Below are 288,358 nucleotides of genomic sequence, written 5' to 3'. Positions count from 1 at the left end.
ATCACCTTGTATCCTGTAAACAGTTTAAATAAACAGTACTCCACACATTGTCTAAATTGTTTAAGCAATATTCCATACACGGCCTCTTATCCCATAAATTGTTTAAATAAGCAATATTCCACACATTGTCTACATTGTTTAAACAATGTTCCGTACCCCGCCAAATTCTTTAAATAAGTAAAAAAAAAGAAATTAACTATTTTCATACACCGTCTTGTAACCCATAAATTGTTTAAGTAAACAATATTCTACACATTGTCTAAATTGTTTAGCTGTGTTGGGAAAGTACCAGAGCTCCAAGCGCTAATGGAAATCACTGATGCTCAAATCGTTATAGGCACTGAAAGTTGGTTAAAGACAGAGATAAGTTCAGCGGAAATTTTTGCGAAGAACCTAATGGCGTTTCGAAAGGATAGGATAAACACAGTTGGCGGTATTGTGTTTGTTGCTGTTAGGAGTAGTTCAGCTTGTCGCAAAACCGAAGTAGATATTCCCTGTGAGTTAGTAAGGGCAGAGGTCAATCTTGGCAACCAGAATAAAATAATAACTGGATCCTTTTATCGACATCCCAATTCAGATGATACAACTGCTGAAAGGCCAAAGAAAACTTGCGTTTGATTTCAAACACGTACCCGACTCATGCAATTATAGTTGGTGGTGACTTTAATTTACCGTCGATATGTTGCCGAAAATACATGTTTAGTTCCGGAGGTACGCATAAAACATCATCCAAAATTATGCTAAACGCATTCTCTGAAAATTATTTCGTGCAGTTACTTCATGAGCCCCCGCAAATAGTAAACTGTTGCGAAAACACACTTGACCTCTTAGCAACAAATACTCCTGAGCTAATAACGAGCATCAAAATGAATGTTGGAATTAGTCAACGCAGGGTTCTCGTAGTGAGATTGAATACCATAACTTCCAAATCCTTTGGAAAGAAACGAAAAATATACCTATTCAAAAAAGCAGATAAAAATTCACTTGACGCCTTCCTGAGAGACATATTCACTCTTTCCAAATTAACAATGTAAGTGTAGTCCAGATGTGGCTTGAATTCAAAGAAACAACATCGGTAGCAGTTGAGATATTTATGCCAAATAAATTAACAAACAACGGAGCTGATCCTCCTTGGTACACAAACCGGGTCAGAACACTGTTGAAGAAACAACGAAAAAAACATGCCAAATTCAAAGGGCTGCAAAATCTCGAAGACTGGTGATCTTTTACAGAAGCTCGAAGCTTATCTCGGTTTCCAATACGAAATGCTTACTTTAGTTTCCACAATGAAACTTTGTCTCGAAACCTGTCAGGAAGTCCAAAGAGATTCTGGTCGTATGTGAAGTATGCTAGCAGCAAGAAACAATCAGTGACTTCTCTGCGCGATAGTAATGGAAAAATTATCGACGACAGTTCTGCCAAAGGAGAGTTACTAAACACAGCCTTCCGAAATTCGTTCACCAAAGAAGACAAAGTAAATATTCCAAAATTCAAATCGAGAACAGCCACCAACATGAGAAACGTAGAAGCAGATATCGTCAGAGTAGTGAAGCAACTTAAATCACTTAACAAAAGCAAGTCCTTCAATCCAGACTGTATACTAGTTAGGTTTCAAAGTATGCTGATACAATAGCTCCATACTTAACAATCATATACATCCGTCTGCTCGACGAAAGATCTGTATTCAAAGAGTGGAGAGTTGCACAGGTCACACAAATATTCAAGAAAGGTACTAGGAGTAATCCACCAATTCATAGGCCCATGTCATTAACGTCAATATACAGCAGGATTTTGAAACATTGTGTTCGAACATTATGAATTACCTCGAACAAAACTGTCTATTGGCACACAGTCAACACGAATTTAGAAAACACCATTCTTGTGAAACACAACTAGCTCTTTACTCACACGAAGTGTTAAGTGCTATTCACAATGGATTTCAAATTGATTCCTTATTTCTAGATTTCCAGTAGGCTTTTGACACTGTATGATACACGTGGTTTGTAATGAAATTGCATACTTATGGACTATTGTCTCAGTTATGTAACTGGATTCACGATTTCCTGTCAGAGAGGTCACAGTTCTCAGTAATTGACAGAAAGTCATCGAATGAAAGAGAAGTGACTTCTGACGTTCCCCGAGGTAGTGTTATAGGCCCTTTGCTGTTTCTCATCTATGTAAACGATTTAGGGGACAATCTGGGCGGATGTCTTATATTGTTTGCAGATGGCACTGTCGTTTATCGACTAGTGAAGTCATCAAAAGATAAAAACGAATTGCAAAACGATTTAGAAAAGATATCGGTATGGCGGGAAAACTGGCAATTGACTCTAAATAACGAAACATGTGAGGTCATCCACATGAGTGCTAAAAGAAATCCATTAATCTTCGGTTACACGATAAATCAGTCAAAACTAAGGGCTGTAAATTCAACTAAATACCTGTTGGTGTTGTTGTTGTGGTCTTCAGTCCTGAGAATGGTTTGATGCAGCTCTCCATGCTACTCTATCCTGTGCAAGCTTCTTCATCTCCCAGTACCTACTGCAGCCTACATCCTTCTGAATCTGCTTAGTGTATTCACGAATTCCCACTATATCTAACTTTAACCTATCCATTTCCCTTTTTAAATTTTCTAACCTACCTGCCCGATTAAGGGATCTGACATTCCACGCTCCAATTCGCAGAATGCCAGTTTTCTTTCTCCTGATAACGACGTCCTCTTGAGTAATCCCCGCCCGGAGATCCGAATGGGGAACTATTTTAGTACCGGAATATTTTACCCAAGAGGATGCCATTATAATTAAATCATACGGTAAAGCTGCATGCCCTCGGGAAAAATTACAGCTGTAATTTCCCCTTGCTTTCAGCCATTTGCAGTACCAGCAGAGCAAGGCCGTTTTGGTTAGTGTTACAAGGCCAGGTCAGTCAATCATCCAGACTGTTGCCCCTGCAACTACTAAAAAGGCTGCTGCCTCTCTTCAGGAACCACACGTTTGTCTGGCCTGGTTGCACCTATGGTACGGTTATCTGTATGGTTGAGGCACGCAAGCCTCCCCGCCAACGGCAAGGTCCATGGTTCATGGGGGGGAATTACAATTACGAACAACATAAATTGGAAGGAATGCACAGAAAAAGTTGTGGGGAAGGCTAACCAAAGACTGCGTTTTTTTGGCAGGACACGTAGAAAATGTAACAGATTTACCAAATAGACTGCCTGCACTGTGCTTTTCCACTCTCTTTTAAAATACTGCCGTGCAGTGTGGGATCATTACCAGATAGGACTGATAGAGTACATAGAGAAAGTTGAAAGAAGGGCAGCACGTTTTGTATTATCGCGAAATAGGGGAGAGAGTGTCACTAAAATGATACAGGATTGGGGGTGGACATCATTAAAGCAAAGGGATTTTTCGGTGAGGCGGAATCTTCTCATGAAATTTCAATGACCAACTTTCTCCTCCAAATGTGAAAATATTTAGTAGACTCTGACCTACTAAGGAGGAACGATCACCATGATAAAATAAGGGAAATCTGAGCTAGCACCGAGAGATATAGGTGTTCGTTCTTTCCATGTGCTGTATGAGACTGGAGTAATAGAGAATTATTGTAAAGGTGGTTCGATGAACCCTCTGCCAGGCACTTAAATGTGATTTGCAGAGTATCCACGTAGATGTAGAACATTCCATACATTGCAATCGATTTTCCACCAATCGACCAATCGACTGAGTCTTTTACCCGCCAATTTTTGGGTGTTGGAGGTGAAGGCCTGGGGGATTTGCCAGATGGGGGTTAATCAATTAATCGATCTGATTACTTATTCAATCAAATTGATATCAAAAGTTTGCTTATATCGGTGAGGGGAGTTCCCAGAGAGGTGGGAGGAGGAGGGGGAAGGGGTGGAGGAGGTGGAGGGGGATGGGTAGGAGAACAATAGGATAAGGACCTGGCAATCAGAAGGAAGTATTATACACAGAGGTTCGCAATCCTTCTAGCAGAACAATAAGTTAAGGACCTGTCAAACAAAAGAGAACAATAGGTTTGCCTCTGAATGTATACCTGCCTCTGATGTAGACAACCTACAATGTGGGGTGACACGAACTTTGCCCTACTATTATCGGACGCATTGTGACCAAGCTGTTGGCCGTTGTTATTGGGTGACCTCTGGTGCCTAAAGACTGTGTTCTGAGTGACAACACCATTCTGTGACATACTCAATGACATTCGTGGTGACCTTGAATAGCGAGATTACAAACAGTTCGTTTTACTCAATTTAGTTGAAGTTGTGCAGACATACATCATTTAACCTTCAATGACTATCACACAGAATATATGTCAAAGACAAACATAAGGTTTGAAATAAGATACTCTGAATTCCAAAAGCATTGAAAACTGGATACACATACACCACTATTGCAAACCACTTCATGTAACTGAATCACAATCCTACTGGGATAAAAACGCCAGTAAGTACTAATAATAATTTATGGACAGCTAACAGTTAGTTATCAAAACATATCCAGTAAAGTAAATTTTAACATAAGATACACCACCTTTCTTACTTATTACCATATAATCTATGCCTAATATTTCTGATAAAGATTTTGCTTCCACATTGTTTCCAAGAAACTTGTGATTTGAATCCATAGATTCCAAGCTACATCCCAATTATGATATTTTATCCTCAGGATTCCACAAACTGTTCTTTGACTAAACATATCACTTTCTCACAGTTCATATTCCGTGTGATGTCAGCCTGTATGGCTGAAGAAAACAAACTGGTTTGAATTTCACTGATTGTTGTCTGAAGTCTTTGTATTTGGACAGTGAGACCGGCTACATTGTTACCACTCATGTAGTGACATACTGATTTGAAAAAAATCGGCTGTCTTTGGCAAATGTAGGTCGTTGGCAGTATGCATCGATGTCAGTGCCATTGTGACAGCAACCACAGGCACATCATGTAATATGGGCTTTAGAGTGGCTGATAACTTCCCAAAAGAAGTAATTGTTTTTCTCATTACAGTGTACTACTTCGTTAATTTCTGTTACACAAGGTCCAGTGGAAATCAGTAATGACCCTGTCTCATCATCAATTAATTTCGAAACCAGTATTCACCCCCTAAAAAGAGTTGTTTTCGAAGAAATATTAAGTTCCTACTAGTTCATATTAGGGATTGATATTGGAGAAATGCAAGAGAAAGAACTATTGAAACAGGATCAAAAGTATCTGTGAAACCAAATAAATGGGTTCTTGGATACAGTTCATTAAGTAAGCCAATAAATAAATTTGTTGATTTCAAGTATACAACTTTTATCTACGTTAGGTACTAATAAATTTATACATTTAATGAATTACTAAAAGAAGTATATTGTTGTAGATCTGCCTCCAATATTTTGCTCCCTCAGTCAGAAGAAAAGACCTGCAGTGCAGTTTCAGACCTTGTGACTGATTCTGGAGGCAATACAGAAATTGAATCTCTTAATCTGGGTAGTCTGAGATGAAAGGGAGGGAAGCTACATTAGATGAAGATACAACTCCTGTGCAGATGCATCAAGATCTTCATCCTAGTAGAACAAATTTATGAAAGAGGAAGAAGATAAGTTCCAAGGATAAAGTGCAAGCCCTACTAGAGAAACAGCGTTTGAAGGATGAAAAGACCTAGAGGCAGTTGGGAAGGAAGGTAACATGGATTTATTAAAAGCAACAAAGTGTGACTATGAGAACATTTCACCCCACTAATTCAGTGGAATCAAAAAAGAACTGTATTAACGATGGGTATATAACTGGTAAGAGAGTAGCTTCAGACAGCCAGACCAAACTGAAATTATCTGAGGTTGATGATGTTAGGAACATGATGTGTTTATTTGTAATATAAAATACACTCCTGGAAATTGAAATAAGAACACCGTGAATTCATTGTCCCAGGAAGGGGAAACTTTATTGACACATTCCTGGGGTCAGATACATCACAAGATCACACTGACAGAACCACAGGCACATAGACACAGGCAACAGAGCATGCACAATGTCGGCACTAGTACAGTGTATATCCACCTTTCGCAGCAATGCAGGCTGCTATTCTCCCATGGAGACGATCGTAGAGATGCTGGATGTAGTCCTGTGGAACGGCTTGCCATGCCATTTCCACCTGGCGCCTCAGTTGGACCAGCGTTCGTGCTGGACATGCAGACCGCGTGAGACGACGCTTCATCCAGTCCCAAACATGCTCAATGGGGGACAGATCCGGAGATCTTGCTGGCCAGGGTAGTTGACTTACACCTTCTAGAGCACGTTGGGTGGCACGGAATACATGCGGACGTGCATTGTCCTGTTGGAACAGCAAGTTCCCTTGCCGGTCTAGGAATGGTAGAACGATGGGTTCGATGACGGTTTGGATGTACCGTGCACTATTCAGTGTCCCCTCGACGATCACCAGTGGTGTACGGCCAGTGTAGGAGATCGCTCCCCACACCATGATGCCGGGTGTTGGCCCTGTGTGCCTCGGTCGTATGCAGTCCTGATTGTGGCGCTCACCTGCACGGCGCCAAACACGCATACGACCATCATTGGCACCAAGGCAGAAGCGACTCTCATCGCTGAAGACGACACGTCTCCATTCGTCCCTCCATTCACGCCTGTCGCGACACCACTGGAGGCGGGCTGCACGATGTTGGGGCGTGAGCGGAAGACGGCCTAACGGCGTGCGGGACCGTAGCCCAGCTTCATGGAGACGGTTGCGAATGGTCCTCGCCGATACCCCAGGAGCAACATTGTCCCTAATTTGCTGGGAAGTGGCGGTGCGGTCCCCTACGGCACTGCGTAGGATCCTACGGTCTTGGCGTGCATCCGTGCGTCGCTGCGGTCCGGTCCCAGGTCGACGGGCACGTGCACCTTCCGCCGACCACTGGCGACAACATCGATGTACTGTGGAGACCTCACGCCCCACGTGTTGAGCAATTCGGCGGTACGTCCACCCGGCCTCCCGCATGCCCACTATACGCCCTCGCTCAAAGTCCGTCAACTGCACATACGGTTCACGTCCACGCTGTCGCGGCATGCTACCAGTGTTAAAGACTGCGATGGAGCTCCGTATGCCACGGCAAACTGGCTGACACTGACGGCGGCGGTGCACAAATGCTGCACAGCTAGCGCCATTCGACGGCCAACGCCGCGGTTCCTGGTGTATCCGCTGTGCCGTGCGTGTGATCATTGCTTGTACAGCCCTCTCGCAGTGTCCGGAGCAAGTATGGTGGGTCTGACACACCGGTGTCAATGTGTTCTTTTTTCCATTTCCAGGAGTGTATATAGATGTACTTTGTGTTCTTGCTCAACTTCGAAAAAAACACATGAAATCTCAAGGAAATGTAATGGAAAATGATCGAAATTATGACAAAAAACACATTTTTCCCATGATTTCCCAAAAATCACAGCAAAAATGGTCAGTGGAGGTCATAGAGTAAAACCAGACGTTTTTACATTCATTCTCATCAGATTTCATAATTTTTCAAATATTTCTATGTTTTTCGAAATTTTCATAATTTTTCGAATACTTTCACTGTTTTAAAATTTTTTCACCACATTTTTCGGAATTGATTTTGATGACCCAGTATTTCCCCATCATTTCATAAAATTTCCTATGATTTCCCATGATATTTACATGTTATTTCGTGATTTTTTTTCATTTTCTTGGAAGCTGAGCAAGAGCATACAAACTACTCTACTAAAAATAAGCATTAAAAAAATACCTACAATACATCAAGCTTATAAAGCCTAGGTATAAATGTTTCAAATCATCTTGCATTTCCACTCCTTTCTTTTTTCTTGAAAATAAAATAAGAAAATTTCTCTCATTCATGTATTATATTTTAAAAATTTTGCATTTAAGAAATATTTTTTCAATATAAACAGGTCTTCTGAAAGGTGTTATTTGATAAGTCTACGACAGTTCTCACGTGCAGATTCTATATTGAAATAATAATGAGAAATTTTTTAAAATTTTAGTGAATTTATAAGTTTAAAAGGTGATTATGGTGGCTGGAAATACAGGATTATGGTGGCTGAAAATACAGGAATGGAATCTATGGACACATAATTGACCTATATTTTAATGAGTAACAGAAATATATCAAATGTAACTTTTATAAAAATTAAAAATATATTAATTATGCTTATTTAGAAATTCTTTTAATTAATTACTTGGTAATGTCCATATGTTAATGCATATATTTTATTTCACATAACGTATCTCCCATCATCATGAGGACATAAAGTTTTTTATTAAACCCAACAGAATAAATCACATGTTTATTGCTTCATACTAAATTCTTAGTTTTCTAGTCTTCAGCATTATTAAACAAACAATTTTTACACTATTATAATGTTATTTAATATTTCATAATACATTTCTTAACTCCTTTAAGATTTTTCTCCAGAATACCACCAATTTAAAACATACATTCTTTATTTTAAATCACAAAATTCCTTCATTATTTTTCCAATACATTCGTCTTTACTTTACCTAAAACTTTTATATTTACTTGGAAAATCTTGTAAATATTATCATTTGGATTAACCACTACTATGAAAGTTATCAAGCATCTTCTTCATATATTCAGAAACATCTTAAATTTGCATGTAGTAGATGTAACTGTTAGTACCTCAACAACAAACCTCTGCTTTTTCTACAGGTTTAGGATTCATTACTCTAAAGGGGTACTCATACATCAATTGCTTAGATCAATCGAGTATGCTCAATACAACGTAAATTGGCTTTTTAAATGTGAGTTTATAGTTATATTCATTCGAATTGCAGCAAGATTTCCATTGAATATAGCTCTTCAGTTGAAACTTTGTTTTCCTATAAATTTTTCACACTTATTTGCACCTGAAGGTAAATTTATATCCAAGCTGTTTCCTATATTTTGCATCGTTGTTCCAGGTACTGTATTGTCCATGAGCAGAAAAAAACCTTTTTCAAAATTGTTTCTTGCCCCAGTTCCTATTTATGCGTTTAGATCAAAATATTTCTGTACTCAATAGACCGTTTAAATTTTGATGCTCTTTTTACTTTTGTTGTCTTCATTCTTAGAGATAAACACTGTTATAGATTTCGATAATGAACTACATAATTATTTTTGTCATTTAAAGTAGTTAATACCTTTGTTTCTTTAGTGACAGGTACAATTCTATTTTCAGGAGTTAATGGTAAATCTTTATGTTAATCATGTAAATTTTTTGGAAATTTTAAATCTACATCAAGTATATAACATGCAGAAGAGATATAAGCAATTTTCATTACATCAATCACTAAATTATTTACCAACTGAAAATTTCAATTTGGTAAACATTGACTAGTAGCCCAGCCATATAAGTTATTTGCATCTAAATACACTGAATAATTTGGTTTCTTATTCAAATCATAATATTTCCAATACTTATTGTTTGCTTATATATGTCTCTTACAACATTGAGATACGACTCTTGTAATCCTTTTTCAAACGTTAATATCATATCACAAAGATCTATTAATTTTAACTTAACTTTAGTCATTTTAACAACATATCTCAACTTATGCCTGGTACCATAAAATAATAAAATGGATACAAACATAAGCTCTTATATTGTAAAATTTTCAAAACATCAAACAACATCCAAACATCCAGTTTGAGATATAAATCATGATATTCAACAAGATTTTGTGTATGAAATTTTTCCCAAACTTATTATGTATGTTCATAATCTTCAACACTAATATCACATTCATTTAATTTGTCACAGAAATCTTGTTTCGATTAAAGGTTTGTTTCCTCAATTCTTTTACATCTATTAATAACTAATTTTACTAGTTTTTCTGGGAAAAATTTTGTAATCACAGTTATTTTTTTGTAATTTTGATGAAAGATTTTGAAACTTGAAACCATAAATTTACATGCATTGAAAGATTTCATTTTCAAGTTTTCTGTGTTTTTACAAATACTAATGTATCTAACTTTATTGTTAGGTATACATCTATCTTTTTACATCAAATCTGAGTTCTTTTATGAACAAACAAGCATCGTATTACGAGAGATTATGTAAGTGAAATGGTGCAAATCTAGGATGTTCTAGTTTTAAATAATTTTTATTAAATAATGACCTACATATTTTGCTCTTAAATGATCATGATGATGAATCTTCTTATTTTTTCCTGAGTGTCAACATTCTAAATAACGAATAAATTTTTGATTGTGAGTGAATTGATACTTCTTTAGATGTTAATGGTTTCATTTCTTCAATTTCAGAATATAAATTACCAATTTCTTCAACTTGTTTTTCATAGATTTGGTAAATGTTTTATGACTGTTTGGTCCCTTTTTATACAACTGGATATTTATAATGTCCACTCAAATATTTAATGCAATAACAAAAACCAGTTGGTTCATATTTTTTATATTTCTTGTCATATGATTTTTCTGTATCAGATTGATAGTTATCTGCTTTTAAAAGCATATCTTCAAAATCAGCACAAATAAAAAAGGGAATATCATTGTAGGTCAATAACACTTAAAACTTATATATTAATTTCTGGGAATTCAACTTTTGGTGATTCATTAACTGAAAAATCTATGATATGATTATCTCATTTCTCTTTATAGTTAAAACTGCATTAAACACATTTATCAAATAAACTTCACTTCTGTAGATTGTGTTAATTGAATTGGACTAATCTTGACAGATTTTTGTACCCAGCAATAATGTGAAATACTTTCATCTTTAAAATATAATACATTAATACTATTATCCTGTCTACATTTAGCTATTTTTGATGGATCTAATTGATATTTCTCATCAAAGGAACAAACATTAATAATGACATTAATTTTAGTCTCATTCTCGAATTATCTTCAAGCGTAATTGGAAATTTAAATTTGTTAAATTTCTGGCCAATATTAAATCCACATTTTTGTCTGCAGGATATCATTATTTTCACATTGACACAAGCTCTTTTTGATTTTTTCTGGTAATTCAGTGTTAGATGAACCCTTCAGCCATATCTTTGATTATGAAATTCAGGCAGTCTTGATACAATTTTTTCCATATTTATAATATTTTATCAGATCTCTTTGATTCATAATTGTATAATTATGCACCAGACATTTAAATTACACTGTTTTTCAGATGCCGATGATTGCATCTTATATTCAGAGAAAAGTATAAAATTTACTTTCACTCCAATATATAATTTATAATTTTCTAACATTATTTTCATAATTTTTTGTTTCGATTCACTCAACAAGGAATATGGATTAAGCTAGTTAGCATTTGTCTTTCCAATTTATATTCTGTAATCTGTTGTGAAGTACTCTATTAATCATATAATGACCAACGGTTTTTGCATTTTTATTTGTCTATTATATTAACAGTAAATGAATAGATGTTGTTCAATGGTTTAGTTTCATCATTTTTAAAAATTACATTATCCTTTTTAACATCGAAATAAGTTAATCCTTTCCAAACGTTTTTCTTAATGTAATGATGTTTGATTAGAAAAGCAGTTAAATAATCGTTTCTTAATTTACTATACTCAGTAAATTTATTTCCCTTACAGTGATCATAAAGTAGACAGTTCATAAACTGTCACAGTTTGGTTACAATTTATAAGGAAAACTATTATTAGAAAAATGAAAAATAATGATGACAATAAAGAATAAAAAATATATGAATTCAAGCACAATTTTATGAAATAGAAATAAAATTTTGAATATTACAGAATAATAATAAAAATTAGCAGTCATAAATCCTTTATTTGTGATATATATTAGAATATAGTTTTAACATTTACTTAAATATTTTTTAGATCACATGTTTAAGTAAAAACAACCAAAATTTTTCATTTCTTAGTCCAATTGTAGGTAAAAAAAGTTTGTAGAGTAATTTTACTTGTAACACAAACTACATCACCTACCTTTTTCAATTTTTTAACGATATGTACATCTGGACAATTCATGTTTTGTACCTCTTTCTCATAAAAAATTTCCTCTGATGTCTTGTAACTTATATGTAATATGATCCAAAAATATAACACCTTCAATTTCAAAAATTGCTGTTGACCATCTTGCAATAAAACGTTTTTCAAAGATCCCTTTCAATTTGCTTATTCTCGCTTTGTATCATATTTACAATTATGATTTATAATAATTAGATACAATTTTAGCACAATGTAAATAAGATTTACCCACACTTTACGTTTCATTTTTACTGTCGATTGTTCTGCATTATTATATTCTTTAACAAGTTTTACAACTATATCAACTCACTTTTAATTATCCAGAAGAGCAAATTTTGTACAAATTTTAACTTCAATGTACTGTTGAAACTTTCAACAGCAGGCTCATGTAATAATGTAAAGGGTGAAGAATGGTAAATCTTTTACTTTTTTATAAAATTCTAAGAATCTTACTTGTGAGATTCATTTCTGATATATGTCTTAAGATTTCTCTGAGATCTTCTCAACAACACTTTTTGAAAGATTTCTGAAATATTTTTACCTGATTTTTCTTTAATTGCAGTAGGCCAAGTTAATTTTGAAGAAAAAGTCACTGTAAGTTAGAAATATTTATTTTCTTTATGTATTTCTCAAATTTTATCACATTTACAGAATCTGGTTCTTCTAATCTACTTGCCAAGAGTCATCTATAACAAGTGTAACAACATTTCTTCTTTTAATTTTTTATATTAGCTTATCTGACTAATTAATAATTCCTTCATAAATATTTATAATTTTTCAACGAAATTTCTTTTTTTAGTAATGTGTGCCCTGCAGATACCTTCAATCCTGTGTCGCCAATTTTCTGGCATTGTTCTTTGACAATGGTGAGTTTCAGTAAATCTTACCAAATAGAATTGCATTTATTACTTAATACAATATCAAAACAGTTAAATGTGAAGTATTCTTTGTATTTTCACAAACGGCAAAAATTGTTCAGTGTAATTCACACTCAATATTTTTCATATGTTTCTCATATCCTCTCATAAATGAAAACTGAATTATCTTTTTACCATTTTTCTTTCTTTCTAGTACATGAACAAAATCTATTGCACAGGGTTCTAATTCTCTTTTTAAATTACTAATCTCTTCTTGAAGATGTATTTTAGTGATATAGTTATCATAATGAAGCTGATTAATTTTTTATTAATATGTGTTTTGGTAACATAGTTTTTAAACCATTTTAAAATAGTTGTGTATTCAACTTGTATAAGTATATTATTTAATTCTTTTTCTGAAGGTCTTTCTTATCAGCTGGATCATTTACATCTAATGAACCTCTAACATTGAAATCATTATAACATTTAGCTACTTGAAACCTGTATAACAGTTCACTACAAAACTGTTTAATTAAATTCTTTTTTTATTTTTTACAACTCTATTCTGTTTTTCCAATGCTTTGCGCATTTATCTTATTTCGAAAAATGTCCAGTTTTAAAACTGAAAATATTACAGCATTTGTAACCACGTGTCAATAACTTCAACGCAAATATACACAAATGACTACATTTTAATTCATCGTAACCTTAAATTCTCGTGGAGTTAAAGTATAGCTCTTTTTACCACATTATTAACTAAAAATTTTGGTAATAAAAAAATTTTTGTATATTTGTTTTACAGGAACAGATCCAATCTGTACCAATATGCTCTGAAATATCTAAATTAACACTAGTACCCCCAAAAATTCATCTATACATATTCATGTGGTTCTTTTGTGTCTTTTTAACTAATCTCTGAATTGATTTCTCATCATTTGAAGAATCTATACTTGATACTGATTTATCTGCCTCAAATTTTGGAAAATAAATCCAGACAATTTCGTTTATCAAATTATTGTGTTTAATACCTGTACTTGATTTTAATTTATTCAGACTAATACATGAACCATGGACCTTGCCGTTGGTGGGGAGGCTTGCGTGCCTCAGCAATACAGATGGCCGTACCGTAGGTGCATACAGCCATAATTTTCCCGAGGGCATCCAGTTTTACTGTATGGTTATGCACTAAGCAGATTCAGAAGGATGTAGGTTTCAGTAAGTACTGGGAGATGAATAAGCTTGCACAGGATTCGAGGGTCAGCAACTTATAAAAAAAATCTGTCCCCCGGGGTCCCAAGGTCGCGATGGCGGCGTCACTGTCCCGCCGAGATAATTTGTCCTTTTAGGACAAATATCTGAACAAGCACCCATGCCAGCAAAAGGTTGCCCGACACATGTTGATAACAGGATTTGTTTTAACCGGCTGTACCTGTATTTTAGTATATAAGGAAGATGATTTGGAGCACAGCACATCATGTCCTCTGAACCGACTCCGAGAACTTCTATTGTCGCTAACAAGCTGCCAGAAACAGTAAGTACACTTCTAACACTTCTATTACAATGGAAACTTTGTACAAACTTGCACAAATTGCTGTTTGTGGAAGACTCCAAAATGCCTTAGATGTTTGTCAATTGGAGTTACCACAAACTATACGGGAAGATATTCTATTGGAATTTCGTGCTTCAAAATTTAATTTCATGTTAAATTCGTATAGGTTGCCAGAATGTTATATATTTAATAAAAGTGAGAATGTTCCCATGATTTGTGAAATCGTAAATGATGCAGTAGAAGCTTGTGCAAAAATAAGAGTGGGATTCCAGTTCCATGGGAAACACTTGGTTTGATTACAATGTCTTCTTTTGACATTAGTACATTCTGGCAACGTAGATTCAAAATTAAAGTATTTTTTTACGAAGTTACTTACAAGCATTTCGTATATACTATTTGTGAGAACTGTTTATACAAATTATCCGATTCATGGCAAAACGTGCTACTGCAACCACTTCTTATTGGAGTGAAAATTAATATGGTAACCAAGACACCATCATTTTCATATGGTGTAACTTGTCCGCCACATATTAAACAATATAGTCATCGGTGCATGTTTTGTGCAAATAGTCCATTGTTCAGAAGTGTACGTTGTGGTGGCTCATTAAGCAGTGTATCGGATTCAGAGGAAGACGATGCTGATTTGGCTGATATGTTGCTTGCAGACCTCTGATGGAGACCCTGGCCGACATCTTCCAAACGATCTTCACCCTGGTTCAAGCACACGTGACGAGTCCAACGCTGAAAATCTTCATCTGGATCACTATGAGATTACACTGCCAGTTGGGAGCCACCAATGGACCCTTAGGGACATACATATTCACAATTTTGAATTGTTTGACGAACTTCGAAGATTCCTGTTCACAATTATCGTTTGGTTGCCAGAACTTTTGCGATTATCTGAAATCTCAGAAAGATGGTATTACACTGATGTCATTGTCATCAGAGGACCGGACGACGTTGATGAATTTAGTAGACGAACTGCTTCTATCGCATCAGTCTACCCTGGAGAAATTATCCTCTGGAAACATGATGACGACCACATCCACCTCGTCCACGATTGCATCTATTCCTCTAGACGATGTAGATGCCGATTTAGGATTGACCCCTTTATTGCTAGCAAAATTAAGAAATATCCCCGACGAAGGCGAGCAATCACAGCCATGTCGGACCTCGACTGGTTCAATATACTCATATATTTCTTCCTGCAAAAAATGCCAAGTTGGGGACAAGTTTGGATTAGAGGAACCCATAAGAGAGTGCCTGGTGAGTCTGAAATTGTACAATGGGTCAGTTTCATCGAGGGATCCCTCTCAGTATTGGAAAGGGAAAACCCTCGAATTAATGATCAGTTGCAACAAGAACTCACCAGAGATGGCTCACGTAAATGGCCTCATACAAAGTGCTAGCCAATCTCTGACTACCAGAGGTGCAACCCTGAAGCGACGGCAAGAAAGGTACTTTCCATATTAATGTCATACAATTGCATACCCCCAGAAAATATTGTCAGTGTAATACCATCTGGGCACCATTATTATACTAATTTCATTGATCCTAAATTCAAACGTCTTTTTGACATGGGCCTTGAGTTATACAAAATAACTATAAATGAATTAGATTTCAAAGGTTTCGAGAATCTTTTATGTTCTGGCTCAGAAGACAATATATGTTACAGCCACTCTACAAATGTTTGGGAATATTATTATACTTTAGCAGATTCTCTTGCATGGCTAAATAAACTTTTGTTATTTCGATGTAATGATGACACAGATGAAGTATCTAAATTTTTGTTAAATTTGGTATCATGGTTTAATAGACAGGGCCTTTACCAATGGCAGGATAATAATTATGTACAAAATAAAAAATTAAACACTCTCTGTATTATTGGCCCACCAAACTCTGGAAAAAATTGGTTTTTTGATTGTTTCATTTCACTTGGACTTAATGTAGGCCACATTGGCCGATGCAATAATAAGACGAATCAATTTGCTCTTCAAGACGGCGTAAATAGGCGTATAATCATTGGAAATGAAATTTCATTAGAAGAAGGTGCTATAGAGGATTTCAAAAAAGTTTGTGAAGGAATTGCATGCAACATTCATGTAAAATATAAAGGAGATGCTATTTTAAGACGTACTCCATCACTGTTAATTTCTAATTTTCAGCCAATTGTATGTAGTCATCCAGATTTCAACAATGTCCGTGTGAAAACTATTAGGTGGAAAAAGTTTGATGAATTGAAAAATGCAATAAAAAAGCCTTATCCTTTAGCTTTCTTTTCATTGTTGCAAATGTATAATATTCCTTATTAAATAAAAGACAAGAATTTGTACAATGTATAATTTTTATTATCAATTATTACAACAAATAAAAATAAATTACAATTGTTACATTTCAATTACAATTGTTTAATTTCATATTACCCCTTATAAACAGATGATTCTTCATTCCTTTTTACTTTAGACATATAAATCATATCTGATACTTGAACATTTGATACAGTTGCTCTAGGGTAATGTGTCTCTAGACCATCTGCATACACTGAACATTCTGCAATAACTTCAAACAACATTTGAGTATCAGTATATTTTGTAACATCACTATTTAAACTGCTTGTAGTTAAAGCATATGTAGGATTAATGCCTACATGAAGACTCGGTTGAACATTTGTATCATGAACTCTAATATTATACCCGGCAGAAGCAATATATCTAGATGCTTCTGCATTTGTGACTGGAGTAACAGCTCCTACTAATTGTTCTTCCATTCTTGCTGGTTCAAAAGGGGTTAAAGAAAAACTATCACATGACATAAAAGGATTACAGTGCTTATCAGCATTAATATTATACCTTTGAATTACGTTTTGTTCTGTATCACTTGAATTAGTGGGAAAAGCAATTCTAGGATTTCGTGCAATTTCTTTTACAGAACAATGAATAATTCTACTAGCATCAGGTAATAAATCGAATTCAGAAGGTGTCATGTACAACAATGGCCTATCAATGGGAATTTCTGCCAAAGGAGTAACCATGCATACTACACTTTCATGTTCAATCACTTTATATGCTAAACCATATGTGAAAAATCTATGTACTTTGCGATATCTTGTAATATTACCCGTATCTAATATAGAAGGAGCAGGTAACGGATCAACACGAGTATTAGGAGAATCACCCAGTGAGTTAGCAGATGGTGCGGCAGTCCCTGTCATCTATTTTTTTGCTTTCTTAGATCCACCTGATTGAGCTGCTGCAGCCTGACGTTTACCTGAATCTACCTGCATTGGCGAACTCATACCTTCGTCACTATCAGAATATGGTACTAAATGTTGTGGTTCAGAATGTTGTTGTGTTTCTTCTGGTCCTTGTTCGTCCTCGTCTTCTTCACTGTCTGATACCTCGTGGTCGACGTGATGTTCGGTGATCTATAGGCAAACCACGGTGAACACGAGACATTAGCCATTGTTCATAGGCATAGCGTCTCTGGCCTTCATGCATGTACTCCCCATTAGACCGTTCCCACGGTGGAATATCATAATTCTGAAGGCAAGAAACGTTAAAATCAAATAATGAAAACCAAAAATATATGATACACAACAAAAATTATATTTACATACCTGTTTTTTCGGCATTTGGTTGTTTTGGGTACAAAGTTTATCCAATACGTTGTGCAACAGCTGTCTTCAATTTCAAGCCGTATTTTCCCACAAATGAATGCCAATTTCGTGTATGACTCCAGTCAAGAGCGAAAGCAATTATAGCTTTTGCATCCAACTGTTGAACTCATTGTCTAAACTCTTCTTCTGTAAATGGTCATTCTCTTGCTTCCTTTAGCAGATTATCGTATCCTACAGCGTGCTCCTTAGGAATGGCGTCTGCTCCACTGCACGGTGCGTCTATATTTAAAGGATTTCCCGGTCCTACATAATCACTGCCAGGTAAAGTATATCCTTTGTTCTGTACACGTTCAACTATTTTTTTAACGCCATAAGCAGCACCTGCAGCGGCAGCAGTTGTCACGCCAGCCGCTATCGCTATCTGCCCTGAAGTTGTAACACCAGTTGTGCTAACTGCGGCCCCGTCCGTGACACTCTCAAATAACAAGGGCACTGTTTCGCTAGCAGTTTCTATATCTGAACTCTGGTGACCTCGGCCATGTATTCGTAGTCTATTTGGGCGGCGCTGTCGCACACCAAGATTACTTTCTTCTGGCCTTGGTTCTGCCACCCGTTCAAATTCAACTGTTTCGCCACTCATATCCAAATCGTCGAATGTTGGATTATCTCCATACCGTATACGAGTAGCAGCATCCTCTCTTTGCACTGTTCGAATATCATTACTGCTACGTGAACGATTAACATTTGTTAATGGAATTCTTTCCGCCATTTCAATGTCTTCCTCAGGTCCTGGACATATAACACCTCCGTCGTATTGTATAGAGCCATGATTGCCCGTGCTTAGATACTGATTTACCCAAGACATTTTGCTGACTACACTAAATAAATTATTACCACCTTTTATATACATTACGTTATCAAACAGCACGTGTCGGGCAACCTTTTCATGGCGTGGGTGCTTGCTCAGATAATTGTCCTAAAAGGACAAATTATCTCGGCGGGACAGTGACACCGCCATCGCGACCTTGGGACCCCGGGGGAGAGATTTTTTTTATATGTTGCTGACCCCCATGAATCGAAACATGACTGCGTCGCGTCGATTCATAATTCGTGGCCGAGGTCACCAGATTTCAGATATAGAAACTGCTAGTGAAACAGTGCCCTTGTTATCTGAGCAGTTAGCACAGCTGGTGTTACAACTTCAGGGCAGATAGCGATAGCGGCTGGCGCGACAACTGCTGCCGCTGCAGGTTCTGCTTATGGCGTTAAAAAAATAGTTGAACATGTACAGAACAAAGGATATACTTTACCTGGCAGTGATTATGTAGGACCGGGAAATCCTATAAATATAGACGCACCATGCAGTGGAGCAGATGCCATTGCTAAAGAGCACGATGTAGGATACGATAATCTGCTAAAGGAAGCAAGAGAACGACCATTTACAGAAGAAGAGTTTAGACAATGAGTTCAACAGTTGGATGCAAAAGCTATAATTGATTTCGCTATTGACTGGAGTCATACACGAAACTGGCATTCATTTGTGGGAAAATACGGCTTGAAATTGAAGACAGCTGTTGCACAACGTATTGGAAAAACTTTGTACCCAAAACAACCAAATGCCGAAAAAACAGGTATGTAAATATAATTTTTGTTGTTTATCATATATTTTTGGTTTTCATTATTTGATTTTAACGTTTCTTGCCTTCAGAATTATGATATTCCACCGTGTGAACGGTCTAATTGGGAGTTCATGCATGAAGGCCAGAAACGCTATGCCTATGAACAATGGCTAATGTCTCGTGTTCGCCGTGGTTTGCCTATAGATCACGACCGCCCATCAACATCTGGTTCAGCCACTGGAACAAGTTCTGTAAACGAACATCACGTCGACCACGAGGTATCAGACAGTGAAGAAGACGAAGGCGAACAAGGACCAGAAGATACACAACAACATTCTGAACCACAACATTTAGTACCATATTCTGATAGTGACGAAGGTATGAGTTCGCCAATGCAGGTAGATTCAGGTAAACGTCAGGCTGCAGCAGCTCAATTTGGTGGATCTAAGAAAGCAAAAAAAAAGATGACATGGACTGCAGCACCATCTGCTAACTCACTGGGTGATTCTCCTAATACTCGTGTTGATCCGTTACCTGCTCCTTCTATATTAGATACGGGTAATATTACAAGATATTGCAAAGTACATAGATTTTCCACATATAGTTTAGCATATAAAGTGATTGAACATGAAAGTGTAGTATGCATGGTTACTCCTTTGGCAGAAATTCCTGTTGATAGGCCATTTTTGTATATGACACCTTCTGAATTCGATTTATTACCTGATGGTAGTGGAATTATTCATTGTTCTGTAAAAGAAATTGCACGAAATCCTAGAATTGCTTTTCCCACTAATTCAAGTGATACAGAACTTGCAAATTTAAATCAAAATAAGAATATGATTACAAGTGTGGGGATTAATTTGAAAATACCGGGTATTAATGTAAAACCTACAGCATTTACAGCAAGTGCACCTATGGAAACAACTGCCATAGATCATAAACGAAAGTTTGATTCCATCAATCCATCTATACCTTTATGGGTTTTTCACCAGTTTTTAAACTATCTCCTGCACATTCTACTGTAAATGACCACTAGAATTTAATAATACCAACAGATCTTAACTTAAAAATTTTATCTTCACTCTTCTTAATATATTTCAACATTCTTCCACTTATATTTATTTTCAAACCCCATTTTTCTTGTCTTCTTCACATTTACTTAATTCATCTTATTTATCTGATTAACTGGCTGTATTTGAATTTGTTTAATTGGTGATAAATTTTCAAATTTCTCTAATTAATTATGATAAGGTAGTATTTGTTTCTCAGATGCTCTATTTTCATCAATATCTTTCAGAAAATTCTCATGTAAACCTTCATTACTTTGTTGAACTTGTGCCATTGCATCAATAACAGGTTGATCATAATTTTTCTATTTTTCATTTTCTGTTCGCAGTTGATTTCTCAGTGTTGAAAAACTTTTTAGCTCTTCAAATTTTTTTCTGTTTTATTCAGTTCGTTTAAGGTTCTGGATCATATTCAGCTAGCATTCAGTTAATATAAAAACGTTAAAAATCATTACATTTTATGTTTAATAGTCATCTCTATGTTTCTTTCTAAGCATTTATGTTTATAATTATGTTCACATTTAATGCTTATGTTCATTGAACGAAACATCTACAGTAATAATTATTTAACTTCTTCATTTAGAATGATGTTTATTTAACTTTATGTTATCAACACATAGTCTTAGAAAATCAGTTAAATTAGATTCACGAATTTATAAAAATTAATAAGATACAAAGTTTTACCTTAATATTTGTAAAAATTATAACAACCACATGTATCTGGCCACATTTAGCTTCATCATTAGACCATTGACACATTGTGTTATTTTGATGAAGTGTTTTCTAATCTTTCATATTGTTCTAAATAATCAAGAGCTTCTGTATATTCTTTTTTACATTGATGTAAAATATGATCAGTATGGTTGATTAATAGAATTTTAATACCTTTCTTTAGGGCCATTTAATTAAGAAAACAAGCATTAGCCATGTTGTTAGAAAATTTTTAATCTTGTTTCGATACCTACCATCATTACTTTTCCTTGCCATGCCTATTGGAAAAAAATGCGACTGATGCTCAGTCCAACCTTTACTACATTTTTCCATAAACTATAAAATATAGATTATCTCTAACTAACTGTTTAGGTATTTATGAAAATGACTGAGCTAAATAAATAATCTGTTCATTTATGTGTACCTGTAGAAAGATATTCTCTAGCTATATCTTATTTTCAAGAATGAAATCACCAAATAAAATAACTGAGTTATCTTTGCATTCATCCATAGTGTAATTTCATCGCTACTTTCAATAACATTATCTATAGGCTTGTTAACGTTTTCCTGATTTTCATAAACTCTTGATATATTGGTATATCTAAACTTTTTGGATATACATATAAATGATCACTTTTACATCAGCTTAACCAACCTGTAGAAAAATATAATAACCAGTCATTAATGTTGGTTTCCCCCATCTGCTTGGTTCAGTTATTGGGTATTAGTTTACAATATTTATTTTTTGATTTCTCATCTGGCCGTCTTATTTTAGGCTCCCAATGTGTTTTTCTTTAATCAGTAATAATTTATTACCAAGAGATGAAAAGATTGAGACAGTCTGAAGACTGCATCGACAGTTGCTTATTTCTATTAAATGGTAATTCATTACTTCTTAAGAAACGATTTACTGTACCTGTAAGAGATAGTTATGAAATTGTTCCAAAAGTTGGTTTTTACACAAATTTTTCACTCCAAGTGTCATACTAAATGTGATGAACTGTATTATTTATATATATATATATATATATATATATATATATATATATATATATATATATATAAGCATACAAAAGATTAAATAGAGTTATTACTGAGAGCAAAGTTAAAACATATATTAATAAAAAAGATGGAATTCGAAGTGTGTTAGGATTTAATAAACAATTCGCTGTGCCTCAAGAAAAGATAATTGCTAATAATATTAAGAAAATTATACCATTAATGTTAGTTTTAATTTAATTGTGGGAATATTTCTGATAAATGATGATTATTTTCACTGTGAATATAACATTATTGCTTCATTTAATCCTAATGACAAATTGTGTAAACATATAATTTATGAATAACATTATCCTTTATTCATTACAATTCTTGACAATATTCAGGATTTAGAGATAAATATTACTGATTATAATGATAATTTGATCAATTTCAATGCTGCTATTGTAACAGTTATTTTAGATATGAATTAAAAATTTCTAATCTTTATCAATGAAAAAGACTGAGAGCTATTGGTTTTATTCTTGTCTTGTGAAGAAAAAAGTAAAATTATCCACCATATTCCTCATAAAGATGTACAAATTAACATTCATATTGATGATGGCTGGCTAAATCGAAATAATGCTGTTTTAGCACAGACTATTCAAGATGTGAGGGAATAATCTACTAAAATATTTAATTGATAACTATGTAGGAATGTTGTTTGATTGAGAAGCAAATAATGTTTCATCTAAAACAGAACATCCACTTGTTTCATCATCAGGTGTCATAGATTTAACTTTGCCTCTTGCTGAGAAATGTGGAATGAAGGATATATACTTAAAAAGTACAAAAGAACCAACTGTAAGGATGAATGATGAATGTGATTTAATTTATACATTACCGCTAAATCATGGGAAGAGTTAGATGGAAATAAAAATTAACATTATGAAAAAGTTGGTATATCAAATATGTTAACTACTAAATTCAACGATTTAATCATCAACAATTAAAAACTGTACCTTATTTAGTTAGATTTGTGAATAATTTATCATATATCTTTGGAAAAATAGAAAATATTGCGAAAATTTAATAAATACATATATTAATAACTATAATTGTTGTGATCCAGGAACAAACTGAGGGAGCTAGAACAAAATTATTTCACAATAAACAAAAATAATGTGCATAATTAGAAGCTCAAAAAGATCTATTTTAGCAAATCGAGAATGAATGTAAGGGAATATAAAGAATGGAACAAATGATTAAGACATATGGTAGATCTCAATAAATCTGAGCAAAAAATTTAGTTTCACAGTTGAATGTTAAGGTTATTTGTGATTTTCTTATGATTTACAAATTATGTAATAAATCAAAAATTTTTGGATATGCCAGTGTTAATTTAGGAATTTTAAATGATGTTGCTACAGACTGAATTTCTTACTATGAAACAACAAAATTCAAAAAATGTTTTTTATTAATTTGGTGGCAACATACATCCACTTCTATGTGATTAGTCTGTTAGTCACAATTGAGTGCCTGACAGAGGGTTCAATGAACCGACTTCCAACTGTCTCTCAGCCATTCCATGTCAAACTGTGTGTAGGAAAAACAGCACTTAAATTTTTCTGTGTGAGCTCTGATTTCTCTTATTTTATCGTGATGATCTTTTCTCCCTATGAAGGTGGGTGCCAATTGAATGCTTTCGCAATTGGAGGAGAAAACTGGTGATTGAAATTTCACCAGAAGATTTCGTTGCAACGAAAAAGCCATTGTTTTAATTATAGCCACTCCAATTCATGTCTCATGTCTGTGTCACTATCTCCCCTATTTCGAGAAAGTACAAAACGAGCCGCCCTTCTTTTAACTTTTTCAATGTCATCCATCAGTTGCACCTGATTCGGATCCCCCACCACTCAGCAGTTCTCCAGAATAGGGTGGACAAGTGTGGTGTTAGCAGTCTCTTTAGTACACCTGTTGCACCTACTAAGTGTTCTGCCAATGAATCGCAATTGCAGTCTTTGGTTTGCTCTATCCACAACATTATCTATGTGATTGTTCCAATTTAGGTTATTTGTAATTGTAATCTCTAAGTATTTAGTTGAATTTACAGCCCTTTAGATTTGTATGACTTATCCTATAACCGATATTTAGGGGAATTCTTTAGTACTCATGTGAGTAACTTCACTTTCAATTGCCACATTTTGCACCATACAGGTATCTTATCTAAATCATTTTGCAATTTGTTTTGTCATCTGATGATCTTACAAGACGGAAAATGACAGCGTCATCTGCAAAAAATCTAATAGGACTGCTCAGTATGTCTCCTATATCTTTAACACAGATCAGGAACAATAGAGGTCATATAACACTTCTTTGGGGAATGTTAGATATTACTTCTGTTTTACTCGATGACTTTCCATCTGTTACTACTAACTGTGATCTTTCTGACAGGAAATCACGAATCCAGTCGCACGACTAAAACGATATGCAATAGGAATGCAGTTTGGTTAGAACACACATGTGAGGAGTGGTGTTGAAAGCCTTCTGGAAATATAAAAAATGGAATCAATTTGAAATCCCCTGTCGATAGTTGATTGTGTTTCACAAGAAAAATGTTTTCTGAATCCATACTGTGTGTCTATAAGCCAGCCTGTTAGCCGTGCTGTCTAACGCACTGATTTTTGGGCGGGAAGGCATACTGGTCCTTGGCATGAATCTGCCTGGCGGATTAGTTTCGAGGTCTCGTATGCCGGCCAGTCTGTAATTGGTTCTTAAGGCGGTTTTACATCTGTCTCAGAGTATGTGGGCTGGTTTCCCATATTCTGCCTCAGTTAAACTATGTAGGCGATTGCTGTGCAAACACTGTCTCCATGTAGGCATACACCATAATTACTCTACCACACAAACATTGGGTTACATTCATGTGATGTGAGACGTTTCCAGGTGGGGGTGGGGGGAGGAGGGGGTCCCAACCTGAACCGCATAATAGCCCTGAGGCGGCGGTGGGGTGAGTGTAGTGTGGACTGCTGTGGCCTGTTGTGGGGTTGTGAACCACTGCAGGCTATGGCAGGGACGAAACTTCCCCATCGTTTCTACGTTCCCAGTTCCATACGATACAATGTGTCGTTTTCTTCTAGGTAATTCATAAATGTTTGAACACAGTATATGCTACAAAACCCTACTGCAAATCCATGTTCATGATGTGGGCCCGTATTTCAGCAGATTACTCCTATTTCCCTTTGTGGGGATTGGTGTGACTTGAGCAATTTTCCAGTCTTTAGGTACAGAGGTGTCTGTGAGCGAGTGGTATTATATAATAGCTAACCGTGGAGCTACTTCAATAAAATATTAAACTCTGAATGCTTCAAGAAAACAAAAATGTTTTTCCCACTGCATCCAAAATTTAAATCTTTCTCAAAAGCTTTGAATATAATAAGACAATTCGGTATGATTACTGTTTCAGGGAGCCAAGTACTTTAGTTGGTGAAACACAGATAATAGTGTGGTTGAAACATAATACAACACTCACAGCTAATATTATCTAAAACTGAAATACAATATTTGCTAAGTAAAGGTCAGGCAACACAATAAAGTATCAGGTAAACACAAAAACTAAAACAAGAATGTACTGTGTACATTAAATTACACCCTGGTTGGGTGTCAAAATATAATAAATTAGCATAGAGATATGACATCACATGGGTATTATGCAAATCAAATCAAAATACTGAACACCAAAAATATACACTACTGGCCATTAAAATTGCTACACCACGAAGATCACGTGCTACAGACGCGAAATTTAACCGACAGGAAGAAGATGCTGTGATATGCAAATGATTAGCTTTTCAGAGCATTCACACAAGATTGGCGCCGGTGGCGACACCTACAACGTGTTGACATGAGGAAAGTTTCCAACAGATTTCTCATACACAAACAGCAGTTGACCGGCGTTGCCTGGTGAAACGCTGTTGTGATGCCTCGTGTAAGGAAGAGAAATGCGTACCATCACGTTTCCGACTTTGATAAAGGTCGGATTGTAGCCTATCGCGATTGTGGTTTATCGTATCGCGACATTGCCCCTCACGTTGGTCGAGATCCAATGACTGTTAGCAGAATATGGAATCGATGGGTTCAGGATGGTAATACGGAATGCCGTGCTGGATCTCAACGGCCTCGTATCACTAGCAGTCGAGATGACAGGCATCTTATCTGCATGGCTGTAACGGATCGTGCAGCCACGTCTCGATCCCTGAGTCAACAGATGGGGACGTTTGCAAGACAACAACCATCTGCACGAACAGTTCGACGACGTTTGAAGCAGCATGGACTCTCAGCTCGGAGACCAAGGCTGCGGTTACCCTTGACGCTGCAACACACGCAGGAGTGCCTGCGATGGTGTACTCAACGACGAACCTGGGTGCACGAATGGCGAAACGCCATTTTTTCGGATGAATCCAGGTTCTGTTTACAACATCATGATGGTCGCATCCGTGTTTGGCGACATCACGGTGAACGCACATTGGAAGCGTGTATTCGTCATCGCCATACTGGCGTATCACCTAGTGTGATGGTATGGGGTGCCATAGGTTACACGTCTCGATCACGTCTTGTTCGCATTGACGGCACTTTGAACAGTGGACGTTACATTTCAGATGTGTTACGACCCGTGGCTCTATCCTTCATTCGATCCCTGCGAAACCCTACATTTCAGCAGGATAATGCACGACCGCATGTTGCAGGTCCTGTATGGGCCTTTCCGGATACAGAAAATGTTCGACTGCTGCCATGACCAGCACATTCTCCAGATGTCTCACCAATTGAAAACGTCTGGTCAAGGGTGGCCGAGCAACTGGCTCGTCACAATACGCCAGTCACTACTCTTGATGAACTGTGGTATTGTGTTGAAGTTGCATGGGCAGCTGTACCTGCACACGTCATCCAAGCTCTGTTTGACTCAATGCCCAGGCGTATCAAGGCCGTTATTATGGCCAGAAGTGGTTGTTTTGGGTACTGATTTTTCAGGATCTATGCACCCAAATTGCGTGAAAATGTAATTACATGTCAGTTCTAGTATAATATATTTGTCCAATGAATACCCGTTTATTATCTGCATTTCTTCTTGGTGTAGCAATTTTAATGGCCAGTAGTGTTGTAAATTTGGAATAGGATCTGTAAAAACCATTGATTAAAACATGAGACATGAGTTATCACATTAACATTCATTCATTTGCACTGAAACACATACACTACAAGCTCCAAGCTCTCACAGGGATCAGAGTAGATACTTAGTTTTAGTTCCAAATGTATACATACACTCCTGGAAATGGAAAAAAGAACACATTGACACCGGTGTGTCAGACCCACCATACTTGCTCCGGACACTGCGAGAGGGCTGTACAAGCAATGATCACATGCACAGCACAGCGGACACACCAGGAACCGCGGTGTTGGCCGTCGAATGGCGCTAGCTGCGCAGCATTTGTGCACCGCCGCCGTCAGTGTCAACGAGTTTGCCGTGGCATACGGAGCTCCATCGCAGTCTTTAACACTGGTAGCATGCCGCGACAGCGTGGACGTGAACCGTATGTGCAGTTGACGGACTTTGAGCGAGGGCGTATAGTGGGCATGCGGGAGGCCGGGTGGACGTACCGCCGAATTGCTCAACACGTGGGGCGTGAGGTCTCCACAGTACATCGATGTTGTCGCCAGTGGTCGGCGGAAGGTGCACGTGCCCGTCGACCTGCAAATTAGGGACACTGTTGCTCCTGGGGTATCGGCGAGGACCATTCGCAACCGTCTCCATGAAGCTGGGCTACGGTCCCGCACACCGTTAGGCCGTCTTCCGCTCACGCCCCAACATCGTGCAGCCCGCCTCCAGTGGTGTCGCGACAGGCGTGAATGGAGGGACGAATGGAGACGTGTCGTCTTCAGCGATGAGAGTCGCTTCTGCCTTGGTGCCAATGATGGTCGTATGTGTGTTTGGCGCCATGCAGGTGAGCGCCACAATCAGGACTGCATACGACCGAGGCACACAGGGCCAACACCCGGCATCATGGTGTGATGAGCGATCTTCTACACTGGCCGTACACCACTGGTGATCGTCGAGGGGACACTGAATAGTGCACGGTACATCCAAACCGTCATCGAACCCATCGTTCTACCATTCCTAGACCGGCAAGGGAACTTGCTGTTCCAACAGGACAATGCACGTCCGCATGTATCCCGTGCCACCCAACGTGCTCTAGAAGGTGTAAGTCAACTACCCTGGCCAGCAAGATCTCCGGATCTGTCCCCCATTGAGCATGTTTGGGACTGGATGAAGCGTCGTCTCACGCGGTCTGCACGTCCAGCACGAACGCTGGTCCAACTGAGGCACCAGGTGGAAATGGCATGGCAAGTCATTCCACAGGACTACATCCAGCATCTCTACGATCATCTCCATGGGAGAATAGCAGCCTGCATTGCTGCGAAAGGTGGATATACACTGTACTAGTGCCGACATTGTGCATTCTCTGTTGCCTGTGTCTATGTGCCTGTGGTTCTGTCAGTGTGATCATGTGATGTATCTGACCCCAGGAATGTGTCAATAAAGTTTCCCCTTCCTGGGACAATGAATTCACGGTGTTCTTATTTCAATTTCCAGGAGTGTATATAGTGAGGAGAACCTCACAGATGTAGACTACTGTAGAGAACAAATACATAGATGATTTCTTTTGAACTGTCAGAACAACCTCAATAAATCTGAAGAACGTTATTCCACATACTGTAATTCAAATTACATTGAGGAATAGTGGAACTCCGGCAAATGTATTTCAATTTAATAGTATCAATTCATCAGTCCAAAGAAAATAACACAGGACAGCAATGTTAATAATTTAATAGCGCTAAGTTGCCTACAATGAGGCTACTCAAACTTGGAAAAAAAAATCCATGAGAATTCCAGGTGTAATAATGATGATTGTGACAGTATGCTGCTGATAAAGTATTGGTCAGAAGGGAAGAGGGGGGCAGAATAATACAAGAATGACTTTTCCTTTATCTCAGTTACACTATATACCAACCATAAGCAGTAGTTTAACCAGTTTTTAAACACTGAGAATTTATATGGAATAACATTCATATAATTAACACACTTTGAAATATTAAGTATTGCAAAATTTGCGATTGATAAAATTCAATTTCAGTGTTAAATTAAAATGCAGAATTCCCTGGGATTCTATAAAATTCTTGAAATTCCCTGAGATTTTCCAGGCAAACTGTAATTCCCTGAGAATTCCAGGTTTTCCAGAGAATCACCACCCTGTACATGTTAGCAGTTTTGTGTAATTAAAAGTATTTCAAATGAGTGCTTTTAATTGTGAAGGTTGTGGAAACTAGTACAATTATCATAAGACTTGGGCAGCATAATTCCGAAGTGCACCCACAGCAGCTGAACGAAATCGTAACTCATGTTAGAAATAATGAATCTTCATGTCCCTACCAGTACTACATATTCAGCAACAATTTAACTTGTAAAAGAAATTAAAACACCACCAACAAAACACTCATGGCATAATGTGACAAAAAACACTGAACTGAATGATGTGAACATTTGAAGCTGATTCTAAAAAGTTATGGGTTCATCGCAAGTTGGAAGAGGAAATGGAATGCACTACATAACCAAAATTCGTCAAACACTGTGCCACTAAATTTGTTGGCAATTGTAAGTATGTTTGCCTTTCTCCAGGTCAGTTTATCTCCAAAGGTGAAAGGATAAGACAACTAAAATGGTGTGAAGCAACAAAATCAATGCACAGTGTTCTGCAGAGATGAAAGTCCTCTGTAAGAAAGGAAAGTTCCTTGTTAATTTTAGGTCGACTCATGTTGGACACGATCTAGACTTAAGTATCTAAATCTGACACCACAACAACCAGAGAGTGTTGTTCCACATTTTGCTGTAGGACTCCTGTTTCTCATTTTCTTGACAAAAGTTGATCTACAATGCAGCATTCAAAATTGGTGAGATTATATCTCACAATGATGCAGGGCTTGATTAATGTTGCAGCTTCTTGTAATTTGGCTTCATACTCAGTCACACACAAATGATGCAATCACTGTTGAAGCTTAGGTACACAAAATTAAGCAAAGCGATAATCCATGTGTACTGCTCGTTTAAGCCGTAGTAACCTGTACCTGGAATTAAGAAGTAAAGGTTTTGTGTTTCCTCCACCTGGAATGAAGAATCGAAGATTTAATGTTAGCAGTACTTAATAACGCACATGGTGAATTATTAGCAAAATACAGAAATGATTATATTTGTGTTGATGGGACTCTAGGTCTAAATGGCTATGGTTTTGAATTTACCATGATACTAGTACTAGTATGATATGACGCAAGGATTTCGATGCACTTTTCCCATTTCTGACAGAAATGACAGTAATGTGTTGATTGTATTTTTCAACTATATAAAGTCACAGTTTGGACAGTTTTGGCCCAGGGTATTCATGTCAGATCTGTCAGAGTCCTACGGCATTGCTTGGAACAGAATAATAGCAGCTCCTAAAATGCACGTGATATGTGGATAGAGCATGGGGGAACAACACCAAGGGTAAAATTCTGCACAAGGACGACAGAAATGAGTTGTACAAGCTTGTTAAGACATTAATGCAGGTGAGAGAAGTTGCTATGTTCATTATTCCGAGACCTACTATGAAAAAAATGTGACATGTTTGGCACATTGTCACAGGAACCAAGCTGCACTCAACAGAAAAGTGCACCGAGAGAGTATGCACAAGGCTTTGAATGGAAAGCAAGTGAAACAACTGGACAAAGGTATCATATATCTGCATCAATGTTTGTAACAGTGAAGCTGTTTGATATGATTATTGTGATCCTAATAGGAATGATAACTAGTAAAGTAAAAGATATTCACATTAGGCACAAGTCTATTTTAATGGACAACTTCAGTACTAATATTGATAGTGGTTGGGAAGTACCTGCTTCAAGATCATCTGAAGTTTATCTTATGAAAGTCATTAATGTCTATTGTTAGTGTAGATTGGTGTGCAGTAAATATGAAGTATGCATTCATTGGTATTCTTGCACATGCATTGATTGCAGTATAAAATATGTGTAGCCACAATCATATTGTTTGTTTAATGAGAGGGATGCAATTATAGACCAGATAAATGTAAATGCTAACTCCATTACCCAAGAAGCACTACCAGGTTGAAAGAAAAAGATTATTTGAAAGCTGCTGGAATGTCATTTAGCCAAAAAATCGTGACCTCATCGATGGCAAAAGTAGATGCTGCTTGAACCCATAGCACCAGTTTTTTCTCTAGCTCAGAAATGAGTCACAAGAGAAAACTTGTGCCACAGAGGAGGCTGTTTTCTAAAAAGAAAACAGATTCTTATGCCACATCCTATAGCAATGTCTGCAGCTATGCTCTCACGTTCTTGTGGTGTCAGATTCAAATGCCTTGAGTCTAGATCGTGTTCAACATGTTTCAACACAAACTTAACGTGGCACCTTCCTTCCTTATGGACTTTTATGCGTTTTTCCAGCCATTCTTCAAACATAGCAACTTCTCTCACCTGCATTAATGTCTTAACAAGCTTGTACAACTCATTTCTGTTGTCCTTGTGCAGAATTTTACCCTTGGTGTTGTTCCCCCATGCTCTATCCACATGCCACGTGCATTTTAGGAGCTGCTATTATTCTGTTATTCGCTCCCTGTATTTTACCCCTGCGACCTTTCAAATTCTAAAGGTGACAGGGGTAAAATACAGGGAGCGAAAGGCTATTTACAATTTGTACAGAAACCAGATGGCAGTTATAAGAGTCGAGGGACATGAAAGGGAAGCAGTGGTTGGGAAGGGAGTGACACAAGGTTGTAGCCTCTCCCCGATGTTACTCAATCTGTATATTGAGCAAGCAGTAAAGGAAACAAAAGAAAAATTCGGAGTAGGTATTAAAATCCATGGAGAAGAAATAAAAACTTTGAGGTTCGCCGATGACATTGTAATTCTGTCAGAGACAGCAAAGGACTTGGAAGAGCAGTTGAACGGAATGGATGGTGTCTTGAAGGGAGGATATAAGATGAACATCAACAAAGGCAAAACGAGGATAATGGAATGTAGTCTGATTAAGTCGGGTGATGTTGTGGGTATTAGATTAGGAAATGAGACACTTAAAGTAGTAAAGGAGTTTTGCTATTTGAGGAGCAAAATAACTGATGATGGTCGAAGTAGAGAGGATATAAAATGTAGACTGGCAATGGCAAGGAAAGCGTTTCTGAAGAAGAGAAATTTTTTAACATCGAGTACAGATTCAAGTGTGAGGAAGTCATTTCTGAAAGTATTTGTATGGAGTGTAGCCATGTATGGAAGTGAAACATGGACGGTAAATAGTTTGGACAAGAAGAGAATAGAAGCTTTCGAAATGTGGTGCAACAGAAGAATGCTGAAGATTAGATGGGTAGATCACATAACTAATGAGGAGGTACTGAATAGGATTGGGGAGAAGAGGAGTTTGTGGCACAACTTGACGAGAAGAAGGGATCGGTTGGTAGGACATGTTCTGAGGCATCAAGGGATAACCAATTTAGTATTGGAGGGCAGCGTGGAGGGTAAAAATCGTAGGGGGAGACCAAGAGATGAATACACTAAGCAGATTCAGAAGGATGTAGGTTGCAGTAGGTACTGGGAGATGAAGAAGCTTGCACAGGATAGAATAGCATGGAGAGCTGCATCAAACCAGTCTCAGGACTGAAGACCACAACAACAACAACAATTATTCTGTTCCAAGCAATACCGTAGGACTCTGACAGATCTGACATGAATACCTTGGGCCAAAACTGTCCAAACTGTGACTTTATATAGTTGAAAAATACAATCAACCCATTACTGTCATTTCTGTCAGAAATGAGAAAAATGCATCGAAATCCTTGCGTCATACCACACTACACTCCTGGAAATTGAAATAAGAACACCGTGAATTCATTGTCCCAGGAAGGGGAAACTTTATTGACACATTCCTGGGGTCAGATACATCACATGATCACACTGACAGAACCACAGGCACATAGACACAGGCAACAGAGCATGCACAATGTCGGCACTAGTACAGTGTATATCCACCTTTCGCAGCAATGCAGGTTGCTATTCTCCCATGGAGACGATCGTAGAGATGCTGGATGTAGTCCTGTGGAACGGCTTGCCATGCCATTTCCACCTGGCGCCTCAGTTGGACCAGCGTTCGTGCTGGACGTGCAGACCGCGTGAGACGACGCTTCATCCAGTCCCAAACATGCTCAATGGGGGACAGATCCGGAGATCTTGCTGGCCAGGGTAGTTGACTTACACCTTCTAGAGCACGTTGGGTGGCACGGGATACATGCGGACGTGCATTGTCCTGTTGGAACAGCAAGTTCCCTTGCCGGTCTAGGAATGGTAGAACGATGGGTTCGATGACGGTTTGGATGTACCGTGCACTATTCAGTGTCCCCTCGACGATCACCAGTGGTGTACGGCCAGTGTAGGAGATCGCTCCCCACACCATGATGCCGGGTGTTGGCCCAGTGTGCCTCGGTCGTATGCAGTCCTGATTGTGGCGCTCACCTGCACGGCGCCAAACACGCATATGACCATCATTGGCACCAAGGCAGAAGCGACTCTCATCGCTGAAGACGACACGTCTCCATTCGTCCCTCCATTCACGCCTGTCGCGACAACACTGGAGGCGGGCTGCACGATGTTGGGGCGTGAGCGGAAGACGGCCTAACGGTGTGCGGGACCGTAGCCCAGCTTCATGGAGACGGTTGCGAATGGTCCTCGCCGATACCCCAGGAGCAACAGTGTCCCTAATTTGCTGGGAAGTGGCGGTGCGGTCCCCTACGGCACTGCGTAGGATCCTACGGTCTTGGCGTGCATCCGTGCGTCGCTGCGGTCCGGTCCCAGGTCGACGGGCACGTGCACCTTCCGCCGACCACTGGCGACAACATCGATGTACTGTGGAGACCTCACGCCCCACGTGTTGAGCAATTCGGCGGTACGTCCACCCGGCCTCCCGCATGCCCACTATACGCCCTCGCTCAAAGTCCGTCAACTGCACATAAGGTTCACGTCGACGCTGTCGCGGCATGCTACCAGTGTTAAAGACTGCGATGGAGCTCCGTATGCCACGGCAAACAGCTAGCGCCATTCGACGGCCAAAACCGCGGTTCCTGGTGTGTCCACTGTGCCGTGCGTGTGATCATTGCTTGTACAGCCCTCTCGCAGTGTCCGGAGCAAGTATGGTGGGTCTGACACACCGGTGTCAATGTGTTCTTTTTTCCATTTCCAGGAGTGTAGTACTAGTATCATGGTAAATTCAAAATCATAGCCATTTAGACCTAGAGTCCCATCAACACAAATATAATCATTTCTGTATTTTGCTAATAATTCACCATGTGCATTATTAAATACTGCTAACATTAAATCTTCGATTCTTCACTCCAGGTGGAGGAAACACGAAGCCTTTACTTCTTAACTCCAGGTAAAGGTTACTATGGCTTAAACGAGCAGTACACATGGATTATCGCTTTGCTAAACTTTGTGTACCCAAGCTTCAACAGTGATTGCACCATTCGTGTGTGACAGAGTGTGAAGCCAAATTATAAGAAGCTGCAACATTAATCAAGCCCTGCATCATTGTGAGATATAATCTCACCAGTTTTGAATGCTGCATTGTAGATCAACTTTTGTCAAGAAAATGTGAAACAGGAGTCCTACAGCAAATTTTGTAACAACACTCTCTGGTTGTTGTGGTGTCAGATTTAGATACTTAAGTCTAGATCGTGTCCAACATGAGTCGTCCTAAAATTAACAAGGAACTTGCTTTCCTTATAGAGGACTTTCATCTCTGCAGGACACTGTGCATTGATTTTGTTGCTTCCCACCATTTTTAGTTGTCTTATCCCTTCTCTTTCGGAGATTAAATGACCTGAAGGATGGCAAACATACATACAGGTTGAGTAGTCATCAACGAACTAAATGCCAGAGTGCTTGAGGAATCTGAATTGCGTAATGCGTTCCATTTCCTCTTTCCACTTTAAAAATTCGCCTTTACAAGAGAAAACCAGATTTCAGAACATTTGATGAGCAGATTGGAAATGATCAATCCAACAATTTTTAGACTCAGTTTCAAATGTACACATCACACACTTCAACCTCTTCTGCAACCTCTTACGGCATGAATGTTTTGTTGGTGTCTTGAAAGAAAAAATGGCTCTGAGAGCTATGGGACTGAACATTGGAAGTCATCAGTCCCCTAGAACTTAGAACTACTTAAACCTAACTAACCTAAGGACATCACACACATCCATGCCCGAGGCAGGATTCGAACCTGCGACTGTAGCAGTCGCATGGTACAACACAGTAAAATACGTTAGTGTACGGTAATTATAGAAGTAAAAACACGCATAGTGTGGTCAGCACCTTTAAATCAAAATTCAAACAATATACTTGCATGAGTCAGAAAATGATTCACTTTCTAATACGAAATTACACAGACTGAGGAAGATTTCTGCAGCATTTCTACTGATATGCCATATCATGCTGTAGTGAATTTCTTGTGGCCAGGTTACGTGTAGACAATACGAAATCAAGTCCCAACATTGAGAATGAGCAGTTGTGGAGTCCGTTTTCGGTAAAACTGGCGTTCAAAACGCTCCCTCAGCAGCAGAAATCTGGAACCTGCCTTGCTGTGTCAGTGACCTGAGCCAAGGATCTGAGCTACATTTACCCCACTTTTCCGGGTAATCCCGTTCCTCACCACAGCGTTAATAGGGCACCTTGCACCCACACATAAAACCCTCCTGATGATGCCATACATGGACGAAGATAAACAAAACTGATTTACAAAGTTAAGAAATAGCTGCCAAAATCTTTTATTACTCTCGTTTGTTATTTGGGGTTGATTCTCTCAGACTACGAGTAATACTTGTAGATTCTCAGGAGGTGATGTATATTTGAATCTCCAAGAAGCTTCTTGCTGCCCCTAACTGCAGAGCAGCACTTCTCATTCCATCAAGTTTTTCCTATGAGCCTTTTGGAGGAAAGAAGGATGAGGGTTCAAATGGTTCAAATGGCTCTGAGCACTATGGGACTTAACATCTGAGGTCATCAGTCCCCTAGAACTTAGAACTAATTTAACCCAACTAACCTAAGGAAATCACACACATCCATGCCCGAGGCAGGATTCGAACCTGCGACCGTAGCGGTCGCGCGGTTCCAGACTGAAGCGCCTAGAACCGCATGGCTAGCGCGGCCGGCGTCGATGAGAGAATCAGCAATTTTCTGTGCCCAATTCTGCACGCTGAGCATCGAACTGGGTAGCTAAGTTTTACCTTCTGTTCTTTCTGCTAGATACACCCTGATCGAAAAGTAATTGTGGGAGTGCAAATCGGCAACCATTGCTACCGAGCTCGTGTGTGAAATGGTAGGAGAGAAAAACAAATGGTGTATGGCACAGAAGAGCCTGTAGTACTGCTTAAGCGTGTGGTGTGCTCGATATTCATAAAAGTACGTAGATCTCCATCAACAAAGCCGGCCGGAGTGGCCGAGCGGTTCTAGGCGCTACAGTCTAGAACCGCGCGACCGCTACGGCCGGAGGTTCGACCCTGCCTCGGGCATGGATGTGTGTGATGTCCTTATGTTAGGTTTAAGTAGTTCTAAGTTCTAGGGGACTGATGACCTCAGAAGTTAAGTCCCATAGTGCTCAGAGCCATTTGAACCATCCATCAACAAGAAACTACCAGCAGATCGATCTAGGGAATATAGAAGCGCTAACCTGTAGCACATGATGTGAATTAGTATCCATATAGTCAAGAAAAGATCAGGGAAACTGTGTGATGAGATTAATGAGACCCTTTTGGTCAGTTGGTGCATAAGGTAACTGATAAAAAGAACACATCATTATATTTGGTGTGCTTGTACTGTTAGGCCACTGCTTGTAGGTTGTTGTGGATGGAGGGATCAGGAGTGATTGGAAAAATCTGCAAAAATGGCTGCCTCTCCTTTATGCACTATGTGATCAAAAGTATCCGGACACCCCCAAAACATACGTTTTTCATATTAGGTGCATTGTGCTGCCACCCACCGCCAGGTACTCCATATCAGCCACCTCAGTAGTCATTAGACATCGTGAGAGAGCAGAATGGTGCGCTCCACGGAACTCACGGACTTCGAACGTGGTCAGGTGATTGAGTGTCACTTGTGTGATACGTCTGTACGTGAGATTTGCACACTCCTAAACATCCCTAGGTCCACTGTTTCCGATGTGGTAGTGAAGTGGAAACGTGAAGGCACACGTACAGCACAAAAGTGTACAGGCCGACCTCGTCTGTTGACTGACAGAGACTGCCGACAGTTGAAGAGGGTCGTAATGTCTAATAGGTAGACAGACATCTATCCAGACCATCACACAGGAATTCCAAACTGCATCAGGATCCACTGCAAGTACTATGACAGTTAGAGGCGGGAGGTGAGAAAACTTGGATTCCATGGTCGAGCGGCTGTTCATAAGCCACACATCACACTGGTAAATGCCAAACGACGCCTCGCCTTGTGTAAGGAGCGTAAACATTGGACGATTGAACGGTGGAAAAACGTTGTGTGGAGTGACGAATCATGTTACACAATGTGGCGATCAGATGGCAGGGTGTGGGTATGGCGAATGCTCGGTGAACGTCATCTGCCAGCATGTGTAGCGCCAACAGTAAAATTCGGAGGCGGTGTTGTTATCGTGTGGTCTTGTTTTTCATGGAGGGGCTTGCACCCCTTGTTGTTTTGCTAGGCACTATCACAGCACGGGCCTATATTGATGTTTTAAGTACCTTTTTGCTTCCCACTGTTGAAGGGCAATCCAGAGATGGCGATTGCATCTTTCAACACAATCGAGCACCTGTTCATAATGCACGGCCTATGGTGGAGTGGTTACACGACAATAACGTCCCTGTAATGGACTGGCCTCTACAGAGTCCTGACCTGAATCCTATAGAACACCTTTGGGATGTTTTGGAACGCCGACTTGGTGCCAGGCCTCACCGACCGACATCGATACCTCTCCTCAGTGCAGCAGTCGGTGAAGAATGGGCTGCCATTCCCCAAGAAACCTTCTAGCACCTGATTGAATGTATGCCTGCGAGAGTGGAAGCTGCCATCAAGGCTAAGGGTGGGCCAACACAATACTGAATTCCAGCATTACCGATGGAGGGGGCCACGAACTTGTAAGTCATTTTCAGCCAGATGTCCAGATACTTTTGATCATATAGTGTATCTCTACCCACCGATGTCATTTTTCCTGTGTTAGCTACAGTACTTAGCACAGGGATGTCACTTAATTTGGAATGTGCTTGTTGTAAACACAAGGACAAAGATCTGTTCAGTATTAAAAATCCAAGTTCCTCCACCTCTAGCCTGAACTCATTTATATTCCACTTATTTCGGATGTATTATTTAATCTTTCTCTTTTGTTTAGATAGAGGTGGAGATACTGTACTGACTGGAGAGTTGTTGAATGGACCTATTGGTACCCTCAGGCAGTTGAATTTGTGATTGGGATAATAACTTATTCCCACCTCAGAACCGGTCTGAAGATAGCTTCGTTTTCCCCAGCGGGGGGAGTATAGGCGGCAGGTACAAATCGGCTCAATGTCAACAGTAGAAGCACATCGCAGCTTAAGCGTAAATTAAACAACGTATTACACCGAGAGACTTAGTTAATACAAGACACAGAAACGTTGCCACACGATGAACAAACGTAATTGAGAACATAAAACTACGAGTATTTTAAAATGAAACTTACGAAACTCACAAGAAGATATGAAACCAGATTCCAGGTTTAGAAGATTTTACATTCGGAGAGCTGTAACTACAAAATTAAAATGCCACATACCAAATCCGGCATCGATAGAACATTTAATCTTGTTGTTGAGTGAAAAAATAAACTATATTAACCACCCAGTTAGGACGCACCGATAACAAAATATTGCAGAAATCCGCGATGCGCTCCATTGGCCTCTACATTTGACGATCAATAACTCAATAAATATCCATCGTCGCAATATCTAACTTGCAGCATTCAGAGTACACCAATTCTTTAGTGCAATTACAAAATATGAAGCCAGATTAATGGTCCGATTAGGAGATATAGGCAGATGAATATAACAGAAAATATGCGTCTAGCGCCCTCAGCTGCCAATGGTGGAGGTCAGTAACACAATAAATATTCGTCATCGTAATATCACACTTGCGGCATCCAGAGAACACTCCTTCTTTAGTTAAATAACAAAACATGAATCGAGATTAACGGTCCGATTAAGGGGTATGGCTACATGAATGTGGTAAAAAATACGTGCTTTCCGCCTTCGGCTGCGAATTTTGCATGTCAACAACTCAATGAATATTAGCCGTCGCAATATCTCACTTTCAGCATCCAGAGAACATTCCTTGCTCAGATCAACAGTAGAATATGAGGCCAGATTAAATGTCCGACTTGGAGATATTCCCAGCTGAATTTGGTGTAAAATACATGCTTGGCACCCTCAGCTGCCAAATTTGCAGGACAATAACTCAATAAAAATTCGCCGGCGCAGTATCCTACTTGCAGCATCTATAAAGCACTCCTTATTCAGTGCAGTAACGAAACATGAAGCCAGATTAACAGTCCGGTTAGGAGATATGGACAGCTAAATACATCAGAAAATTCGCACTTGGCGCCCTCGGCTGCCAAAATCCGGGACCAATATCTCAATAAATATTTGCCGTCGCAATATCCTCCATGCAGCATCCAGAAGACACTCCTTCTTTAGTTCAATAACAAAAAATTAGCCCAGATTAACTGTCAGATTAGGAGATAAGGAAAGCTGAATATGGCAGAAAATATGCACTTGGTGCTTTCAGATGCTAAATTTAGAGGGCAGTAACTTAATAAATATTCGCCGTCGCAATATCCCACTTGCAGCATTCAGAGAAGACTCTATCGTTAATTCAATAACGAAACATGAAGCCAGATTAACTGTCTGTGTATGAGATACTTGCAATTGAATATGGCAGAAAATACGAGATGCCTCTAACTTGTACGTGTTAAAACTATTGATTCTCGTAGGGTGAGCTGGTGGGTACACACGGTATTTGTTTTACTGCGGCATGACAAATTTAAAAGGAAAGGGGAAAGATACCCTGAGCACAACTAATGAATCAGTATATAGCATTTAAATTAGACAACTACTTGAATGAACATTTCACTTATTCAATTGATAGTGCAAACAACTTTTTTAACTTTGAGCAACGTATAATGACAGGAAAGGATATATGAAACTGGATATGGGTATCATATATGTTCATAAGACAGAAGACGTAAGTTTCTTTAATTTTCCACAAAAATGAGTTAGTATCAAATGAAAGCTGATTTTTGTGAAAACGAAACTCATAGACTGGGACAAATAAAATGGTCACCACTCATGATGAAACAATACTACATTAACACAGGGAAGCTACATCTATCTTAGTATGCGTGAATAATCATTAGAAAGGTTATAATTGCAATGCAGATCATAGCACTGCCTGCACACAAAGCCAGTACTACTTGGAGAATATAGCTAGCGACGGTGGCCGGTTTGTCGTCGTGCCTGCCTAGAGACACCGCTGCATGTAGCCCCGGCTGACAGATTTCGCGCAGGAAGCAGCAATAAACCCCTCTGTAAACGACCAGTGAACTCAACACACCATTTCCTTTGTGTCACAACCGGGGCAAGGGAACTGGGTGCGGGCCCAGAGGTCCGTCTCCTTCGGTGGGTCACAAATAGTGACTTCACACAAATTCAGAGGTCAGGTTCGTTTTAAATTTTTCAGTGTTTTGAGGTTTGCAATAAGTACGCAAAACAGAAAGCAAAGAAGAATTAAATTTTTGTCTTCATGTTAGTAATTCAACAATATTTTATCGTTTTGGCCGGCCGCGGTGACCGAGAGATTCTAGGCGCTTCAGTCCGGAACCGCGAAGCTGCTACGGTCGCAGGTTCGAATCCTGCCTTGGGCATAGATGTGTGTGACATCCATGGGTTAGTTACGTTTAAGTAGTTCTAAGTTCTAGGGGACTGATGAGCTCAGATGTTAAGTTCCATAGTGCTCTTAGCCATTTGAACTTTTTTTTTGGTTGACACGTCTAGTTAGGCGCGCATGTTAACGCGCCCACTTCCGGGAAGGGGAGATGTGCTGGCCCCGGATCGCCGTCGCCTGGCAGATTAACCACGAAGGATCGGTATTTCGGCCAACCTGGAGGTGGATTTTAGGCGGTTTTCCACGCCTCACTAGGTGAATACCGCGCTGGTTTCAATGTTGTGCCTCAGATACACACTACGTAAACACTGAAAACACTTTCTCGCATTTACACATAAAATTTACTCTATACCCAGACAGAATAGGTACACTGCTTCCACCCTGGGGTGTGAATAGGGGACTTATGATCTTCACTGTTCAGTCTCCTTAGACACCAGACAACCAGACAACAATTTTGGTTCATATTTCTGATTTAACTCCTACAACACATTACCGGTGCTACATCTTTCATGAAGAAGAAATATCTTCTGAACAATGCTATAAAAACAAAATGTAGCTATGAGTGCTTTCCTGTTATCCTCCAAGGATATTGTTTCACCGTATGGAAGGCTCTATGTTGTTTTTTCTCTTTATTTGCGACTGCTCCCCAGTATGCTTGCATTTCCACACCAGAAACATATGTGCAGTTTTATACTATCTCAATCCCAGCTATAGTCCACTAAAACATGTGTATGAGAAACAGTCGCAGAGTAATCAGGAACATCTATCTCCTTTTTTACCAGAAGCTATCTTATAGTGTGTGGTTCAGGATGCTATGTGTGCCACTACCATTTCCTCCCTTTCCTGTTTCAGTCGCTAATGGTGCGCAGGAAGAACGCCTGTTGATATTTTACATATGAGCTCGAATCTCTATAATTTTAGAGTAACGGTCTGTCGCGAGATATATGTAGGAGAAAGCAGTAAGCTGATTGACTCTTCTAGGTATCTAACAGTAAACATATCGTACAACGCCTGCCTTGTAGTGCCAACCAGAAGAGTTGAATGATCATCTTCTTGATGCTTTCGGTCTTACTAAACCAGTCCGTGAGAAAACGTGGTGCTCATCTCTGGATCGTCCCACATATGCTCTTCATAACATATTAGCTGCTTTCTGTGTGTTGTAATACACGTCTGGCCTATTAAGAAGGATCCTGCAATTTTCCCGCCGGCCGGAGTGGCCTAGCGGTTCTAGGCGCTTCAGTCTGGAACCGCGCGACCGCTACGGTCGTAGGTTCGAATCCTGCCTCGGACATGGATGCGTGTGATGTCCTTAGGTTAGCTGGGTTTAAGTAGTTCTAAGTTCTAGGGGACTGATGACCTCCGCTGTTAAGTCCCATAGTGCTCAGAGCCATTTATTGTAATTTTCCACCGAACTGCAGTGGTCGCTAACCCAGCAACCAATATCGTCACATCATCTGATGGGGGACGATGCTGTAAAATGCTACAACAGCTTTCGCACCTCGTGAGAGGCTAGCTGTCTTCACCAATTCAGGCAGCCACTTATCGATACAGCAAATGTCCTTTCAAGCTTGTATAAGTCGGATTTTGGAACAATATTTAAACTCCTTTCTGAGCCAGTGACAGATTTAATAATGGGTAAAATAAATGTAAATGTCGTGTGACTAGGGCCTCCCGTCGGGTAGACAGTTCGCCGGGTGCAAGTCTTTCGATTTGACGCCACTTCGGCGACTTGCGCGTCGATGGGGATGAAATGATGACACAACACCCAGTCCCTCAACGGAGAAAATCTCCGGCCCAGCCAGGAATCGAACCCGGGGCCGTAGGATTGACGTTCTGTCACGCTGGCCACTTTTTTTTTTTTTTTTTTTTTTTTTGCAAGTGCTCTGCCAACGTTTTATTTTTTAATTTTTTACAAGGGAACTACTTTTTTTGCCAGGAGTGAGGTTTTTTATTATTATTATATTTTATTAAGGAAGGTAGGAGAAACAGAAACCTTTATTATTCAAAAAATAAACATAGTACGTCCTGACACATGATAACTGTCCTGGAAGGAACGTCGCTGCCGTCCTACCATGCAGCATGAAATAACAACAAAATTGAAGTGGGGCCACCTCCGGCACCCTAAGAAAAGTATTTATAGATATGAAAACAAAATTTGACGTACATCCATTTGCTAACTGTGCAAGCGTTAGTTTTTCCTAGGTCGCATACTCGCATAGTGTCCTTAGCTGATCACTTTACTTGGTCGGTTTTACAACGACAGCACCGCCGCTCATCTTTGCGCACCCGGCACACCCCACGTATATGACGGGTCCGCAAAAACCGTTACTAGGAAATTGGCATACCAATCCTTGTACTTTTGTAGCCGTAATAGTTTTGTGTGTCCATCTTGCAAGTATTGCCAGTAATTCAGGACGTTCAGTACGTTCTGACGTGTGTCTCTATAGATGTAATGGACCGTCATACCTGTGATCCACGCCATTGCCCTCGTCTTATGACGCGGAAAATACTTTTCCTCTGGAAAAAATACTATGTCAGAAGAAACTGCTGTATAGATAGTGCGCCGCATGAACGCTATTATCTTTCTTGCGAGAGTCCAGGCAGCCAATGCCTCGCCGCAGACCAGCCGATGGTCGTCCGTATCCAGCACGCCACATTGCTGGCACAAGGGCGAATCCGCCAAATGTATTGCGTACTTTTTATCATTTGTAGGGTATTTTCAGTTCACGACGATGTACCATGTTGATCCGACAGATGTAGGTAGATGCGGGTGGTGGACCGTGCGCCTCACCACGTGCCAATTAACAGCTGGGTGTTTCCGTTCCACCCTATTCCGGACGATCTGTCGAAGAAGCAGATGGTACACGTCCTTCGATGTCGACTGTCGAGTCGTCGGTAAACGCTCGCGAACGTAACTGTGTTCCACGATGAACGTGCGCACATACGTTAACGGGGGCGATATATGGCCGACACTGACTGGAGGAAGATGCGATGTTGGTACTAGTTCTTCGATGATCGTCCCCGTAAGCCAGTGATACCTGTTGCGCCACAGTTTGAGCATAGTATTAATATACACTCCTGGAAATTGAAATAAGAACACCGTGAATTCATTGTCCCAGGAAGGGGAAACTTTATTGACACATTCCTGGGGTCAGATACATCACATGATCACACTGACAGAACCACAGGCACATAGACACAGGCAACAGAGCATGCACAATGTCGGCACTAGTACAGTGTATATCCACCTTTCGCAGCAATGCAGGCTGCTATTCTCCCATGAAGACGATCGTAGAGATGCTGGATGTAGTCCTGTGGAACGGCTTGCCATGCCATTTTCACCTGGCGCCTCGGTTGGACGAGCGTTCGTGCTGGACGTGCAGACCGCGTGAGACGACGCTTCATCCAGTCCCAAACATGCTCAATGGGGGACAGATCCGGAGATCTTGCTGGCCAGGGTAGTTGACTTACACCTTCTAGAGCACGTTGGGTGGCACGGGATAAATGCGGACGTGCATTGTCCTGTTGGAACAGCAAGTTCCCTTGCCGGTCTAGGAATGGTAGAACGATGGGTTCGATGACGGTTTGGATGTACCGTGCATTATTCAGTGTCCCCTCGACGATCACCAGTGGTGTACGGCCAGTGTAGGAGATCGCTCCCCACACCATTATGCCGGGTGTTGGCCCTGTGTGCCTCGGTCGTATGCAGTCCTGATTGTGGCGCTCACCTGCACGGCGCCAAACACGCATACGACCATCATTGGCACCAAGGCAGAAGCGACTCTCATCGCTGAAGACGACACGTCTCCATTCGTCCCTCCATTCACGCCTGTCGCGACAACACTGGAGGCGGGCTGCACGATGTTGGGGCGTGAGCGGAAGACGGCCTAACGGTGTGCGGGACCGTAGCCCAGCTTCATGGAGACGGTTGCGAATGGTCCTCACCGATACCCCAGGAGCAACAGTGTCCCTAATTTGCTGGGAAGTGGCGGTGCGGTCCCCTACGGCACTGCGTAGGATCCTACGGTCTTGGCGTGCATCCGTGCGTCGCTGCGGTCCGGTCCCAGGTCGACGGGCACGTGCACCTTCCGCCGAGCACTAGCGACAACATCGATGTACTGTGGAGACCTCACGCCCCACGTGTTGAGCAATTCGGCGGTACGTCCACCCGGCCTCCCGCATACCCACTATACGCCCTCGCTCAAAGTCCGTCAACTGCACATACGGTTCACGTCCGCGCTGTCGCGGCATGCTACCAGTGTTAAAGACTGCGATGGAGCTCCGTATGCCACGGCAAACGGGCTGACACTGACGGCGGCGGTGCACAAATGCTGCGCAGCTAGCGCCATTCGACGGCCAACACCGCGGTTCCTGGTGTGTCCGCTGTGCCGTGCGTGTGATCATTGCTTGTACAGCCCTCTCGCAGTGTCCGGAGCAAGTATGGTGGGTCTGACACACCGGTGTCAATGTGTTCTTTTTTCCATTTCCAGGAGTGTATATGGCACGCGCCTTCTCGTGCACGTTCACTAAATCAACGCCCCCCTCTCGCGCTAGAGGGTAACCGTGTTGTACTGTACCTTAAAGAGCTGTCCCAGGCATACATAGTACCCAAAAGCCGCCTGAATCCTCATAGCCATCGTGCGCGTCAAGGGGAGAAGGTGTGTCAAGTGGCACATCATGGGCGCGAGATAAAGGTTGACGAGTAACACTCGCTGCAGCATATACATTGACCGTAGGGCGTTTAGTCGTACTGCCGTGCGGACTCTGAGTAGTTGGCCACTCTGCTACCGGGGGCGGCCAACAATGGGTGATAAAGGTAATTTTTGCCTCTAGCGTTGTAGGTATGGGCCTCATTGTTCTTCTTAAATTGCGATGGATTCTTTTCCACGAATTTCATGAGTGAGTATACCGTAAGTTTTATGATGATGCTGTTAAAATGCCTAGTTCCTCGCAGAGGTACCTTCATGACGCCCGTGGGTAAGCACTACGTATTACTGTACTGCTCGCCATTGTTTAGTCAGTACTTTCTATCTAAGTAGCGAGTTACCTCAGAAAATAGTTCCCTCAGTCATTATTGAATGGAAGATACGTAAACAGGTGGACCCTGATCTAATGTGGGACAAATGTCGAGAAAAAAAAGATTATACAGGTATCAAATGGTTCAAATGGCTCTGAGCACTATGGGACTTAACAGCTGTGGTCATCAGTCCCCTAGAACTTAGAACTACTTAAACCTAACTAACCTAAGGACATCACACACATCCACGCCCGAGGCAGAATTCGAACCTGCGACCGTAGCAGTCGCACGGTTCCGGACTGCGCGCCTAGAACCGCGAGACCACCGCGGCCGGCTATACAGGTACCAAATTCAAATATTAATGCTACATAATATTTTAAAGTATTTAGAAATATGGGTACCATACATTCTTATGCTGTTTCATGGAGGGGGGATGGGGGAGGGGTGGAGGGAGGTGACCCATAATTTTTGCTGTTCCACGGCCTCAACGGGTCTAAGTCTGCTTACACTCGAGGAATACGGTGCTTAGATTCGGCGAGTATCAGTTTGCCAAATTTATTGTGAGAACATAGTGTAAGCAACGGCAGTATTCAAAATATTTTCCATATAATTAACCTCTGTACTCAATACTTTACTAGATTTCATCCGATCACTTGATTACACAGATAGTAGGAATGCACCTATGGTTGGCGTCATTGACAATATGTCTACTCCGTTGGAAACAGTATTCCTAAATGTAGTAACTATAACAGAACTGCTGCGCTTCCCACAGGTCTATTGGTTACCCTTTTTGATAAGTTGTGGGTTTTCCAGTAGTTATATAACCACTATGCTTGCAGAAAGATAGGAAATCACATTATTCACTCAGAAAGAGGTGCGGTGTTGCACACCTTACAAGTGAACTGAGTTTTCTGCGTCGTTGAGACTGCAAAAGCCTTCACAGCAATTGTCACGTATTAATCATCAGCACTTTCGGCATTTCAATCTTTGGCGATCATTTGCTTCTACACTACTATAAAGACATCTACCGTGCACATTTACAGATATCTGCAACAGCTACAATTGACAAAACTTTCTTGCATAAAAGGGATTTACGCCTTTGGCGAATGATTTTCCTACAGCCATGTTATTCAAATAAGTAATGACAAATAATCCACAGCACCACCTATATTTTTGCCTTGAATGTTCCACCTCAACTAGCTTAAAGTCCCTGCATGTCACTTTATCGAGCATAGACGAGTAATTCCACGACCTACAGAAGTTTTTGAACATTGTACACTGACAAGCAATCTTCGCCTTTCCCATTCTCGTTTCGCAAGGAATTCAAATACATGATGACTGTTAAATAGACATCAGTGACTGCCATTTGCATGTACTGGTATGAAAATTCTTTCAAAATCGTTGAGATTCTTCCGATATGTAGGATTGTTTCTACAATTTCCTTGTTTTGAAATGCTGTCGGCTGTCTGAGAGCCAATGCAGTTATCTTTCTCATGATCCTGAAATATAATTCCTGTGCAATAATCTTTAAGTGGCTCAACCGTGTCACGGAAAACAGCAACAACAAAATCCACATCGTATCTTTTTTCTCAGTGGGCTGGATACTTGACCAAGCCATTCTTTAAACATTCTGTTACACAGTCAAGAACGTTATAACTTCCTGTGCACTTAATTTCTTTGTAACTATGCACAGAATAGTGAACAGCTGCGACATCAAAATTCTGTCTGAAATTAGAAAATTTGTTTTCTTTTTCTTTGCCAGAATTTCTCTGCAGTTGGCACACATTATTTTCAAATTGCTTCCGTCTTCTCTTCCCTTCTGACCCTCCCGCAGCTTCTTCCACTGAATGAGAAGCATTGATTTTAAACTTTCTGAAAACAGATGGTACTTGGGTATCCATGATCTCTAAGAACCGTCTGATTTCAGTTTTCTGACTTAAGGACTTTCCCATTTTGTTCTGCCTGAACCAGTTCTCCACTGCTGCACCTTCCGTCTTCCCCGCCGAGCAGGAGCTCTATGGCAATTCCAGAACACAAATGCACAAATGGCATATATCTCCTTAAAATATGCGGAACAAAATCTTGGTCATCGAAAAGATTATGGGCAGTATCAATTTTCAGCAATATTTGTTCTCCTATTTCTTCTACCTCTGTTTTGAAAAGCCAATAAAATCTACTCGCTTCGTATAATGTTGATGCTGGCATATAATCTTCACATTCGCTTTCGGAGGTGTCTGTGGAGTACAGCAAATGGTCATTCGTGTGAAAATGATTTAGCATATCCAACGATTCCTGAACTCGTGACGTCATTACGCTGTTCATCAAGGCAGTGACGAAATGTTGACAAATGTAGAGCAGTTATTCCCACTTCTTTGCAGAAACCATTATAGCCATACCCATCACTTTGGATGGCCTCGTTTCTTGAGATGGACAGACATAATCTTCATGAAACGAGCGCAGCGAAAACAGAGTGTAGCTGAACGTTGGTCCTTAAAAGAGGCAATACCGGATATAATGTCAGGGTACAGGATGTCCAAGTATACCACCAAGTTAACACCAAAAATTTTTCTAAAACTGTGTATATACCAGTCCAACTCCAGTCCACTACGATCCTGGGCAGACTGGCCATTTGACGCCTCCTTTAAGACAATATTGTTTAAAACATCCAAACAAAGATGCAGTTGAATTGGTGTCATGTGTAGCACTTGCGGTTTCGAGTACAAGTAGAATTAGTCTGTAAATATTTACTACTACAGCATAGTAATCAATTCCGTTTTCCTTCACTCCTGGCTGCCTGAAAACTACGCATCCTGTTGCACCGAAATTCAAAATTGGATACCTTATTGTTTTTAACAAAGTAACCTGATTGGAATAAAACATGAAGACTTAAAATGGCACGGATACACGACGAATGTACTAATCTTCTGCATTTTGGCTGAGATACCGTAGTACCATATCCATAATCGTTCTTACCCAAATCACGATCACGAAAAGCTTCCCGTCTGGCTTTCTGCAAAACACATAATTACCACACATCTTGAATATTACCGCTCAAAGAAAGATTTTCGTTGCAGAGGTAATTTAGTTGAAGATACAACTGCCTTGGAGCGACATCTTTAAGAATACTTTTCATCCATTCTCTCTCGGCATCTCTAAGAACATAGAATTTTTTGTCCTGATTTGTGAGATTTCCAATTACATCAGTTGTAATCATATAAGCACGGACAATATTGTTGTAAAGAAAGCAGCTGAACTTGAAAGTAGTACTGTTGCTATGTTTGTAGTTTCTACAGCAAACGTAATTGAATACGGTTTTGTATTGTGCCTTCCGTTTGAGTAGTCCTTTGAAACGTATGACACCAGGAACTTCCTCTCAGTATGCTTGAGTCTAAGGACCAACAAGAACTTCTTGTGATCAATGTTGTGCGTACTTTGAAGACCACAGGTTAACAAATTCTAAATGAACTATGCCTACTTCATAATTAAATGACGCTAACTGCTTATTCCGATTAGTCGCTTTCATGCAAGACATTGCATTTATTTACTTCTTGTAGGCGGCCTTTCACATTTTGTTGTATTCCACCTTTGTCATTCTGCCAGCATTTACTAAGTCGACGCACAATTACTCTTCTAGCAGAACGCCCCACAATACTGCTGACTTCCTCGAAGACAGAGAGAACTTCAAAATCTTCAAAATCAACGTCTTCATGGCTCTCGCCTCTTCTTTTGATCACCTGCACGATAAGAAATGCGGCATAGCCAACGTCCGAAAATAGTTTGAAAGGCATTACGTTGTAGTAGCGAATCAACGTCTTCATGGCTCTCGCCTCTTCTTTTGATCACCTGCACGCTAAAAAATGCGGCATAGTGAACGTCGCCGGTCTTTGTGACCGAGCGATTCTAGGCGCTTCAGACTGGAACCGCTCGACTGCTACGGTCGGAGGTTCGAATCCTGCCTCGGGCATGGATGTCCTTAGGTTAGTTAGGTTTAAGTAGTTCTAAGTTCTAGAGGACTGATGGCCTTAGATGTTAAGTCCCATAGTGCTCAAAGCCATTTGAACCATAGCCAACGTCCGAAAATAGTCTGAAAGGCATTACGTTGTAGCAGCGCAGTTCAACACCATCAATATACACTGTAAATACGTAAAACCGCAAGCAAATGAGCAGCACATGCAACGGCGGCGCACAGGCAAATGCCGTGGGTGGACGTTGAGGCCTCTGTTCAGTTCCGTGCATAGCGGATTCCGCTCTGGTGATTGACGCGCTTCACCAGAGAAACATCCTCGACTTGTTAGGTGCACTGCCGAGGACGTGGTGAGAATAGCAGAATCGTCAAAATTCAAGAAGTCGTCGAAAGCAATCTGCAGAAGTTATTAACTTAAAAGGTCTTCAGGATGAAAAGAACGCACAAAATTAAGGAAGAAGAACTGTTTATTTACACAAGCGAACTAGAACATTATCGAAGTCAAAATAGCCTGCCTCTTTTCGGTGTAGTAGGAAATGGGGTGGAACACAAACACAAACTGCTCCAGCAGGTTGCACTTAAAAAACTATATTGGGAGGAGCCATCGGGTGCGACGAATAGTATTAGACACTACAAAACATGCGCCAGTAATTACATCTACAGCTAGATAACTACTCGCAGTTCACACTTAAATGCCTGGTGGAGGTTTCTTCTAAATACCTACAGACTTTTTCTATGCTGTTCCACTCTCTAGAAGCGTGTGGAAAAACTGAACACTTAAACCTTTCTGTACGAACTCTGATTTCTCTTACCTTATTATGATGATCATTTCTCACTATGTAGGTTGGTGACAGTAAAATACTTTTACATTCAAAGGAGACAGTTGGTGACTGACATTTCGTGAAAAGGCCTTGCCGCGAAGGAAAACTCCTTTGTGTTAATTATTGCCATCCCAGCAATAGGCAGACAAAGAGAGAATCAGCGCAGTTTGTTAGTACGGGTTACCTACATGAGGGGCAGGTATGCACTCAGGGGCAAACCTATTGTTCTCCTTTGACAGGTTATTAACCTATTGTTTAGCTAAGAGGATCCTTTCTTTTGATTGACAGGTCCTTAACCTACTGTTACCCCCCCCCCCCCCAACTCCTCCTCCTCACCCAACCCCTCAGGAAACCTCCAACCCTCCCCTCACCAATACAAGCACGCTTTTGATATCAAATTGATCGACTAATTAATTAAATCAATCAATTCATTAAATCCACCTTCAGGGTAACCCCCCAGCCCCCCCATCCTCTCCCCTCCCCTCACGAAAATTGATGGGAAAAGACTCAGTTGAGCGGTCATTTGGAGGGAATTCGACTACAATGTATGGAATATTATTTAAACAATTTAGACAATGTATGGAACATTGTTTAATTATTTATGGCTGTGTATGGAATATAGTTTGTTTATTTAGTTAAAGAATTTGTCAGGAAATCGGTTGCAGTGTATGGAATATTATTTAAACAATTTAGACAATCTATGGAATATTGTTTATTTAAACAATTAATAGGATTTAAGGCAGTGTATGGATTATAGTGTATTTATTTATTTCAAGAATTTTTCAGGAAATCGATTCCAACCACTACCCTTCCCTCCTCCTCACTGGTACAGGTACACCTTCAGGTCTAAATTATTCGAATAGCCCTCATTCACTCTTACCAATTTGAATGACTACTTAGTTAAAGTGATCAATTAATTAAACCCTCCCCCCTCTGGTAAACCCCCCCATCCACCCTTACTCCATCTCCTACCTGGAAATTGGTGGCTCTGTGGTTGAGAGGAAGGATCTCATGACAGGACATTCAAGGGTATATTGTTTCCTCATAAAAAAATCAGTTTGCAGGAGGTGGATTTCTCTTGCTCATCACTCTGTGCTGTTTGAAAACATGCAGGTTTTGTAAGAAGTAATTAAATCGATCGATTTTCTTTCATTGCGATCGCGCATGGAATTCTGTCGTGAAACACCTATCACACATAATTACATTGGCAAAACTCTTTCGATCGTGAGGCATGTGCAGTCCACTGGACCGCACAGAACACCACCGCACACGCTGCCAGCAGTTGGGGTGCACCGCCAGACACCGCAAAGCGACTACGCGCCTGTCAGCTGGCAAGACACACACAGGTGTCTATTCAAGTCCCGCAAGTATCAGGCGGCAGCACTCCTTTTATAACTGACACCTGAGAAATTCTTGTCAAAAAACGTGTTTACCTTGCCACCATGGCTGACGAATAGCCGCAAGATGTTTACCTAGCACCTCACTCTCGTAGGTGCAGCTAAGAGGTTGTCAGTGATACACTGACATCTTATGTCCATGTAAATAACACCCAAGTTTCCCTCTGGACACATTATAGAAATCTTTTGCAATGCTTCCCAGAATAACACAGGATGCATTCTTCCTAGCGATCCTAATGAAACAGCCAGTCCATTACCTATCAACTCTTCCCGGAAATCGTAAGGTGCCACAGAAATAGCCAATGGTCGGTTTTGCTGTTGTAGGAGCTTTTGTATTGTCTCAGCTTGCCTGCATGGAAATTCTTGCCCTAAAATAACCTAATAACGAAAATAGCCCAGAAAACGCCGAATGCATTCCTGCTGATAATCCTAATGAGGCACTCCATCCACCGCGTGTTACCCTTCCCAGAAATCGTAACGGCCTGCTTTCAACATACGTCTCAAGAACGACAACCGTTTCGCTCATGTTCTCACCGATAAAAGCCTTCATCATGTCTGTGGATGCTTGCAAAAACACCGTTAATCATAAAAGCACCTAGTTGTTTGGAAAGAGAGCACTGTGTAAGCACAGACAGGAAAATCAGAACAATTACACAAACAGAATTCGAAGCACTGTCCTACAGAAGAGAAAAATGGCTGGAATTTTCAGTGTCCTACAGCTACTGGTCTGAAGATGTCCTAATACCACAATGGTGGATGAGGGACAGCATCCCGCCAGAGATGGATGGTTTGCTTCTACTTGTCTTTGAATGCTGGAACAAAGAAGACATCACATTACTCACACTTTCCATAGATACCTTGCCCCCATCTTGTTCAAACCAGGCCGTAGAAGCTCCTATGTCCCATAACAAAAGATGTCTTGTGAATAAATGGAGCATTCTGATTGGCCCTTACTGAATTTACCTGCAAATTACTGATGCTGCCAGTGTGGCAGCACTGTCTGCCTTTCTTCTGCAGATGAGACTTTCAGTGGCAAAACTATTTTGTACAGATCGCCATGTTGCACTGACATTTAAACCCTGAAAAAGTGGTCCACAGATCGTCAATTATGGTAAGACACTTCCTCAATTACATTGCTCTGCCACTGAAGAAAGAAGCTTGAATATTTCAGCGTGAAACCGATCTCCAACCTGGCTATATTTCAGCACATACTGTATTGATGTATAAACACACAGTTTGTATCCTGCAAAATAAAAAATCACCACTTCTTCATCCTGCATATAGCTATTGAACATCAGACACTCGTACATATACCACAAAGACAGACAACATAATCACATGGACTGTATATAGTCTTCCCAGCACTAGATATTTCCTGCAAGCTCTGTAGGTCATCCACTGCAGCCGACGCTCATAAGTCATCTGCCCCCACACACACACTGGCCTGGGTCTTTTCCCCTCTGTACAAAGTGTTACTGTTTCTGGCCCCAACCTGCTTGCTTGCTTTCTTTCTACACCTATTTCCAGACTCTGGGATTACAAGAGCATATGTACTTTTACATGGTTTACCAGAATATAATACCATTTTCGCGATACTTCTCGATATCAAGCACATAGTAATATAGCTTGCATAGCAGTATCGCTTGCACAGTATAATTTCGAAGATATTGACTTGAAATTATTTCTCTAGAAACCTAAAACCTTAGCGAGGTGGAGCATGCTGTAAACCACTGAGTAACTAGAAACTTATGTCGTCTGTGAAGACTTTTACGTGAAAACTCGAAAAAAATAGAGGAAACTGATATTTCCACTTGTGAATGCCGATGTGATATAACAGATTCCAAACTATCCTTATAATTTACAAAGTCAACTAAGGTGTTTCTCATGTCTTGAGAACCAGAAAACGTGCCTTCCACCCGTCTATCACCTGCTGGATGCACGCAACACACACCACAATCGATGTTCTCTCAACCAAATTAAGACAGTAAATGTGCAGAAGCAGTCAACCAGGCAATTTACATGGGAGCGAATAATGGTGCTTCGCAAACACGAGTCCATATTGAATCTTCTCAAATTTCAGCGGAGAACATACACGATCACAAAGGCCTTCCAAGACATACTGAGTACTACTCGGCTATTCAGCCGTCTAGAGGACGACACGGTTGGGTCAGCTGCATTCCCATGCCCCAACCAGCCTTTCCACTTGGACGGCCCCTGCCATTAGCTGGAAACGTGAATCATTCCCACCATAGGCCACCGCCGCCGCCGCGTGCCACACACCCACAGACAGAATCGTCCTAGGAAACCAGCTACGTATATATTTGATCGCTATACTTACAATTAAATATTACGATTGTGGTCTCAATTGGACGACATTCAACAATGGCCAAAGTATCGGAAATACCCCCTGGTGACGGCTGCGGCTCTGTAAATAGAAATATCTGTACCATTCCTACGACTTTACATGCTTTTCCAAGTAAAAAGATTTTCATTCCCTTTCCTATCACAGTATTCCACGTCAAATCCATAACTTCCTTATGACTGGACACAGTCATTTTCCTTGCACATGTCGGAACACATAAACATACTTTATAAACCTGATGTTCAAGGCGAAGCTATCACGCATCCCCTACTACAAAGTATAATACTTCGCCAATAACTGATTGATGGCGATACGAACCAATACTGAGCGAAAGCCCGCATCTCGTGGTCGTGCGGTAGCGTTCTCGCTTCCCATGACCGGGTTCCCGGGTTCGATTCCCGGCGGGGTCAGGGATTTTCTCTGCCTCGTGATGGCTGGGTGTTGTGTGATGTCCTTAGGTTAGTTAGGTTTAAGTAGTTCTAAGTTCTAGGGGACTGATGACCATAGATGTTAAGTCCCACAGTGCTCAGAGCCATTTGAACTGAGCGAAAATCAGCTATGGGTGGAAATGTCTCATACGTTTTTCCTACGAGTGGTACCACTGTGTCTTAGAAAGAGAGGCGTAATTGTCTTACAAGCCGCTTGGTGTTAAAAACACGATCGCAATGACCATGTTAATATCACAATCGGTCTTGGTTATACGTGTGCTCACAAGTCTCACTAACGAAATCCAGATTACAAACTATACAATCCTTATAAAAGGAGGTACGGCATTGCCTCCAAATGAAGTGGTTTTTCCAGACAAATACCACCACACTGAATATAGATGGTGATCGCCAGAGTGTATATTATCAGATCAACAGTGCTGTTACACGTCGCCAACAGTGTAAGCTCGTAATAAAATTACTGAATTTAGAAAGTGTTTCAGCTAAAGAATGTGGTATGAAGACAGTATTTGCAACTCTCTAATGCCAGCGCTAGATATTTCTCCAGTATTTGTAAAGAATTATGTCTCCATGCCAGGTTCTGTGATGTATCCACTTGGCTATAGCCGATGAGTTGATTGAGAATGATCGCAAACAATAGATTGTGTGCTGATTGAGGTCTTGAGAAATGTACATAGATCTCTAATGCTACACTTTCCAGTAGAAATGCTATCTGCAATTTGGAATCAAGTCTTTCCATTCAACCGCATACCTGCGTTGGATCCTATGGAGAAGTCGTTTAATGATTACAGCCACTAGAGAGTCATATTTCTGGCATTCTCATATCTCTAAACAAGTCACCCTTTTCGAACCTATCTGCTACAGTAAAATTCCAACGTGATTTTAGATAGTCCCTATGCATCTTGCAACTGCTCCTCAGACTCTGCTCTGTCATCCCAGCAGCTTTGTGCATGTGATCGTTCCAGTGCAAGTCAGAATTGAGCAGACGTCAAAGAGAGCCATATCTACCACATTCTGCAGCCTGTGTAGAAACAGGGTAAGCTGAGTTAGTGCAACAGAACCGTGTTTTGACCATTCGATAGAAATGGGAACATGTTGAAAGGAAAATCAGCATTGGCCGTATTTTGCTGTTTTATTGTCAGCAAAATCGATTTTCAGTCACTTAGTGACCATCCTCAGTGCTGTAATATAAACTAAAATTGGTAGGCACTGGTATCAAGCTATAACCACAAGCTTAGAGCGATCGCATAAACTGAGTACTACTCTGCTATTCAGCCGTCTAGAGGACGACACGGCTAGGTCAGCTGCATTCCCATACCCCAAAAAGCCTTTCCACTTGGACGGTTCCTTTAGTTTATGTGATCGTTCTAAGCTTGTGGTTATAGCTTGATACCAGTGCCTACCAGTTTTAATTGTATATTACAGCACTGAGGTTGGTCACTAAGTGACTGAAAATCGATTTTGCTGACAATAAAACAACAAAATAAGGCCAATGTTGATTTTCCTTCCAATTCTATCCACTATTTGGTCGTGGTGCACGCAACACTCCATGGAGTCGCCAATCAATGGGAACATGTTGTTGTATCTCTGGCAACCATGCACAATGTGTAAGGTCAGCGCCAAATGAAGCCCACTCCAGCAACACGAGGTAGTATAAAGACAGTATGAACAGTGATGGCGGTGTTTCTTATTGGGACAATTAGGAAGACTCAAAATCATACAGGTACTGCAGTTCAAAGCAGATCCACACACCTCAGGGACTATTCACGTCTATCACCCCAAAATTCTACCATCCTTATACTGTACCATCCAACAGAGAAAAATTACGAACTGTAAAAGCTCTGCCAACTTCAACCAATAGAGAGCTCGATAAGATTTTTACCGCATCTCTCTCTCTCTCTCTCTTCCACTATATCGAAAACAAATACCGTCTGCATGCCAGCATGGAGCACATGTGTCGATCCTATTAAATATACAGGTATTGGTCCATTGGAGCAGGCGGCCAGTGATTGAAGTCACTTGCACGGACCAGTGTAGTGCGTCAATGCCCATACTTTAGGAGGAGGATGACCGTATCCCACAGAGTATAGTGTCAGTCGCAGGGGACGCTCCCTGTGTCGTTGCTTGAAACATTGTTACTCTGCTGTAACTTGCTTTCTACACTGCCATACATTTTTTTTCCGCCACGACTTCGAGGTCTGAGTCTATCATCCCAAGATTCTATCATCGTTGTTCTGTACCACCCAACACAGAAAAATTACGAACTGTAAAAGATCTGTTAAACCGTTCTGATCCATTACCTCTCACAGAAAACTAGACGTCACACAGTGTAAATCATGTTGTTGCTGCTGCTACCAGAAAACACACACACACAGTGGATGATTTTAAATAAAAGTCACAACATAAGGAAACTGGAAGAGTTTTGGGTCACTGCGGAGCGTTTCCAAACTGCTGTCTGAAGCTGACTGACGGTCTCTACATTTAAAATCATCTGCCACAGTGACGGGATAGCTGATGGCTCTGTGTTCTGTTCCGATTGATTCCTCATGCTGCAGTTATGTGCATGATCACTGGTTCGGTGCTAGCCACCCCCAGAAGGTGTTGCCCCTCCACCAAGACTCTTTCACCATCTCAAACGGGCGATGTCAGTCAATCATTATGTAGTAATCAACAGCGTACCTGTGGACAGATGGGATGGAAAAGATACCGTCGATGTACTGTAACAATAAGCATCACAGTTGATAGTGTGAACAATTTTAGCAATTTTGTAGTAATTTCAACACCGACCAAGATACGACAGCCTGTTTCTCAATTTCAGTATCATCACTAAACTGCCCCTCCTCTACTTTCCGAGTTCCATTGCAAATGTAGATAGATGACTGTGCAGTATGTCCATTCATTGTTAATTCTCAAGCATATACATCATCAAAGTATACCAGACAGCGCTCTATACAGAGTGTTACAAAAAGGTACGGCCAAACTTTCAGGAAACATTCCTCACACACAAATAAAGAAAAGATGTTATGTGGACATGTGTCCGGAAACGCTTAATTTCCATGTTAGAGCTCATTTTAGTTTCGTCAGTATGTACTGTACTTCCTCGATTCGCCGCCACATGTGTGGGCTGACGAGAATCCGCACGCAGTTGTGCAATCACGTCATCAACACAGATTTTCTGTGAACGTTTGGGCAGGCATTGTTGGTGATGTCTTGATTGGGCTCCATGTTCTTCCACCTACGCTCAATGGAGCACGTTATCATGATTTCATACGGGATACTGTACCTGTGCTGCTAGAGCATGTGCCTTTACAAGTACGACACAACATGTGGTTCATGCACGATGGAGCTCCTGCACATTTCAGTCGAAGTGTTCGTACGCTTCTCAACAACAGATTCGGTGACCGATGGATTGTTAGAGGCGGACCGATTCCATGGCCTCCACGCTCTCCTGACCTCAACCCTCTTGACTTTCATTTATGGGGGCATTTGAAAGCTCTTGTCTACGCAACCCCGGTACCAAATGTAGAGACTCTTCGTGCTCGTATTGTGGACGACTGTGATACTAAACGCCATTCTCCAGGGCTGCATCAGCGCATCAGGGATTCCATGCGACGGAGGGTGGATGCATGTATCCTCGCTAACGGAGGACATTTTGAACATTTCCTGTAACAAAGTGTTTGAAGTCACGCTGGTACGTTCTGTTGCTGTGTGTTTTCATTCCATGATTAGTGTGATTTGAAGAGAAGTAATAAAATGAGCTCTAACATGGAAAGTAAGCGTGTCCGGACACATGTCCACATAACATATTTTCTTTCTTTGTGTGTGAGGAATGTTTCCTGAAAGTTTGGCCGTACCTTTTTGTAACACCCTGTATATTTCTAGCGCCTCGAGCATAGTGTGTACTTCATGATCATTCTCTATGTGAATTGGAGTCACAGGGCATTCTCGTATTCTTAGGATAAAGTTAGAGACTGAAAGATGCCCTCACACTGTCTTTGACCAACCCGCTCTGCAGCACTGTTACCGATTTAATCTGCAGCTGACCAGAAGTAGACCGCCACAATCCACATCTCGTGAATGAATGGAGAGTGCCGAGTCTATAACTGCTGTTCCACACTCATCCAAGTGCACAAGATTTCTACAGACGTGCACATGTCGAGGAGGTTAGCACCCCTTATTGGTGTATAGTAGTAGATAGAGGAAGGGCGTTTTAGCGATGACACTAAAATTGGGAAGCATGCTGTCGCATCATCGTTCGGTGTTGAAATTACTGTAAAACTGTTAAAACTGTTCGCACTATCAACTGTGATGCTTATTATTACAGCACATCAGTGGTATCATTTCCAACCCATCCGTTTACTGGTACGCTGTTGGTTACCACATAATGATTGACTGACATCGCTTGTTTGAGGTGGAAAAGAGATGTGGTGGAGGGGCAACACCTTCTGGGGGTGGCTAGCACCGAACCAGTGATCATGCACATAACTGCAGTATGAGGAATCAATCGAAACGGAACACAGAGACGTCACCTATCCCATCACCGTGACACATGAGTTTAAATGTAGAGGCCGTCGGTCACCTCCGGGCAGCAGTTTGGAAACGCTCCGCAACTCCCCAAAACACTTCCAGTGTCCTTATTTTTTGACTGTCTTTTATTTAACATGGTCATCCTCCTCGTACAATATGGGTGTTGACACTATACACTGGTCTGTGCAAGCGACTTCAATCGCTGGCCGCCTGCTCCAATGAATCAATACCTGTATATTTAACAGGATCGCCGCATGCGCTTGATGCTGACAAGCATGGTACACAATAACGATGATACAATTTTGGGGTGATAGACGTGAATGCTCCCTGAGGTATGTGGATCTGCTTTGAATTGCAGTACCTCTATGATTTTGAGTCTTCCTAATTTTCCCGATAATAAACACCACAATCACTGTTCATACTGTCTTTATACTACCTCGTGTTGCTGGAGTGGGCTTCGTTTGGCGCTGACTTCACACATTGTGCATGGTTGACAGAGCTACAACAGCATGTTCCCATTTCCATCAAATGGTCCAAGCACGGTCCTGTTGCACTAACTCAGCTTACCCTGTTTCTACACAGTTTGCAGAATGTGGTAGACATGGCTCCCTCTGACTTCTGCTCAATTCTGACTTACACTGGAACGATCACATGCACAAAGCTTCTGGGATGGTAGAGCAGAGTCTGAGGAGCAGTTGCAAGATACATAGGGACTATCTAAAATCACGTTGGAATTTTACTATAGCAGATAGGTTCAAAAAGGGTGACTTGTTTAGAGATATGAAAATGCCAGAAATATGACTCACTAGTGGCTGTAATCATTAAACGACTCCTCCATTGGATCCAACGCAGGTATGCAGTTGAAGGGAAAGACTTGATTCCAAATTTCAGACAGCATTTCTACTAGAAAGCGCAGCAATAGTGATCGGTATACACGTCTCACGACCTCAATCAGTACACCATCTACTGTTTGTGATCATTCTCAATCAACCATCGCCTATAACCAAGTGAATACATCACAGAACCTTTGACATGGCATCGAGACAGAATGCATTACAAACACTGGAGAAATACAAACCACAGTCCTTGTATTGTTTTGTATTGTATGTTAACCTGGGACCTAGAAACGACGGAGAGGCTCTGTCCCCAGAAGGGCCGCAGTGGTCCATAACCCCACGACGACTACCGCAGTCCACTTCACCTCTCCGCTGCCCCACACCGAACCCAGGGTAAACCACATTCCTTAGTTGAATCACTTTCTAAATTCGGTGATTTTATTACGAGCTTACACTGTGGCGATGTGTAATTGCAGTGTTGGTCTTATAATATACACTCCGGCGATCACCATCTATATTCAGTAGCGCGGTATTTGTCTGGGGAAACCCCTTCCTTCGGAGGCAATGCCATACCTCCTTTCATACGGATTGTATAGTTTGTAATGTGGATATTGTTAGCGACACTTGTGAGCACCTGTAGAACCAAGACCGATTGTGATATTAACATGGTTGTTGTGATAGTGTTTTTAACATCTGGCGGCTTGTAAGACGATTACGCCTCTCTTTCAAAGATACAGTGGTACCACTCGTAGGAAAACTTATGAGACATGTCCACCCATGGCTGAGTTTCGCTCAGTACTGCTTCGTATCAAAAATGGTTCAATTGGCTGTAAGCACTATGGGACTTAACATCTGAGGTCATCAGTCCCCTGGTGGAAAATGGCCGAGCAGGGATGGCTACAGAACAAATGTATTGACGTAGAGGCATATATCACTAGGGTAAGGTAGATACTGCATACAGGAAAATTAAAGAGACCTAGAGAACTGGTTGTATGAATATCAAGCGCTCAGATGGAAAACCAGTTCTAAGCAAAGAAGAGAAGGCAGAAAGGTGGAAGAAGAATATAGAGGGCCTATACAAGGGCGATGTACTTGAGGGAAATATTATGGAGATGAAGGAGGACGAAGATGAAGATGAAATGTGAGATATGATATCGCGTGAAAAGTTTGACAGAGCACTGAAAGACCTAGGTCAAAACAAGGCCCTAGGAGTAGACAACTTTCCATTAGAGCTACTGATAGGCTTGGGAGAGCCAGCCAAGGCATAACTCTACCATCTGGTGAGCAAGATGTATGAGACAGGCGACATACCCTCAGACTTCAAGAAGAATATAATAATTCCAATCCTAAAGAAAGCAGGTGTTGACAGGTGTGAAAATTAGCGAACTATCAGTTTAATAAGTCATGGCTGCAAAATACTAACACGAATTCTTTATAGACGAATCGAAAAACTGGTAGAAGCGGACCTCGGGGAAGATCAGTTTGGATCCCATAGAAATGTTGGAACACACGAGGCAGTACTGACCCTACGACTTATTTTAGAAGATAGATTAAGTAAAGGCAAACCTACGTTTATACCATTTGTAGACTTAGAGAAAGCTTTTGACAAAGATGACTTGAATACTCTCTTTCAAATTCTGAAGGTGGCAGGAATCAAATTCAGAGAGCGAAAGGCTATTTACAATTTGTACAGAAACCAGATGGCAGTTAGAGGAGTCGAAGGGCATGAAAGGGAAGCAGTGGTTGGGAAGGGAGTGAGACAGGATTGTAGCCTATTTCCGATGTTATTCAATCTATATATTGAGCAGGCAGTAAAGGAATCAAAAGAAAAATTTGGATTAGGAATTAAAATCCATGGAGAAGAAATAAAAACTTTGAGGTTTGCCAATGATATTGTAATGCAAAGGGTCTGGAAGAGCAGTTGAATGGAATGGACAATGTCTTGCAAGGAGGATATAAGAGGAAATTCAACAAAAGCAATACAAAGATAATGGAATGTAGTCGAATTAAATCATCTGATGCTGAGGGAATTAGGATAGGAAATGAGACACTTAAAGTAGTAGATGAGGTTTGCTATTTTGGGTGCAAAATAACTGATGATGGTCGAAATACAGAGGATATAAAATGTCGACTGGCTATGGCAAGGAAAGCATTTCTGAAGAAGAGAACTTTGTTAACATCGAGTTTAGATTTATGTATCAGGAAGCCTTTTCTGCAATATTTGTATGGAGTGTAGCCATGTATGGAAGTGAAACATGGACGATAAATAGCTTAGACAAGAAGAGAATAGAACCTTTCGAAATGTGGTGCTACAGAAGAATGCTGAACATTAGATGGCTATATCACGTAACTAATGAGGAGGTACTAAATAGAACTGGGGAGAAGAGGAATTTATGGCAGAATTTGACTAGAAGAAGGGATCGGTTGGTAGGACATGTTCTGTGGCATCAAGGGATCACCAATTTAGTATTGAAGGGCAGCGAGGGGGGTAAAAATCGTAGAGGGAGGCCAAGAGATGAATAGACCAAGCAGTTTCAGAAGACTGTAGGTTGCAGTAGGTACTTGGAGATGACGAAGCTTACACAGGATCGAGTAGCATGGAAAGCTGCATCAAACAAGTCTCTGAACTCAAAACCACAACAACAGTAGGGGTTGCGTGATAGGTTTGCCTCGAGCATCAGGCTTATAAAGTATGTGTATGTGATCCGACATGTGCAAGGAAAATGACTATGTGCAGTTGTAAGGAAGTTATGGATTTGAGTGAAATACTGTGATAGCAAAGGGGATGAAAATCTTTTTACTTGGAAAAGCATGTCAAGTCGTTAGAGACCGATCAAATATATATGTAGCTGGTTTCCTAGGACGATTCTGTCTGTGGGTGTGTGGCGTGCGGCGGCGGCGGTTGCCTGTGGTGTGAATGATTCACGTTTCCAGCTAATGGCAGGAGCCATCCAAATGGGTAGGCCGGTTGTGGTATGGGAATGCAGTTGACCTAATCGTGTCGCCCTCTAGACGGCTGAATAGCGAACTAGTACTCAGTACTTGTTGGAAAGCCTTTGTGATTGTGTGTGTTCTCCGCGGAAATTTGAGGAGATTCAATATAGACTCGTGTTTGCGAAGCACCTCCCATATAAATTGCCTGGTTGGTGCTTCTGCACATTTTCTGTCTTTATTTGGTTGAGAGGACATCGATTGTGGTGTGTGTTATGTGCATCTAGCAGGTGAAAGACAGGTAGAAGGCACGTTTTCTGGCTCTCAAAACATGAAAAACACCTTAGTTGACTTTGTAAATTATAAGAATGATTTGGAATCTGTTATATCACAGAAATCGCTATTCTTGAGTGGAAATATCAGTTTCCTCAATTTTTTTCGAGTTTTCACGTAAATGTCTTCTCAGACCAGATAAGTTTCTCGTTACTCAGTGGTTTACAGCACGCTCCACCTCGCTAAACTTTTGGGATTCTAGAGAAATAATTTCCAGTCTATGTCTTTGGAATTATACTGTGCAAGTGATACTGCTTTGCAAGGGATATTACTATGTGCTTGGTATCGAGAAGTTGAAACAGACCATCCATCTCTGGCGAGATGCTGTCCCTCATCCACCATTGTGGTATTAGGACACCTCCAGACCAGTAGCTGTAGGACACCGAAAATTCCAGCCATTATTCTCTGCTGTAGGACAGTGCTTCGAATTCTGTTTTTGTAATTGTTCCGATTTTCCCGTCCGTGCTTACTCAGTGCTTTCTTTCCAAACAACAAGAATGCTTTTTTGATTAACGGTGTTTTTTCAATCATCCACAGACATGATGAAGACTTTTAGCGGTGAGAACATGAGCGAAACGGTTACCGTTCTTGAGACGTATGTTGAAAGCAGGCCATTACGATTTCTGGGAAGGATAACATGTGGTGGGTGCGGTGCCATGTTAGGACCATCAGGAGGAATGCATTCGGCGTTATTCTGGGCTGTTTTCGTGAACAGGTCCTGTTAGGACAAGGATTTCCATGCAGGTAAGCTGAGACAACACGAAAGCTCCAACAACAGCAAAATTGACCATTAACTATTTCTGTGGCACCTTATGATTTCCGGGAAGAGTAGATAGGTAATGGACTGGCTGTTTCATTAGGATCGCTAGGAAGAATGCATCCTGTGTTATTCTGGGAAGCATTACAAAAATTTCTATAATGTGTCAAGAGGGAGACTTGGCTGTTTTTTAATGGACATGAGACGGCAGTATACCACTGATAACCGTTTAGCTGCACCTACGAGAGTTAGTCGCTAGGTAAAGATCACGTGGCTATGCGTCAGTGACGGTGGCAATGCAAACACATTCTACAAAACGAATATCTCCAGTGTCAAGGATGAAAGGTGTGCCGCCACCTGATGCCTGCGGGACCCGAATGGACACCTGTGCGTGGCTCTGTAGCCTATGCCCACATAGTCGCTTTACAGGGGCTGTCGGTGCACCGTGACTACTGACAGCATGTGCGGTGGTGTTCTGTGTGGTCCAGAGGACGGCACATGCTTCACGATTGAAAGATTTTTACAGTGTAATTACGCATGATAAGTGTTTCATGATGTAATTCCTTGTGCGATTGGAATGAAAAAAAGCGATCGAATTGATTACTTCTTACAAGACCTGCATCTTTCCAAACAGCAGAGAATGATGAGCAAGAGAAATCCAACCCCTGAAAACTAATTTTTAAATAAATAAACAATATACACTTGAGTTTCCTGTCATGAGATCCTTCCTCTCCACCACCAAGCCACCAGTTTCCAGGTAGGAGATGCGATGGGGAGAGGGGGTGGATGGAGAAATGTTTACCAGAGGGGGAAGGTTGATCAGCTTAATTAAGTAGTCAATCAAATTGATAGGAGTGAGATGGGGCTATTTGAATAACTCAGACCTGAAATTACCTGTACTGGCGAGGGGGAGGGAGGGGTGGGAGTTGGGATCGATTTATTGAAAAACTCTTTAAATAGATAAATAAACTATATTCTATACACTGCAATAAATTTCCTGACATATTCTTTAACTAAAGAAGTAAACTATATTACATATGCTGCCATAAATCAGTAAACAATATTCCATATTTTGTCCTAATTGTTTAAACAATATTCCATACACTGCAGTCGAATTCCCTCCAAATGACCGATCAACCAAGTCTTTTTCCCACAAATTTCCAGGAGGGATAGGGGAGGGGGGGGGCTGGGGGTTTCCCTGAGGGTGGATTTAATTAATTGATTGATTTAATTAATTAGTCAATCAAATTTATATCAAAAGTGTGCTTTTATTGGTGAGGAGCGGGTGGAAGAGTTGGAGGTTTCCTGAGGGGTTGGGGGAGGAGAGGAGTGGGGAGGGGTGGGCGAACAATAGGTTAATAAAGAAAGGATCCTTTTAGTAGAACAATAGGTTAATAAATTGTCAAAGGAGGACATTAGGTTGGCCCTTGAGTGCATACCTGCCCCTGATGTAAGCAACCTGCACTAACAAAACGCGCTGATTCTCTCTTTGTTCCCCTACTCCCAGCTCGCCTATCGTGTCCGTGACATTCTCTGCCCTATTTCACAATAGTACAAAACGAGCTCTTGTTCTTTGTTCTTCTTCGATATGCTCCATCACTTTCATCTGGTAAGGATCCCACACAGCACAGCAACATTGTAGCAGAGAATGAATTAGCGTAGTGTTGGCAGTCTCTTTAATAGACTTGTTGCATCTCTTAAGTGTCCTGCCAATATAATGTTGTCTTTGTTTTGCCTTCTCCACAATATTATCTATGTGATTGTTCCAATTTAAGTAGGTCATTATTGCAGTTCCTATTTAATCGAATTTATTGCCTTTAAATTAGTTGATTTATGTGTAACCGAAATTTATCAGATTTCTTCTCGTACTCATGTTTTCTTATTGAGTGACAATTGCCACTTTTCGCATCATACAGATATCGTGTGTAAGTCGTTTTGCAAATTGTTTTTCTTCTTATGATGACTTTACTACATGGTAAATGACAGCACCATTTGCAAATAATCTAAGATGGCACCTCAGATTGTCTCTTATATCGTATGTGTAGATTAGGAACAGCAGGGAGCCTATGAAACATCATTGGGGAACGCGGGATATGGCTTCTATTTTAATCGATGATTTTCCTTCGATTTCTGCGAACTGTGACCTTTCTAACAGGAAATCACGAATCAAGTCTCACAGCTGGGACAAATTTCTACTGGCACACAATTTGATTAGAAGTCTCTTGTGAATAACGGTGTTAAAAGCCTTCTGGAAAACTAGAGATATGGAATCAGTTTGAGATAACCTGGCAATAGCACCAATTACTTCGTGCGAATAAAGAGCTAGTTGTGTTTCGCAAGACCGACATTGGGTACTGATGTGACCTGCGCAACTTTCCGATGGTTTAATACAGATCTCTCATTGAGTGAGTGGGTCTATATGATAGCTAAGTACGGGTCTATTGTACCAGCATACTCTGAAACAAACCTTATTTGTATGCCATCTAAACCGAAAGACTTGCTTTTATTAAGTCTTTTAAGCTGCTTCACCACACCGAAGATATCCAATGACAGATAAGCAGACAGAGTTTCATCAGGGGCACCCCTCGACCCCTCCATCGGCGGAACGCTATAAGGCTTCACCTACTTTGCCTCCATATCATCTGCAGTTGTGCACAGAATGTGTTTCTTCTCATATTGTTGTTGTCAGCATATTTGCCCATCTCAGATGTTGGGCGTCGTTGCTGCCTTACGTGCAGACAGCTGTGGTGACCCATTGTAGGCCAGAAATCGCTGCTGGGGGCGGGACGACGTTGGAGCGCGTCGGTTAGTCCGACGACTGCGTAGCAGACGGCGATGGGACGCTCAGCACTGCTTCTGCTACTTCCCGCAGTGTCTCGGCCTGATGAGAGACTTTTTTGAGTACTGCAGATAATGTAGAGACGACTTCAGCTAGCACTCCGGGGTGCACAGTGGTTGGTGTGAGTAGTAGGGCAAATTTCAGTCTATACCACATTGCATGTTGCTTACGTCAGTGCTAAACATAAACTCAGGGGCCAACTTGATTGATTTATGACCTTAATCTATTATTCTCCTGAGTGGTTTATGATAACCTGGGGATAATTCGTCCTCTGAGAAAAACCCCCACCCCTTCCACTCTCCATCGTCCTCTCCCACCCCTCTGGGAAATCCAGTACCCACCCCTCCCCCTCGCTGATACAAACACACTTTACGGCCTGAGTTATTTGAAGAGCCCCCTCCAACTCTATCAGTTTGATTACCTAATTAATTCAATAAATTAATTAATCTATCCCCATTAACGGTAGGAGCTGTCAGAATGGAGAGGCCTGTTGGAGTGTGGGAGTGTAGATGACTTAACTGTATTGTTCTCTAGACGACTGAATAGCAAACTAATACTTAGTATGTGTTGGATAGCTTTCGTGATCGCTTGGAAATTTGAGAAGACTGAATATGGAGGTGTGTTTGCGCTGGACCATTATTCTCTCCCATGTAAATTGTTTGGTTGACTGCTTCTGCAAATTTCGCGCTTTATTTAGTTGAAAGAAGATCGATTGTGGTGTGTGCATCTAGCATGTGGAAGACACGTTTGCCAGTTCTCTAGACATGAGAAACATCTTAGTTGACCTTGTAAATTATAGGGATGATTTGGAATCTGCTATATCACGTATATCGATATTCGCGAGTGGAAATATCAGTTTTCTCTATTTGTTTCGAGTTTCCACGTAAATGTCTTCACAGATGTGACAAGTTTCTAGTTGGTCAGTGGTTTACAGCACGCCCCACATAGCTAAAGTTTCGGGTTTGTAGAGAAATAATTTCCAGTCTATATATCCGGAATTATGTAGTGCGAGCAATCGGTGGGATACTGCTGTGTGCTTGATATCGAAAAGTACTGCGAAAATGGTATAACATTATGGCAAACCATGCGATATTAGATATGTTCTTGTAATCACAGATTCTGGAGATATGTGTAGAAAAGCAAGCAAGCAAGCAAGTCTGGGCCAGAAACAGCAACGCGTTTGTGCCAAGGGGGAAACGAGTCAGTCCTTGCACAACAGTTCTGAGAGTGACTTCGATCCACTGAGGGCGCTCTGGTTGCGCATTGGGATTGGATGACCGCCCAACCTTGAGGGAAATATACCACGAGTATACCTATGGTGCATATGCTTATGTTGTCTGTCTTCGCAGCATATGTATGAATGACGTAAAAGGAGTGATTTTGTATGGCGCAGGATACGAATTGTATGTTTACTACATCGACACGATATGCGGTGATATATTGCTATGTTGGACATCAGTTTAATCCTCTAATATTCAAGCTCCTGTCCTCAGTCGGATAGTGGTGTAATTCAGTAAAAGTCTTTCCGTATTTGACGATATGTAGTAAACTTTGCAAGGTTTAATTGTGGGTGCAATATGACTATATGTATAAAATAGTTTTTGTGGCTGAAAGTCATGTCTGCAGAAAGAAAAAAAAAAGGCAGACGGTGCTTCCACACTGGCGGCATCAGTAATTCGATAAGAGCCAATCATAATCCCCCATTCATTCACAAGACATCCTTTGTGCTGGGGTATAGGAGTCTCTACATAGCGGTGAGAACGTTTGTGTATGTTGAAATTAGGAAAGGTAAGGAGTGATGGATGGGGTGCCACGTTAGGACCATCAAGAGGAATGCATTCGGCGTTATTCCGCGCTATTTTCGTAAACAGGTTCTGCTAGGACAAGAATTTCTATGCGGACAAGCTGAGACATTATAAAAGCTCCTACAAAAGCGACCGTTAAATATTTCTGGCACACTATACAATTTCCGCGAGGTCGACTTGGCTCTTATTTTACGTAGCTATGTGATGTCAGTATAACATTGAGAACCTTTTAGATGGCGAGTCGCCACACGGACGTTTCGCGGTGGGGTGTCAGTCATGCTAGGGCAGGTAAGCACAGCTGGATGCAGCTCGTATGTCTTGTTAGGATAACTAGGGAGAAAGCAGCCTGTGCTATTCTGGAACAGATTTCTATAGCGCAATCTGTGACGTCAGTATCCACAGGTATAGCGTCAGCAATGGTAAATACACGTGCTGCCCAGAGGCGTTTCACGTATGGGATCGGTGTGAGCGCGCCTTGGAGTTCTGTGACGAGGTGGACAGGCATGTGTGCTGTACCTCACGTGATCGGCGAGGACGTGACGGCGGAGGAGGAGATGCTGTGGAATCGGGCCGCTGCGAGCAGCCTGGTTGCTGCAGCCCTAACCCGCTAGCTTGAGGGGGGCGGCCCATGGACGCAAGATGTGTTTTTTATTAATGATCTTTTGTTTAAACTGTATTCCATCGATTTCACCGACCAATAGGATGCTGCGAATTAAAAAAAACTACCCCATACATGTGAAAACAATTACTTAATTAATTTGCATAATTTTTTTTGTATCAACGTGGTGTTAGCGGTACAGTAGTTAAGGGAGGGTGTGCGTGAGTGAGTGACATGGAGCAGAACAGCAGGTTAAGTGCAGAACACTAGGTTAATTTGCATAATTTTTATGTAAAATGCAGTACAATAGTTTAAGGGGGTGGGTGACAAATAAGAATGTGCCAGAAATAACGTTCAAAAGTATGTGAAATTCGAAAAGTGTACCAGAAAATGGTGGGAGGACATAACTAATTACTTAATTTGGTATCAAAGGCGGTACAATAGTTTAAGGAAACGGGGGGTGACATGGAAAACCACTTAACAGCACAATAGCTTAAGTGCTGACAAAGGTCCAAACATCAGGTTAAGACAGCCAGAGTGCAGTGCCAAACATTAGGTTATGAAACATGTTTGCCCCATGTAATTGCTTCTTACAAGACCTACATGTTTCCAAACAGCAGAGAATAATGATCAAGAGAATCCAACCACACAAACTGAATTTTTTATAAATAAACAATATACCCTTGAATTTCCTGTTATGAGATCCTTCCTCTCCACCAATTTCCATATATTCCATACACTGCCTTTAATCCCCTAAATTGTTTAAATAAACAATATTCCACACAATGTGTGAATTGTTTAAACAATATTCCATACACTACAATCGAATTCCCTCCAAATGATCGTCCAACTGAGTCTTTTTCCCGCCAATTTCCGGGAGGAAGCCTGGGAGGGGAGGGGGGTTTACCAGAAGGGGAGAGGTTAATTAATTGATCAATTTAATTAAGTAATCAATCAAATTGTTAAGAGTGAGAGGGTCTATTCCAATAAGCCAGACCTGAAAGTGTGATTGTAGCATCAAGAGTGAAGGGGGTGGAGGGAGGGGGAGGGGGCAGGGGAACAATAAGTTATGTGCCTGTCAATCAAAAGGAAGGATCCTTTTAGCAGAACAATAGGTTAAGTACCTGTCAATCAAAGGAGAACAATACATTAAGTACCTGTCAATAAAAGGAGAACAATACGTTAAGTACCTGTCAATCAAAGGAAAACAATACGTTTACCCATGAGTGCATGCCTTGTCCTGATGTAGGCAACCCGCACTAACCAAATGAGCCAGAACAAAGTTAACTATACTACTTTCCTTATGTTGCAGTCATGTACAGGAGGAGCACTGTTACAGTGCTGGCCATCCTTCCAAGGTGTTGCACCCACCAAGACTCTCTCCATCTTAAACAAGTGCTGTCAGTCAGTCACTATATGGTAATCAACAGCTTATCAGTCGACTGATGGAAGGGGAAAGACATCGTCGATATGGGATGATGTACGGTAACAAGCACCATAGTTGACAGTGTGATGAATGTTAGCAGTTTTTCTGTATTTGCAACGCTGACAAATGACATGCCAGGTCACTCCCCAAATTCTGTATCATCGCTAAACCACCTGTCCACTACTTTGCGTGTACCAAATACTAGATTGTGAATTTAGATAAATGACTGTCCAGTACATCCATCCATACATCATTCTCGGACATATACACCAAAGTATAGCAGACAGCATCCTATAACAACAGAGTTAGGTTACCTACATATTTCTAGCACTTCGATCATAGTGCGGGATTTACGATTACGACTGCTCATCTTTCCCTGTGTGCATGCCAAGCTCTGAACTTAACACAATATAGTGTTAAAACCATGTGGTTATCGAAATATTAGTCATGCAGAGTGCAACGCTCTTACGACTCTAATACAGGAAATGCATGTCCATCATCTGACTACGTCCACCGTGTAAGTCATCTGTTCCGCTCACTACAGTGACAAACTTTAAGAAGATAGAACTGCTTCCTTCTACACCAAAGAAGAACATCCATTCTGTGTGATACATGCACAATATACCTTTCTGAAGGTGTATAACACCTACTGTTGACATCTGATTACAGTTCAGAAATTATACATCAGTCCTATAACATGATCATCAGCAATGGGAAATGCATCTTACAAGGAAAAAGACAAATGGATAGCAGTGGTGTTTGACATGTGAAATTACATGTCTCGCTACATATCTCCATAAACAGGACAACTGTCTACCAAATGAATACACAGGATTTGTAGTACTTCACAAACGCCTGTCACTAACTTAGAACCACTGCAGTTATGAGACTGAACACTCGCTTTATGTCCAAGATGTGGCAGAGAAATGGAGTAGTTTGCATACATCTTCGTTTGTCTAGAGGAAGCAGTTGAAACAGGTTATCCATCGATGGACATGATTAATCACATCTGCATTGGAAATTCTTTGCTGACTGTTACATGCAGAGGTTTTCTGTTAACGACTGCAGGTAGTAGCGCTCTAAGCCACAAACAGAACACACAGTTGCATAGAAGTCTAAAGCAAGTAATACAATACAAGTAATGAGCCCCAAGAGAACAACAAAAAAATGGTTAAACGCATGTTAAGTGACCTGCTGCAACATCTCCCTCTCTATAGAATGTGTCATCAGTACACCATTAAATCATAGCTTGTTACAACCCCTCTTAATCGAACACTCCATCTACCTTCTATCATCCTTTAACACAGATCCATATCAATTTATAGGCAGATGGTTCTCTTTTCCAGAAAAGCATCAAAAACAGCAGTCAACTGGTATGTATCCCTAGTACCTCAATAGAGTTACAGCTGAAGGTTGTTCAAAACCATGCAGCAACTGTTCTGTAAGGTATTTGTTAGTCAACACAGCATGGTTCTGAATGGTAGACATAACAGAGAAGCCCATTGTAAATACTGTTTGTTAGGGTTTAAAACACCTAAACAGTGTTGTGCAGGGTCAAACACATGATCTACTCTGTAGTATAATGCAGTTCCCCCAGGTGGTACTACAACACTCTTTAGCTAAGGATGCTTTATAAAAATTTATATGGTGGTTGCCGACAACCTTAAGGTCACACCTCGGCTTGTGATCCAACATATATAAACGTAATATTCTACATTTAGTGGTCATCCACATCAAACATTCTATTCCAACTGTGTTATCACTGTCCACTAAAAATTACTGTTTTGCTGGTCCCCGGTGCTTCTGTGTCAACTTTTGCTTGTATTCTTCTTGCTGTCACATACCTGTTCCCATGTGCAAGAATGTTCCTACACCAAGCAGAAGGCATGCAAGTACTCCCTCATTCCCCCTCAATTTCCCAGGATTTTGGCGTATTTTCCCTCAATTTACACGTATTTTTCATCAATTTTCGTAATTTTATCGATTTTATGTGACTTCCCGGTAGTTATTTTAAAATTACTTGTAAATTTAGTACAGTTGTAATCAACTACCGCAGATGCACTATTTTTCTATATGTGTGTGTCCCTGTATCGGTTTCATGTGGGAGCTGCCAGTCCGTACACCGAACCTACTGCTGGTAAATCCACTTCAGGCACAGCCCCGGACATCCGGCGAGTGGATTGAACTTTGAAACCTATCCTGGCTGTAACGAGTGGTGAATCCAGTTCCAAGCAGATCCTGGCCATAACGTATGGTTGATCCACTTTTCAACATTATCCAAGTCATAACAGGTGGTGGATCCACCTCCGGATCCTATTCCCAGCCATAATGCATGATGAATCCAACTTCAAACCCTGTCCCTCCGATAGCACGTGGTGGATCCTCCTTCAGCATGTATCCCCAAAGTAATGCGCCATGGATCCACTTATGAGCTCTATGATTCTGTTCTGAGCCCTCCCTGTGCCATGGGGCCCCCACATGAAACCGATACGGGAACTGCACTGGACTACAGAACAGATCGTGTGTTTTACCCTGCACAACACTGTTTAGGTGTTTCAAACCCTAACCAACAGTATTTACAATGTGCCTCTCTGTTCTCTTTACCATTCAGAACCATGCTGTGTCGACTAACAAATACCTTACAGAACATTTGCTGCATGGTTTATTCAGCTGTATCTCTACTGAGGTAATAGGGATACATACCAGTTGACTGCTGTTTTTGATGCTTTCCTCGAAAAGAGAACCATCTGCCTATAAACTGACATGGATCTGCGTTAAAAGATGATAGAAGGTAGATGGAGTGATCGGTTACTAGGAGTTGTAACGAGGAATGATTTAATGGTGGACTGAAGACGCACTCTAGAGAAAGGGACATATTGCAGCAGGTAATTTATTATGCATTTAACCATTTTTTCCGTTGTTCTATCAGGACTCATCGGTTGTGTGGTATACCTTGCTTTTGACTCCTATACAACTGCATGTTCTGTGTGTGGCTTAGAGAGCTATCTACCTGTAGTCATTAACAGCAAACCTCTCCTTACCGCAGTCAGCAGAGGACTTCAAATGCAGATATGCTGAATCATGTCCGTCGATGGAAAACCTATTTCAACCCCCTTCTCTAGACAAACTAAGATGTATGCAAACTACTTCATTTATCTACCACATCTTGTCTTGGACGTAAAGCGAGTGTTCAGTCTCATAACTGCAGCGATTCTAAGTTAGTGACTGGTATTTGTGAGGTACTGCAAATCCTGTGTATACGTTTGGTTGACTGTTGTCCTGTTTATAGAGTTATGCAGCATGGCATGTAATTTCACATGTCAATCACTACTACTATGCATTTGTCTGTTTCCTTGTAAGATGCATTTCCTATTGCTGACGATCATGTTATAGGACTGATGCGAGCATTGCATAATTTCTGAACTGTAATTGGATGTCGACAGTCGGTGCTATACATCTTCAGAAAGGTATATTGTGCATGTATCACAAAGAATCTATGTTTTTCTTTGATGTAGAAGGAAGCAGTTTTATTCTCTTAACGTTGTCACTGTAATGAGTGGGACAGAAAACTTTCAGGATGGACGTAAGTCAGATGTTGGACATGTATGTCCTGCATTAGAGTCTTAAGAGTGTTGCACTCTACATGACTAACATTTCAGAAACCGCATGGTTTTAACATTATAGTGTGTTAAGTGCAGAGCTGCGTAGCCTTAGGAGTGCATGTGTTTATGTTCTGCAGTCATTTCTCTCTTGCCAATACCTTCTTAGAAATAATCCCAGACACTAGAACCACACTTCAGAATTGATTGCACAGTTGATTAATGTATAACTCTTCAAACACCGCCCATCTGGAGGTCCATGTTGTATAAACTCCACGTTTCTTTTTAACTGTCTGTTATATCACCACAACACTCTCATATCTACTGTATACTGATAAGGGGTGCTATCTCCAAGTGCACGTATCTGGAGAGATCTTGTTCACTTGGATGGGTGCCTTGAGTAAGACAGGTGTGGAACAGTCTTCACTGAACCGCAGTCAGGGACTCAGCTCGCTGTATTCCTTCACGAGATACGGAATGTACTGGGATAGTACCCTACAACTTCTGGTCAGTTGTAAATTACATGGACGACAGTGTTACAGGGAGAGGTGGTCAAAGGCAATGCGGGGAGATGTTTCAATCTCGAACTTCATCCTATGAATGCGAGAATAGTCTATGACTCCCATCCTCTTAGAAAAAGATGAGCAGTCGTAATCGTAAATTCGACACTAGTGATGCGACAGAAGTGAGTTAACAGAAGCAGAAGCGGAAACACATGTCAAAAGTAAATTTCAGCGGAAGCGGAAAATTGAACGAATGCAGAAGCGGAAGTGTAATATTAAGAAATAAGTAATATTTCTTTTTCAAACATTTTTTTATTATATTAGTACTCAAACTTTCTCAATGGCAGGTTATTTTTAACAGAAATTAGTTTTGGTGCTTTTTCACTCTTGAATCTATTTCGATGTTCTTTGTATATGAGGTCAGCTCCACTGTTTAATTGTTCACTGGCTACGCTGCTAAGAGGCACTGACAAATACTAGCGAGATAGTGGCAATAGATAGCAGTATTTATGTCCATTTGATTTCCATCACAGCAGAGGATCATCTTTTAGAGGAAGTCTTTTTTTCCTTTTTGTACTGCAGTGGGTTTGATTGTAGCATCAGAAACAAATTGTCGTTTTCTTTAGTTGTAGTAGGGCTTTGCTTGCCTTTTTCCACATTCAACATGAATTCTACAGTTTGTAATGATGTCTCCAACTGAGATTCTGTGATTAAGCCACAAATTATTGAAGGCTGATTTTCAGTTTCAAATCGGCAGCATTTATAGTTAGTATGTATGCATTTATCTTGAGATGAGTTTCGTTCTCTGGTTTTCATCATCATCAGATGAAATATTTCTGACTCAAGTTTGCTCTGTGACGATGCCATTGAAAAATTTTGACTTGTTACGCGGATATAGGTACGTCGCAGTGCTGTATTTATCGTTTTTGGTTAGTTCTCCAAATCTCGTCTTTGAAATCAATTCATCACGTAATTTTCTACGGTAATTCTGGAACTCTTCTGAAGTGTCAATTTTTGTTCCTTCTTAGAATAAAGTGCGAACAAGAATTTGAATTAGCGGTATGACTGATGAAATGCTAGGTTGAGAAGTGCTTAAATTTCTAATAATTTCTTCGAATGGTTTTATTACTTTCACAAATTTTTGAGCATTTATCCAGTCTTCAGCGTAGATGGCCGTGACTGGATTTGAACATAAGTACGAAATTATCGAATCCTGGAAAATCGTGCCATCATGTGGAATGTGCTACTCCAGCTGGAAATAGAAGAAATTAAATTAACAGAATGTTCATAAAAACAAAACACACATTACTTACACTAAATATATACCATAAAATTAAAATCATTTATACAAATTTGACAATATTTACCGTGTTGGGCAATCCTGAATGACAGATAGAGAAGGTTGATTAAGGTGTTCCCTTTGAATTTGTGTCAACTTGGTTTGTGTGACCAAGTAATGATTGAAATGGGGGGGGGGGGGGGCAGTTTTTTTCAGTTTAGCAGTTACTTGTACGAGCCATCCTGTGATTCTGCATCAGGTCGAATACAAAGTTGTATCTGATGTTGCGTAATTCACATCATCAAAGCAAGACAACTGCAATGCTTTAATCATGTTAGAACCACGATCACGAACAACACGATGCACTATTTGGCAATCTACTCCGCATTCCTGAAGTATCGTTCCAAATGTTGTCGATATTACGTCACCTGTATGACGCCCAGTCATGACTTAACATTTCAATAGACGTCTTGTGAAAGTCCTTTGAAATACTATGAAAAGTCAAACTAAGTAAAAAATTTCCTGTATGTAGATCAGACCATATGTCAGTTGTGAAAGATATTTATTCAAATTCTTCAAGTAATTCTTTTTTCTTGCTAGCTTATTGTACAAGTTATCATACAAATACGAAATAAAAATCATAACCTTTCAACTTATACTTTGGAAGAGCAGCGTTCATTAGTCATTACTCTGCGAAAGCCAATACCCTCGACAAAATTAAACGGTAAGATCTAGAGGGAATTAATTTCAGCAATCAACGCGATCCATTTGTTGAGACTTTAGGTGTGAAAAATCCTAATAATCATTTACTTGCAGACTTTGTTCCAATGGAAGTTGTTGTTTAGCCCCCTTTGGCCGGAGTAAAGGAAACGTATCACAACACAATAAAAATATTAAAATTCCACAAAAAATTTAACATATAAAAAGTAAAAAAAATTTCCAAGTCGTTAAGTGAGTCCAGCTAAAGCGACAATGGAAAAGAAACGTTCCTGAACAAATTTGTAAATCATGCTGCAGTTTCTCAGAAAGGTGTTAATTTATAAATATTGGATTTTATTCTTCATATCGCATGCTAGGTTTCAGTAACGTATTTGCCATCATTGATGTTTATTTCAGAGCTGATGATGGTAAAGAGGTTACCGACACTTGGTATGCAATAAGGAGAATAAAATGAAATAAATAAATTAACATTCTACTGAGTAAATGCAACGTCATTGGTACCGGTTCAAATTATAAACAGTTACGTGAGTACCATGACTCTTCTAAGATCAATGGAAGATAAAAATTCTTAGAAATCTTTTTATGTAGAGTGTGATAACTTTTTAAAGTGCTCACCACCGAGTGGATGAGGGGCAGCGATGTAAAATCAGTTTAAATTTCGTGTAGTGCAGCCAACACACACTCGTGTGTCACTCACATATTACGTTGGTGTACTTATTCTGTGCCACAGACTGTTAATGCTTATATCGTTAAGTGCTGGCAGCAACAAGAAAAGACGCATTACCTGTTGACTTGCACCAACACTACCCGACCAGTACTACAGGTGGGGTGATCTCTTTAAAATGTTATTGTATTGTGAATCATTCAGATAAAACAGCTTTGCACCAGCAGTGGACAGAGCTTACCCTAAAATGAATGAATTTTATTATTAGTACCAACTACATTATTATATAAATATTGACTACCTGTTTGTTCTTTCGCCTCCATTGATCGTTTGATAGTTTCATCTAACTTCTCAGACTCTGCAAATTTCTCGAAATGTAATGATTTAAAATGACTCTTCAATGCGGTGGTCGTGCGCCCTTTCCGCTAACATACTTTATCGCAGGTTTTGCATCTGGCACTCAAATCATTAATTTCAACGAAGTAGTTCCAAATACGGCCTGTTTTTGGTTTCATTATTGCACTCTTAACTAATGTTACACCACAAAACTGTTGATTGAAAAACACTGCACAATATAGTAATATTATACAGAAACACGAAGTTGACTGATGAGCGGGAAAACGTGGCAATGGACAGAGGCAACACCGACTCACAGGAAGGCCTCGGCGCTTGTTGGTGACGTCACGTCAGCTAGGCACGGCGAACGCCAGGTCTGTTGCAGGCAGAAACGCCTGGGCGTGCTTATCACTATAAATCTTTTATTTTTGGACAAAATGTTTGGTATTGTTTTGGATTCTGCTGTTTTATTTAGATGAAAGATTTTCTTACTATCGTAAAGTTACAAATGAAGATCATAGTTCTGTATTACTGAATCCTGTTGAAACAAACGTAGATCAATAAGAGAAGATGCTTTGCCCCATTGCAAGCTTCGGAAATTTTACATTCAAGTAACTATACTTACTTGATCCATTTTGTTATCGAAACTTACCCCAACCACCTTACAATGTACTCGTTTATTTTATTTATTTATTTTCTTTTGACATCGTCACTGGAAATGTGAACTAATTTACATGTGTAAATGTCCAACTGTTGCCAGGCATTAGATTACAGTCGTTTTCAACGAAAGGAGGTCTAAACAGGAAACAAAATAGCTTCATAGATCGAATATACTGCTGAGCTTAAACTTTTTTACGCATGCACATTAGAAAAGATAAATATTCCCCTCTTGCAACTGAAAGGAGAAACTTTATAAGATAAAAAAATGTTATTTGATAAACAAGTATCTCTCTTTTGCCTCTTCTCCTGTCCCCACCCCGCCCCCCCCCCCTCTCAACGTCTACAATCGCAAGGTATTTCATTAACATTCAGTGCTCCTCAGCCCATAGTCAACAAAGATACCTAAAGAAGAGCACCAATATGTTCACAGTTTCTTGTAAAAGCAACCCAGTACAAACGCAACTTCCTCAGATTTACAAATAAGGCAAAGAAGCACGAATTCTGTTGGTGCTGGACCATGAAGTTGTTTTTGTATGTCAATCCTTAAAACAGGTGGAAATTTTAGTTCAGGAGTACACTATTTGTTAAGAAGTGTAATGAATTGCACAATTAATTTATTGCAGAAATCTCTCAGAAAAATGTGTGTTGGTCAACTACCGCCAATAGTTTCACATTTTCATGTGTCAGAGATGGAGACACCACCATTGTGAGTATGTCTGCAACAGACCTGGCGTTCGCCGTGCCCAGCTGACGTGACGTCACGAACAAGCGCCAAGGCCTTCCTTTGAGTCGGTGTTGACAGAGGTCGCTGCCTGATAATCCAATAAACGCAACAATCGCTATGGGCATGTGCTAGCTTGCTACACACCCCACCCAGTCTGTACAGCAGGTGGCACCTTGGGTCAATAAGCAGGCACATCGACAATCTCGCCATTGTTGAAGTTTATGATAAACTTCCGATATAAAAATACGAAACCGGATGCCAAAGCGGATGTGAAAAAATATGCAGAACTTCTGCAGTTGCAGAAGTAGAAGAAGAGGCCTGTTGGATCACTATTATGCAGTATGACTCAAGTGCTAGAAATATGTGGATAACCTAACTGCATCGGTATAGGAATCTGTCTGTTATACTTTGGTGTACATGTCTGAGAATCAGGCATGAATGGATGTACTGCACAATCATCTAGGGGTGGTTTACCCATGGGAAGCGTGCTGCCGTGTCATTAGTCGGTGTTAAAATTACAGATCAACTGATGAAATTTATCGCACTATCCACTGTGGTGCTTATTACAGAACATCGTTCCATATTGACTGCGTCCTTTCCATCCCATCAGTCCACTGGTAAGCTGTCGTTTACCACATAATGATTGACGGACACCACTTGTTTGAAGTGGACAGAGTCTTGGTGGGAGCAACACCTTCTGGGGATGGCCAGCAACGAAACAATGGCCGTGTACATGGCTGCAACAAGAGGGATCAATGCTCTTGGTCTCTTGGAAACGAAACACCCAGACATCTGCTACCTCATCTCTGTGGAAGATAAGATTAAATATGGAAGTCATCACCTTTGGACAGCAGTTTGGAAATGCTCCACAATACTACAAGCTCTTCCAGTTTCCATATGTTGGGATGTCCTCCACATTTTTGTCAATAAGAAAGACCCCCTCTGTCTTTTATTTCTACCATCCTGTGTATTGTCAGAGTGGCATAGTTTACATCATGTGATGTCCAGCTTTCTGTGAAAGCCAATGGATCAAAATATGTTAATGTCGGTTTAGTGACTGACATAGACCTCGAAGTTGTGGTGGAAAAACAAAATGTATGTCAGAGTACAGAGCTGTAGTCATAAACTGCTTGGATGTGTTACAGCAGAAAAACAAAGTATCAAACTGCTTATGAAAGAACAACACAGGGATCCTCTCTTGCGATTGATAGTCTGTGGGATATTGTCCCGCTACAGGAAACTTTCCACTGGTCTACACAACCAACTTCGATCACTGGCCACCTGCTCCAATGGAGAAACACCTGTATATTTAATATGATCGCGATATATGCTTGATGTCAGCATGCAGATGTTAACTGTTTTCGATATATTGGAAGAGAGCGATATCGAGTTCTCGACCAGGGGACATTAGCGAAGTTTTTATAGTTTTTAGCTTTTCTCTGTTGGATGGTAAGCTTTTCTCTGTTGGATGGTACGAAATAAGGAGGATGGAGAGAATTTTTGGGTGACAGACGTGAATGCACCCCAACAGACGCAGATCTCTTTCAGATTGTAGTACCTGTTTGTAGTTTGGAAAAACTGCGCAATGCAGTAGCAAAACCTTCGTCCTTCTTCTGATTCCCGTATGGTGTGAAGTCTTCCTAATTTTCCCGATAAGAAACACCACCATAACTGTTCCTACTGTCTTCTCTACTACCTTATGTTGCAAGGGAAAGCTTCGTTTGGTCCTAGCCTCACACCTTGTACATGGTTGGTGGAGCTACAATATACTATGTGATCAAAAGTATCCGGGCACCCCCAAAACCTTACGTTTTTCATAATAGGTGCATTGTGCTGCCACCTACTGCCAGGTATTCCATATCAGCGACTTCAGTAGTCATTAGACATCGTGAGAGAGCAGAATGGTGCGCTCTGCACAACTCACGGACTTCGAACGTGGTAAGGTGATTGGATGTCACTTATGTCATATGCCAGTACGCGAGATTTCAACACTCCCAAACATTCCTAAGTCCTCTGTTTCCGATGTGATGGTGAAGTGGAAACGTCAAGGGAGACGTACAGCACAAAAGCGTACAGGCCGATCCAATCACACAAGTGTGCGATTGGATGGAGAGACTTGATTCCAAATCACAGACAGAATTTCTACCACAAAGTGTAACATTATAGATCTGAAAAGCCAGTGTATTGGTCATACTATTTTGTATATTTCTTACAACTTCAATCCAGCACTGCATTTTTTAAGAGATTCCTCACATAGCATACCATCTACTGTATGTGATCATTCTCAATTAACTATCATCCTCCGTCATCAATAACCCCGTGGATATATCGCAGAACCTCTGTTCCATTGTCTACATTGTATTAAAATACAATGTGTTACAAATACTCTTTGTTAGTGTGGGAAATATCTTGAAGTGGCATGGGGGGGTTGCAAATATCGGCTTAACACCACGTTCAGTAGTCGAATCGCTTCCTAAAGCCGCGCGGATTGGCCGTGCGGTCCGAGGCGCCGTGTCACGGGCTGCGCGGCCCCTCCCGCCGGAGGTTCGAGTCCTCGGGCATCGATGTGTGTGTTGGTCTTAGCATACGTTAGTTTAAATTAGTTGAAGTAGTCTGTAAGTCTAGGGACTGATGACCTTAGTAGTTTGGTCCCTATGAATTCACACACTTTCAACATTTGACACTTTCTAAATTCGGTGAGAAAGGTGATTTCATTACGAGCTTACACTTCTGGCAAAGTGCACTTGCATTTTCGATCCGTTAATACACACCCTCGCAATCACCGCCTATATTCAATGTCGCGGTATTTGTATGGAAGACCTCATCATTGGGAAGCAATGCCATACCTCGATTTATAAAGCATGTATAGTTTTTAACATGGATGTCGTTAGCGATGCTTGTGTGTGCCTCTCGAAGCAAGACCGCTTTTTATGCAGGGTCGCAGTAACAGTCGTTGCGATCGTGTTTTCAATAGCGCGGTCCTTATGCGAAATGTACCGGGTGATCAAAAAGTCGGTAAAAATTTGAAAACTGAATAAATCACGGAATAATGTAGATAGAGAGGTACAAATTGACACACATGCTTGGAATGACACGGGGTTTTATTAGAACCAAAAAATACAAAAGTTCAAAAAATGTCCAACAGATGGCGCTTCATCTGATCAGAATAGCAATAATTAGCATAACAAAGTAAGACAAAGCAAAGATGATGTTCTTTACAGGAAATGCTCAATATGTCCACCATCACTCCTCAACAGTAGCTGTAGTCGAGGGATAATGTTGTGAACAGCACTGTAAAGCATGTCCGGAGTTATGGTGAGGCATTGGCGTCGGATGTGGTCTTTCAGCATCCCTAGAGATGTCGGTCGATCACGATACACTTGCGATTTCAGGTAACCCCAAAGCCAATAATCGCACGGACTGAGGTCTGGGGACCTGGGAGGCCAAGCATGAGCACACGATCATCACCAAACGACGCGCGCAAGAGATCTTTCACGCGTCTAGCAATATGGGGTGGAGCGCCATCCTGCATAAACATCGTACGTTCCAGCAGGTGTTTATCAGCCAGGCTGGGGATGATGCGATTCTGTAACATGTCGGTGTACCTCTCACCCGTCACAGTAACAGTTTTGCTGTCCAGTGCCATCTGTCAGACATTTTGTGAACTTGTTTTTTTTTTTTTTTTGGTTCTAATAAAACCCCAGGTCATTCCAAGCACGTTTGTCAATTTTTACCTCTCTATCTACATTTTTCCGTGGTTTATTAAGTTTTGAAATTTATACTGACTTTTTGATCACCCGGTATGTTGGTGGCCGTTGTATCTTACTCTCGTCAGCTTCAAATGTCGGTTCTGAGTAGTGTTCCTCGAAAAGAACATCGTATTCCCTCCAGAGATTCCGATTTTAGCTACCTGACGAGTGTAATTCGACTGCTGAAAAGAAATTCTTGCCATGCGAAATGAGTCTCATGATCAGTTTAACTAAACAATTTGATATCAACGTGCTGCCAGGCAGGTGGAAGGGATGGCAGGAGTACCACAGATATGATTCAGGAGTTGGCGTTTCTCGATGTGGCGATGTCTTTTAATGAAATTTCAATTTCACACCTTCACCGGAAGAGATGACCATCGTAATAAAATCACATTTATTACCGAATTTATAAAGAGATACGTAGTACATACCTGATATTTACAGTTATTCTGTGCTATAACCTGAAGAGACTTTGCATGTGGCGGAGCATTTGGTTACTTTAGGAGTGTTCGAAAGTGAGGAGGCATCCTGTGACAGAGGTAGATCTTAGCACTCTGTCATGAGCCAAAAATGAGTTTAATATTATAGTCCTGTGACGGATTACGCAACTGATATTAAGCTGCTTAGAATAGATTTTTTTACCTGATGAGAGAATACCTAGAGGAAATATAGCCTATGAAATAGTGTTGTAAGGGATTTCCACAAGTGACGATACTTTACCGATGTGAACACGTGTGTATTCGCCGATTTCTTCTGTCTTCGAAAATAACTTTTATAAAAGGGCGAAATCTACATTTCGCTCGAGAAATTCGAGGTGTATGGTCAACAAAATTCCTGTCTTGGAATGTGTAAACTGGATTTTTTAAACTGGGAGGTCTACGCTGGGGTGGAGTTGATTAGAATTACTGTATACATCCAAGCCGCTGCTGCTTAACTCGCAATGTGCCGTGGCTGGCGAAGGGAGTCAGCGACCGGAAGTCTCGGACAAGCTCAGCCTGCGCAGACGGGTAGGTACAAAGCATGCGTGACCCTGTCTGCTGTCACCCATAGCAGCGGGGGCTAGCGAAGTGACCAGTGGCTGGGTGAGTGGCGGTATAAACTGCCGTTTTTAAATATCATCATCAACAATCCAAACCTATTTTTCAAAAACAAATATATAACATATCGTTGGAAACTGATAAATAATGGGCTTGCTTTGATTACCCTGCACGCCAATTAGGAGGGTGCTCTCGGGGTTGAGCACCCATATAAATAATGCACTGGACCTGTAAGATTTTTAGCTTCATGAAAAGAAAAGAAAATAAATATTTCTCACTTGCCATTATCAATAAATAACATGCAATTAAAAACTGAGATGGAAGTTAAAATTTCTAACCTTTGAAACATAATTCTTTGTTTCATACATGTTTGTGCAAAGGCAACCAAGCAACACACTTCCCTATTCCTTGCCTGTCTCTGGCCAAGTGAAAGGCACTTCCCACAATAGCAATGGATACATATTGTGAATAGATTCCCATCTTTTTGGCTTGCTTTGAGGTTTCCTTAGAAGTGACACTCTGTAGTATGCCCTCTCCACTCGTCATCAATTGTTTTAAAATAATTACTTGCCAATAGTGAGCACTATTAAAGAATAAACCGAAACATAAGGAAGTCAACTGTGGTGGTGGTGGTGGTGGTGGTTAGTGTTTAACGTCCCGTCGACAACGAGGTCATTAGAGATGGAGCGCAAGCTCGGGTTAGGGAAGGATTGGGTAGGAAATCGGCCGTGCCCTTTCAAAGGAACCATCCCGGCATTTGCCTGAAACGATTTAGGGAAATCACGGAAAACCTAAATCAGGATGGCTGGATGCGCGGAGCAAAAGCTCTTTACTAGAAAAGATTTTCTCAGTTTCCAAAAGGGAGCTACTATTGGACATATGTGGAAAGCTGAAACTCAGTACTGCGTATTGCTTCTTTAAATACTTCCGAATTCGAACAGTAGGTATGGAAGTCGCTGTGGATAAATTCTTCATAGGTTTGTCGTCGTCACCACTGATGGATGTTACTGACGCTGAACATAGTGAAAAGTATGTTCCGTTAAGAACAAGAAACCCAAGAATGAGTTTTCTGCCAGTTCCTGTGGTACATTAGCAACAAAGTCTCAACAAATCGTGAAGCAGGTCATACCATGAAAGATGGAAAAAGACATTTCCTTGTATATATTAGGACAAATAATTGTTGCCGGCCGAAGTGGTCGTGCGGTTAAAGGCGCTGCAGTCTGGAACCGCAAGACCGCTACGGTCGCAGGTTCGAATCCTGCCTCGGGCATGGATGTTTCTGATGTCCTTAGGTTAGTTAGGTTTAACTAGTTCTAAGTTCTAGGGGACTAATGACCTCAGCAGTTGAGTCCCATAGTGCTCAGAGCCACAAATAATTGTTGATTCCAGTGCTGTGCTTCCGTCAGCAACTGCTACTTCTGCAGGCAGGGATCCACGTAATGCATTTGCTTGCAATGGATTTTACCTGTGGCAAAAGACAATTGAACGTTTCAGAGTTCAAGAAAAATGTACACTTCATCGTTAGCCCGTCTAGGAACTACAAATAGGGAACTAATGTGTCGTCTCTGATGTCAACATATTAATTAGGAGATATGAACAACGCACGCAAGGCGATTTCCAAGATAATAATGTCTCTACAATGTTTAAATCAGCAAGGAATAGTAATTTCGGGTCGCACCTATCAAGCATCAAATATTCATTAAGTGCTGTTGCTTAGAGCAGAAGATGCTCCTGAGTTGAAATCTTGGCTGCAGCGAACTGCACATTAGCGGGTTTCTCACGATATATTGACTGGGATTGTCTCTTTACTGCCCAGCGATAAACAACAAAATATTGTGAAATCTATTAAAGCGGAACAAAGTTTTTCTCTCATTGTAGGTGAGACTTTCCTCATGTCAGGGAAGGAACAACTATCAAATCCACATGCTTCAGATATGTCGATAAAAATCTGCAAGTTGAAGAACTGTTTATCGATTTCTATGAAGTACCTGTAGCAAGCTCTAGGACATTACTGGAAGTCGTCCAGGATGTCATAAGTCGTTAATCTCTCGAGATAAACTACTGTCGTGGTTAATGTTATGATGGCGCAAGTATGGCAGTGGATATTCAACAGGATTACAAAGTAGGATTACTCAATTGCAGCCGAGAGCTATATTAGTTCATTGTTCGGCGCATAATTTGAATTTGGGTGATTCTTTGGAAATTAACATCATTTGTAAGATATTCGCCAAAGAGACTAGTAGTGTTTCAATCGCTACAAGAAGACAACGAAGATGGTGTTGTAAAAAACGTTCCCTGGCTGATGTTCTGTCCCACAAGGTAGTGTTTGAGGATACAATCACTAAAATTGTTGGAAAGTAATTATGAAGTTCTCTTGAAATTTTTGGAATTGAGAATATTCATTACATTAACTTATCCTTCCTTATTCCCCAATCCCACTCGCTTGACAGCTCTTGCCTGTCACAGAGACCTTTGTGTGTGCAGGCACATTGTCAGTGCATTGCTTTGGTCCCAGGGCTCCCCCACAGTACTCATTTCAGACTAAGTCGACCTTGGAGACATATGACCTGTGTGTCCATCCAAGTACACATGAATTCATGTTCGAGTGGGTTTAAGTAAGCTGTGTTACTGACTTAGCTAAGTTGGCCCAAATTATACTTGTAGCACAGGTATATTTGACATTATCACAGCACAGCCATTCATGGCATAGGCAGTGTTCATAAAAGATTACAAATAAAAGGTAATCGTTTTAAAAAATATTGAGGCCCCATGAAAACATATACCACATTCAACCATTGATATGCACTCACAGAAATTTTGGGAAGTGGACGCCTTTGGTAGTGGTGATACAAAAGATATAACTTATTTTATTGGTTTTGTAGATGGTTGTGTTGATGTTTTGGATGCAAATTTGGAATACCATTAATATCATTATAGTATGGGTACATTACTGAAACAAAATATCTCTGTTTTGTTGCTCTAACGCATGAACCAGGTTCACACACTAAAACTTCAAATAGATTTCTTTCTTCTTCTGGTGTATTAGTGTTAATCTTCATATGTCTTTCAAATGGACCATTATTCATAGTCAGAACACAGATGTACATGACGCAACACATTAGCTTTTCCATCTAGTTGTCTTGGCCACTGGTGACCTCTATTAAATTCATGTCTATGTGTAGGTCTTTTATTTGTAATTAACGTATCAGGCATATTGCCAGCTCAGGCATATAGCTGAGTGGTGAGTGCAAATGACTGGCATACAGAGTACGTGAGTTCAATTCTTGATAGTGTCAGAGGTGTTTCCTTGGTGAGAGTACTGGAAAGGATCCACTCATCCTTGTAATGCCAGTTGAGGGGCTACTTAAATAAGATGTAGCGGCTGCAAGGTCTGAAAAACCGGCAGTTGGCAAGAGAGCAATATGCCGACTCCATGTCCCTTCATATTGCAACTGAATGACGCCATCTGGCAGAGAATGATACGTGCCGACTCCATGCCCCTTCATACTGCAACTGAATGACGCCATCTGGCAGAGGATGATATGGCTGCAGGTGCATGCACTCCTGTAACTCTGATAGTGGAGTTTAGTTTTTTTATAACAGGCTTATTGCTATCGTGTTCAAACGGAATTTCTGAGTGATTGTGCCACAAATGAAATGCTACTTCTGCTACTTGTAATACCTTTCTTATTGCCCTTTCATAATGTCATTTTGTATTCTTCTTGTTCTGTTAAGGGATACCATACTACAGCTTGCAGATGTGTCTTTCACACCACATCTAGGTCTTTCATAATATTTAATGTATCTTGAAATGGCTGACAATTCTTTACAAAATTATATGTTACTTGAAATAATGGTAATGCCTCCACTAAAGCGTCATTACTCACTTGACTATTGAGACAATAATCTGGAAGAGACCAAATTCATTTAAACACTTCATTGCTCCATTTTTAATGTAAGCAACAAATATGTTCATCATAAACAGCAATAGAAATACCTTCATATAACGTTTTTAAAATATTGACTTTTTAACTTATTATTGTGCCTATAGTCACTATTAAATGGTGGCATGAAATTTAGTTTACACCAATACTTTAAGCCTATGCTGCTATTTTTAGCCCGTCTAGTCAGCATTTAGGTCATAAAGATAATTCACACACTGATCACATAGTTGATTTATGAATGTTGAAACATCATCAAGGTGACATATGTATAGAAAGAATGAAAGTCAGACGTTTTGATCGAGAGTCTATCCATTCATATACAAACTGATGAGCCAAAACATTGTAACCACCTTCTTAACAGTTTGTTGGTCCACATTTGGAATGCAATACAACAATGATTCCTCATGGCGTGAGTTCGACAAGTTCTTGATAGGTTTCTGAAGGTAAGTGGAACCAGATGTCCACACACAGATAACGTAATCCCTTTAGATTATGCACTGGCGTTTTATTAGCACAGGGATGTCGCAAGATAGTGTCTCATAAGTGGTCCAGAGAATTCAAATCACACGAATATGCTCCTCAAACACTGTAGCACAGTTCTGCAATAGTGACATGGACACTTATCCAGCTGGAAGGCACCATCAGTATCAGGAAACACATGAAGTAGAAGGTTATTTACGTGGTCTGCAATAGTGTCGGTTCTAGATGCTACAGTCTGGAACCGCGCAACCGCTACGCTCGCAGGTCCGAATCCTGCCTCGGGCATGGATGTGTGTGATGTCCTTAGATTAATTAGGTTTAAGTAGTTCTAAGTTCTAGGGGACTGATGACCTCAGAAGTTAAGTCCAACAATGCTCAGAGCCATTTTGCAATAATGTTCATACATACAGATGTCATGTTGCCTTTGGTTACTACCACATATCTCATGAAAGGTCATGTGACTGTTGCCCACAGCATAATATTGCCCACACCAGTTAGCATTTGTGGCATACGTAACACATTGTGTTACGAATCTTACCAAGAATGCCACATGCCAAGGCGAGTATATGGATGGCCACCCAAGGCCAGAAACAGAGTAGTCAATAAATATTAAATCAGATGACAGATTCGAAATTTTTGATAGGGAAGAAACCACTGCTGTATCCATAATTTGAGTATCAGTTTTATTTCAAAGTATCTAAAAATTCAACCATGAATTAAATTACTAAAATAATTACAGACAGTAAAGGAATTTATAACAATAATTCCTAACATTTTAGAGGAATGAATGATGTGTTCAGTATGGTGGTGGCCACTAAAAAGACACAGATGTATAATGTCTAAGCATTAAGAAGTGATGTTTGGAAGCAGGATGAAGCTTTCGTGGAGAACCATCAGAAAGGAGTTACTGAGGAAAATGTGGAGGACATCAGGTATTGTGGCCCACTTACGATCGCCTATGGGAGCAGTAATAACAGGCCATGGGTCTGATTTGCAGCTGTATATCCTGAAAAGGCGGAAGCATGGACGATCAGATCCAGGAGGAAGACTCTTGAAGACTATCTTTGAAACACCTGACGCCAGTGAGATGAGATAGGAGAACAACAAGTTAGTTCATATGCAAGCGGAAGCAAACAGAAATTGAATTGTGGCTTAATGGCATCTCACCCATCTGACTAACCTGGAACGGAGAGTGTTGAATAATGTAGTGTGAGGAGGGCTATGCGAGAGGCGTTCAATGAATTCGAAAGTAAAGTTCTATGTACTGACTTGGCAGAAAATCCTAAGAAATTTTGGTCTTATGTCAAAGCGGTAGGTGGATCAAAACAAAATGTCCAGACACTCCGTGACCAAAATGGTACTGAAACAGAGGATGACGGACTAAAGGCCGAAATACTAAATGTCTTTTTCCAAAGTTGTTTCACAGAGGAAGATTGCACTGTAGTTCCTTCTCTAGATTGTCGCACAGATGACAAAATGGTAGATATCGAAATAGACGACAGAGAGATAGAGAAACAATTAAAATCGCGCAAAAGAGGAAAGACCTCTGGACCTGATGGGATACCAGTTCAATTTTACACAGAGTACGGGAAGGAACTTGCCCCCCTTCTTGCAGCGGTGTACCGTAGGTCTCTAGAAGAGCGTAGCGTTCCAAAGGATTGGAAAAGGGCACAGGTCATCCCCGTTTTCAAGAAGGGACGTCGAGCAGATGTGCAGAACTACAGACCTATATCTCTAACGTCGATCAGTTGTAGAATTTTGGAACACGTATTGTGTTCGAGTATAATGAATTTTCTGGAGACAAGAAATCTACTCTGTAGGAATCAGCATGGGTTTCGAAAAAGACGGTCATGTGAAACCCAGCTCGCGCTATTCGTCCACGAGACTCAGAGGGCCATAGATACGGGTTCACAGGTAGATGCCGTGTTTCTTGACTTCCGCAAGGCGTTCGATACAGTTCCCCACAGTCGTTCAATGAACAAAGTAAGAGCATATGGACTATCAGACCAATTGTGTGATTGGATTGAGGAGTTCCTAGATAACAGGACCGAGCATGTCATTCTCAATGGAGAGAAGTCTTCCGAAGTAAGAGTGATTTCAGGTGTGCCGCAGGGGAGTGTCATAGGACCGTTGCTATTCACAATATACATAAATGACCTTGTGGATGACATCGGAAGTTCACTGAGGCTTTTTGCGGATGATGCTGTGGTGTATCGAGAGGTTGTAACAATGGAAAATTGTACTGAAATGCAGGAGGATCTGCAGCGAATTGACGCATGGTGCAGGGAATGGCAATTGAATCTCAATGTAGACAAGTGTAACGTGCTGCGAATACACAGAAAGATAGATCCTTTATCATTTAGCTACAAAATAGCAGGTCAGCAACTGGAAGCAGTTAATACCATAAATTATCTGGGAGTACGCATTAGGAGTGATTTAAAATGGAATGATCATATAATGTTGATCGTCGGTAAAGCAGATGCCAGACTGAGATTCATTGGAAGAATCCTAAGGAAATGCAATCCGAAAACAAAGGAAGTAGGTTACAGTACGCTTGTTCGCCCACTGCTTGAATACTGCTCAGCAGTGTGGGATCCGTACCAGATGGGGTTGATAGAAGATATAGAGAAGATCCAACGGAGAGCAGCGCGCTTCGTTACAGGATCATTTAGCAATCGCGAAAGCGTTACGGAGATGATAGATAAACTCCAGTGGAAGACTCTGCAGGAGAGACGCTCAGTAGCTCTGTACGGGCTTTTGTCAAAGTTTCGAGAACATACCTTCACCGAAGAGTCAAGCAGTATATTGCTCCCTCCTACGTATATCTCGCGAAGAGACCATGAGGATAAAATCAGAGAGAGTAGAGCCCACACAGAGGCATACCGACAATCCTTCTTTCCACGAACAATACGAGAATGGAATAGAAGGGAGAACCGATAGAGGACCTCAAGGTACCCTCCGCCACACACCGTCAGGTGGCTTGCGGAGTATGGATGTAGATGTAGATCCTAAATTACATAAAACGTTTAGCGGTGAAGCTGAGTGGCTACGTTGTGGGGTGTCCGATATGGTGAATTGAGATATGGGTATTGTACAATTGCGACTAGACCTGTTAGACACATGGTTAAACCTGGCAAGACTTCTACACTCCCTTGTAGACAGCATGGGCAACATTCGAACAGAAGTAGCAGAACTAAAGGAAGACTTGCATCTATATCTACTTGATTACTCTGTAATTAACATTTAAGTACCTGGCAGAGGGTTCATCGAATCACCTTCAAACTATTTCTTCACCATTTTACTCTCAAACAGCGTGCGGGAAAAACGAACACACCCTTTCCGTGAGAGCTCTGATTTCTTTCATTTTGTTATGACGATCGTTTCTCACTATGTAGGTGTGTTGGTGACCGAAATTTAGGAGGAGGAGATTAGTGTTTAACGTCCCGTCGACAACGAGGTCATTAGAGACGGAGCGCAAGCTCGGGTGAGGGGAGGATGTGGAAGGAAATCGGCCGTGCCCTTTCAAAGGAACCATCCCGGCATTTGCCTGAAGCGATTGAGGGAAATCACGGAAAACCTAAATCAGGATGGCCGGAGACGGGATTGAACCGTCGTCCTCCCGAATGCGAGTCCAGTGTGCTAACCACTGCGCCACCTCGCTCGGTCCGAAATTTCGTGAGGAGATTCTACCACAGAGAAAAACGCCTTTGTTTTATTAACGACTCTCATCTAAATTCGTGCATCATGTTCGTGGCATTCTCTCCCCTATTTCGCGATAATACAAAGAGAGCTTCCCTTATTCCATTAAGTTTTGGGATTGCATCTGGATGATATCAGATTCTTGTTGTCTACCATTCTCTCATTTTCTGGTGAGTGTTTAGCACTGGAGCTTGCTGGTGCACTTCGCTAACTTTACACCAAAAAACTGGCGCCAATTAATGTCAATATCAATACTTTTTAATGCAATCCAAATGTTATATTTAACTAAAATCTTTTTATCTACTCATTGTAGAGCTCCTTAAATTCATTCATGGTATAGTTCTCCTAGAAGAACTAAGATGAAGAATATTGTACATACTGTTCAGATTATAGTGTTTTATGCTTTTATGACGATTAAAATTGGTGAAATTTATGCAATTTCTATGTCAAAGATTAAGAAGATTAAGGCAATTAAGAACAATGCAAGAGAAAAAAGTATTCATGATGATCTTTTTGGACTGAATCTACATTCAAATAGTGATCTTTTTTCTCAGTCATTAACTAATTCTTCAGAAAGGATTGTTGCAAGCGTTATGACAATTATTGAAACAATTAACCTAACAAATATTCTAGAAGATAAAACTAGAACTCTTTTCCTTCATTAGCACTTTTTGATTGGAAGTCAAATGTGCTATTTGTACTTGGACATCTATTATTTATCTCATTAGTATATTCAGGTATATAGGAATAATCAAACCACATCTACAAAATGTCGGTATTATGCTGCAGTTTAAAATCCAAAGTGGTGTCTTGGTGAGAAATGATTTATTAGATGTCGAAATAAACATGTTGTTAAAAAAATTGTTCCAATAATTCCGTGAAGTACATGAAATCCTGTGGCAACGAAAAATGTTGATGCATAAACTGCATCGACATTGGTAAAAGGTCTTCCTCAAAATTCATATGCTGGTTATATAGTGAAATACACACATCAAAAAAAGTTTGCATCACCCCGGTTCCCAGAACTCCTGAACATAGACTTTGACTGTGGATATTGTACCATAGACACAGTCCCTTTGACTGTTCAGAGATGTCACTAAACCTGCCCAAAGATGTGAACACCCATGCATGAGCAGCGCCTATTAGGCGGAGGGGGTTCGACAGTTGATCAGTTCCAGTTATTTCACCAGGAAGGAGGTACACAGCTCGTGTTGTCTGTAGTTCACCCATGCCTAGACGGTCAATACCGCGGTTCGACCACGTGCCAGGAAGAGCTCTCAACAAGGGAAGTGTCCAGGCGTCTCGGAGTGAACCAAAGCGATGTTGTTCGGACATAGAGGCGGTACAGAGAGACAGAAATTGTCGATGACAGGCCTCGCTCAGGCCGCTCAAGGGCAGCTACTGCAGTGGATGACTGCTACCTACGGATTATGTCTCGGAGGAACCCACCACGTTGAATAATGCTTTTCGTGCAGCCACAAGACGTCGTGTTGCGACTCAAACTGTGCGCAATAGGCTGCATGATGCGCAACTTCACTCCCGACGTCCATGGCAAAGTCCATCTTTGCAACCACGACACCACGCAGCGCAGTGCAGATGGGCCCAACAACATGCCAAATGGACAGTTCAGGATTGGCATCACGTTCTCTTCACTGATGAGTGTCACATATGCCTTCAACGAGAAAATCGTCGGGGACGTGTTTGGAGGCAACCCGAACAGGCTGAACGCCTTAGACACACTGTCCAGCCAGTGCAGCAAGGTGGGGGTTCTCTGGTGTTTTGGGGTGGCATTATGTGGGGCCGACATATACCGCTGGTGGTCATGGAAGGCGCCGTAATGGCTGTACGATACATGAATGACATCCTCTGACCAATAGTTCAACCATATCGGCAGTATATTGGCGAGGCATTCGTCTTCATGGACATCTTGTGAATGACTTCCTCGACTAGAGTGGCCAGCATGTTCTTCAGACATGAACCGCATCGAACTTGCCTGGGATGGATTGAAAAGGGCTGTTTATGGACGACATGTCCCACCAACCACTCTGAAGGATCTACGCCGAATCGTCGTTTAGGGGTGGGACAATCTGGACCAACAGTGCCTTGATGAACTTGTGGATAGTATGCCATGACGAATACAGGCATGCATCAATGCAAGAGGACGTGCTACTGGGTATTAAAGTACAGGTGTGTGCAGCAATGTGGACCACCATCTCTGAAGGTCTCGCTGTATGGTGGTATAATATGCAATGTGTGGTTTTCATGAGCAATAAAAAGGGCAGAAATGATGTTTATGTTGATCTCTATTCCAGTTTTCTGTACAGGTTCCGGAACCCTCGGAACCGAGGTGATGCAAAACTTTTTTTGATGTGTGTATAATCTTAATAATAATGTAAAAAATAAACCTTATAATGCTTGAGTATGGTTAGATTTTTTAAGTTTGTGATGTGCTCATGTTACGATTACATCTGATGCAAGAAGAACTGTTACATTAACCCTGTCTTCACCAGAGTTGCTTATAGGAAATATACTCTTCCCATATACATATTTCACATACTCACATAATATCGATTTTCACCACTCCTTGCCACTGTTTATGTCAAGCCTCATGCTAGTAGTAACTGTTCTTGACAACAGATGGCAAGGAACTCATGAGCAGGGGTGTGGGAAAAAATGGTTGGGTGTGGCGATTTGCTGCAATCCTCATTGTGATGAACTGATGATAAAAACAGCGTCAAATACGTCAGTTTTACACTTTCCTTTATAGTGAAATAATTTTCATATGTTGCGAAATTCTTCCTGCTCAATTACATTAAAAACATTTCTTACATAATAATTTCCTTATACGATCAACTACGAAAAATCTTATTTTGCTTCAAACCAACAGTGAAGTAGAGTGGAAATTCCTTAACTTAGTGCCTCACTTCACAAATCTACAGATACAGGTGCTCGAAATTTTGCTTTTCAGGTGTAAAATCATAATCTAGGCTATTTTTAAACATTTTCTCATTACGTTTGGCCTCATTACCGACATTGAACTTGAATTTGTAATAAATTTACTTGATAATGTGTACAATGCACATATAGATATCCCTGATGGTGATATATCAGATACTGGGGACAAAGATGAAACTGTCGAAATTGATGAAAGTTCTCAAGCTCTTTCCAAAGCAGCTGTCATGAATTTCATTTATAAGGTGGAAAAGGACTGGGGGATTAAATTTCGGTGATTACAGAGAAGCAAGAGACCAAATATGAAATCCCAAAGGTAAGGTTCACTAACAGAAGTAATAATAGTGAGAAAGTATGTAAGTATACACTGAGCAGCCAGAACATTACGACCACCAACTTACTATCAATATAAACCCGTCCAGGCAATAGCAGCGTCAGCTAGCGAGGAATGACTGTTAGTCAGACACACGCAGGGTGCACGTAGTATCAGTGAGCTTGCTGTCTATGTGTAGAGTGGAGAAGGTGCACAATTTATTTGAGTTTGACTAAGTGCAGATTGTGAAGGCCTGGAGGCTCAGCACGAGCATTTCGGAAAGTTCATGACTTGTCAGGTGTTTGAGGAGTACTGTGATGAGTGTCTTCAATACGTGGAAAAATCAAGGTGAAACTAAGTCCAGACATTGTGGGGTTTGGCGGCCTCCACTCATTATAGATGTCAGACATCGTAGGTTGGGCAGACTGGTAAATCAGGACAGGTGACGAACTGTGGCTGAACTAACATCAGAGTAGAAGTGTGTCTGAAGACAATGTGCACTGAGCACTCCTAACAAAGGGCCTCGGCAGCCTACGACCCATGCACGTGCCAATGTTAACACCACGACATCGGCAACTATGTCTGAAATGAGCACATGAACATTGGCACAGGACGTTGGTGCAGTGGTAGAGAGTTGCAAGGTCTGATGAATTCTTATACCTTCTTGATCATGCTGATGAGAGGGAGGACATCCGTCGTCTTTCAGGGCAACAGCTCCTTGACACCTATGTTGTGTGGTAGAGCAAGCTGGTGGCAGGTCCAATGTGCTCTGGGGAACATTTATGTGGGCATACATCTGTTCAGTGAAGCTTGTACAAGGCACCATTATGGTCAAGAAGTACTGTACACTGGTTGCAGCCATGTACACCCCTTCACGACAATCATGTTTTCTGATGGCAGTGACACTTTTCAGCAAGATAATGCGTCATGTTACAAAACCAGCAGTGTGACAGAGTAGTTTGAGGAATGTAGTGGCGAGTTTCTATTGATGTGCTGGTCCCCCAACTCGCCAGATCTGAGCCCAAACGAACATGTCTGGGATGTGATTGAATGTGGTGTCAGAGCTCATTGACCCACTTCCCAGAATTTGATGGAACTAGGTGACATGTGTGCGGATGTGGTGCCAACTCCTCGCTGTGACGTGCCAAGGCCTCATTGCTTCCATGCCATGATGCATCACCACTGTCATCCAAAGGTGGACATACCGGTTGTTAGGTATGTGATCATGACGTTCTGGCTGATCAGTGTAAGTGCAACACATATGTCCATTTCCTTCAAATTCATGCTGATTTATTATGAAGTGATGAAGTTGTAGTTTCTCAGCCAAAATCAGATGTAAGCAACCATAACACAAATGAAGGGGCACCATCTATACATGATCAGTAGGAACAGCAACAAGTGAAACAGATGTAAGCATACTGATTATAAAATTAGCGAAACTAATTTTGTAGTGCAAGACACAGAAAGAGAAAGATCACTTCCACCACCACCAGCAGAGGAAATGACACCCTTGCAATATTATAAAGCACTTCTTAATGATGATGTATTTGAGCTCATTGCTGAGTAGTCCAACATCTATGGTGTACAGAAAGATTCAGTTTGCAGACAAGTAAACATGAATTAGAACAGTTTGTTGTTTTTTTTTTAAAGAAGTGGGCATAATGAAAATGCCTTCCATTCATTTACTGATATGATGAGCAGATATTGGTTCTTCCAGCTACAGTGATATTTTCATGTGGCCCATAATCAAGAATTGCCTAAAGGGAATGATAACCGAGACAAAATCTTTAAGATTCGTTTGATTTTCTCTGCATTTCTGTCATCATTGCAGACAGTCCTCTTAGAAGAGTACCAAGCTGTTGATAAACAGGTAATATGATTCAAAGGCAAAAGCAGTTTGAAACGATATATAAGAAGGAAGCCTCACAAATAGGGTTAGAAATTGTTTGTGGGAACTGGTTCTTTGGGCATGATGTATGATTTAGAAATTTATGCTGGCGAAAACGCTTGCAGTGATAGAGTGTTACGTTTGTCTGGTATATTGTTTTGGCGTTGATGTAAAAATTGCCAGAGGAACAGCATTTCAAAGTGTTTGCAGATAGTTGGTTTTCATCAATATCATTAGCAACTGCCCTCAAAGAAAGAGGCACTGAATTCTGTGGCACAATTAGACACTTAAATTGTCTGTGTGTGCTTTACATCTATCTTTGCCATCTTAAAACGATTTTTGTGTTCGTCCAGAAAGTGATGGAGAACATACTGACCATAAATTGCAGTCCGCAAGTACACATTACTCTTTGTACTCACTGAAATAAAATGTTCATACTTCCTATTTATTCAGTGTGATCAGGAACTATGACTATAAATAATAGTTTTGAGTTGTAACGGATTGATGTACTTTTTAAAGTTCACTCACCAAAATATAATAGTATCCCTAATAATAATAATAATAATAATAAAAGAAGCAGAAATTACAAGCATTGGCCAAACGACTTAGAAGATACAAAAAAAGTGAAAATAGAAGGAAACAAAACCAAACATTCAACACAAACCAAAAGAAATTTTACCAGACAATAGATAACACACACATTAAAACAGACAATCCACCAAGCATAACAGACATGGAACACTTCTGGAGCAACATATGGTCAAACCCGGTACAACATAACAGGCATGCATGGTGGATACAAGCAGAAACAGACACATACAAGATGATACCGTGGATGCCTGAAGTGATAATTTTGCAACATGAAGTCACCCAAGCAATTAATTCTACTCACAATTGGAAAGCCCCTGGAAAAGATAAAATAGCAAATTTCTGGCTAAAGAAGTTCACCTCAACACATTCACATTTAACTAAATTATTTAACAGTTACATTGCAGACCCATACACATTCCCTGATACACTTACTCACGGAATAACTTATCTGAAACCTAAAGATCAAGCAGACACAGCAAACCCAGCTAAATATCGCCCCATAACATGCCTACCAACAATATACAAAATATTAACTTCAGTCATTACACAGAAATTAATGATACATACAACACAGAACAAAATTATAAATGAAGACCAAAAAGGCTGCTGCAAAGAAGCACGAGGATGTAAAGAGCAACTGATAATAGATGCAGAGGTGACATATCAAGCTAAAACTAAACAAAGGTCGCTACATTACGCATACATTCATTACCAAAAAGCTTTTGATAGTGTACCCCACTTATGGTTACTACAAATATTGGAAATATACAAAGTAGATCCTAAATTGATACAGTTCCTAAACATAGTGATGAAAAATTGGAAAACCACACTTAATATCCAAACAAATTCAAATAATATCACATCACAGCCAATACAGATTAAGCGTGGAATATACCAAGGAGACTCATTAAGTCACAACACCACATAACAAACCTGACATCATACTCACCAATAAAAAGAAGAAATTAACACAACTAATCGAAATATCCATACCCAATACAACAAATATACAAAAGAAAACAGGAGAAAAAATTGAAAAATACATCAAATGGGTTGAGGAAGTCAAGGACATGTGGCATCAGGATAAAGTTGACATTATACCAATTATACTATCAACTACAGGAGTCATACCACACAATATCCACCAGTACATCAATGCAATACAGCAACATCCAAACTTATATATACAACTACAGAAATCCGTAATTATTGATACATGTTCAATCACCCGAAAGTTCCTAAATGCAATACAACATATACCGTACAGTTAAAAGGAAGTGACGCTTGATCAAGGTTCGCGTCACTTTCCATTTTTGGCCAGACATAACGTCTGAGAAAAGAAAGAAATAATAATAATAATATTATCCCTACTGGAAGCAGCACTATTAACAGTTCAGAGATAGTAGTAGAGCAACAAGGACATCAGCGCATTTTGTTAGTGCAGGTCACCTACATCAGGGGCAGGTATGCACTCAAGGTCATACCTATTGTTCTCCTTTGATTGACAGGTACTTAATCTATTGTTCCGTTAAGTGCTTTTTCATATCACCCCATTTTCTTTTGATTGACACGCACTTAACCAACTGTCCCCATCGCCCCCTCCCCCCTCACTGCTACAGGTTACACTTTCAGGTCTGAGATATTGAAATAGGCCCCTCTAACTCTTATCAATTTGATTAACTACTTAATTAAATTGATCAATCAATTAACCTCTCTGGTGGGAAAGTGCCATGCCCCCATGCCACGCCCCCTGGCGGGATGTTCAAATTACATCAGGACAATGCAACCTCTAGTAACCTAAGAAAATGGCGGGAAGATAGGTCACTTGGGCTACCTCCACTAACCTGTCATCCGACTGCCACCTCTTCCTCGGAAATGGTGGGAAGAGGACTAGATGTGTGCTGGACATAAGTCTTTATTTTGCATGTACTATTTATTTAAACAGTTAGAGGCAGTGCCTCCATCCAGTGTGTTAACCACGAAGTCAGGGAGTCCAACTGACTTAGTACACAGCACCACCAGCAGAGAGCACTGTCGTACATTCCATGACGTAATCCAAGATGGCGGTCTGGTGGTGGAGAGGAAGGGTCTCATAACAGGGATTTCATGAGTATATTGTTTATTTATAAAAAAATCCGTTCGTGGGGGTTGGATTTCTCTTGCTCATCATTCTCTGCTGTTTGGAACCATGTAGGTCTTGTAAGTAGTAATTACATGGAGCAAACATGTTGCATAACCTAATGTTCGGTACTATACTCTGAGTGTCTTAAACTAATGCTTGGGCCTCTGTCAGCACTTATCCTATTGTTCTGTTAAGTGATTTCCAATGTCACCCCATTTCCTTAAACTACTGTACCGCCTTTGATGCTAAATTAAGTAATCGGTTATACCCTCCCATCATTTTCTGGTACACTTTTCTAATTTCACATGCTTTTGAACGCCATTTCTCACGCATTCGTCTCTGTCATCCAAGCCTTAAACTATTGTGCTGCATTTTACATAAAAATTACTCAGATTAAATTAGTGTTCTGCACTTAACCTGCTGTTCTGCTCCCTGTCACCCACTCACACACAGTCTCCCCTTAACTATTGTACCGCTAAAACCATGTTGATATAAGAAAGTTTATGCAAATTAATTAAATCGATATTCTTCACATGTATGGGGTAGTGTTTTTTTTAAATCACAGCATCCCATTGGTCTTAGAGTATTGTTCATCTGTATGGGGCCCTTTCCAGTTGGGTCTGATTCAAGTGATTGAGAAGGTCCAAAGAAGAACTGCAAGATTCGTGACTGGCACATTTAGCCATCACGAGAGTGTTACAAATCGCATTGACAGTGGGACACACTTTCAATAGATGACGCACTAAATGGAAGGGGCGGCTCACTAAATTCCTAAATCCTATCTTTGCCGAGAATGTAGAGCATATATTATTACCAACAACTTTCATATCCCGCAATGATTACCATTCAAAGATAAGAGAAATTAGAGCTTGTACTGAGGCGTTCAGACAGTCGTTTTTCCGTCATGCAATCCGCGAGTTGAACAGAGGGGGGAGGGGGGGAAATATGACTTTGGCGTGAATAGTGCTCTCCTGCACACACCCCTTGATGGATAGCGGAGTATATATGTAGATGTAGATGGAATATAGTTTAAACCAAAGATCGCTAGTAAAAAACACATCCCGCCACGCGACACCCGACGCCAACACCAGAGTTGGGGTGCATCGGCAAGGCCCACGAAACTACAATGCGACCGTTCTAGTCCAGCAAGGATGAGGTGCCGGCATCTCTTTCATACTTGACACCTGAAAAATTCCTGTCGAAATATGTATTCACCTAGGTATCGTTGCTTGTGTGATGATGCATAGGGTCCAGTGCGGAGAGAGAGAGATGTTGCATTACCTCCCAGAATAGCATAGGATACATTCCTAACAGTACAGCCCATCCATCACTAACCTTACCTGTCAAACTGCCAGTGCTACTGGTGTGGAAGCACCACCCACCTCTTTTTTCTTTCTGCAGATGAGACTTTCAGCCACAAAAACTATTTTATACAGATAGCTATACTGCACCCACAATTAAACCTTGCAAAGTACCATACAAATCATCAAATACAGAAATACTCCTACTCAACTACACTGCACTCCCACTGAGGACAGGAGCTTGAATATTAGAATGTGAAACAGATCTCTGACCCATCAATATATCACCGTGTTAATCTAGTAAACATAGAATTTGTATCCTGCACCATACAAAATCAGCCCTTTTACATCATTTGTACATTTACCGCGAAGACAGACAGCGCCATACAAACTCCTCGCAGCACTACGTATTTCCCTGCGAGGTCGGCGGTCATCCACTCCCGACAGGTGACCAGAGCACCCTCAGCAGACAGAAGTCACTCCCAGAACTGTTCTTCAAATTCGAGCTCGATGCCCCTCCGAACAAACGCGTTACTGTTTCTGGTCCAGAACTGCTTGCTTTTCTACACCCATCTCCAGACTCTGGGATTACAAGAACACATGTATTTTCGCATTGTTTACCATAATATTATACCATTTTCGCGGTACTTCTCGATATCTGTATCCTACCAATCGCTCGCACAGCATAATTCCGAAGTTACAGACTGGAAATTATTTCTCTACAAACCCCAAACTTTAGTGAGGTGGAGCGCGCCTTAGACCACTGATTAACTAAAAACTTGTCACGCCTGCAAAGACATTTACGTGAGAACACGAAACAAATAGAGGAAAACTGATTTTTCCATTCGCGAATACCAATGTCAGTGACGTAACAGATTCCAAATCAACCCTATAATTTAGTCTTTCACCTGCTAGACGCACACACCACAATCGATGTTCCCTCAAAGGCGCAAAATGTGCAGAAGCAGTCAACCGAACAATATACAAGGGAGGGAATAACGACCCAGCGCAAACACATGTCCCTATTCAATCGTCTCAAATTTCCATGCGATCACGAAAGCTACCCAACACATATTAAGTATTAGTTTGCCATGCTACCGTCTAGAGGACAACCCAGTTAAGACATCTACATTCCTACGATCCAACAGGTCTCTCCATTCAGATAGATCCTACTGTTTATGGGAAACATGAGCCATCCCCGCACAGGTCACCTGCACTACACGCCAAGCACACACATGTAGAATCATCACCCTAAGAAATCGGTCACATATATATTTTATCCCAGTACTTACAACTAGATGTTACAATCACGATCTCAGTTGAACGACATTCAACAATGGGTGAAGTATCGGAAATACACCCCGTTGGCTACTGTGGCTCTGGAAATAGAAATATCTCTACCATTCTTATTACTTTACATACTCTTCCCTTCGCCATCACAGTATTCCACGCCAAATCCATACCTTCCTTATGAATGAAAATAGTCATTTCCTCTGCACGTGTCTGAACACAGACACATACTTTATAAGCCTGAAGCTCAAGGCGAACCTCTTTTCCTTCTATAATTTAGGTACACAAGTTATGAGAAATAATTTTTCTTTTTTAAATTTTATTATTTGGAAAACTACTAATAGCTTTTTCGAAATGATTATTGGCAATACACCGCTTCATAAAAATCATCACGTTACTATAGCTCACTTTTACTAGATACTTCATTATTAAGTTTGAATCACGAATTTTGCAATTTTTTTTATAAGCCATAGCTATTATGCTCTGAAGGTCAACATAGGTTTTTAAAAATAGCCATATTTTGATCTATTTTACAATGTACTTCATTACCATACATGTTGCTTTACTTAGAAAATCGAGTAGCCTTTGTAAGCTCTATCTTCATATGGCTCAATAATTATCCTATGGGTTAGTATGCTAAAGAAGTCATTTGTTCGACAGCAGTTACTTTGCTTTCTTACACACATAACTAAAAAGCTATTATTATAACCTACCAGCACTCTACAGTCTGCACTTTTTAACACATATCTGTATTGTTGTCAGTATGTGTCTACATTTATCTGTTAATTGATATCTACCTTATTCAAGATTGCACGTTTTTCAGCCCTTTTTACGAGACATGAAGAAACTACAGACCAATTTTCCATACGTCAGCCTAATGACTTCATTTCTCCCTAGTTTCATTTATCCATACATTTCACTTTTGACGCATCTTTCTCCCTTTTATTTTCGTTAGCCTACTGACCTCATTATTTACACATATTTTCGGTGTAATCTGCACACCACTCTCACATGTCTCTTATATTAATAAAGACATGCTCCGGCTTGCCTCTTTTGCACCATATTATTACTCTCTCTTACCTATTCTATAGAGGACCCTACCTCCAACATGAAAATTAATAACTTATGCAGAGTTAATTCTTTCAGATTACAGAAATTTTGAAGTTCAATTACTTCTTTTAAAGCAAAGTATCTGTATTTTGTTGTTACTAATCCTACTGGTGGGTTTTATTTATGAATTATTAACTTTAGCCTTTATTTTTCTATCATTTGTGCTCATAAGTTATCCACTGCTATTTTAACATTTAGAATTTACTATTGCAAACTATCTTTCATATTCTCTTATAAGTCATCATTCAGGTATCATTCTTACTTACTAGGAAGATATTACAAACTAATAGCATATTTACAACATGAAGGCATATATTGCTTGCTTGCTTACTATATATAGAACAGATAAAGAGAATGAAACTTGAAAGGGAAATAAAGTTTCGCCCAGCTGGGCGTGCAGAGTACGCCAAACTGTGTATCTGCTGAAGGGTGGCAGACTCCGTACAGAATCTAATTACTGTCAATTTTGAAAGGCTTCAGATCCACAATGTTTCATAGCCCTAGTTCTCTCACACTTTTTGGGTATTGCAAGCGGTATGTGTTTGCATGAGGCTTACCTGTTATCCTCTTAACAGTCTCCTTTCTCGCAACATGCTTCTGATAATGTTTCTTAAAAAATACTTGACCAGGCTTTGCATTTGAGGAGCAATCATATCTTTTAACTTCACCAGGCATATAAGAGAATACATTGTGATGAGTGGTTAATGCTTCCGTTAATTCTGACCTCTGTCTATTAGAAATTTGAGTTGTTGGCTATAACTTTGCCTCTCTCTCTCTCTTCTAGGATATAGTTATCTTCCATATTAGAATCTTGCATACTGCAACTGAACTCAGTACATTCCTGCAAGTATCTCTTATTCCTCATTACTCTAATAAGCACTTCCCATGCTTCATCATATATTCCCACATAATTTCCAATGAAAGCCTCGGTAATCAGTTGGGAATCTGGTAAAGTTAACCTTAAGGGGGGGGGGGATGTAATGCAGAATCATAAAAGCCATATTTATTAATGAACAAATGTAAAATTTTGCATGTGTAAAGCAAAAGAGCTGTGTTTTAATGGGAAAATATCATAAAATATGCAGGGTTAATATTTTGACAGAAGTCTGAATTTTAAATTTTTATAGTTTTCTTTACAATAAGCCAAAACTCAATTTATAATCGTGCATTTATTCTGAAAATTTTATTATAGTGTCCTGAGAACTACAGACCACTGAACTACAGTTATTAATTTATGCTACAAATTGATTCATTAACAGAGTTTTTGATTTTGAACAGCCAAAATTAACTTTTTTCCTACATACAATCATCCAAAAATAAGAATATAATTATAGGATCTCGTATTTTTTTTAGTTCCAGGGAGATAGCAACACTTCGGGAACAGTTCCTGAAAATTTCATAGCATTAGAACATATACTTTTTGAGAAAAGGCCTCTAATAACGTAAAAAAATGTACACAGAGAAAATGAGGGTCAAAGATTTTCTTCTCACACTTCCACATGTAATACGTTTACCTCAATTTTAAAATCTTCCATACTGATGCTCTTCATCGTCCAGGTTTCTCTTCTCTCCTCTTTGACTCTGCCTTCCTGACCCTGCTCTAGTCAATGATGTAAAATGCCCCATTTTTTTCGTAAACACTCCAGGATCTATACCAACTCTCATCACCACTTCAATTCTGCCATTATTTCCATTATTGTAACATAAAACTGTATCATAGACACCTATTTTGAGTACTTCAAGTCCACAGAATCTCCATTTTTGAGCATCTAATTCAAACTAAATTATTAAGGCTTTCATTTGCATTTTGTGCCTTTCCATGAAGACACTTCCTCAATAAATCGGGGTTTGCAAAAAACCTGAATGTAGACTTAATTGCATTCATAACACGTTCTGGTAATGAGTGTCTATGTGAATATGTCTCATTTCTGTTGCTGAACTTACACCAATCGTCTTTCAGACACAGAGTGTGCATTGGAATTTGGTCAGTGGATACTTTGTGGAAAAAAAATTGCCGACACAGCACACATCTTTGCTTCCAAATTTTGTGTGTTTTTACTAATAGCTCTCCCATAAAATAACTGGAGAGAATCAATTTCTTTCAGATTAAGCCTGCCTTTTCCTCCTAGTGGTTTCCCATTCTCAAGTGCTTCACTAAGCCTCATTTGGATGCGGCCAACACATTCCAAGTTTTCTTTGTAGGCGATTCATCTACCATAGGATCTATTTCTCTTTGGTTTACTTCCACCAATTCCTCCTCTGCTTTCTTCACAGAAACTTTGGCAGTATCGCATACAGCATCAGACATTTCTTTATTTATTTTTTCAAACCTTGCACAAGGTGGAGGCATGTTCAGAAAACCACACAATAAATTATCTCCTTCCCTGCCCTGTCCAACGCATCTCAGAGCGTAAGCTAACCTAAAATTACTTGCATAGCTACCAGTGTCAGTTTTTTTCGAAAATTCATAGCCACACGAATTACAAATTAATTTAAAATCACAAGCTATTCCCACTTTTCTTTCTTCAACAACACTCACACATTCTGTACACTTACAGCTAACACATGAACATGAAAACTATATATCCTGACAGACAAGCTCAAAATCAATAAAACTGAATCCATTGGCCCCAAGTTTCAGTGCTGAAGCTGAGAGTTTATGTTCTTCATTTCGAGCTGCTCACTCTTTTTTTGTGGGTAAATCGATTTCCATGAAACCTCCGTTTCCTAAACACAGTTTTTCCATTATGCATAAATCTTAACTTCCACTTAAAGGTTTACGAATTCAACCTTCCACCTACTAATATCAGTTATTATTGTCAAAACGTACATAAACCACATGCAAGAAAGTTTTCAAGCAATGATATAGATGTCAGCCAAAGATATAAATGTCATTCAGAGCTATCGAAAGAAAATAGCCTTCACACTGACAAAAATTCCACTTAAGCAAGCAGTTTCACAAATTTCGGAAAAGGTGGGAGTGGTCACAGGTGCAGAGTTAATCAGATTAACAATTTAAAGGCATTTCTAAAGCTGCTACCAGGATAAAATTCACACACAACATAGATTAAACTTTGTACACCAATAAAATAATATTTTTGAAAAAGCGATGTTTTTTACCAAAATCCATTACATCCCCCTTAAGTGGCTCTGATCAAAGTCAATCTTTCCTTGCTATTTAGTTAAAAGGTATAGTCACCATTTCCACACTTAAACTGAACAAGATTGAACAGAAATGATCTATTATTATCTTACTATACCAAGTGCTATCAAAGCTTCATGCTTTACTGGCTTAGAAACGTTTGCAGTAGCACCTATTATTCTTAAACCACTTACTCTCATGACAGTTAACTCATTTTTATTGGGAATAAAGTCAAGGAATGCTTGGGATAAAACACTTGCTTCGCTGCACTGTTACTCCTGAGATGCTGGTTTTTATAATAGGGTGAGTTATTCTGGTTTGAACAGGTTCTTCATGAAAGTCTTCTAATAAATCTTTTTCAATATGTCTTTAACTAAAGCAATTCTGTCCATTTGTAAGTACATTTATGCTAGATTCACGGGGTCATTAACCTCTACATCTGCAGCTGCCTTTTCCAACCTGTTCACCAATTTTAAATCAAAACACGACATCCTTGACTTTCGTTTGCTGCATATCAGCTAAATACTCTCTACCTCTGAACAAATGTATCCCTACACAACATTGCTGTCTATAATACTGCCGTCTGCTTTTACAGACCTCATTATTTTGCTATTCTCTTCGTCTAACAACAACAATATATCCTCCTCCTCCTCAAAACCTTGCAAAACCGACTACTTGCTCCACCGAAACGTTAGCCTTCAGATTGCCGCTATTGTCGAAGATGTAAGCCTGTACTTCATCTTCGTCCTCAACTGATTTAAAACAGTTAATTTGTTCTCCCCTATTACTTGTAGCGTTTTTTTCCCTTTTTGTCCCATTTTTCCAATGTGTCCAGAATTCCAGTTAGATAATGAGTGTCATTTATCACATTACTGATACTGTCTGTTCCTTTTTCATCATCCCGGTTATTGGTCTGCGAGTGCTGACTGAATGTGCTCTGTGTTTGTGTTACTGTTTCCAGCTTGTGAGCACCAGTTATATAAGGGACTTGGTTTCCCACATGTAACCTACTGCGTTTACTTGATTCAGAATCACATCAGGTAGGAGGCTATGTTGAATGCTTACAGGAAATACAGTTATTAAACTCCTCCCTGTTCAGCACCAGCGTCTCATCACCTGAACACAGTGCATACACACAGCAAGTTTTTCGAACAAGACAGGAGCAGAGCAAGGCATCTACAGATAGTTCTGTGATGAAAGAGAGTCACGAGATGTCTTCTTTGTTCGAGTGTTCAGAGCCAAGTCCAGACAGACAAACCTCCTCTGGTTCAGAGAGGTGGAATGCTGTTTCTGACCTGTCATTGTGGTTTTAGAGAATCTCCAGCCCAGCAGTTGTAGGACATCGAAAATTCACCGAAAAATTTCAACCATCTTTCTCATCTGCAGGACAGTGCTTCCAGTTCTAGGAGAACCAGTTAGATATCTGATCTGCTGTGTCTGTAGTGGGGTTTCGAAATATGTCATGAACTTTTCCTTATATAATTGTTCAGATTTCTCTATCTGTGCTTAAACACCAGTGTGGGTTTTTCGTTTTAGAACTGTGCTTTGAAAGTGTGCAACATAAAAAATAAGTGCTTTATGCGAAAATAAACTAAGCCTACTCAGCATTCCAGAAGGGTGATGAACACCTCATTACCTTTATGGTTTGGTTTGGTTTGTGGTATTAAAGGGACCAGACTGCTACAGCCATCGGTCCCTTTTTCCAAAACTTAAAAACACCCACACAGAAAAAAAACGAACAGTAGACATGACAACAGACGACATAGAACAAGAAAGACGAAGATTGAGACCAGAAAAAAGGAATTGAAATCACACAGAGTGTGACAGTGGTTGGCCGACCAAAGACACAAAAAAGGAAAAGCCAACCACCTAGAAACACATTAAAAAATAACCCAGTCTAAAATCGTAGGCCAAAGGCCAGACTAATAACAAAAAAATGAGAAACACTCAGAGTAAGCGATAAAAACCTCCTGCCCAAATAAAAGCAAAACTAAGCCTGCCATGGCAGTGTCATCTGTTAAAAGGGCAGGGAGCTTATCAAGCAGCGCAAATGTGTGCCCGCGCGCAGCTAAAAGCGGACAGGCCAACAAAATGTGCACCACCATCAAAGCCGCCCCGCAGCGACAGAGAGGTGGGTCCTCATGGTTCACTAAATATCTATGCGTCGGCCGGGTGCGCCCAATGCGGAGCCGACAAAGGACAACTGAGTCCCTGTGAATGGCTCGCATGGATGACCGCCACACAGCCGTCGTCTCCTTGACAGCACGGAGTTTATTAGGTGTGGTGAGATCACGCCATTCAGCGTCCCAAAGTGAGAAAACATCGTGGCGTAAGACTGCTTGCAAATCAGTCTCCGGGAGGCCAATGTCCAGAGTTGGTTCACCGGTGGTCTGTTTGGCCAGGCAGTCAACATGTTCATTGCCCGGGATGCCGACATGACCAGGGGTCCACACAAAGACCACAGAGCGGCTGCAATGGGCAAGAGTATGGAGGGACTCCTGGACAGCCATCACCAGACGAGAGTGAGGTAAACACTGGTCGATAGCTCGTAAACCGCTCAGGGAGTTGCTACAGACAATGAAGGACTCACCTGAGCAGGAGCGGATATACTTCTAGGGCACGAAAGATGGCGACCAGCTCAGCAGTGAAAACGTTGCAGCCAGCCAGCAATGGGTGTTGTTCGTAATGGTCCCCTAGAGTGAGAGCATAACCGACAGGACCAGCAACCATCGAACCATCAGTGTAAACAATGCCAGAGCCCTTATACATGGCAAGGATGGAAAGAAAGCAATGGCGGAAGGCCTCTGGTGGGACTGAGTCCTTCGGATCCTGTGCCAATTCGAGCCAAAGGCCAATTCGAGCCGAAGGCAAGGGCAGGGCACACACCACGGGGGTGTACGCAGGGGGGCCCGGAAAGGAGGTGGAAGAGGGAAAACCCCAAGCCTAGAGAGAAGCTCTCTGACGCGGACCACAATAGTACAACCCGACCGGGACTGACGTTTTGGAAGATGGACGACTGACTGAGGGAACAGGAGACGATAATTAGGATGCCCGGGCAAGCTACAAACATGTGCAGCATAAGCGGCCAGTAAACGTTGGCGCCGTACCTGCAATGGAGGGACACCTGCCTCCACAAGTATGCTGTTAACAGGGCTGGCCCAGAAAGCACCAGTGACAAGTCGTATCCCGCTGTGAAGGATTGTGTCCAGCACCCGCAACGCCGATGGGGATGCTGAACCATAAGCCAGGCTCCCATAATCCAGACGGGACTGGATTAATGCCTGGTAGAGCCGTAAGAGGGTAGATCGGTCGGCGCCCCAGCTGGTGTGGCTCAAGCATCGCAGAGCATTAAAATGCCACCAACACATCTGTTTAAGCTGCCGAATACGTGGGAGCCAAGTCAACCGGGCATCAAAAACCACACCCAGAAACTGATGTGTCTCCACCACAGCAAGAAGTTCGCCGGAAAGATAAAGCCGCGGCTCAGGGTGAACAGTGCTTCGCCGGCAGAAATGCATAACGCAGGTCTTGGCAGCCGAAAACTGGAAGCCATGCACTACAGCCCAAGACTGCGCCTTGCGGATAGCGCCCTGCAGCTGACGTTCAGCAGTTGCAATGCCAATGGAGCTATAGTAGAGGCAGAAGTCGTCAGCATACAGGGAAGCTGGGATAGACGTTCCCACCGCCGCAGTGAGCCCATTAATTGCAATTAAAAACAGGCAGACATTTAAGACAGATCCCTGTGTCACCCCATTCTCTTGAACTCAGGAGGAACCTTGGGAGGCCGCGACTTGCATGCGGAAGGTACGATGCGACAGAAAATTTCGTAGGAAAATCGGCAGCGGACCCCGAAGACCCCAACCATGAAGCGTAGAGAGGATGTGATGGCGTCATGTCGTATCGTACGCCTTCTGCATGTCAAAAGAGACAGCGACGAGGTGCTGACGGCGGGCAAAGGCCGTATGTATGGCTGACTCCAGGCTCACTATATTGTCGGCGGAAGAGCGGCCTTTACGGAACCCACCCTGAGATGGAGCCAGAAGGTCCCGAGTACCTTTATGACTCTAAAATTTCTTTCCCTCTGACAGTGCAATCTGGTTTGAAGCACATATGTGATGCCTACATTCTCAAATTTCCCTGACATTTTAACTTAGGTTACATTGGGCTATGGCTGCAGCATCACCACAAACATTATACGAGTAGTACAGGAATGATGTACCCCTCCAGCGACCTATAAATGGCTCGTGTCAGGAAGAATCGATGCTGTATTTGATGTACAAAGTATTAGTTTCATCCTCTAAAAGTTTGTGTCCATAGCGTTTGCAAATCTGTACAAGAAGAAACTTACTAGGTGAAAGTATGCTAGGTGCTGGAGGTAGATTTCCTAGTCTAGAGTGTGCCAATTATGGCAAGACACACAGCCCTTATCGGCTAATAGGAGAGCAACTGCTGACATTCAAACTGTTGGATGCTCGAGACCCATCATGTGCAGGAAAAAGCGGGCAGTCACAGCATGAGACAGCAGCAGTTGGCTTGCAGAGCCATGTCACTGGGTGGTTTGTTACTTAAATGGAACCATTTGATGTCACGTGATGTGCGTCGAGCTTTGAGTGGGCAGTCTGCAGGGCCATGTAGGCTACTTCTGCTATGGACTGTCAGAACTACTCAATATCCTTCGTGTAACATAACAGGAGGCAGTCCTGTTTCAAGCTTTGGGCATGTTTAAATGTAAAATCTTACGGTCTTGGGAATATATCTGAAAGCTGCTTCGTCTTACAGAGTGCACTGATTGTGGTGGGACTTTTATCCATTTGTATTTGTCAGTGTGAATGAGGCGCGAGGGATGGTTGTTTACATTCCTCATTGTATGATGCAGCAACTGCTGCTCTAGACTCATAGGTGAACATAAACATGCCCTAGCACTGCATCATGTGGTCTGCAGTATTCGGGTGCCAGGGTTTCTCAATAGTGTCATACGATGTGGTACACTCTGTGGTGGTGGTGACGGCGGAGGCGGCAGCGGCGGCGGCGGCGGCGGCGGTGGTGGTGGTGGTGGTGGCAGGCCAGCGCTGCATCAATGGGATAATCAGTTCTAAAATTAGGTTGAGTACAATATAATTTGACTGTCAGCAGATTTCCCATCATTTTAAACTTAGGGAAATGGATTTCCTCAATATTTTGAACTTAAAGTAACTGGTGTAGAGGGGCAAATTATTTCAACTCTAATGTCAGAGTGTTTGTGGAGGTTGGCTAAGCATAACAGACTGTAGTGTAGTGGCATAGCGCAGTGTGAATAAGTGCTGAGACTCCGATATCCTATGAAATACCATGGGGCAGCGGTGTTAATCCCTTTCCCTCATAATCTGGTGTTAAAGATATAAAGTGGAAAGACACAAATTTAGAGTTAGGAGAAGCAATATTCAGTGATAAGTAACCTCTGAGCGAATAGTAGCCTTAGAGGGGCCTGCACAAACATATTTTTTCTAAGGAAATCTGATATCATAGTGCCAGTATTTCAGGTCTCGGATTGGTTGGTTGGTTTTGAAAGAGGGGGGAGGGGGGGGGGGAGGGAGGGACCAAACTGCTAGGTCATCGGTCCCTCATTCTGATTAAAATAATTCCACAAGGGTTGGAGTAAACTAGTCAACACATTCAAAACACAGCAGGAAGAAAGGAGAAAACCACAAGAATGACAGAAGGGCAACAAACACTAAAATGGACAAAATCGGACAAGAAAGCCACAGAGACGCAAGAAACATGTAGAAGACATCAAAAGCAGAGAGCAGATTACTGTGGCTGGCTGACCATGAGAATAAAATGGAGAAGCCAGCCACTCTGCAACACATTAAAACCTTCACCCTAAAAGCGCTAGGGTGGAGGGCGCATAGGGACAAAAGACATGCACTAAAACTTAGATCAAATGATAAAACCTACCCTCACGAAGAAAATGTAAAACTAAAGCTGCTGTTGAGGCATTGTAGTCCAACACCGAAGGTAGGGTGCTGGGAAAATTAATAGTCCGCCACAGAGCGACTAAAAGTGAGAAGTCCAGCAAGAGGTGGACGACCGTCATTTGTGAGCCAGAGCGACACTGAGGTGGGTCCTCGTGACGGAGTAGGTAACCATGCATTAGCCATGTATGGCCAATGTGGAGCTGGCAGAGGACAACTGATTCCCTGCGAGAGGACCACAAGAAGAATCCACACATTTGTAGTCTCCTTAATGACATGCAGTTTGTTTTGCATACTGTTATGCCATCCCGTCTCCCAAAGCCAAAAGACCCTGTGGCTTAAGACAGAACGCAGGTCAGTTTCAGAGATGCCCATCTCCAGAAGCGGTTTCCGTGTTGCCTGTTAGCCAGCCTGTCGTCGGCAAGTTTGTTGTCTGGGATTCCGACGTGTCCTGAGGTCCACACAAACACCACTGAACGATGGGACCGTTCCTGGGCACAGATGGACTCCTGGATGGACGCTACCAAAGGATGGCGAGTATATCACAGGTCGATAGCTTGTACGGTGCTCAATGAATCAGTACACAGGACAAATGACTAGCAAGGGCATGAGCAGATATGCTCAAGAGCACGAGATATGGTCGCCAGCTCTGCAGTGAAAACACTGCAGCCATCTGGCAAGGAGTGCTGTTCAATATGTCCTCCATGAACATACGCAAAGCCTATGTGCCCAACAGCCATCAACGTAAATCACTTCATGGCCCCGGTACCTGTCGAGAATCGAGAGGAAGTGATTTCCGAGAGCCGCAGGGTTAACAGAGTCCTTAGGGCCATGCGAAAGGTCCAGAAGAACCTGCGGCCTAGGTGTACACCATGGAGGTGTATGTGAACAGACCTCGAGGAGAGGTGGTAATGGGAAGGAGACCAGTTCAGACAGAAGGGACTGGATGCAAACCACAATCGTAGGCCCTGACCTGGGCCACTGATACGGGAGATGAACTACTGTGGTTGGGAAAATATGATAGTAATTCGGATGCGCAGGAGAACTATGAATGTGTGCAACATGACTGGCGAGCAGCTGTGCAAGTCGGATCTGCAATGGAGGGATTCCGGCCTCCACCAGGACACTGGTCACTGGACTTGTTCTAAAAGCTCCTGTCGCTAGGCGAATGCCACAGTGGTGCACTGGGTCGAGTAAACACAATGCTGAGAGTGCCACCGAACCGTAAACCAGACTCCCGTAGTGAAGGCACGATTGAACAAGTGCTCTGTAGAGCTGCAGCAGCGTAGAGCGATCTGCACCCCAGTTGGTGTTTGCTTAGGCAGCAGAGGGCACTGAGGTGCTGCCAGCATTTCCGCTTAAGGTGGTCTGGGGTCTTATATTCCATTATTTTTCTTTCTTTCTGGAAAATCCTGCAGTCTGGCGAGCAAGGCGAATGGTGCTCTCTGCAGTTGACACAGATGGCAGGCGGGTCACAGGGAGTATTGAGATGTGAAGCATGTCCACAATCCCGACAGGTGACACTGGAAGTATAGTGGGACAACATATGGCCACACTTCCAGCACCGCATTAGTGCTTTAGGTCACAACGCTAGACCATCACCTTGACCTTCTCGGATAATGTGTCACCCTTGAAGACCAAGATGAGGGCTCTGGTGGACCCCTGTGGCCGCGCCGCACGAAATGGACACCTCGCCGCTCTAAATTGACGTGCAGCTCATTGTCAGACTGTAAAAGGAGGTCCCTGTGAAATGATACCCTGGACCATATTTAAGCTCTTATGGGGCGTGATGGAAACGAGAACATCCCCCAGCTTGTAACAGGCGAGTAGTGCCTGTGACTGAGCAGAGGATGCTGTTTTGATCAAGACCGACTCTGACTGCATTTTGGACAAGCCCTTCACCTCCCCAAACCTGTCCTCTAAATGCTCCAAAAAAACTGAGGAAAGATTCCCCATCAACTCTCGTACCGAGGTGAATAAGCTTCGCTGCCATCCTTAGCTCGGTGTTCCTGCCATTGTGTGGAAGAGGGGTAACGATTTGAGGTCGTATTTCTGAGCATTGAAGTTAGAACTTGACTGCTTAGAGACTGCTGGTGTTTGACCACCAGCAAGAAATGACATACTACACTTCATGGCGTGTCATCTGCCCTGATGCCACCCTCTCCGACCATGTGCCCTCGCCACAGGCGCCACCCAGCTGCAGCAAAGGCCACCAGGCATGATGGCCATTGCCGTGAGTCCCGATGTTCCAGAGTGATGGGCATGTACTCCTTGGCATACTTGGAGAGTTAACAGCGCAGACATCATCAGCAGAGTGATCCCTGTGTGGTCGGGGGCTACAACCAACAGGGTACATGGCGGCCCCACCACAAGAGACTTGCCACCATGCCGGATATCTGGCGCAAACGAACTGAGAAGTCAATTATCCTCAACAGCGCAGAAAGCGATACTGCACAGAGGATGGAGGGAAACACACCCAGAAGGGGAACCTTGCCCAACAGTTAGAGAATGAGCAGAAGTGCAGATCGATGTTGTTGAAGTTTGCGAGAGGTCTCAGCGAGTGATGTACACTATGCACCATGCAAGGTGCCCTTCCGCAATTGGCTCACTCTTTGGGAAAATTTTGGAAAATAGATGTCAAACCCTACAGGGAACCATCACATAAAGGCCAAAGGATGTCAGACTCCTTTTAGTCACCTCTTATGACATACAGGAATACCTCGGGCATATTCTAACCCCTGGACCCACAGGTGGTCAGGTCTTGGATTCTGACATCAGAGCCAGTTCCATTATTCAAAGTCTTGGATTCTGACATTATAGAGCCAGTATTCCAAGTCAGCCATCTTTACTTCTGATGTCACAGAGCCTGTTCCAGTAACCAGAGCCTTGGAATATGATGTCATAGCCAGTGTGCCCTGGTAGCCATGTTCCATCACCATCTTGAATCTCCAAAAATTTGAATTTCCCTAAATTTGTTGTCAGATGGGGGCAGGGAGGGAAATCCCATGACACATTGATGCTTGGTTACACCAACTGTTTGAGAACTCTCCTTACGTACTTACTGACCTGTTACACTTTCTAAGTGTGCTACTAATAAATCGCACTCTTTGGTTTGCTTTCCTCAAAACATTAACTAGGTTATCATTCCAATTTAAGTTATTCATAATTTTAGTATTGTAGTTTATTGATACTGCTGGGTCCAGTGCCTTGGCGATTTTTTTGGGCGCAGCAAGGGGCTCTTTGAACAACGCGACAAATAGGATTATCTGACCAATAAAGAACCTCCAGGCCACAGACCAACGAAGACCGCCATGACCGTGTTACTAATGGCGGATACCTCCTGCTAATTAGAGATTAGTTTCGTGTAGTTAGCTGGTGCCGAACATTGCACTGAGCTACTGGTAACTACCTCTACTGGTAAATATTCAGTGTACATAGATGCGCACGTATGTCAGGCTTCTGCTTATAGCTAGCCATGGTTGCCACAACTTGTCAAAAATGAAGCTGTTCTTGAGCAATCAGCTGAGTAAAATATATTTATTTTAAGTGTACTTCTGTCAATTAACATTTTGCTTGCCTGTCCAGATTTTTACGGTGACAGATCCCTTTAGCTATTTGCCAACCTTTTATCATTAACATGAGGACATAAGATTTGGCTCTTTGGGTCATAATGTTTGCCAACTCACATCATAAAAATAAATATTTAGTCTAAGTCACAGCGTTTAAATTGTGTGATTTATCACGAACCAAAATTTAGAGGATTCCTTTTAGTACTCATGTGGATGTTTACACCCTTTTCAATATTTAGAGCCAATTGCCACCTACTGACATCCCATCTGAATAATTTTGCAATTGGTTTTCAACCTCTGATGACTTGACAAGACGGTAAATGACAGGATCGTCTGCAAACAATCTAAGAAAGCTGTTCAGATTGTCTAATAAATCGTTTATACACTCCTGGAAATTGAAATAAGAACACCGTGAATTCATTGTCCCAGGAAGGGGAAACTTTATTGACACATTCCTGGGGTCAGATACATCACATGATCACACAGACAGAACCACAGGCACATAGACACAGGCAACAGAGCATGCACAATGTCAGCACTAGTACAGTGTATATCCACCTTTCGCAGCAATGCAGGCTGCTATTCTCCCATGGAGATGATCGTAGAGATGCTGGATGTAGTCCTGTGGAACGGCTTGCCGTGCCATTTCCACCTGGCGCCTCAGTTGGACCAGCGTTCGTGCTGGACGTGCAGACCGCGTGAGACGACGCTTCATCCAGTCCCAAACATGCTCAATGGGGGACAGATCCGGAGATCTTGCTGGCCAGGGTAGTTGACTTACACCTTCTAGAGCACGTTGGGTGGCACGGGATACATGCGGACGTGCATTGTCCTGTTGGAACAGCAAGTTCCCTTGCCGGTCTAGGAATGGTAGAACGATGGGTTCGATGACATTTTGGATGTACCGTGCACTATTCAGTGTCCCCTCGACGATCACCAGTGGTGTACGGCCAGTGTAGGAGATCGCTCCCCACACCATGATGCCGGGTGTTGGCCCTGTGTGCCTCGGTCGTATGCAGTCCTGATTGTGGCGCTCACCTGCACGGCGCCAAACACGCATACGACCATCATTGGCACCAAGGCAGAAGCGACTCTCATCGCTGAAGACGACACGTCTCCATTCGTCCCTCCATTCACGCCTGTCACGACACCACTGGAGGCGGGCTGGACGATGTTGGGGCGTGAGCGGAAGACGGCCTAACGGTGTGCGGGACCGTAGCCCAGCTTCATGGAGACGGTTGCGAATGGTCCTCGCCGATACCCCAGGAGCAACAGTGTCCCTAATTTGCTGGGAAGTGGCGGTGCGGTCCCCTACGGCACTGCGTAGGATTCTACGGTCTTGGCGTGCATCCGTGCGTCGCTGCGGTCCGGTCCCAGGTCGACGGGCACGTGCACCTTCCGCCGACCACTGGCGACAACATCGATGTACTGTGGAGACCTCACGCCCCACGTGTTGAGCAATTCGGCGGTACGTCCACCCGGCCTCCCGCATGCCCACTATACGCCCTCGCTCAAAGTCCGTCAACTGCACATACGGTTCACGTCCACGCTGTCGCAGCATGCTACCAGTGTTAAAGACTGCGATGGAGCTCCGTATGCCACGGCAAACTGGCTGACACTGACGGCGGCGGTGCACAAATGCTGCGCAGCTAGCGCCATTCGACGGCCAACACCGCGGTTGCTGGTGTGTCCGCTGTGCCGTGCGTGTGATCATTGCTTGTACAGCCCTCTCGCAGTGTCCGGAGCAAGTATGGTGGCTCTGACACACCGGTGTCAATGTGTTGTTTTTTCCATTTCCAGGAGTGTATAAATCAGGAACGATGGAGGACCTGCAGCACACCCTTGGGGAATGCCATATATTACTTTTGTTTTACTCAGTGACTTTCCATAAGTTAATATGAATTGTGATCTGTCCTACAAGAAGTGATGAAGCCAGTACCATGACTGAGACAATACTCTGTAGGAATGTTGTTTGATTAGAAGTTGTCTGTCATGAATGGTGTCAGTGGCGAGGGGCATGGTGCGGGCAGGGGCCGGAGGAGGAGGGGGTAACACACAGATACATATATTCTGATATATTTTTAGGCTGTCCTAGGCAAATAGAAGGAACAATTTTTCTGAAACCATTCAACACATTGCTCTGAAATTTGGACTACATGTTCAGTGAATATTTCTCTACAAAGTTATAACGCCATGTTAAGAAATATTTAATAGTTTTTGTTTTACAATTTTTTAAACAGATGCTTGTTTTTTTCTCTAATATTTTGCACTTCTTCTTCTGTAACTCTTGAATTATACAATATAATTTTTTACAATTTGTTATAAAAATGAAGGAAAAGAAGTAAACAATATTGTGTATAAATTTCATTAATATACTGTTAGCAGATTTTGAGAAAATGTTCCTCAAAAATGAAATTTTTTAAGTTATGGGGAATGGCTTCCATAGTTTTTTTATACATTCCCGCCCCATATGATGAATTATCAGCATCCTCTTCAATTTCCAGTGTTATTTTCCTTTTCACTGGTCTTTTCTTCCCTTTTGCTGCATGTTGTAGGCTTTTGTCTCTTCTTCCTGCACCTCTTAGTCTTTCTTTTTCAATTAGGTGCATTGTGGAAATGGTGGTGTGTCCTGGTTGGAAACATGACGTTTCAGCACATTACATTTGATAATTTTTTCTTCATTGTATGGTGCCACTGCATCACACACTCCAAAATGCAATGTTTATCTGTACAAACACTCTTTTGGGAATCCTAATCCAAATTAAATTATTTACACTTTCATTTGGATTTTGTCTTTTCACATGTAACACTTTTCCAGTAAATGTGGCTTTGGTAAATCTCCGAATATGGGCTTAATTACATCAATTACAGCATTTGGCAAACTGTTTTTATGGGCATATTCCTTTCCTGATTGGTACTTACACCATGAGTCATCACTTGTGGAGTGCAGTGCATGTTGTAGGTGCTCATTTGTTGATGCAGTATGAAAAAATTAATGCCCATACTCTTCTCCTTATATGCTCAGTGCTTCTTATATGTTGCCTATTTGCACACCCATAATACCTCTCCAATCTATCGATTGCTTCATGTGTCAATCTTCCTCTTCCTCCAAGGGTCTTACCATCACTACGCTTCTCGGATCCTAATGTCTGCATTAGTTTGTGCAAGTGAGCCCCCATACGCTTATGCAAATCACAATGCACTCCTGTTTTTTAATGTGAATTTCATTGAGTTCCTCTACAGCTTTATATCGCTGTGCGAGGGAGCGGGAGCGGGAGTGCGAGAGAGAGAGAGAGAGAGAGAGAGAGAGAGAGAGAGAGAGAGAGAGAGAGAGAGAGAGTGCGAGAAAGAGAGAGAGAGAGTGCGAGAAAGAGAGAGAGAGAGTGCGAGAGAGAGAGAGTGCGAGAAAGAGAGAGAGAGAGAGAGAGAGAGAGAGAGAGAGAGAGAGTGCGAGAGAGAGAGAGAGAGAGTGCGAGAGAGAGAGAGAGAGAGAGAGAGAGAGAGAGTGCGAGAGAGAGAGAGAGAGAGAGAGTGCGAGAGAGAGAGTGCGAGAAAGAGAGAGAGAGAGAGAGAGAGAGAGAGAGAGAGAGAGAGAGAGAGAGAGAGAGAGAGTGCGAGAAAGAGAGAGAGAGTGCGAGAAAGAGAGAGAGAGGGAGTGTGTGTGTGTGTGTGTGTGTGTGTGTGTGTGTGTGTGTGTGTGTGTGTGTGTGTGTGTGTTTATGCTTACAGGCCCTTAATGTTCAGGTCATCAGCGCCCTGACACATAAAATGAAACGAATGTGGACAAACTTTGCAAAATGGTTGCATACGCGCAAAGAAATCAGGAAGAGAAGAAAAAAGCTGTAGAAGAAAGTAAAACAAAAATGGAGCATCAAAAATGCCACAGGAAATTGTCATTGGCTGGCCACTTACATAAAATATGGGTGAGCCAGTCACCCTATGAACAATTAAGACCCTCTCCGTAAAATATTGATAAAAACAGTTGCAGAACTTTAAAACTTCGGTTGAGCATTACCTAAAAGAGATTGAAATACTTGTGGATCATGACACGCCTCCTTGGCTGCAAGATCTGCCCTTTCATTCCCAGCAATGCCAACGTGCCCTGGAATCCAGCAGAAAGCCACCACCTTCCCCAGTCGTCGTAGTTGGAGGAGGGTATCTTGGATTGTCTGGACTATTTGATCTGCTGGATACAAACATCGAAACGAGTGGAGGGCACTTAGGGAGTCGGAACAGACAATGCATTTAGGATGGGAAGTACATCTCATCTGCTGCAGTGCCCATAAGATCGCAGACAATTCTGCATCAAAGACAGTGGACGCCTGAGGCAGTCGGACCTTGAGGACATGATCCGAAAAAAACAACAGAGTAACCAACGGAATCCCCCGGTTTCGACCCATGCAAGTAAACAGCTACATAGTTGTGGTGCTCAGATAAAACAGCAGAAAATGTTGCATTAAAAATGGTAGCAGGATTGCATTCTCTCTTGTACCGCACCAGATCTAAAATAACTCTGGGCCTCTCTAGTAACTAGGGTGACAGGCAGTTAAAACCCTGGATTTGGGGTCGTACAGACTCCACACCGAGGGACTCCAGCACACATTGCACACAGATCCCAAGCAGCATCGTGGCCTGGGGACGGTGGGAAAAAAGACGATTCAGAGGCAGATGAGCAACATATGGTGAGCGGGCGAGGCTGGAGCTGTAAGAAACTTACAAGCCTGGCGCACCAGTAGGAGCTGCCACCAGATGGTAAGTGGCGGTTCCCCAGCCTCAGCACAGAGGCTGAGTATAGGACTGGTCCAATAAGCACCTGTGGCCAGTCGAATCCTCACATGGTGGACAGCATCAAGGATCCATACACCATGCACCCATAGTCCAATCGTGAAAGCAAAAAAGCCCAATAAAACTGGAGGAGACGCACCCTGTCTGCTCCCCAAGATCTGTGGCTAAGGCACTTTAGGATGCTCAGCACCTTCCAGGTTTGGGCTTTTAATACTCACAGGTGTGGCAACCACAAGAATCTGGAGTCAAAAATGAGGCCCAGAAACCGCACTGTGTCTGTCTAAAATGTAGGATAGTGTCCCCTTTATACAAGGCAGGCAAATTAGAAAGACGATGAGAACGATTAAAATGAACACACACACACTTATTGGCAGAAAATTGAAAACCCGTCTTTGCAGCCCACTCCTCTACCTGTCACACTGTAAGTTGCAGCTGACGGCTCACCGTCGCAACACTGGAGGAGGAACAGAAAACAGCAAAGTTGTCCACAAATAATGAGCACTGTACTGGACTTCTTACTGTAAACGTTATACTGTTGATGGCTATGGCAAAGAGGGTAACACTTAAAACACTGCCCTGGGGGACACCATTCTCCTGCTCGAATCAATCAGACAGCGTGTGACCAACTCGGGTCCGAAAAAACTGCCGAGACAGGAAAGACTGAATGAAAATGGGGAGGTGGCCACGAAGGCCCCATTGATACAGTTGTGCAAGAATACAGTGTCTCCAAGTAGTATTGTATGCCTTACTGATATTGGAGACTATGCCGGTACAGTGATGCTGACGGAGGATCAGGTTGTCGACCGTGGACCGAAATTTCCGAATCCACACTGAGAGCGACAAAGAAGTTGCCAGTCTCTGACAGTCAGACCAGATGACTGTTAACTATCTGTTCCAGGGTCTTTCTGACACAGCTCGTCAAGGTGATACTATGATAACTACTGTGACATGTGTGGTCCTTTCCTGGTTTGAGGAGAGGGACGAGAATTGCCTCCCTCCATGAGGTGGGGAACATGCCTGTCTGCCATATGAGATTAAAACATTCGAGGAGGATTTCCTTTGACGTCGCTGACAGATGTTGAAGCATGGAGTACCGGATGTCGTCGTGACCTGGTGCAGTGTCAGAAGTCTCAGTCAGCGCCGATTCGAGCTCCCACATGGAGAAAGGGGAGCTGTAGGCCTCAGAACTGTTCGACCGAAAGTCCAATTTTGCTCTTTCGACAGTGGCACAGTAGCGACGAAACACTGGATACTGGCTCGCATTGGCAGTAGTTTGTGCAAAATGCTCTGCCAACGTCTGAGCAATTTCTCTGGGCGTCGTTTGGGGACACCCCTGGTTCAAGATTGCAGCTATTGGTAAACGGCTGTGTTTACCGGAAATCCTCTGGATGGCTTCCCATACTTTTGAAGAACAAGTGGAACAATTTACGGAGTTCAGGAACTCATGCTATGACCGGTTTTTGCTCTCTTTAATAACATGGCGAGCCTTGGCTCTTGCGATTCGAAAGGTTGAGAGATTGTCCATTGTCGTGCGGCATTTAAACCATCCACGGGCCTCACGACTGTCCTGGATAGCTAAATGGCAGTCTTCCGTCCACCAAGGGACAGGTCGCCTCTGGAGAGGGCCAAAGGACTTTGGGATGGAGAGATCCATCCATCCATCCATCCATCCATCCATCCATCCATCCCATACGTGATGTGATCCACCCATTCCTCGACAGTGTTCAAACACAGCCAACTGGCCGAAAAATGTACAGTTAGCCTTGCCAGTCATCCACGTTTGTGGCTTCTATTCCTGCAACACACCATTGAGTAGCTCAAGGCGGATCGGGAAGCGGTCGCTGGAATTAAGGTCATCAATGACCTCCCAGTGAACAGAGGTGCAAGGCTGGAGAGCAAAAAGAGGGGTCAATGGCGGAGAAAGACCCACTAGCAGTGCAGAAATGAGTCGGAGCACCAGCATTTAGGATGCACAGCTCGCGAGATGTCAGGAGGCTCTCAGAAACTCGACCCCGAGGGCAAGTAAATGTAGAGCCCCACAGGACAAGGTTGGTATTGAAGTCGCCCAGGAGGAGAAATGGTCGGGGGAGTTGGGCAATAAGATCAGTGAGAGAACAAACTGTAAGCCTCTGACGTGCAGAAATTGTAACGGCAACTGCTTGCAGGTCGGTATCCAGGGGAAGAGCAGAGGAGTGGTACCCATTATTGATGAACACAGCACCCCTCCGTTGCCTCTTTCCCCAGTCAAGTCATCCTCGCAATATAGGGTATAGCCACATAGTGTAGTAGCATCGAATGCTCTGAAGTGTGTTTCCTGCAAACACAAGCAGAGATGTTCCTCCATGTGCGTCCTGAATCCATCCATGTTCCACTGTATAATGAGAGCCATCTATCTGGGGGCAATACTTTCATCCAGACTCTCTGACGGGGAGGAGCCCACAATCGGTGGAGGCTCTGTTTTGGAGCGAGACAGTTGCCCCAATCTGACATCAAGCTCCATAGCCTCTAAAGAAGAATCGACAGACATCAGAGAGGTCGATGTCGACATCGTCTGGCTATTTTCTGCCCAATTCCACCAGTGTTTGACGTTTAGCCTTGGATTTTTTCCCCTGGGTAGACTTTACAGCCACAATTGTGGTTGCGGGTGTGGCAACATTGCAGAGCTCCCTGTCCCTCCAAAGGTTCTGTCTGGTACAGTGTCCAATGTCAGCAACCACAGCTTTTTCTGAAGTTCTTGGGGGAGGGACAGGCTTAGAAACGACTGAAGCAGTCCAAGTGCATGGACACACACAAGTATTGGTGCCCACACTAGCAGCCTCAGCTTTCCGTGTGGGTTGTTTAACAACTGAAGCGAAGGAGGTAGCGAAACATGGGGCAGCACGGATTTATAGAACTTTTTTGCCTCAGTATAGGGAGATGCGCTTAATAGTTTTAAGCTCCTGTATCTTCCATTCTTCCAGATACACGGTGCAATCCAAACTCCAGACGGGGTGAGGCCCAGAGCAATTCACACACTTCATTGGAGACAAACAATAGACACCTTCATGGGTGGCCTGACGACACCTCCCACAAGTAGCTTCTCCACGACACCCAAGAGTAGTATACCCAAAGTGTTGGCATTTGGAACACCGCATTGGGTTGGATACGTAAGGCCGCACGCTTAAGCGAAGCAAACCTGCCATAATATGGTCAGCGAGTTTTGTGCTATTAAATGTCAGGACAAGGGAGTCTGACTTCACAAGAACCCCATCCACCCCCCCCCCCCCCCCCATATGATATTTTGCACTTCAACTACTACTCCTGCTGGAGCTCACTCATCTTTCAGTTCCTCTTGGGGAATGTCGACCAAATCCCTGCATGTCACAACACCTTTGCTGCAATTCAAGGTGGTGTGCAGCTCAGTTTCTTTGGCATATTCCCCAAGGGAGTGTGCGTTCTGGAGAGTCTTAGCTTGCTGGGAACTAGTGGTTTCCACCAACAGCCACTCATTACACAATCGCTTCAATGATTTCAAACTGCCAGCAATGCCCACCAGCCCTTTTTGAATATAGAAAGGGGAAAGCTTCTCGAAGCTGCCCTTTCCTTTTAACGATTAAAAACAAATTCTGACCGTCAGCATGTGTTCTGTTACTTGTTATGATACTCTTAGATTTCGCTCCTGAGTCAGGACGATTGGCTACACGTGCCCTCTTGTTGGATTGGGTGTTGGAACCTACCAGCAGCCCACCCTTTCTGCTGGGAGGAGGCAAAGAAGAGTTTGAAGGATTCATCTCGGTCCCAAGAGCATCTAGAGAACTAGAAGTCCACCTAGACAGAGCCCTGCACGCCTAGGTAAGCCTTATACAACGGAGGTGCGGCAGGTTCCCCAGAGGTTGCCCGCTAACGACTGTTCCACCTCAACAGCTATGCATCTTATCAACGCGCAGCACACCTTGAGATTGAGGTTTTTTTTTTTTATAGAGGTTTATGCCATCCTCACAATCTGGGCGGTCAAGGCAAGTTCCCCATTCCCTGAGACACACAACGCTCCACCGCCGTGCCGCATGGTGGCCGCGGAATCCTGCCCAGAGCTTACGGTGACAGGGGACTGGCGGCACTTACCAGTACCCAACTCAGGAACCCCGGCGTCACCAAGCCCGTACCCAGCAAAAGAATGCTGAGCCCCTGGGGGCGGCAAAGAGGGTAATGCTTAAAACACTGCCCTGAGACACACCATTCTCCTGCTCAGAACAATCTGACAACATGTCATCAACTCAGGATATAATAAATCAAGGAGATAGGAAAGGTTGTATGAAGAAGGGGAGGTGGCCTTGAAAACTTCGTTAATGCAGCTGTGCAAGAATACTGTCTCCAAGTTGTGTCATATGCCTTACTGATATCAAAGAATATGGAAATACAGTTACGTTTATGTAGGAAATACCACTGGATAGCTGCTTATAGTAGGGTCAGCTTGTCAATAGTGGACCAAAATCCACACTGAGAGCAGCTAAGGAGTTGCCTGGGCTCTTAACAACCAGACCAGACGACAGTTAACCATTCGTTCCAGGGTCTTTCCTACACAGCTTGTTAAGGCAATACTCCGATAACTACTGAGACACATATGGTCCTTTCCTGGTTTGAGAAGAGGTATCAAAATTACATCTCTCCACGAGTTGGGGAAGTGATCTGTCTACCATATCATGTTAAAACATTTAAGGAGGATTTTCTTTGACACTGCTGGCAAATGTTGAAGCATGCAGTACCAGATTTGGTCATGACCACGTGCAGTGTCACAAGTCTCAGACCAGGCCAATTCCAATATGGAGAGAGCCGAGTTGCAGGACTCGGAACTATTGGATCTGAAGTCCAACTTGCCTCTCTCTACAGTTGCACTGTAGAAGCAAAATGCCAGATCCTGGCTTGATTTGGCAGTAGTGTTGCAAAATGCTTTGCCGGTGTCTTGGGTGATGTCTCTGGGTGTTGTCTGGAGACACCCCTGTTTCAGCACTGCTGCTGTCAGGAAACAATTGCGTTTGCTGGAAATCGTCCTAGTGGCTTCCCATACTTTTGTAAAATACACAGAATGGTTGGTAGTCCAGGAATGTTTGCCCTAACCTTTTCTTACTCCCCTTAATCGCGCATCGAGGCTTAGCTCTGGTGACTAAAGAATATGAGGTTGTCTGCTGTTGGACGGCATTTAAATAGTCAATAAGCCGCACGCATGCCTCAGATTGCTGTACAACACTCAGCTGTCCACCAAGGTATAGGTCTCCTCCTAAGATGATCTGAGAATTCTGGGATGGGTAAGTCAGTGGTATGATGGATCACTCAATGTGGTCCACCCATTCCTTGACATTGTCACAGTGTTCAAACACAGCCAGCTGGCTGAACAGCATCCAGTTAGCCTTGCTGAGCATCCAGTTATGTGGTTTCTCTTCAGGGAATGCTCCTTCCTGTAGGAGAATGCGGAGTGGGAAATGGTCACATAAATGAAGGTCATCAATGACCTTCCTTTCAGCAGTCTGCAAGAGCTGGAGAGCAGAAAGAAATATCGATGGCTGAGAATGACCAAGTAGCAGTACCAAAACGTGTGCACACACCTGTATTGACAATGTGCAGTTTGTGAGACGTTGAGAGGCTTTCCACAACCACCCCTGAGGGCAAGCAGAGGTTAAGCCTCACATGTCAACAGGCATTGAAGTCTCTCAGTAAGAAATATTGTCGCAAAAGGTGTCCTCCAAGATCTACGAGAGCCTGACTCGATTGCATCCTGTGGAGGTAGATACAGCAATCAAACAGTGATCCGCCAACACACTTGAATTTCAACTGTAACTGCTTGCAGGTCAGTAGTCATGGGGACAGCAGAGGGGTGATGGATGTTACTGACAGATACAGCAACCCCTCCCTTGGTTCTGACCCCAGACAGCTCATCCTTCCGGTGAAGGTTATAGCCTCAGAGCACAAGGGAATCAGTGGCTTTTAAGTGTGTTTCTCGTAAACACAGGCACAGGGAGCTTTCCTGAGCTAGCAGTTTGTTGCTCCGCATGTCCTGAACCCATTAATGTTCCACAGCAATATGGGAGCCATCTGTCAGAGGTTGCACTTCCACCCTATCTTTCTGGCAGGAATGGGAGCCCATAATGGGTGGGGGGGGGGGGGGGGGGGGGGCTGTCTTGGGGCGATACAATTGCCCCAGTCTGTCATCAAGGCCCATTAGCATTATCAAAGAGTCAAGAGAGATGTCGGGTAGGATGAGATCGACATTGTCTAACTGTTTACTTCCTGACTGTAGGTTGAGGACACTTGGTCTTCGATTTTTTTTGCCCTGGGTAGGCTTTGGAACCACAATTGCGGCTGCGGTAGTGGCATCACTGGACGGTGGACTAGACTGAACAGTGCACGGAGCTCCACAATGTTAGTGACCACAGACATTCTGATGTTTTTGGGAGAAAGTCTAGTGTGTGAAGTAGTTCCAGCAGCACAAATACAGGTACCAGTACTAACACTAGCAACCTCTGTTTGTGTAATAGCATTAGTTTTCTGTACTGGCTGTTTAACAACACAAGCAGAGGAGGTAGTGAATGTCAAGAAGGCTGCATGGTCTTCTAAATCTTTTTGGCCTCACCATATGGGAGCCGTCTTGTGGTTCTGGTCTCCTGTATCTTCAAGGAAGACACAGCAGTCCATACATCAGACAGGGTGAGCCCCCAAGCAATTCACACACTTTGGAGATGAACAACTGATTCCTCTATGGGCAGCCTTACAACACACGACTTCTCCCTTACATCCAAGAGTGGTGTCCTCAAAGCACTGCCATTTCAAACTGCGCATTGGGTTGGGGACACAGGTCTGCAAGGTTAAGCAAAGAAAACCCACCTTAGTATGTTCTGGGAGTATTGTGCTATTAAAAGTGATGTTTAACGTGTCAGATTTAATCACATCACCTACATGAGCCCTCTTATTTGATTGGGTGTTGGTACCTACCAGCAGTCCACCCATTCTGCTGAAAGGTGGAAGTGAAAAGTTTGAAGGATCCATCTTGGTCCCACAAGCATCTAGGGAAATCAAAGTCCACCAAGGCAGAGCCCCACATGCCTAGGTAAGCCTTATACAACTGAGGTGCAGCAGGTTCTCCAGACTTTGCCCGCTATTGACTGTTCTGTATCAACAGCCATGAATTTCATTTCAAGTGTGCAGCACACTTTGAGGGTGAGGTTTTTACCATCCTTGTGACCCTGGCAGTCAAGCCAAAACCCCTGTTCCCTGTGACACACAATGTTCCAGTCACACCATACAGTGGTAGCCCCAGCTCAGGAACACTGGGATCACAAAACACATACCCAGCAAATCACATGCAAAGCCACTTCGGGCATTTCAGCTCAGGAGCTTTCACTTTTCTTCAGTGGTAACATTCTTAAATTCTTTAATCTGAAAAAAATATTCTGACAATAAAATGCTTTTTCCTTCATTGGAAGTTTTTTGATTTCACATCTATTTAAATATTCTCCTATTTTATAATTTTCATATGGAACAGTATTGTGACTAAAATCTGATTTCAATAGCCTTCAGGTGCATGGTCAATTATAGTATTCAACAATGTCAAAAAGTATCTAAAAAAAAAGGTAATGAATGAACACAAGAGGTTAGCTGTTGAGAACTTTGTGTCCTATGCAAAACAGCAAAATGTTTACTTTAATTATGGAACTGAAATTTGACAATATGGCACAAACAAAATAAAAATAATCATTTACCTAGGAAAGTGCTAGTGGAAGTATCATAAATTAAAAGAAATGAATAATAAATAAAGCACAAAAGTAAAAAACTAAACTTAAAAAAGTGAACCTAACTATTTCCACTCACTGAAAGCAGCAATGTGCCAAGGAAATTGACAACTGCAAGATCTGATTAAGTTCAAACTTATGGTTCCAAATGTGTCTAGCTTTAGGAATGAAGGTGAAGTTTCAGCAAAGTGGCAAAGGTAGATCAGTTACTTTTGGCTCTATACATTTCTGCCACCTAACATCATCTTCCTTTCTTCTTTATATACACAATGATGTAGCTTATACTCTGGAAACACTTACCATCAATTATTATCTTTTGCATCTAGCAACATTACCAGTTTCTGTTTTACAAAAACTGGTGTTATATGAAAATTACACTTTCAAAAATGCTGATTAGCTGGATTAAACTTTATTCAAACAGTAGCTGCAAGTTGCAAAACATTGAATTCCTTCAGTCTTCCAGTTTTTAACAGAAAATCTGCAAAATTCTAATAATATCTGGAAACTTAAACCGTAAGCCATTAAGAAATGGCGGGCAGTTCCGCCCATATACAACAATGAAAATAACTTGCAATTTTACAGTTATATGCACAAATGACCACACAAACCAAAAAATATGTCCGAAAGAGAAACGGTAATAAATGACCTGCAATTATATGTCTGGTGACACCAAATTAAATTATCAAACCTATAAAACATAAATGCATTGAAGTTCTCAAACATATTGAAATTTCTCAAGACATGAGACCAATACACACAGTACCTACCACAAATGTACAATACAGGCATGTAAGTAAAATCAATCAATCTCTCTCCCCCCCCCCCCTCCACACACACACACACACACACACACACACACACACACACACACACACACACACACACACACACACACAAACAAACAGTGTGGGGGCGGCACACACAAACAAACAGTGTGGGGGGCGGGGGTTGGGGGCAGGAGCACAGCGATGGGGGGGGGGGGTTGGGGGCAGGAGCACAGCGATGGGGGGGGGGGGGTTGGGGGCAGGAGCACAGCGATGGGGGGGGGTTGGGGGCAGGAGCACAGCGATGGGGGGGGGTTGGGGCAGGAGCACAGCGATGGGGGGGGTTGGGGGCAGGAGCACAGCGATGGAGGGGGTGGGGTTGGGGGCAGGAGCACAGCGATGGAGGGGGTGGGGTTGGGGGCAGGAGCACAGCGATGGAGGGGGTGGGGTTGGGGGCAGGAGCACAGCGATGGAGGGGTTGGGGTTGGGGGCAGGAGCACAGCGATGGAGGGGGTGGGGTTGGGGGCAGGAGCACAGCGATGGAGGGGGTGGGGTTGGGGGCAGGAGCACAGCGATGGAGGGGGTGGGGTTGGGGGCAGGAGCACAGCGATGGAGGGGGTGGGGTTGGGGGGCAGGAGCACAGCGATGGAGGGGGTGGGGTTGGGGGGCAGGAGCACAGCGATGGAGGGGGTGGGGTTGGGGGGCAGGAGCACAGCGATGGAGGGGGTGGGGTTGGGGGGCAGGAGCAGAGCCATGGAGGGGGTGGGGTTGGGGGGCAGGAGCAGAGCCATGGAGGGGGTGGGGTTGGGGGGCAGGAGCAGAGCCATGGAGGGGGTGGGGTTGGGGGCAGGAGCAGAGCGATGGAGGGGGTGGGGTTGGGGGGCAGGAGCAGAGCGATGGAGGGGGTGGGGTTGGGGGGCAGGAGCAGAGCGATGGAGGGGGTGGGGTTGGGGGGCAGGAGCAGAGCGATGGAGGGGGTGGGGTTGGGGGGCAGGAGCAGAGCGATGGAGGGGGTGGGGTTGGGGGGCAGGAGCAGAGCGATGGAGGGGGTGGGGTTGGGGGCAGGAGCAGAGCGATGGAGGGGGTGGGGTTGGGGGCAGGAGCAGAGCGATGGAGGGGGTGGGGTTGGGGGCAGGAGCAGAGCGATGGAGGGGGTGGGGTTGGGGGCAGGAGCAGAGCGATGGAGGGGGGTGGGGTTGGGGGCAGGAGCAGAGCGATGGAGGGGGTGGGGTTGGGGGCAGGAGCAGAGCGATGGAGGGGGTGGGGTTGGGGGCAGGAGCAGAGCGATGGAGGGGGTGGGGTTGGGGGCAGGAGCAGAGCGATGGAGGGGGTGGGGTTGGGGGCAGGAGCAGAGCGATGGAGGGGGTGGGGTTGGGGGCAGGAGCAGAGCGATGGAGGGGGTGGGGTTTGGGGGCAGGAGCAGAGCGATGGGGGGGTGGGGTGGGGTTGGGGGCAGGAGCAGAGCGATGGGGGGGGGGGTGGGGGGGGGTTGGGGGGCAGGAGCAGAGCGATGGGGGGGGGTGGGGGGGGTTGGGGGGCAGGAGCAGAGCGATGGGGGGGTGGGGGGGGGTTGGGGGGCAGGAGCAGAGCGATGGGGGGGGTTTGGGGGGGTTGGGGGGCAGGAGCAGAGCGATGGGGGGGGTTTGGGGGGCAGGAGCAGAGCGATGGGGGGGAAGGGTTTGGGGGGGTTGGGGGGCAGGAGCAGAGCGAGGGGGGGGGGGTTTGGGGGGGTTGGGGGGCAGGAGCAGAGCGATGGGGGGGGGGGTTGGGGGGGTTGGGGGGCAGGAGCAGAGCGATGGGGGGGGGGGTTTGGGGGGTTGGGGGGCAGGAGCAGAGCGATGGGGGGGGTTGGGGGGGGTTGAGGGGCAAGAGCAGAGCTGTACACGTTTTGTTTCTGAATTATATGACGAGGAACAGATTGAAATATGCCTCTGTCTTCAGTTCGACAGTGACGTACAGCTTATGCTTGCATAATGTGCCAGAACGTAATGTGAAAATATTCCAAAAGTAAGGTGATTAACTGATGAAATACCTGGATAAGTTCATTGAATTAGGAGACTAAAGTGAAAAGGATATAGGGTATGAACATAAATCTCAAACCAATCTAAAAAGATGTAAGTTTACAGATAGTTGGCACACAAGGACAGTAATAAACAATGAATTTATGGTTTGTAGAACAAAGGTTTGTAAATGATAGTACAAGAATTCTACAGAGCTAAATGTGACTTCTGCTAACAGTGTTCCAAATTCAAGGAAGCTACCACTTTATAAACCAGATCCATTAACCAAACATTCCTGTTGTTAACTTTTTTTAAAACTTCTAAATAACAACAAAATCGTTGTCCTGTCAGCTATACAATTAGGTATCAGTCTCATACTCGGTGATGTCCACAACCCCTTCAACAAGGTGTTCAAAGCCTAACACAATGCATGTGAATCCTAAGTCCACATGTGGAAGCACACCTACATTTTCATCGTCACATTCAAAACGCAAATCTCAAATATCTACCTATCTCAAATATCTACCTAACATCACCCCAACCCCTTTCCATCACTATCTGTTGACCCAATTTCTTCCATAAATACACTCTTTTACCAAATTCACTTATATTACCTTTCACTCCGACACACTATTTCATATGCTCTCCACTGCTTCCTGTATCCAACTATTTTCTCAAGCCCTTAACAGTATAAATTAAGAAAATCTCTTCACTTTGTATGGATGGTCCTCTCACCTTATTACATTTCTTCTCCATAAAATTCACTACATCTCACCCATTTTTATCACTGCTGACTATTTTACTGTTAATATTGATTTTTTTGCTCTGCATTCACATGCTCTGCCCTGACTTGGAGGAGGAGGAGGAGGAGGAGGAGGATAGAAGGAAACTTTGCACTGTAGAGAGCAACTGAATAAGTCCATTCATAGCAGCTGCATACTAAAATGACAGCTGAAAAATATCAGCACATTTTCTTTTCACTGTTGTCACAACAATACAATAAAGCTGAGGCATATATGAATAGTGCAAGACTGATGATAAAAAAGCAGCCATATAACATTATTCCCATTACATGCAAATGGTCCAATTTTCTCTCTCTTTCTACAAGGTTTTTCATCACACTAATTGGGAAAATAAACTACAGCTCAATAAGAAAAATAGGAATAAATTTCTAATTCAGACAAACTTTTTCCATATTGTCAACAGTATATTTTCAGTTCCATGTCAAGTCTTGTATCAATGATGGTAGTGACAAACCACTTCAATAAGTATCTTCTTTACAAATTTAGTATGTGATTAAAGAAACTTACTATCCAAATTAAAATATACATTTCTCATTAAAGCTGAGTTACATGAATATCTTAGTTATACTGGAAGAGCTTATATTTATGAAATGCAAATTAGATAAACCACTGCAATTTAATTCATCTGTCATCTTTCTGGCATTGTTTGAATCCACTGATGTTTCTCACGTCAATCTTTTTCTTAATCTACATACTTTTTCTGGAAGAAAGCTGCCAATATGTAAGTCTGGAATTTGAATAATCTATGACTGCAAGCATGTTACCTCATACAATAAACTGATTTTCCTCCTGTAAGTGAATTTTGCATGTTTTACTCCATTGTTTGCATATTTAAGTATGCATATTATTTGACAGGTCATATTCAGAGCAAATGCATTTATACACAATTGTCGACAGATTAATGCACAATCACAGACAATAACTAATGATAAATAAACAAAAATTATTTTACAACATAGAAAAGAGAGAGAGAGAGCAGCTACACAATTGTTAAACCAACTTATGAACACTGTACTGGAAGTCTCAGCCTCTCTACATCAAAACAGATCAGCTGTTTGCAGACTAAGGTATCAGCCTTACAATGCAGAATACTTACAACTGTTATCAAATAACAACATGTTACAAGTTATGAGGGAATCACAAAACTGATTGGATAAAAATACAAATTCATTGACCATTCATCTCAAAATTCATTTTTCCACTACAGTCACTGTAGATCATATACATGCACACTGACTTATGTGTGTTGTACACTCAGTCTGTAAGTAAAATAGGTAATGATTATGTTTTCTACAAAAAGAAAATTTTTGGAATGCAAGGTACTTAGCTTCTAATAATTCTGCTTTGTACAGTAAGAACAGGATAACTTCAAAACTTAATATTCTTTTTATACAGCACAACAAACTTAGTACATAAAAATGAAAAATTATTTGTGTACAAATTTTTGATCACATGTCTCTGTTACCAGAAAACGGCAGGATCAGTACAGTATATAGCATGTCTGAATATTACACATTACTGCGTAACACAACATTTGAATCTAATCTTTATTATGGTTCTACCCTGTCCAGCAGAATAAAATCCTGCTAGACTGGTATATAAAATGAAAAATGTAGAAATTATTTTGTAAAACGAGTTATTTTGGATTCATTTTCCTCTCTCTCTCTCTCTCTCTCTCTCTCTCTCTCTCTCTCTCTCTCTCTCTCTCTCTCTCTCTCTCTCTGCGCTCATGTTGGCACACAATTAGCTGAAAGTACTTTTTTCAGAGAAAACACACACACACACACACACACACACACACACACACACACACACACACACACACACACAAAATTCCTACTACAGTTTCGGACACACAAAGTTTCAACCAATTTAATAAATCACACTTTAAATACTCCTACATACTTAAATAGTTCATATTATCTTCTTTGGTCAAATCTTCTCCTTACATTGTTCCATATTTCTCCACCTCATTTGTTAATGCTCTATTAAACAGCTAAACTAGCTGTAGTGACATGAAATGTTTTAAAAATATATTGATACCAAGGTCATTTTTCACCACTTTTTCCCGCTATTCACATGAATGTTTGATAACAAAACTTACTTGACTTTGAGCTGAGCAGTGGTTAGGAACTGAGTTCTTCACACAAATGTATTGTATATTACATAATTAGCTGCAGTATGAGTGGGGAAAAACAAGCAGTATCATCAGACAGAACAGAGTGAAATAGAATTTTGTCAATTTCTTGTCACAGAGCGTGTGCATACATTGTCTGACTCGATAATTTTCACTACACATATTCAACATCTCAAATTCTTTCTCCACGCCAAATAAACAATTGTACGTGATGAGCACCATGTAATTAGCAATATTTAAAAATAACGTATTGATTTAGGTACTTTACATGTATTTATGAATCGGACCTTAGAGCAACAATATATATCTCTGTTACTTTACAAATACGTGACTGTAAATTGTAAACGTTGATCTGTAACTTTTACATGAGGCTTAACAAAACTGTTACATTGTTTAGTGTGTGTGTTTGGTTTAAACATAACCAATCAGCAGTGCAGGGTATGAAGGTGAAAGCAAAGAAGTTTCCAACAGCAATGGAAATTCCTACACAGCTTACTTTCAGCTTCTGTAAGGCTGAGCCTGTCTCTCAGAAGTAAGCCACTCAACGAACTCGTCCAGCATCACCGGCCCTGCAGAAATTCATTTGTTAATGTACTTCCAACACAAATAGGCATGCTGTTACTGCCCATGCAAAGACAATATGAAACTTCCTGGCAGATTAAAACTGTGTGCCGGACCGAGACTCGAACTCGGGACCTTTGCCTTTTGCAGTCAAGTGCTCTGCCAACTGAGCTACCCAAGTACGACTCACGCCCCATCCTCACAGCTTTACTTCTGCCAGTACCTCGTCTCCTACCTTTGGAAGTTTGGAAGGTAGGAGACGAGGTACTGGCAGAAGTAAAGCTGTGAGGACGGGGCGTGAGTCGTACTTGGGTAGTTCAGTTGGCAGAGCACTTGCCTGCAAAAGGCAAAGGTCCCGAGTTCGAGTCTCGGTCCGGCACACAGTTTTAATCTGCCAGGAAGTTTCAAATCAGCGCATACGCAGAGTGAAAATCACATTCTAAAGAAAATACGAATTTAAATAAATTTATAATGCATGTATTATGAAGTTTAAAACACCTGTAAGCAAGATTGAATGAAGATTATACATCTCACAAGGCAACACCACTACATCCAACACCAAAATAATTTTTAGCATTTAACATCAAATAGCATTACTATAGTACAGATATTTTAGGTGAAGCATATCAAAATATTTTAATTTAAGTTATAAACAGCTGCTAGTCAAACACTAACTAGCAGTAGCTTACGTATTTGAAAAAGAGTATTTAATATCATTAAGGAAATAATAATGTCAAAGTTAAATGGACAGTGGTCTACAGGGAAGATATTACTTAAAGACTAAAAGCAACACGCTATATACAGAAATCTGCCATATCAGAACTATGGCTTACACAGTCTTCACTGATTAAAATGTTCTTTTTTGTATGCTATTTCCCACTATATTCAATTCTACCTACACTAAGAAAGGACTCTTCCCTTTGGAGAAAGAAAATTTTTAAAACAAGTTTCATGCTGTTGTGCAAACAGTTTGACAATTCATATTAAGGAAGCAGTATCAAACTTCTAGCTTTATCTCCCATATCTGCTAGTAAAATAACTGTTGGATGACAAAGAACAACAGCAGGGTGACAAAGAACAACAGCAGGGTGACAAAGAACAACAGCAGGGTGACAAAGAACAACAGCAGGGTGACAAAGAACAACAGCAGGGTGACAAAGAACAACAGCAGGGTGACAAAGAACAACAGCAGGGTGACAAAGAACAACAGCAGGGTGACAAAGAACAACAGCAGGGTGACAAAGAACAACAGCAGGGTGACAAAGAACAACAGCAGGGTGACAAAGAACAACAGCAGGGTGACAAAGAACAACAGCAGGGTGACAAAGAACAACAGCAGGGTGACAAAGAACAACAGCAGGGTGACAATGGAAAGTATTGGTAACCTATCCAAGATATCTCAAATACATGTGCAGTATGCAATGCAAAGGAATTTCTATATATTAGTCTTGGTGGTACAGTATTTCTATAGAAATGGACTGGCTAGAGGCAATGTGGCCACCTAAGGTGGAAGTCTGAGAATGGATGGCACCAGCAGATCAGTTTCAACATTCCTAAATACTTTCACTGCATCTAGGATCACTTTCAAGTAGGCAACAAGCGAAGTGGTGTGGTAGTTAAGACACTGGGCAAGTCTTCTGAAAGAGTGTGGCTCATATACCACAATAAAAATGTTAGCTTCAATCTTACATTTTTCATAAAGGAGAATTATCTGCATGTACGTATTATCAGATATTTGTGGCAATATTCAGCAAGTTCTGAACAAAATATCAATCTGATGCAAAGTCTGGTAACTAGTTATTACTGTTGAGGAATATATTATGGTACACTTCAGGAAAAGTAAAAAACATAATACCCTTTGACTATCAGGTTACCAAGTGATAACTAGTATCCATCTTTGTCAAATAATAGCCTGAAAATGTCTGGACACTGTATACAGAATTATCCATCAGCTCAGTTTTAAATAATGGAAATAGCAGGTGTCAATTTATTTGTAGGATACTGGGAAATTTCAAATTTTTTTATCAAGAGGAAAACAGACAGGATTTAACTACTACTCAACGATGTCATCATTACAGATTGGGCACAAGTTCAGAAATAAATCAGCAATATTCTTTTCAAAGGACACTTTCTCAAATTTGCCTTAAGCAATTTAGATTTTCCATAAAATAAAAAGTCTTGATGGTGACATGAACCACCATACTTCCAAATAAAAGTCCAGTGTACAAATCACCACACCCCCTTCACTTTGTTTTATTGGTGAATGATTGCTATGGAATACTGTTATGTATTTGGGACCCATTACATATGAAATTTATTGTTGTTGTTGTTGTGGTCTTCAGTCGTGAGACTGGTTTGATGCAGCTCTCCATGCTACTCTATCCTGTGCAAGCTTTTTCATCTCCCAGTACCTACTGCAACCTACATCCTTCTGAATCTGCTTAGTGTATTCATCTCTTGGTCTCCCTCTACGATTTTTACCCTCCACGCTGCCCTCCAATACTAAATTGGTGATCCCTTGATGCCTCAGAACATGTCCTACCAACCGATCCCTTCTTCTGGTCAAGTTGTGCCACAAACTTCTCTTCTCCCCAATCCTATTCAATACTTCCTCATTAGTTATGTGATCTACCCATCTAATCTTCAGCATTCTTCTGTAGCACCACATTTCGAAAGCTTCTATTCTCTTCTTATCCAAACTATTTATCGTCCATGTTTCACTTCCATACATGGCTACACTCCATACGAATACTTTCAGAAATGACTTCCTGACACTTAAATCAATACTGGATGTTAACAAATTTCTCTTCTTCAGAAACGCTTTCCTTGCCATTGCCAGCCTACATTTTATATCCTCTCTACTTCGACCATCATCAGTTATTTTGCTCCCCAAATAGCAAAACTCCTTTACTACTTTAAGTGCCTCATTTCCTAATCTAATTCCCTCAGCATCACCCGACTTAGACTACATTCCATTATCCTTGTTTTGCTTTTGTTGATGTTCATCTTATATCCTCCTTTCAAGACACTGTCCATTCCATTCAACTGCTCTTCCAAGTCCTTTGCTGTCTCTGACAGAATTACAATGTCATCGGCGAACCTCAAAGTTTTTATTTCTTCTCCATGAATTTTAATACCTACTCCGAATTTTTCTTTTGTTTCCTTTACTGCTTGCTCAATATACAGATTGAACAACATCGGGGAGAGGCTACAACCCTGTCTTACTCCCTTCCCAACCACTGCTTCCCTTTCATGTCCCTCGACTCTTATAACTGCCATCTGGTTTCTGTACAAATTGTAAATAGCCTTTCGCTCCCTGTATTTTACCCCTGCCACCTTTAGAATTTGAAAGAGCGTATTCCAGTCAACATTGTCAAAAGCTTTCTCTAAGTCTACAAATGCTAGAAACGTAGGTTTGCCTTTCCTTAATCTTTCTTCTAAGATAAGTCATAAGGTCAGTATTGCCTCACGTGTTCCAGTGTTTCTACGGAATCCAAACTGATCTTCCAAGAGGTTGGCTTCTACTAGTTTTTCCATTCGTCTGTAAAGAATTCGTGTTAGTATTTTGCAGCTGTGACTTATTAAGCTGATAGTTCGGTAATTTTCACATCTGTCAACACCTGCTTTCTTTGGGATTGGAATTATTACATTCTTCTTGAAGTCTGAGGGTATTTCGCCTGTTTCATACATCTTGCTCACCAGATGGTAGAGTTTTGTCAGGACTGGCTCTCCCACGGCCGTCAGTAGTTCCAATGGAATATTGTCTACTCCGGGGGCCTTGTTTCGACTCAGGTCTTTCAGTGCTCTGTCAAACTCTTCACGCAGTATCATATCTCCCATTTCATCTTCATCTACATCCTCTTCCATTTCCATAATATTGTCCTCAAGTACATCGCCCTTGTATAGACCCTCTATATACTCCTTCCACCTTTCTGCTTTCCCTTCTTTGCTTAGAACTGGGTTTCCATCTGAGCTCTTGATATTCATACAAGTCGTTCTCTTATCTCCAAAGGTCTCTTTAATTTTCCTGTAGGAAGCATCATTACCTCCTGTTACTGCACATACTAAAGCACATGTAAATTTATCTATATTGCTCTGTAGTATAACATACCTTAAATTTAATATGCCACTAGGGAAGATGAAAAGTAAAAATTGAGCAGCAACCATGCACTAAAAACACACACAAAAACTCCTCATTGTACACCTCAGATGGGTGCGTAACACTAGCACAAAGCTCAGTTATTAACTACGGTCAACTGCCCACACCTACTGAAGATTGCACTACGATGATGTATATGTATCACAGCTCCTAACAATGCTGCTGTCTACAGTGAAATCTATCAAAAGTTTATGCATCAAATCATAACAAATCCTAAAAACTAATCTTTCACCTCTGTTCTAATGTTTGCATCCATTGTGAATAACCAACAGGAAACATTACCACTTAACGACAACTAAGAAGATTAGGTTGATGGCTGATTCTCACAAGAACATCACTAAAGTGGGCCCATAAATGCCTTAGGACACTCCTGTCTTTTCATTCAACACATTGATGCATTCCTCCTTTAAAGTGCAAAACTATCTATTTCATCTAAATTTGACAGCAATCAACCATGTTCTTTATTTGCAATACTTTGAAGCTGCCTGTGCTGTTTCTCCTTAATGGTCATTAAGTTTTAATGTTTCCTGTTGGTTATTCTCAATGTAAGCTAATAATGCAACATAGGTGCAACATTGGTTTTTGGGGGTTTGCAATGACCTGACACATACATTTTAAAGTAGACAGTAGCATCAATGGGGGCTGTGATATATATGTAACATGGTAGTACAATCTTAGGCAGGCGAGGGCAGTTGGCTTTAGTTAATAACTGAGCTTTGTGCTAGCGTTACGTGCTAAGGAAAAGTTCTCATGTATTTCACAATGCACAGTTGTTGCTTGTCTTTTACATTTGACATTACCTAATGGTACATTAACTGTGTATGTAATACTAAAGGGTAATATAGATTGATTTATATGTGTGTGTCCATATGTGTACTAATATCAAGAAATGATTTGTGTTTGTTTTATACAACTTGATGATGGGATAATGTAGTGCAGAAACATGATGTGATACATAAATCACACATTTTCAGCAACTAACATTTAGTATTCTCAGTACTGATTCATGGTGCTGTTGTACCATGACTTCACAAGATATAATGGAATTGGTTTACATCCACTATACTTATCACTAAAAACTGACACCACTTGCTCTCAATACCCTTAACACATTAGGAAACAGTTATAGAATGGGCTACTACTAAGAATATGAGGATCACAAACTTTCTGTGTGAAACTGGCACTGTCTGAGAATGAGACCAACAGCAGAAAAGATCTACATTTTTACAGAATATGTGTGCTTCCTAAAGAGTGCAACATTTATAGAAGTAAAATACAGGAGATGGTAAAAGTCTCTAAAAACAAATTCAGTGTCAACAGAGAAGACTGTTATAGTCTTCCAGCTTTATGGCTTCCATCTATCAACATTTTAAGTTTAGGCAAATGGGTAAGAGAAACATCCCTGTAACATTGGAATGCTATTCTACTTGACATTGACATGCTGATTAAATATAAGGGCATAACATTGTAAACGAACATGAAATTAAATGAGTACACAAGGTAAGGGGTAGCAAAGACGAATAAACAACTACAGTTCGTCGAGATTATTTGATGCACCTACAAAGTGGCCGTGTGTGGAACTGCTTGTGTAATTGATTTTTGACTACTGCTCTAGTGTCAGATTCTTACCAGGTCGGATTACCAGAATGCATCAAAGCAATTTGGAAGTATGCTATCAGATTTCTCGCCAGTCAGTACAATAAGTACAAGAGCGCTACAGAAATACTTTGCAAGTTTCAATACAAATTGCTGGAGGGAAGATGGTCATTTCACAAAAGGCTGCTGAACTTTTTCCACGATGAATTTTCACTCTGCAGAGGAGTGAATACAGTTTGCAGTTTGGGAGCTTCCTGGCAGATTAAACTGCATGATGGACAAAGACTTGACCTGGAACCTTTGCTTGTAATGCAGGCAAGGTTCTTGGTTCAAACCTCAGTCCAGACAGTTAAAACCATCATCAAGCAATTTGACAAACTGCATAACAATTCTACTTCTTCCAATATCCATCTTGCACAAGGCCTGTATAGAGAAAATAAGCAAGACTAGGGCTCACCAAAAGGTAAACAAGCAATCACTTTCCTCTCACTCCTTTTGCTTGAGGAACAGGAAAGGGAATGATCAGCAATGGTACTTTGTACCTCAACCACACACTGTACAGGAACATGCATGCATGAACATATGTAGATACCTGCCACTGTAGTCAAATAAATGTTAAATTTTTTCCCTTTGCGAAAGTAGTTTGCGATAAAGAACCAACAGTTAGAATATTTCAGACAGTACATAATCTCTAATGAGCAATGTGTATGATGCATGTGTTTGTAAACTACTTATATTTGTTGTCAAACAAAAGTTGGATATTTTGACACTACCTTGAAAAACCAAATGCATTCATATGTGACATGACCACAGTTGATGTTAGCTGTGTTTAAGTACCTGCCCAGTTGTCAAAGATGGAGCATTACTCATTACAGGAACTTGCAGACATACATTTAGTGTATGGCACAGAAGGACAGTGTTCGGAAAGTGTAACAAATGTACAGAAGATCCACAACAGCTTTCACCGTAAGAGGAAGATAACTATCACCATGGATAAAATGTTGCAAAGAAGCCATAGAGAGGCGGCTGATATTCTTGACAAAGGAGAGTTTGCACAGTAGAATCTGATACATGAAGTTGAATCATGAGGAAGACATTTCATCAATAAGCCACCCATCCACATGGCAAAATCACTTTGAGCAATTGCTATAAGTTGGCACTGTTGACATATTGGGAAAGTTGTTTATTTGAATAAAAAAATTTATGTCTTAGTCTCCAAACATTAGTTCAGGGACATAGTACAGTGCCTCTCAGAACTTTCAGTTGTGTAACATAGCACATACTGCGCATTATATACATACTGTGCATTATATAAAAGAAAGACTGTTGAAAATATTTTTATATCCCAAATTATGGCTGTAAGATACTTTGCATCACGGCTAAGATTTGTCAAACAACTGATACACAAAAAAGTGTTATGAGCACCGATTCATATAGAACAAAAGAATTTGGCTAGTAAGAACAACAAAATAAAGTCAGGAGAAACATGCAACTTATGGTCAGGGAAAACAATCACTGTAGCAATGGTGACTATGTTTCCATTTCTAAGCATTATTTTTTCAACTTTTATAAAACTGTTTAATGACAGAAAAATAAATCACTCATTGGATCATTAAAGACTACAATAAAACAAACATACTTACAAGCACCGTCAACATCGTAATTAGACAGATCATTCACTATAGTACGCGAGAATTCAAAAATATTGCACCATTGGTCTTTATTAATAACTTTGTATTTTGAGCTTTCTAGGAAAGAGTTGAACTGACTGAAGAGAGACCATTGTTTTCCCAGCAACAACTTCAACATGGCCTTTGCAGTCTCAATGTCCATGCTGCGTTGCTCCTTGTCCTGATGGAAGGGAACGAAGTCATAGTAGAAACTCAAAATACATGAAATGATCAATTTGCTCATTATATCAACACAGCAAAAGTTTGTAAAACCATCAATTTAACATTCAATTCTTTTGTATCTTACTTATAACTACTGCCTAAATCCTAAATACAAATAGGAAAGCCTGAAACACTGCACCTTTGGAAAGTCTAACACTTCATTTCTGCAACACTTGAGTATCAACGGTATTCCTCTTACCACCAAGAGACATGCCAAGTTCCATATGTACATACTTGACCATATCGAAAACCCCCCCCCCCCCCTCACCACCACCACCACCACCACCACCACCACCACCACCACCACCACCACCGATCTGGTCTCTTTCCACAACATTCATCTGATTATACGAACTACCACTTTCCCCTCACTTTTCATAAATTAACTATTTTTTAGTTTGCTAAAAACTATAATCAACTTCAAAAAGTTTGAGGAAATTTTTAATTTTTACCACAGGTTTTTCTGCTGCCTTAATAGAAATCTTGTTTTGTTTAAATGCTTCAGTTCTTACAGGGCATTAGTAATTTCTCAGCTCAACTGATAATAAGCTAATCAGCAGGCTTTGTTTAAAGTTATTTGTTCACTGTCCTGTAGTCCATTGCACCAGCCAAGATGCAGCCCCACTATGAATGCTGTTCTCAAATACTGGGTAAGTTGCTTGATATTCATAAGCACCTAGAGATAACCATGACTACTGTCAAACAACTGGCACCTGCTGCGAATTGGTGTATTGGAAGAGCTCCCAAGAATCATGTACCTGTGGTACTGGTACCAAAGTTACCTCAAGTACTATCCTACCCTATGAATCATATTGCCTCTGCAGAAAGTAGGAGATCTGTCATTACTCCTCCACTTGACTGTGGGTGGCATTTCAATGGTAGATCTAGGCAACATATACAGGGTGGAGAGCGACCAGGAAGGATTCAGGGTGTTATACCAACACCCTTAATCAAAAAATCTGAGGTGCTGTCTTTCACTCAAACAGAGTCAGTGGGACTCACTTCACCTGTTTTGGGTAAACCTGTTTTGTTCAGTGTCAAGAGGAAGCAAACGCAAAACGGTAAGAGTCTATTAATTGTCGGCAGGGACATGACAATAAGGGACAGGAAAGAACATCAGGTGTACACAATGTGTATGCTGTGGTGCCTCATTCAACATGTTGAAGAGGCTATTCTGGCAGCCTATGAGGGAACAAAATGCAAGGAAATCCAGATTGCGGTGCATGATGGAACAAATGACACCTGTCATCTGAGCTCTGAGGGGGTACTGGAGATCATTCCAGCAACTGGCAGAGAAGGTTGAGGAGACCACTGTTGTCCAGGAGTTTCAATGAAGCTCACAATTTGTAATATTGTCCCTAAAACTGATTGTGACCCCTTGGTTCTGAGATGAATGAAAGGATTGAACCAGATACTTTGGAGGTCTGAACTTCACTAATTCCCACTATATCTAACTTTAACCTATCCATTTCCCTTTTTAAATTTTCTAACCCACCTGCCCGATTAAGGGATATGACATTCCACACTCCGATCCGTAGAAAGCCAGTTTTCTTTCTCCTGATAACGACGCCCTCTTCAGTAGTCTCCACCCAGAGATCCGAATGGGGGACTATTTCACCTCTGGAATATTTTACCCAAGAGGACGCCATCACTTAACCATACAGTAAAGCTGCAGGCCCTCAGGAAAAATTATGGCTGCAGTTTCCCCTTGCTTTCAGTCGTTCGCAGTGCCAGCACAGCAAGGCCATTTTGGTTAGTGTTACAAGGCCAGATCAGTCAATAATCCAGACTGTTGCCCTGCAACTACTGAAAAGGCTGCTGCCCCTCTTCAGGAACCACACGTTTGTTTAGCCTCTCAACAGAGACACCTCCGTTGTGGTTGCACCTACGGTACGGCCATCTGTATCGCTTAGATATAGCGGAAATTAGTGAAGTTCGGTGGCACGAAGAACAAGACTTTTGGTCAGATGAATACAGGGTTATAAATATAAAATCAAATAGGGGTAATGCAGAAGTAGGTTTAATAAAGAATAAGAAAATAGGAGTGCGGGTAAGCTACTACAAACAGCATAGTGAACGCATTATTGTGGTCAAGATAGACACGAAGCCCACGCCTACTACTGTAGTACAAGTTTATATGCCAACTAGCTCTGCAGATGATGAGGAAATTGATGAAATGTATGACAAAATAAAAGAAATTATTCAGGTAGTGAAGGGAGATGAAAATTTAATAGTCATGGGTAACTGGAATTCGAGAGTAGGAAAAGGGAGAGAAGGAAACATAGTAGGTGAATATGGATTGGGGGTAAGAAATGAAAGAGGAAGCCATCTGGTAGAAGTTTGCACAGAGCCTAACTTCATCATAGCTAACACTTGGTTCAAGAATCATGAAAGAAGGTTGTATACATGGAAGAAGCCTGGAGATACTATGAGGTATCAGATACTTTATATAATGGTAAGACAGAGTTAGGAACCAGGTTTTAAATTTTAAGACATTTCCACAGGCAGATGTGGACTATGACCACATTCTATTGGTTATGAACTATAGATTAAAACTGAAGAAACTGCAAAAAGGTGGGAATTTGAGGAGATGGGACCTGGATAAACTGACTAAACCAGAGGTCGTACAGAGTTTCAGGGAGAGCACGAGGAAACAATTGACAGGAATGGGGGAATGAAATACAGTAGAAGAAGAATGGGTAGCTTTGAGAGATGAAATAGTGAAGGCAGCAGAGGATCAAGCAGGTAAAAAGACGAGGGCTAGTAGAAATCCTTGGGTAACAGAAGAAATATTGAATTTAATTGATGAAAGGAGAAAATATAAAAATGCAGTAAATGAAGCAGGCAAAAAGGAATACAAACTTCTCAAAAATGAGATCGACAGGAAGTGCAAAATGGCTAAGCAGGGATGGCTAGAGGACAAATGTAAGGATGTAGAGGCATATCTCACTAGGGGTAAAATAGATATTGCCTACATGAAAATTAAAGAGACCTTTGGAGAAAAGAGAACCACTTGTATGAATATCAAGAGCTCAGATGGAAACCCAGTTCTAAACAAAGAAGGGAAAGCAGAAAAGTGGAGGGAGTATATAGAGGGTCTATACAAGGGTGATGTACTTGAGGAAAATATTATGGAAATGGAAGAGAATGTAGATGAAGATGAAATGGGAGATACATTACTGTGTGAAGAATTTGTCAGAGCACTGAAAGACGTGAGTTGAAACAAGGCCCCGGGAGTAGACAACATTCCATTAGAACTACTGACAGCCTTGGGAGAGCCAGTCCTGGCAAAAATTTACAGGCGCGCGAAATTTGGCACGGACTTCAATGCGAGATGCCTTTAATAGGTTCCACAACGAAACATTGTCTCAAAATTTGGTAGAAAATCCGAAGAAATTCAGGTCGTACGTAAAGTACACAAGCGGCAAGACACAGTCAATACCTTCGCTGTGCAGTGCCGATGGTACTGTTACCGACGACTGTACCGCTAAAGCGGAGTTATTGAACGCAGTTTTCCGAAATTCCTTCACCAGGGAAGATGAATGGAATATTCCAGAATTTGAAACACGAACAGCTGCTACCATGAGTTTCTTAGAAGTAGATACCTTAGGGGTTGCGAAGCAACTCAAATCGCTTGATACGGGCAAGTCTTCTGGCCCAGATTGTATACCGATTAGGTTCCTTTCAGATTACGCTGATACAATAGCTCCCTACTTAGCAATCATATACAACCACTCTCTCACCGATAGATCTGTACCTACAGATTGGAAAATTGTGCAGGTCGCACCAGTGTTTAAGAAGGGTAGTAGCAGTAATCCATCGAACTAGAGACCTATATCATTGACGTCGGTTTGCAGTAGGGTTTTGGAGCATATACTGTATTCAAACATTATGAATCACCTCGAAGGGAAGGATCTATTGATACGTAATCAGCATGGTTTCAGAAAACATCGTTCTTGTGCAACGCAGCTAGCTCTTCATTTGCACGAAGTAATGGCCATTATCGACAGGGGATCTCAAGTTGATTCCGTATTTCTAGATTTCCGGAAAGCTTTTGACACCATTCCTCACAAGCGACTTCTAATCAAGCTGCGGGCCGGGCCTATGGGGTATCGTCTTAGTTGTGCGACTGGATTCTCGATTTCCTGTCCGGAAGGTCGCAGTTCATAGTAATAGACGGCAGATCATCGAGTAAAACTGAAGTGATATCAGGTGTTCCCCAGGGAAGCGTCCTGGGACCTCTGCTGTTCCTGATCTATATAAATGACCTGGGTGACAATCTGAGGAGTTCGAAGATGATGCTGTAATTTACCGTCTAGTAAGATCATCCGAAGACCAGTATCAGTTGCAAAGCGATTTAGAAAAGATTGCTGTATGGTGTGGCAGGTGGCAGTTGACACTAAATAACGAAAAGTGTGACATGAGTTCCAAAAGAAATCTGTTGGAATTCGATTACTCGATAAATAGTACAATTCTCAAGGCTGTCAATTCAACTAAGTACCTGGGTGTTAAAATTACGAACAACTTCAGTTGGAAAGACCACATAGATAATATTGTGGGGAAGGCGAGCCAAAGGTTGCATTTCATTGGCAGGACACTCAGAAGATGCAACAAGTCCACTAAAGAGACAGCTTACACTACACTCGTTCGTCCTCTGTTAGAATATTGCTGCGCGGTGTGGGATCCTTACCAGGTGGGATTGACGGAGGACATCGAAAGGGTGCAAAAAAGGGCAGCTCGTTTTGTATTATCACGTAGTAGGGGAGAGAGTGTGGCAGATATGATACGCGAGTTAGGACGGAAGTCATTAAAGCAAATATGTTTTTCATCACAGAGAGATCTATTTACGAAATTTCAGTCACCAACTTTCTCTTCCGAATGCAAAAATATTTTGTTGAGCCCAACCTACATAGGTAGGAATGATCATCAAAATAAAATAAGAGAAATCAGAGCTCGAACAGAAAGGTTTAGGTGTTCATTTTTCCCGCGCGCTGTTCGGGAGTGGAATGGTAGAGAGAGAGTATGATTGTGGTTCGACGAACCCTCTGCCAAGCACTTAAATGTGAATTGCAGAGTAGTCATGTAGAACTCTACCATCTGGTGAGCAAGATGTACGAGACAGGTGAAATACCCTCAGACTTCAAGAAGAATATAATAATTCCAATCCCAAAGAAAGCAGGTGTTGATAGGTGTGAAAATTACCGAACTATCAGCTTAATAAGTCACAGCTGCAAAACACTAACGGGAATTCTTTACAGACGAATGGAAAAACTGGTTGAAGCCGACCTCGGGGAAGATCAGTTTGGATTCCGTAGAAATGTTGGAACACGTGAGGCAATACTGACCTTACGACTTATCTCAGAAGAAAGATTAAGAAAAGGCAAACCTACATTTGTAGCATTTGTAGACTTAGAGAAAGCTTTGGACAATGTTGACTGGAATACTCTGTTTCAAATTCTGAAGGTGGCAGGGGTAAAATACAAGGAGCAAAAGGCTATTTACAATTTGTACAGAAACCAGATGGCAGTTATAAGAGTCGAGGGACATGAAAGGGAAGCAGTGGTTGGGAAGGGAGTGAGGCAGGGTTGTAGCCTCTCCCAGATGTTATTCAATCTGTGTATTGAGCAAGCAGTAAAGGAAACAAAAGAAAAATTCGGAGTAGGTATTAAAATCCATGGAGAAGAAACAAAAACTTTGAGGTTCACCGATGACATTGTAATTCTGTCAGAGACCACAAAGGACCTGGAAGAGCAGTTGAATGGAATGGACAGTGTCTTGAAACGAGGATATAAGATGAACATCAACAAAAGCAAAATGAGGATAATGGAATGTAGTCAAATTAAATCGGGTGATGATGAGGGAATTAGATTAGGAAATGAGACACTCAAAGTAGTAAAGGAGTTTTGCTATTTGGGGAGCAAAATAACTGATGATGGTCGAAGTAGAGAAGATATAAAATGTAGACTGGCAATGGCAAGGGAAGCGTTTCTGAAGAAGAGAAATTTGTTAACATCGAGTATAGATTTAAGTATCAGGAAGTCGTTTCTGAAAGTATTCGTATGGAGTGTAGCCATGTATGGAAGTGAAACATGGACGATAAATAGTTTGGACAAGAAGAGAATAGAAGCTTTCGAAATGTGGTACTACAGAAGAATGCTGAAGATTAGATGGGTAGATCACGTAACTAATGAGGAGGTATTGAACAGAATTGGGGAGAAGAGGAGTTTGTGGCACGACTTGACAAGAAAAAGGGACCGGTTGGTAGGACATGTTCTGAGGCATCAAGGGATCACAAATTTAGCATTGGAGGGCAGCGTGCAGGGTAAAAATCGTAGAGGGAGACCAAGAGATGAATACACTAAGCAGATTCAGAAGGATGTAGGTTGCAGTAAGTACTGGGAGATGACGCAGCTTGCACAGGATAGGGTAGCATGGAGAGCTGCATCAAACCAGTCTCAGGACTGAAAACCACAACAACAACAACAACAACAACAACAACAACAACTACAACTCCGGAGGTTCCATGACAAACTAGGCTGATACTTCTTGGACTTGGGTCTTAGTGCTGAGGACTGTAGGGACCCTCTAAATGGGTCATGTATACAATACACATCACATTAGAGGCTGCTAACCAGGTATCTGATTGTGTGTGGGGGTGCAAACTTTTTTTTTATTAGATGACTCTCCATCCAATTTAGATGATAGCTGTAAGAAACCCAGAAGTATCAATGTGAGATTGAAAGAAATGCTTCCTACAGGTGAAAATATTAAAATCCTAGTGGTTAGCTGCCAAAGCATTCACAAGAAAGTGACACACACACACACACACACACACACACACACACACACACACACACACTCTACACTACACTACACTACGTACAGAAAGCTGGTCCAAACCTGAATTGATGGCCAGATTTTATGAGGAAATCTAAGTGTATATCGAAAGGACAGGCTAACGGGAAATGGAGGTGGTTTGTTTGTCACAGTAAATTCAAATCCATCGAGGTAGAAACTGAAGTTGCATGCGAGAGTGTTTGAGCAAGATTCGATACCGAGGTGAGCATAATATTGTAATTGGATCCTATCATCCACCATGAGCCTGACGTGGTTATGGCAACAATAATTACCAAAGTACAAAAGACAACTAAAACAATCATGAAGGCATGTGTGTGCAGTAAACTACATAAAAAATCAACAGTTTCATATTTCAATGAAGAACTTTAAACTTTCAGCAATGGGCAGGAGCATGTAGAGGAACTATGGCTCAAGTTTAAAAGAATAGTTGAGCACACATTGAATAGATATGTACCCAATAGAACAGTTCATACTTGAAGAGACCATACATTGTATACAGTCATAAAGAAACTTCTAAATGAACAGAAACTACAGCAAAACAGGTGTAAAACAAAGCATAAGACTATAGCTACAGAGATGCTGAAAGAAACACATTTGGCTGTCAAGACAGCAATGCATAAAGCCTTCAAAGACTATCACAACAGAACATTGTCAAATGGTCTTTCACAACACCCACATAAATTCTGGTCTTATGTAATGGCTGTTAGTGGCATGAAAGATGGAGTCCAGTCCCTAGTGAACGAGACAGGAAATGAAACTGAGGCTAGCAAAGCAAAAGCTAAAATTATATGTACATAGACTGAAGCTGCCAGTGAAAATTTGTACGTAGGCTGGGAATCGAACCCAGGTCTCCTGCTTTGATTCCTGACCTTGGTACAAATTTACACTTGCCGCTTCAGTCTGTATAGAGAAAATCATATCCATACTAGACCAGTAAAGTCTCTGAAATTATGTCCCTTAATTTGTAAAAGCTGAAACGCTTAACTCCATTTTCAAATGGTTCTTTATAGAGGAAAACCCAGGAGAACTGTTCCAATTTAATCTTTGTACCACTGAAAAGATAAGTGAAAAGTATTAGCGTCAGTGGTGTTGAAAACAGCTTAAACTGTAAAATAGAACATATCTCCACGGCCCGATGGAATCTGTATCAAATTCTATACTAAATTTGTAGCTGAATTAGCACTTCCCATAACTATAATGTGTTAAAGATCCCTTGAACAAAAGACCGTGGCCAGTACTTGAAAGAAAGCACAGGTAACACATGTCTACAAGAAGGGTAGTGGAAGTGATCTGCACAACTACTGTCCAATATCCTTGACATCAATGTCTTGTAGAATGTGAGTATATGTTCTAAGCTCAAACATAATGAGATATCTCTAACAGAATGACCTCTTCCATGACAACCAGCATGGATTCTGAAAACATTGATGATGTGAAACCAAACTTGTACTTTTCTCACATGACATATTGAAAGCTGTCAATCAAGGCAGTCATGAAGATGCAGTATTTCTTGATTTCTGAAAAGCATTTCACTCAGTACCACACTTACGTTTACTGTCAAAAGTACGATCATATCAAGTATCTCAAGAGAAATTTGTGACTGGGTTGACGACTTTTTGCTAGGGAGGATGCAGCATGTTGTGTTTGATGGAGACTTATTAGATGTATAAGTAACTTGGGGTGTGCCCCAGGGAAGTGTATTGTGACCCTTGCTGTTCATGTTGTATATTAATGACCTTGCGGACAATATTAATAGTAACCTCAGAATTTTTGCAGTTGCAGTTATCTATAATGAAGTATTGTCTGAAAGAACCTGCATAAATACTCAGTCAGATCTCCACAAGATTTCGAAGTGCTGCAAAGACTGGCAGCTTGCTTTAAATGTTCAGAAATGTAAAATTGTGCACTTCATGAAATGAGAAAACGTAGTATTGTATGACTACAGTATTAATGTGTGTCAGCTGGAATAAGCAAACTCTGACAAATATCGAATTTATCTGAGTATAAGATGACCCTCAATATAAGATGACTTTTTTTTAAAGAGTCTTCTTGAGACAAATTTATTTTTAACATATTATGACTAAGCAAAGGTACAAACTGTTTTACTGACATCAAATATCTGCCTAAAACATTAGTATTATATCTATTTTATAACTTAGTCTATTTATTGATTGTCCAAATTTGATAATACAAGAAGAAATAAAAGAAAAGAAATGGTTTACATTAATTTTTATCTTCACTACCTACATTGCTTACTAAGCCTGTCGTCTGTGGTAGCGGTATTTTTAATCACCACCCACAGTAACGAAATTTATATCTTCACTGTCAAATAGTACACTATTTCTTCTGAATACGTGCATTATCTGAGGTAGTGGTCAAGGTGGAATGTGAGAAGGCAGCTGCTTTCTGCCAAATACATATCTGTTTTCGCTTCTATACTGACATGAGACTGTTACACTGTTTCTTGCTTCCAAATATATCATCTGCCCACCACACTCTCATTGGATGTGCAGAACTAGCAGCTGACATCCATCTCCCCTTTTTGTTCCTGTTACACCTCACAATAAGTGATGACAACATTGTTGCAGGAAACACAGAAGTGTGCCACTGGCTCCTATCTAGACTTTCACTGTCTCCTGTAGAAATGTACACCATTGTTATTTATTTGTTCAATTATAATGTCAGTTAAAATGGCTTCACGCAAACTGCAGGGGTATAGGTTCCCATGGTTGGCAGCACAGTGGAATTTGCTGCCTGATCACTACTGCCCTCCCTGCTCCCATCCTAGTTCTCAGCCAAGCTGGTACCACTGTTCCCACTCCAACTTTTCCATAATACTGTTCTGAGCAACTGTGAAACATGGACTGCAGTATCTTCTAGGGTGTAGGTCATAGGTAACACCACCAACTTACACAAAAATACAAGATCGCAATCATGATTCTGTAAAATTCTCATACTTTCGCTTGTTCTGTGATCTAGTGGCATCTGTTGGTACTATCTGTACAATTATTCTTGCGATAACAATTATACGTATTTTAATATGACTTATTTTGTTTTTTAGACATTTCATTCACAATCAATTTTCTTTCTTGTCTTACCTGTGTCACTACCTTGTTCTAAAGCTGGTTAAAAGGTGATAATGTTTTTACCTAGCATTCTAATATGTGAAAAGCAACTGAGTTTCTCATTTGCAACCCACTTCATAAATCATTACAATATCTCATAATCAAATAAAATAATCACTTGCATTCAGAATCAAATAATATTTTTTGAAGGGCAATATGTTTGCTTTTCAATGTTAGCGATATGTAACAAGCACCATTAATGCTTGTACACTGTAGCCATACATGCACGAGAATTTTTATTGCAAAGCTGTTCAAATACAACAAAAGTCTGTAAGATAATAACATTAAATTCTGTCAAATTTTAAGCAGAGCAATAGATTGTTGTGATGACTACTTCATGGTTTCTCGCACATCTTTTGCATTAATGTCATTCAAGTCAAATTTCAAGTGACTGTTCGAGCAAGGTTGATATAGTATCAAGCGCTTTGGCGTATCAAGAAATTTCAAACCTGTTTGAGTACAAGCACAGTTTGTACTACCTATCCTGCTGAATGCATCAAAATATATCTGCACGTGACCTCAATAGTCCAAGCTTCTTCAGTAAATTTAAGATGACACCTATATGATGTAAACATTCTAAAATGTAGAAACATTGGCCTCAGCAGCAATAGTTTAATACGTGAATACAAGATGATCCCATAGTTTTCAAATGATGAATCTGGGGAAAAAAATTCATCTCATAATCGAGTAAATACAGTACCTGAGTGTAACAATTTGTAGGGATATGAAATGGAACTATCACATAGGCTCAGTTGTGGGTAAAGCAGGTGGTAGACTCCAGTTAATTGATAGAATACTGGAAAAGTGCACACAGTCTACCAAGGAGATGGCTTATAAATCATTCATGTGACTCATTCTAGAATATTGGTCACGTGTGTGGGACCCATACCAAACAGGACTAACAGGAGGTACTGAACAGATACAGAGGGGGCTTTCAAAAAATCGTTCTTCCTGCACTCCAGATGTGAATGCAATGGAAAGAAACCCTAATAACTGGTACAATAGATCATACCATCTGCCATGTAGTTCACAGTGGTTTACAGGGTAAAGATGTAAATGTAGATGTAGATATACGGACGTATAACAAAAATTGTTCTGCCAAATGGAGTGGACTTTATTTGTTAAGAACACATCTAATTAACCTTGCCACTTGCAATGCCATTCCAAAAATAAAGGCCTAACACATAGGGCATAACAAAATTTATTCATTCAGTTGAATATAGGCATACATAACCTGAAAATTACAACATAATATTCCTACACACAGTACTGGTCCAATTTCAGTGCTGCTGACTTAGTGATAAATGAACTGCAAGCAGGAGATAGACTACCAAATGTTTGGCATGAAGATTAACTTCTTTGTGTCTCTAATACCTAGTTTGTTGGACAACTCCAATTCCAGAGACAGCGGTAAGCTCTGCAGATGTAATGGAATTTTTTCATGCTGTCAAGAATGCACAACTGGATGAGTTGTTTGCCCTTAGTCGACCTCATAATAGCCTATAACCAACATTTCAAATGCCCTAAAACTCTCTCCAGTCTCAAGGTAGCACATTGCAGGACATTAAATGCTGAGAATGTTGTCTATTCAACCTGCTTTAGTGTGGAAAGACTGGATCCAAATTGAGATCTTGTGGCGTCTCATATTGAACTCTGCTGAGAAGCTCTTGCTTAATAAAGTGAAACAACATTGTATGTCTAATGCGTTTCTTTTCATCATCTTTAAATTACACGCCTTTACTGAGCAGTGAGTTCGCATTTCCTAGAAAGACCACACAGTTCTCATTTGTAGGCTACTTTTTACTCTCACAGTATCTGCTCATCTTTTCTATTTCTGCTTTACTGATTACACTTAACTTTTGTACAGTAATTTAGTGAATCAACTTGGGCTTATTTAAGTGTACTCTAACCAGAAGAGGTTCTTTGACTGTAGTCTTTCAAACCGCTTACAGATATACAGAAAATGTAAGTGCGCCATTTGTGCAGCTAGTTTGCATTTAGTTCATGTGGCATAGACTTCACCATCCACTTGCGCACATACACAGTAAGTTTAGAAGATACTGCGCTCCTGAACTACAGTAGTAGATGACAATTTCTGTGAATTAAAAAGGCAATTATACAAAATACTCACCCGAGCAAAATCATATGCATATCTATAGATGCTTTTAAATGTATTGTAGTCATTCAGAAGAGATTTTAGGTAGTCAAGCTTTGCCTGAATTTTTGGAATTGTATCACACCTGAAAATAAAATTAGATCATCAGCGTGATTAATTGTAGCTAAGAAATCTGCAAATTCTGTATTATGGATATCTGTAGTATTGTAATTCTAAACTGAAAGAAAAACTCCACTTCAAGCAGGCAAGCTCTCTACTACAGAGAATTTTAATCCACATTGAAACTGCATTATTACAAAGAAATAATTTTACAACTATAAGTAAAGATAGATAAAAAGGACAGTTTAAGGGGGGAAAAGGGAGTCTCCACTATGCTGCAGAAACGTACAAAAAGGAGACATACAATCTCAGGTTTTAATATTGATCCACAAAAAAAAGTTTTAACTGAAGTAATTGTTAGTATGTGTGACTATGATATCCTCAGTAGCTGTATTAACTTTAATAATTTAAATTATATATATGCAACCATTGACAAGTTTGTCACTGTGTGCTTTGTTTTACTGCACAAAAACTGCTGCTATGGCACTAAATAATCATTTCCCACGTAGCCCTTTGTGTCAAATTACATAATTGGTTTGCAAATTTTATTACCATTTGCACGCCTATCATGAAATTGATTGCCCAGTTTACAGTTCAACACTTTGGTGCCAATCAACACTTTGGTGCCAATCAACACTTTGGTGCCAATCAACACTTTGGTGCCAATCAACACTTTGGTGCCAATCAACACTTTGGTGCCAATCAACACTTTGGTGCCAATCAACACTTTGGTGCCAATCAACACTTTGGTGCCAATCAACACTTTGGTGCCAATCAACACTTTGGTGCCAATCAACACTTTGGTGCCAATCAACACTTTGGTGCCAATCAACACTTTGGTGCCAATCAACACTTTGGTGCCAATCAACACTTTGGTGCCAATCAACACTTTGGTGCCAATCAACACTTTGGTGCCAATCAACACTTTGGTGCCAATCAACACTTTGGTGCCAATCAACACTTTGGTGCCAATCAACACTTTGGTGCCAATCAACACTTTGGTGCCAATCAACACTTTGGTGCCAATCAACACTTTGGTGCCAATCAACACTTTGGTGCCAATCAACACTTTGGTGCCAATCAACACTTTGGTGCCAATCAACACTTTGTATTGTCAAATTATTTACGTTCCATACATTTGCTTTGGGTGGTGCTGGTTTTGTAAGTGCTAGAGACATTTCCACATATGACGTGTGTATATGTTATCTCCTTATCTGTCTAAGGAATTTTATTGATGTCTACCACATTTTTAATAATTTGAGGAGTAAAGGTAACTCTCATACCTTTACTCATAAAATTATTAAAAATCTGTTAGAGATCATTTATTGGTTTTGACAGAGTTTGCAAGTATCAAAATATGTGACATATATGGCTAAATCTTTTGACTGCATTGACTTAAATTTTTCACACCGTCAAGGGACTACAGATCTTAATGTGTGACAAATTTCAACTTCTATCCTTTCCTGAGAAATACAGGTTGTAATAGACAGACAACGGAGTCACCCTAGAAGGGTGCTGTTTTTACTGACTCAGCCCGGAAACCTAAAGGTGAATTGGTGCATCACATCAGTGACTGTCCATTCTTCCACACCTACGAGAAGTCAAATTATGTCATAAAACATCATTTGAGATGCCCTTTTGTGTTTGATGCGAAACACATCCCAGTACAGTAATATGCAGTTGTGAGTGTTGTAACATGTCTCCCATATTTGTCTGGCACTGCCATCTGACGAGATGCTTTTGGAACTTTGAGAAAAAGCTGAAGTTACTAATTGTTTTTCCCTTATATGTTATAATCATTGTTTTGAAACATTACTATATTCCTTACAAAATCTGCTGGTATGTACAGTCAACAAAACAAAGTTGTTCACATATCTTGATAAGCTAAGGTACCTTCAGTTAGGTACAATTCGCACCAGTGGGAATGAAACAAGCACTGGCAACAGTGGCAGCACCACATGTAACACACTTTTAGTGCTATATTTGTTTCAGTCTCTTTGGAACAATATTACTTATAGGCCTTTTTGATTGTCCATAACTGCATATATTTACAGCATATTGTTTTATATATATTCTGTAATACTAACTTGAATTTATTTGAAATGCCATGATGTTTCTATACTGAACATCCAAATAAGAGCAACCCTGTACAGTTTCATGGTAGCCACATAGCAATATTTGAGGAACTTTATTTACACAATTAATTATAGTTCATGTCCCCTCGATGCCATATTTTTTTTTAGATTGTGTTGTTTGTTGATATGCTGCAAGCATAACACTAATACAGATGCAGTGTGACAAACATGGTAAAACACTGTGCCACTGACGAGTATACGACAAACAGTTATTTACTGCCAGGATGTCTCAGCATCCACAGGCCACGAGAGAGTGTGTCCTGGACTCTCCTACTACACAGTGTTCTCGGGGCTATCCCAATGAAGTGATAAAGTTGCAGCAGGACTACTCACCGGTTCACACAAGCCTAATCATATGGCAATTGATTTTTGTACACGCTGACACTGAACTGATCAAATATCCAACCCCACAAAAGTTTCTCTCAGTGCAAACACCACAAAATGACGGAAAGGAAAAACATTTATAGCTTACTATATTTTTGCTGATTGTGCAGTAAAGCTGCTGCATCAGGCATGAGATTTTAATTTATAGCTTCTTTACCAATACGCACATGTAACACTGAATTACAAGCAAATTATACCACTGTATGACACACAGTTCAGGAGAGATGGCATCATAAACACCAAGATGCAGGAAAAACTACTGCATTGTGCTTGCTGTTTTAATTTATTACTTCTTTGCTACTAACTCTAATCGCAACAGTTTGCAGGCAGTATCCACATATACCACTTGATGTACCTGCGTAATTATATCATTGTACGACACAAATTTCACAAGATAAGACATCAAACATTGAGCTGCATGAAAATTAAACTGAAGAATGAAATTCACTAGAGATACAGATGAAATGTGTGTGAAATATATTTTAAGCAGGCAAAGCCACTGGTAAAAGGCTCATAGGAGAGAGAAGGTGAGAGGAGGAGGACAGAGAAGGGAAAGGAGGAGATGAACAGAGATTGGGGGAGGGGGAGTTAAGTGTGTGGGGGGAAAGTAGAGGAAACAGACAGATTGGGAGGGGTGGGGGGAGGAGATGGAATAATGGAAGGTTGGAATAAATACTTACCCGGGCATTTGTTTATAAGTAATTGTTAAACCACGTGATAACATCACAAGGCACAACTAGTATAATCATATGAATACTGTTGCAACAGCTGCTCAACTTCAGACATTAATGCCCTACGAGGAGATACACACAAAAAAACTTCAAATTCAGCACTTTTAAAATGGGGTCTTATTGTCATTGCTATACATCTCTGGCACTGTGAGAACTATATAATACTGCAGTAACTGTGTTATTCCAAATTATGATGAAATGTTCCTTAGGACATGCATGCACATTTGAAAGAACATTGCATTGTAATTCAGAACACAGGGACTGCAATATCATATTTATCTGCCAACACCAGGCAAGCGAATTTCAAGTAAAGGTGTTTCCCCTGTATGGAATAAACATAATTGATGTATGAGTATAGGGGCTGTAGAAACAAGGTTGACGATGTATGAACTTTGGGTGTGGGCACGAGTTGTGCTCTGGTAGTCTAAAGGTAAGACGACAACTTGGGATACGCGGGAAATCCAGGTTCAGGTCCTGGTCCAGCACTAATTTGTCAATCCATTATACAGCTGATGGTTGTTTATATTCGCAACTGTGAATACATTTCTTTTACTGTGAGAACTGAGTTCTTATACCTCCCAACAGAGCTGAGCACTTTCTGCAATCAGAATCTAGCTTTCTCACATTAGTGAATTCTTCATTAATAGGTAACTTTCCTTTATATTCAAAATCATTTTTTCAGTAATAATCTTTTAGGCAGAGTAAAAACTACCAAATCTGAATATCAACAGCCATGTTCTGAAATTAAATTCTAACAGCCATAAAGCAAAGAGTAGTACATTTTGTCATCTGGCCTCTGTAGTACCACACATGCAGACCATCAACAGTATCGAGTTCTATTTTCCTTGCAAATTACAAGGAAACCAACCATATTTTACTTTGGAAAACCATATTATACACTTTTCCTGTCAGTTGGAAGGTGGTAGGTCATGCAATTTTGAACCTGCTTTTCTCTTTCAGATCATTACACACATCCAACCAGAATTTAATAAATATTGTCTGACACAATTTAAATGTCTTATTTGGACCCATTATATTCAGTAGTTGAACTTATTGTTTTGAAATGTTTGTAAATTTACCTCTAGACCAAAGTTTATGAGCTAATCGTTAAATTTATTCTCTCTTGCTCAATTTCATCTTAACGATTTTCTTCTCCTTCGTCTGCTTGCCCATTGTATGCGCTACTTCTGTGAATAGTTTTATGCATGCAGACGAAACTTTCTCTTTGGCAATTTAATGTGAATCTGATTGTTTTTGAAATTGAAAATGATAGTGAATCTTTAGTGTTCCCGAAAAGAAGGCCAAAAGGACTGCCACTGAGATTGGCACATACATTTGAGTGTGTAATTTCATAAAATGTGTGTATCATTACCCATTTCATTCATGCCAATGAACTGAATAATTATTCTATTAGTTCCTCCCTCATACATTTAAAATATTAGCTTCGTAAAAGATAAAATTTTGGTAAATATCTGACCGATCTAGGATCACTTACTGCTCAACATAATACTATTCTCTTACTCCTACAAAAAGAATGACCTTAAAATAACTTTGATGAATTTTGTTTAAAATTTTGGGTGTTCTTTTTTTACAGGTTTTCTACGTCACACTACAATACATGTTTTCAAGACAAAAAAAAAAAAAAATTTTTGTCCAGATGGTGGAACCAAACTCTGGTTCAACAAGTCATGACAAGGCACTTTGACCATGAGCTACTTACACAGCAATGCTAACATGTCCTTCGAACCATTTCCAATGTTGCTGGCAAATCGTTACGTATTTCACGATTGCGATTGCCTATACTTCCATGTATAATGATTTATTGATAATTATTTGCAATACTGTGTATAGGACTACAGGCATTAATGGGGCACAAGCGTTGCCACAAACTGTGACACGTCGAGAATGTTTGATGTGGGATTTAGCCATTTTCCATGCGAACAGTTTTGTTCTGTTGAGTGGACACCATTTGTAGTTAGTGGAATATAAAGGGTGTTCCATGTTTATCTTCACAGCTTGGATCACAGATATTTCATTAATATGCATAGGTAGAAACATGCAGTTTATTACAAAGTTCACACACAGCTAAAGTTAGATTTCTTTTTTACAGTTTAGTTACTGATGAAAATTGCCACCCCAGTAGATGAAAAGTGTGTGGAATGGTTTAAACAGACCAAATCTGACACCCAGACAGCGTGGAACTTCCAGACATGGTATAGAGGCACACCACCATCATGTCTGGCCATCAGACAGTGGTAGCTACCACCAACCACAATGCAAAGGATGCTACATAGGAGACTGAAGCTTCATACCTACAACATATGTTTGCTGCATGCACTTCAACTTGATGACAGGCCTAAGCACAAAGCATTTGCAACAGAGATTCCGAGTTGCATCAGTGATGACCCAGGCTATTTGAAAAAGTTGATGTTCACGGATGTAGCTAGCTTTCGCATGTCCAGGAGGCTAAAACGTCACCATTTGGGGATCTGGGGCTCTGAGAATATCCACTTTAGCATGGAAACTGTGCACAGCAGTCCAAGGATAAGTATATAGTATGGTCTGCTTCATGACTATGTGAATGTTTTCTGCTTCATGATCGTGTAGAGGGACCACTTTTCTTCACGGGGCCATCAATAACCTCAACTGTTTCCTGGACATGTTGGAACAGTTTATATTTATACAGAATTGCAATACGATGTAACGCAGCAGCAGGATGGTGCCCTCCTCACTGGGCACTGATCATTAGCAAGGCTTTGGACCACACTTTTCCAGGTTGCTGGATTGGCAGAGGAAGACCAATTTCCTGACCTCCAAGGCATCCAGAACCACCACCATTAGATTTTTTTCTTTGATGATTGTGAAGAATATTGCTTACCAGACCATGGTGTGGGCCTGCAGGAACAGCAAGCTCGCACCAGAGCACCAGTTGAACATGTTAATCCTCATTAACATGCTAGGCTGGACAAAGAAGGAATCTGAGTATCATGGCCTGCATGTTACAGATGGCACACACATAGGTAATAAAACTTCAGATGTGTGTGAACATTAATATCTAACCTCCATTTCTGAAATATAAGTGATCAATGTAGTGAAGATCATTTTCAAACAGCCTGTTTTTGTATGAGCATATACCAAAGTAATCTTCAAATTTTATGTTGCAAATCTGTATGTGATTCAATTTTTTTTTTTCTTCACTGTCATGAGAATAATACTTGCGGTTTGATAATGGCTTGTTACAATTTTTTCATATTTACAGTCCTGATAAAGCCACTCTACAAATAAAAAAAAAATTAACTTTGAAAAGCCTAGGTTCCAGTAAAAACATTAATCAAGTTAGGTACATGGGACATGTGTCTCACCCCACTGATTTTCAAAATGGGTACATCCAAAAATTTTAATTTGTGAATTCACTGAAATGCCAAAGAAACTGGTATAGGCATGAATATTCAAATACAGAGACGTGTAAACAGACAGAACATGGCGCTGTAGTCGGCAACGTCTATATAAGTCAACAAGCGTCTGGCGTAGTTGTTTTGTTAGTTACGGCTGCTACAATGGCAGGTTATCAAGATCTGAGTGAGTCTGAAAATGGTGTTATAGTTAGTGCATGAGCGATGGGACACAGCATCTCTGAGGTAGTGATGAAGTGGGGATTTTCCCATACAACCATTTCACGAGTGTACCGTGAATTCAGGAATCTCGTGAAACATCAAACCTCCAAAATTGCTGAGGCCGGAAAAAGATCTTGCAAGAATTGGACCAGCAACGAGTGAAGAGAATCGTTCAACGTGACAGAAGAGCCACCGTTCTGAAAATTGCTGCAGATTTCAATGCTGGGCCATCAATAAGTGTTGGCACGCAGACCGTTGTAGTTTTTAGTTTCAGTTTTAGTTAGGTCATGTTCCGTAGATCATCTTCCCGATTATTTTATCAATATGATGCGGAACAAGTCAGTTTGACTTCTACACATACAACTAAATTTAGAGGTACTTTTTTTTTTACCTGTTCTGAAACAGAAACTCGTCCATGGAATAGAAGGAGTTGTCCAAAAGAAATGATTTTAAGCTAGACTTAAAACTTGATCTGTTATCTGCCAGACACTATGTTGTTGAGCAAATGATCAAAGATTTTTGTTGCTGAATAATGTACTCCTTTTTGAGCAACTAACAGCTTCAATAACGGATACAAAAGGTCATTTTTCCCTCTAGTGTTGTACATATGAACATCACTGTTCTTCGCAAATTGAGATGGAATATTTGTAACGAATTTCATTAGTGAATATATGTATTTGCTTTCTGTTCATTAAGTATGATTCAAACCAGCTGTGTGTATAGCCTTCATTTCCATAAAACCTGAGTTTTTCTAAGAGTGTGACATGGTCCACACAGTCAAACGCCTTGGAGAGATCTCACAAAAAATACCAACTGGTGAATAATTTGTTATTTAGGGCTTGTACTATTTGATGGGTAAATGTGTAGATAGCATTCTCAGTCAAGTAACCCTTCCGCAATCCGATCTGTGACATGATGAGTAAATTATTTTCACTTAAATGTGAGACTACTCTTGAATACACAACTTTTTCGAATATTTTAGAAAATGAAGTCAGCAATGAGATTGGTCCATAATTATTTAAGTCACTCTTGTCCCCTTTCTTATGAAGAGGTTTGACAATTGTGTATTTCAATCTGTCTGGAAAAATTCCCTGTGGCAGCGAAGCATTACATATATCGCATAGGATTCCACTTACTAAATTAGAACAACACTTAAAAATTCTGTTAGAGACTTGTTAGAGACTCCAACACCAAAAGAGACCTTGTTTTTCAGTAGATTTATAATTCCCTTAATTACAGTGGGGAATGTTGGTGCTATTTCTAAAGGCCTAAGGTCCTTAGGAATGACATTTTTAACTTTTTTTTGTTTTGCTTCTTCAATTGAACCCTTTAACCCTATTTTTGCTGCTAAATTCAGAAAGTGATTGTTAAAGATACTTGCAACTTGTGAATTATCACTCACAACATCATCATTTCGCTTTATTGCTATGGTATGCTGTGCACTGTCAGACTGCCCCATCTCCCATTTGACAATTTCCATGTAGTTTTAATCTTATTACCATCATTATTAAATTCTGTCAGAACACATAAGCTTCTGAACTTCTTAATGACTTTCCTTAAAATGTTACAGTATCTTTTGTAGTAAGCAAGTAACATAGGATCCTGACTTATTCTGACCTGTCCTTATGTTTCCCTCTTCCTCTTACATGATATCTTAATTCCCTTAGTAATCCATGGCTTACTTTACTTTATAATTGCTTTTTTGGATAAAATTTCAGGAAAGCAACTCTCAAATATAGAGAGAAATTTATGGTGGAATAAACTGAATTTAGCATCAGCATCATTTTCTGTGTGTACTTCATCCCATTCTACCTCTTCTAAGCTGCACTTAAAGCTCTGTATCCTGTTTGCATTAATAAGCCTCCGTGCCTTGTGTGAACCTGCCTGAATCCTGTAATGTGCTATATGTGTTATTTCCATTAACTGTGCATCATGATCAGATAGCCCATTAACAATTGGGTACACATTAATTGTTTCTGCCTGAGCAGTGTCTACGAAAATGTTATCGATGAGTGACCTACTATCCTGCTGCACATGAGTTGAAAATTTACAACAGATACTAGATTGAAACAACCAAACGAAGATTCTAGCTCAGTTTTCCTATCCGTATCTTTTAATAAATCTACATTAAAATCGCCACAAACCACTAACTGCTTCCTTTTATCTGACAGATAGCTCAATAATGCCTCAAGATTTTTCATTAATAGCTCAAAGTTACCTTGAGGGGACCTGTAGATTGTTACAATTACTATAGAAGTATATTGCAGTAGCAACTCACAAGCACATGCTTCAAGGATCTGATCTACACAAACTATTTGTTTCACACAAAAACTATTTGTTTCAATATAATTGACTGTGTCCAGTTTTATATAAGTAGCAACTACTCCTTTTTCCATGTTGACTCTACATGAATAAGATGCTAATCTGTAATCCCTTAAATTTAACTTCTTCATCCCTGCGGTTACATGGTGTTCAGAGAGGCACAAAACATCTATACCTTCAGAATTTACCCTATTTTATAGGTGCACAAGAAGCTCATCTATCTTATTTTTAGTCCTCTAATGTTCTGATGGAACACAAAATTTTTATGTCTTTGGATACTGCTACAGACATCATGGCACTGTTCTGTTTTAATCTCTTTCAATACTCTCCGTCTGTAACCTGACTCTAACCTAAAATGTGTCTCCCTCTGACTCCAGTAATCACAGGTATTTTGTCTTGTGCATATGTGGCCCCCCTTACATTTTCTGCAAGAAGATCAACTAATCTATCCATCCCCTTCTATTCAGATGCAGGCCATGACTAGTGTAACACCACCTCCCAATTGCATCCACAGGCACAGCACAGATATGATATTTAGTTTCTGCGAACAGTAACAAGAGTGCCACTCCTCTTTTTTTTTTTCCTTCCTCTTCATTTCCACGTATGTGTTACATCCAATGTCATTCACAATCTGTTGCATGTATGATATCCTTAGTCGCCCCCACTGATTCCTTCCCTCAATAGGTCCTTCTGCTATTGTTCCAATGATGTTGTGTCATAGGATGTGCCCTCCAAGTTTGTCTCTTCTTGTTTGGGCATGCCTCCACAGAGATCTGGTTTCCTGTACTCTTCTAAGCACCTCTTCATTTGTTACTTTGTGCATGTTACATTAATTATGAAGGAAGAGTGTTTTCACCCATATATTATAAATATGTTTAAAATGAGTTTTAACCAAGAACGGGTTTATTTAGCACAAATGTACACAATAAGTAATTTAAAGGTAAAACAAACATTAAGGGCACCAACATGTGGAGCATATTTCCTTATACAGGGTGGTCCATTGATTGTGACCGGGCCAAATATCTCGCGAAATAAGCACCAAATGAAAAAACTAAAAAGAACGAAACTTGTCTAGCTTTAAGGGGGAAACCAGATGGCGCTGCCATAGGTAAAACTGATATGAACTGCATTTTTTAAAAATAGGAACCCCCATTTTTATTACATATTCGTGTAGTATGTAAATAAATATGAATGTTTTAATAGGACCACTTTTTTCGTTTTGTGACAGATGGCGCTGTAATAGTCACAAACATACAGCTCAATTTTAGACGAACAGTTGGTAACAGGTAGGTTTTATAAATTAAAATACAGAATGTAGGTATGTTTTGAACATTTTATTTCGGTTGTTCCAATGTGATACATGTACCTTTGTGAACTTATCATTTCTGAGAACCCATGCTATAACAGCGTGGTTACCTGTAAATACCACAATAAAGCAATAAATGCTTGAAAGGATGTCCGTCAACCTCAATGCATTTGGCAACACGTGTAACGATATTCCTCTCAACAGCGAGTAGTTCGCCTTCCGTAATGTTCGCACATGCAATGACAATGCGCTGACACATGTTGTCAGGCGTTGTCGGTGGATCACGATAGCAAATATCCTTCAACTTTCCCCACAGAAAGAAATCTGGGGACATCAGATCCAGTGAATGTGCTGTCACGAAATATGCTATTCAATACTGCTTCAACCGCACGCGAGCTATGTGCTGGTCACCCATCATGCTGGAAGTACATCGCCTTTGTGTCATGCAGTGAAACATCTTGTAGTGCATCGGTAGAACATTATGTAGGAAATCAGCATACATTGCACCATTTAGATCGCCATCGATAAAATGGGGGCCAATTATCCTTCCTCCCATAAAGCCGCACCATACATTAACCCACCAAGGTCGCTGATGTCCCACTTGTTGCAGCCATCGTGGATTTTCCATTGCCCAATAGTGCATATTATGCCAGTTTACATTACCTGTAGTAACCACAACCAACAGTGGGGACGCCTTGGGCTGTGGATTGGAGCCGCCAGGGGGGGGAAGCTGCCGGTGGTGGACCACGCACCAGCGGGTAAACACAGGACGAGTCGGACGACAGACCAACGACAACTGACAACAACCGACTATGAGCGACACAACAAGGAAGAGATAAACAATGGAGGCTTGTGGAAACCACAACACCAAACACCAAACATAAATCCACTCGGAACCAAAGCTAGGCAAATGTCAACAACAAGCAACGACCAGAACGCAGTACTGCCGAGACAGAAACGAAATCCAGAGCGAGTACTAGACTGGCTGGACTAGGGCAGAGCGGGTCCCTATATATGAAACCGGAGGGAGCGGCTATTGGCCACTGTCTGCATGTGGCTTAGCGGTGGCGCCCTTGCTGCGTGAGAGCCACTGCGCGGAATAGCCGGCACGGAGGCGGAGTCCTCTATGGGCTGACCACATCCATTTGTTCTGCCGCGTTTTCGAATTCTGCGGCGGAAGGTACTAGATTACCGCTGTTTGTGAATGCCGCTTCGTCGCTAAATAGAATGCGTCGTAATTTCTCCTGTCCCCACTGGCAGAACTGTGCATGACATTCAAAGTCGTCGTCATGCAATTCCTGATGCACAGAAATATGGTACGGGTGCAATTGATGTTGATGTAGTATTCTCAACACCGACGTTTTTGAGATTCCCAATTCTCGTGCAATTTGTCTGCTACTGATGGGCGGATTAGCCGCGACAGCAGCTAAAACGTCCTACTTGGGCATCATCATTTGTTGCAGGTCGTGGTTGACGTTTCACATGTGGCTGAACACTTCCTGTTTCCTTAAATAACGTAACTATCCGGCGAACAGTCCGGACACTTTGGATGATGTCGTCCAGGATACTGAGCAGAACACTCCCGTTGGGCATTTTGATCACAATAGCCATACATCAACACAATATTGACCATTTCCGCAATTGGTTAATGGTCCATTTTAACAGGGGTAATGTATCATGAAGCAAATACTGTCCACACTGGTGGAATGTTACGTGATGCCATGTACTTACACATTTGTGACTATTACAGTGCCATCTATCACAAAGCAAAAAAGTGGTCCAAATAAAACATTTATATTTCTTTATGTACTACACAAGTATGTAATAAAAAGGGGGGTTCCTATTTTAAAAAACGCAGTTGATATCTGTTTAACCTATGGCAGTGCCATCTAGCGGGCCAACCATAGCGCCCTCTGGTTCCCCCCCCTTCAAGCTGGACGAGTTTCGTTCTTTGTAGTTTTTTCGTTTGATGCTTATTTCGTGAGATATCTGGCCCTGTCACTATCAATGGACCACCCTGTATATTCCATGTTAGCTCCACACCAAACATCTGTTCCATTTGTGAGAAGGTTATTGAACCTACAGCAATGAAATTTCTACCAGATATTAAGTACCTACACTGCATTATAATGAACCTGAACAATTATTTTTAAGTTCCTTCCTAAAATTTTTAAAAAACTAAGGAATCCAAAATTTTACCACTTTTTTCCATTTATAATTTTATTTAGAAGAAAATAATTCAAAATTTTACATTATTTGAGGTTCCATAGGTGAAGATTGTAGTTACCTAGCTATACCCTAAATTTCATTGAATTATCTTTAATATTTCTTCAGGAAAAGGGACTTTTCTAGTAAATGTTACATCTGGGAAATCGCTTTTTGTGAAATCACTTTTAAAGAAAATGAGCCAAGTTTGAACACTTACAGATGATTTAAAACAGCCTGATGCAACTGTTTTGTTGTCTTCTGCCTCTTGCTTTTCCTCCAGCTTTCTTTTGCAACATCTAGCTTACTACCTTGCTTTTTTTGTCATTTCTGTCACAGATCTTTCAGCAACTTGCACTCTACAGTCGTCCCAATGGTGAAGACCTGAGACTAAGTTCTTCCCACGAATAATTCCTCATTTTAGTAGTACCCAATACTCGGCAATATTTCCACAGCTGTATGTGAGAACAGCACCATGGACTTCTATTTTTAAGGTCTGCATACCTGCAAACAGTTTTTGATAGACATCTCCAAATGAGCTGTTGAAATCCTTATTTGGATTTTCGGTTTGCCCATGCAAAACTCTCTTTCAGTAGCTCAGGCCTTGCCAAATCTCTAAATATGGACTTTATCATACTAAGTACAGCTGCTGGAAAAATATGCTTATGCGAATAGGATTCTCTTGGCACTTTTGCCCTATTAAGCCTGCACCATGATGTGTCAGTTTTTGGGCAGATACCATGATATGGGCTTTCAGCTGTAGATTTATGAATAAAATATTGACCACACATCATCCTTCATAGCTTCTATATTGTCCTTATTCCTTCCAATTGCCTGTCCATAATATCTCTGGAGATTTTCTACTTTGTTCTTAGTCAAATGACCTTGCCCTGTCACCAGTTTACAAAAGTCTAATCTTTTGCCTTTAAGGTCAACTGTTAATTTCCTACGTCTGGTCCTCCTTTTTTGTACATCGCTGACACATTCCACTTTGGTAATTTCCACATTGCCATACGAGTTGGAATTCACCACACTCATGTAGGCCTTGGTGTCCCCCATCTCCAAGGAGGACATCGAAAGGGTGCAAAAAAGGGCAGCTCGTTTTGTATTATCACGTAATAGGGGAGAGAGTGTGGCAGATATGATACGCTAGTTAGGACGGAAGTCATTAAAGCAAATATGTTTTTCATCACGGAGAGATCTATTTACAAAATTTCAGTCACCAACTTTCTCTTCCGAATGCGAAAATATTTTGTTGAGCCCAACCTACATAGGTAGGAATCATCATCAAAATAAAATAAGAGAAATCAGAGCTCGAACAGAAAGGTTTAGATGTTCGTTTTTCCCGCACGCTATTCGGGAGTGGAATGGTAGAGATAGTATGATTGTGGTTCAATGAACCCTCTGCCAAGCACTTAAATGTGAATTGCAGAGTAATCATGTAGATGTAGAACACCTCTTGCCTCTTCTAATATTTCAAATACTTTTTACACCTAATACTTCCATCCCACCACTGTTATCCTCAGAGTTAGAAGCACATTTCAGTTTGTGTTCTTCCTTTCTGCCTGCTGTTAATCTTGTGCAAGTGTGACATTATTTGGTCATAATTTCTCCATCAATGACTTTACCTGTGTCTACGTTTCTTGCTGTAACAAGATCGTTTAGTGAGAGATAGCCCCTCTTTTACCAGCTCCCATCCAAAGCAATCACAAGGTCTGTGCAACCTTCATCTTTTACAATGGCTTCCCTTAAAGCATTCCTCATACTCTCCTCACTAACTTCCACTACAGCTATCTCCAATAATACTTGCAGAATCTGGAAGTTCTTTGTTGGAGCATGCATATTCATTAAGGTGAAAAAAAAAATAAATAAATTCCAGCACCCATACTTCTCCCAACTCAAGGTAGAGCATACATAAGTCTTTTATCTACATCATAAGGCCCCGTTGGGTCTGTCTTATGACAATTTGTAGTGGAATTGTGAGACCTTTTCTACCTCTGTCACTTTCTTCAATATTCACACATTCAGATACGCCACACTTCTTGCACTTCACAAAACTAATGATTATGGAGTGATGAAGGGGACGAGTACTTGGGAAAAAGTAAATGAAACATGCTGCAATTTATGGTTTCACAACAAAAAAGTTGTCAATGAAAAATATTTCAAACACCTATTGCTCCCTTCAAATATGCAGCCATTCAGTCCTCCACTACATCATCTGAAGATTTTATACAGAAAAACACTTTCTAAACACACACGTTTTGGTCCTGGCAAGTACATGTAACATATACAGCTCATTCCGGAGAAAATACTTCCACAATTAAATGATGGACTATACAGTGGCAACTTAAGCCTAGGTGGCACTTTAGTGCTCTCAAAATTACAACTGTTATACTGTAATAGGCTCTCACTCCATTTGACATAACTCCATGTAGAGCATTTTTAAGGTCAAATATGTGTGCATCTGCATTGGTACACACAAGAAGCCCACAGCTTTCTACTGCGTTTGTTTACATTGTGTGTTGTTTATGTGTAGTGATGCACTTGTTTGAAATTTCATTCTACAGCTGTGAAACAGCTTCCGAGTGATATTTTTGAAAAGAAGGAGAAAACAATAATTTTGTAAAGTGTGTTTTAAAAAGTATTTTCAAACTCAATATATATGAGACACACACACACACAGTGTTATTTCTGTGTAGGTTCACAATTCAAGAGACAAATATCTTAAAGAAGAAGTAATTATCCACTAGGACTAGAACAAGCCTAAAAAAATTAGTGAATGGATGCAGAGAAAGTATTCTCCCTTGAATTCACTAGCATTTCACCAACATTAGCTAATAGATGTAAATCAGACCTCTTCTGAGATTTTGATATTTTTGGAATATATGTAGTATTCATTCAATAAAATTGATGGAACAAATGGCTGCAAATGAAAACAACAACAAGGTCATAAAGCAACACGAAGTTGACTTAAATTACAGAAGGCAGCACACATCATCACTTTGCTTCCCTTTTTTTTTTTTTTTTTTTTTAACTGTCAAGTGAGAATATGTAGGGTTCACTTACAAAGATAGTGCATTAGACAATTTGTTTGTGAAATTCAAAGGATGGCCCAGATGCAACAATTCAAAACATTAAAGGACTGAAATATAAAATTCTGGTAGATTGAGATTCTTGAAACAGCAGTCTTCCTGCAGTCAACGAAGTGGGTTACTCACAATACATGTGTGAATCTTGTTAAATGGAGTTTTTAGATACCAGGTATTCTCCTGTATATTCAAAACACCTACCAATAAAGCAAATGACTTACTAGGAACTGAGCTACCTAAGAGGCTGATATTTCTAGGAAGCAGCTAAATAGAGTGAATTCTAAGCTTGGTCACCAAATGAAAGGCCTGAACTGCAGGTGGAAAGTAAATAATAGTGTTAATTTCTTGATTTTAAAGGACTAAGCAGAGGAGATTCTTAATAAAGAGAAACAGAGTGGGGTCAGGTGCCAACAGAGGTAATTCTAAAACCAAACTGTGCTCTGCACTATCAGCTGGGAAAGGAATGTGTGGATTAACAAGACCAAATCGTGGCCCTGTTTTAGTGAAGTGGCACACCATGAAATGCTAGCTAAAATTTTTTTCTACATTCTGAAAATATATATATTCGATGCATATATCACATATATTAGTTTCTTATCTCAATGTAAACTTGGTAGAACAATTGTTGCAATCAGTACATCACCCAGAATATGCTATAAACAGATGATATGTATTAGGTTCTACACCACTGGTTGGTTGGTTGGTTTGTGGGTATTGAATGGACCAGACTACAAAGGCCATCAGTCCCCTTTCCCATGATCATGAAACACCCACAAGGAACAAAAACAAGCAACAGAGATGACAAGGGATGACAAGGGATGACACGGGATGACACAGGACTAGAAAGCCAGACAAAGGCCAGAAAAGAGGAATTAAAAACACACAGAGTGTTACAGTGGTTGGCCGACCATGGAAACAAAAAAAAAAAAGGAAAAGCCAACCACCAAGAGACACACTAAAAACCCCAATCTAAGGCTGGAATTCCCACTCACTGAAAAGAGCATTGTACGATTCGGGGAGGCGCGTATGGAATGAAAGGCTCCGAAGTTCCAACCACTCTATAAGGGAGCGAAAGGCCAGTGAGTAATTCATACAAGTGGAACTCTGAGCATAACGCTCTGCTAAGAGTTCTGCAATCATGTCCGATTCAGTAGAGACTGCTCCATTCAGGTAAAGCCCAGGTACACTGACGAGTGTCTGATACCCATAGAGTCGCCTAATCTTGCTCCAAACCTGCAGTGGAGAGGTATGGATGCCAATGGTGGAGATATAACATTCCCAACACTCCCACTTCCGTCGGCGAATAAGGCATCGGGCTCGGGCATGGAGCCGCTTAAAGGTAATGAGGTGTTCCAGGGATGGGTGCCACTGATGAAGTTGGAGGGCCCGCCTGCTATCTCTAATCTCCTCAGCGATCTCCAGTGACCACCAAGGCACAGTCCTACACTGAGGGGAATTGCAGATTCCACTGCAGAAACGATGCCAGCGGTGATCGTGTGAACCACCACATCAATGGCGTCATGAGAAAGAGGCTAAATAATGGCAATGGAGGCGAATGAGTTCCAGTCAGCCTTATTCTAAGCCCATCTGGGGAGGTGCCCAGAAGAGTGACACGGTGGCAGTGACAGAAAGATCGGAAAGTGGTCACTACCACACAAGTCGTTGGGCACACTCCATTGGACAGATGGTAGAAGGCTAGGACTGCAGACCGAAAGGTCGATGGCTGAGTATGTGCCATGCACCACACTTAAATGTGTGGGGGCACCATTATTTAAGAGGGAAAGGTCGAGCTGTGCCAACACTTGCTCAACAAGAGTGCCTCTGTCGGTTGCCACCAATCCACCCACAACGGGTTATGGGCATTAAAGTCGCCCAGTAACAGAAAAGGGGGGCGGCAGTTGGGCTAACAGTGCAGCCAATACAGGCTGTGGGACATCACCATCCAGTGGAAGATAGATACTGCAGACAGGAACAACCTCAGGCGTCCACACCCAAATAGCGACAGCCTCTAAAGGTGTTTGAAGAGGTACACACTCACTGTAAAGTGAATTAAGTATGTAGCTGCAGACTCCACCAGATATCCTCGCATAAGCTGCCCAATTCTTATAATAACCCTGATAGCCACGGAGGGTGGGGGTTCGCATTGCCGGAAACCAAGTTTCCTGGAGAGCAATACAAAAGAAAGGGTGAAGGCAGATAAGTTGGTGGAGCTCAGCAAGGTGGTGGAAAAAACCGATGCAATTCCACTGGAGAATGACATTGTCCGCGGGCGAAAAAGGCGTGAAGGGACAAAGGAGGCAGGGTACAATGCTGGGTCACCTGCTGTCACCCATTTAGTACATGTAGGAGCGATATCCATCGTGTCTGAGAGTCTGGCAAGATCTAAGTCCTCAGTGGATGCCAGAATCTCCACCTCATCCTCAGACACAGAGCTTGTAGGTAGTGGTGGTGTGGGTGCCACCACAATTTCATAGTTCTTAGGGGTCTTCAGTTTCGATTTCTTGTGCTGTGCCTTGGGTTGGTCTAGCTGGGAGGGCTTCTTTGATTCAGTCTCTGGGACTGAAGAGGACCACCAAGCCCTACGACCAGTTACCTGCGGCTTCTTCAGCCACTGGTCGGTGTCTGCTTTGCCACTGGTAACAACCTGGGAAGGGAGTGACCCAAGGGACCCCTTCCTAGTGAGAGACGCCGAAGAAGCTGGGTGCTGCTACCGAGATAGGTGGTGCGGGAGCAACTGGGAGGGAAGTGCCCCCCACCATCAAGGGGGCAGGTGTGGTCTTATGGCTCTGAGAGCTGGCTGAAATTGGTGCAATGGATAGGGCTGTAACAGTAGTGATAGCAGCGGCATAAGATGATGTCATGCGCACAGGATGGAGCCTTTCAAATTTCCTTTTTCCCCTCAGTGTAGGTCAGTCAGTCCAGTCTTGTATTCCATTATTTTTCTTTCCTTCTATAGAATCCTACAGTCTGGGGAGCAAGGGGAACGGTGCTCTCTGCAGTTGATACAGATGGGAGGTGGGGCACATGGACTATTGGGATGGGATGGACGACCACAATCTCAACATATTCGGCTGGAAGCACAGCGGGAAGAAGTGGCCAAACTTCCAATACTTAAAGTACCGCATTGAGGAAGGGATATATGGCTTGACATCGCAGCAGTACACCATCACCTTCATCTTCTCGGGTAATGTTTCACCCTCAAAGGCCAAGATGAAGGCAGAAACTGCCAAATTTAAACCTAAAGACACACACTAACTAATGTCAGTTTCCTGCTACAACAAATAAATACTTTTACTGCTCATCTTGTGACTGCTTTACAATATTCTCCAAGAAAAATACTATTTCACAATGGGAAGAATAGAAACTTATGTTCTAAGCCAGTACCAATGTAAACTGAATCCAAAGAAGTGAGACGAAATTTTCTGAAAACTTCAGATGCTGATAGTCACACCATGCTAAAAAAGGAAGGTGGTATGCATTTTCAGAAGCCAGTTTGCATGCTAGTACAGTGTGAAAGATTCAATTCTTTTTCTAACTGTAATAAGCTAGTAATCATCATGCTGTTCAGTATATATATCGTTCATGTCAAATATTCCCAAAATGTTTTAAGATATCTTAATTCAGTTTTACACAGATAAATTTAAAGAAAGTCCTCACTAAAGGACACATGGTCAAACCTCTATTAATTAGAGAGATAGCAGTATCAACTATGCTTTTTTAGGTGGAAGTAAATATCTGAAGGAAAAAAATTTATACAAGTTTAATTTTCAGATGCACTTGTTGTAAAAAAAGAAGTGGTTATAAAACACTTTCAAAAAATTCCATCCAAGTCCTCAAGTGTTCGAAATTATGAAATTCTACTGCAATTCATGTTTGCAGTTGGCAGTACAAAAACTTATTGGCAGATTGAAGAGATTCCTTAAAATCCCCTTTATACTGGAGTGAATGGAAGCAAACACAAGGGAATGTGTATTCGCAAACAATTTGCCAGATAATTTGCTTATATCTGTGAACAAGCGCACATACTAGAAGGAACTGAAGAGAACATTGAGATAATGAACATAGCTATAAATGCTACATAATTTTTTTAATTATTTATTTATTTATTTTTTGTGTGCTAATAATCAGCACACAGGATACAACACTACATAGTTAGAATCGCAATACAAAATTTTGATATTCAGAAAGAATTACTTTGCATGGGGGATTATTATGTATGGAAAGTGCTATGTTCTTGACAATGTAAGGAAAATGGTGTAGGAAAAGAAGAATTTAAGTTCAAATGGCTCTGAGCACTATGGGACTTAACTGCTGTGGTCATCAGTCCCCTAGAACTTAGAAATACTTAAACCTAACTAACCTAAGGACATCACACACATCCGTGCCCGAGGCAGGATTTGAACCTGCGACCGTAGCGGTCACGCGGCTCCAGACTGTAGCCCCTAGAACCGCACGGCCACTTCGGCCGGCGAAGAAGAATTTAAGTAACTGAATTTGTATGCAAGTGTGCAATGCTTGGAGGTAGTGAACTTAAACTTAACTGCAGCTCCAGCTTTCCTTAGCGTTTTTAACTTTGAACATATGTTGGTTGACACTTTTCACTGACTTTTCATTATAACTGAGGAGGAAATTGAAAAACAGAAAACTAATTACCAGTGGCCAACATAGCCTGAAGAAAGGCTAGTGTTTGCACTCTCATTATTAGCAACAGAACACAATTACGTCAGTGCTCATTTCGTGTTCAGTAGTTGCTATATCTAAGATAGTGCCTGAAGTCTGCAATGATGTATGCAAAGCACTTCAACAATTGTATGTAAGTACAAATATGGAACATGATGTCAATAAAATATGATTCATGAAATTTGAGAGATGCATGTTCTGTAAAATAGACTACACCATAAAATTTTCTATATGGTCTATTAGAGGGCAGGAAGTGTGATCTCCAGTAAACCATTTTTAATTATAATCAAATACCTGTAACATAACAGTGATACCACAGTTACGTTCCTATAGATACCATGATCATAAGCAATGAAAATGATCAGGCCTGTGGTACATTTTTAATTTTAATCAGCATAACAGAAACATATTTACACCTATTTACTTTCAAGGAAATTTATTGTTTTCTTAATTTTTTATTTATTTTACGTGTTTAGTTCCGTAGGACCACATTGAAGAGTAAATTTCCAAGATCATGGAACGTGTCAGTACATGAAATAATAACAGAAAAGTAATAACAGATAAAATAAAATGTTTATGAATCTGAAAAAATGACAAGCCGTAAGTTTATGTAAACACAATCAACACTATAACACAGGAATCGGCTTGGGTTTTCAAGGAACTCCTTGACAGAATAGGAGTGACCCATGACGAAACTCATCAGTTTACATTTGAAAGCACATGGATTACTGCTAAGATTTTTTAATTCTTGTCATAGTTTACTGAAAATGGATGCAGCAGTATACTGCATGCCTTTCTGCACAACAGTCAAGTAAGTGCAATCCAAACGCAGATTGGATTACTACCACCACTTATTGCCCAAACCACCTGTTTCCGAGACAAAAATACCCTTTGAGAATGGGGAGATTCGCCCCAAAATAAAATACCATACCTCAAAAGCGAATGAAAATAAGCAAAGTAGACTACTTTTTGTGTCAAACTATCGCTTACTTCAGATACTGTTCTAATAGTAAAATTGGCAGCACTAAGTCTTTGACCAAGATCCTTAACGTAGGCTTTCCATGACAGTTTACTGTCTATCTGACCACCTAGAAATCTGAACTGTTCAGTTTTGCTAATCATATGCCCATCCTGTGAAATGATTTTGGTCGAATTGTGTATTAGAAACTGTAAAAACCGAGTCTTACTGTGGTTTAGTGTTAGTTCATTTTCTACAAGCCACGAACTTCTGTCCTGAACTGCACTGTTTGAAACAGTGCCAATGATGTACACAACATCTTACTAAAAAGCTAGTGTCATCAGCAAACAAAAATATTTTAGCATCACTTTTAATACTAGAAGGCAGATCATTTATATAAACAATGAAGAAGAGTGGCCCCAGCATTGATCCCTGGAGCACCCCCTCCCCCATAACTGCGGCCCACTCTTTTGTTTTTTAATAAAAATAATTACGAAGGTTGTGCTTATCCACTCCATTCCCACCGCAGGCAAGCATCTAATGAATTTATCTTCTTTCTCATGTCTACTGTTGGAGCTCATGAGTGTTTTGTCAATTTCCTACCACTCTTGATTTCTTTCCCTTCGGCCCACATACAATTCTGTACTCTTCTACCAGCAACCTAACATTCTCTATAGACCACTCCATTGCTAACACAACTAATGTCAACAACAACAAAAGTAGAGCAAGATAGCAGATAAAAGCTTTCTATATTTCTAGTGTAGAAGCGAATAGGGCATAAACTTACTTTGATGGTTCACCGAAAGACCGACAATCAGCAGAACACAAGTAAATGTGAACAGAACACAACCCAATGCCATTTACTCATGTGTGCCCAATGTTTACACCAGATAGAATTCTCATTTGTTGGCGCATATTCACTTGTGTCACTTCTGTGTAAAGGGAGCTTTAGATATTGATGTGCTAACTGCAGCATTGAATGTTTTAAACCCTCTTGGTTGGTTGGAACTTTTGCATGGATTTCATCTTTGAGCTTATCCTGGAGAAAAAATGCAATGGAGAAAAATGAGAAATATGTGCAGGCCAACTAGTGACATCCTATTCAGTGATGATGAACATGCTGGTACTACACTCATCTACAGATTACTACTATTAAGACAGCTTGTAGCACTTCAGTATGAAAGTGTGGATATATGTTAGCTATTATAGATTTTCAATGAACCAATGGCCAATTCATACAGTCTTCAATAATCTCTCAAACATTCACACGCCACTTCCTTCCAATACTCAAACTGCTTTGGGAAGAGCAAATTCTGAATGGTATAGTAGTGTACGTTTCTTATACTCAATTCCCACAATTTATAAATATTACTTCACCAATAAGGAGAATTCCTTGAAGAAAGAAGCTATTGTACCAATAAGGCATTGGAACCGAGTGACAATTTCTTATGTCTTTAGCTAATCCACTAGTTAATCTGTGGGTGGAGTGATGTACGAGGGTCACTCCAAAAGAAATGCACTTTTTGTCTGCATGTTTGAAAGTCTTACAATGTGTATATACATCCTTTAGGAATAATATTTTGATTTCTCCACATAATTTCCATCCCTCTCAACTGCCTTACGCCATCTTCGAACAAGCACCTGTATACCCACACGGTAAAATTCTGGACCACCCTGTTGGAGCCACTGATTGGTAGCATGCACAAGGGAGTCTTCATCTTCAAATCTTGTTCCACTAAGAGAGTCTTGCAGTTTGCCAAAGAGATGATAGTCACATGGATCCTGCTTTTGCTGATGCGGTCGAACATGACTCAGTCTAGCTTGAAGTTTCTTCAGCGTAGTTACATATGCATCAGAATTTATGGTGGTTCCACTTGGCATGATGTCCACAAGCAAGAGCCCTTCAGAATCTAAAAACATCGTAGCCATAACTTTTCCAACAGAAGGTGTGGTTTCGAATTTTTTTTTTTTTTCCTTGGGTGAATTTGCATGATGCCACTCCATTGATTGCCTCTTCGTCTCTGCTGAAAAATGATGGAGCCATGTTTCATCACCTGTCACAATTCTTCCAAGAAACTCATCTTCATCATTCTCGTACTGTTCCAAAAGTTCACTGCACACCGTTTTTCTTGTTTCTTTGTGAACCACTGTCAACATCCTGGCAATCCACGTGGCACAAGCCTTTTTTAACGCCAACACCTTCAGTATTCTGCAAACACTTCCTTCCCCTGTCCCAATGTAGCGTGACAATTCGTTTACTGTGATGCATCTGTCAGCAGTCACCAATTCGTTAACACTCTGCACATTGTCTGGAGTGTGTGTAGTATGAGGCCTGCTGCTGTGAGGACAATCCTCAATGTTGCTGTGCCCGCTTTCATCATGTAACCTGCTTGCCCATTGACTAAATGTACTGCAATCGACAGCAGCATCTCCATACACCTTTTTCAACCTCTTGTGGATGTTTCCCACTATCTTGTTTTCACAGCACAGGAATTTTATGACAGAACGCAGCTTCTGACGAACGTCAAGTGTAGCAGCCATCTTGCAGACACGCTGTGACGGCGCCATTCATGGGAACAGGTTGAACTAAGTTTGAGAACAAACAGGAAGAACGTATTTACACACTGTAAAACTTTCACACATGCAGAATGAAAACTGTATTTTTACAAAAATAGTGTGTATTTCTTTTGGAGGGACCCTCGTACAATACAAATGGAAGCTGCTTGGGCACACAATGCAGATGACATTGGGACTGATTTTTTCCAATGAACCTGGAATTTATATTGGGCTAACATGAATTATGATGAACAGACTCCAGAATATCTATTTTGTTGGCCACTTACCCTCTGCGCTGAATTTACCTGTCTTTTCAAACTATATTTTTTGTACATTCACTGTGAACTGTCATTCCTGTTGGACCTGGTCACGATATCTTTGTGCATACAATGTAACTGTTCTCTTTGTGTACATCCTGAATGCTCCATAAACCAGCACTCCACACCCATGAACTTCACAGGTGGAATAGAAAGCCATATTTTCTCGCCACTACTTCTATACTAGTATTTTGGCAGTGCAGACAGAATTTACCGCTGATGTGATAAATTGCAGCCAGATCTAAATATCGAAAAAAGTAAGTTAACATGGATGAGTAGGAAAATCAACCCCATAATGTTAGAATACAGCATCAGTAATGTCCTGATTGACAGTGTCGAGTCATTTAAATATCTGAGAGTAACAATTCAAAATGAAATGTAATGAGCATGCGAGGATTTTGGTAGAGAAGGCAAGCAGATGGCTTCCATTTATTGAGAGACTGAGAAAAGTGTGATTCATCTGTAAAGAAGACCACATATAGGATGCTAGTGCAACCTATTCTTAAGTACTGATCAAGTGTTTGGGTCCATACAATATCGGACTGAATGAAGACATCAAGGCAATTCAGAGGCAGGCTGGTAGATTTGTTACCAGCAGGTTCGAACAACACCTAAGTGTTATGGAGACGCTTAGGGAACTCAAATAGGAATCCCTGGAGGGAAGGCAACGTTTTTTTCGAGAAACACTATGAGAAAATATAGAGAACTGGTGTTTGAAGCTGGCTGCAGAACAATTCCACTGCTGCCAACATACATTGCGCATGATGACCACGAAAACAGGATATGAGAAATTAGGGCTCATATGGAGGCATACAGACAAGTCATTTTTGTCTTGCTTTATTTCCAACTGGAACAGGAAAGGAAATGTCTAATAGTGGTACAGGGTACCTTCCACCAAGCACCGTAGGGTGGCTTGTGGAGTGTTTATGCAGATGTAGAAATAAAAGTAAAAGTGAAAATGATCATAATTTCTGTTTCTGAAATAAATTGCTTTCAGCTGTATACGAACTTTTACAGGAACACAACCAGTTTCATGATGTCAAATCCTATCTTCAGGTGTACATCTACAAAACAAGAAATATACAATCAACATCATGATAAAAAACATACCTACCATAATTATCTATGCTCTATGACAACCAACAAGAAATACTCTCACATGTCTGATAAGGGAAGGAGGAGGACTCAACATTCACAAAATAGTACACCGTTATCCACAACAAGGAGGGCACCATAGTTCAAACTGCCAAGTTGAAAACCTGACATGTCAAAAGTTCCTGTACCTACAATGAAATGAGCAAAATAAGGAAAGAAGAAAAGGTAAAAAGCCCCCCCCCCTCCCCAGCTAGCAACATTGAAAGCCCATGGTTAAGAAAACTCACTTCATATCACGAAGTGGTGTACAGCAACCCTCCAGCCGCCTTGCCATAAAGGGCCAATCTGCTAGTCAATGTGCTGCTGTGTGCCATGGAGGGCACTAGTGCCACCATACACATAGCGGGGAAAGTTACGAACATTTTCATGCATATCCAAATATCACGGGAATGACTGAGGCCCCCCGTTACGCAGCACAACCATATAAACTACAAAATACTTCTGTGTAAAAATTGTTCAAATCAAATCAACCAAATGCAAGAGCATATAGTGTGCCCAGGATCAATAACCAAGCAGTCCTTGAAAGTATGAAGTAACCATGAGCTTCCAGTGCTCCTGATGGAGCTTTCTGCCTTTTCTTATTCTGTTCTTTTCACTGTAGGTAAACATGCGTTTAACATACTGGTTATTCAAATGAATTATGACACCCTCCTTTTTGTTGGTAGCAGTGTTTCATTTTGAGAAGTTTGAGTCCCCCTCCTTCCCACTTCAGGGCTCAAATATTTTACTGACTTGAGTATTTCATATTGATTGTCATAGAGCATGAATTATTAGGACAGGTAGCTGTTTCATCATCATGATGTCAACTGTATGTTTCCAATTCTGTAGATGTACACCTGAATATGTGATATGACATCACAAAATTTCTCATGTTCCTGTAAAAGTTGATATATAGCTGAAAGTTGTTTATTTCAGAAACATGGATTTCTTCACCTTTGGTTGCCCTCAACAAGAAACTATTTAATACTAGAATTCAAACAGACTTTTTTTACATGTGGGTCTGCAGTCATTGTAAATTTCTTTAAGGAATAAATTTTCTTTTGTATGCTATTCTTTTATTTTGAAAGAAACACTTTATTGTTTGCCAGTTACCTGATTTCACTCCCTGTGGCATTATCATGATACATCAGAGTAAAAACAGTTGTTTACAGCATGTTCTATTCAACACATCAGTGTGTGGGAAAATTTAGTGTGCGATGGTGTCTCAACGAAAAGTTCCATACAACCTTCAAGAAATAATTTAATAATAATTACACAGTGGAAAGTCTGGGATGTAACAATAACAATATGGAAAGGATAGAATGTTATTCTCCGCAGAGGAGGCATTGAATCATAGATAGGCACAATGAAAAATCACGATAAAATGTTTAAGCTTTTGGACCAAGTCCTTTCTGGTGTTCAAATTCCTTCACACACACACACACACACACACACACACACACACACACACACACAGACAGAGAGAGAGAGAGAGAGAGAGAGAGAGAGAGAGAGAGAGAGAGAGAGAGAGAGAGATGTATATATATTCACCCTAGCATAACTAACTCACACATGGCCACTGCCTTAAGGTACTGGGGCCCAACTCAGTCTGACTGATAGGGTTGATGGCAAAATTGTGTTTACATGGTCAGGACCTGGATAAGGAAAGAAAGTCTTTAACAAGCCCAGCACAAATGAGTCTGGAGTGGGGAGAAAGCTAAGTTCTTTGGAGGATATGCTCATGACTGTTTTGGGTCTGTTTAGGTTCTGGATTCTGTATGGTGGTGAGAGGATAGTAAGTCTGCAAAGCAGGGTCTGGTGCCTATGAAGGGGTGTGAGGGAGATGTGATGATGGAGGCTCTTGTAGAGGTGGTGGATAGTGGCTGGCCAATAAGCGAGTAGGAGGTGGACAGGTTGGAGAGTTTTTTTGAGGTGGTGCTCTGCATTCTGCTCTAGTTCCCAGAGGCCAAGAGTTTCAGTTTTAAAGATGGGATGCTGGAATTTGGGATTGCAGAGCATGAGACTTTTACAGATGGAGAAGAGTTACTGCAAGGAGGTTTGGGCATGGTTTGTATAGCTTAGCAGGACTAGGTTGGTAAGTGCTAGGAACAGACAGAATTTGAAGAGACATAGGTTGCAGCCGGAGAAGAGTAATTTGACAGTCAGGCTATCTGGGGAGATTCCAAGAGCTAGGCAGCAATGCAGGAACAGTATGTGTGGTTGGATTGTGGCTAGGGATAGGAAAACTTTTCTGTACTGGTGTACATATCCATAGTGGGTAATACAAAATACATAAAATTAAAGTAAAAATTACAAAATATGATTGTGAAATCAGAGGGAATAGGTCTGACAGTAAAAGAAAATGAACTAACGTCGACATGAAAACACAATGATATATAAAGAAAAATAAGTAAAAAGATGATAGTAGGGGCATGCAGGTCGGCAGGTAAATATGTGAAGAGAGGGGAGCAGCTGTAACTAGATTACGTGTGATCAGAATGAGTTTGTTAGAGTAAGGAAAGAGAGGGGGGAAGATTGGGGTAGGGCTTAGGTATTGGGTTCAACGAAGTACGTTCAACACAGAAATGTGGTGAAAATATGTAAGGATGAATGGAGGAAGTGTGATCACTTTTAAGGTCCAAGAATAGTTGTACTGATGGAATGAATGTGGGATGCAAGATGCTGCACCTAAAATCTGCACAGTCATGTAGCCGTGTGTTGTGCATGGGCAAGACCATAGACAGGGTGGCTCTGAAGTAAGAGCATGAGTGGTTGGGCAGACTATTAAACCATAGGAAAGAAGTGAAAGAAAAGGATGGACACTGAGTATATGCATTAGTGAATAGTAACAGAGGGAACCAGCACAGGGTTGTGGGATGGGAGGAAAGTCGTTAGGCAAAAATCAAATAATGCAAAGTCTGGGACGGGATACTGTAACAATAATATGATTGCTACTCACCAAACAATGGAAAATCCAGGATGGAATGTAACTAATTATTATCAAGTTCTACTTGAAAAATCAAAGCTGATCTCTTCCTAATATAACTGCACTAAATGTATTCACAATTGCGAATAAGGACAACCATCAGCTGTAGAATGGAAAGACGACAACAAAAATTTGTGCTGGACCGGGGCTCTAATCTAGATTTCCTGCTTATCACGAGCAATCACCTTACCACTTGGTTGTATGTGCACGACTGAAGTCTAGACCCAAATTTCCATACGTTGTCAACTGGGCATCTACACAACATGTATTCGTACATCCATTATGTATACTCCCATAAAGGTGAAACATTTTACTTGAAGGTCACTTGCCCAGTGTCTGTGGATAAATACAATATTGAAGTGCTATAGTTGATGAGATATGGCAGTTTGGGTCTGCACAGATAGCCAAATAATGAAACAACTGCTCGCGATAATCGGGAAATCCGGGTTCGAGTCCCTAGTCTGGCACAAATTTTCAATGTCGTCATTCCATTGAACAGCTGATGGTTGTCCTCATTTGCAATTGCGAATACATTTAATATATTTCACAATGGCTGCAATCGCTGCAGTGCCTGTTCCTTTGCACATGCATGCATGTCCAAAGGAACTTTGCATCATAATCAGAACAACATAGGCACTGCAATTTCATAATGTAGCTAAGGCCAAAGGCTATATGCCATTTTGTGAGGACTTTCTTATAATTCAACCGAGTTGAAACTTAATTACAATATCTTAAAACTTGCCAGTAATATATGAGCTGAACAGCTTACAAGGGGAGGGTCTGACATGTTGGTCTCCGATATTGGTCAAGTTTTACAAGGAAAATCCACATTGAAAATAAAGAGACATGTTTTGGCTTTCTGCTACACAATTGATTCCTCCTGCCCCCCCCCCCCCCCCGCCCCCCCAAAAAAAAAAAAAAAAAACAACCCGAGGTCAAAGTCGATGATAAAAAAAATTGTATTTTCAATGCTATACATCAAAAAATAATCTAAAAAACAAGCACTTTTATTAATATAATATGGGATCTTAAGTTAATAATGTGTGTGTTTTCCTGCAGTAGCTAGAGTAACTGTCATTCTGCACACCTGGTAGAACAAGATCGGTGGTCAAGCAGTCCAGGCATTAGACTACCAAACCACTTATTTGTGTTTACTTCTTGGTTGTGGCTTTTTTCAAGCAATATTTTTTTGTGTACCTGATAATATCCTGATGATCTGAATACAATTCTTTACCTTTTTTTTTGAAGTAAAACATTGGGAGGTGTGATTAATGTTCAAATAAGTGTATATGATGTACTGAGAGTTATTTTCGTTATGACATATATAATGTAGCTGGAAACAGATGTATCAGATATAAATTTGGATATGTACCAAGTGCATAAAAGCATATCTTGAGTGACAGGAGTGGACAACCTGTTATGGACCTACACATGAATTTTGACAGTATCAACCCTACCTTGCATTTCTCTTTTCTGCTACGATGTCAAGATTTTGAAGTCATGGTATGAAATTCTTTACCTGTTGGAAAAAGTAAACACCACACAGTTGACAAAGATAAGTAGATTTTGGTGGTATCACTTTCATAGTGCAGCTCACTTGAGCATCTTCACCTAGGAAAGTCCTATCGTAGCACATCATGTATCACAATGGAAATAATGGTCAATACATTGTATACACTTCTTTTATTATTAATCATACCTCCCAATGTTTGACTTCAAAAAAGGCAAAGGAAGATATTCCCATTATCAGATAAACCTAAAAAATATATCAAAGGTAAAAGCTATGCCCAAGAATCAAACCCAAACCAGCAATTTGGCAGTCTTAACGTCTCAACTGCACAACCAATGACCTCCCTCCACTACATGTACAGAATGGCAAATACATTAGCTAAAACATGAAAACACAAAACATTAATAACTCAAAGATTATTATCTTTGGACCCATATCATACAATAAAAAATGTTTGTTTTTAGACGATATTTCAATGTCTAGCACTGAGAATACAGTTTTCCATCATCAACTTTGACCTCTATTTTTCAAGAACTAGGGAGTGTGCAGCAGAAAGCTAAGCTAAAACAGAAGTGTCTCTATTTTCAATGTAGAAAGTCCTTGCAAAACTTGATCAAAGTCAATTACCCACACGTCATACCCTCCCCTTGATAGCTGAATCATGCGTATATACAGGGTGTTTCACAATTCCTAAAGTTTGTAGAGGCAACTTAGTAGATAAAGTAAACTCATGTCCAGACAGATATCTTTTGCAAGTAAAGTACGTTTGAAGATCAGTGTGTACACAGCAGACACAATCAGCTTTGACGTGTGTGCTTTACAGGAGCCCATGGCATGGGAAAAGTTTCAAGTACTAGTTGTTCGGTTCTCTTGTATGTGACGAAGGGTGACCTCTTCAAAGTGCAGAGTTTAGTGTGCCCATGGGGCACCACAGCCAACCCACCTAGTTTTAACATTCCGGTTTCTTGCATCTGTTGTTTATGTCTGATGAAGGTGGTATGTGATGCCATAATTACAACAGGGCCTGATGAAAGGACCCTCTTCTCGGTTTGTACAAGTACCATGAAGCGGGAGATTTGAAAGTGGTCCAATGCTCAAACTTATTTTATATCCAAATACTACATTTCTGGACATGGGTTCCTGGTAAAATCTTTATCTATTAAGACCCCTCTACAATTCCCAGAAACATGTAACATGAATTGTTAACCACCCTGTATATATGCTCAAATGTGCACACACATCAGTACTCTCTATAACAAATAGATACTCACTGTAGATCCACAAAACCTCTCAGCCATTCATTAAGAGTAAAAAATCCCATTTGCCTTGCATTCATCTTCCATGCTAATACCAGCATTACTACATTTTCTGGCTCCACACCAATGTCAGCACAGAATTTTTCCATTCCTTCAGGTCCTGTAATATCAGCTTTATGTCACTTTATTCTTTTATGGAACACCACCTTTCTCATTATTTACAGTACAATAATATGTCACAAAATTATCAGTATATATATGACAAGTGTGTGAGGGCAATGATCACCCAGCTTTCAACAAAAATATATTAGATTTGGAAACTGTGACTGGGTGTCTCTAGGGAACACGAAATACGAACTGTAACAGAGTGAAGATGGTATACAGAAAAGTAATTAAGTCAAGCACCTTGGCAGTTGGATCATACAGTATTAACACTTACTAAATTAGTGTGGAGGCCACCAATATGGGCATTACCTTCAGAGGACTGACACACACAAATTTGTTACACAGAAAATGTCCCAGTTCTCTGAACATTGCAAATTTTTCATATACAGGTCACAACGGATTGTTAGGGCAGCTAGAATATATTAGATGTCCTTCATGCTCATCAAACCAACCTTTGACATTCAGAGCTGCGTGAATGGGGTTATCATCACTACAATCGCCATCAACTTCGAAGATTCAACATACAGTAGCTGACAATACCTGCATCACAAGTAAACATATCTTGCCTTGGGAAAAGTGCAAGAGTGAACACAGTGGATCCCATTTCACACTTCAGTCAGACATTAGGTCACATTTTGAGTTTCTTGCACAAGCGAAGTCTCTTTTTTACATCAGTTTGGTTTACTACAGGCTATAGCAAATTTACTGTGACTGTTTTGTTTTTGCAGTTTCAATTGTACTATCTTTGTTGACACTGTACTATGAAAATTCCTTTTTGTGGCAGACTGTTCCTATTTGAAGAATCTGCTAAATACAATGATTAAAGAAAAATATCATTGTTTAAGATTTTTCTCTTAATAACATTCTAAATAAAGAATCTGAAAATCTTGCCATGCTTTCGTAAGTATCAAGCGAATTATGTTGACTATGCAGAAAATCTGAGCTGCAGCTTTCACTTCCTTCTGGCAAATCAGTTCTCACTTCAGAGACATCTCATACTCAAGGCGTTACAAATTTTATAATACAACAAGCCCCCGATTATCTGTACATTGTTCAACGATCTCTAAACAAATGGAAAATGAGGCCTGAAGTATTCAGTTATAATTAGAATGATTATTTTCATTCAGAATACACTATTACGTATATGACTCATGTTTCACTGTCATTTGACTATACCAATATTTTGACACTCTGGAAAATGAGATTTGTAGTCATGAAAATGTAAGAGAAAAATGGAAAAGAAACAACTGGACAATTATTTCCTGAAAGTGATCTGAAAGCAAGTAATATGAAACATGATTTATTTTGAGTGTAATTTTGTTACTAAGGTGTTTATTCTGGCGAGTAACGTGGAAGTAATGTAGTGGTGTTTCATATGTGATACATAGCACATTTTGCAAATATAGTAAATAGCAGTTGGGGTAAAAACATGGGTATTTTCAATTACCTGTGCAGTCTCTGGTCTCTAATAACCCAGATAATTATGACCCTGGTGGGCTTTCTTAATATGAAACAAAGAAAGAACTGTACCTCTATCGTCGTAGGACTGCGAGAAGGAGATTAGTTGAAAATGTAATCTCTTTCATTATAGAATGGATGAAGACGCGGACAGAGGGTGAGCTGCACCATAGAAAACAGGATGGAGCCCAGATTAAGCCTTCCTGGTACACATTATAGCCAACTTTGTACGTTGCACGCTGGTGATGTAAATCACCAAACAATGTGGCTTTGGTCTGGAGCCTGCCACATGAGGCAGGATACTGACTGACAATCTAGTGCAAAGCACAGTTAAGCATAAAGTAGTTGAGAGTCCCTCTAGTTAAGCCAATAGAAAGGCATTGCTCAACTATGCATCATGAAGTTAAGATTGTTGTTAGTAGTCACAAATGATTAAAAATTATCAAGCACATCTATGATGAAGATGAAAAGGAACAGCAACAAACTGGATGACATTAACAGCTCTAGCAAATACCTCATTAAAAAGTAAAAACATTGATACGTACCCAATGTGTCTGGTTCAGTAGGCGCAGTGTATTCCCTAAACAACTGCACACATCGTCTCTGAGTAAATGCTGAATTGTCTCTTGCAATTCTTCTAGAACTGAAACAGATTTGGAATCTTACTACACATGTAACTAAGAACCTGATCATAAAGAGAAAACTGATCACCAATAAAAGTTCTGTCTCATTACAGTTCTCTCTCAACCACATACCAATATTTTCATTGTCCAATTCTGAAGCTCCAAAAAGGTTCAGAGTTTGGCACCATGATTTTTTTCTATCACTTATTACTTCTTTCCCCCTTAACAATGCTCTGAACATGTTAAAAAAAGTGAAGGATGCCTTATGGTTTTGATTTCATAGAAAAGTGTACATCATTTTATAATAGCTTATAAGTTAGTTCACAGGCTGTAAGAAAATGAGTGGTTACCACCTCCAAAAATTTCACTTGCTTACTAATTACCTAAAATGCTGCACTAATAAACTATTGCAGATCAAAAGTAAACATACTTTAAATCTCACAAAAGCTTTACCTGTGTACTTTAGTAACTAAGCTACCACGCAAAGTAAAGTAGTTTGCTTTTCAATTGATAGTAAGAATTAACAAGAAATAACATCTAATTTTAATTTTGCCTTTGGGGACTGACATCTCAATAGATCACAAATGAATAGACTCACACACACAGAAGCCTCATTTCTTCTGAAACAAACAATTTTGTCATTTGAAAGCACTTACAAAACAATTATTTCTGAGGTCTTTGTCTAGCTTCTTGCATTAACTTTTCACAATGGCTGGGAGTGTGACTATGGAAAATCATTGACTTTCAAATATGGCAAGATCAGGGCTATACGGTAATTGCTCAACCACTCTGAAGCTTACTACAGCTAAAATTTGATACAAATGCTTGAATAATATCGTGAAACACTGCCCAGATTAAAGGAAAGAAAGAAGGTTATGATTCTGTGTCTCATTAACACTTAACAGGTCACACCTCATCAATATGACCAAAGAGTTTTTCTTCTTTGTGAACTAGTTAGTTAGATAATTAGTAACTTGTTTCATGGATCATTTTTCATGACAGATTGTAATGATGTGGAATGGGTCATTACACATTCACATCACAAATCAATTTGTACATACTGTTACATTCTGAACATCTCTACTTTTTTCTGACATTGTAAGGAACAAAAGTCTAATGAAAATTCGTCTGTTGTGTGGCTGTCTCTTGAGCTCTGTTTAATACCACTGTCACCCTCATTGTTTCCTTGTAACGTGTGTTTTGGCCACACACAACCACCTGTGTTATTTAGTATCCCAACACGAGTATGTGTAATCAACACCACTGCCTTATGTGCACCATCTCTGAAGTAAATTTATTACTGTCACTTTTGTGATACTTAAGTTTTTGGAAGTGTGTACAGGGGTTGGACAAACATATGGAAACACCACGAGAAATGCATACTTTAACATAAATACAGATGCTAGCCATGCCTGCAGATTGCACTGTTGTATTCAACCATGAACATCACCTGTTGAATGTCCTCAATACGTTACATGTGTCAGTCATGGTCAAAACAGCATTCTGTGTAAATCTTAGTGTATTACGTTGGAGCTAAGTGAATTCAAACGTGGACAATTTGTTCATGATCATATGATAGGTGCTTTCATAACCAAAGTAACTGAAATGTTTGGTGTTTCACGGGGTACCATATTGAAGATTTACACTGCTTAATGGGAAAGCACCGAATCCTGATGCAGATGAAAGTGTGTGTTAGGTGGTTGTGACAGATGGTCATTGAAGAGGATTGTGATAAAAAATAAGAGGCTAACAGAAAAAGAAAAAAAAAAATCACTGCTGAACTGAATGCTGCAATCACGAACCCTGTCAGCATCAAAAACATCAAGTGAGCTCCAGAAGCAGGTAATGCTGGAATTCCAAAACCACATATCAGTGATACAAATGCCCATAACAGGACACCATTATGTCCAAGCCATAAAAACTGGAATATGGAGCAATAGAAGAATGGCTTTTGATCATATAAGCCTGGTTTCCACTGTTTCCAACTTCTGCCCAAATTTACTTCCCAAGAAGTGAAACATGGTGGGTGTTCAGTGATGATTTAGGCACTCACATCACGGTATTCCTTGGATCCCATGATTAATACTCTGCAAGGTTGCATTACTGTCAAGGATTATGTGATCATTGTGGCTGATCAGGTCCATCCCTCGGCATAAAGTTTGTTCCCCAATGGTGATGCTGTGTTCCAAGATGACAGGGCCCCTATTCACACAGCTCACACTGTCCAGGGGTGGTTTTGTAAGGACGAGGACGAGTTGTTGCATCTCCCCTGGCCACCTATCATCCGATCTAAATATTAATTAGCCTTTTTGGTCTACTCTGGATAGAGGGGTGTGTGATTGCTATCCATCTACATTATCATTACCTGAACTTGCCAATATTTTGCATGGAGAACAATATAAGATTCACTTGAAAACCATACAGAACCTGTACTTATCCATTCCAAAATGACTGCAAGTTGTTTTGGATGCCAACTGGTTTCCTATATTAGGCACAGTGATGTTCATGTTTTTGGTATTTTCATATCATTCTCCACATGGAGGGGTCAAACATTTTTTCTCACGTCTCTTCAGAAAATGTATAAATTTCTCACAGATGACAGAATTATGTAAGATCTGCTATGAACTGATGTATATGAGGGTAGCTGAGAAAATGTGGAGGACAACTTTAAATACAGCAACATGACACGGACACAAATGTGGCTGCTTCTTCAAGTGGAAAATTTTCCAAGGCATTTATTAATAAAGATTACTATGTAAGTAAATGTGGGTAGATTAAATAACATGAAGCCAGTTAGTCATTGGTGAAGATGTGGAAGGAAAAAAAATCTTTTTTCTTTATTTTGATGATAAATTGATGGATGACACTTATGTACACTAACATGCACATGACAAACATTCATGTATGGTTTGACAGATCTCATTATGCACGAGATACAGTGTTGCAATGAATGCCTTCATCGATCCTTTGCTACACGCACGACCTTACAAAGCTTCCCATCTCCATTTCAATGAGCTGTGGGATATAGATGGAATAACGTATTTGCAGTTACTATGCTGTATGAAAGATTCCTGTTTGTATTTCATTGTATTCACTCTGGATAAGATCCTAGAAATGAGAGTTGCATCTTCTGGCAGTAAAATGCAGCCTCTGATTCACCTTTCCCATGGTACTATGTATGCGACTACTTGTATTAAAGTTGTTTGTAATAGTAATCTGTAAGGACTTAGCTGAATAGACAGTCTTTTCATTCACACAATTTATCGTGTAACCAAACTTTAAGAGATTTGTTTTAATACTTTAACATGGATTATCTCACACTTTTTATTGTTCACTGTCTTGCCACATTTCTCATCAAAGATATTTTGACTAAAAAATCTTGCAATTGGTTTTGATCATCTGATGACTTTACAAAATGGTAAACAATAGCATATTCTGCAAACTATCTAACAGAGCTGCTCAAATTGTTTAATAAATCATTTATACAGATTAGGAACAGCATAGGAACTATAACACTTCCTTGGGGAATGCCAGCTATCACTTCTTTTTTACTCACTGACTTTCCACCAATTACTACAAACTGTGACCTTTCTAACAGGAAATAATGAACCCAGTCATACAATGAGACTATACTCCATAGGCATGCAATTTGATTAGAAGTTGCTTGTGAGAAAAAGGGTCAAAAGCCTTCTGTAAATCCAAAAATAATATTACTATTATCACTACTCATGGTAGCAGCAGCTGTAGTACAAGTACTGCCAATATTATTAGTTCATAGTCAGTATTATTTACTCGCACTGTCGCTACTAACTCTCAAATAATTTTAATACTATCTGTTGTATTAAAATTGTTATTTCTTAGATAACTATCATGTAAAAAAGGAACTGTATGTGTGAAACCCTGGTCCAATGTAAGAGGGGGCCTGATGCCCCTAATGAGATCAGATTATATAAATAAATAAAAATTTGAAATCAATTTGAGATCCCCTGTAGGGCTAGCTGTGTTTGAAAAGAACAATATTTTTTGAATATGTGCTGACTGTTTGTCAATAAAGCATTTTCTCTGAGGTAATTCAGAATGTTCGAATACAGTGTATGTTCCAATATACTGAAGGAAATTTATGTCAATGATATGGGTCTGTAATTCACTGGATTACTCCTATTTCCTTTCTTGAGTACTGGTGTGACCTATGCAACTTCCCCATCTTTAAGTATGGATATTTCGTCTAGTCAGTAGTTGTATTAGATTAGATTTACTTTCATTCCAATTGATCTGTAGTGAGGAGGTCCTCCAGGATGTGGAACATGTCAGAAAAACAACACATGACAAATATTTACAACTAAAACAAATAAGCTAATGTACCATTCCACAGGTCCCAAGTGGAATGATCGTCATTTTTTAATGAACACTATATGAAAGTCATTTTACAAATACTAATGCACTGAATTTAAAATAAAAGTTTTTTTATTTATTTATAAGGTAATAAACATGTAATACAACTACTATAATACTTATTTACAATGAACACATTACTGCACTGAAATTGTGCAGAAGTTATATTGTTTTTTATATACATAAAAATCAGTTGGTTTTACTGAGAAATTCATCAATGGAGTAGGAGGAGTTGGCCACCAATAAATCCTTTAGGCTTCTCTTAAACTGAATTTCATCGGTTGTTAAGCTTTTTATGGCTGCTGGCAAGTTATTGAAAATGTGTGTTCCTGAATAATGCACACCTTTTTGTACAAGACTAAGCGACTTTAAATCCTTGTGAAGATTATTCTTATTTCTAGTATTGATTCCATGAATTGAGCTGTTGGTTTGAAAAAGTGATATTTTTAATGACAAATTTCATTAAGGAATAAATATATTGGGAAGCAGTAGTTAGTATCCCTAGCTGCCTAAACAGGCTTCTGCAGTATGTTCTTGAGTTCACACCACATATAACTCTTACTGCACGTTTTTGTGCCCGGAAAACTTTAGCTTGGCTTGATGAATTACCCCAAAAAATAATCCCATATGACATTATGGAATGAAAGTAAGCATAGTATGCCAGCTTTTTCATTTTTATATCCCCCATGTCTGACAAAATTTGCATTGCAAACAGAGATTTGTTAAGACGCTTCGGCAGTTCTGTGGTGTGCTCCTCCCAGTCGAATTTATTATCAAGCTGTAATCCCAAGAATTTAACACTGTCCACTTCTTCTATCTTCTTGTCATCATATGTTAGACATATACTCGTGGGACACCCCTTACAAGTTCTGAACTGCATGTAGTGTGGTTTTTCAAAGTTTAGTGACAAAGAATTGGCTAGGCGGGTTCGATCCCCACCACTGCCTAAATTTTGATAAATAATCAGCATTGGCGGCCGAAGACTTCCGGCATAAGAAGTCAGCCTCATTCTGCCAACGGCCTCGTCAAAGAGGGCGGAGGAGCGGATAGAGGTTCAGGGCACTCTCTTGTCCTAGGGGTGGGAAATTGCCCCTAAAGGTGGAAGAATCAGCAATGATCAACGACATGAGGATGCAGAAGGCAATGGAAACCACTGCATTAAAGACACGTAACGTGTATCCACAGGACAAGTGGCCTGTATTTGAAGAGGTGTCATGATGATCTCTCCATTGGCAAAAGATTCCGGAATAGTCCCCCATTCGGATCTCCGGGAGGGGACTGCCAAGGGGGAGGTTACCAGGAGAAAAAGATTGAATAATCAACGGAAGGATAACATTCTACGAGTCGGGGTGTGGAATGTCAGAAGCTTGAACGTGGTAGGGAAACTAGAAAATCTGAAAAGGGAAATGCAAAGGCTCAATCTACATATAGTAGGGGTCAGTGAAGTGAAGTGGAAGGAAGACAAGGATTTCTGGTCAGATGAGTATCGGGTAATATCAACAGCAGCAGAAAATGGTATAACAGATGTAGGATTCGTTATGAATAGGAAGGTAGGGCAGAGGGTGTGTTACTGTGAACAGTTCAGTGACCGGGTAGTTCTAATCAGAATCGACAGCAGACCAACACCGACAACGATAGTTCAGGTATACATGCCGACATCGCAAGCTGAAGATGAACAGATAGAGAAAGTGTATGAGGCTATTGAAAGGGTAATGCAGTATGTAAAGGGGGACAAAAATCTAATAGTCATGGGCGACTGGAATGCAGTTGTAGGGGAAGGAGTAGAAGAAAAGGTTACAGGAGAATACGGTCTTGGGACAAGGAATGAAAGAGGAGAAAGACTAATTGAGTTCTGTAACAAGTTTCAGCTAGTAATAGTAAATACCCTGTTGAAGAATCACAAGAGGAGGAGGTATACTTGGAAAAGGCCGGGAGATACGGGAAGATTTCAATTAGTTTACATCATGGTCAGACAGAGATTCCGAAATCAAATACTGGATTGTAAGGCATACCCAGGAGCAGATATAGACTCATATCACAATATAGTAATGATGAAGAGTAGGCTGAAGTTCAAGACATTAGTCAAGAAGAATCAATACGCAAAGAAGTGGGATACGGAAGTACTAAGGAATGACGAGATACGTTTGAAGTTCTCTAATGCTATAGATATAGCAGTAAGGAATAGCGCAGTAGGCAGTACAGTTGAAGAGGAATGGACATCTCTAAAAAGGGCCATCACAGAAGTTGGGAAGGAAAACATAGGAACAAAGAAGGTAGCTGCAAAGAAACCATGGGTAACAGAAGAAATACTTCAGTTGATTGATGAAAGGAGGAAGTACAAACATGTTCCGGGAAAATCAGGAATACAGAAATACAGAAGTACAAGTCGCTGAGGAATGAAATAAATAGGAACTGCATGGAACCTAAGACGAAATGGCTGCAGGAAAAATGTGAAGACATCGAAAAAGATATGATTGTTGGAAGGACAGACTCAGCATACAGGAAAGTCAAAACAACCTTTGGTGATATTAAAAGCAACGGTGGTAACATTAAGAGTGCAACGGGAATTCCACTGTTAAATGCAGAGGAGAGAGCAGATAGGTGGAAAGAATACATTGAAAGCCTCTATGAGGGTGAAGATTTGTCTGATGTGGTAGAAGAAGAAACAGGAGTCGATTTAGAAGAGATAGGGGATCCAGTATTAGAATCGGAATTTGAAAGAGCTTTGGAGGACTTACGGTCAAATAAGGCAGAAGGGATAGATAACATTCCATCAGAATTTCTAAAATCATTGGGGGAAGTGGCAACAAAACGACCATTCACGTTTGTGTGTAGGCTATATGAGTCTGGCGATATACCATCTGACTTTCGGAAAAGCATCATCCACACAATTCCGAAGACGGCAAGAGCTCACAAGTGCGAGAATTATCGCATAATCAGCTTAACAGCTCATGCATCGAAGCTGCTTACAAGAATAATATACAGAAGAATGGAAAAGAAAATTGAGAATGCACTAGGTGACGATCAGTTTGGCTTTAGGAAAAGTAAAGGGACAAGAGAGGTAATTCTGACGTTACGGCTAATAATGGAAGCAAGGCTAAAGAAATATCAAGACACTTTCAGAGGATTTGTCGACCTGGAAAAAGCATTTGACAATATAAAATGGTGCAAGCTGTTCAAGATTCTGAAAAAAGTAGGGGTAAGCTATAGGGAGAGGGAATAATAAGAGTGGACGATCAAGAACAAAGTGCTCGTATTAAGATGGGTGTAAGACAAGGCTGTAGCCTTTCGCCCCTACTCTTCAATCTGTACATCGAGGAAGCAATGATGGAAATAAAAGAAAGGTTCAGGAGTGGAATTAAAATACAAGGTGAAAGGATATCAATGATACAATTCGCTGATGACATTGCTATCCTGAGTGAAAGTGAAGAAGAATTAAACGATCTACTGAACGGAATGAACAGTCTAATGAGTACACAGTATGGTTTGAGAGTAAATCAGAGAAAGACGAAGGTAATGAGAAGCAGTAGAAATGAGAACAGCGAGAAACTTAACATCAGGATTGAGGGTCACGAAGTCAATGAAGTTAGGGAATTCTGCTACCTAGGCAGTAAAATAACCAATGACGGACGGAGCAAGGAGGACATCAAAAGCAGACTCGCTATGGCAAAAAAGGCATTTCTGGCCAAGAGAAGTCTACTAATATCAAATACCGGCCTTAATTTGAGGAAGAAATTTCTGAGGATGTACGTCTGGAGTACAGCATTATATGGTAGTGAAACATGGACTGTGGGAAAACCGGAACAGAAGAGAATCAAAGCATTTGAGATGTGGTGCTATAGACGAATGTTGAAAATTAAGTGGACTGATAAGGTAAGGAATGAGGTGGTTCTACGCAGAATTGGAGAGGAAAGGAATATGTGGAAAACACTGATAAGGAGAAGGGACAGGATGATAGGACATCTGCTAAGACATGAGGGAATGACTTCCATGGTACTAGAGGGAGCTGTAGAGGGCAAAAACTGTAGAGGAAGACAGAGATTGGAATACGTCAAGCAAATAATTGAGGATGTAGGTTGCAAGTGCTACTCTGAGATGAAGAGGTTAGCACAGGAAAGGAATTCGTGGCGGGCTGCATCAAACCAGTCAGTAGACTGGGGGGAAAAAAAAAAAGGGAACCAGTGATTAACGTCCACAAATATTTTATTGGCTGATCTTTCCAAGACTACACATGATTTGCTATTTATTGCAATGTTTGTATCATCGGCAAACAAAACGAACTTGGCATCTGGTAATGTTACTGATGAAAGGTCATTGATGTACACAAGAAAAAGTAAGGGCCCCAAAATGGGAACCTTGTGGGACCCCACACATAATTTAGTTCCCAGTTGGATGATGCCTGATAGCTTGATACATGTCTCTTTCCTAATACCACCCTTTGTTTCCTGCCAGAGATATGAGATTTGAACCATTTTGCAGCATTTCCTGTTACACTATAAAACTCTAATTTACTTAAAAGGATATTGTGATTTACACAGTCAAATGCCTTTGACAGATCACAAAATATACCAGTTGCCTGCAATTTTTTGTCTAATGAATTAAGCACATTTTCACTTTAAGTGTAGATAGCGTTCTCAATATCAGAACCTTTTAGAAATCCAAACTGTGACTTTGACAGTATGTTATTTGAGATAAGATCGTTATAAAGCCGACTGTACATTACTTTTTCAGAAATTTTTGAGAATGCTGGCAACAGTGAAATTGGATGGAAATTTGATGCAATTTCTTTATCTCCCTTCTTAAACAGTGGCTTAACTTCAGCATATTTCAGCCATTCAGGAAATATTCCACTGATAAATGACTGGTTACACAGATAACTTAATATGTTACTTAGCTCAGAATCACATTCTTTAATTAACTTTGTTGATATTTCATCATACCCACTAGATGTTTTTGATTTTAAAGATTTTATGATGGACATTATTTCTGTTGGAGTAGTGAGGGTCAAAATTCATATTATGGAAGTTGCTTGATATTTCTGGTCTGAGGTATTCCATAGCAGCATCTACCAAACCTGACAACCCCATCTTTTCAGTAACAGTTATAAAAAGTTTATTAAAAAGTTCTGCAACACTATACACATCTGTCACCAATGTATCATTTACTCTTAATGCTATTTGTTCCTCTTCATGTCTGGTTCTATCGGTCTCCTCCTTCACTTTATCCCATATTGTCTTTATTTTGTTATCTGATATGACTATCTTTTCCTTGTAATATATTTGCTTTGACATCCGTATTACAGTCTTTAATATTTTGCAGTATTTCTTGTAATGTGCTGTAGCATCAACATCGGAACTGTTTCGGATTGACAGATACAGTTTTCTTTTTGTTTTACAAGATACCCCTATTCCTCGAGTAATCCATGGCTTTTTTGTCGACTTTGCTCTAACCTTGGTACGTTTTGGGGGAAAACAGTGTTCGAATAAGGTAAGCACTTTATTAGCAAAAGTGTTATATTTTTAATTCATGCCATGAGCACTGTAAACATCAGTCCAGTGAATGTCTCCGAGGAGTGTCCTAAAATAATCAATTTTTGGCTTATTGATTACCCTCTTGAGCTCAGATTTAACAGATTTTATATCCTGTTCAGTATTAACATTTAACAGAAGGAACTGCATGTCATGGTCTGAGAGGCCATTGACTATCGGTTTTGTAATATAATTTTGTTCATTGGACTTTTCTATAAAGATATTATCAACGGCTGTTTGTGAGCAAGTGGCTACCCTAGTGGGGAACTTTACAGTGGGAATTAAGTTGAATGATAGTGTTAGTAACTCAAATAAGTTCTTATTGGGAGAGTCTTTAAGGAAATCTACATTGAAATCACCAGCAACCACTATTTCTTTGTTTTTGGTTGTTAAATGGGCCAGTACAGCTTCAAGGTGGTTTACAAACATATTGAAGTTACCTGCAGGTGCTCGATATACACTTAATATTATGAAGGATTTTTTGTGAAATTCTAATTCTGTTGCACATGTTTCCGTATGCTGTTCTAGGCAAAATTTATGAATGTCCATGTTCTTAAATTTATGACAGTTCCTAATGAATGTGGCAACTCCTCCTTTCTCCATTTCTGATCTACAAAAATGAGATGCTAACCTAAACCCTGTAACACTTAAAAGTTCTATACCAGTGGTCACATGATGTTCAGAGAGGCAGATTATGTCAGCTGGGTTTGAAGACTCGAATTCATCTATGCAGATAGTTAATTCATTAATTTTATTTCTCAGTCCTCTAATATTTTGATGCAATAAACATAGCTGACATTTCACACTGACTGAGTTAAAATTTGGTACAGTTATAATATCTGCTGACTGTTGAAAATTCTTAACTAATAGCTGTTTATGCTGATGTAATAAGCTGGAATTATGTTTTTTGATTTCTTTCTCAAACTTAAGGTTTGTCTCAGTTCTAACCTCTCTTAAGATTTGCTTTCTTTCTGTCCTCCCTACCCTAAAAATGGGTGTTTTCTGAACCCTATAACCACTGGTATTTTACCACTCATGACAGTGCCTCTCCCCTTTAACTTTTCTGCTATTTCCCCAGCCAATTTACCCTTCCCCTTCCTGTTGAGGTGAAGGCCATGCCTAGTATAATCCCACCTACTGAGAGAATCTACAGGAACCACACCAATGTGTGACCCTGCACCCAACATAAGCAGCCGTTCCAGCTCCCAATTAACTCTCTTCACAGAAGAGTTCAAATGAGGTCGGTCATGGCGCCCAAGAACAGATACAAACTCAACACTAGTATGCTTCGATGCTGATACAATCTTCGCCAGGTCACACTCTATACTGCACCCAGGATCTCTGTCAATACTGTTATCTGCCCCACCCACTATAACCACGGTGTCTTCCTTAGTGAAATCTTTGCAAAGTGATCCTAAATCCTCTGTCACCTGCTCCAGACCAGCACTAGGTTTAAAAAAATTGGTGACCTGGTATTCTGATCCTAGTTCATCATGCAAAAGTTGGCCAACACCTCTTCCACGGGAACTACCTAACAACAACATTTTCTTTCTCTTTACTGATTTCCTTACATTCTTACTTTTCAATTTGCTGCTGAAAGTTTGTTGTGCCCCGTCTACACCTACAACTGCTTGAGGCTCACCAGCTTCTAATTGAAGCAACAGGTCAAATCTATTTTCCACATTCACCATGAAGCTGTCAGACAAAGTTCTTGGCCTGTTCCTCCTATTGCCTGTTGCCACTTCCCACCTCTCTTTACCCTTCTCCCTCCTTAACCTGTCAAGATCTCCCCTGGCCTCGTCTAACTCAGCCTGAAGGGCGGCAATTTTCCCCTCCTGTTCCAGTATCTTCCTATCTCTACTACAAATCCTACAAAACCACTGATGACTCATTTACTTCCCCTATTCCCATGCCACTACAGTCACCCACATGGAAAAAACTATAGCACCCATCACACCAAAGCTCCGACCTAACAATTCTACGGCAAGTCAAGCACTTTTCACTCATGATAAACTTAACTGTTTATTAAGAATAAGTCAGTTAAATTACAGATAAACACGAAAATTCGGTTACACAAATTCGGCCTATACGCAACTGTGTGTAACCAAAAACAAAAGTGCAAAGTTTCTGAAACAACAACTTAAACTTTATGCTACTTTCCGGAAATGTTAGTTAAATAATGAAGACGTACACTAAGTTAAATTGTTGGAGAGAGAGCAAGGAACAACTAAACAAAATTCTATAGATTTGCTGCAGCAGAACGTAAACAGAAAATACGACTGTACGGTCTTTTCACATTTTCTGCTTTATTACGTACAGAAAAATGAAACTTTTAGTGGTACACTTAAGAGGCACACTAATACACCTATTTACCACGTAATCAGTACTAATCTATATGTTTTATAATCTAAAATGACTTATGTTTATGAGAACACCAAAACTCGCGCTAGTCGCCTGGCTGCAGGGCTGCCAACCTAAGATTGCTAGGTATGGATCTATCATGCCAGCATACTCTGGAAGAAACTGGCACACAATATGGACCCAAAACCTGCCTTCATTAAGTGATTTAAATCACTTCACTATACCAAGGGTATCTACTTCAGAGTTATGTTGGCAACTGTTCTCGATTCAAATTCTAAAATACTTACTTTGTTTGCTTTGGTGAAATAATTCCAGAAAACTATTCACTAACTCCACTTTAGTGGCACTGTTTTATTACTATTGCTGTTACACAGTGTAGGTACTAACTGTTTCTTGCTTGTTTACAGATTACCAGAGTACCTATGGATTTTCTGTTAGGTTTCACTACAGAATTTCATTGTGGAAACTATTAAAATCATCTCAAATTACAGTCCACAATAAATTTACAGATTCTGTAAATCATTGCCAACCCTTGAGATTTTGCACTCTTTTAGAGCTGGCATGATTTTTTTGTTACTTCTGCACCACCTTTGTGATCTGTTTTGAATGCCATGGCAGATCATTTCCACCTCTTATTAATTTTTTGGTACAAAAATCTCAATCACTGTCAACACTATTGCTTTGAATTTAAGCCACATCTGGTCTACACTTACACAGTTTGGAACCTTTTGGACACAATTTAATGACCTTTTCAAAATAGAGACTTTCCGTACATTACTGACCAGTGGGGTGGGCAAACCAACTGCTCCTTATATGATCAACTGTTTGTCAATGAAATCTGAATACCAATGTGCTCATTAAAAGTAATTCTGTCAACCCTGCAACACATACTTTTACTGACAGGTAATGAATTAGATTTGCTAAATACAGAATTTTACTGTTTTCTTCGCAGAATGAAAGAAAAATCGAAAGTAGAAACAACATAATTTAAATAAATGTCTTGATCCATAAACAATTAGAAGCTCCAGCTTTTGTGGCTTACCACAAATTATCGCTAGATTGTGAGGTACTTACCAACACTGACAAGGCTGCTTTTGTTGATGATATTCACAGTAAAAGATGAGCTTTCACACATTGTTCATGTTGCTCTGAATTTTTATGCTGTGAATGTTTTTTATGATATTACCCTGGGGAATGCAATGTTTCTCTCTCAGTATAAAGGGCGTTCAAAAAGAAATGAGCCGGAGGCATAATTACAGAAACCAGTACCTGTGTGTTAGAAGTATTGACCCTGGCTATTGAGACACTTGTCCCACTATGACACAAGGTGTTGAATGGCTGTCTCATAAAATTCCCGGATCTGCGATGTGTACCAGTTCTGCATGTACAGCTGGATGTCTTCATCCACATGAGTGCAGAAAAGGTTATGCTGACCTCCTTTGACCAAGCTGGCCCCCTTCCGATTCATTTGCTACAGCACGGGACAACAGTGAATGCACATCGTTACTCACAAACCTTGACCGTCCTTCACCAAGCGATCAAATCAAAATGACCATGCAATCTCACCCGTGGGGTCATTCTACTCTATGGGAATGCAAAGCCTCATACAGCCAACACAGTCGCAGCACTCCTGCAGAAATTCAAATGGGAGGTTCTCGGCCACCCTCCATACAGTCCGGACCTCTCTCCTCGTGATTACGCCATTTTTGGTCCCCTTAAAAAGGCTCTGAGGGGCAAACAATTCACCTCTGACAACGACATACAGCTGCACGTGTAGAAATGGTTCACATTGGTGCCTCGACAGCCAGGGTCAATACTTCTAACATTCGGGTACCGGTTTCTGTAATTATGCCTCCAGTTCATTTGTTTTTGAATGCCCCTTACATGAAATAAAAATCTCAGCAAAAACTGAAATAATTGGATTAGTGTGTTTTCCATTTTCAATTACTATTAATTATGTTACATTACACAAGGTAGGGCAGAATGGATCCCCTAATTTGATGGACGAATTGTAAAAACAGACAAAGACAATTAAATAGGTTTTTGTTTCTGAACACTACATTCAATGCCATTTTGTTTCCATTAGGTTTTGAAAATCGTACCATCCACAAAAACATTGTTTATATGATGGTCGTGCAGTTGATGGTCAAAGTGATCACCGTATCAGGCAGAAATCTACACATATGTCTGGCCCTGTTTTGACAAGAACTGAGGTTGGAATCTTCCAACACATTGGTTAGGGGGTTGAAGATGGTGTAGTAAACTGCCAAAGCTGACAGCAAAATAAAATAACAGTTTGAAAATTAGATGGCTGAAAGGTGTTTGATTTGACATTCTCCACTATATGGCGAGTAGCAATCCATCCTTTTCATAATACCGTCAATAATGAAACATGAGACACGATCAACGCAGGAGGTGGGTGGGGCCAGGTGAGTGTCCCCTGGGACTGTGCATTCAATGGGGGCCATCCCTCCTCCAGTCATCACACCCCCAATCAATTATAGCAAACACACTGAAGAGCAACAGCATTCACTAATCAACCAGTTGCAACAGCTAAAATGGAGAAACAGGGTGCGACAGTGAAAGGGGGCAAACCGCATCTAAAAGCAATTAATACAGAGGTAAAGGGGGATAACACAGGCAGCTGGTAAGAGAGGTAGGGTCTAGAACTGCCCCCCCTCTCCTGCTACAGTATGTAGAGGGAGATGCCCTGGCCCCTGCTCTCGCCCCTGCACTTTAAATTGTGCAGCAGAGGAGAGACTAATCAAAAGTTATCCATTTTGCAATTTTCCCAATGAGTCTACTTCTCCAAATTTATCTTCTATTTGCTCCACCAAAAACGTAATGGTTTCGTCCCTTTGAAAGTATCTCCATTGTTTCGTTCCCAGTCTTCTGGCTTCTCTCTCTTCCCTTTGGGTACCCAGGGTAGGGAAAGCAGTTCTATGGTAACTGTCTGTATTGAATTATTTATATTTATCTATCAAGATACTGAGACCAGTATGGGCACTGATTTGGTCAAGTTCACTGCATTTCATGTGCAAAATGTCTATCCTGATGCCACTTACTCTACTCAAGAGCTCTCCCCAGGCATCATCCAGGAACAGCAAAGGTCATCTGGCATGATGGCCACTGCCAGGAGTCGTGATGTCCCAAGAATATGGGCATTACTCCTTGGCATGCATGGTGTGCTAACAGCTAAAGCTTCAAAAAATGTAATCCCTGTGCTGTCAGGCGGCTATACCAAAAGGGTAAATAACGATCCAATCACATCAGATTGGCTACCGTGTTGGCTTTTAAGTACATACACAAGTCTACATGGATACTGTGCACAAAAGATCTTCAATGCTGTATGCACATGGTGCTGTTAGGGTTTTCTTCCCCAGTCAGTCCATACTACAGAAAATATTTTGAAAAGGGAGGTTAAATCCAAAAGGGGACCAAAAATTATTTCAGCCAAAAACTGATGTGGAGTAAATGGATAGATAAGTAAATGGATAGATAAGTAAATGGATAGATAAGTAAATGGATAGATAAGTAAATGGATAGATAAGTAAATGGATAGATAAGTAAATGGATAGATAAGTAAATGGATAGATAAGTAAATGGATAGATAAGTAAATGGATAGATAAGTAAATGGATAGATAAGTAAATGGATAGATAAGTAAATGGATAGATAAGTAAATGGATAGATAAGTAAATGGATAGATAAGTAAATGGATAGATAAGTAAATGGATAGATAAGTAAATGGATAGATAAGTAAATGGATAGATAAGTAAATGGATAGATAAGTAAATGGATAGATAAGTAAATGGATAGATAAGTAAATGGATAGATAAGTAAATGGATAGATAAGTAAATGGATAGATAAGTAAATGGATAGATAAGTAAATGGATAGATAAGTAAATGGATAGATAAGTAAATGGATAGATAAGTAAATGGATAGATAAGTAAATGGATAGATAAGTAAATGGATAGATAAGTAAATGGATAGATAAGTAAATGGATAGATAAGTAAATGGATAGATAAGTAAATGGATAGATAAGTAAATGGATAGATAAGTAAATGGATAGATAAGTAAATGGATAGATAAGTAAATGGATAGATAAGTAAATGGATAGATAAGTAAATGGATAGATAAGTAAATGGATAGATAAGTAAATGGATAGATAAGTAAATGGATAGATAAGTAAATGGATAGATAAGTAAATGGATAGATAAGTAAATGGATAGATAAGTAAATGGATAGATAAGTAAATGGATAGATAAGTAAATGGATAGATAAGTACATTAAATCAAATGGGACCTAGAGATACAGCACAGTTACCATCAAAGATTGCCACCATGGAAAAGGAATTAAAGAGAAGTAGTCAGATGGAAGACTGCAGCACAAGAAACGAGGTAGATGCTGCAATGGCTTGGGGCCCTATTCTCGCCACGCATGCACAAACAAGAGTTGTGAGCACCTTGTGAAGGCAATAATATGGGTTATCAACTGAATTTGTGATTGGATTCAGGATTTCTCAAGTATGGTGCAGCATGTTATCTTCACTGTTGATTCATCAACTTACACACAAGTAACTTCAAGTACGCACTAGCAAACTGTACTGTGGTAGGTGCTGCTCATACTGTATATTTATGATTAGTCAAACAATATTAGCAGTAGCCTCAGACTTTTTGCAGATGATGCCATTTATCTATAATGAAGTACTTTCTGATGCCTGCACAAATATTCAGTCAGACTTTGATATTATTTAAAATGATGCAAAGACTGACAACCTGCTTTAAATGCTCAAAATGTGAGATTTTCCACTTCAAAAATAAAAAAATCCTGTGACTGCAATATCAATGAGTCTTAACAGAAATCAGGCATTAAATCTGGCGGCAGACTTCGATCTACTGGCAGTATACTGAGAAGATGCAGTCAGTTTACAATGGAGCCCACTTACAAATCATTTGTGTGCTATGTGATAGAATACTGCTGAAGTGTGTGGGATCCATACCAAACAGGACTAACAAGAGATAAAGTAGCACAAATGTTGAACTTTCAAAGCACCCTTGGTAAGAATGTTGTTGTGTGTATAAAAGATTTTGCCTCTTAAGTGATAAATGTAACGAGCAGCTAGGTGTAGAGTATCTACAATGGATACAAGCATTTATACTCTGAAGTGCCAAAGAAACTGGCATAGGCCTGCGTATTCAGAAACAGATATATGTAAACAGGCAAAATATTGCACTGTTGTCAGCAATGGATATATAAGACGACAAGTGTCTGTCGCAGTTGTTAGATCAGTTACTGCTGCTACAATGACAAGTGTTCAAGATTTAAGTGAGTCTGAACATGGTGTTATAGTTGGCGCATAAGTGATGGGGCACAGCATCTCCAAGGTAGGATGAAGTAGGATTTTCTCATACGACCATTACACGAGTGTACTATGAATATCAGGAATCCGGTAAAACATCAAATCTCTGACAACATTGCAGCCGAAATAAGATCGTGCAAGAATGGGACCAACAAAGACTGAAGAGAATCATTTAGTGTGACTAAAGTGCAACCCTTCTACAAATTGCTGCAGATTTCAACACTGGGCCATCAACAAGTGTCAGTGTGCAAACCAATCAATGAAACTTCATCTAAATGGCTTTTGGAGCCGAAGGCCAACTTGTGTACCCTTGATGTCCGCACAACACAAAGCTTTACACCTTACCTGGGCCCATCAACACGAACATTGAACTGTTGATGACTGGAAACATGTTGCCTGGTCGGACGAGTCATTTTAAATTGTATCAAGTGGATGGACGTGTACAGGTATGGAGACAACCTCACGAATCCAAAGACCCTGCATGTCAGCAGGGGACTGTTCCAGCAGGTGGAGGCTGTGTAATGGTGTGGGGCATGTGCAGCTGGAGTGACATGGGACCCCTGATACATCTAGATGCGACTCCGGCAGGTGACATATGTAAGCATCCAGTCTGATCACCTGCATCCATTCATGTCCATTATGCATTCCAACAGACTTTGGCAATACCAGCAGGACAATGCAACACCCCACACATCCAGAATTGCTACAGAGTAGCTCCAGGAACACACTTCTGAGTTTAACCACTTCCTCTAGCCACTAAACTCCCCAGACCTGAAAATTATTGAGCATATCTGGGATGCCTTGCAATGTGCTGTTCAGCAGATATCTCCACCCCCATGTACTCTTACAGATTTATGGGCAGCCCTGCAGGATTCATGGTGTCAATTCCCTCCAACAGTATTTCAGGCATTAGTCAAGTCCATGCCACATTGTGTTGTGGCACTTCTGTATGCTCGTGTGGGGCCTACACAATATTAGACAGGTGTACCAGTTTCTTTGGCTCTTCAGTGTATATTAAACAACAACAAAAAATATGGGTGGCAGGCCATCAGCATATGATAAAGTGATCATTAGTAACGAACTACCTGGAGTACACTGCCATCAACAATACTGTGACAAGATTAGCAAATAATGCATCAAAATTCATTTGCTACTCAGGTTGAGATCTAAATTGTCCAGCTCTGTGATAACTCACTATTGTTACTAACAGTTAGTACTACAGTCATGGGCAATTTTTTGTGGTTTTATAGGATGTTCAAGAAACTGAACTGGATAGTTGTAGCCTCAGAGCACATGAATTGGTACATCCTTTGAATGTGCCCTTAATAACTGATCTGTTTAAGGAAGTTTACTCAATATGTGTGAGAGGAAACTACCATACATTTAAACCAACATACTCTAGTATAGTGTTCTGTTTAATGGGAATCTACCATCTCCAGAGGCATTCAAGCATAAACAACAGCACTAAAGGTGTCTGAAAGAATAATACTGGTATATAATAGTGAAATAATAATAATAATAATAATAACATTCAGACACACACACACACACACACACACTTTAGAAACATTGGTACCTGACATGACTCCTTGTACGCTTGCTGAACTGGCGCTCATCTTCTGTGACGAGCTCGATACGCCTCTTGTTTCGTGGCATGGTGCGATCACAGGTGCGCCCCTCACGCACCTGGTCTTTAAAACTTCAGAACCTTTACAAACAAAATGGTATTTTAAAAAATTTTCCAGTGTCAAGTGACAAAAATCTTACCAGCAGAAATGTGAGCCTAGTAAAGAACTGCAGCAACCAGATATCTTATAACAGAAAATCAAATTTATAAATAATAGCTGTCATACACTAACTGTCATCATGACATTCTTAATTCAGTGAATCCACATTCTCCGCACAGCAGTCACATGCACTGACTGAACAGACATACAGGCATAAAAATTTCCGTGTCAGTGCAAGAGATTATTTCATCCTAGATAATGACAATCCTTGACCAAGCTGGTAATTCCATGGAAGTTGTGACCATCACAACAACTTGGTCAAAAAACATAGGTGCACTTTTGACACACAGCTCAGAATGCTCTGCACATCATTACAACACTGAGAACAGCTGTGCAAGAAGAATTCCTTATTTTCTCTGGGATTCACAGACAACATTAGTTGTTATATTGTTGTTAAGTGCATTATTCCTGTTTACTCTGCTCACACTCTGCAGTGTGTTGCTGTAATAAACTGACAACCATTCTGTACACCTAAAACTTTTTCTTAGCACAAACATAAATAGTGCACTACAACGCAGACAAATATATCATGTTTCTAGATCCAGGATAAGTCCCCTCACATCTAACATCATGTTTTAGTTATTTCTAGATTTGTGGAAACTGGTGTAGTTAGCATTGCTCGTATACCAGCTGGTTGACACACTGAGCTTTCTTTTGGGAGGAACAGAGTTCAAATTCCCATCCAATCATCCTGATTTAGGTTTCCCAAGATTTTTAAATCACTTGAGAAATACGCCAAAATGTTCCATTGATAAATACATGGCTGATTGACTCCACTATCCATGACAAATTTAAGCTTGTGTTCTGTCTCTAACAGTCTCAAATTTTTGCTAGGATATTCAATTTTCATCTTGCTTCTTCACATAGATAGAGACATTAGGAACTTAAGGTTCTGATATGTAGAAGAATTGTGGGCAACGCCACAGATCTTTATTTCAGTCTTTAATTGTTTAAGCTCACAAATTAATTCTAAGCTGACGGTCATTGACAACATAGGAACTCTTAGATAAAACTAACCATATTTAAAAAACATTTCTTCCTGCGAAATATTACAGGAATGAAAGTAAATTATTTTTAAATATGTTAATTTTAAATGTCACGTGCTAGGCAGTATCCCAGAGCTAGAGAAGTAGTTGTATCTAAAATATGGTACACTAATCTTTTACTAAATTAAAGCTAAATAAATGGTGAGGGACATGCCCAAATGCACTGTCAACTCTACTGGCAACAGATCACATTGAGACACTTTGTTTAAAAATCATAGAATAAGATTGTATGCAAGGAAGACACTTCGAGACACCAGAAGGTTTCAAACAGATTACATAATTCTATAATGATAAGGCACACAGATTTTGAATCAGTTTTTAAACCACAAAACATTCTCAGAGGTAGATGTGGACTCTGACCATAACTTATTCATTATGACCTGCACTGAAGGAAATACAGAAAGTTAGGAAATTAAGGAGACCTGATTTTTAAAACAAAGGATCAGAAGTTGTTGAGAGATTGAAAGAGAGCATTGGGCACTTATAGACAAACAGGTAAAAGAGATACAACAGACAGCAAATTGGTATCTCAGAGCTGAGATAGTGAATGCAGCAGTGAATCCAGCAGGCAAAAAGAAAAGTCCAAGTAAAAGTCCTTGGATAACACAGAAGATATTGAATTTAATTGATGAAAGGGAAAAAATATAAAAATGTACCAAATGAAGTAGCCAAATGGAGATTACAGACACTGTACCACGGTGACCCAAGTTTGACATTACGAAATGTGTGATACTACAGTCTAGCATCTGATCTGCCACCATACCCTGTGTTACGTATTTTTGGAATGTAGATTACATGATTTCTTTCTTCGAATGATATACTACCCAAGACTAATGCATCAATTACAGAAAAATGTAGTAAAAAGGTCTCGTTTAACTTAATAATAATTTTTTACAAAATACCAACTGAATATTTGACTGTATTTCTTAATCTTCGCACAGTATATTTTATTAATTTTCTATTTAAACATGCATTTCCACAAACATTCTTGCCACAGGAAAACTTATTTTATTTTGTAGTAACAAATTTTCTACAAATGCAATATGCAACAGCCATTGTCATCACATTTTTATAGATGGCAACAGTGGGCCAGAGAAATGTCTGTTAGTTGGCTACGAGTCTACCTTGGGTGCAAAGTTTTAATATCCCAAGTTAGTTTTATTAAAAAATATAAATTTTGCAGTGTGCCTGTTCACGAGACACGGAAGTGTAATAAACTGTGAAAGCTAAACTTAAAAATATTGACTCGTCTGTATTTTCTATTTTACCGTACACAACACAATTCATAGGTCAGTCTGTGAAGTGCAGATTAACAATGCTTATCACTGTGCGCAGCTATAGCATAAAATCAGATGTGTATCTTAGACTCTGTCTTAAATGTACATTCTGCTCTCAAAATTTAATAACACGTGATGCTTACCTGTAAAAGGTTGTTACTAGAGTTACAAACTTTGAACCTTGTATCCATTATTTGACACACAAGATGAATAGTACAATGTTCAAAACATGAGATTGACAGAAAGTGCAAATTGGCACAGCAGGACTGGTTAGAAGAGAAATACATGGCTGTAGAAGCATGCATGATATGGGAAAGATAGATGCAGCTTATAGGAAAATTAAGGAGACCTTTGGAGGAAAGACAAAAACTTGTACGAATATTAAGATTTCAGATGCTCGACCCATAGTAACCAAAAATGGGAAGGCTAAAAGGTGGAAGTAATACCTAGAGAGTCTATAAAATGGAAACAGACTTTAGCATATTATTATAGGAAGAGAGGAGAGGAAGTAAATGAAGATGAGATGTAAAATATGATCCATGAGAAGAATTTGGCAGCACTTTGGAAGACTGAAGTATAGACTGTCTCAGAATTATTGATATCCTTTGGAGGGCCAGCCATAACAAAAGTATTCCACTGCATATGCAAGATTCATCAGGCAAGTAAAAGACTTGCCATCTTAAAGAAGAACCTGATAATTTCAATTCCAAAGGAGCCAGGCACTGACAGGTGTGAATACTATCAAACCATCAATTTATTAAGTTACAGTTGCAAAATAGTGACACAGATTATACACAGAGGAATGGTAAAAACTGATAGAAGCCGACCTCAGGGAGTATCAGATTGTGTGCTGGATAAATGTATGAGCAAACAAGGCCACCTTGACCTCACAACTTACTTAGAAAAAGAGACTGAAGAAAGGCAAACCTACATTTCATGGCATCTGTAGATAGATTTTCTGACAATGTGGACCGAAATACACACTCTGGAATTCTAAATGCAGCAAGGATAGAATACAGGGAGTGAAAAGTTATCCACAACTCATACAGAAACCAGACTGCAGTTATAAGATTCAAAAGGCATGACACAAAAGCAGTCCTCGAGAAGGAAGTGGGACAAGGTTGTAACCTCTTTTCAATATTCTTCAGTCTCTACAAGAGCAAGCAGTAAAGGAAGGTGAAGAGCATTTTGGAAATGGAGAAGAAATAAATACTTGCACTTTGCCAATAACATCGTAACTCTGTTAGAGTTGGCAAAGGAATTGCAAAAGCAGCTGGAAGAAAGAAAAAAAAGGAAATGAATCTTGTCTTGGAAAGAGTTTATAGGATGAATATCGACAAAAGTAAAAGAAGGTTAGTGGAATGTAGTCACATTAAATCAGATGATATTAACAAATATTACATTACGAACCGAGACACTAAAAGTAGCAAATAAGTTTTATTATTTTAGCAGCAAAATAACTGGCAATTGCCAAAGTAGAAAACACAAAGTGCAGACTGTCAATAGCAAGAAAAGCAATTCCGAAAAATATAAATTTGTTAACGCTGAATATAAAATTAAGTGTTAGGAGGTCTCTCTAAAGGCTTTTGCATGGAGTGTAGCCCTGTACAGAAGTTAAACCTGGACAATAAGCACTTCAAACAAGAGAAATAAGTTTCTTTTTTTAAATGTGATGGCACAGACAATGTTTAGAATTAGATGGGTAGATCAAAGAACTAATGAGCAAGTACTGAATCAAAGTGGGAGGAAATTAAATTTGTAGCATAACTTGAGTAAAGAAATGGATCAGTTGACAGGACATTCTGAGACATCAAAAATTGTCAGTTTGATAATGGAAGGAAGTACACAGCATAGAAACTGTAGAGGGAGATCAAGGCTTGAAAATAGTAAGCAGGACTAAATGTATGTAGAGTGCAGTAGGGAGAAACAGCTAAAGAGACCTGTCAAAGATAGCCTTGTGTGGGGAGCTGTACCAAACCAGGCTTTGGACTGAAGACAACGACAACAGACAAATGGTGCAAAATAATTTTGCAGATTAAAACTGTGTGCCGGACCGAGACTCGAACTCTGGACCTTTGCCTTTCGCGGGCAAGTGCTGTACCAACTGAGCTACCCAAGCACGACTCACGTCCCATCCTCACAGATTTACTTCTGCCAATATCTCGTCTCCTACCTTCCACTGCAGAGTGAAAATCTCATTCTGGAATTTACAAGCACGGAAAGGGGAGACAGGAATATAGTAGTTTGAATGTGAAGCACATTAACGAAAAAGAAACCATAGTACATACAAAAATTAAGGAAAGCAAGGCTGTTTAAAATTCAGTAATTAAAGGTTACAAGATTTGACGTTCTCCACACCAAAACATTTTGCACAAAGTCCAAGCAAAATAAAAGTAGCAGCTCAAAAATTATCTTCTGGCAAAATATCCCTAAACCCAGTGTCAAGTATAGTGTCGACAGTTTAGTGTGGCAGTCTGCTGCAACCATAAATAAATGAGAACTTTGACCATAAAAGGGAGTGGAGAGCTCAAAGGTAATAAGCCCCAACTTCCTCACACACAAGGGGCAGTCTGCACCAGACATTTAAGCTTCTGCAAAAGCACAAATAATACAAGGTCATAAGAAACACACACACCTTTCTGGGGTTGTGGGAGTCTCGTTCAAACTCAATGATAGACCAGATTACTCTCTGCACTCCTTTAAAAAAGATAATAACAAGCAACGTGCAACACACAATCCAAAGAAAAGCAGATAACACAAAAACAGATGGTAACAGCTATTGTGCAACTGCTCATTGGAGTTTAACTGTTATGAACATGGTCATTGAGGCCCATATCTATCTGTTTTTTTATGCAACAATAGTTCAAAACACACCTACCTAGAACTTCAACATTATGCAGCGGCACCACCGTTTAGGATAGGGAAAATTAGTTTTGTGCGATATTGGGAGCACGAGGTACTGCCAGATGTGGGCCGGATTGCAATAAGTTATGCATACCAGCAGTTGCGAAGGCAAATAGCGGCCACAGGGGCGTACACAGCAGTTTCCATGGCGCAAGTCACAGGCAGAAGAGGGCCACTGGCCAACCAAGGTATTATGCATATGTGATGCGAAGCGACACGCTTGGCAAAACAGAGGCGCACAGCCGAGTACAAATAGGTGCTATATTCTAACGAGATTTATTCAAGTGTGGCAGCTCTCCTAGATGGTGAGGCGTGTCACACTGCCGGGCTACACACAGCAACAGGTGGGGCGACAGCGTCCCAGTACACGACGGGTCGTTGGTTCGACCCTCTGAGGCCAACGCGGGGTTCACAGCCAGCCAAGGGTGGCTCACTCTTCAGCTCACTACTGCGGGCAGTCGTCTCTGCTCCCAACAGACGCCGGAGACTTCTGAGGCGAGGGCCACACATTCGGACGCCAGATCATGGACGGTCGTTGCTGCCACGTTCTTGGCTATGCCAGTGAGGAAGAAGCAGCAGCGGGGCCAGCTTACGGCTCCCAGCAGAGCAGTGCAGAGTAAACAGGGACGGTGGCCGCCAAGTCAGCTGCTGGCGGAGCCATCCTGACTTCATCGGAACTCAGCGGGCTGGCCAAGCCCGGCAAGACACAGCGGCTGTTGCATTGCACAGGCCACTCAGGTGCTTCCTCAGCATTGCGGCGCCCTGTGATGCAGACCGAGGTGAACGGACCACTGTAGTGGAAGCAAATAAATCATTTGGAAAGTTCTCACTGAGTTTTAATACAGCATCTCCTGGCACCCACCCACTACATTTGGTCATCCTGATACATTTGGTGGCAGAAGCCATCACAACATTTGTTGTCAGAATAGCGGACGTCGTCTGTCCAGTACGACGTTTGAGCCCACCGCCTGCAGTACAGTCACAAGATGTGGTGACTACTATCAAAATTGTTCTTTTGAGTGTTGGATGTTCTCTTTCTTTTATGTTTGTGTTTTGAGTATGAAGTGTCAAAAGCCACATTGTAGACGTTTGTGTGGGCGTAGTATTTTTGTTGTCAGAGTAAGTGTTAGTGTGGGACAGTAAGATTTATTTTTTTCATGGCATTTGATTACTTTTGTATTGGTTTATGATGATACTGAGTATGACGATACGGAGCTGCAGGAAGTCAGATTATTCTTGTACTTAATCATTTTGTTTCGGGACTAACTGGGAACGAAAGCAACACAATGGCAGATTCAAGGACGCAAGGTGTGTAAGAACCAGAAGTGGTGCGGATTTTGTTGGAAAAGGTAGCACAATTGACAGAAGACAATAAGCAGTTCAGAAATGAATTAACATCTAGAAGTGAGCGGGAAACCGCATCCGATCAGTCATCGTTGCCTAGGGTGCACGAGATTGATTCAGCAGCCACAAGTTTGATTATTCCGTTTTCTGGAAAGGCATCTGAAGATGTGCATTTGTTTGTAGAGGACTTGGAGACATCAGTGGGGATGAACAGTTGGTCTGATGAGCAGTTGTTACATATAGCCACAATTAGATTAACGGGTGAAGCAAAAACATATGTGAGGTGTTCTGAGGCCTTAAGAAGACAGGACAGTTTAAGCAGTTAAAGGAAGGGCTTTTACAAAGGCACAAGAAACAGAATAGTGCTCGGTACTTTAGGGAGAGGTTAAGTACAATGGCAAAGGGACAGGTTGAGACGGTGGAGGAATCTGCAGACAGGATAAAGGCAATTAATGAGTATACTTACGAGTTGAGGCAGAGCGATGAACGGAATAGTGTTCTGTTGCAAGAGGCCGAGCAAAGGGCACTTTATATATTTTTGAGGGGGTTACCAGCGCATATGTCACAGAAAGTGCGTAAAGGGAATCCAAAAGATTTGTATTCAGCCATTCAGCTGGCAGTTCAATGTCAGGGAACAGATGTGGCAACAGCGGTACGTGAGAGGCAAACAGTATTTCCAGCGGGTATAAAATGTTATAATTGTGGACGTATGGGACATGTGCAGAGGCAATGTACCCAGTCACCGAAGAATAGAGGATGGGGTGGAAATCAGCAGCATGGAGGATGGAGAAGTCGAGTTAGTAGAGGTGGGCAAGTGTTAAACGGCAGACAGATCCAAGACCCATCTAAGAGAGCTTCCATTTAATTTCAATGCTACAAATACGCATGGAGAGGTGGAATGTTCAGTGGTAGGACCCATAGAACTAAAACGTTTGAGATTTAGTTGGACACAGGGGCGCAAGTGTCAGTGGCTATTAAGAGTTTAATGGGATGAAGGAAGTTAGACCCACCACATTATAGGTTGCATGGAGGTAACACCTTTGGGGTCAGTGACAGCTGACTTTTGCATAGGGAAAGTCTGATTTGATGCACGCATGGAAGTAGTACCATGGGTAAGCGAGGGCTACGACACGATCCTAGGAGTAGATTTCTTGCATCAACATCATGCCAAAATTGACCTTGGACAACGAACTGTGGAACTTTGTGGAATGTTATTTCAGCTACAGGAAACTCTTGTCAATGCAGAGCTGTCATGAGGGGCGTTAAACGTAATGAACAAACCAAATGAACCACGTACATTAGCAGTAAGGCTTGGCTTGCATGAGTGTGTGTCTAGTGGCACCGGGAAGTCGCTTTGGGTAAGTGTATCTGTGGGTACAGTATGTGTTATTGAACCATTGGAGGATAATGAATTTTTGGATCTATTAGGTTGTTTTATGAAATGTAGTATTGGTGACATTAAAAGCAACGGTGGTAACATTAAGAGTGCAACGGGAATTCCACTGTTAAATGCAGAGGAGAGAGCAGATAGGTGGAAAGAATACATTGAAAGCCTCTATGAGGGTGAAGATTTGTCTGATGTGGTAGAAGAAGAAACAGGAGTCGATTTAGAAGAGATAGGGGATCCAGTATTAGAATCGGAATTTGAAAGAGCTTTGGAGGACTTACGGTCAAATAAGGCAGAAGGGATAGATAACATTCCATCAGAATTTCTAAAATCATTGGGGGAAGTGGCAACAAAACGACCATTCACGTTTGTGTGTAGGCTATATGAGTCTGGCGATATACCATCTGACTTTCGGAAAAGCATCATCCACACAATTCCGAAGACGGCAAGAGCTCACAAGTGCGAGAATTATCGCATAATCAGCTTAACAGCTCATGCATCGAAGCTGCTTACAAGAATAATATACAGAAGAATGGAAAAGAAAATTGAGAATGCACTAGGTGACGATCAGTTTGGCTTTAGGAAAAGTAAAGGGACAAGAGAGGTAATTCTGACGTTACGGCTAATAATGGAAGCAAGGCTAAAGAAATATCAAGACACTTTCAGAGGATTTGTCGACCTGGAAAAAGCATTCGACAATATAAAATGGTGCAAGCTGTTCGAGATTCTGAAAAAAGTAGGGGTAAGCTATAGGGAGAGACGGGTCATATACAATATGTACAACAACCAAGAGGGAATAATAAGAGTGGACGATCAAGAACAAAGTGCTCGTATTAAGATGGGTGTAAGACAAGGCTGTAGCCTTTCGCCCCTACTCTTCAATCTGTACATCGAGGAAGCAATGATGGAAATAAAAGAAAGGTTCAGGAGTGGAATTAAAATACAAGGTGAAAGGATATCAATGATACAATTCGCTGATGACATTGCTATCCTGAGTGAAAGTGAAGAAGAATTAAACGATCTACTGAACGGAATGAACAGTCTAATGAGTACACAGTATGGTTTGAGAGTAAATCAGAGAAAGACGAAGGTAATGAGAAGCAGTAGAAATGAGAACAGCGAGAAACTTAACATCAGGATTGAGGGTCACGAAGTCAATGAAGTTAGGGAATTCTGCTACCTAGGCAGTAAAATAACCAATGACGGACGGAGCAAGGAGGACATCAAAAGCAGACTCGCTATGGCAAAAAAGGCATTTCTGGCCAAGAGAAGTCTACTAATATCAAATACCGGCCTTAATTTGAGGAAGAAATTTCTGAGGATGTACGTCTGGAGTACAGCATTATATGGTAGTGAAACATGGACTGTGGGAAAACCGGAACAGAAGAGAATCAAAGCATTTGAGATGTGGTGCTATAGACGAATGTTGAAAATTAAGTGGACTGATAAGGTAAGGAATGAGGTGGTTCTACGCAGAATTGGAGAGGAAAGGAATATGTGGAAAACACTGATAAGGAGAAGGGACAGGATGATAGGACATCTGCTAAGACATGAGGGAATGACTTCCATGGTACTAGAGGGAGCTGTAGAGGGCAAAAACTGTAGAGGAAGACAGAGATTGGAATACGTCAAGCAAATAATTGAGGACGTAGGTTGCAAGTGCTACTCTGAGATGAAGAGGTTAGCACAGGAAAGGAATTCGTGGCGGGCCACATCAAACCAGTCAGTAGACTGATGACAGAAAAAAAAAGAAGGTATTGTACTCAAACAAGAGTGAAACGACGGGCGAGTAGTCCCCGTGAACGTGGATAATTTTAGCGCTGTAGACGCGAACTTGAGGAAAGGAGTTTTAGTAGCAAATTTGGATGTGCCAGATGACGAAGATTGGTGTTCGAGAGGTAGGCAAAGCAATCAACCACTAACTGCAGATAGAATTGAATTGTGTGACAAAATTAAGCATTTGAAAGGAGGAGAAAGAGAGCATATGGAAGAATTATTGTGGGAATTTAAGGATTTGTTTTTTCCACAAGGGCCGTTACGAGCAACCCCATTAGTTCAACATAGGATACCAACAGGGAATGAAGCACCTGTTTACCGTAAACTATACAGAATACCGAGGTGTTTGCTGCTGATTGTGGAGGACTTCATTGATCAGCAGCTTGCGGGCGGTATTATGGAGCATAGTAATAGTTGCTGGGGAGTGGGCACTGTCGTGGCTAAAAAAGCTCCCGATGGAACTAAGAAATACAGGTTCTGTTGTGACTACCGATACCTCAATAATAAGACAGTAATGGACGCATATCCCATTCCAAACATATCGGAGACTTTGGATGACTTAAGACAGTGCCAGTACTTTTCTACGATGGATTTGATGAGGTGGCTCCAGAGGATTGTCCAAAAACTGCTTTATCTACACCTGGAGGCCATTACCAGTACATTAGAATGCCATTCGGTTTGAAAAATGCTCTAGCAACGTTTCACAGGTTGCTAGACAGTGTCTTGAGGGGTTTGAAACCACGGCAGGGTCTTGTCTATTTGGATGAAATTATAGTGTTTTCAAGTAGTATGGAGTAACATAGACAGCAGTTAAGAGAAGTCTTTATGAGGTTAAGGGCAGCTTGTTTGACGTTGAGCCTGGAGAAGTGTCATTTTGCATTAGAAAAAGTAAAATATTTGGGTCATATTATCAGTATGGATGGAGTGGGAACAGATCTGAGGTAGGTACAGGCTGGAAGGGATTTTCAGAAATCAAAAACAGTTAAGGAAGTGCAGTCACTCACTGGAATTTGCAATTTCTATCGAAAGTTCGTGAAGTGTTTTCCAGATTTAGCACAGCCGTTGACATGATTGTTACGGAAGGGTGTGAAATTTGAGTGGACAGAAGAGTGTCGGAAAGTGTGTGACAAACTGAAAGAAGTGTTAACATCAATTCTGGTTCTTGTGTTTCCAGATTTTGGAAAGGAGTTTATATTAGCATGCGATGCATCGAATCAAGCATTAGGGTGTGTTCTTAGTCAGGAAATTGATGAGAAAGAACATCCTGTAGCCTATGTGCTAGGCAGTTGAATGCTGCAGAGAGGAATTACTCAACAACAGAGAGGGAGATGCTTAGCATAATCTACGGAATCACATATTTTAAATGTTACTTATATGGGAGAAGATTTCGGGTAGTGACACATCATGCTGCGTTGCAATGGTTGTGGGGGGTTGAAGGATCTGTCCACTAGACTCACTAGATGGGCTTTGAGGCTTAGTGAATTCGACTACGAGGTGGTGCACAAGCCTGGGAAGAAGCATGGTAATGTGGGTGCACTAAGTAGGAAGGTGGAAAATTAGAAGTTATAGGTTATGACCTAGCAGTATGGCAAAAATTATAGGATGCGGACAACAATTGTCAGTTGTATCAGACACAGCCACAGTTTAATATGTATGACAGTCTTCTGTGCAGGGAAACGAAGTTAGAGCCAAGGGTAGTAGTGCCAGTGAAGCTGAGAGATGAGGTTTTAAAGGAAGCGCATGATCACGTGTTACCCGGTCGTGGAGCGTGTAGGGCAACGAATAGGAGAGTGGCGGAGAGGTAGGAAAGGAGATGTGGATCAGTATTTCAAGAATTGTATACCATGTGCGCAGAGAGCAGATCTGAGTCTGAAACACATACAGCTACAACAATTACCGAAAGAGACATGTAGATTTTCTTTCCTGGGGATTGATGTCTTAGGACCTTTTAGGTGAGCACGGGGAACAGATTCGTTCTGACAATAACAGGCCATTTCTCAAGGTATGTGGAGATGGTGGCTATGCCAAGTCAACAGGCAGCAATGGTCACGCAAGCGTTAGTAAATAACTGGATTTTGAAGTTTGGGGTACCAGAGACAATAATTACTGACCGAGGGACCAACTTCATGTCAGATTTAATAAAGGAGCTGTGTAAATTGAACGTAAAGAAGTTGAGGATGAGTGCGTTGCACCCACAGACCAACGGAAGGACAGAACAGGTACACAGAACAATCGGGAAGACATTGAGTTTTTATGTGGATTCTTATCATCAGTGGGATGAGTATTTGAAGCATATTGTACATGCATCCAATGTGAAAGTCCATTCAAATACCAGTTTGTCTCCATATGAGGTAGTGTACGAGCGAAAAATGCCGTCACCGTTTTATTTAGTGAAGCTACAGAAAGGAAGGAAATCTGTACGTCAATTTGCAACGACAATTCGGGATGTTTAGAAATGGGTACAAAAGGCAAAAATGAAAGTTTTGGAAAGGCAGGAAGACGCAGTGAAGCGGAAAGGAAGTTTACCAAAAAATGTTCAAATGTGTGTGATATCTTATGGGACTTAATTGCTAAGGTCATCAGCCCTAAGCTTACACACTACTTAACCTAAATCATCCTAAGGACAAACACACACACCCATGCCCAAGGGAGGACTCGAACCTCCACTGGGACCAGCCGCACAGTCTGAAGTTTACCACAGTATAAAGTGGGGCAATGGGTAATGCTGTCCAGCCCCTATATGCAAAAAGGGAAAACGAAGAAGTTCCTCACGAGGTATCAAGGACCATACCAAGTTATTGAAACCACATCTCCTGTTAATGTTAAGCTTCAGCTGCCAACTAGGATGACGATAGTACACATTGGGCGGTTATAGCCATTTAAGGGTTGCCTGGATGTGATTCCAGGTGTGTCACAGGAAGGCAAGAGGAAGAAAGAGAGAGAAAAGAGGTGCTAAGTGCAGAGGAAATCAGGAATATAGAGTACAGCATGAAGTACCATATGCTTTGTGATCTAGAAAGTCGTAGAGTATTTGTAGTTTCTTTTTTGTTTTCTTGTCACGTATCATTGGGTTGGCGAGAGTAATTGGGCATTGTATTATATGTATGTTTTCCAGTATTGTCAGCCTGCTAGGGGCAACAGTCCTTTTGATGAGGGAGGAAGGGTGATGGTGATCTCTGTCATCAGGTCACTGAAAAGGTAAGTGTAGCTTCTGACATATGTGGAGTGTTGGAGGAGAAATCGAACACAGTTCTGGGGAAATAAATGCGTCTGAGTAAATTTTTTGGCAAAGCCATAATAAATATGTGTTGAACGACGTCAGAGTCGTAGGATTTCCTGTTTAAATTTTTAGTTATCGACAGTGTTGTGTCAGGAAAGTCTTGTTTATTGCACTAGTTCATATAACGTAAATTTAAGGATGAAAGTAGTCACACGATTGCTGTTGGGTTTGGATCAAAAACAGCGAATGTTGGAGGAAGATCTGTGAAGCTACAAATATGGGACACATGCACGGTGCAGTTATTTTTAGTCAGGGGGGAAAGGAATAGACTGTCCAAGGGACATTGTAGAGCCAAAATTGAGCTTGCAATGGGTCAGGATGCATTGGATAATCTCCAGCTACGAGAAAATGGTAGTAGTAGCAAGTTGTTTTGAGCAAGGAGTGTTTACAGAAGCGAAATGTGTAGAGCTTGAAGGAAGCGGAATTTTGATCAATGGAACTAAGTGTAACATAATAGGTCCAACCTTCCATCTGCCCGAGTCAATGTCAGGAGTCACACAATTGAATGTTACGCAGCCACAGCTGTACTGGCCAGAAGCCACTTTCGAGTTTTGCCAAGGCAGAATCTGACCTTGTTAAATCAAAATCTGGAGCCAGGTCTGTTGAGATCCGTAAACCAGTTCGTTTTAGAGCAAGAGAGGTGCATATCAGCCGAACAGCTTGTTCAATATGTCGCTCAGTATAGGGAAAGGCAACGGCAAATAACGATCATTTTGAGCACCTCTGTGCCAAGTGTCATCGCAGGCTTAACTTTGTTATGTGTTGTTTTTCATTCTGATCAGGCGAAGAGCCAATTCCCAAAGGGAACAAAGGGTAGTCCAAGTCCCAGTGGATTGGATACCGAGGGTGTGAAACGAGTAGGTAAGAGGTTTATCGAGCAGTGGTCGTCCAGTAAGGGATTTTTACATTTTGTTTCATGTCATGGTTTTGAGAGGGCACTAGACCACATTTAAGGTTCTAGTAGTAAGGAAATATGCCATAGGTGCCAACCCAAACAAGTTAAGAGTTAATTAAAGGTCGACCCGGGGACCACGTCTTCCAAAGAGGGGAATAATGTAGCAGCACCACCATTTAGGATAGGGAAAGTTAGTTTTGTGCGATATTCGGAGCACGAGTTACAGTCACACGTGGGCCAGACTGGAGTAAGTTATGCATACCAGCAGTTGCAAAAGCAAATAGAGGCCACAGGGCAGAAGAGGGCCACTGGCCAACCTAAGTGTTATGCATACGTGACGCTAAGCGACTCGCTTGGCAAAACAGAGGCGCACAGCCGAGTATAAATATGAGCCGTTTCCTAACGAGATTCATTCAAGTGTGGCAGCTCTCCTGGACAGCGAGGTGTGTCACACTGCCGGGCTACATGCAGAAACAGATGGGGTGACAGCTACCGCGGGCAGTCTCCTCGGCTCCCGACACACACCGGGGACTTCCAAGGTGAGGGCCACAGAGTCGGACGCCGGATTGCGGGCGGTCATTGCCGCCACGTTCTCAGCTACGCCAGCGAGGAAGAAGCAGCAGGTCCAGCCTACAGCTCCCGGCGGAGCAGCACGGAGTCAATGGGGTCGGTGGCACCTGCGTTGGCTGCTGGCGCAGCCATCCTGACAACATCAGAACTCAGTGGGCCAGCCAAGGCCGGCACGACACAGCATTGTGTAGCACAGGCTGCTGCGGTGCTTCCTCGGCACTGCGGGGCACTGTGACACAGACTCAGCCAGGCGAGACGCCTGTTTTGAGTACTGAAGAAAGTAAGGCAACAACTATAGTCCAGTCGTCGTTGGTTGCAACGGGTGCTGTGCGGCGGTTGGATGCAGCTGAGGTGCGGACAGTGTTCGGAATGTTGCCACAGCTTCTGCTTTCTGCCGTGTTGTCTGCATCTCCTCTGCTCGAATTCACTCTTGGTGGGTTGGAACGCTGATCATCTGGTGTGTCCTCCAGAGCACATTTTTGTGGTGCTGATGCGCCTTCTTCGGATGCCCTTTGCTGTCTGCCCAGGGGCGTTGTTCCCACTGGCCGTCGTCGTCTTTGTTTGGTCTCTCTCTCTCTCTCTCTCTCTCTCTCTCTCTCTCTCTCTCTCTCTCTCTCTCTCTCTCTCTCTCTCTCTCTCTCTCTCTCTCCCCCCCCCCCCCCCTCCTGAAGGTCTCTGGACCTTGTTTCATGTAGTTTGTACAATCGTAATGCCTGGCCTACGTATGATCTGGGGTTGGGAAATTTAGATCTCGCATCTGTTTGTTTTCACTTGTTGTCACACAACTTTGTGCAACCGCTCTTCCTACCTGCCACAGAATTACTGCTCACATAGCACAGCCGGCCAGCAAGTGGTCGGTCCCCACTGGACCTGGTTGTACAGGTTGGCAAGGTGCCTATTCTCTGGCATCCATGTGTAAAACTGGCAAGCAGCCTGTTTAAATCTATTGCACAGAAATGGTATGCCTGCCATCTCAGGCATTCGTCTGGTGCTCGGTTCTCGCCTTGGGAGATGCAGAGCAAGGCATAAGGCTTTGTTTTGTACCTGCTGCAGTGTGTCAGTATGTTTATTGGCTGCATTGCCCCACACTAAAGCAGTGGATTCTAGAACAGGCTGTATAAGGGCCAGGTACGAAGTTACTCCACAATGTGTGGGTAGAGTCGAACTGGGGTTTAGTAGGGGGTAGAGCGTCTTCATACGTCCCAGTGCTATCCTTCAGACCTCTCTGACATGAGGTCCCCACGTTAGATGTGTATCTAGGGCCACGCCTGGGTACTTCCTGGTTCGCGACCAAGGGATGGGGCCTCCCAGAATGCGAATCGGTTCTAAGTCTGCTGGTAGCTCTTTTTCTTGTTATGATTAAACCCTGGGTCTTTGCCGCATCAATTTTGAACTGACACTTGGTAGCCCAAACTTCAAGCATGTCTGATGCTTGCTGTGCACGAGATCTTACTATTTGTCCTCTTAAACTGCATGTAAACAGCGCAGTGTCACCGCCATATAAAGCCAGATCAACTCTCGGGGTTTTCAGATCATCAGTGGAGTATAGAGCGAATAGCAGGGGGCGACGAGTACAGATCCCTGTGGCACTCCCGCCCTGATTTGTCTCGCTATCTAAAGTCCTGCATGGGCTTTAACATGGAATGTTCTATTACTGAGGTATGATATGAGCAGGGACACATGTGATACCAGTACCTCCTGGTCAAGAAGCATGAAGAGGAGACTTACGTGACATGCTGTCTAAGGCCTTCGACGTGTCTAATCCTACTGCCCAAAAGTACTCACAACGGTCTGGTGCCTCTATTCTCTATTCAACTAACAAGAGTAATTGTGTGGAGTGTCCCCTCCAGAACCTGAGCTGCTCTTCCAGTAACAGGCGCTCCACCGCAAGAAATCTTCACAGCCGTAAAGCACATAAACTTTCGAATACTTTCGTATGTGACAGTAGAAGCCTTATAGGCCTAAAATTGCTCGCAAGTCTGGGGCCCTTACCTGGTTTCGGGATGGCTTCCACCTCCACATATTTCCACATGGAGGGTCATGTACCCGTCTTCAATACGTTGTTAAATACCGCGACTAAGGTCCGGACTACTTCTGGCGGCAATTGTATGACGATCTTGTATCCGATCTTATCCACCCACTCCTGCTTTACGAGGGTGAGGTGTGATAGGTGATTTGCCACCTCATCTTCGGAAAAGTCATCTACGAGATCGTTTTCGTCTCTATTTGCGAGAAAGATAGGAAACCGCTCCTCCACAAGCTTAATGTGGTTTTCGTCCACTATGTCGTCAGTGGCGTGAAATACTCCGTAAACGCATCCGTCAAGGCATTTGCCTTGGCATTCGGCTCGCAGACGATCTCCCGTCCCACTTAAAGTGGCGGAATGCGCAGCTATCTAAGTAAAAACTGTTTTGTTATGCGCCAAGCACTATAATAATCGATTCTGAGGTTCACGACCCTCCCGTCTCAGTCTCGATTCTTGTGGTTATCTACGGCAACCTTTGACGGCGAAGGCTGTTAATACGCGGTTTCGTCACTGGATTTCGTGTGAAGTGCCATTCGCGAACTACACAGTTCTTTTTCCATAATGCCCTGCAGTATATTGGGAGGGAGGTGTTTGGAAAAATCCCACACTTTACGTGGCTGTCGGGGAGTGGCTGCATCAACAGCTTGCAGTGTAAACTGGTTAAATACTTCAACAGCCTCGTCCACTTCGATTTCGTTTATATGTCAGCTATCGCAGTGAGAGTGTCGGGTAGGTGCACTTTGAAGTGTTCCCAGTCGGCATCTCTCAGCTGGCGGTGGTTGTTTTCTACTGCGTTTCTGTGGAGGTCGAAATCGGATACAACTGACAGATGGTCCAACGATAGCGCAGTCCTGACGGATGCAAAAGTGTGGTTGCCTGCGCCTTTCAGGACAGTAATGTCGAGGACATCTGGGCGGCCACGTCTGGGTTAGGGTGTCAGGCCATAGGGCCCATATACTACAGCATTTTGTAGTTCGGCGGCACGTAGCAGTCGCATTAAAGCGACCGCCGATAAATAATCGGCTACTTTCCATTAACAGCTTTTGAACGCGACATTGTAACAGTGGTCTACGCGGTAGTCTGTAGACTGATATAAAGGTGACCTGACCTATGGACGTGCTGACTGCCACACCGGTTGCTTGCTGTTGTTCCAACTCAGGAAGCTGAATTACATGTCGCAGCGTTCGTTTGATGTAGATGACCGTGCTGCACCCCGCTGTTTCGCGATCGTTATGGTAGCAATGGAAGTTTGTTGCACGTACGTTTATATGCTGCTTGAGGAATCTCTTTGTTAGAAGAAATGTCTGTTGCCTTGTCTCGCAGAAACTGGCTAAATTCGCCGACCTGGGTGCGAATGACATCGTCATTCGACACACAATCAGTTAAACCTCGTATCAGTGTTTTAGCCATACTAAGGCTCACGGCTCGTCCCAACCAAGAACTGGTGCCGAAGACGGGACCACGGTCTCTAAAGCTTCTGCGCCTGTATAACAGTCTGACGTTGAGCTTGCTTCGCAAGCTGTTGATTATAGCAGCTCAAGCACACCATCTCTGAGCACTGCAAATGCGAGCACAGACAACTCGCAGATCTTGGAACCAAACCTGGACATTGTGATGGGAATCACTCCCTCTACCAGGCCATCCGAAGAAGGAATGGAAATCTAAACAAATTCACGGAAGCGCTGTGCTGACGTGAGAGAGGCTTCCAAACCCAGCAAACGTCCTGCTGCAGTGAGTCCGCGAACAAGAGCTCTTAGTAGAGCGTACGAGAAGGGTACTGGACCACAGCAAATGCGGGAAATGCCTGATGAAGATGGTCACATCAGGCCAAACCGCAAGCACACCGCGAAAGCCGTTACTCTTAACGCGCCAATGCAACAAAAGTTGAAATCGATAACCGTTACTATAGCCTGAACGACAATGCCAATGAAGCTGCAACAGAAATGGACGTATGTGTGCCGGCCGAGCAAGGGAAAAGATTACCACCTCCACTGCAGATAGTTATTAGCTGGAAAGAGGATTACAAGTCCCTCCAACTTAAAATCAAATCGGTTGTACAGAGTAATTTTACCGTTCGTCTTGCCGGACGCAACGTGTACAAAGTCACAACACGCTCCAAAGACGATTATTAAGCACTGATGAAAACAGTTGGGGAAGAGTAACTACACAGTTTTACGTATGAAACAGCGATGAAAACAATTAGGGACGAAAAACTACGCATCTTTACGTTCTCTTAAGAGCATGAAAAACAAATATCGCGTGTCTAATAGAGTACAGGCGGGAAAGACGTTTGCAAATGCCGCGGGAAAGTCTGGCCATGTCGATGCTTTGCGGGATAGCGTATTTACCCTCGCGAAAGTGAAGCTCGCGTAGGTGTGAAGAATAAGGATAATAACCAGCATCCCAACAAAATACATGTTGGTGTGCAGACGGGGGTGGGAAAGCTGCCCCCTCGCCGCACACGCACACTCTTCGCATCTGAAGGTCGCTCTGGACATTGTTTCCTGTAGTTGAGCATTTGTAATGTGTAGACCACATATAGTCTGGTGTTAGAAAATTTGGACCTCGCGTTTGTTCGTCTTCTCTTGTTGGCATCCAATTTTGTGCAACTTCTATTCCTACTTGCCACAGGATTACTGCTGGAGTAGCATGCCACGTCTCCGAGTGGTCGGTCGTCGGTGTACCTGGTTGCACAGGTTGGCGATGTACCTACACTCCGACTGCTGCGCCAATGCAGTCTGTTTAAATCTATCGCGTAGGAATGGCTTGCCAGCCATCTCATGCACTTCTCTGATGCTCGGTTCTTGCCTTTGGAGATGTAGAGCAATGTGTGAGGATTTGTTTTATACCCACTGTAGGTCATCAATAAATTTATTCGCTGCATTGCCCCTCACTACAGCGGCGTATTCTAGAATAGGCCGTATTAAGGCCAGCTAAAATGTTACTTCACAATGTGTGGGTAGAGTCGAACTGGGGTTTAGTATGGGGTAGAGCGTTTTCATACTCCCCGGAGCTATCCCCCTATCCTCTCGGACGTACAGTCCCCATGTTAAATATGCATTGAGGGTCACGCCTAGGTACTTCCTGGTTCGCTACCAACGGGTGGGGCCTCCTACATTGCGAATCGGTTCTAAGTCTGCTGGTAGCTTTTTTCTGCCGCCCGAAGTGGCCAAGCGGTTCTAGGCGCTACAGTTTGGAACCACGCGACTGCTACGGTCGCAGGTTGGAATCCTGCCTCGGGCATGGATGTGTGTGATGTCCTTAGGTTAGTTAGGTTTAAGTAGTTCTAAGTTATAGGGGACTGATGACCTAAGATGTTAAGTCCCATAGTGCTCAGAGCCATCTGAACCATTTTTTGGTCCACACAAACACCACTGAACGACAGGACCAGTCCTGGGCATACATGGAATCCTGGATGGACGCAACCAAAGGATGGCAAGGGTAGCACTGGTCGATAGCTTGTAGGCTGTTCAATGAGTCAGTGAAGGATGGGAGGTGGTAAAGGGAAGGACTCCAGTTCAGACAAAAGAGATTGCACGCAAACTGCAACCTTTAGTCCTGACCTGGGCCGCCGATACGAGAGATGAACTGCCACAGGTGGAAAAAGGAGACAGTAATTCCGATGCTCAGGAGAACTACAAATGTGTGCAATATAACTGGCGAGCAGCTGTGCACGACGGATCTGCAATGGAGGGACTCCGGTCTCCACCAGGACACTGGTCACCGGACTCGTCCTGAAAGCTCCCGTCGCTAGGCGACTTCCACTTAAGCTGACGAAGGTGAGCTAGTCAAGTGAATCAGGCGTCGAAACCAGTCCTAAGAATCGGTATGTCTCCACTACAGTGAGTGGATTGTCATGAAGGTAAACTTTGATGAATGGTACGATGCCGACAGAAGTGCACGACACACAACTAAGAGGCTGGAAACATCTCTGAAGGTGCCGCTGAACAACACCAGTCCTGGTGGAGCAGTACGAAATGCAGAAGTCGTCTGCATACAGAGAGTGTGAGACGGACGGCCCTACAACTGCTGCTAGACCGATAATGGCCACTAAAAATAGTGATACACTCAATACAGAGCCCTGTGGGACCCCATTTTCCTGGATATGGGGGAAACTATGGGAGGCACCAACTTGGACACGGAAAGTACGAAGGGACAGGAAATTCTGGATAAAAATCTGAAGTGGGTCTCTCAGACCCCACTCGTATAATGTGGCAAGGTATTGATTTCGCCAGGTGGTGTCATACGCTTTGCATAGATAAAAAAAGATGGAAACAAGGTGTTGAAGTCTTGAAAAGGCTGTTCGGATGGCACACTCGATGGACACAAGATTATCAGTGGTAGAGCGACCATGGTGTAAGCCGCCCTGACATGGAGCCAGTAGACCACGTGACTCCAGGACCCAACCCAACCGATGACACACCATATGTTCCAGCAGCTTACAAACAACGTTGGTGAGGCTGATGGGCCGATAGCAATCCACACCAAGCGGGTTTTTACCGGGTTTGAGCACCGGAACGATGCTGCTATCCCGCGGTTGCGATGGAAAGACGCCATCGCACCAGATCCGGTTGAAGATAACGAGGAGATGTCGCTTGTAGTCAGACGAGAGATGTTTAATCATCTGACTATGGATCCGATTCAGCCCAGGACCTGTGTTCGGGCAATTTGCAAGTGCGCTGACGAGCTCCCACTCCGTAAATTGGGTGTTATAGGGTTCACTGTGGCGTGTAGTGAACGAGAGGACTTTCCTTTTCATCCACCGTTTGAGGGTGCGAAAAGCTGCGGGGTAATTCTTCGACACCGAGGCTCAAGCAAAGTACTCGGCGTTTGCGTCGATACATATCACGCCATTGATGGTAACGCCGGGGACACCTGTTGAAGTCTGGTACCCAAAACGACATCTGGTCTTCGTCCAGACTAGGGAAGGTGACATATGGCACCCAATGGTTGTCATGTACCTCTCCCAAAACTCCTGTTTCCGCTGTTTTATAAGCTGGCATACACAGGCATGGAGCCGCTTAAAGTCTATCAGATGTTCTAGGGAAGGGTGCCACTCATGTCGCTGTAGAGCTCACCAACGTTCTGTAATTGCCTCAGCTGCTTCCAGGGACCACCAAGGGACTGTCTTTCGCTGGGGGCACCCTAAAGAGCAAGGGATCGTGTTTTCTGCCGCAGAAACTATTGTGGTAGTCCTGCTCAACTCTCACATCGATGTTCATGTGTGGAGGAGGTTCAACAATGACATCAGAGGTGAAAGTTTCCCAGTGTGCCTTGTTTTAAGCCCATCTGGGCAGGTGTCCATGGGCCTGACGCCGAGGGAGTGACAGGAAGTAGGTTGTTGTTGGGTTTTTTTTGGGGAAGGAGACCAGACAGCGAGGTCATCGGTCTCATCTGATTAGGGAAGGACGGGGAAGGAAGTCGGCCGTGCCCTTTGAAAGGAACCATCCCGGCATTTGCCTGGAGCGATTTAGGGAAATCACGGAAAACCTAAATCAGGATGGCCGGACGCGGGATTGAACCGTCGTCCTCCCGAATGCGAGTCCAGGAAGTAGGGACGTGGTCACTACCACAAAGGTCGTCATGGGCTCTCCAGTGGATAGATGGGAGAAGTCCTGGGCTGCAAATTTATAAATCAATGGCCAGGTAACTACCATGAGCCACACTAAAGTTTTGACATCTCTGCTTCGGCCAGAAGGCACGGCGCCACCCCACAAGGGGTTATGGGCGTTAAAATCTCCCACAAGTAGGAAAGGTTTAGGGAGTTGAGCAATCAGTCCAGCTAAAACATTCAGGGGTACTGCACCATCTGGAGGTAGATATACATTGCAGACAGTTATTTTCTGCATCGTCCTTATTCTGACAGCCACAGCTTCAAGAGGGGTTTGAATGGGCACAGTTTCACTACAGACTGAGTTTAGGACATATACGCAAACTCCACATGACACTCGATTATAGTCGCTATGGTTCCTGTAATATCCCTTATAGCCGTGGAGGGCAAGGGTCTGCATTGCCAGGAACCAGGTTTCCTGGAGGGCAATGCAGAAAGCAGGTGTAAAGCTTAACAGTTGCCGTATCTCAGCCAGGCTGTAGAAAAAACTGCCGCAATTCCACTGGAGGATGACTGGGAAGGCATGGAACATTCAATGAGGCTGTTTACGCCTCAGAGTTACCTGCCGCCACCCATTTATTGCCTGAGCAGCCTATATCCATTGTCTGAGGGTCCGACGCGATCCAGATCCTCAGCGGACGCCAGATTCTCCACCTCATCCTCAGATGCAGAGCTTGTAACTAGTGGTGAAATGGGTGCCACCGCAAATTCCTTGTTCCTGGGGGGTCTTCTATTTCGATTTCTCGCTCTGTTCCTTGGGTTTCCCTGGCTGAGAGGACTTCACTGAAGCAGTCTCCGGGACTGAGGATGAGCAGGTGTCATCTTTCCCACTAGCAGAAACCTGGGAAGGGAGTGACCCAAGGGACGCCTTCCTAGCGAGAGGAGCCGAAGAAGCCTTACACTTCTCTGTCTCAGACGTGAGGACTGAAATCCCCGATGGCTGGGGGAGGGGGGCGGTGTTGCCCCCAAAGTATGTGGTGCAGCAGCAACAGGGAGGGGAGGGGAGGGAAGGCCGCCCGCCCCGCCCCCCCCCCCCCATCATCATCAACGGCAGGAATTCGAGGAACTGATGGGGCGACAACTGTTCTTGTAGTGGCGGCGTACGAGGAGATCATAGCCACAGGATGTAGGCGCTCGAATTTCCTCAGCCTCAGTGTAGGTCAGTCTGTCCAGGGTCTTGTACTCCATGATTTTCCTCTCTTTATGTAAAATCCTGCCGTCTGGCGAGCAAGGTGAATGACGCTCTCCACAGTTGACACAGATGGGGGGCGGGGCACATGGAGTATTGGGATACGATGGACGTCCACAATCTCGACAGCTGGGGCTGGAAGTTCAGCAGGAAGACGTATGGCCAAACTTCCAGCATTTAAAGCACCGCATTTACATCACAGTGGCAGAACATCACCTTCACCTTCTCGAGCAATGTGTCACTCTTTAAGGCCAAGATGTTGTGGTTTGGCAAGACAGCCAACCCACTATAAGAGGAAGCCGAAAGACACGCGTTTTAGCTCACGCAGGCCTGGAACAGGTCAAGGAAATGAGACTAGCAAAAAAAGGACGTAGCTGTGGAATACTTAACTTTAATCCATAAATGGTGAACATCGCCCTTGACGGTAAATGTTTTACAGCATCAATAGTAACTGGTAATGGCGCCTTGCTAGGTCGTAGCAAATGACGTAGCTTAAGGCTATGATAACTATCGTCTCGGCAATTGAGAGCGTACTTTGTCAGTGAACCATCGCTAGCAAAGTCGGCTGTACAACTGGGGCGAGTGCTATGAAGTCTCTAGACCTGCCGTGTGGCGGCGCTCGGTCTGCAATCACTGACAGTGGCGACACGCGAGTCCGACGTATACTAACGGACCGCGGCCGATTTAAAGGCTACCACCTAGCAAGTGTGGTGTCTGGCGGTGACACCACAGAACACCTCGCCACTCTAAATTGGCGAGCAGCTTGTTGTCAGATTACAAAAGAAGGTCCCTGTGGAATATAATACCCTGGACCATATTTAAGCTCTTATGAGGCGTGATGGTAACAGAAACATCCCCGAACTTGCCACAAGCGAGTAATGCCCTTGACTGGGCAGAGGATGCTGTTTTTATCAAAACTGACCCAGAGCGCATTTTGGGCAAGTCCTCCACCTCCCCAAACTTGCCCTCCAAATGCTCTACAAACAACTGAGCCTTCATGGACATGAAAGATTCCCCATCAACTCTCATACATACGAGGTACCGGGTGGAATAAGCTTCACTGCCATCCTTAGCCTGGCGTCCCTCCCATGGTGTGGCCAGGGAGGAAAACGACTTGGTGTCGTATTTCATAGCACTGAAATTAGACTTTGCCCACTTAGAGACTGCTGGCGGCAGACCACCACCAAGAGTTGAAGTACTACACTTCATGGCGTGTCATCAGCCCTGACGCCACTCACTCTGACCAGAGGCCCTCCCCATGGGCGCCACCCAGCTGCAGCAACGGCCACCTGGCAGGATGCCCAAGGGTGACAGGCATCCACTCCTTGGCATACATGGGGAGTTAATGGTGCAGGCATCAGCAGAGCAATCCCTGTGTTGTCAGGGGCCTACAACCAACAGGGTACATGATGGCCCCACCACAACAGACTGGCTACTGTGCTGGATATGAGGTGCAAAGTAGTCCATGGTCATCGTCGGCACTAAAAGTGGCACTGCATAGTGCATGGTGGAAAACGCACCCTGGAAGGTGTCCTCACCCAAGAGATGGAGAATGGGTGGGACTGCAATGCGACAGTGAGAAACTAGGCTAAAGATCTCAATGCATGGTGTACATAATGCACCATGTAAGGCGCTCTTCCCAGTTGGCTCGCAATTCGGGAAAATTTAGAAAAATGGAGGTCAAACCCTTCAGGGGACCGTCACATGAAGGCCGAAACTTGAGACTCCTTTTCGCCGCCTCTTACAACAGGCAGGAATACCTCGGGCCTATTCTAACCTCCGACCCACAGGGGGGTTTCCATTGCAGGCACAGTTGTCTGTGGGAGTTCCAGTATGAGCTGTTGCACTCAAAGAATCAGTGTTTTGAGCTTATTGGTGCTGGAACTTGGCTCTGCGTGGATTGACTTCCCAGAGGACAGTGTTTAGTGCTTTTTGCCTCAGTTTTCTTCGATTCCTGAGTGACATGCTGCTGTGTTTGCAGCATCGGTGCTAACTGCTCTCTCTACCGTGCGCTCCCATGAGCGACTACAGCAAGTTTTTCAGTTCGCGCCCTTGAATGACTACCCGCGTTTCCTGAGGCAGAAACCCACCACCGCCTGTACACCAACATCAATTTTGTTCGGATGCTGGCTGACATTGTTCTGTACACCTACACAAGTTTCACTTTCATGAGGGGAAAAACAACTCGCCTGGGGAGTACCGGCATAGACTCTCCCGTGGCATTTGCCAACATCTTGCCCATCTGCACCTTACTAGACACGCGAGATTTATTTTTCACACCGCCTCGTCTAAATGCAGCACAACCATGGTAACATTCTACATCCTTTTTCGGACAATCGCAGCATTTAGGTTTGTCAGTCTGCAGTTAGAGGCACTCACCACTTGCGTGGTTTCCTGCACATTTAACGCAGGAGGTGTGCATCGTGAAAAATCTAGTCATGTCGTCGAGACCCTGGCAGTTACAGCAATGTACCCTCCCACACTTCCCTCTCAGTTCTTCTACTCATATATTCGCTACGAACTCTTCTTGGAAAATTTTCCTGTACGCGATATTGTCCTGAAGCACCACGCGTAACAGAGGCTGTTCTTTGTGGGTCCCACATGACTTCATTTTCCTGACAGAAAGGACGTCGACGCCCAGAAAATCCAGTTCTTCACGGAGGTGATCTGGCTACATATTAAAGGGCAGCTACCGAAACATTTCCTTAATCAGCTTCATCGACTCTGAGGGACACGTAAAACTGTAGTTTGCCATCCCTGATTGTTTAATAATCATCTTTGAAGTGCGTCTTAATTTTGTACATGTCGGATCCGGCAATGCGAACGGTGAAATTATTCTGCACAACCGATTTGATTTTCAGTTGGAGAAACTTCTAATCCTCTTTCCAGTTAATAACTACCGGTGGTTGAGGCACGGATACGTCCATGTTGGTTGTTGTAGCTTCATTAACATTGGCATTCAGGCTGGAGTCACAGTTATCGGTATCGACTTGTTGGGTTGGCGCGTTAAGAGCAACTGACCTCGCGGTATGCTTAAGGTTTGGGCTGACATAACCATCTTCATAAGGCATTTCCCGCGTTTGCTATGCTCTTGTGCCTTTTCAGGGACTTTACTACTTCTTGCTCGCGGCCTCATTGTAGCAGGACGTTTGCTGGGTTTGGAAAGCTCTCTCAAGTCAGCACAGCGCTTCCGTGAATTTGTTTAGATTTCCATTCCTTCTTCGGATGGCCTGATAGCGGGAGTGAGTCCCATCTCAATGTCCAGGCTTACTTCCAAAATCTGCGAGGTGTCGGCGCTCGCGTTTGCAGTGCTCAGAGATGGTGTGTTTGCGCTACTGTGAACAACAGCTGGTGGAGCAACCACAGCATCAGACTGCTATACAGGCGCAGAAGCGTGCATGACGGTGGTCCTGGCCGCAGCACCATCTTCTTGGTTGGGACGAGCTGTCTGCCAGCCTCCAACGTCCTATGTTCAAGCACTGAGTATGAAGGCATTGTTATGAACACATGTCGCTTCTAAATAACTTTGCGTGCACGCGTGCCCTAGGACCCATCCACAGTTAAAGCAGCTGCTTGGGTGACTGTACGTGGTAGGTAGTGGATGGAAATATCATAGGGGTTACTATCGCTTCTTGCAGAGGTTGTTGCAGCATGTGTCGCTGCCAATCTAGGGGAAGCACACACTGCAAAGTCAAGAGGCACATTGGAAGTGCTACCATCGCCAGTTTGCGCGTGCGTGGTCACAGCAACGACCACTTACATGCGTGCAGAGCTTATGCTCCACCCACGTAGCGTACCACCTTCCTCGACGTCATACCCACTGGCTAGCCCAGCCGCTGGAGCTGCCTCAGAAAACGGAGGTAGTCGTTCCAGCGCGCGAACCGAAAAGGGGACGCCCAGCGCCTGTCGTAGTCGCTCACGGGAGTGGGCAGAAGACAGCAGTTTCCACTGCTACCGCAAAGACAGCAGCGTGTTGTTAGGAATCTAAGAAAACTTGGGCAAAAAGCACTGGACACACTCCTCTGCAATGTCAAACTAGTACAGAAACATGTTAGAGTAACACAGACAAGCTCAGAACACGGATTCTCTCAGTGTGCCAGCTCACACTGGAACTCCTGCAAACAATTGCGGCTGCAATGAAGCTGGCCCTACAGGCCATTACTGCAGGAAAACTTCAGAATTAATATGGCTAACACAGCGATACGAAGTTTAACAGATTGTGTGTCGGACGCTGATGTCATTCGCACTCAGGTCTCCGAATTTCGGCAGTTTCTGCGAGACAAGGCCATAGAAATCTGTCTCCTGACAGCGATATTCCTCAAACAGGGGTAAATTTACCCACAGCAAATTCCTATTGCTATCATAACGAACGTCAAGAGGCGGCGTGCGGCACGCCTGTCTCAATCAAACGAACGCTGTCACATGTAATTCGGCATCCCCAGTTCGAAAAACGAAGTAACCAGTGTGGCAGTCAGCACGTTCATAGGTCAGGTTACCTTTGTATCACTCTACAGATAACCGTGATGACCACTATTACAATGTGACATTGAAAAGCTATTAATGGCACATGGCAGATTATTTATCGGCGGTGAATTTTATGCGACTGCTACGTGCCGTCGAACTACAAAATGCTATAGTAGTTGGGCCCAGTGATACGACACACTATCCTAGAAATGGCCGCCCAGAGGTCCTCGACATCGCGATCCTGAAAGGCGCAGGTCACCACACTTTTCCATGCGTCAGGACTGCGTTACCGTCGGATCCTCTACCAGTAGTATTCGATCGCGACCTCGACGGACGCACAATAGAAAAGGACCACCGCCAGCTCAGACATGCCGACTGGGAACACTAAAGTGCACTTGGCCCCACACTCTCACTGCAATACGTAACATAGACGAAGTCGGGGCGGAAGAGGCTCTTGCAGGATTTAACCATCTCACACTGAAAGCTGTTGATGCAGCCACTCCCCGACAGCCACGTAAAGTGTGGGATTTTTCCAAACCCCTCCCTCCCAATATACTGCAGGGCATTATGGAAAAAGAACTGTGTAGTTCGCGAATGGCACCTCACACGAAATCCAGTGACGAAACCGCGTATTAACAGCCTTCGCCGTCAAAGGTTGCCATAGATAACCACAAGAATCGAGACTGAGACGGGAGGGTCGTGAACCTCAGAACCGATTATTATAGTGCTTGGCGCATAACAAAACAGTTTTTACTTAGATAGTTGCGCATTCCGCCACTGTAAGTGGGACGGGAGATCGTCTGCGAGCCGAATGCCAAGGCAAATGCCTTGACGGATGCGTTTACGGAGTATTTCACGCCACTGACGACATAGTGGACGAAAACCACATTCAGCTTGTGGAGGAGCGGTTTCCTATCTCTGTCGCAAATAGACGACAACGATCTCGTAGATGACTTTTCTGAAGATGAGGGTGCATTCAAGTTCTAAGGCCTCCGATTTTTTTTCTAATTAACTACTCACCCGAAATCGATGAAACTGGCGTTACTTCTCGAAGTAATCGCCCTGCAGACGTACACATTTTTCACAACGCTGACGCCATGATTCCATGGCAGCGGCGATGGCTTCTTTAGGAGTGTTTTGACCACTGGAAAATCGCTGAGGCAATAGCAACTCGGCTGGTGAATTTGCGGCCACAGAGAGTGTCTTTCATTGTTGGAAAAATCCAAAAGTCACTAGGAGCCAGGTCAGGTGAGTAGGGAGCATGAGGAATCACTTCAAAGTTGTTATCACGAAGAAACTGTTGCGTAACGTTAGCTCAATGTGCGGGTGCGTTGTCTTGGTGAAACAGCACACACGCAGCACTTCCCGGACGTTTTTGTTGCAGTGCAGGAAGGAATTTGTTCTTCAAAACATTTTCGTAGGATGCACCTGTTACCGTAGTGCCCTTTGGAACGCAATGTGTAAGGATTACGCCCTCGCTGTCCCACAACATGGACACCATCATTTTTTCAGCACTGGCGGTTACCCGAAATTTTTTTGGTGGCGCTGAATCTGTGTACTTCCATTGAGCTGACTGGCGCTTTGTTTCTGGATTGAAATATGGCATCCATGTCTCATCCATTGTCACAACCGACGAAAACAAAGTCCCATTCATGCTGTCATTGCGCGTCAACATTGCTTGGCAACATGCCACATGGGCAGCCGTGTGGTTGTCCGTCAGCATTCGTGGCACCCACCTGGATGACACTTTTCGCATTTTCAGGTTGTCATGCAGGATTGTGTGCACAGAACCCACAGAAACGCCAACTCTGGAGGCGATCTGTTTAACAGCCATTCGGCGATCCCCAAAACAATTCTCTCCACTTTCTCGATCATGTCGTCAGACCGGGTCGTGCAAGCCCGAGGTTGTTTCGGTTTGTTGTCTCACGATGTTCTGCCTTCATTAAACTGTCGCACCCACGAACGCACTTTCGACACATCCGTAACTCCATCACCACGTCTCCTTCAACTGTCGATGAATTTCAATTGGTTTCACACCACGCAAATTCAGAAAACGAATGATTGCACGCTGTTCAAGTAAGGAAAACATCGCCATTTTAAGTATTTAAAACAGTTCTCATTCTCGCCACTGGCGGTAAAATTCCATCTGCCGTACGGTGCTGCCATCTCTGGAACGTATTGACAATGAACGCGGCCTCATTTTAAAACAATGCGCATGTTTCTATCTCTTTCCAGTCCGGAGAAAAAAAATCAGAGGCCTTAGAACTTGAATACAACTCGTAGAACATTACATGTCAACGGCGAATGAGGAGTCTCGTCATCGCGACAAATCAGTGCGGGAGTTCCACAGGGGTCTCTACTCGGGGCCGCTGCTATAAATTCTATACAATGCCGAATACTCCGAAAACCCCAAGCATTAATCTGGCGCTATTCGGCGATGACACTGCACTGTTCGCACTCAGTTTAGGAGAGCAAATAGTGAGATGGTCGCGTACAACAAGCATGAGACACGCTTGAAGCTTGGGCCACAAACTGGTGGCTCAAAATGGATGCAGCGAAGACAAAGGGATTAATCATAACGAGTAATAAAGCTACCAGCAGACTTAGGACCAATTCACGTCATGGGAAGCACCATCTCTTGGTCGAGAACCAGGAAGTACCCAGTCATGACCCTCCATACGCATCTATAGGGGGGACTAGATGTCAGAGGTCAGGGGGAAGGAACTTGAACGTATGAAAAACTGTACCACCAACTGAACTCCGTGTCGAATCTACCCACATATTGTGAAGTAACAATGTATCTGGCCCTTATACGGCCTGTTCTTGAATATGGCGCTGTAGTGAGGGGTAATGCAGCCAATAAACATATTGCAACACTACAGGTGGTATAAAACAATGCTTTGCGCCTTGTTCTACATGTTTCAAGATGAGAACTGAGCCACCAGAGAAGTGCATGAGGTGACAGGCGTAGCATTACTATGCGATGGATTTAAGCAGACTGCTCGCCAATTTTACATATTGGCGCAGCAGTCAGAAGTAGTACACTGCCAATATGGGCAACCAGGTCCACTGGGGACCGACCAATCATGGCCCAACACACTACTTGGGCATTAATTTGTGGCAAGTGTACTGTATTCGACACGCGAAATTTGTTTTTCATGCTCTTAAGAGAACGTAAAGATGCGTAGTTTTTCGTCCCTAATTGTTTTCATCGCTGTTTCATACGTAAAACTGTGTAGTTACTCTTCCCCAACTGTTTTCATCAGTGCTTAATAATCGTCTTTGGAGCGTGTTGTGACTTTGTACACGTTGCGTCCGGCAAGACGAACGGTAAAATTACTCTGTACAACCGATTTGATTTTAAGTTGGAGGGACTTGTAATCCTCTTTCCAGCTAATAACTATCTGCAGTGGAGGTGGTAATCTTTTCCCCTGCTCGGCCGGCACACATACGTCCATTTCTGTTGTTGTAGCTTCATTGGCATTGTCGTTCAGGCTATAGTAACGGTTATCGATTTCAACTTTTGTTGCATTGGCGCGTTAAGAGTAACGGCCTTCGCGGTGTGCTTGCGGTTTGGCCTGACGTGACCATCTTCATCAGGCATTTCCCGCATTTGCTGTGGTCTAGTACCCTTCTCGTACGCTCTACTAACAAGGGAACCTCCCCATCGCATCCCCCTCAGATTTAGTTGTAAGTTGGCACAGTGGATAGGCCTTGAAAAACTGAACACAGATCAATCGAGAAAACAGGAAGAAATTGTGTGGAACTATGAAAAAATAAGTAAAATACACAAACTGAGTAGTCCACTTTCAACATATGCAACATCAAGGACGGTACGAACTCAGGAGTGCCGTGGTCCCGTGGTTAGCGTGAGCAGGTGCGGAACGAGAGGTCTTTGGTTCAACTCTTCCTTCGAGTGAAAAATTTTAATTTTTATTTTCAGACAAATTCAGTGTTCAGGTACTCACACACAATCAACTTCGCTCTCCAAAATTCCAGGGCATGTTCAGATTTGCTTGGAGATATGCAGGATTTGACGGTCTACACACGGAAAAATTTGAAAACGTTAAAAACATATGTTTTGACAGAGCACAGAGAAAACTGTGCGACTGTGAAACTGTTGCATTCATTTATTGCAGTTTATGTAACACACACTTATGTTTTCTTTTTTTTTTTTGGGAGTGATTATCAGATACACAAGAAAACCTAAATCGGGCAAGGTAGAATCTTTTCACCCATTCGCCAAGTGTGCAAGTTAGGTGGGTCGACAACATATTCCTGTCATGTGACGCACATGCCGTCACCAGTGTCGTATAGAATATATCAGACGTGTTTTCCTAGATCAAATGTTTTCGGTTCCCATTGAAGAGGCACGTCCTTTCGTCTACTAATCGCACGGTTTTGCGGTGCGGTCGCAAAACACAGACACTAAACTTATTACAGTGAACAGAGACGTCAATGAACGAACGGCAGATCACAACTTCGCAAAAATAAAATAAGTAAACTTTTCGCTCGAGGGAGGACTTGAACCAAGGACCTCTCGCTCCGCAGCTGCTCACGCTAAACACGGGACCACGGCGCTCCTGTGCTCGCGTCATCCTTGAAGTTCCTTATGTTGCCTATGGACTACTCTGTATATTTTGCTTATTTTTTCATAGTTCCACACAACTTCTTCCTGTTTTCTCGATTTATCTGTGTTCAGTTTTTCAAGGCCTATCCACTGTGCCAAATTATAACTAAATCTGAGGGGGGTGCGATCGGGAGGTTCCCTTGTAAGCGCTCTTGTTCGCGGACTCACTGCAGCAGAACGTTTGCTGGGTTTGGAAGCCTCTCTCACGTCAGCACAACGCTTCCGTGAATTTGTTTAGATTTCCATTCCTTCTTTGGATGGCCTGGTAGAGGGAGTGATTCCCATCACAATGTCCCGGTTTGGTTCCAAGATCTGCGAGTTGTCTGTGCTCGCATTTGCAGTGCTCAGAGATGGTGTGTGTACTTGTGCTGCTACAAGCAACAGCTTGCGAAGCAAGCTCAACGTCAGACTGTTGTACAGGCGCAGAAGCTTGCGAGAGCGTGGTCTCGTCTGCTGGCCCCCAACGTCCAGCGCTCTGGCGACTGTGTATGAAGGCATTTGTCATCAATTCAATTCATGACGCTTCTGTACTAGTTTCTGTGCGTGCAAGCCCTTGGACTCGTCTGCGGATGGAGCAGTTGCTTGAGTGTCAGCACACTGTGAGAAGTCGCTGGACACATCATAGATGTTACTATCTCACCTTGTAGAGGTTGTTGCAGCGTCCGACGCTGCCAACCTAGGGGGAGCACAAGGCCATCAGATGCATCAGAGGTTCTACCGTCGCCTTTTGCGCCCGCGTGGCCGCACCCACGTCTGCAGAGTGAGTAGCTGCGTGCGAAGCTTGTGCTCCGTCCGCGTAGTGTATCACTTTCCTTGACGCCATACTTCACTCGGGCCTGGCACTCTGGCGCCCGCGCGCCTGTTCGCTGACTGCGGACGGAGCGGCCGGCCGTGTGCTTCTGCGGCTTTTATAACTTCACATCCGCGGTAGCTCGGCACGCGCTGGCCGCCGGGTTTTGCGCCCTTGGGAGCCCGCGTCTTGCGAAACGGTCAAAGCCCGCTGGCGCGGTTCTCGGCCCATTTCACGCATACCTCCGTAAAGGAGCAGTGGAGAGCCCCATACGACATCTTTTGTCAGCGAAAACACTGCATCATCATCCTCTTCTGTTTCAGTGCTTCTACTATGACTTTTGTGTCGGCTATCCGCTTGAGCTTGAAGAGTTGTCTGTTCTCAGGTGTGTCAGCTGTGATAAACAACGATGGCATCTCTTTCTTTGTGACATAGTATTTGACGCGCGTCCGGTTGCGCACGTCAAATTTAATGTTGGTCACCTCTCTTCAGGAATTCAGGGCCCTCCACCTTGGGGAAGCGTGGAACACGATATTTGAAAACTTCTTCGAAACTGAGGCGTGCGAGTACCAGTGGATTGGTCACGCTGATGCCTCAGCTGACACAGTCCGGTAGTCGCCTGAATTTGCGACTTAAAGTCGCACCAGATTTTCTCCTGCAGCCCTCACTGTGAAGTCAGCTGTTGTCCACAGTTTCAGGAGCTGCATGAATCCTCGGTAGTCCTCATTCACTTGCAGGACAATGGGAGGCAGCCTTCTATCTGACCGGCCGGCTGTTGTTGCCGGGCGGGAGTTGGCCGCGTCTTCTTGGGTAGGGCGGCCGCCGAGGGCAGCGGTAGCTCTTCCCTGCTGCTCTGGCAGGCAGCTGCTCCTGCATATCATCTTCAGTCTACGTGTTCGATCTGCTGGCAGTTAATTTGGGCGGTGGGGAGGGGGTCGCAACTGGCCTTGCCACTCGCCTTGACGAGACGGTCGTCTAAGCAAGCCCCGTAATGATGTCTGCTGTGATGCTTTTCTTGCTGCCTGTACTTGAGATAGGGGGATGCCTCTTCTTCTTAGGTGTCTTCTTGATGACGCCTGTTTGCACCACAGCCGACCTCTTGCGCCGCTCGCCATCAAGGCGGAACAGTACACTGACCATTCTGCGACGCTCTCACTCCGCAGCTGGGAGGGTGCTTAGTACTGGGTCGTGCACCAGTACATCATCGTCATCGAACGACGAGGGCATGGTTGTTTTGGTTGCGTATGAAGTACCACTGGGCTGTGCCCATCTGACTTCAGCATGTGCTAGGAGTTTATGTGAAGTTGAGGGATTGGGGTTGTGTGCGTAAGCTTGTGTTTGGTGTTTTATGTATGTGTTGGTGGTCCCGAAAGAGGCGTGTAAGGGTTAATTTTTGGCGTCTGTGAGAAGCTTCTGGTAGCGAGTTTTCTAAATTTTGAATGATAAAATGGGGCGCAGTTTGTGTTGTTTCGTAAAATTTTGTGAATTTGTCTTAAGTGTGTAAATGGTGGTTTGGCTTAGGAAGTGTCTCATGTGTGTGCTGGGGATGTATCTGTCAGCGCCTGAGATGACACGGAAAACTTTGTTCTGGAGACACTGCAGCCAGGATAGTGCTGTGCCTGACGCCACAGACCAAACGAGGAGTTTGCACTGAATGGTTATTCCGTCACGTTTCAACAGGAGATGTAACCTACAAAGGAGGGCGCAGCCTTTGTATTCTGCTGTGGTGCGGTGCCTGTTCGATGTTAGGCGTCGATCTATTTCGAGGCCCAAGTAAGTAACTGAATATCTCCAAGTTAACTCATTGCTGTAAATGGTGAGTTGATGATCAGGGAGCTTGATTGTTGGGTTGAAATAGATCGCCTGGCACTTGGTAGGATTGATCTTTATTTTCCAGCGGTTGCACCACTGCATTATCTTATTGACATGTTGCTGGAGGTGGTGGCATGTAAGGAGAAGGCTGTGACTGCTTCTGTATATGGCGGTGTCATCCGCATCCGCATAGAGCGGAATCTCTCTGCCAATCTGCCTAGGGACGTCATATGGTATAAAAGACAGGACCTAACACCGAACCTTGCAGGACTACTGCCGCAATCTGTCGTATCTGGCTGGACTTGTCTCCATTCCTTACGAAGAACTGACGTCGTGTAAGGAAGGAGTCAATGACTAAGATTATGTGAACTTGGCAGCCTATCTGATCTAGTTTGTAGATTAGGCCATCGTGCTAGCTGCGGTCAACTGCTTTTTCTACGTCCAGGAACACTGCTCCTTACCCTGGCCAAACAAATGTGTTCTACCAAGCGAAGGAATTGTTTTATAGTGGAATGCTCAGTGCATAATCCAAACTGTTCAGGCATAAAGACGTTTTCTGTAAAGAACTGACAGAAGGGGTGAAAGGATTATTAGTTCTAGGATTTTAATCAGGCCAGTTAGGAGAGAAATTTTTCAATGGTTACGCCGCAATGCAACATGTGTTTGATCGCGGTTCTTCTGGTTAGGGTGTAGTATGACTTTGATGGATGCGCGCTTTATTTTAACTTACGAAAGATGAGGTTTGCCTTGATTTATGCTGGGTCGGTGCTGCCTCTACATGAGGTGCTGAGGCCACCTTTTAACATCGGCGCAATCATTTTCATAGTGCCATTTTGGGTTGTGGCAATGATGGGAGGGGGGGGGGGGGGTATGTTTTCCCTCTTTTGTTTTGGGTGGGACCCTGATGAGGAGGGTTGATCTCTCTTCGCCACAATTTCATCCGCTTCTGGGGTTGAAACCGGGACAAAGGTGTTGGAGGTGGGGATGCTGACGACTACAGCCTCCTCACCCAGCTGTATGTCATCGGTATTGGAATACTCCGAAGCGAGCCGGCTAGGGGCTACACGCTTCGTCGCTGGCATCTCGTCTACGTCTGTTTGCGTGATTTTGCTTTAGTAATGTTTATGGTAGGATGGCTGCGGGAGCCCAGAGACTGGGCGCCGCAGCGGACTGGGGCTTTGAGTTTACCCAACGTGGTAGCAGTAGCGGTTTCAGAAGTCAGATCGACACTGCCAAGTGGCTCTGGTTGTTCATTTGTTGGGACCTTTAGGTTTCCCTGAACAGCACCAGCTCTAGCATAGACTACATACGGGTATCCAGGTGATACCACGGGCCCCGGTGTAGGAATTTCCCTACTCCTAGAGGAGCAGGGAGGCTGCCCTGCGGCAGTTTCTGATAGACACGTCGGTAGCAGATCAAACGGCTCAAAACGAAAACAGCCTGACTCCCGCGACCTCCGCACTGCCAGTAGTCCGGCAGCAGCTGCGCCACAAAGGGACCACACCTAGGTCTTACCACAACAAATTTGCTGCGCACACGCAAAGCATGCGCTTTCGCACACAATTATGTTGCGTTGTGCTACGGTAAGTGTAGAGCGCTCGAAGAACAGCGACCGGCAGCACAGCGTCCGGCCGCCACGAGTCCTCTCCCTCGAATCTCGCCATCGGAGGAGCCCTCCACTCGAAGTCCGAGGGAGGCTTGGTCGATGTAGCTGGCGGGACAGACGGGGCTGCCGACGGAGAAAGCTCTGCCTGACGACGGTCTGCCATACCCAATTACTGTCCTGTCGTCGTACGTGGGAGGCTGGATGAAACCTGCTCGGGAGCACGCGCAACCTCAGTCTTTGGCAAATGCTCGCCACGTCGCATCCACGAGCTCATCACGGTGGAGCGGCAGCAGCAGTACGTCCGCTCTCTACTGTGACGGGCGCGCGACTGACGATGCGATATTGATGAACTGCAGTACAGTAGCCACATGTGTTTGTGCCATAAGCTCGTTAGATGTCGCTACTGAAAGTTACACATATTCGTTAATTAAACTGTACAGAATGCAACAAATGAGTACAATAGGTGAAGTCTATGACGGGCTTGCCGAATGTATAAGTTATTACAGTGATAAACTGTAATAACTAAAACACGAATAAAGTTAAATTTAAAGTTGTTAGATGGAAACGGTCAAGTGATAATATGTGATTCTAAGGTGCTTTTGTGGTCATTTTAGATAAAAAAATAACATACACAAGAATAAGCTTATAGAGCTAATAAAATTATATTAAGTTTACAGAGTAACTAGGGAAAGAAGTCTGCGACATCTCACGTCGTAACCGCCAGAATGCAGCACAAGCGAGAAATCAAAGGATCTTCGCCGCCACGTAGCCTGCGACACGCCGTTCCAAGGGAAGTATAAAATATTGTCACTTCTTGTAAATGAAATGCGGAAGCCTATAAAACAGAGATGGAACAATGAAACGCGAGAGTAAAACAAACTTGAGAAAATGCAGCACTCTATACTATGTAATGACAGCGAAAAATAAACATACGAGGAGCGTTCAATAATTTATCTAAAACATTGTCTAATAAAGCAAAGAAGGCATTGGGTACAAAATCGCGCTGTCCATTGAGCAATTTTGGTGGCTCCTGCTTTTTCACTTTATAAATTTCAAGGTCTTGCACTAAATCGAGAGCACGGCCTTTTTGCGCTCTTTGGAGAATACGCATACCTGTCTCAATGCTCTCTATAATAAGGCAGTATTGTTGGCTGTAAATACTCCTTAACCCTACATTAAAAGAGCGAAGTTACAGGGTGTTGTTTCCTTGAAAACCGCATCTCACTTTAGGTTTTCTGAAAGTATTTCTGTATTTGAGGGGACGTATTACCGTGAATTGCACTGGGATAGTTTTCATTCCTTCTTTCTTAATAGTGTTTTCTGGCCGAATGTGCGTTCACCTTGTTTGTTTTTTTGTTTCTTAGGCCTAATGCACGGGCACAAACATCATTAACAGAAAAACCATCGCCTACTGCAATCTACTTTAAAATATCGAGTTCCTTATGTATTTCGTTGCCTGCCAAAGGTAAAGAAAAGAGCGCAGTAGGGATTCAAAAGGCTGGAGAGAGGAGCTAAGGTGCTCATGACACCCCCCCCCCCCCTCCGCCCCCCCCCCCCCCCCCAACGTCTCTGTGTCCAACCGCGGTAATTCTCAAACTTGATATACTACGCATCACTTATTCTTAGTTAATGCATTTGAGGCACCTGCAGTATACTTTCTTATTTTAAATTTCTAGAGGAAGGCGTTCACGTGATGAGTTTTTAATCCATGAACGGACTTATTCGAGATGCAGCCTCACCCACACTTAAGATAGAGAATTGTTTAGGAGTGCGCACGCCGCGCTGTTGTACACTTAGGTCTTTGATTATGGTTTGATCAACCTCACACACTAGAATGCGCTATTAAGGTATTTTTGTTATTGTAGCGTCATCTTTGCTTTTGTCAAACTTTGAAAAAATAAGTCGAAATGTAAAGAACAACACGATTAGTCGAGTTTGACTTTTTTATTCGCTTGAATTCGTCGACCTTTAGGTCGGTGTGGCGTGGGTGGCTATGAACTGGACTCTTGCGCACTCTACCCTCTCTGCCTGCCCTACAAGGGACGGCGTGATGTAATATTTAACATAAATGGCTCTGAACACTATGGGACTCAACATCTATGGTCATCAGTCCCCCAGAACCTAGAACTACTTAAACCTAACCTAACGACGTCACATAACACCCAGTCATCACGAGGCAGATAAAATCCCGGTGTTCATGAATAACAGCAACTTGTACTGCGAGAGCGTCTTCGAAATCGCGAAAAAAAGAAAAGTTTCATACACTCTGGCCGAGTAACTTAGTAAATATGTAACTTGTAGAGAATAGTTGATTTTTTAGTTTGGAGATTTAGAAGTTCGTTTTATAATATAATAAAGCTGTTCACACTGATTCAAGATTGTTATTTGAACCCCTTAAAGGATTATTGACTATTTTTAAACAATCCTGTAGAGCAGTTGCGAAGAGCGATTATATAGGAGTCTATTTCGCGTACAAATTATTGTTTTTGTTTGCTATTCTTACAGGACCAGAATCACAGCAAGTCGGAGTGGCTAGTGCATCCACTACTTGCGATGAAAAGTGTTTCATATTTCTTATGTAATAGGAAAAGTACTCAGTGACGACAAAAGGATAAACATATGACGGAGTATTCAGAACCAACACTTAATTATGAATAGCCATAACAGACAGAGAGTGGGCAAAGAAATTTCCGATCTGATTGGCTACAGGAATACTATCAGCTAGTCTATACCCAACAACAAAATAGTGCATAGTTTGCCTTACGTATTATTTTCTGGTCCAGATAGTGGGGGAAGCATTCTGTGGTTCCAGGACCTTTAGTCACTCGTCCAGTTTCCACATACAAAAAAGCACCAGTAATCTTAAAAAACAACTACCTTACCACTTACCACAAAGTGGTGTTAAAAAGTACACAATACGAAAGTTCATATAGAAAACCTGAAAAGGCTGTCAATATTTTAATCGAAACTGGAAATGATCAAGTTAAATTGAGAGCAGTTGATTACTACAGTAAAGACGATCACACTTGGTGGTCGAGAACTGGCCAAGGAAAATTTCAAGTACTTTTAAAATTTCGCATTGACTCAGTTGATTCATCCCTCCACGAACATTTTGAGACAGCACTGAAAAATGTCACATATCTGAGCAAAACATGTGATATGCTTGCTGACGAAACAACCGACGCCGTGGCACAGGACGAATCGTTAAATGTACCGGGTATTTAGATATAGAAAAAACCACAAACGATGAAGAGTTGACATGCTTTCCGTCTGCAGCTAATTTGACTCATGCTGCATCAGAATAACACTGTCACGAAACGCCAGAGATTTTCTGCAACTTCGTCACTGCAGCGCTGCCAAGCGGCTGGCCTGTATAAAAGTAACATACTGCAAAACGATTGTGTATGTGTATATGGAGAGAAGGAACATATTCAAAATGCGGTCGTATTTCGGAGCTTATTGTGGCGCTATAAATTATAGCACCAATGAAAAATATAATCTACTTTAAAAAACGTCTGGATGTTTCCCGAGCGCATGTAGGCAATCGACAACTTTTTTTGAATAGGGCCTACTTAGTTTTACACTTCAATTTCACAAAAAAGTTTATGCCTATATACCGGTATATTTTTGCGGTTACCTGCTAGATTGAGGTAAGAATACGCATATTTGCAAGTAGTTACTATGGTCGTGTATAAACAGATAAGAAACTTAAAATTAGCGTGCCATAAGAAGTTAATGAAAGCAAGGAAACGTTTTGGATTACATTATGTGGGTACAAACGAAAAGATAATTACAATATTTAATGCATGGTGTGAAAATGTTATCCAATACGCATGCGTTTTGTTTTTACGAAGAAATGTTTTTCTTTTCACTCCAAGGAGCAAGAACTGGCTTATAAATACAAGAACGTCGGCCTTTTGAAGAAGGGAACGCTGTATCTCTACAAGAATATTCGGACTTATGCTCTCCATTTTGAGGCATGCTAGTTAATGAATTCAGACAGGAAGAAATTAGTGTTTAATGCAGTGCCAATATTTCTTGATGTTCCACATCAGTTACACTGCACTGACAGAGATGGGATATTACTATTACTACCCTTTTCCTATTCGTATTGGAAAATTCAACAGCACGTTTAGTGACAAGGAATATAGAAGTAACAGCATTAAAAATTGCAAGTTCTCCTTATATATCATGCCATTCTTCTGTTACTAAAGGCTAGCCGCTTGGGACGCTAGCATCGCTTCAGATGGGAAGGAGTATACATAGAAACTAAAGTGAATAGCGAGTTCTCCAATTCTATGTCTGAGTTTAAATTAAAATTAGGCAGACAATGTAATAAGAACACTGGACAGGTACAGAGCAACCAAATACGAAGAAATTTTCAAAGAGGCATACAGTAATGCAGAACCTTTGGACATCCCAGCGCAGGCATCCAGAACTGACAACGTTCAGCTCATCGCTGAAATATAGAATCTCCTGGTGCTAAGGAATACAAGTAAAATATACCTTTAGTACATACACACGCTTTTTGCTTGATGCAGCAGTTCTTTCTTTTCTGTTATGGTCTTTCGAGCTCGAGAATGATTCATGTCGTGTTTTGTTTCAGATTGACTTTATTCCTTCCTTTCATAGAGTTTGCTTTTGAGAGCATAGCATTTTTCATTTCTCGACCTGGTCACCCTTATACCAAGTGACATCGTAAAAACAGAAAATCTGAACTCTTTATTGGCAGCTGCACCTGTTTACAAGCAGCGACTTGCCTCATCCTCTTTATCGGGGGAAACAATTCTTAGGAAGGAGCTTTGGAATGACAAACATCTCCCTCAAACAGCAGCCAGCAGGGTCGCATCAAGAGACGAAGGAGTTTGTCCCAAATATAAAAATTACTTTACAAATTCTCTCTACAATACCAGTATTCACTTTTCGTATGGAGCGCAGCTTGTGTTCGCAAAAACTAATAAAATCATACCTTCGTATGACAATGACGGAAGACAGGTTGAACGGTTTGGCTGCCATGTATATTTACCCACGTATGATGACAGCTTAACATCTGTCGAAGTCACTGAACAATTCAGAAAAGGTTATCTGAGGATATTCGCTATGCGTTAAGTGAGCAAAATAAATTTCTGTGTTTTAGTGTTTACCTTGATAAAACCTACCCTCAGCTGGGTTAATCCCTTCCAAACCAAAATCCTGTATCCAGCACTGAAAGAGCCGGTGCACCATTGATATGGAGAATGGCATGAACAGGTATTGATGATCGATGTGCATGTGGGATTACTGAAAATGGAAAATTTATGTTGGTTGTCAACTTTATTAATAGTAAGGTCTACGTAATTAATGGAGTTCTCTTTTTCTGCTCCGTAGTAGAAATTATTTTTGGGTGAGTACCGCCTATTGCTTGGGCAAATGTGTTAATCTCATTGTTGTCACTGTCTAACAGTAATAAAATATCGTCGACGTAACGTTTATAGTAAATAGTTTTTTCTTGAAGCTGTGAATACTTAGCAAAAAATTTACGTTCTAAATCATTTACAAAAGTATCTGCTAAAGTGCCCGCCAGACTATTACCCATCCCAAGACCATCTTTTCGATCGTATATTTTGCCGCTGAAAGTGAAAAAACTAAGCTAAAACAACCTCTAATAATTCAATTTGTTCTGTACATTCTGCAGCGCTAATCTTATCGTCCGTTAGCAGATTTCGTCTGATAATTTCAACAGTTTCTTTTACTGGGACATTACTGTAGAGGTTTTTTACGCCCAGGTATGCCGCTTTTCCATTATATGGTATGTATATGTATGTCCTCGATTGCATTTGCTAGCTCAGAACTGTTTTAACCCCAAAACAGTAAATGTGTAAACCAATTGAAGATTGTTGTTAAACTTATTTAGTTTGCAGAATAGTGACATTGTACGTACGGGCGAATCGTATTTCCTTGTTTGTGAATCTCGATTTCAAGTTGGGGAAGTTTAACACTCATTGTTTCACGCGATTTCTTTTCATATTCACTAAGAAGAATTTGTGAGCAGTCTATCTTCTTACGCAGATCAGTCTGGAACTTGTCACTTGGGTCTCTATTAACATCTATTACGTCGTTGTCTGCAAAGAATTGCAGACTGCCAATGCAGTAGCTTCATATACCGAGAGTTCGGAAATTCCCGTTGCAAACTTCAAACTTCTACGACTTTTATACGTGAGTGAGTACATGATATTTGAATAGGAAACCATATCCGGAACCGTATCGTTTCCGTTCTACGGGTGTGACGCAGTAAAATAATCATACAAAAATTCGAAATTAAACTTAACGAAATATCAATTTCTCACGTAAGCACACCTGTTTGTATTAACATTTAAACATTTGGTGTTTACATTATTCTAAAACAGAACCCAGCTTACTGTACGAACAGAACGTAATATCCAGAATGAGATTTTCACTCTGCAGGGGAGTGTGCGCTGATATGAAACTTCCTGGCACATTAAAACTGTGCGCCCGACCGAGACTCGAACTCGGGACCTTTGCTTTCCGCGGGCAAGTGCTCTACCATCTGCGCTACCGAAGCACGACTCACGCCCGGTACTCACAGTCGTCTCTTACCTTCCAAACTTCCAAAGGTAGGAGACGAGGTACTGGCAGAAGTAAAGCTGTGAGGACGGTGCGTGAGTCGTACTTGGGTAGCTCAGTTGGCAGAGCACTTGCCCGCGAAAGGCAAAGGTCCCGAGTTCGAGTCTCTGTCGGGCACACAGTTTTAATCTGCAAGGAAGTTTCATTTAACGGCTGTGGTGTATACAGAATCGAGGCAATAACTGTGATAAGTATTCTATCGGCCACCCGATCGCTCTTTTAATGTAGGGTTTAAGGAGTGTTTACAGCCAGCAATACTGCCTTTGGGTTACACTTAGCAGAAACTGGCCATACTATAGGGTGCATTAAAGAAAGTACGTATTCCCGACAGAGCGCAGAAAGTCCATGCTCTCGATTTAGTGGAAGACCTTGAACTATATAAAGTGGAAAAGCAGGAGCCACTAAAATTGCTTAGTGGACAACGCGATTTTGTACCTAATTCCATCTTTGCTTTATTAGACACTGTTTAGATAAATTATTAAACGCTCCTCGTATGTTTATCTTGCGCTGTCATTACATAGTATAGAGTGCAACACATAATTGCTGCATTTTCTTACGATTTTGTTTTACTCTCGCGTTTCATTGTCCTTCTCCGTTTTATGTGCATGTCATTGACAAGAAATGACTGTTACAATATTTTATACTTTTACTAGCTACATAATTTTTTTTGTGGGGTTTAAGGGCGCTCAACTATTGAGGTCATTAGCACCCAGTCACTGTTGTTAGAGCACATGGAATCTAGTAAAACTCAAGGGGAGGGGGGACACCAGAAAGATCTGACAAAGATGCAGATAAAATAAGTAAAAAGGTTAGATGTCTTTGGACAAGCCAGTCAAAGTTATAAAACGCAGAACACGAGCAGCTGCTCGAGCGTCATCAGCTAAAGTATCCGGTAAAGTAGATGGCAGGGACAGGACAACACGAGATTGACTAAAGCGGGGACACAACAATAGAACATGGCGCACTGTTAATGCCTGACCACAAGGGCACTGCGGGCCTGGGTCACCGGAGAGCAGGTAGCGGGGCTAAACCGGCAATGCCCTACCCGCAACCTGGTTAGAAGGACCTCCTCTCGCCGAGATGATCGGGAGGAGGTTGTCCAAGCAGTTGGGAGCGGTTTTACTGCTCGAAGCTTGTTTCCTTGGAGGGATGACCAAGCATCCCAGCACAACGACACAAGCCTCTTACAAACATCCCCACGAACGTCAGACGACGGGACACAATGGGAGGCTGGCCGAGGCAGGAGGAATGCAGCCTTGGCTGCAGCATCCGCAGCCTCATTCCCAGGCACTCCATGTCCGGGAACCCACAGAAAGCTGACAGGAGAACCATTATCAGCGAAAGAATGGAGGGACTGCTGTATCCGTTGAACCAAGGGATGGACCGGATAGGGAGCTCCAAGGCTCTGAAGAGCACTGAGTGAGTCAGAGCAGAGTACATACGATGAATGGTGATGGCGGCGGGCATACTGAACGGCCTGATGGAGAGCAAAAAGCTCGGCCGTAAAGCTGGAACATTGGTCGAGGAGCCAGTATTTAAAGGTGGCGGCCCCGACGACAAAGGCACAGCCGACACCATCGTCAGTTTTGGAGCCATCGGTGTAAATAAAGGTGTGACCGGCAAGTCGAGCACGAAGTTCGACAAACCGTGAGCAATACACTGCAGCCGGAGTACCCTCCTTCGAGAGTGAGCTGAGGTCGAGATAAATATGAACCGGAGCCTGGAGCCAAGGTGGTGTCGGGCTCTCACCCTCTCTGAAGGTGGTAGGGAGGGCAAAATCCAATTGTCGAAGCAGGCGACGGAAGCGGACTCCGGGGGGGGGGGGGGGGGGGGGGGCAGCAGGGCAGAGACATACAACCCGTACTGACGGTCGAGAGAATCGGCGAAGAAGGACTGGTAAGAGGGGTGGTCGGGCATAGACAACAGCCGGCAGGCACACCGACACAGCAGTACGTCGCGCCGGTAGGTCAATGGTAATTCGGCATCTTCAGCATAAAGACTCTCGACAGGACTAGTGTAGAAGGCTCCGGCCGCAAGACATAACCCCCGATGGTGGATGGAGTTGAGACGGCGTAAGAGGGATGGCCGAGCAGACGAGTAGACGAAACTCCCATAATCCAGCTTCGATCGAACTATGGACCGATACAAGCGAAGCAGGACAGTGCGATCCGCTCCCTAAGGTGAACCAATAAGAACTCTGAGGACATTAAGGGAACGTGTACAACGGGCCGCCAAATAAGAGACATGCGGAGACCAACACAGTTTCATGTCCAACGTGAGCCCTAGAAACTTAGTTGTTTCCACGAATGGGAGAACAACGGGACCGAGATGTAAGGATGCCGGAAGGGACGCTTTATATCGCCAAAAGTTGATACAAACCGTCTTCTCTTCAGAGAACCGGAAGCCATTTGCCACGCTCCATGAGTATAGGCTGTCTAGACAACGCTGAAGGCAGCGCTCCAGGAGGCATGTTCTCTGGACACAGCAGTAGATCGCGAAGTCATCGACAAAGAGAGAGCCTGAGACATTAGGTGGAATGCAACCCATAATTGGATTGATCGCGATGGCAAAAAGGGCTACGCTCAAGACGGAGCCCTGAGGCACTCCGTTCTCCTGGAGGAAGACGTCGGACAATACGGAACCCACACGTACCCTAAACTTTCGATCCGTTAAAAAGGAATCAATAAAAGGGGCAGGCGACCGCGTAGGCCCCACCTGTGCATAGTGTGGAGGATACCTCCTCTCCAACAGGTATCATAAGCCTTCTCCAAATCGAAGAACACTGCTACAGTTTGGCGCCTTCGCAAAAAGTTGTTCATGATGAATGTCGACAAGGCCACAAGGTGGTCAACAGCGGAGCGGCGGCGACGAAAGCCGCATTGGACATTGGTAAGTAGCCGTCGAGATTCAAGAATCCAAACTAACAGAGCATGAACCATGCGCTCCATCACCTTACAGACACAGCTTGTAAGAGAAATGGGGCGGTCACTAGAAGGAAGGTGTCTATCCTTCCCGGGTTTGGGCATAGGAACAACGACGGCGTCACGCCAACGCATGGGGACCTGACCTTCGGTCCAGACGCGATTGTAGGTATGAAGAAGGAAGCTTTTGCCCGCCGGAGAAAGGTGTGCCAGCATCTGAACGTGAATGGCATCTGGCCCCAGAGCAGAGGACCGGGACAGTGCAAGCGCACGTTCGAGTTCCCGCATAGTAAAGGGGGCATTATAAGTTTCCAGATTCAGCGAGTGGAAGGAAGATCGCCGAGCCTCTTCTGCCTCTTTCCTGGGAAGGAAGGCAGGGTGGTAATGGGCGGAGCTTGAAACCTCCGCGAAAAACCGGCAGCAGGCGTTGGAGACAGCCACAGGATCAACGAGGACCCCATTACCTGAGGTCAGGCCAGGTACCGAGGAGTGGGCCTTAATGCCCGACAGCCGGCGCAGGCCACCCCATACGACAGGAGAGGGAGTAAAACTGTTAAAGGAGCTGGTGAAAGAGGCCCAACAAGCTTTTTTGCTGTCTTTGATGACTCTACAGCATTGCGCTCGGAGTCGTTTGTATCCATTACAATTCGCCAACGTAGGATGGCGGCGAAAGGTGCGTAAAGCACGTCGTCGAGCACGGATAGCGTCTCTACAAGCCTCGTTCCACCAGGGGACGGAAACACGACGTGAAGAATAGGTAGTACGAGGAATGGAACGTTCGGCAGCATTGATGATAACAGCCATGAGGTATTCGACCTGACTGTCACAACTGAGAAAATCGTGGTCCGAAAAGGTCGCCAGGAAGGAGTAAAGTCCCCAGTCAGCTTTCGGTATGTTCCAGCGCGAAGGACGTGGGGATGGGGTGTGGTGCAGGAGACGAACGACACAGGAGAAGTGGTCGCTCGAATAGGTGTCAGAAAGGACATACCACTAGAACCGACGGGCAAGAGTGGTAGAACAGATCGAGAGGTCCAAGTGGGAGTAGGTATGAGTAGAGTCCGAGAGGAAAGTCGGGGCGCCGGTATTGAGGCAGACAAGATTGAGATGGTTGAAGACATCCGCCAAGAGTGAGCCTCTTTGACAGGATGCAGGAGAGCCCCAAAGGGGATGATGGGCATTGAAATGGCCAAACAATGAAACGGCGGGGGAAGCTGAACGATCAGGTGCATCATGTCAGCCCGACTAACAGCAGATGACGGTGGAGTGTAGATGGTACAAACTGAAAAAGTAAAAGCAGAAAGAGTAATACTGACAGCTATTGCTTGGAGTGGGGTGGTCAATGGGATGGGATGGTAATAGACATCGTCCCGAACGAGCAACATGACCCCACCATGAGCTGGGATACCGTCCACAGGGGTGAGGTCATACCGCTCCGAGGTATAGTGGGTAAAGGCGATACGGTCAGTCGGGCGCAACTTGGTTTCCTGGAGACCAAGGATGAGCGGACAGTGCAGGCGGAGGAGCAGTTGTAATTCCTCCCGATTAGATCGAATACCTCTTATGTTCCAATGTAACAAGGCCATCGCTAGTCAAAAAGTTGGGGGAACGAGACGGGGGAAGAGCTGGTCACCTCGACGGCCGCAGAGGGCCAGGTTGCGAGGGAACAACGCTACAACCGGCGGGAGGCGGATCCGGTTCCATCGAGTCGTTGCCAGCTGCGGCCGCTGTCCCTGGTTGTGTAGGAGGGGCAGCATCATTTGCCGACGAGGGGCCAGCTGAGCGACTGGCAGCAGAGCGTCCCGGCGAAACTGAGGACGGCCGGGAGCAGCGACTCACGGATGGAGCGTCAGACGAAACTCGCCGGGGTGGAGAGGGGGATAGAGACTTCTTCTTGGAGGCCTTCTTGGAAGGCCGAGGAGGCACAGGGATGGTGGGCTGGACCCGAAGAAGGTCCTCACGCGTGGGGTCCGTTTTGGAACGCCTGACCTCTGAAGCTGGGGTCCGGAATGTTTCCCCGATGGACGCCTGAGAAGAGGATCGCTTCTCAGGTGGCGGGGGGAGAGGAGGAGGAGGAGGAGGAAGGGTGGCCCTTGGGGCAGAGGGGGCGGGGGCTACGGGGGAGGAGGATTTGGAAGGGAGGGATTTGGGAGGCGGAGGCAGAGCCCCCTGATGGGCGGAGGAGGCGGAGGGGGGACAGGATAGGGGTGAGGATACCGCGGAAGGAGTGGACACAACTGAGGCAAACGAAGTGGTCAACGGCACGGGATGGAGGCGGTCATACTTCTTCCTGGCCTCAGAGTAAGAGAGCCGATCCAAAGTTTTGAGTTCTTGTATCTTCTTCTCCTTCTGATATGCGGGGCAGTCTGAGGATCTAGGAGAGTGGATGCCAGGACAATTAATGCACCAAGGTGGTGGGGTGCATGTATGTTCCTCATGAAGAGGACGTCCACAATCGCCACAAAGGGGCTCAAGCCTCACACGGTGACGACATGTGCCCAAAGCGCAAACACCGAAAACAGCGCATAGGAGGCGGGACGTAAGGTCGCACATCACCTTTACCTCCCCCTCGAAGGCGAGGATAAAGGCCCCGGTGTTGATGCGACGGTCTTTGGGGCCGCACTGGACTCGCCGGACGAAATGCACGCCTCGGCGCTCCAGGTTGGCCCTGAGCTCCTCATCAGATTGTAGCAGGAGGTCCCAATGAAAAATAACCCCCTGCGTCCTATTTAGTGCCAGATGCGGGACAATGGACACTGGGATGTCCCCTAGGCGGTCGCACGCCTGGAGCGCCGCCGACTGTGTGGCGGAGTTGGGCCTTATAAGAACGGACCCCGAACGCATCTTACTGAGAGCCTCGATTTCCCCGAAGATGTACTCAATGTGCTGACCAAAGAACATGGGCTTGAAGGTGGCGAATGTCCCCCCATCGGTTCGAGAACAGACCAAATAGCGGGGGAAGTACTTCGCCCCAAGCCGGCGGGCCTGTCCCTCCTCCCAGGGAGTGGCCAAGGGGGAAGGGCAGGAGAACCAGAACTAGAGACAGTACCTTTCCTTTTGAAAGACTCGGCCGCAGAGCGACCTGATACGTGTTGACGTTTCATCTGCGAAACGTCCGCCCCGATACCACCCACTCCGACCAGGGGCTCTCCCCACGGGCGCCACCCAGCCTCAGCAAGGGCCACCTGGCAGGATGACTGTTGCCGGGAGTCCGGATGCCCCAAGGAGACAGGCATCTACTCCTTGGGCGACGTGGGGAGGGTGCAGCTCAGGTATTGGCAGTACGATCCCTGTGTTGTCAGGGGGCTACAACCTAGAGGGTACACGAGACCCCACCACAACGGGCTGGCTACCGTGCTGGATTTCTGGTGCCATGGAAAGTCCATCATGATCGTAGGTGCAGATGGGGACGCACTATGGGCGTAACTTGTACAACCCATCAGGCGTTTAGGCCCAATTTGAGGAATAGTGGGTATGGTTACAACGCCGGTACAATGCTGAGTGCCAAGGTCTTAGTGCACTGAGGACCAATGGTACACCACGTAAGGCGTCCTTCCCCAAAAGGCTCGTACTTCTGTAGAATTTTGAAAAATGGAGGTCAAACCCCAAGGGGGACCATCATATGGAAGGCCGAAACAGTTGAAACTCCTTTTAGTCGCCTCTTACGACAGGCAGGAATACCTCGGGCCTATTCTTACCCCGGACCCGCAGGGGGGCTACATAATCTTGTTCTTTTACGCATTTTTATTTAAAATGACCACAATAGCGTCTTCTAATCATATAATCACTTGACCATTTCCTTCCAACAATTTTAAATTAAACTTTATTCCTGTTTTAGTTGTTACATTTTATCACTGTAATAACTTACACATTTGGCAAGCCCACTATAGACACTATTTATTGTGTTCTATGCAGTTTTATAGTTGACGAATATGTGAAGCACCAACATGTGGCTACTGTACTGCAGTTTATGAACAGTAGCGCTATTGACAATATGACTCCGCCCGCACTGTGGCCTAGTTTACGCCATATTTTAAATATGTTCGAAGATACCAAGCTGGTTTTATGACGTTGCCATTACGGCTTTATTATATAGGACGTGTTATAAAACAGGTATGCCTCGTCACATTTTAAGCACGTTTCCACACCCATGAAAGTAATTTTTTGTTGTGGCATTTTACTGTGTAATCTGTCCAGTAGATGTGCTTCATTTCCCATGTTTTGCCTCAGATTGGATAGTCACTGCTAACCGAAACCTGTAATCCAAGGATAACAAAATTTACCCTCATTGACGGAAATAAAAGAAATTAAATCTCCTGTTATGTCAGAAACAGATGGACAAAACCATTCCTTTCCTGATAGCGGATCATAACCACTCACTCACTGGAAGGTAGTAACACTTTTTCCATTACTCGTCACTGTTTCTCTGGAAAGTACCTTTTCTTTTTAATTCAACGTGACTGTATTTTTATTTTTCCATCATTGTAACCTGCTTAGGAAGAACAGAGGATTAATAATTTTCCGCTAAGCCCCTCGTAGTTTTAAAATTTCCAACAAGTCCTACGCTTCACTTGCGGTAAAAATTAAAAATAATGCAACGAATTTCTGAGTATAAGAACTACAAAACATTTGAGAATTTTCTGTCCCATAAAATTATCTATAACTGTTTACAATCAACATGTGTGTGAGAGAAAGGAAATTTTATGATTCATAAACAAGATTTGTCCAATTTATCTCTAAGTGACTTCATTGTTTCTGTGCACATTTGTCCTTTTGAAAATCTGCGATCAAGGAGCATCAACGTAGCTGGGATTCGTAATCAATTCAGGAACAACTGGTGAACTGTTGGAAATAGCAATTATCTGGATTCATGCAAGTGTAAGAAATCACTACTTCTGCAGAAATATGACTCTCATAAATACTTGCCTAGTTGGACAATCGTTGCATATGCTGGCTCGTGGCTTCCTTGGGGCTGACTGATGGTATCATCAAACACCTCCAGAACTGATGAATTCCCACCTGTTAAGCAGTAATTGGGCGGTGCTTGTTCTGCTTGTAATTTCCTTGTATTTCACAAAGTTTGCTGAATGCATATCGACTCCCTTTGAGGAATGGGACAGCTCAACACTTTTCTACCTCGCATATTGCACAACGAGTTGTGAAGAATGTGTAAAGCATGAGACATATGGCAGCTAATTTCAACTTTGAAGCATTGTCCGTTATGGCAGTGATTTTAAATTTCGTATTGTGTGATGACAGCCTCCGTCCGGGTGGTCTGCCGAGCGCTGTCGGCAGGCGGGGTGCACTCAGCCCTTGTGAGGCCAATTGAGGAGCTACTTGATTGAGTAGTCGCTCCGGTCACGTAAGCTGACCGCAGCCGGGAGAGCCGTGTGCTGACCACGTGCCCCTCCACCATACGTTCAGTGAAGCCTATTGACAGAATTGCACACCCGTCGGTACGGTTTACTGTTGGGCCTTCCGAGGCCTGTACGGAGTTTGGTTTGATAACATCCTTTACCTGGTTTCATATCTTTTCTGCAGTGTGTCTTTCTTCAGATTAGAGTAGAAACACTCAAGAAGTGCTGACAGACTTGTGAACTATAAAGTAAGTCATGAGTGCGTGGAAAATAATATTTATTGTTGCTGCCTTTGCAGTGATCAAATAATTTGCAATTTTATGAAACAACTGGACATTAGAGAGCTTGATAATTTTTTTAAAAATTTGTAACTTAATTTGGGCAAAGCATATTCACAATTTTTTAATTTGTGTATCCAGTGCCGTAATTTTGCACCATGTGGTCAGCTTTATACAACCGACAAATTTGCTTGTGGGCTGTGGCAAACTAAAATCTGTTGGGAGTGAGGGCATTACAAAAGAAATCAGCATATGTTCAGGAACCAAATTACAACTGCAGGCTGGATATAGATTAAAACTCTGACTTCCTGGAAGAACATCTGAAGTGGAAGCAAACATTGGTGAGGGTGATTCAGAAGAAGCAATTTCATGAATGGTTGCTGAAAAACCACAGATTGGGTCAGTCCGGTGCAGCCGAGACCATCAGGTCCTCCACCATCTTTGTTCTTTTGTGTCTTCTTTCTTCTTTATATCTTGATTCACCTTGTAAAGTTTTAACTGTCTAGAGGTTAGAGGCTGTGTGTCAGGGAGAAAGGATGAATGAGTTGTCTTGCAATCTATAGACCTGTTTCTACTAAGCAGTGGCTGATAGACCACAAGGCAGCTCTACTAGGTTTTGTGTGCCTCAGAATGCAAAAGGCAGTGAAAGGTTTTTCATTTCTGTATCTTTTTCCTTTCTGTAACACTGGACAATTCAAAGAACAAAGGGAATGTTGCTCTCCACAGATGATACATATTGGTGGTTGGACACATTACTGTGCTGACACTAGGCCGTCTGCAGTATACAGATAAGTAGATATAGGTGCAGCATGGCCGAAATGCAGACATGTAAGACAACATGAGGAGGACAGTGGGAAGTGAGGAATATGGAAAGTACAGTTTTATATCAAAGCTGTAAATCAATACTCTGACCTTTTCAGGTAACATATTACAGACAAAATGAAAGCTGCAGAATACAGCACTGTCCTTTGGCCTCCACTGGTTACAGCAAACAAAACAGGCATACCATTTTTGCATGCAGATCTTCATTTACCTGTAAAACGAGATCTTTAAGAAAAATAACAGCCTGGTTCATGATGAGGTTCTTGTGGAAGGTGGTGATGACAGGGACGTCATGTAGCTTCTTGCAGAAGAGCAATGCCTGTGAAGAGTATGTGCCACTGTTTTAATAAGGATGCAGCCACTTCTCACTCTGCTAATGGATGATACTTTCTCAAATTGTTGTTCAACATGTTCAATGAAAAACCATCATTTTGTGCTCAAAAAGAACTCTACATTAGTTTGGGTATTAACTAGGCACCGAGGACAGTACTGTCCACCATTTCTTTTGAATTTTCTTTCTTCCTGTGGTGTGGCCATGAAAGGAAAAACTTTTAAGCACTGAACAGATTCATTCTGTCCGGCAAGATTGTTAAGGGCATGTGGTGTATAAAAGCTCGATCCTCTTCACTCTATCTGCCATGGTGCAACCCTCCCCAGCTGGAGCCTGCTCAACTCATGGCCACCATCTCGCCACAGCAATGGCTTCCCAGCATGGTAGGTATTTCTCAGAGTTCCTATGCCCCACACTTGAGAGCCACATACTCCATGGCTTGCATGGGGAGTTTGCTGCTCCGACACCAACAATACACTTCCTACATTATTACAGCAATAGTACTGTATGGGTACCTGATGCCCTCCCCGCCAAGACAATGGACTGGCTACCTTATGTTTTAGACACCTAATTCAACTACTCTAAGAGCTGCTTAAGACAGAATCACACTATGAGTGTGCCCCAATGGATGATTTCTCCACATGGCAAGCATTCTTGTAAAATTGTGGGGAAGAAAGGTGCAGTCAAACCCTGCTCTGGGGGCCAAACTTAAGTTAATTGAGAAAGTGTGGGAAAGTAAGCTTAAATATGAAACCTTAGGGACAACATGGAAGCCCTCCTACAGACCGAAGAGGAGAGAAGGTGCAGTCAGAGAACAGAATCACAACACATGAAAGGAAGGAGCACTGCAATGGTTCAAGGTCAATGCTCACCACAGATGGCCAATGCTCACCACAGATGTATCCACAGAAGAGTTGACAGTCCCTGGGAGAGAAACACTAGAGGGTTAGGCATGTGGTACAGAAATAGGAAGTAGCACCTCAAGAGCTCAGGTTGTCATGTATACCAACCATGCACTCTCAAAAGAACTATGAGCTCCTGGGAAAGGGGAAGGAGTGGGGATGGGAGAGGCTGTAACCCAGTTTGTTTAGTAATTTTCTTTGATGTGCTGATATGAATCTTAGAAGTTTATACATTGTTTGGATGGATGTTTTTGTCAGCAAAAGCTAGACAGTCTACTTTGAACCCTTTAAAATTGGTTCCTATTCTCAGCAGGATGTACCCTTTTTCATTAGTTTTGTTTACTGGGGTAGATATCTCTTCATCACAGCTTGAAAACAGCACAGACATAACACAATTTTGTCACAGTCCTATTTTGATCACAAAGGAATGTGACAAACATTAAGATTGTCACCATGGATTTAGCGTGTGTTAAGGTGACTAATTATGGCCAGCAGCTTCAGGCACACCCCAAATTCACTACAGATATTCAACAATCCCTCAAGCTCTATGGACGTGTATGTTTTTTCAAGTCTACAAAAGAAACATCAGCAACAGTGTTTAGACCTACATACAGCATCATGTTTGTTTTGAGGCTAAGGACTTGTTCAGCTGAAGAGTGGCTTTCCAGGGAGTTCACTTGGCATTCACCTCTTTGTGCTCGACTTGGGCTTCTAAGTGTTCCAGGATATTTAAAATGAAAAAGTGAACAAGGGCTGAGCAAGTGATCAGCACATGTGCCTACAAATGAAGACAACAGGTTTGATTATACAGTCAGATTATTTCTGTGCATATCTCACAAAATGTGCTATCAATTTTTTAAGTATGTGAAACTGAAGTGTAATGCAATTATTGCTGATATATTTCTTTTTTTCTATGACTTTTTTGTGAATCACGTAATTGGAGTTTAATTAAGTCGTAACAGATGAAGATACAGTATGTCTAAACACTGAGATGACATTCACTGAGCTGATACCATAAAAATTTGTAGTGTACACAATAAGCTGTCTGCCTAAACATTTTCCATTATGTTGAAGTACACATTGTACACACAGAAATCAACTGCCAAGAAAAATCTTCATAAGCAATTAGCAGGTCATCTTTCCATTGCATATTGCCAGCAAATGCAATGGGACTTCAAAAAGTAAGTTACTCATTATTACGCCAGGCCGATTAACTTACTGGAAGCTGCACTAAACTTCAGTTATATATCTAACACACTTTTTGAAGTCTTTGTGATCTGAATGTCCAACAAATTGTTCAATTTCTCAACACTTCTTGGTCACGAAGCCATTTGAGAACTGCTGTGAGAATGCCATTTAAAAATCTCTTTCCCAGGTGTTCTTTCAGCTTGCTGTAAAGATGGAAATAGCATGGTACAAAGTCTGGGCTTCCCAGTTACAATCTCACACATATGTGAGGCTACGGTCAAATTTTTAGTACCATTTCACTAGCTGGACATGACATTGGGTGGTCCATATACCATCTGAATTTCACTGAGTCTGTGCAGACAATTTTGATGTTTTGCCCATAAGAATCTTAATGCCCCATGTACTTCTACTTTGTAGAAATTTCTATCTGTCGTACCATTTCAGCCACACACTGATGCACCTGTTGTTCGTACTGCAACATAACTATGCCTGCAGGAAATTCTGAATACATACTCATTTGACAATGTGCCACTCACGTTGTGCAACAGTCGTAGCATGGGACAGCCTGTGTAACTAACTTTCTGAAGTCCCTACATATGTGTGTGCAGGAAAACATTTCATTTATTGTGTTTGAGACACACGATTTCTGCGTTTTCCCTGCATTAAAGATGAACGAAACTCTACATCCTGTAAAGGCTTCCCACAATAGGGACAAAATAAACCAGTGTTCAACAAAAGATAAACAGATAGCAGCAACAATTGCTTAACACTTTCTAAGAGAGCATGTTGACACTACTCTTACTTTTTCTTCTACTACTCTCGACAATTTTTATTAGTTTTCTCATCTTGTATTGTAAATAATATATACCACACAATAATTACTCGAACTCCCAATTTCTTATTAAGGCACGCAGATGCAAGACTATTCTTTGCGAAGTATTTTCTTAATTTCTGATAACAATAGTATACTTAGCTCACCCCGAAATATTTTATTTAAAGAAACAATCATGATTTAGATGCAAAATATGGGAAGATGAAATTTTTGATAAGCAAAGAGTTCTTTGCTTCTAATTTGGTAGGGCTCGTTTGAAAGTACTCGTTCTCCTTTTTCAACAAATATATTACTTTTTACTCAAACTTCACATTTCAAAAGTTATTTTTTCCTATTTGAAACTTAAGTGTTCTAGAATTTTCTACTCTTAAAATATAGTTATTTCAAAAATTGAGTACCAAAGTTTTATAGTCCTGAGTATTGTTTTTCCAAAAATGCAAATTTTCATGAAAATAACTTTCTGGTTTGTTAATTATTCTAATTAGAAAATTTCAATTTCTTGAGAATTTCTAGCGAATTCTGAGAATCTTTTAGTAGCTCTGTATTTCAGCAAATTATAATTTTTCATACTACACAATCTATAATCATGTGCAAAGCCTCGGTCAATCAACCCACGATGTAAAGTTTACAACTTGGTTGGTTGGTTGATTGATTTGGGGAAGTGGACCAAACAGCAAGGTCATTAGTCCCATCACATTTGGGAAGCATGGGGAAGGAAATTGGCCGTGCCCTTTCAAAGGAACCATCCCAGCATTTGCCTGAAGCAATTTAGGAAAATCACGGAAAATCTAAAACAGGATGGCTGGGTGCAGGTTTGAACAATCGTCCTCCCGAATGCAAGCAAGTACAGTGAACTAACCACTACGCCACCTCACTTGGTAATGTGAAGTTACCAAGTCCCGGTTTACCAATGAAATTTTAATCATCTAGTTTTTTGTCTATACTTCATCATGCAATTTTCAGTCAGTTTGTATTTCGCTACAATAATGTATATAATGTGCAGTTACTATGTATGAATCAGTACGACCCTAACTATGAACTTGTGCACACTGTGGTTACTATTTGAGAGTCATGTAAAGATATGTTAGTCTGCCTCCAGTGAACTTTGTGAAAGTTTGTTAACTGATGTAGCCTACTGTTCTGGTTCAAATATTGAGTCTCCTGCATCTTACAATGTTGGTCATAAAATAAGAAGCATTATTCAGTGAGTGTGCAGTGTTGTGTAGTTTATTTTTAAATGTTTGTCAAGACCATTAATAGCAGGACAAGGATGGAGGAACACATGTTGTGAGACTTCCGAGGCATAGTCGCAGGTCAGTAAACGTTTGGTTGCTTTACCATCTCCATAGTCACAGAAAATTCTGTCACGTACCTCTCACGATTCCACAGTTAAGGGAAACCAACAAAAAACCTAGATGGCTAGACAGAATTACGAAGACAGTGGTTCCAGAAAGTGAGTGAAAAGTGGTTTCCAGACCACTATTACCCAATTCAATGCTGATTTTTCATTTTTTCTTTCCAACAAATTCTACTTCATTATCAACTTGTGGCTTATCAGGTAAAAGTTTGACATTAAAGGGAGTTATAGATACAAATCAAGCTTCACATAAAATTCTGTGCCCTTTTATAACTATATGGATAAGCCATTTCACGGGTTTGAGAATACAACACACACAACTGAAGTGGACCACACTTCGTAAAGTCTGCAGTGCTCATATCAACCTTAGGGTTATTCTTAATATTTTTCAGGTACTTTTCATTGTGTTGAAAGAATGGAAGATTAAAGAACAAAATAAAGCAATTGTCAAGAAAAATGTCTGTTTTAACATAACAGTGCTCTATGAAACATTTGCATAACGAATGTGGAATGTCACAACTTATTTTCAATCTAAAAACAGTCTTATACAATCAGTTATTGTGACTCAAAGGATAAAACAAACATTCTACAATCAACTTTGACATAATTCCAAATTTGGCTTTGTACAACTGATAGTTATTTCTTGACCTAACAAGGCTACCTTGCAATGCACATTACTTCCATATAACTGACTGTTAAGTTACTAGATTCATACTCGCTATACCATGTGTAAGTGGAAGGAATTAATATTATCTTAATTCATCCCAGACAATACACTCCTAATCCAAGCAGTACATCTAAGTGAATCACTATGTCTTTCCAATAATTACTTCCATGTTTTGAGCATTTATAACAGCTACACACTGAGACACCAGTGATAGAACTGTGCAACTTCTCTTTGAATTTTTTTCTATGTCATTATCTCAACTTGATAAGTCGGAGGCTGTGCAACAAAACCTAAAAATTGTCTGCTCAAGAATTTTTGAAGTATTTGTTCATGAATGAATTACATTTACAAATAATTCTTTAATTACTTGTGTTGGCAGCTGCTTTCTACTCAAATACGAGGGTTGGAACTTAAATAGTGGCAACTATTTATTCACAACTGATACACAAAAGTTACACGTTTGCACCTGTTACTGTCCTTCAAAGTAGTCACCAGCGTTGTGTAGAACCAGTTGCCAGCGATGTGGAAGGCGTAGTATATGATTATCAGAGCCTGTTCTGTTGATGGTGCAAATGGAGTGGTCTGCTGCCTGTCCATTCTCTGGAATATTTCTGAAGAGAATGCCACGAAGTGGTTCCTTCATCTTCAGAATCAAATCAAAGTCACAAGGACTTAATTCCGGGGAGTATGGTGGGTGGTACAGTACTTCCCAGTCCCAGTCCCATCGACCAAACAGAGCTGCCACAGCTTGCACTGTATGCGCCCGCACATTGTCGTGCAAAATGATGGGTGGGTTATGCAGAAAGTGTTGTCACTTCTTTTGCAAAGCTGGTTGCAGGTGATGCTCCAAAAACAAACCGTAATAAGACTTAAGTCCATTCACACCTTCAACAGAACAGGCTCTGCTAACGGTATACTACGCCTTCCACATCACTTGCACCGGGTACTACGCAACACTGGTGACTACTTTGAAAGACAGTAACATGTGCAAACATTTAACTCTTTTGTTTTGGTTGTGAATAAATAGTTGCCACTATTTAAGTTCAAACCTTCATAGTTTTATGTGCTTGGTTGATTTTTAACTGCTCTCTTTAGAGAGACTTTGATACTTGGTATCAGCTGAAGTGTTTGTTATCACTTTGCAAATTTGATTAACTTAGGTGTTTCATACAACTTTGTCAATTCATAACCAAACTGTCATCTTTCAGCCTCAGCTTGACCTCAGTCTATGCCACAGATCAATAGGTCATCACATATTTGAAGCTGGGACTCCAGATGGTGCACTAGATCAAGGGTTCTCAAAGATTTTCCACTGCACCCTCCCCCCTTCTGAAACAAATTATTTACCACCTCCTCCCACCACCCTCTCCACTGTATTCTCTTTTTTTTTTTCAGCACTTCTCATACTCGACACAAAAATATGCCCATGATCTCCATACCTTTCTGTCTAATTATTGCACCTATTAGTTACAATAATAATAATAATTATTACAGTGTGTTCTCTGATCACATCAGGGCTAAATATATCTCTTTAAAAAATTATCACACATATCCATTATTTGAGGTGTAAGGAAATAATTACAACTAGTTCGTAAATAATCACAGCTGCGTGTTCAGGTATTGTAACTGAGCAAATATGCCTATTTCACTACATAGTTTTTTTTACAAAGTAATTCACAAATTATTTCCATCTATGTTGCTTTTAATCCACTTCTAATGTTTTAATGTGTGAAAGATTATGATGTCCAAATGATACAAAAATAGACAACATTTAAATGCCAACTTAAAAACCGTTACATTCAGACTAACCATACAAATAGAAAATAAATGAGACTAAAAATGCACATGGTTTAAAATTTGGAAATTTTCTGACATTTGCACATTTTGTATGTGAGTGTGCTTGAATTTGAGAAGAGAGAAGAGCCAGCCTCAGTTGGACCTTTAAAACAATGTCTCACAGATCTCTTCCAGCTGCAGTCAAGACCAATGTTTAGTCTTTATTAATGGCCTTGGGCAAAATGTTCACTTATTGTCATTAGTAGTTCTTAAATGTTTAGCATGTAGCTAACACTGTGGGTGATTGGTGACAAGATTTGTGTGACAAAATACTGCTCATGACTTATCATTCCTGCCAACAGGCTCTAATGGTCAATTCTGGTGAAATAAGGTGGCAAATTAACAGAGGAGGAGCTTGCCAACTTTGTCCAGGAAATGAGAATCTGTATGCTAGCAATTTGTTCACCAGCAGTCTTTTTCTTACATAACATGACACACAAATCTTTCAATAAAAGCTAGTACCCACTGCGACTTCCCAGGTAGGGCTTGCTCCACCACTCTGAGGACAGCTGCACTAGAGAACTGCATCCATTCACTAACACTGAACATAAATTGGTCATCCATTTAAGCAGAATCAAGTGCAAGTGAATACTCCCCAAAACATACTCGATACACTCCACAGACTTATCAGAGATGGACTGTGGGAGAAGTTAAAGTTTATGGTCCTATTGAGATCAAGGGCATTAGAGCCTGAGCACAATGTGGAGGTATATTTTTCATAACCTTGCTTAAGGAAATATCTTATCCTTTACCACATGTAATTCACTACATTTAACTAAGGATGATCATATGAACACAATTCTGCCTCTCCTGCATACAAGTCCCATGTCTTCATGATTCTGTCAACACATATAACAGTAAAATTAATGGGGAAACAATTGTTTTCACATCATCATCATCATCATCATCATCATCATCATCATCATCATCATCGTCGTCGTCGAGAAAAACCAAACAGCAATGGCACTTTTCATTGTTAGAACTTCAAATTTATTTTTGCAAAAGATAAATAAGGCATGAACATATATGAACTTATTTTTTGTTTGTTTAAATTGTATTTAGTACAGATTTGAACTGTGGAATGTACAGTTATAGCCCACAGCCTGGAGTAAAAGCAGGTACTCTGTGGGGCACAACTGGGCAATGTTACTTTTTCCACCATAGACATGGGACACACTGATACTAATGCAAGTCATTTACATTCCACGCTGTACAATCCGCATGGGAATACATCTTACAGTTTAAACACTTTACCTGACAATCTGGTTTTCTTGCTGATAGGTACATTTCTTTGCATAAACAATAAGGCATTCATTCCTACCTTCAGAAGAGCGTGTTTGCTTCACGAGTATTTTGACATTATTTTGATGGTCTAGATCAGGCGTCCTTCCGCAATTTTCTTTCAACAGGTTGTGAAGATGCTTTGTTGCATCGAGTTAAGTTTTGTACAGAGACACTGATCACAGCACATTTTTCTCTTCGCTTGGTAGATGACAGTTTCTAGTAATGAGAAACTTCCTCCACACTGTCAGGTGATACAGTGAATGCAGACTGTCTGCACATTAGCTGACAGACCAGGTTGTGGAGAAGAAGCAGTAACTCAACTCATTTGTGTTCTAGAAATCTGGCATTATTCTTTCTGTCTTAGCTGATGGTACAAATTCATCTTCACAAGACTTGAAAATACCAGTCTTTTTGAACCCCAATATGCCATATTGCATTGCTGTTGCTCTAGCATATGGAAGTCCAAAAAACTGAGTTATTTGGTAAGAGGGTGGTGTAGTGGAAAGCAAACAATCATGACATTTTGTTTTCTAGCCAGCTTCATGACCTCTAAGCGTTTTAAATAAGTTGGATGGCCATGGCAAGCAGCATAAAAATCAGTTCTGTTCTTTCAAGATATGGTGTGAGATATGAAGTGATATAAAACCAATGGATGAAGATTTCAGCCTCTAGGATGACACACTGCTACTGTTCTTGACAGTGCTCTGTTTAAAAGTTCCCCTTTTCACCCTAAATACTAGAAGTGAAGGAATGTAATGGCCTGCTGTAGAAAAACAAATTCCTACTGTTATCAACTGCCCTCACTCAACTGATGTCAAGATTGCTTGGGAATTTGTACTTCTCTAAGCATTTGGATAAAATTTCAAAAACTTGTACACAGCTGTTTGAAACACTACATGTGAACACTCAATTAGCACGCTGTTAAAAGTATAAAGTTCTTATGCCACACACAAGTTATATGTAACGAAGTCATAAGGGTAAAGTTAAGTAGTTCTAGTTTTACCTTAAATGTATTCTCTGTGTGAAATACCATCTGCATAAGAAACAAGGTGAACAATTGTTTAATATAGCCTATATTCATATAAAGCCCGTTACAGATATTACTCATTGTACTTACTAGTTTCAACTTGTGGTTCGACAATAAAATCCTTACTAAAGACAACAAATCACAAAATAAGATATAATAGCAAAAAATCCAACCATCACCAAAAATGCATTTGTTACTACCAAGTCTCATGGTGGTACTGAAGTTGCTGGCTCCTTTCAAGATCTGATGGCCAAGAAACAATATCCCCAAACTGCAAAGGGTTCCCAGTTACAACCCTACACCCAAATATACCTAAATTCCCCTACACGCACAAACAGAACACTGACAATTTCTTTTTGCCCTATATTAGTTTTGGTAATTTAGGCTGTGGTAACACACTGATCTGTTGTGAAGGTACAGGTTAAGTTTGAAACTGGAATGTACCCCACAAGCACAGGTTTAAACAGAAACAGTCAAAGTCTAAATGAGTCATATATCACCATGATGTACCCTATCACGACACCCCTAGTCTTAAAGTCAACAATGTAAAGACAAATTGGTGCAAAAGAAATGCCTTAATTGTCATATTCAAGATGGGCACTTGGCCATCATGTGCTGTTACAAAACTGGGAATGAGGCCAAGAAAGAGAAAGCAGTTAACATCAATAATATTTCACTATCACACTGCCATCAAGCCATCTATTAGGTTATGAAGTTGAAGTTCAATAATATAGTAAAATTAGATGATAAACAGTCTGTATACCATTACACATCATCCTTATGTATTGAAAGCAGCCTTATAATAATGCCACAACAAATTTATTTATAAAGGCCCCCCCTACAGAAATCTCCACACTATTTTACAGACTTCAGCTATAAGCAACCATGTTGCTCTTCACATTTTTTGATGTCATCTACCTACCTCCATGAGTTTGTTATCTTAGGAATTTCTTATTTCTCAAAATCCAATGAACATTCTAGGTGCATAATATACACACAAAATAAATGTCAATTTTCTGTCTGCACATGTATGATGTACATACCAAATTAGTATGTCATATGACAAAGCTGACAAGTATTGATAGAGTCAGTTGACCCAGTACATATAGCAACCTTTCACGTAGTTACATATTGTTGTGCATCTCCCTTTTATTTTAATTACTGTAATACTTACACCTTCCAATGTAATAGGTGTAACTTTACATACTTCAAGACAGTTGAATGACAATGTGGTAGGGTCCTATCTTCTTGCAAAGACTCTAATCCTCCTCCTTCAGGGTGAAAAATCCAACCTTAGTTGCAATGTGTCTAAATGCACGTAGGCAATGATTGTTCTTGAGACAATACAACAGGGTAGTTATTTACAGAAGGGAACACACATTTAAATTGTCTTATTCAGTTGTAATGACAGCAGGAGTTCCTCTAATCCAAATCTCAGCATGCTGTATGTATAAACTTTTCCATTTGTCAATGCATGAACTGCAATGATATAGCTGGCCGAGCTGTCATTGTACGAAGTGACTGCTATGATTTGCTAATGACACTAATAAGCTCTCCAACAACAATGCACACATTAATCGCTAGCAGTGCAAATGATCAAATTCCAATGTTGAAAACTACTACTAGGACTGCTGAGTTTCGGTGTTTCAGAAACTTATTGCTTAACTCCATCCAATCTCACATTTCCCACTATCCCAAGTTTGTATGTGTGCTGCCAAGAATTTGGCTATGACCATGAATCTGACACTAGCCACTAGACTGAACTGTACAATTTTACTGCATTCTGTCAATTGAGGATGACAAACTTTCAACTAGTATATATTTATTAACCTGACACACATTGTTCACACGTCAAAAGCTGCAGACAGATTAGAGGTGCTTCAATTTTTTTCACAAGCAAGCATACCAAAGAGGCTGACAAACACCAATTTCAACAACAGCATTGTCATACATTCTATTTTTGCAAAGGTTTGCTGTTATTTACTATGTACTGAAATTTAGTGACAACATTTGTGAGTTAATTTTCTCATGCAAACAAATGACACTTCCCCCTTGGATACTCCACAAGTTACAGGATTCTGGCTCAGCAGCCTGACCTACTAGCGTTGATATATTTTGTGGGTGCAATTTCATTTTAACAACTGACATATCAAACAGTACATCATTCCCACAAAAAAAAAAAAAAAAAATCACACTTTCTAAATACATTTTGCTGTATTATATGATTCAGCCTGTTTACACTTTGTCCTCCACGAAATATATCAAGAAACGGTGCACAAGTCTTTCTCTACACATTATAAACATGAAAAACCAACATCTTGAACTGTGAGCTGATATGACAACATAGAAGAGCTGCCATGTAGGATTAAAGTTTTGTTCCCTGCAAGTTCCTAAACGTAAATAATTTCCATGAATGATACAAATAATACCTGGAACAGTTTATTGACAACGCTGTAGTTCAATCTTTCTGACAACTTGGAATCCGTGTATCAAGGGACTGCTTCACAGCCATTTAAATATTAGTTACGATACTGTTTTTCCAACCCAACGGTCCAACCAAATATATGCTAAATAAAATCAATTTCTTCCACTTGACAAACTAATTTCACCGTCCCGATCTGACATTCACATCGACTGTTTGCAAAATCGCATGGCAGCAAATTAATAAAAAAAACAATGGCTTAACTGAGCAAAAACTCATTGGTGGTGCATTTTCATCACTGATTCTTAAATAACTCTAGGAATAGCAGACGAACAACACGTAACCTGTCACTTACAATAGTAATGTTTACATGCTTACGAAGATTTTAAACACGGTGGGCTTTTTAATATCTGTATGCTCAAAATATTATTGCCTATCACGATGAAATCGTCGAACACAACTCTCTAAAGCAGATGATAGCGAGTTGAAGCCAAGAAAATAGTGCAATTATAGGTTAGAAACTTTCCGACCACGAATATGTGAGATCTGACACTCCAGTTACAAACACAATACATTAAACACCCACTTGGGATAAATATCTTCTTGAAATTTGCCCTCTCTTTTACTGCTTAAACTACATTAAATACAAATAAAGCACGTTAACAATTATTCATACGTACTTAACCACACCTCCACTCCGGCTTCCTCTCACAAAACTAAACTGTGACACAAGGAAAGATCATGTTACAATACACACAACCCAGTGACTCCAGAGACTATCTGTATCTGGAAACGCTTTGACGTAGTCGGCAATACTTCAACTTTTGCAGTCAAGAGAATTTTGCCACTGTTTTGAGCTTAACAATTACGACTCCACAATCAATTAAAACTGAGCCAGTGGCAGAAAAACTCTGTTACGAAATTACTCACTGTTATTTACTTCTTCTAATATAATCGAAAGACTTACCGTAAAGAGGGGTTACTTTTTTCCTCGTTTGGACACTGTAGTCATGTAATGCAAAGTAGTTTTGTAAAATGACTTCTGAAAATGAGGTCAGTCTATTCCAAAACATACAAGACATCAAATATTTATTTTTGAAATTCTGTAATGTTTAAAAAATTGGAGGAAAGTAGCCCCTGGAGTGGGTTATTTTACTGTACTTAATGTAAACATTATTTTAAGGAAGGATAATAGCTCGGGGCGATGCCACCTTCTATAAAATTTATTGTGTTACCTTATTGGACATTAGTAAACCAACATTTATATACATTCTGCTATTAAAGGGACAAAATAAAAAAATTGAATACGGCAACTTTTTTTATTCAAGACGTTAAAAAAGTAACGAAAATTAACAAAATTTAGTGTTGTCTCGTTACCCGAGAAAAGCTCCACGTTTCATTAAATATACTGGTATGCCAAAATGTCTGTGACTGTACTAGGAAAAGAGTTCACAAAAATTCATCACCATCGATCAACTCTGACATTGAGATAATGTGTTTTTTTTTTTTTTTTACTTTATTGTTATTTTAAAACCTGTACAACAGGCAGGCTGTCAGCAGCACACTACGCTGCTCTTCAGCCATAGAAGACACAAGCAGCAAAAACAGTGAGAAGACACATAAGTCACAGAGCGGTGGGCAATAAAACAGGAGACACATAGAGACAATCACGGAGCCGTTCACACTCGTCGATAATCCACACTGCTAGCTGATGAGACGACGCACAACCACTGAAGATGATAATGTGTCCTTCACTTAACCATTTTAAGGGTTTTATACCATCAACTGTATCATTGTATTTGTCAAAAAGTACATCTTTATTTACAGGGCATTTCCAGTTATATAGAGAGGGCATCGCGGTCTTTATGGTTGCACGATCTTCGAAAAAACTTATAATAATACCAAGGTAATATTTAATATAATATAATGTAATGTAATATATGAGTTAGTAGAAACTGTCAACTGTTGCACAACACGAAAACTGTTCCGGAATGTTTATTAATTATTAGAATAGATGCTAGGCAGGACTGAATCTTTTTTCGGGCTTGGAGAAAAGTTACCTCTCTAGGGGCAAAGTAGCCTCACTTTACAGTACCCACGGCTGGGTTTCCACACGCAACAAAAGTGATACCACTTCGCCGCTTCTTGAATGGGTTCATCGATGTTGCATGTGGGAACAACCAAATTTCTGTGGCGCCACACGGACACATCACTTTTAGCAATGCAACAAAAGTTAAAAACGCTTGTAAGGTATATCCCGACGATGCCTCTTTCCTTCCACGCAATCACAGATTCGCAAGAATGCAAAGACATTTCTCGAATGATGCATGGGGAGTTTGCATTTATGTAAAACCTGGAGTAAAGGTTAAAAATATGACTGTAACTGAATCCTTGAATGAAGAAAAACATTTTGAGGCTGCAGCAGTACAGTTGAATATGCAAAAGAGTAAATTAATAATAATGTCAGTGTACAGATCACCATGTGGAGAACCTGAAATTTTTAGAAATAAGTTAGAGGCATTGCTCAAAATATTACTTCATAAAAAATCAACAATAATTATAAGTGGAGATTTTAATGTCAACTTATTGACTAAAGGTGCATCCAAAGATCAGTTCCTGAATGTTTTACATAGCTTCAGTTGGTATCCACATATAACTAACTCTACAAGAATAACAAACTCTTCAAAAAGTCTCATAGATAATATCTTCACAAATATAGATGCCATAGATATAGATGTAATAAATGTTGACCTAGGAATATCTGATCACAATGCACTTATCCTTAAATTTCCCATAGCCCCTGTGACCAAAAATAGTTCATACCAAATGTACAAAAGAACCTTCTCTACAAATAGTTGCAGCCACTTCATAAATAAACTGACTAACCAATCATGGGCAGAAGTACTGTTACAAACTAGCACAAACACTGCATATGATGTTTTTTCTTCCCTGTTTATGTTGAATTTTGAAATGTGTTTTCCTAAGAAACTTGTCAAAACAAACACATATGGGCATACACATGCTAACTCCTGGATTACAACAGGTATTAGAAATTCCTCCAGGACCATGAAAATGCTTAACTATAGACTGAAAAGTTGGACTGACCCCAGGTTTAAAGAATATGTAACAAATTACAAAAAAATATATAGAAAAGTAATTACAAAAGCAAAATTACTAAATAATGATAAATTAATAAGAAAATCAGGCAATAAATCAAAAACTATTTGGGACATTATGAAAAGGGAAACAGGTAAGGGCCTCAAGGATCAGGAAATAGTACTCAAAAATAGTGAAAATATTGAATTAAAAGATGAAACTCTAGCAAATTACATTAATAATTACTTTTTAAGTGTACCAGTGTCATTAAATAAAAACTTTACAAAACATGAGAAATTAACAGCCCCAAAAGCAGACAGTAGTATGTTGTTAACTCCCACAAATGATAATGAAATATTAAAGGTGATAAAGAGTCTAAAATCAAAAATGTCTGCAGGTGTGGATGAAGTGCCTGTGTCAATAATAAAAAAAAGTTGCCCAACAAATAATAAAGCCCCTGGTACATATTGCCAATTTGTCTTTCAGTGAAGGTGTGTTTCCTGAGAGGCTGAAAATCTCTAAGGTTAGACCTCTGTTTAAAAAAGGAGATCCATACAAGGTAGAAAATTATAGACCAATATCCCTTCTACAATCATTTTCAAAAATTCTAGAGAAATTAATGAAAACCAGAATCATAAATTACTTAGATGCTCACAAACTTCTAAACTGCTATCAACATGGCTTTCGCTCGGGCCACAGCACAGAATCAGCTATCCATGCCTATACCAAAGAGATTGTCAGGAGTCTCAACACTAAAAAATGTGTAGTGGGAATTAACTTAGATTTATCTAAAGCCTTTGATACAGTAAATCACAAAATTCTGTTAAACAAGATGGAGGCAATAGGTGTAAGGGGAGTTGTGAAGCAGTGGTTTGAATATTACCTTTAAGATAGAACTCAGGTGGTAGAAATCATCGCAGAGCATAAAAATCAGAAAATCAAGTGGGTCTCAGATGCAAAGAAATTGGAAATAGGTGTCCCACAGGGCAGTGTTCTCGGTCCCTTATTATTCTTGCTTTATACACTCCTGGAAATTGAAATAAGAACACCGTGAATTCATTGTCCCAGGAAGGGGAAACTTTATTGACACATTCCTGGGGTCAGATACATCACATGATCACACTGAATGAACCACAGGCACATAGACACAGGCAACAGAGAATGCACAATGTCGGCACTAGTACAGTGTATATCCACCTTTCGCAGCAATGCAGGCTGCTATTCTCCCATGGAGATGATCGTAGAGATGCTGGATGTAGTCCTGTGGAATGACTTGCCATGCCATTTCCACCTGGCGCCTCAGTTGGACCAGCGTTCGTGCTGGACGTGCAGACCGCGTGAGACGACGCTTCATCCAGTCCCAAACATGCTCAATGGGGGACAGATCCGGAGATCTTGCTGGCCAGGGTAGTTGACTTACACCTTCTAGAGCACGTTGGGTGGCACGGGATACATGCGGACGTGCATTGTCCTGTTGGAACAGCAAGTTCCCTTGCCGGTCTAGGAATGGTAGAACGATGGGTTTGATGACGGTTTGGATGTACCGTGCACTATTCAGTGTCCCCTCGACGATCACCAGTGGTGTACGGCCAGTGTAGAAGATCGCTCATCACACCATGATGCCGGGTGTTGGCCCTGTGTGCCTCGGTCGTATGCAGTCCTGATTGTGGCGCTCACCTGCATGGCGCCAAACACACATACGACCATCATTGGCACCAAGGCAGAAGCGACTCTCATCGCTGAAGACGACACGTCTCCATTCGTCCCTCCATTCACGCCTGTCGCGACACCACTGGAGGCGGGCTGCACGATGTTGGGGCGTGAGCGGAAGACGGCCTAACGGTGTGCGAGACCGTAGCCCAGCTTCATGGACACGGTTGCGAATGGTCCTCGCCGATACCCCAGGAGCAACAGTGTCCCTAATTTGCTGGGAAGTGGCGGTGCGGTCCCCTACGGCACTGCGTAGGATCCTACGGTCTTGGCGTGCATCCGTGCGTCGCTGCGGTCCGGTCCCAGGTCGACGGGCACGTGCACCTTCCGCCGACCACTGGCGACAACATCGATGTACTGTGGAGACCTCACGCCCCACGTGTTGAGCAATTCGGCGGTACGTCCACCCGGCCTCCCGCATGCCCACTATACGCCCTCGCTCAAAGTCCGTCAACTGCACATACAGTTCATGTCCACGCTGTCACGGCATGCTACCAGTGTTAAAGACTGCGATGGAGCTCCGTATGCCACGGCAAACTCGTTGACACTGACGGCGACGGTGCACAAATGCTGCGCAACTAGCGCCATTCGACGGCCAACACCGCGGTTCCTGGTGTGTCCGCTGTGCTGTGCATGTGATCATTGCTTGTACAGCCCTCTCGCAGTGTCCGGAGCAAGTATGGTGGGTCTGACACACCGGTGTCAATGTGTTCTTTTTTCCATTTCCAGGAGTGTATAAATGACATAAAAAATCCTAATATTTCTACCAAAATAATGTTGTTCGCAGATGACACTAGCATAATTATAAGTGATGATAAAAAATCATTAACCACCACAACTGATATAGTCCTGAAATATATTCAACATTGGTTTAATGCTAATGAGTTAACACTTAATCTAAGTAACACAAATTATATACAGTATGGCAAAGCAACTCAAGATATGGACCTCCAGTTAAAACTAATGGATAAGAAGATAGGGAGTGTACAATCCACAAAGTTTTTGGGCATGTACATTGATCAAAACTTAAGCTGGAAAGACCATCTCAAGTACTTATCCCACAGGCTCAATTCGGCATGTTTTGCATTGAGGATATTATCTAGAGTATGCAGCACAGACTTTACTAGACTAGTGTATTTTGCTTACTTTCAGTCCATCGTGTCTTATGGCATAGTGTTCTGGAGTAAAATTAAATCAAGCTTAACAGATATCTTCAAAAATCAGAAAAGAGCTATACGAATCATAGCACATAACTCTCCAAGATCTCATTGTAGGCCCCTTTTCAAAGAACTGCAAATACTCACAATACCATCACTGTATATTTTTAAAAGCGTTCTGTGTACAAGAGCACATATGAAAAATCTACGTACAAATGAGGACTGCCATAATTATAATACTAGAACTCATAAGAATTTGTATGTAGAAAGGGTAAGGACAACACAAACCCAAAAGCATGTAAGTTATTTTGGAATAAAACTCTACAATGCTCTGCCAGTGTACATGAAGGCAATAATAGATGAAGTAAAATTTAAGACTGAACTTAAAAATTACCTTTTAAGCAAAACTTTCTATGACATAGATGATTACTTTGATTGTTTGTAAATTTATTGCCAAAAATTTTAATTTATATGTCTAAATTTGTACTTTTAGAAAATGCCTTGAAAGTGATATTCCATTATTATGTCTGTAGTACTTGTACTAGTATGATAACTTTGTTGTGACAATTCCTACATCATGTAAATGATATACAGGAAGATAATAAAATGAAATGAAATGAAATATGTCCACACATTGCCTCATTGTGCAAGCAGTCTATTATGGATCCTCTTCTTTGCTTAGAAGCTTGTGCTGCTTTTATTGTGATGAAAATACGACAGTAAAAGAAAAGGTAAAAGCGACTGTACGTAAAGAAGTATGTAAATGACTGAGGTACAAGAAATACAAAGTATCGACAACGTTTTGTTGGAAAATTTCGGAAAGAGATCATGGCGAGATTTTAGATTATCTGCTTAGGAAACTTCACCAGTAAGGCTGGCAATAACATTTATCTATCTAGTAACCGGCGACTTATAAACCAGTCTGAAGAATTTATTTCACACTTCAAAACAAAGCCTTTCAGTAATTATTGCTGAAATGGAGAAATACTTAACAGACCCCCTCAGTCATTATGAGAGGGTTAATTAACTTTCAGTATTTCATTTCATAAAAATGTTGTTTCTACAACTTCAGTTACGAAAGAGTTTATGTACATTAACGTCATCAGTCTTGACAAATCTGATACTTTTATACACGCCAGAAGCCACTAGAACAGCAGTTGTGCTTTCCAGTTTTGTGTTACTTTTAGATTAGATTAGATTAGGTTTTTCTTTCCATAGATCTGAGTTGAGGAGATCCTCGTGGATATGGAACATGACAATTTTTTTAAAGCTGAAATAACAATACTAATAGTATGAGTATATACAATACATCATTTGTTTCTATTAAAAAATTGGTCAATGGAGTAGAAGGAATTGGCCACCAGTAAGTCTTTCAGGCTCTTTTTAAACTGATCTTTATTTGTAACTAAATTTTTTATGTTTGCTGGAAAATTATTGAAGATGAGTGTTCCTGAGTAGTGGACCCCTTTTTGTACTAAAGTAGGTGCTTTTAAGTCCTTATGCAGATCATTTTTGTTCCTGGTGTTGTATGTATGAACTGAGCTGTTTGTTGGAAAAAGAGATATATTATTTAGAACAAATTTCATTAAGGAGTAAATATACTGAGAGGCAGTAGTTAGTATACCCAGTTCTTTGAAGAGGTTTCTACAGGACGTCCATGAATTTACTCCGCAAATAATACATATTACACGCTTTTGGACTCTGAAAACTTTTGTTTGACTTGAAGAGTTACCCCAATGTCCCACATTTCTATTTCTAGTAGTTTGCCAAGGAGCTACACATTTCCATCATTACTGCACAAGCTACTCTCAATGTTCCCTCAACTAAGTAAAGGCGCGAAATGTGCAGAAGCAGCCAACTGGACAATTTACATGGGAGGGAATAATGGTCAAGCACAAACACATGTTCATATCGAATCTTCTTAAATTTCCACGCCATCACGAAAGGTATCCAACACACAGTAAATGTTAGTTCGCTATTCGAACGTCTAGAGGACGACACGGTTAAGTCAGCTACATTCCTGCATCTCAACAGACCTCTCCATTCAGACAGCTCCTACCGTTAGCCAGAAACATGAATCATTCCCGCCACAGGCCACCGGCGCTGCATGAGAAGCACCCCTACACAGAATTATCCTAGGAAATCGGTCACATATATATATTTGATCGCTATACTTACACTTAAATGTTACGATGGCGGTCTCCATTGAACGACATTCGACAATGAGCGAAGTATCGGAAATACACCCTGCTGATGGCTGTGGCTCTGGAAATAGAAATATCTGTACCATTCTTATGACTTGACATACTCTTCCCTTTGCTATCATAGTATTCCACATTAATCCATACCTTCCTTACGACTGGACATAGTCATTTCCTTTACACATACCTCAACACAAACACAAACTTTATAAGCCTGATGCTCAAGGCGAACCTATAACGCATCCCCTACTACTAAGTATAATACTTCGCCAAAAAATGATTGCCGGCGATACGAAATAATGCTGACCGAGGATCAACAATGGGTGGACATGTCTCATAAGTTTTCTTGCGAGTGGTACCACTGTGTCATAGAAAGAGAGGCGCAATCGTCTTACAAACCGTCAGATGTTAAAGAACACGATCATATTACTGTCACAAGTGGTCTTGGTTCTACAGGTGTACAGAAGTATCCATATTAAATGTTATACTGGTTTTATAAATCAAGGTATGGCATTACCTACGAATGACGTGGTTTTTTCCAGACAAATACCGGGACATTGAATATAGACGGTGACCACCGGAGTGTATATTATCAGACCAACAGTGCGGTTACATGTCGCCAACGATGCACCCTCATAAAAAAATTACCGAATTTTGAAAGTGATTCGACTAAGGAGCGTGGTATGAAACCAGTATTTGCATCTCATCACGCTGTCGCCGCTAGATATTTCCCCAGTATTTGTAACGCATTCTGTCTCGATGCCATGTCACAGGTTCTGCGATATATCCACAGGGTTATACGTGAAGGTTGGTTGAGGAGGATAACAAACAGTAGCAGATTGTGTGCTGATTGACGTTGTAAGAAATGTGCACTAGCTTCTCAGATCTCTAGTGTAACGCTATCCGCTAGAAATGCTGTCTGGGATTTGGAATCAAGTCTTTCCATTCAAGCACATACCTGTGTTGGATCCTATGGAGAAGTCCTTTAATGATTACAGCCACTAGTGAATCATATATCTGGCATTCTTATATCTCAAAACACCTTAGTTGACTTTTAAATTATAGGGATGATTTGGATTCTGTTACATCACCGACATCAGTATTTGCGAGTGGAAATATCAGTTTCCCCTATTTTTTTCGGGTTTTCACGTGAAGGTCTCTGCAGACGGGATAAGTTTCTAGGTACTCAGTGGTTTACAGCACGATCCACCTCGCTAAAGTTTCGAGTTTCTAGAGAAATAATTTCCAGTCTGTATCTTCGGAATTACACTGTGCAAGCGATTGGTTGCATACTGCTATGTGCTTGATATCGAGAAGTATCGCGTAAATGGTACAATATTCTGGCAAACCATGCGAAAATACATGTGTTCTTGTAATCCCCAGAGTCTGGAGATGGGTGTAGAAAAGCAAGCAAGCAAGCAGGTCGGGACCAGAAACAGTAACGTCTTTGTGTCGTGGGGAACTGACCCAGCCTTTATACAACAGTTCTGAGATTGACTTCGGTCCATTGAGGACGCTCTGATCATGCATCGGGAGTGGATAACCGCCCGACCTTATGGGAAATATCTAGTGCAGTGAGGAGTATATACGGTGCTGTCTGTCTTCGGGGTATATGTACGAATGTCTGATGGTCGATAGCTATATGAATGACGTAAAAGGGGCGAGTTTGTATGGCTCACGATAGCAGTTGTATGTTTACATGGCAGTACATGGTGATATATTGTCAGGTTGGAGATCGGTTTCACGCACTAATATTCAACCTTCCGTCCTCAGTGACAGAGCATTGTAACAGAGTAAGAGTCTTTCCGTATTTGACGATCTGTATGACACTTTTGCAGGGTTTAACTGTCAGTTCAATATGGCGATCTGTACAAAATACTTTTGCCAGTGAAGTCTCATCTGCAGAAAACAGTGGCGGATGGTGCTCCAACACCAGCAGCAGTTTGATGGGTAAATTCAATAAAGGCCAATCAGAATGCTCTATTCAATTAAAAGACAGCCTTCATGCTGGGGCATAGGAGTATCTACAAACTGATTCGAGCAAGATAGGGGCTAGGTACCTATGGAAAGTTCTGAGAAAGCAAGTGTTCAAAGACAAGTTGAAGCAGACTATCCATCTCTAGTGGGGATGCCATCACTCATCTGCCATTGTGGCATTAGGACATCTCCAGACTAGTAGCTGTAGGATACCGAAAATTCCCGCCATTTTTCTCTTCTGTAGGACAGTACTTCGAATTCTGTTTGCGTAATTGTTCTGATTTCCCCCGGTATGTGCTTAGACATTACTCTCTTTAGAAACAATAAGAATGCTTTTATGATGAACAGTGTTTCCGCGAGTGTGCACAGACATGATGAACGCTTTTAGCAGTGAGAATGTTTAATGTTTCTGGGATATATGTTGACAGCCGGAGGAATATTTCTTGGCGATGCGACAGCCGCATTGGGCATGCATGCATGGCTAGATGCAGCTCGCATGTCCCATGAGAATCGCTAGGGAGAAAGCATTCGATGTTATTCTGGGAAGCATTGGAACAGATTTCTGAAGCGTGACCTAAGACGTCAGTATCCATAGGTAGAAAGGTTTCACGCCAGCGGCCCATGTGTTGGCGCTTATTTAGATATACATGTGACATCAGTATAACATTGCAAACTTTTAGGTGCTGTGCAAATATCTGTCTCGGCACTGGACCTGCACCGTAGCTATGCATCATTGCGTCAGCAATGGTGCATAGGTGAAAACGTATTTTGACAGAAATTATTCACGTGTAAAGTATGAAAGGGATGCCGCCGCCTCATGCATGCGGGACCCGAATAAAACACCTGTGCATGGCTCGGCAGCTGACGGCCGTGTAGTCAAAACGTGGGGGCTGCTGGTGCACCCCAACTCATCGGGGATGTGGGTGGAGTAACTGGTGTCAGTGTGTGTGCGCATTGTAGCAGTTCTCTGATAGATTGCGTTTTTTATGTGCGCTGAGTGTTTGTGCAGTACATTATTTTCGGCTGTTTAAGCGTTGTGAGCATGACTGTAGGCTGTGCAATGCGTTGTTTCGACAGATTACAAGTAGTTTGCAGGTCTGTATGCTGTGCAATGCATCATTTAGACAGTTTAAAAGTTGTTTGTGTGTTTGTACATCAGTGCACTGCGTTATTTCGGTGATTTACGAGTAGTTTACATGTCTATAGACTATTTACTGACACCCCAAGAATGCTAGGGTGAGTGTTTTGCATCATTGTAATAAATAAACTAAGTTAAATGCTCAAAATGTTCAAATGCGTGTGAAATCTTATGGGACTTAACTACTAAGGTCATCAGTCCCTAAGCTTACACATTACTTAACCTAAATTATCCTAAGGACAAACACACACACCCATGCTGTAGGGAGGACTCAAACCTCTGCCGGGACCAGCCGCACAGTCCATGACTGCAGTGCCTTAGACCACTCGGCTAATCCCGCGTGGCATAAGTGAAATAAATTGTATGCATTATTACTGCAGTTTAGGAGTTGTTCCGTGTCTGTACCTCAGTGTACTGCATTATTTCGGTGCTTTACGAGTAGTTTGCGTGCAATGCATTACTTCGACAGTTTAAAATTAGCAAGCGTGTTTGCAGACCACTGTACATGCATTATTTTGACAATTTAGGAGGTGTTTATGTGTCTGTACGTTGTGTACTGCATTATTTTGGTAATTTACGAGTTGTTTTTGAGTACGAACATCAGTGTACTGCATTATTTACGAGTAGTTTGCAGGTCTTTAAACTATGTATTGTGACCCCAAGCACGCCAGAGTGAGTGTTTTGTATCAGTGTAATAAATATACTATGTGAAATCCATGCCTACACAAATTGTTCCAAAAAGAAATAAATAAAGTACACTCGTTCCTTTCTCCAGCAGCCCAGAACAGGCTGAGTCCTTTGCCCGCCATTTTCCCCACCGGAGACCATCATCTTGGATTATGTCACTGGAGGGACGACGGCGCCCTCTGTTGGCGGTACTGTGGACTAGGTCAGTTGGACTCTGGACTCCGTGGTGAACACACTTGATGGCAGTACTGCTTTTAATTACTTAAATAAGGACTGTTTAAATAAAGACATATGTCCATCCTATTCACCACAGGCCCAGTCCTTTTTTCCACGAATTCCTAGGAAGAGGTGGCGGTCGAGTGACTTAGGTTAGTGGAGGTCTCCCTAGAGCCCTTTTTTCCTGCCATTTTCTTAGGTTCGTAGAGGCAGCTGTGGTGTGTTGCATTGTCCTGATGGAATTTGAACTATCCACCATTTTCTGGAGAGGATGGAGGGGAGGGGGTTAGGTTAGTGGAGGTAGCCCAATTGACCTATTTTCCGGCGAAAATTTGAACGTACCACCATGATGTCATCGCAAAGTTGCCATATCTATCACTGCCATCTTGGATCCGCCATCTTAAATAAATTTGGCAACAGTGGAGAGTGTGGTGGTGCCTGCTTTGCCTACTACTTATAGCATGTTAAATTGTTAATCATGTAGCCTTATGAATGAATGTTTGCCTTCTACAATAATATCTCTCTTTCCAATACCTTCATGGTATGGATTGAAAGCACTACAACAATACTACACAATTGACATCCCAAGTATTTAACATAAAATATTTCAAACTCCTTCTGTCTTGTACTCCACATGCATAAAAGAGACTTTTCTTTTTCTTCTTAATCATACATTACATCACTGCAACAATCTGAAATGAATCAGTTTTGTATTACTGTACACCAATAAGAACTGCATACCTCCTCAGCATGCATGCATCAGAGAGAGAGTGTGTAACTGTGTGGGTGATGTGAGTAAGATTGGTACAGGGAAGTCTTTCCAGAACAGTAGTTGTTTTACTGGAATGAGAATTCCAGTCTGTATCACTAGCACCATTATGCAGTGTCATTGGCTGATAGCATCATGAGATCGACTCGGTGATACATTTTATTGAAGCGAAAAGTCGTTGAGAGTGTTGATTTGGAACTCGAGTAACTGGGTAAAATGTGGTGAAATTACGGAAAATCTGGTAAAATTACGAAAATTGATGGAAAACACGTAAAAGTGATGAAAATACGAAAAAGTGTGAAGGAATGACGGTACTTACATGCTCTTCTGGATGTGTGGAAAACGTTCCATTTCTGCACTGGTGGGATTGACGAATGATGGTGCATACTATCCATCCTCTATGGGTTTAAGTCCTGCAGAATATCCCCTCTGTTCCACATGTCGTTATGCATTGTATGTCATAATAATGAATGACACAGTGTCCAAAGACTTGGCATAGGATGACCACCACCTAGGACACAGAAAACACACAAAATACACAACCAATGTGAGGAACTAATTATCTTGGTCTCTTCAAAAACGGAATACCAATGCATCAAGGGATTTAAGACTATCTGGGGATAATCTGTCCCTCCACCCTCCAAGATACCCCCACCCCTTCTCCTGCTCCTCTCCCTCCCCTTCCTCCTCTCCCACCTCTCTGGATACACCGCTTACTGATACAAGTACACTTCCAGACCTCAGTTATTGTAGTAACCCCCTCTCACTCTATCAATTTGATTGAGTAAATAATTAAATCGATGAAATAGTAAACCCCACCACGTCTGCAAAATCCCCCTGCCCTCCCCTCCCCCACCTGGAAATTAGTGGGAAAAGGCTCATTTGATTGGCCATTTGGCAGGAAATCAATTGCAGTGCATGGTAGATTGCTTAATCACTGTCTAGTAGATGATGAAATGTGCAGACTTGTTATAAAGGTAATTGACTAATTATTCTGACTGAAAAAACTGACAAGACATAGCTCAATTGTAGCACTTTCGGTATTCACGGGCTGCTTCAAGTTATTCGAATAGCATCCCACCCCTCCTCCCACTGTATCAAATTGATGGGCCAACTAATTAATTAAATCGATATCCGTCAATTTTGCTTGCCACCATCACAGTTATGGAGGTCTGACCACAACAGGTCTGCTAAGTGTATTTTCTTTTTTAAAAGTGCTATAGAATTTATAAATTGACTGCTTCTCTCAGATGAACCACGACAAAGAAGGAGGAGGCAGGGCCTACCAAGTGATGGAACAGTAACAATAACAACAAATACCTCTGCAAGACAGATTCCACTGTGACGCATTGAGAAGCACTAACCACGAGATACTTAAACCACAATCCAGTCTGTAGCATTAGTTGTCACAGCTATATGTTGAAGATCGCTGAAACACTCACACATAATGTGCGCTCATGTCCTGATGTCCACATGCAGCTCGCCAACCCTCTCATACACCACTGGCGTCAACGTTCAGAGGTTGAAGAAAACTACCGCCTCCGCTGCAGCCACAGTAGTGGATGCATGTGTATGCCAGAGTGCACTACTCCCAGGTATGGAGGGCATCTGGGAATGATTGGAGTGCTAGGAATTAGGATCTTATCAATACGCCCAGTGCAAACACTCATCATTTTTAATATTCTCTCATGCAACACACATTCCCACTTCTATCTCCACTAATCCAGCACACAGGTCACTTCACTACCCATCGCTACCACAGACAAAAGCAGATAAGTCGGCGCTTTCTTTCTACATAACCGCCGGTCACAGGGTGAGCTAATCCATTTCTTCCAGTCGCCAACTCCTCGTGACCACCTCTACAGCCAGCTGCAGTGCATGCATAATAAACAGGTACAGCTTGGTTGTATACAGTAGTTCTACCTGATTCCAGCCCTACATAGAGCCCCCAGCTTAAAAAGAACCATTTTGCCCAACCTGTGACGACAATGTTCATGACTACACACCTTCGTTCTACAGGCTCACATCAATAATCGCTGATAGTGTTACTCTTTCTGGTAGAAATGCTGCCTGCAATTAGGAATCAAGTCTATTCATTCACCAACATACTTGCTTTGGATCCCATGGAGCCGTCTTTTAATGATTACAGCCACCGGTGAATCATATTTTTGCCACACTCATATCTCAAAACGAGTCACCTTTTTCAAATCCATCCACTAAGTATCACGTACAACAAAACTCCAGAGTGTTTTTTTTGAAAATCCCTCTGCATCTTTTAAATGTTCCTCAC

The 288,358-nt window shown here is 41.6% G+C and overlaps 1 protein-coding gene across 1 annotated transcript; it reads right to left on the bottom strand.

Moving 5' to 3' along the window:
* Positions 1–134,923: 134,923 nt before the first annotated feature.
* Positions 134,924–273,914, bottom strand: LOC124556542 (DCN1-like protein 4). Its single transcript, XM_047130497.1, has 7 exons — positions 273,798–273,914; positions 208,455–208,586; positions 189,156–189,253; positions 187,003–187,147; positions 155,721–155,829; positions 143,358–143,565; positions 134,924–135,967 (listed from the first exon to the last, which is right to left on the bottom strand). The coding sequence occupies exons 2-7, from the start codon at positions 208,532–208,534 to the stop codon at positions 135,897–135,899; spliced, it is 711 nt and encodes a 236-aa protein (XP_046986453.1). The 5' UTR covers positions 208,535–208,586; positions 273,798–273,914; the 3' UTR covers positions 134,924–135,896.
* Positions 273,915–288,358: the final 14,444 nt, after the last annotated feature.

Source organism: Schistocerca americana, chromosome X (genome assembly GCF_021461395.2).
Source record: "Schistocerca americana isolate TAMUIC-IGC-003095 chromosome X, iqSchAmer2.1, whole genome shotgun sequence".
NCBI lineage: Eukaryota > Metazoa > Arthropoda > Insecta > Orthoptera > Acrididae > Schistocerca > Schistocerca americana.
This window is presented reverse-complemented; position numbering and strand designations above follow the sequence as displayed.

What these genes read in the sequence shown, in the direction of transcription:
- LOC124556542 (XM_047130497.1), bottom strand. Translation starts at nt 208,534, where the DNA reads ATGCCACGAAACAAGAGGCGTATCGAGCTCGTCACAGAAGATGAGCGC. An exon ending in CGTACAAGGAGTCATGTCAG is followed by an intron (nt 189,254 to 208,454) that starts GTACCAATGTTT and finishes AATCTGTTTCAG; the next exon opens with TTCTAGAAGAATTGCAAGAG. An exon ending in ATGCATATGATTTTGCTCGG is followed by an intron (nt 143,566 to 155,720) that starts GTGAGTATTTTG and finishes CCCTTCCATCAG; the next exon opens with GACAAGGAGCAACGCAGCAT.